Raw genomic sequence first — 248491 nt, forward strand, 5'->3', positions numbered from 1 at the left:
TTAAATGTTTGCAGTACAATAGATAACATCTATATTAATTTGAGATATACATTACAGGTTTGCAACAGAAAATATTAAGACACATTGACAACCTTCTTGTCAGTTAATCTTATAAGCAAACACTGAACCGTCTAAAACAAACCTGGAAAGATATGGAATAGGCTTTTGTTGCATCAGTTTTTCTCATGTTTCTGATTCATAATGAACGTGAGACTCTGCCCAGAGAAGTACTGGCTATATCTTTTAAGATTTATATAAAGCAGGTGCTGGCTTTGTAACTAACACTTCTACTTAGAATTTACATGGTGTGTCAGTTCTCACTTTTCATATTTATTCCACTCTAACACCCATTTACATACTCTGCACATAAGCAGCAGTCAGGTGAATAAGTATTGTGTGAAATGTAGAATGCCACCAGTACAGCTTATAGGTAAAATATTCAAAACTGTTAAGAAACTACATTTGAAACAGTTTATGTCACAATGTGGGAAATCTACCCTGATACAAAGTATGAATCCTGGCTGCGGTTATGAAATTGCTGTATCATTAAATACCTCAGAGGATGTGAAGTCAACCATATGTTGTCAGGGCTGAGTCATATGTGTCTCAGACATGGGACTGTGGAAAACATCCCACCCTAGCAGCTCCTAGTCAAGAGGGAAAATAAAATTACAATGGGGTGCCTGAGCCAGACAGCAATCAATTCACCCAAACTCTTCCTGCAAGCCAGGGTTTGAAGCTATGGAATTTCCCAAAATCCTGAAAGGAAGATCAAATGTTACAACTGGACCTCAAAAGCTAAAGCATTTGGGAAATGCCATGAATCACAGAGAGACAGAAAACTTGTCCATGGAGAAGGAACAGTGAGGCATGCTTTGCTAACTCGAGGCCAGCCAAGCAAGAAGGAAACTGACTTCAGAATTCTGACACAGACATGCATACAATAGAATTTAGAAAAGTTATGTACAGAAATGGATGACACAGAGCACACAGACTATGCCCAAAACAACATTCAAAACTGAGAAAGGGAAGTATACACAGTATATTTAGTGTTTTCTCATCTGTATGACATTTTGTGCCAGCTAATATAAAGAATCATTGATTTTATGGAATTTTTACATCTGTGCTTGTCTGCTTCATCTATTGCATGTTTCCCAGAGGTGAACGGTAAACCCTGAGCAAGTAAAATGGGGACTAAAGGAAAAGATGTGCTTGATCTTTCAGAGAACTTAGGGACCCAGCTGCCAGTACTCATCCTTGGAGAGGGGGGAGCATGTGCAAGTAGCCAGTAAAGTCTCACATTTACCAAGGAACAGAAGACAAATAATCCTGACTGGAAACTGAACCAGAGAAACCTGCTTCCAACTCTGACCAAACAAAGCTTAAACGTACATGGGCTTAGAGAGCTGGAATTGAAACAAGGCAATCCAGTACATTTCCAGATGATGGGACATTATCAAGCCTGTGACATGCCTGTGTTTCTTCTCACTGCAGCATTAGTTAAAAATCGCAGGTCAGTTGTCCAGTTTTCATTTTCAATAAAACTTAACATAGTTACGATGATTTTAGGAAACACTCCATGCAGACATATTTATAAAGGGCTCTTCACTACCTGAGTGTTCCTCATTAAATAACTAACAAAATTTGAGCTCATATTTGTTTATCTTGCTAGCCTTCCCATGTTCTTAGCCAAATAACAAAGGAACATTTCCTGCCTAAGATAGCAACTTGTTCCTAGTGAAAATGCATATTCTTCAATATATTGTAAAATTACGTCTAAGCTACTAAACTGGAATTTCAAACCATTTGTAGAGATACCAAAACAAGATAAGGACAACTTTCAGAGTTGTCTTAATATTATATGTAACTAATGCTGTCCTTGACTTCTTTGCTCACAAGAATCATTTGACTGCAACTTTTCAGGATAATAATTTGCATTTTTAATATTTTCAACTCCTCCTCATTATTATGTATTTCTAATGTGTTTTTAGCACAAAAGTATGAGCGTCCATTGTCATTGTCTTCTTATGTTCTGGGTGGAGAACCACAAGCAGAAACTTTGGAAATCACACATTAGCACAATGTTCAAGTTAAACCATGTCCAAATAGCTTTGACTGCCACGCACTTCAAAGCGCTGGCAAGCCACCACGCAGTGTTCTTCCAAGCTTTGCTTGATTTCCATAGTGGTGAATCATGACCATAAAAGAAGCCGTGTGAATGTGTCGGGTTTTTTTTTTTCCTCCACACAGGAAACAATAAAACATTAATAAAAAATAAGGTCAAGAGAGAACTATAGAACTGTTCTTCAGTGAGATCTAACTGGCCAATTATTTCCACCTGGGACACCCAGTCAAAACATTTGTTATTAGAGGCGCTCACTGTGACTCACATGCTAAAATTCCAGGTACAGGTTTAACTCGCTCCTAACTCTCCGACAAATTCTGACAAACAAGAGAAATCCTTTATGGCACCAAATCTGATGAAGATTGGTGTAGCTTGTTCCAGAGCATTCAATCTTCTCTAGGGCTTACTAGAAAAAATTCAAAGTATGGCAAAATCCTTGTCACTTAGCCCATACAAAATTCAACTTTTTGTAAAATTAGACATCAAAGCTAATGAAGGAAATACTAACATATATAATGAATTTGCATTACCACAAATTCTGATGCAGAGATTATGAAATCTTTGTCTTTTCTTTTGAAAGGCTTTTCAAGGACTGTCATCAGATTCATACTAACTGAGAAGATCCGCATGTCCTCAAACAAAATGTCTCATCACTCCAAACTTTTCAAAGCAAACCATTCTCTAAACTGTATGGAAAAAAAAGACAACTGCTTGCAAAATCTTGATTTGTAAAATACTTCTCCAGGAATACTTCCTCTACAGCACTTCACTCTTTTTTTACTTACAGATACAAAACTGATTTTTATTCCAACTATACAAAGCAATGCACTTATTTCAGTGTAGGACTGAAGATGCTCTATCAAATCCCAACATCATACCACTTTCTTAAAAGAAAAAAAAAAAATGATGTAAATCATGTATACATTTAATTATAGTAAAATAGCTTAGTCCTGCTACTAGTGCTCAGAATAGTACAGGATGCATTTTAATTTTTTTTATTTACGAATACCTATGTGAGAATACATTTGAATTGGAGGTTTGAATCTCAAGGTAGAAAAATGAGGAAAACCAAAGCTGACTGAAATACGTATTTCAGATATCTTTTGGAACTCCGTGCTCATTTAGAAAAAAGCCCTTCACTTCAGGATAGCAAAGTCAACATCTGAGATCTTTCACTGAATTAACACTTTTGTATACCAAAAGCATGCAGCAACAGTAGCTGCTGTGTACTAACTTTCAAAAAATCTGTCTTAAAGGACAGATACTCAATGTCAGGTATAAAAATATTAGGAAACTTAAGATTTTTTTGTGCAAGCTTAGATATCACCTTCTTTGTCTAGTCTATTCAGTAATCCAACAAAAGGATGATTCATCTTGCGGCTGAATTTAAGTTTGCAGCAAAACCCCCAAATCTTTCCTTCGGAATATTTCTCTCTGTTTCTTAATATTTTAATTAGTAAGAATTTTTGAAGGACATTAAAGCTTCCCAATTCCAGGCACAAACTCTATACTATCAAGTCTCACAAGGCAATGGTAAAAATAACACCAGGAATTTAATGTATATGCATGAAATCTTTTGGTATTTTGTCAGACAGTGTAACAAAATGCCTGTAATTCTGTACTGTGAAATGCCTGAAACCAACCAAAAAATGCTGTAAGGTGGGTTTTTTCAACTAGTTATGAAAACTATTAGAAGTAAATCATAACCAACAACTGCGAACAATTACCATGTAGGATCAAATAGCAATTAATTGCATAAAGTTTCATTTCACAAAGAGATGGCATACTGTGTAAAGTGTTCGCTTCACACAGATTTAAGTAGATGTAAACACCGATTTTAACTATTACAGAAGTAAATAATGTTAGCATATTGTGCTGACATTAAAAAAATTAATTGGTCCAGCAATGACATGTGGAATGCTGTGAACATCTAACGACAAATTGGTTAACACAGAAGGCATTAAAATAATAATACAGAAACCCCAACAAAATAAGCCCCAAATGAAAAAAAAATGTAGTTTTTAGTCCAGTTATACTAACGATGAAAATGAATGCTGGGAGCCTACCTACTACAGACTCATCTTTTACATGTTTATGTTAAAAACATCATAACATAAGGATATAATTTGCAGAATTTCTAGCAGCTATAATTTTCTTGTGAACATAACAAGCCATATTTGTGATAGATGAGAAACTTCGCTTTAAATTACTTCAAAAAACAGCTCTATGTTACAATACAAATTATGATTAAGCAAAATAAATTAAATAGATTGGATATAATAGATTTATTTCATAAGATTATATACTGTATACTGCCATACGTGTTGCATGTCACCTTTTAGCAGTAATAGTGTGTCCTTATTAAATTTTAGACATTGCATTACAAAAAGAGGGTAAGATTAAAGTGTTGATCCTTCTTAGGAATGGAATCCTATCAACATATAATTATGTTAAGTAGCCTAGTAACTAAACAAAATGCTGTATAACACACACTTGTTCCCACTAAATGTTTCTGAAAAAGAAACAAATTCATCTCTGTTCCAAAACAACTTACACAAATTACAGCAATAAATGACTTGCTTTAAAAAAGTTATGTAACCTAAGGTTTATTTGCAGGAATTAAATTTCTTAGATCAGTATCTTTCTAATCTGTGGACATAATTGTGAATTATCACTTATCTAAACTTAATAGTGAGATACAAGAATTACAATCCTTTCAAAATACTATTTAATAATCAGAAATAAGAATGCTAGTTAGATGAAAGATGAACTGGGTTTACACGTTAACAGTTTTCACATCTGGGAAATGTCTTTTATAGACTAGCCTGGCAAAAGTAACTGTAATGGGACTAATACAAATATGGGTACAGTTAGTGCTCTTTAGTCTCACTGCCCACACATTATAATTCCTTCTAACAAACCTGTGTGCTTTCAGGTCGCCAGTGCTGCGATCTGCAGTTGTGAACCCACTACTGGGCTGATCACCACCTTTTCTACTCTTTCTGCACACTGAGACAAGGCTTAACTCAGCCATCCTTCCTGGACTGCTGCAGGCAGGCTTGTGCCACACCTGCAGCTAACCCGGCGTTTCAGAACCTCACATTTATTCTGAAATAACCCAGCAGCAATCTAGACAATTACTTCTTCCAGCCACTCATGACCCACTGATTTTGCATCTTGACTCAGGAGAGATTACATTCTGACTTCTGTCAGAACTGAAGAGATTTGTTTATTTTTTTAAGGTTTAGTATCACTGTCAAGCTCTGGAAAAAATTAGGGAAATTTAGCTAATGGAGGCGTAAAAGAGTAGGACACAAGTTGTGAAAATCAAGTGAAAGAATAAACAAGAAGCTTTTCTTTTTGGAAAAAAGCCCATTATGAAAAGAATTAAACAGCAAAAAAATAATGAGAGAGCATGTGTGTTGATGTGTTTCATAAACATGCTACTGTCTCATTCCCCTGTATTGCAAATCAAGCGTTGCTGACACAATCATTTCAGAGTTTGGTTTTATTTTGTTTTGTTTTAAAGTGAAGGCAGCAATTATGCCATTGCTTTTGTTTCTGAAGCATGTCTACGCTGCTTTTTTGACAGACAAATGCTTTCCCATTCCAAGAGGCTCAGAATCAGTTATTTTATTTAGATTAGTCCATCCATTTCAATATATATTAGAACTCAGACATCCTGTGGATGACGGATCACCTACCCTCCTTATCTGAAATTATTTAGTATTTTTTCCCCTTCAGTTACACCTTATTTCTTCAGAAATAGTTCTGATTTTTGATATCTGCAAACCATCAGCCAGTTATCAAATGTATCCAAAAGACAATACAGCAACAATGTGGAGTTAGACAAAATTGAAAATCTTATTTTTTTTTTCAATTATATGAAGTACTTCAAAACTGTACATTACATATAGGACAAGTGTCTGCTTTCAGTGGCCAAAGCTTTATATGAATTTGTCTTCCACGCAAACCCACTAATCCCATTCTGATTTCTAGGATAGCATTAAGCAAGCCTTCAATTAGAATGCTCAGTCAATATTGATAATTGTATGAACACAGATACTGCTTTGCAGATTTTAGTACCTATATTACCCTACTTGTTATTCTTAACAGCTGAAAATATGCTAGCATCACTCATTAGTTGGTAAGAAGTTTAGGCGTGGAAAACTACTTATAAGCCCAAGTAAGGCCTGAGTTCTAGCAAAGATACATTATTATTTTCTCTCTTCTTGGGAAGGAATCTGAGTAGGTGACGCAGTTCACAATACACTAGATTGTCCCAAATATGTACTGTCTCTGAAAAGAAAGATCTTAAAAAGATTAAGATGTCCACAGTAGGTATTAATTCCTGTTCTACCCAACCACGAGTGATTGTCAAATAGTAATTTTTTTGGAGAAAGACAGATAGTAAGAAAAAAAAACAAACCAAAACCAGATAAATAAATTAACCATATATATATAATCTACGCATTCAACTGTCAGTCCTACTCAAAAACCCGTTTTTATTCAATAATATTAAAAGCAAGCATTAACCTAATCAACAGCTTTCAGTAGACTGAAGCTTTACAGCTTCAGCTCTTGTCTAGATTAAGAATATTGAAATTTAAAGATCATAAAAATATAAAAGTAAAGCTGTAACATTTCAAATAAAATATTTCTTACTTCCAGTGGACATACATCAGTACGAAATGGGTTCCCTGTTGACAGGAGCTGATGAAAGCCAAATGGATTCAGCATTAATTTACAATTGTTTCAAACATACAGAATACAGAATATTATGCCAAAATCAGATGAGGACAGAAAAGCTCCTTAGAAAATATAGCTATGCTCAACAATTTCCATTAAGTTGGTTTTTGGCACCAGAAAGATTCCTATGACCCAATTTCCACCTGCTTATTGGCTTTATATACCATCCAAAGTAAAGTACCAAATGGGAAACTGCTAAGGGAAAGGTAACAAAGCATGAGTTTGGTTTTTTTTAAGTTTGCTGTGTGTATGACATTATTTCTCCACTTAAGAAAAAAATAAAAAAAATATGGGTTAGGAAAGTGATGGAGACTAAAGACATTACAGATCTTTAAGGAACTGCAAGTTAGGAGACCGAGCAATTCTTGTTTTTACAATTCATAGCAGCAAACAAATAATCACAAAAAATTACTGTAGTTGGTATATAAATCCCAAGATTTATATCTCTCTGCTTGTGGGTTTCACATAGTTAGGAATACAACAGTCAACAATTCAATAACAGGTAATATAGACAAAAATATTACATTCAAAGTCCTAGATTTTTTTCAAACAGATGGCTTCGTGATAGTTTTGTTTATTGAAATAAAATTTTGCTTAAGCTTGTCAGGGGAAGATTGTTTAGCTGAAACCCTATTTAATCATTTCTAATTGTATATGTGCAAAATAGTTCAAGCTAACAAACAGTAAGCTAGTAAATTTCATGCTACAAATGTGACACAATATTGGCAAGTGTAAGAATGGCAAAGTTACAACATTTCAAAGAGAAAATTTCTCTAGGAGGTAAAACTGGTGTCTTAAAATTCTGGGGAGAAGCACATTGGCTACCCTCCCTTGTGTATAGCCTTTCAAAAAGCTTTATCTATCTCTTTCAGCCCCCTAAGAAACATCAATAATCACATAAAGGGCAACTCCCCTGCCTCATCTTCCCATTGCGTCCTTCCTAAAGATCCCGTATTCCTCCATCAAAACACTCCAGTTATGGGAGCCAACCTCACAACAACACAGGCCTGCAGCTACACGCAGACCCCTACCTCATCCTGTTTATTCACCACACTGTGTGCAGTAGTATAAAAGCATTCCAGGACCTCAACTCCAGCATGTTCCTGGAGAGGGTTTGGGGGATTTCTCCATAATGGTGTCTTGTAGGCACGTCCTTGCTTACATGCAAGCGTAAGCATGCAAGAGAAGCTTTTCTTCTTCTTTCCAATGTTTTGTTATTCATTCTTTAGAATCAAACAATGACATCAAGACAAGGCAAAGAGGTTTTCTGAAAACTGTAATATTAACAGTACATGGAAAAGGCAATGCCTAGTTGACTTTCCTATTTTTCTACCTTGTTTTCCTACAGTTTCACTTGCATTTATTACTTTCCAACTTAGCAGACAGATGATTAGGTGCCTCTTTGCTTTTATAATCTGTTACAAATTAACTTTGTTTGCATTAATAGTGATTCACAACTGGCTGCAAAATCTAAAAGAGAAAGAACGAGCACTATTTACTATACTTCCTTATGTTATAGTCTTACCCTGCTACTAGTATAGAAAAGCGTGTACCATCTGGCTTCTCCTGTACTCTACCAAGAATCAATAGTTATTCAGGTTTCTCACAGTATCTCAGAAGGTACCAAACCTTCCAGGCATCCCTATTTCTCATTGACATACTATAAACGCAGAAGCACTACTTCTGAGTCAAAAATTAATTAGTTAATTCAGAGACAGAATTAAAATCCTTGATTGTGAGATGCCACAGACTCCAGCTTTTTACCGCAGCTATTAATTTCTGATTAATTCCCATTTGGGCACTTTGGGTAAGATTCCTCTCAAATAAATTATCATTTAAAGGTAAGAGCAGTTTGCTCTGACCATTGCTTTTGCTTTGCAGTTGATGGGAAGAGAGCTCCAGAAGACCTGCATTAGCATGAGATGAACCATCCTCCAGAGGGTTTGCTCCTATTGAAACTGATGTGTAGCTTCAACTAGATGAAGATTTAATTAGATGTTCCAGCAAAATTAATCCTTCTCTTACATTTGGAATATGAGTACTTCAGTCTTTTATTTAGGAGCAGATGTCTAAGTGTTTCTCATCCTTAGAAACTGCAGACAAATTAACAGAGGAAGAAAAAGTTTGGTAACTCATTTTGCCAATTTAAAATTTTGAGAGAAAAACAAAACTTTGCCCATCACAAAGCTTATCCATGCCTAACACCGACTACAATGGCTCCTGGGGAGCTGAAGGAGGGATCACAAATTTTATAACCTCCCTAGTATTGACATAAATAATAGATGTTACTTCTGCCTTCAGGACAAGGGAAATAATATGGAAACGAAATTGTTCGCTTCTTAAATTGAGATCAGTGTGTACACAGACATTCTACAAGCTTTAAAACAGAAACATTAATTACATTATTTCTGCATATAGAGGTGATTTTGTGTTGCAGCAATCTAAGACTGCAATTTGGAAAAAAAAAAGTCAGTTGAAAGTCAGGAAACTATAAATGCTAAAGTCAGTCTGCACAAAAGTCCCTCTCTTACCGTACACATTCAACATTTATATCACAGCAAAATATTTTTAAAGTTTACACTGTAACTTAAAAAAAAAAGTATAAGTGACTTATGTACGTTCAATTTGGCTAAATTATTTTGGACCAAGTCCTGACTTGCTTGAGGTGCTTCTATTAGAGTTGAATACAGCACTTTGCAGGCAATGCTATAATACATGAGGAATTATATCCTGAGCAAATTAAAAATATTTTTTAGAGTTTGCTACCTTTTTTCCTGAGACTTTTTTTTCAGACTCAAAGAACTCTCTCTGCATAAATAATGTATTTTATGAGTTTCTATAATGTGTGGTCTCTAAACCCCAGACACTTTCAAGCCACCTTTATAAGCCTTCTCCTGGAGATAGCTGGCTCACCAACAATATTCTTAGTTGGCAGAATGTACACGATTCTTAAAAAAAAAAAAAAAAATCTTTACTTTTTACTTAGGAGGCCTAATAAGTCCAAACAAAGCACAAAAGAAAACATTGTTTTGGAATAAAATAGAAAAAAGACTTTGTTGATACTTTAAAAAAAAAAAATCTTGAAAGTGAAATTAATGTTGAAAATTTTTTTTTTTTTTCAAAAAAATAAAACTATAAGAATACAAAGAGAGCCTAAATAGAAGTTGAAATAAAAAAATAAATTGAAGCATTGTTTCTTCCTTGGTATGCTATCTTCCACACACAAATTCAAAAGCAAAAAAAGGAGGGCAAATTAGATTTTGCGAGGAGATACTTCTACTCAGGAGAGTTCAAGAAAAAAAACCACAACAAAACAAACAAAACACAAACCAACCACCCTCCACCCCCTCAAAAAAAATAGTCAATTTATTCAATTTACCTGTATTTTCAACATAATCAGAGCAATAAAGATCAGTGGATTGGACCTTAGAGTCTTGATCTATCTGTTATGGAAGACCAAATGCACTAAACATGAATGGAAAGAAACTCCTATGTCTAACACTGACCACATGAAACAGGATAAAGCTTTCTCTTTGTGCTTACATGATGCTTTAAACTATATGAGGAAAATATTTGAAGAGAACTGTAGCAGATTCTAAATGTTACTAGAAAGTATTTTTGCATATTTATTCAAGGAATAAAAAAAGTAATGCCTCTTCCTACAAATACCAAGATGAAAAGGGTATGTAGTCCCACAGACCTCCACTCCTACACAAACACACACTTAGAATTAACGAAGAAAATCTGGACTATGATTTCAAAAGAATAGCTATTCTAATTGTTCTTTTACTTCATTTCCCCTATCTTCTTTCAGATGGATTATTCCTGTGTAGTATTGAAGGTGCATAGAAAAATCGGCTTCTTTGTAACTACACAGGTTACGTTTACAGTGAATATTTAGCTGCTTGAACTTAGACATACTTTCATTGCTTGCCGTAGTGAAAATGTTTCGAAAAGTAAGAATTCGTCTTTTTTTGCCTAAGGCAACTTTCCAGAATGAACTTCTGTATGAAATCTCTTATACAGTAATTAACTTCCACATGCATAAGGACTTAGTACGCATTGTTCAAACTAACTTTCTCACTGAATGAACATACGTTTCTAACTTCACCCTCTCTGTTGGGAGTTCACAATAGCAGGAAAAGCCGCGTTACAGGTCTTTTCAGGACAATAAAGGGGTCAGGAATCATTCCATAAACTAAGACTCTATAACATAACACCATCCTTATGCATTTAATTAGAACACAGAATAATACAGTTCAGTTATAACACTGAAGAGACAGAGTGGAGAGAAAGGACCAAGACGGTAAAACATGGTATTTCACAGTGAAGACAGATCCTGGAATGACTTCAGAAATACAAATGAGGCAGAACACCCTTAAGTGTGTATGGTCATGTATGTTTAATGAAATTGAAGAAAGCTGTCATACCTAATTTTTTCAAACACTTATTAATAAATGGAAAAACAGTTAATTCCTTGTGTGTATTGCTGTTATGGACAAAGTTCACAACATCTGGGTAAATACTCATTAAATTGATGTAAGTAATTATTCTTTTCATATCTCATAATGACTCTGTTAAAAATTCAATATACTCCTGGATCTTAACTGAATTCAGTCTCAGAATACTAATATCAAATACATAACTATTACCTCCATATTACAGATGGAGAAACAAGAGACATAGATGGGTTAAAGCAAGTTGCCCATTGTCACACTAAAAACTGGTGGCTAAGCTGACAGTGAAAAAAATCAGATTATCCAGTGCTGTCCTACCAGGAAAAAAATAAATATCTGTCTCATAAATAACAGAACAGCTCAGAAGTGTTTCTCCACTTTGCCAACATTGTGGATAAATGTTGGCAGGGTAAATGTGTGGAATTTGGCGTAGAGCCTCTTTCCTTACAATGTGTCATTCATCCTCATTTTTAGCATTTCAGTGGCTGTTCCTTTTAGGTGGCTATTAAAAGGAAGAAAAACAGAACACAACAAAACAATAGAATACACTTATATTACACTAATGAAACATAAAAGTTAAGCAGAGCATCCTCTTTTAGCTTTGTAGCAGTAAACCGGCTCTACAATATCAAACAGATTAAATGCTGGAGTCGTTCCACCCCTGGGATCCATCAAAATCTTAAAATTTTTTGTTTTAATTTGTTGGGAAAATGTGAGGTTCTCTGTGATGTGATTTTATGGTAAATTGAAAGAAGAGAAGTGCCAGTAAAATACCAGAACAATTACTCTATATGGAGCTAGCAAAAATAGGAAATATTGTACTGTTTCCCCTCATAACGCCATAAACCTTCACAGGTTCACTAAAGAACTATCCTCAACTAGAAACTTCAGCTAAATATGATATTAAATTCACATTTAGAAAACACTTTAAACCTATGTAGGTTTGAGTAGCTGAGCTTCACTCTATGCACTGTCAAACCTCACATAAACCAATCTCCTGAGATATACCTCAGAAGTTGTATAAAGAGTAAATTAAAATCAGAATTTTATCTGTCAGGAAAAAAGAACGTCAGAACTCTGTCTGATATTCACAAATATTAAGTCTAAACTAATGAAAATATTATCTTAACTTAAATGAGCTTTGCTACAGCAACACAAGCATAAAAATGCAGACTTTTCAGGAGGGAGGTTTTATCCAGCTCATGGCTAAATATAGGTACCCCAGAAAAAAAAACAGTGTTGAATCTCTGGGAGTGGACTGATTTTCTTTAAATACAAAATAAATCCTCACAACATATTATCACCACTATGGAAAAAATTCTGGGTTTAAAGCCACCATTATCTGGTTATGCAATTTACATCTTAATAAATATTATCTACAAAGTATATGCATTTTCATACGATACTTACTTATTAAAGAGTCCCAGCCATAGCTATTTACATATAGTCCCAGTAATCAAAGAAGGTTTCTATCTTTTGAGAATAAGATAGTGTTGCAAGAATTAAAAGCACTGTAAAGGCAAGTACGGAATCCCTTAAATTGGATCTTATTCCACACTAAGTTTGAAAATACATTTGCGAACTGTTCAGGATAAATTTTATGCTGCTGTATAATCCTCCACAATGCAGTGGAAATATAAATGAACTAAAGGAGAAGAAAAAGGCATTATTCATATTTGTTACAAAATCTGATGTAAGTACATACAAAAACACAGATCAAAATGTTTGCAGATTCCCAACCAACCATGCATTTCAACATTAAAATTCAGATAAATATCCCTGGGTGGAATACCGACAAATCACTCTGTGAAGAATTACTGTAGTTTCAGACAAGTGATTTCTAGCAGCTTTTCAGCTTCCAAGTTTAGGATTCTGCAAAATATAATATTCAGCAGCACGTATTGCATGAAAATTGTGCGTTGTACACAGGAACTTATGCAGCTGCTTAAACTCTGAAGCTTGCATTTGCAGCTCCCAATCAACTCGGTGCTAAAAAAAAAAAAAAAGTCTTTCATAGCACGAAAGGTGCGAGACAGTTGCAGACACGTGAGGGTGAGCTGGATCCCAGAGAAGTGCATGAACTGGCATGTCTGAATATGATTAAGTGTCAAGCAGTTTTACAGTGATTTAAACAGGGCTCAAACTTCAGGAAATGAAGGGGGAGTGGGAGACTGCTTTTGAATGTGGCATAATATTATTTAATCACTAAGCCATTACCTACTTCTAATGAAATATAAGTAAAGCACTCAAGATCTTCAACTCAACTACGTAAATTCTCCAGTTATTCTTCTGTTTGGATATTTGGAATTTTATAAGGGTTGTTAAGTTCCCGCTTTGAGTTTATTATGAAGCGGATACTGTGTATCTATGATTATGGATGCTTTAACTTATTTATATTACCCATTTTTTCCATTCCAGTTTCCAGTACTAATTTCAGTTACCTAAAAAGCCAGCCAGAGCACGCTAAAATGGATCCACCCGCCCAGACGGATCAGTGGCATAGTTCAGATTTTCTCTTAGGATCATTCACTCTGATTTCTGTTCCACAGAAAGAAGTCTGGAACATGGCAGCACTCTGTCAGTTTGTTATCTACAATGATAATTCTGTGCTGCTTGCACTACAAGCTTTAAAAATTCAGTGTGATGATTTTTTTTTTTTATTTTGAATGTGGATAGATCTTAATAAGGCTCTTCTAATGTATGGAGTAAACATCTATGTCTGTTAGGTTCATAATATACAGAGCAAGAGCAGCAATAGAAAAAAAATGTAAAAGCTAATGCGACAGTGCTGCAAAATTTTCTCATCTACTAAAAGTCACAGTATTTCCATCTCACTTCAGTAAACATTTTTACTTTTTGTTTTTCTACGTTAGCCTATACTAAACTTGGAAACCAACTCACTTCTCCTTAGACAAAACTTGAAAATCATCTCACCATTTTGCCAGACACAACTCTAAATCTATCTGACATTCAAATACATTTTAGAATTAAAAAAAAAAGCCAAAAAACAAGTTTCCTGAACATGAGTTAGCTAGCACTTAAGTTATTCAGAATACTAGATGAGTGTCAGCTTCCCACTATTTTTTCCCAGAAGTTTCTACAGTTGGACTGCTAGCAAGTATAACTTCAGTCAGATTTATAGGCCCAAAAGATCATTTACTCTGCTCTGTTTCCCACAGTACTGAGATGCCAATGCTTTGCCTTATTCTTCCTGTTCATATCACGTACGCATTTGATTGCAGTCATGAAATACTTACATTTAGAGCTAGACAACACAGTTTAATATTTTACTTTTAGAATATGCCTTGCAATACAATCGGGCACCCCAAAAAACAGAATGGAATAGAAATTGAATGTTCTGTTCAAAGATGACGACTAAGACAAACATCTCTTGTTGTAGTGATGCTTCTCACTCCAAAATCTGGTAACACTCTCAGTAATTATCTTCAAACTGAAAAATTAAGCAGAAAACTGAAAAACCTAAGAACACATACAGAATCTTCCAGCTGTCTCAAAGAAACATACAGATAGTAAACCTAGCAGGAATGCTTGATAAGAAAATATTGCTCACTTTTACAAACTGAAATTAAATGTTTAAGGGAGGTGCCCAGTTCTTATTAAGAATGTACAAAGAAAGAAGGAAAGGAATTTGCATAATACGAACCATTTGGTTCTTTCATCTTCCAATGACTATTTGACTAAATGTTTGCATATTGTTTTTTAGCACTAAAAAATTTAGATACTTCGTAGAGATTCGTAATATAAATACCACACAATTGGCATTTAACAAAAGACCTATGGGAAATAAGTAGTAACCTCAGAGCTTCTTAAGACTTTCACATGCAGTTACAGAATGTGAATGACTATGTGCTAATTGTCCCTAACAAGGACAAGACACCCAAACAGACGGTACGATTCTGCTCTAGTATAGAACATCCACATCCTATGGTCCAGATGAGTACTCAACACAGACTTTACACTATTAATATAGATGCATGTTGTACGACAAAACATGAAAACGCTTTTATCCTCTATTTTCTCAACCTAGCATCGCATTTAAATCTTTACTAGTCACTTCCGTGTCAAAGGGCATCACCGAACACTGCCTACATGAGGTCTTATTTGCATAAGTCTTTTCAGTTCTATTTAAGAAATACTAAATGTGCAGACGTACTCAAAATTCTAACAACTAATCAACTTCTCATCTTTACTGATAACTGTCCATTTTCTTTTAGTATGTTTTAGGATTTTTTAGTTTTTTTGGTTATCTCTTCAGCCTCTAAGAAAAAAACTCTTCTAGTTTTCTCTAGCTTTTATAATGTTTGACAATGTACTGTTCTTCCGGCTGATATATGAGCGGTTTGGCAGTGCCTCCAGCCTTGGCTTGTGAGAATTCCTCTGCACTGGTGGTAGCATGGTTGAACAGCCACACATCGATTCTACTATCCTTTGCAGCATGTTAAATAGTCAACATGACAGATTACTAATTTTATGTTCCATTTCATGTAAATATTCTACATGTGGAAATGGGAGTGCTCTATCCATTAATAGACTGAGATTACACAGATTGCCTGACTCATAACACAGTGTGTGAGAGGTAAAGAGAGTGCAATTTCAAAACAGTGATAATTTCAGTTCTTGCAGAGGGAAACAAGCAGAAATCTATTTGCCAAAATAAGTAATGGAGATCTAAATACTGATTACAGTTCACAAATCCACCTTAGGTTGTGTACCTAAATTTGAAATTGTACTATATGTTCAGGAGTATTTTTATCCCAATAATTTATTCCTAAATATAAAGGAGAGATACACACAAGTAAAACTATATGTACTGTAAACATTAAACATTTTTCAAAGGGTTCTGAATGCAATGGTACAGCTGTGTTTGTGTGCGTGTGTTTTTCAGGAAAGTATTCAAGGAACAAGAAAGTGTTTGATACCTTTAACGTGAGTGAGCATTTTAGTAAATAGATAAGAATGTGGTACCCATAGTTAAGTTTGCTGTGCACTAACTTACAACTGTTGAAGTATGCATGGGAAGGAAAGCAGGGAACTACCTTTACTTAAGAAACTGGAATTCAGAACATTCACAACTCTGTCTCATCTGAACTCCCTTAGAAGCAAAACACCGAACTTTCCAAATTCCTTATTTAAACCAAAAAAACATCTACACTAGACTGAAAAGCATCTACTGATAGAAAATCTTCTGTTCCACTAAAATACGTTGGCCTGAGTGCATGTTTTGGCAAGACAGAGTAAGAAAGCCTGTTTTTTAAGATCCTGGAACACGTGTATAAAAGCTTGTAGCCCTTGCTCATAACATACATACCCTAAGATTATGTACCATAGACACAAGAAGAAACGAGACAAGTTCTCTTTTAAAAACACAGACCTGAGTTTGCGTATTCATCAGGTCTTTGAAAATTGTCAGACTGTAACTGGGAATCCTCTCATAACACTGCATCCCTTTTTTGCCATAAAAAAAATTGTGCACTTTCCTCAGAAAAGTGCTATTTTCTACTGTTACTTATTAAACTTATTTTATATGTTGGAGTGGTAATTTTAGAAGTATCCCTTTTACAGATTCCTTCCAAGGTGAAAAAATAGCTCCACCTCGCTAAACTTAGAGTACTACTAGTGTGGAAATCTATTAAATTGAGCATCATTCTATTCCTTAGTCTTTTTACATGCCCAAACAGTTTCTTAAAGTTTGTAGCTGCTATTTAAGATAAGCTATATTAAATTTAGATTTTAGTATGAGCTAGTACTCATCACAAGTGTTTAAAGAAGTCGTTCAGAGTAATTGTAAGGAAAATAAGTATTTGTTAAAACTGTAATTTTAAAAATACTGTTTCGTATTTACTTTATATTTAGTCTAATTCTTCTTGCTTTTTCCTTAAAAAAAAACCCAAACAAAAAAACCCCCAAAACACAAAGGCATTACAAGACGAAATGTTACTAAACAAGTAATTCTGCCACTGAACCTCCGTTTTACTTTAGTCACATCCTTTATCAGACTATTATTTAACAATCTGTTAATACAGTGTTCTTTTCTGTTAACGTGGCTTCATTTTTCAACAACAGGACTGTGTTTACGTTTACATATAGTTTATAGACCAATAAAGTTGTAAGCTGTAGGCCTTTGAATGGAAGCATAATAATAGTACTCGGTGTTTTGCATCTGATGTACTACACATATACCACATTAGGATAGGTTGGTTGGTTGTTGGGGGAGGTGGTCGCAGTGGTTTGCACTATTGCCTGCGGACAAAGGTTAAAAATCTCCTGAATGGGACTGTTTTGCTGACATGCAAGGAGATGATGCACAGGAAGAAAAGGTTATTTTGTTCAAAACTACTGAGCACTTAGCTCAACTTTTGTGGTAGACATGTATTAGATGATCAATTAGATGTTAAATTCCTGTTCTTGGACATTATTCAAATCAAAGGTGAGAGTCTCAAACATTCTTCCATGCGTAATTGCAAATATACATTAGAAAGTATTAAGATGTTATAAGCACTTTAGAACTCCTTACAGTTGCACCCTCTAAGAGATGGAAGAGTTAATTTCAATTAAGAAACTTGAGTATTGAAAATACAGTGATCTGTTTTAGGAGAATGGAATATTAAACATTTCAAGCAGTACATCATTTACCTACTAAAATTTACCAGTACAAACACTTCCCATTAACTTTTTCACAGACTAGTCATTTAGTACCACCATTCCTTAATCTATTTTAGTAACAATAATTAGAAAGCCCTAGAGAGGCTAGTATGGTACAATCTAGGAGAAAGGGTTATTAGACTACATGCAAGGGAGTCCGGTGACACTGAGGTGAAATCCTCTGGTAAAACATCTCTTTGTAAGACTACATTATTATTGAAAACAATATGCTTATGATAGGACCAGACAATTGAACTATTGTTTCCATTTTCAGCAGTTCTACACTATCGTAGTAAAAAAGCTTCTATTGATAACTCTCAGCTTCTCAACAGTACATTAAAAATATGATAACTGAAATTAAATCCAGCACATGAGGGAATTGAAAGGGAAGGCTGAAGTCTAGACCTTTACCAAATATTATGGGGGGCCAATTTTAAATTATTGTGGAATTGTTAGCAAATATGTCTCAGTTATTTATTGTCAATGTGGCAAGCAACTTCCCCTGATGCAAGAATTTGAACTGGCAGACTTACAGACATACCTACTACACATGCTTGGGGCAGACCTGTTTTTGAAGAGTAAGAAGCAGCCCACAACGAGATAAGCTAATTAAAAAACAAAACAAACAAACAGAAAAACCCACCCAAACCCCCAAAACAACACAAAAAACCTGAGTATATACATGAACTCAATATGTTCAGTGTTCTTTGAACATTCTAAGTTGAAAATCACATTTGAAAAAGACAAACATACTCAAGCTAAAAGTTAAAATGTATCTATATGTAGGTACATACAAACACTTAAGACTTATTATTGAGAGAAAATTCTTCACAAAGTCTTTAGAATCAAACAAAATAGCCATTCTTACCACAGTAACAGTGTCGGGTTTTTGAGGCTTATATATGGAATTGTCAACTTCAAAGGATGAAATTGAAGTCATCAGCTTTAAGACAATTCTATTTTCAGTCATTTGATGGCTTGTGAACTAGCTTGGCACAGCCACAACCTCCAGATTTTCACATTCAACTGCATACTAATACCAATCACAACATATAGGGTCACTCTGGTAATAAAGCAGAAAATTGTTTGCAAGAACTTGCAGACTATAGACTGATCATGTATAAATACAGCTATCAGTCATTTCTAAGAAATTAATATAAAGGTAGGGAAATCTAACTTGTTACAGTCTGGCTGAATGTTTTCTATACTGCATTTATGAATAGATGTGTTCCATATGAGTTTGTCTTGAGCTGGGACCGACCTGTGATCTGCTATAGTGCTCATGGAAGCACATGGACGCCAATAATTATTCTGCTGGAAAAAAATTATTTTTTAAAAGGAGCTTCATGCATATATATTAGAACAAAAAGAATATCTCAATTACGAGTACAAGGACCCTATAAATCCCAGCCTAACCTACCATCTATTGCTCCTCATCCAATGGAAGTGTGGCAGTATTTTTGTAAAGCACACTGGTAATGTTAGTTTAGTGTAAGTTTAAAGCTACAACACTATAACACAGCCAAGTGTTTATTCATTTACTAAATGTACTGTGGAGTAACTTGAGGAAACTTCTTCAATGTACACATCTGGTCAGCTGGCAATAGTCTAAAGACTTCAGAAGCCAAAAAATTTTGATTATCGGAGTCATCTTGTGTATGTTCTGAAGCTCAATTGCAGATGACATTTTTGTCTGCATTATGTTTAACATGATTTAAAGATATAGAACATTAAAAGTACCAGACATTTTTCCAGGCACCATGACAGAACTCAAAGAATTAAATAAAGAACGAGTTAGAACATTATTCCCCCCCCCAAAATCACTGGAAGTTTTAGTTTTCTACCTCTTGTTTCTCCACTGGATGGATAATTAAATTTAGTCCAAACCATAAGCTCAAAACTGAGACCAAGAATAGGTTACAGTACTCCCAGCAGTCACGGAATCACGGAATCTTCAGAGTTGGAAGGGACCTCTAGAGATCATCTAGTCCAACTCCCCTGCTAGAGCAGGATTGCCTAAAGCACATCCCTCAGGGCTGCATCCAGGCGGGTCTTGAAAATCTCCAGAGAAGGGGACTCCACAACCTCCCTGGGCAGCCTGTTCCAGTGCTCTGTCACCCTCACTGTAAAGAAGATTTTCCGTGTGTTTGAACGGAACTTCCTATGTTCTAGCTTGTGCCCATTGCCCCTTGTCCTGTCGCTGGCAACCATTGAAAAGAGCCTGGCTCCGTCCTCCTTAAACCCACCCTTTAGATACTTGTAAACATTAATCAGGTCCCCCCTCAACCTTCTCTTCTCCAGGCTAAAGAGTCCCAGCTCTTTCAGCCTTTAACTTTACATGAGATAGTTCATTCTCCCTTAGTCTTCATTGCCTCTTACCTGTCCCTGTTGAAACCCATACTACAGACACACTCACACTCTTCCCTCTTACTCTACACGATTACCTTTTTTCCATATTTCTTGTCTACTAGCAATTTCTATACCCCATGCTGTCAATCCTGTGCATTCTGACACAGGTTAATACTTCTCACCCATAAGTGCTTGAGATGGATTTGAAAATTATTACTTTAAATATAGTTTTAACTTGCTTTCTGATGCTAACAACGAACCACTCAATCACCATTGATACATGATCATTATAAAGTTTAAGTTTCAGTCAAATAAATACATTCTTATTCCTCTGAAGAGGCAGGATGTCGGCCCACCTACCTGATTTGCCTGCTGAGATCGGCTTCCCCCATGTTTCTCCACAGCATTTCTTCAGATCGTCTCATGCTCCGGTCTACACTCCTGAGTAGAGTGTAGACTCTTTTCTTCTCCACGTTACTCACAAAATTCCCTCATTTTCTCAAGGAAACTCCTCATTTTCTTCAACCCCTATGTCCAGCACTTCCCTGTATTGTTGTTTGTTGCTTTTAACATCCTCCTTCACCTCCCCACACAGCTCCCCACTGCCCCCCGGCACAGCCAGCCGTGAGGAACAGGCCGCTCGTCGCCTCACCGCAGCAAGGACAGCCTTCCACAGGACACATACGGTTACACCAAAGCCCCTGGCCCTTTACTGAAGAAAATCTTTCACTCCAGCACTACTAACAGCAAGGCAGTGCTGACTGTTTTACGCGGTTGGCAGGCAGAAAGAAGAACCCTGACGGTGGCGGCAGCCACTGGCCCCACCACAGGGCCGACCGGCCCCGGCTCCCCTCAGCCCGCCCCGACCCGCCCGCCCGGCCCTGAGGGGAGAGGGGCGGCCACCTCGCCCGAGGGACACGAGAGGGTCCTCCTGCCCACAGCTGCTTTGGCGCCGAACTCCTCCAAGTAGAAAGCAAAACAGCAGCTCTAAAATCGAACAGATGCATGCGTTCCCCCCCACACTGGGGAGAAAAAGGATAATGAAGTGCACAACCCCCCCAAAAAAGTAATTCAAGACAATGACTCAATCAAATATTACACAGCTGCACCTGACTATTTACTGGGCCAAAACACAGCCTCTCGGCAGTGTCCCAGCTCCATGCCAGGGCAGACGGAGCCATGCCCCGCGGTCCTGGAACAGCACCTAAACCCCCAGACCAAACCCAGGAACCTCCGCAGCCGTGAGGACTAGCAATGGCAGCTTCGTTTTCCAGAAAAAAAATGCTGTAAAGAGAGAAATTCTATATACATATTTCAAACATACATTAGGAAACAAATGTGGATCTAATTTAAGAAGCTACATTCTTTCCCATCTAGAATTAATGATTTAATTTAAAACAAAGGGAATTGTACCAAACCCCACACAATAATGAGTTTTTGTGTGGTATCAATGGGGCCAGTTCCTTCTTAGGACACCATCTGTCACTGACCCCTGACAGTTCTCCACTCAAACGTAGTATTATAAACATTGTAGTCCCGCATCCACTCACATTTTATTAGCTTATCTAGGTGTTAACTGGCAAAATCAAACACATATAAGGACTAGAAAATGGAAGAACACTCTTGTCTGAAGAAGTATTAATTACAGGTCAAGATAAGGATCCTGATCCTCAAAATGACAATTTGAGAGGAGAGGAGGGTAGAAATAGTATGAATATCTACTAAACTTTGTAGTTTAGAGAAGGATATACACGGCCTCCCCTCAGAAACAAGTTTTTAAGGGATTGGATAGTAATGCAATTAAGACTTATATTATCCCTGCAGATATTTAAGCGTTGCTGTTTGAGGGTGAAGTCAGTACCATAAAGATCCAAATGGCCTCAAGGTAAAGACTCTGGGTGGATTCTCTGGGACAGCAAGGGCCTCTATAGCTCTTGAGCAGACTTCATTGCCTCTTAATCTACACTTCTGACAATCCCTTTAAATGCTTTTCTATCCTTTTGACACCATTCTTTAGGATATACAATTTATAAACACCCCCCCCGCCCGTACATTTAGATAGAACACCATATAAATTACCTGAATCATCTCCATAAGAGATTAATATTTCATACAACTTTACTTTTTATACAACTTTATACAAGTGTTGCGTGTATTCTGAGAACTAAATTTGCAGTTTCTTTGTAGGTTTAGATACTCAAGATAAATGTGATTTAAGTATTTACTGCTAAGGTCATGAGACTCAGAGAGAAAAGTCTCTGGAACCTCAAGAGCAGAAGAGTTCAGTTACTAATTTCCCCTTGCATCACTAATAACACTGTCTTCTTTCCCACATTTCTGTGTGAGAATGTGATGATATGGCTATTAAAAAAACAATAACTTAATTATACCACTTCTGGTTGTAGTACAAGGTTAGAACGAAAACATTTCAACTTTCACATCTTTAAATTCTTTTCCCCTTTGCAATGCAAGTTCAAGATAGCTCTCACAATCATTTAAAAACTCACAAATTTCGGCGTACCTTCAAACCGATTATTGCCTTGTTTACATGACAGCGATTCCCACTCCAACGTAAATACAATCTGATGAAGCCTTCTTAATATTCCAGTCTTCCACAGCAATGGCTTTGTACTTGCTGATTTGCAGAACTCCATTCTTTTTTTTACCCCCTCCAAGGGAAATGCATAGCAATTTAAATCTTATGACAACAGACTTGCCTTTCTTTGTTACATTTCACGAATATCTTGAAAGTAGTCCATGGACCACAAGGGTCTGCTAATCACAGGCTGACAAAAACATTGTTACATTATGTTCATTGAAAACATTTCAGAAGCTAATAAATAAAAACAAACCAGTTCCTAAGAAAATGTCTTTAATTTTCATTTTATGGAAATACATTTTTTGGTTTTATTTCCATGATACAAAAATGTTAAATATCAAACATTTTCTGAAATCTAACAATGCAGATCCTTTTTTAAACAAGTAAAGGGCTGGTGCAGTTAGCAGGTTTGTCACAGGTACCAAAAACATTTTTACAAAAACCCCACAGGCTGGGGAAGGAGGAGGGAAGAAACAGATCAAGACTTAAGAGTGTAAACAGCAATAGATGTGAAAACAAAGAAAAACTACCTCCCACCAGGAAATTAATGTTTGAGACACTTGTAAGTTATAGGTTTTTGAAAGGTAGGTGTAAAGTTGGTATTTAGATGAATACTGGCTGCACAGAGGGTGGAGGGTAGAGAATGGAAAACCAAAAAAGATTTCCAGATAAAGTAACTGGTAGAAAGCAATATGAGAAATTGCAGTTCTACCTGTTTCAAGAATGCTGACGGCATACTGATATTGCCTGAAAAAGTAGCTAAAGATTAGGAGATTTGTGGTAACTCCCCTCAAGCACAGTAAACAGCCTAGCACGAAATCATAGAGTGCCAGTTCTTTTTGTACATTTCATAGCCAGCATGCCAAAGTAGGTGACAAAAATACATTTAGTCTTGCTTCTTAAATCTAACATCATTTACGACAGCAAGGGTTTCACATGGTCAACAACAAATCATATACTAGTTAATATACACACAAGTAAAATTGACAGTGATTGTTCAATAAACAGTTTAAAATAATTAAACTGATTTTCAGGACACATACTGCTTTGTTAACACCACTTTATTTAAATAAAGTATGGCTTCCAAGAGGTGTATTCTCGCAACCGCTTTCAATCAATTCCACTTGTTAAGGCAGTTGTTTCCTACCATGTTTCAGGGACTTCAAAAATTCCAGTGGAACTACTTGTGAGAGTTCCTAAAAGAGAGTGTCACAGAACAATAGATTAAAGATTTCAATATACAAATACTGAAAGGAATAAAAATTAAATCAAGAATATTTTGATTCTTTCAGACCATACAAAGACATTTTCTCCTCTAGAGTGAGGCTCTAGATACATTACTGGCAAGTCAATATTTACAAAGGGAAACGAAGAGACAGTTTATCTGCTAGAGCAGATATTGAAATGAAGTCTTAACTATTAATATTAATATTTGAGTATACTTCAAGACCGGCAGTGCTCCAGATGACCAATAATTAAGACATGACTTAATTTTTTAATATAGTCTAATCCATTTCTGCAAGAAATTACTAACAAAAGTTGAAATAGAATCAACAATAAATAGATCAATAAAAATAAAATCTTTTGAGGTTTAAGTTCATGTTACCTAGGGTTATTTAATTACTTTTTTCTTGTACAGGCTGCAATAACTCACACAACATAGCAAAAATAATAGGTGAAACTTAAGTTATCTGATTGTCACCTGCCTCTGTTTAGTCAGACATACAGTTCAAGGTACTTTGGCTAAAAAATATGTATTAAAGTCTGCAAAAATCCCCTTACGTCAATGGTAGGTGAAAAGTCTTCAACCCAATGAAGAACAATAAAGGCTATGGTTACAAACACCACACAGAACATTGCCGATACTAATGCCTACATCAAAACAGGTTTTAGAAGAAAGAGAGAGAGTATTTGGGTTTATAATTTGTATTAGAAACACTGTTGATCTTTCAAGCACTACATTGTGAGTTCTAAACTAGATTCAAAAAGAAAATTTACAAGATACATAAAAGAAAAACATTTTACCACCTGGTCAAATCCACAATTTGACACTTTCTTCTACATTTCAAAATCTGCATCTCCTGAAAGTGAGATCCCTCAAGCTTCAACAACTCGTAGTCTATGAAATGGGAATCATCTGCTCACAGTCCACTAAGCCTTTCAAATAAGCAAAGGCTTACTCAGAACATGTGGCAGACTGCAAGAACTGTTCAGGGTGACTATGATCCACCCATCTAAAACATTCGGAAGGGATTTTAGACACACTCACTTTTCATTACCATCTTGCCAAGTGTTATCAGAAAAAAACCACACAGCTAAGTGATTCATCAATGCAAAGCACCCAGAAAGCAAAAAGGCCTGCATTAGTTTAAAAGCCCAGTAGATCAGCACCTGTCCAGCAGCTTACTCCTCTTTCACTGAGGTGTCTCAGAAAGTCGACACATTCTCAGAAAGTGTTCTGGAGAGGAAAGGGTTTCACTGCAGTTGCAGACAAGTTACTTATACCAGGAGATATAAACCAGCAGTCTGACTGGGTCAAATTGCACTCAACCTGAAACAGCGCTGTGGCGAGAGGTGTGCCAGAGTGATAGTGAAGGGCAGGCAGGTAGACTGTCAAAGTTTTGGCTTAATTGTAGAGGTAAATAATATTCTGACCAGGCTGAGAAATCCCATTGTTTTCTCAACTTTCAGAAATATCTTATCTCACAAATAACTGTAAATAAGGGATGTTAGTACAGTATTCTTAGGATATATAGTCTTAAAGTGCTAATTAAAAGGGCACATATATTAGCTTTTAGGTCAGCAGGTAGGTTTATTAAAACTGGACTCATTTGCAAGCAACAGAGGTTGTCTAATGACACACATCTGGAAAGTCAAGCTATGTGCATGCAATTATGCCATGACTCCATCCATTCAAGCTTCAGGGAAAATGTTCATATTAAATTAAACTTACATTTCGTTGTAAAGTACGAATTAACAGGGAAATCTACTCTAGAATCCTACTTCAAGAATTCCTTCAATTTTGCTTACAATATGCAAAACATATCGGGTACCTTAACGAGGAGGTTGCATTAAAAAAAAAAAAAGAAGCTAAGAATAGCTACAAATATTCAAAGAGCTTTATTTTAAGGAAGAAAGTAAGCAAGTAAGATATGAACTACATTCAGCTTCCTTTGGTTGGTCTCAGGTGGGGTTCTGTTTGTTCATGGTGGGGTTTTTTTTTTTAGTTTTTGAATTTGGTATTTTGGGGGGTTTTATTTTTACAATTTTTGTATGATGCAATCTTCAGTTTAAATAACTTACTGCAAAATAACTTATAACAGTGACTTATTACATTACATTCACAGAAGTAGAGAAAAGTTAAGACATTCAAGGAAACAACTTCAGCTCTGTTCAGGCCTAGGGTAATTCCAAACAGAACAGAAAACCATGCACACTAACATTGCGCTTACCTGCTGGAACTTGTTCTGTCTTGATCTTTTTGAACTTTCTGGCTCTCTTCTTACCATCTGGAAGGGAGTCTGCGCAGGAGTCTGTCTGATCATATTCTGAATCTTGGCTGTCTCCCTCTTCCATATCATCAGAACCAGTTTCTTCCTGAATAGGACTCATGCTTCTCTTTCCCACTGTAGTGGTACCTGTAAAACTGAAATGTAGAAGAAACACGATTATGTACGAGTCAAGAATAACTATTACACAGGTACTAGCTGTTGTACCTCAATTAAACGCTTATGAAGGCAGTAGAATAAACTGTAGTAAGTGGTGTATTATGTTATCTGGAAGACCTGACTTAACTATAAAATTCCTTAAGTTGGCTATCCAACCCAATCTTACATAGATGAAGGTATTAATTCTTTGTACTATAGATGTCTCAGGCTTAGCTGCTATTCTGATGAGATCACTCAATTCAAATGTAATTAAAGCTGTTCTCTATCCCTTCCTAATTTTATTTTTTATTCTCCTAGTTATGAAAGCTCTTCTAAAGCATTCTCAATAGACACTAACTTGTATACAACTGTTAAGCCTCAAACACACACCTTGATATTGAAGGATTCTACATGCTAACTTCATGTCCTCTCCTGGAACTATATGCAGTTTTAAAAGCATTTCTGTTACATAAGGTAGAGAAAAACCATGAAGCTCCATATAAAAATACCCTTTAAATCAGGCCTTAAAGTGAAGAGTCCTGCCATCCAATGGGCTGGTAAAATAAAAAGCACAAAAAAATGTACCAGTATAGCATAGGTAGTATTTGAATGAAGCCTGACTAATACAGCATGAAGATGAACTTAGAGCTCCATTTCATTCAGCATACATTGAAATAAAGCTGCATAGATTTTCATTCAACTGGAATGCTATTGTTAAGTTTCCTTGAAAGCCAAGTGGCAATGTTAAAAATCAAATTAGCATGAGTAGAAGAAAATATGCACTAGCAAAGCAGCTATTTAAAAAAATAAGTTCCTCCTTCTTCTAGATATATTAATATCAGCTACTTAAATATCTATTTTAATGCTCTTTTAGAATAAACAATTGAAAAAAGGTAGTTGTAGATTTAAAAAACTTTAGTTTGTCATTAAGAACTACACAAAATAGCTATATGCATCTAAGCCATGTTCTGTTCTATTCTTTTCTTTAAATAAAAATTAATACAGAATGACAGAACAAAGCTTTACAAGCTATTTTATTTTTTCTTTCTAATCAGTAATAGCAGGGAATTTTGATGTTTCAATAAGGTTTCAGCTAAAGGACTGTTAAATTTGGCTGTATAGTTTTGGCTTTGAAATGGAATTTTTTCAGCTGAACATTTTGCAATTTAAAACAGACTCTTTCTGGGATGTCCAAAGGCAATAAACAAACATGAAACATATGATTACGCTTCATGCTCTTACTTCCACTTTAGGAGCACAAACACCGTTTACTTTGATGAATAGCTGGCTTTTCCTCTAAACCTTCATACACAGAAGGCCTTCTTGCATGATTTCTTACAAATCATCATTTCGAGTCACACTGCAACTACCATCAATAAAAAGATATAAGCCAAAAAGCTGGACAGAACTGTTTATCCTACACACACACTTCAATATTGTGAAACAGGCAAAAACTAGGTTTGCAAAGAAAAAAGGTCTTTTTAAAAAGCTCTTTAGAAAAGTTTATAAGAATGCTATTTTTGGGAAAGATATTCTGAAAAATACATAAGGAAGAAAAACTCATGAGCCATAAATTATGATCCCGGGATTTCCTGGACATATTATGAGCACTTGGCTCTTAGAAGGGAACTTTCACTTACTGTAGGAAGAAGTTCCCATTTTGAAAGGTCTTATGGCTGCATTTATTTTTTTTCAACTTAGACTCTTGAGAAGTTATTGCAAATAGAGAAAAAAGTTCTTGACCTTCAGTGCATATTTAGCTGTGTACTGAAGTACAAAATAAAAATTAATTTTAGGCCTTCTGTTCTTCTTGCAGATACCTGAAGGAAAAAAAAACCTCAAAAAACTAGCAGCACAAAATCCAAAATATAGATATTTTATAATCAAGAACTGTTGCCTTCTTCCTTTCTCCCAAAAATATTAATTTTATTCGACATTTATTACTTGATTGCATGGATTATAGATGGCTAAGGGTTTATTTTTATGTGCCTTACTCCTCTTTGACTTAAAATAAGATTCAAGGACTACAGCAACATTATTTATTCACTTAGGAATAGCTGCAAATCACTGTGGTTGTATATACAAGTTAGAGCATTACTCAGAGAAAAGTTCAGTTTTCTAATTATACCAGCTATTTTGGAATATGTCCATATTTCTGTGTCAATTTCCTTAGTCTGTTGAGAAACAACTGAACAAAGTTGAAGAACCGAACAAATTAATAGCTATCATTAATTGTCCAATTCAGATATACTTGTTTAGGATCCTTAACTGTTTGGATACGGAGCCATTTAGAGGCAGAGACTTACATCACCCATTAACAAATGTAGCACTTAGGTTTCAAAACACACATATACAACAGTTATCCAGGCAAGATTTTTTTGTTGTTTGATTGTTTTTGGGGGGTGTTATTTGTTTTGGTGAGGCTTTTAAAAAACATATATATTTAAGAAGTTTCTGAATTTTCTTTTTTATATTGAAATGGAGATTGCTCTAATTTTTTAAATAAAATTACTAGCCAAGTTGGGTTTGGTTTGGGTTTGTTGTTTTTTGTTTTTTTTTTTTTTTTTTTTTTTTTTTTTTTTTTTTTTTTTTTTTCCCCGGGGGGGGGAGGGGGGGGAGGCAGGGAACAGACAATGGATGACTACAAAAACAAAAACCGCAAGAAAAGCCTATCATACATTGCCAGCTGGCAATGTATGAACACAATATAGCTTTCACATCAGCCAGTGCTTCCTCAACCTCTCCCTTCTGTTGACCTGTTTTAATGCCAGCCCACAGGCAAACCTGACAAGGATGAATGCCACTGGAGGAAAGCGGTAGAAACAGAAAATCTAGATTTTATTCTCAACTTCTATTCCAATTAAGTACAATCCTGATCAACAAAGAATAAGTATTTTTGTTACATTCCAGTAGTATGACTAGCAACGTTAGTACTAGATGAATCAACAGGATATGGAGGAAGTATACATCACTACTGCTAGAAAGAACACAGACTCCACCTGATTAAACTGCCCATGAACTTTGGAATGTCATTTCAGCTACTAAATAGCAGCAACTCAACTAGTACTATGGTAATTATTTTGAAAGAATCAGCAAGTGGAAGGGGGCTAAAGGTGGGAAAACGATTACCAATATGTAGCATTAAACATTTTCTGTTTTGGAAAAGCATGTCCCACATCTAAAGGGGCCACTTACTTCATCACAACAGAGCATCTTGAATTGGCCTGGATACATACAGGCCTCCAACTTCAAGTAAATTTCATTTAAATGAAAAAATAAACCCTGAGTTTTCTTCCCACTTTGAACAACATTGAGGGCGGGGGAAGTAGTTACTGACCCATCATTAAAATCAGTCATTTCAAATTAGGAGCAGAGGAAATCTCCTGAAATAACACAAGAATACTGGAATGCTATAATAATTTGCTTGCAATATTTATTATGCATATCTTTAATGACTCAGCTTTCCCCAATTCTTATCATTTATTTCGTAATAAACCACTATAAACAACCATTTCTATAAAAATCACAAGAATCATCAGCAGAAATACATGAACGTTTCAAAAATGAGACAGACTATCTTCAGCAAAATAAACACATTCAAGGAAGCCGTGCTACAAACAGCACCCTGACTTGACAGAAGATGCAGAACTCCTACTTTTAGCTAGAGAACTTGTAAGGCAAAATGACGTATCGCTTTCCTGTACTTCATACTAGTTTAAGTAATTTGCCATTGGCCTTATTTTATTTTACTCATTCCTAGATGATTCAGGAAAATTAGAGTAAGTAACTACAAGTAGAGCAGGGTATCTACTTTTACACAGAACATACCTTATTTTTCATGCTATGGTTTAACACTGTTTTGCTAAGGAAACGATATTAAATACATGCATTTAACAGTCATGGCAGAACTGGCAGGCAGTCATTTGCTAAGCACAATGTCGCCGGTACTGTATAATATACAAGAGACCATGATCCATCCTTTTCAAAAGTGTATTCTGATTAGTGAACAGCTTTAGAAAAGGGGATCCTATTAACTACTTTGTCAAATGCATCAGTTTCTCTTCTACTTCTCCATCTAACATTAATAATTAGGCATATTGCCATTAAAATAAATTTTGATATCTAACAGTAGTAATAAGTTATATGCAAGGGGTATATGTTAACTATAAGTGATTTTACCTTGTGACTGCTATTAATACTATTACACTATATTTTCGGAAGAGTAGTTCCTCTAGAATATGGGACTGTAGTTCTTTTTTTTTAGTGAGACAGGAATTAAAGAATCTTTGTTACATACTTGTCAATCTGTCAATTTAAGACAAAAGTTCCTTACAAGAAATACCCAACAACTTCATTACTGAATGAAAAAGTAGCCAGGATATACTGTCATCATGGAGAGGAACAGCTATTCTGCAGCTGTGCTCCCTGGCAGAAACTGGTGCAGTAAGCTTTTTAAATAATAAATAAATAAAGGATGTGGTATCATGAAGCTATTATAAGAGATCAGCTGCTAGATACATCACAGTATTGAGTGCTCAACTATATATGATTCCAGTTAATCTGGACAAATATACACATATACTTGTCCTGATTGCTTCATATAAATATTTATGTTCTATTTTATATAAAAATTATTATATAATATATAAAAATCTAAATAAATATTTTTGAGATATCTTTGTCTAGAAACAAAAGGAAAATGTTCATCCTAAGTGAACTGAAAGACCACAAAATTTGCAGTTCCATGTTATACCTACCCAGATTACATTTATGAGGAAACACAAAATATTAGTTGATAGGAGAACACAATCTAACTGGTAACAAATAAAAATAAAATTAAGAAAAACGTGTCAGAAGACCTGCATCAAAGGGAATTTGGGACAGAAACAAATCAGTTTATTAATGGAATAATGACAGAACAAAAATTCACGAACATCAATTACAAAGGAAGTTCTATCAACAAAATAAAGGCTGCAATCTAAGGCTATCAAAATGCTGACCATCTAAAAACAATGCTGTTTCTTGTAGAATTTTACAACACTAGATAAAATAGATTAAAAATTCTCAAGAAGATTAAGTGCTTAGGCATACAACTCATTGCAGTGTATCATAATTCTAAGGAAAGAATTAACTGAAAATTTTATTCAGCAATTTTCCAAATTAATACATTTGCCGCAGTCAAACTTCTTTGCGAGCTTTGCGAGACAACAGATCAGCGTTCCGCATTTACTGTTTTCCAAAATATATCTTAAAAGAGTAAGTTGTCTATGGTTCAAACCATAAGCTGCCACTCTTACCATCTGTCTAGTATCTGTGAGATACCAAAACCCCAACGTTCATTGAGGAGAGATATGTCCCTTAGTAGAAACAAAACTAGGACTTCGTATTTCTTTGCAGTAGACTCACAATGTGATAAGTTTTTTCACACTATTTAATACAGACTTAGTTATAGACCTAAACCTTAGCCACATGTAAACTAGTGCCAGGACAATCTTTAATGCTCCTCATCTCTTCACAGCATGCACTCCCAACTTTTCCTAAGCACAATAGTTCAATTAAACTTACTTCATTTGATACGGATTTTATCACCAAGTTCATCCATATGGGTTTTAAGGACCAAACATGTCTAACACATTTAGCATTCCCACCATGACAAAAGCCATGAAAATTTGACAACTAGACAAAAAATTAATTTTGCAAAGCAGGCAAATCATAAGCTCATGTAAGTGAGAACAGAACAAGTTTAGTGTATTTGTTACATGACAAATAACATTTATAGGAAGATATGAGAGCTAGAACTTATCACAGCATTCCCAAGAAAGATAAAGCAGAAAGACCTCAGTGTTTGTTTTATTACCATTTCATTTGGTCTGTCTACCCAGGGGAAAAAAAAACCAAAACAGAACAAAACAAGAAAACTAACAAAAACACACCCCCAAAACACGACCTTACATTTAACTCATGCACTCCACTGGACTGGAACTTATTTTTATATAGAACTGATAGAATCAGGGGGTAGGGTGGTGGTTAAGAATAGCAATACCTTGATAGGTTAATTATATAATTTTATTAATATTAAAAGACCCTTCCCATTCACAGCTACACAGATAACAAAAAGAAGCCTCCTCTTAGCATCATATATCCAAAACCTGTCAGTAATGAGAGGGGGTAAAAATAGAACAAGTTGTACACACAGCAATATGCTGTACCAGAACCAAAACGTGCATCTCCTGCCTTAATTTTTTCCTTAAATAATGAACTAAAACTTTTTTTTTTTTTTTAAAGTTTTACTCCAAAACCTTAAAAAGCCATGCAAATGTTATCGTTTGCTTTCCTGTTTCTCAAGCACAAGGAAAACTTCGTCAGGACTGCTCAAGATGGTAATTTATAGCCTTCTCTGTGGCAGTATTATCGCCATGGAAAAGTCATCCAAAAACCAAGACAGCCTTTACAAGGTTATAAGATGACAGCTAAGTTTCCAGATGACACAACCCATTCAAAGGTGTCAAATGAATAAAGAAAATAATTCTTTTATTTTGGTTATAAGAAATGGTGCTGCTACATCAAGCTCAGAAGCTGCGATTTGACCTGCCCTCAAAATCCCAATATTTTAAAAATTTGTCTAAACATGTTTGTGAGCAAATTATCTCTGCTCCTTTACCTATGATCTTGTGACAGCTGATGTACCACTACTGATTTACATGTAAAGAAATGTGCACCAAAAAAAAAGTCGCCTATTGGTTAAGAACTACCTGAAAATTGCTAGTCTTTTAATAAAAATGCAATAAAAATAAGAGTTGGCAATGCAGGAAAAGTCTCACCTGTTAACACAGTAGTATCGACTCGGGGATACGTAAGGTGTGCATTGAGTTTTTAACCGCTTTCTCTCCATCTCCTTCCAACTATCTTCTGTACATTTTCTCTTTGCTTGTTTTTCTTCATGTTTTTTCTCAACATATTCTGCATATGTCTGGATCCTATAACTTTCAGCATACCTGCTGGTGTTTACAGCTAGGGGGAAGAAGAGTGATGTTACATACAAAACACTGTTAAATGCCAGCACGTCCTCTCCTGAAATAACGTATTTTGAATAGCAGAAGGCAGTGAGCTATTTGTTCTGTTCACATGAACAATTTCTAGTTCCATTGTTAGTCATCAGAAAAAATAAAAAAAAGAAAATGCTGTACTCTCCTAAATTCACATGGTAATGTTTGAATTGGATATTCAAAACTCTTCTCAGAGTCAGACTTCATACAAAAAGGGTTAAATCTACTTAAGACTTTTCTTTCAAATTAGAAACCATCAATTCTTCAGTTGTAACCCTCTTCCAGATTGCTTGTTGGCAAGAAAAGATTTCCTGGATTTTTTCCCTTTTAGTCTCATTACTTAACCCAGCAGGTTTATTTTGCAACTCTGCCAGGAAAAGACGACATTTGCAAAGCCTCTGCCAAAATTCTGTTTGATTGCTGTGAAACATAAGCTTATTTGAGCTGCATTTTTGGTTGCACAAGATACCCGTGGAAGCAGCACTTAGCTAATATCCAGCTGTTCCATCCTTGTATCTTTCTCATGTTTGGTCTTCTTTTAACTATAAAAGACCGAAGTTCAAGGTAGAAGGATTTCTGTCAATGCAAAATTAGAATAACTTCAAAAATAAAGAAAAAACTTTCACTGCCTTCACTCAGCAACAATTTACCAACATTCCTTCAAATCCCAGCATCTTCACAGCTCTCAGCCTTTAGTCTGCAAGCCAAGCTCTGGCCTGAAGCCATCACTGTAACAGATGAATCAGCAAATTAAACTGACTGTCAACTGGTGTCCTCTGCTGTTTTCAGCCTAACTCACTGAAAGGAAGTATTGTAAACCAACCAGTAAACCAGTTTAAATATAAAAAAAACCCCAACCCAGACTGTTTTTCATGTACTTGGACTGCGCATTTTAAAATACCATAATTGTAATGGAGACAAAATCCTGATTTTATTATGTACTTCCAGTCTTCTTGTAAAAAATTCAGCTGTGTATCCAACTTTCTGATTCTAGTTGAAGTGTTGTCATCTTGAATACAGGTATTCTGTATTAACTCTAGCCCAAACACTAGAAATAGCAAGCTCCAGCATCACAATTCATAAAAAATGAGGAAGATGGGTGGATTAGTTTTTTTTCCTCTTTCCAAATAAATCATCTGTTCTGCACATTGGCTATGCTACAGTGAAATGAATTATCCATAATACCAGTCACAGCACATAGATGCTGCTTCTGCAAAGTCTTCCAAACGTACATAAAACTGGGCAACAGCTTTGTATACTTAATTTTAATCCCAAGAATAGATACCAGCCATTATGATTAATAGCCTCGTGAGATTGTTGCGCTAACCAAAGAGATGTTATGCATACCTTGTTTTGAACTGTGAAGTTACAGGATCTGTTTGTAAGAATTAGGAGTGTATTTATTGCCCATGAAGTTATGGTGCAGGCATCATGAATGAATTAATAATGTTCACTGGAGTTACTGCATGCCAGCCGACATTCCTCAGGGTAAAATTTGTTTAGTTAAACTCAAGTATGTTTTTACTTGCTAAAATCAAGCACATAGTTACCATGGACCACCTGATAAATAGTGATTTGTTAAAACACAATAACCATTTCACATTATTTGTTTTGCTATAAACTAAGAGACAAAGTTATGGCTCTTCCATTTAATTCCCTGACAAACCCGGCCTGTATTTAAGGGGGGGGGAATCATCCTTATGCAGCCTAAAGATAATTTTAAAATAAACCTGTGTAAGAGTCAATATTTTTGAACAAAGACAACTCTACTTTCCTGAGATAAAGCCTATATTTTGCAGCAACCCATTCATATTACACATGCACACACAAGTACATACATATATGTAACGTTAAAAGTTATATGCTGAATATATTGCTTCATGCATTGAACAACTGAAATGAAGGCATATGGAGAATTCTATGAAGCCACACTGATAAATCAATCTTGCATGGTTTTGAACTGAAGAGCAGCTCCCTGTAAAAGTTTAAAATACATTTTCTCTGATGCTTTTTTGATAAATGATGTCCACATTGCCAAACAAAGCAAATACAGTTACATTGCTCTGCATTGCCAATAGAATGCAGTTACATCGCTCTGCATCGCCAATAGCATTGCTAGAATGCTTTGTGAATTCTAACAAACTAAAGAGAACTTAGGGGGGTTGATTTACTTATTTATTTGATAAGAGAGAAGACAAATCTTTCTGTGAGAAACCTGACCTAGTAACCAAGACCCCATGGCTGCATTTCATTACGCTAGTTGCAGCCATAAAGTTAAGTTTCTGTTTTATAGTAGTATAATAGTAATTGCATGTTATTTTAGGAAAAACATTTCTAGAGGACGGCATCTTCCCTAGTTACTAGGCAAGCTGTTCAACAGGCTGACTGATGTTGAGCGATCCAAGAGGAATGTGTACAAAGATACTCTTTCACCAAGTCCTTGCTCTTATGCAGACTAGAATCCTGACAGATGGCCACTGACAGCCTTTAGTCTCTTAATAAATAGACAATTTTTTAAGTGAACTGTGTAGGTAAAAACCCAACAATATATAAATAAAATAAATACACAGAACTACAGAGATTAAGGCTGCAATACTGAACGCTCAAGTTTATAAAATACTAAAGTAAAAATTCACCTGTGAAGTCTTAAAGGAACCTCTGTATAGATGCTGTGTTAGTCTTATCTGATCATGTACTAATTAAAACATGGGATGGATGCCTCAGTCGGATCGACAGTGTTCAATTTGTGAGTAGCTAATTCAGTATTTTGTTTTTTTCTCACTAGTCATTGTATGGTTCCACAGCCTGCCTTACTGACTTCTAGGGCTATTCACGTTCCATTTTAAAAAATCAGAAGTTTGCATGTGCATTTTTTTCATCATGGCATCGTCCAGTGTTTCAAAGCAAAGCTCATCAGCTGAAGCAGAGCCTATTTTATAAACAGAAACCGGAAGTAAAGATTCAACATCCCAAATTAGAGGGTATCTTTTAAATTAACCTAAATGGAATTAAATTGTCCACTACACAGAGCGTTCAATCAGGGTTGGGTTCCTACACAGCAAATGTATTAACATATTCCCAGAGAAGTCATAAATCAAAATTCTCCAAAAGAAACTGCATGTGATCACATGGCCAGGAACTTTATCAATGGATAGGCATAATTCACCTATAATATGTTAAATATTAGCAAAATTGGCATTGCAATATTAATTATTTTTTTTTTAGCCTATAGGCGGTTTTCAGACCTTTAAGCATACCTACACTATTTCTGCTGCAAGGCATCCCACTCTTACACACATTACGCAGCACATGCAGGAGAACAGGGTGATCAGGCCCAGTCAGCATGGGTTTGTGAAGGGCAGGTCATGCCTATCAAACCTAATATCCTTCTATGATAAGGTGACCCACTTAGTGGATGAGGGAAAAGCTGTGGATGTTATCTACTTATATTTTTGCAAAGCTTTTGACCCTGTTTCCCACAGCATTCTCCTGGAGAAACTGGCTGCTTGTGGCCTGGACAGGTGTACTCTTCGCTGGGTAAAAAAACTGGCTGGATGGCCGTGCCCAGAGAGTGGTGGTAAATGGAGTTAAATCCAGTTGGTGTCCAGTCACAAGTGGTGTCCCCCAGGGTTCGGTGCTGGGGCTGGTTCTCTTTAATATCTTTATCAATGATCTGGATGAAGGGATTGAATGCACCCTCTGTAAGTTCGCAGATGACACTAAGCTGGGCGGGCGTGTTGATCTGCTTGAGGGTAGGTTGGCTCTGCAGAGGGATCTGGACAGGCTGGACCAATGGGCTGAGGCCAATGGTATGAGGTTCAACAAGGCCAAGTGCCGGGTCCTGCACTTGGGACACAACAACCCCATGCAGCGCTACAGGATTGGGGCAGAATGGCTTGAAAGCAGCTCGACAGAAAAGGACCTGGGGGTGTTGGTTGACTGCCGGCTGAATATGAGCCAGCAGTGTGCCCAGGTGGCCAAGAAGGCCAACAGCATCCTAGCCTGTATCAGGAACAGTGTGGTGAGCCGGACTAGGGAAGTGATCATCCCCCTGTACTTGGCACTGGTGAGGCCCCACCTCGAGTACTGCGTTCAGTTTTGGGCCCCTCACTACAAGAGGGACATTGAGGTGTTGGAGCGTGTCCAGAGAAGGGCTACAAAGCTGGTGAGGGGCCTGGAGGACAAACCTTATGAAGAACAACTGAGGGAGCTGGGGTTGTTTAGCCTGGAGAAGAGGAGGCTGAGGGGAGACCTTATCACCCTCTCCAACTACCTGAAAGGAGGTTGTAGAGAGATGGGGGCTGACCTCTTCTCCCTGGTGACAAGTGATAGGACGAGGGGAAACGGGTTCAAGTTACATCAGGGGAGGTTTAGACTGGATATTAGGAAACATTTTTTCACTGAAAGGGTTATTAAACATTGGAATAGGCTGCCCAGGGAGGTGGTGGATTCACCATCCCTGGAGGTGTTTAAAAAAAGGGTAGATGGGGCACTTAGGGACATGGTTTAGAAGTGGCTTTTGTCAGGGTAGGTTAAAGGTTGGACTCGATGATCTTAAAGGTCCCTTCCAACTTCAGCAATTCTATGATTCTGTGACTAATTAGTTGGACCAGAAATTTTATATGCATTTCTCCAGCCTCTCTCACTAGAATTATGAAAGTTACTGATAGTTGCTAGTGTTGACTCAATATAAAAAGCATCGGGCACACTCTCTGTTGGCTTCTCTCAGAAAGAGCTAATTAGCCGTCATTTCTGCTGATTTCTGCTCTTATCCTACCCTCTCCAATTTGTCTTTTTCCCAGTTCAGTCTTTTCTAGGTGTGTCTTTATCTCATATTTGTCTTGCAATCTATCATAATCCTAAATATTCTTCAATATTAAACTCACTGTTTCCTATTTTCTCTGGCAAGACCATACTCCTACCTCCTTTTTTCAATTGTTTGTCTCTGTTACCATTAGGCACCAGTTTTCCCCAACTTAATGAAGCCACACCCCATTATCCATTTCTGGTTCTTTATCCCAGTTGTTTTTTTTCATGCAGGGTAGTCCTTGTCAAAAGCATTTTTCTTTAGAGTCAAACCAGTTTAATTTCTAAACCTGGTCCAATCACAGCCTCTTTGCTCTATCCGAACACGTAAACAAATTAGTTCTCAATCCCATCCCTATTCACTAGTTCCTTGGCCATCCCTTGCCTAAAACAAGGAAGCAGAGCTGACAACGGGGCTGGAACCATGCGCTGGTCTGTGTAGCACTACAAAAAACCTTGGTGAAATGAAACCTTGGTCCGCCTCCAAGAAGGACCAGCATACCCCAAACAGGCAAACAAAAACATATTACAAAAATTATTACATTACCATTATTTTTTTTTCTTAAAATAGTCCAGTTTGAAAGCCAAAACAAAGAACACTAAAGAACAAGGACAACACTGGCACAGCTCTTCCTCCCCCACCAGACTGAATGATCATTTTTTTTAAAACTATGAGCAATCTTTAGGATTAGGAAGGAGGCAGGCTATACTGACTCCTACCAATAAATTACTGTATTTAGTGTTCTTTCTTAATGTTTCTTCACTTGAAGTAAGTCCATGTAGTACCCCAGAGTTAATTAGGAATGGTACTCACGCAAATAGAGAAAAATAGCGCAGATTCAACCTCACAATCTCTGTGCTCTCTTCTCTCCCAGTACATACAAAGAATGAAGTTCTAAACTAGCTGGCTACTTTATTGCATTATTCATGGATTTTCAAAATATCACAGGCATGTAGAAGAATCTAGAAGACTATAAAACCAGTATGTTTCTTTAGCAGGGAAGAACTGATCCTCGGAATAACTGCCCTATGTAGTATGTTACTCTTAGCCCTTGCAAAAGTATAATTTAAAAAAAACAAGTAAGTGTAGTGGATTAGACCATTTTCTCAAGTCTGGTTATGAAAAAAAAAAAAAAAGCAAAACTGTTAGCAGATCAGAAGAATTCCAATTCATTTGTATTTCAACAGAAAGACCTGAATGTTTCTTAAATCCTGCTTTTAAAGTGCTGGATTTTGTTTGTGGTTGGGGGTTTTTTTTGTTTTTTTGTTTGTTTGTGTTTTGGTTTTTTGTTTTTTTTTAAATTTTTTTAATCTGGAATGCTCACATCAACTCATCACCAATCAGCTGAAGAGCACAGTGGATTTTTAGGAGTGTAAACCCATCTAACACTGTTACTCTCAAAACTCTTACTCTCTAAGGCCTCATTAATTTATCAGGGTAAGACACCTAGATATGACAGACAGGATTCTTTAAAGCCTTGGTCATCAACCCACACTATCAAGGCAGCAATTTTTCTTGAGTTGGATGTATTCAGCATACCCTTTCCTAAATCTTCTATTGAGATGAAACCTTATCCTGAAAATAGTTTTCCTGCACAGGTCTCCTTCTAATAGAGTCAAACAAATCTTTCGATTGTGACTGAAGAGAGTCAAAAGTAACTGCTAATTCAGCTACAGAAAGCCTGACCGCCTGCTTTCCATTTTCCATAATAGCTGTGCTACTGCATCAAAACCCTTTTGCACATGCCAAGGTAACTACAGCAGACTTGCCCAGTGTTGCTGAATGAAGTGACACTTCATCAGTGTGCTTCTCAAGATCCTTGTCCTCAAGAAAGGTTAAAGAGAAGAAAAAACCTCTCCCTGCAAACAGTTTATTGGGGGGTGGGAGGGGAAAGTAGAGAATTAAATAAAACAAGGTATCAAGATCTCATGGAAGATCCTCTACGATCATCCTGCACTGAAGCATCTTGAAGGGAAAGTCTTAGTTTGCCCTAAGGTCAGGAGGTAATTAAAATTCACTTACAATTTATTTTACTGATAAAAATCATCTAGCCATTTGGAAGTCAGAACCTAATTGTTTGAAACCTACAATGCAGTGTAATTTTAGATCCCAACATCACTTAGAAAAAGTCAAAAGCCCTGAAGAAGTTAAAAGCTATTTACTTAGTCAACATACTTCCAGAAATATAACAACAGTTGACCGTCTCAGAGATCAGCAGAATGATTTATTCGGTCTTTTATTCAGTGATAAGGGAAGCATCCTTAATGTAACTATTAGAAAGTCTCAAATCTCTTAGTATCAGCTGTAGCATTCAATCATAAAATATGTGTGTTCAACAAGTTTTCTATTATTTAACAAGCCTGTTTCCCCCCCCTTTCCCAAGGGAATTTATTAAACTTCTGTATATGCATTGCTCCTCCTCAGTTGCCCAAACATTACACAGACTGGAAGGTACTGTATTTTAACAGTGCCAAGTCTCAACATTTTGTTACAGAACTTGAGATTTTATCAACTTGACCAACATAGACCACCTGTTCAAACTACTCTAAAAAAAAAAAAATAAAAAAATATATAATTCTTTGAAATCACCTGAATTACATTTACTAAAATAAAACAAACAACAGGAAAAAAAAACCCTGAGGTAAAATACTACATTATTCTTTGGTGTCCATGAAGAAAATCTTAACTTTGTAAAAACCACCTTTGTTCTGAGACATAGATACAGAATTAAGTACAAAATGTTCAAGGACAAATCACTATGCTAGGACAACATTTTTTGAAGTTACAAAATATATTAACTTGGTTAGTTAATTCCATACCTATTTTCACAACCTGCATACTGACTGCATAGAAACACAAATTAAGGCTGGTGAAGATGTATTTTCTTGTTCCAAAGAATTTTTGTACTAGAGTATGATAGAGAAAAGTAATTTAACAATTTGAAGGATCCATAGTCTCTGAATTATATTTGATAATAGCAACTATCTGCAGGTTGTATCAAAACTGAAACTCTAATTTGTACATGGTGCTGACCATCCCTCTCTGTTTTCCTCTCCTGTATTAGCCCAAGATAGCAGAAGGTGCCTATACAGATTCTAAAATAGACTTTTAAAACAGACTGTCTTACAAAGATTGTCATCTCTTTTGGCTTCTGAATCCAAAGTAGGATCAATGTGGTGACAAAGCAGCTGTTCACCTTGCAAAGGAGGATGGCAAATTAGACAGAAAGCAAACCAAAATAAGTCTTTGATGCTCCATTTTAGAAAAAATGGGAAAATGAACAGGTGATCTGAAAGGAAATGGTTTTACAGAAGAAAGAAAAATGCCAGTACAAAGAGAAAGAGGAAGGATCCTTAGGCAATGTTTTAAACTCAAAAAATTTCTCTCAACAAAGAACACAGATGATAAGTATAGTCCACTGAGACACTTCACGCTATGCACATGTATGCGGATTGTTATGAAGGATTTTAAATTTCTTAAAGATGCAGGTTTTTAATTACTGAAAGAATTCAAGCTACTTAACCTTTGCACCCTGTTTAAATACCTCAGCAATTGAAAAAAAAGGCTGTGAAATATATAACCCATTTCAAAAAATCCAAATCAAATTAAAAGGTAGTCAAACATTATATTAAGAAGAAACCTACTATATTCAAACTTACAGGGCACAGGGGTTTTTTTGTTTTGTCTTTTTAAGTGATGAGAAAAAATATGGCTGCAGGTGCCTGAAGGCAAGTCTATACAGGCCTGTTTATTCTGCATAGCTAATGCTGAAAATTGTAAAATAGCTGTCTGTCATGTGATTTATACCACAGGTTCCACTGTAAAATCATTACTAGAATGTATCAACCAGCAATTAATTTTCTTGTTATAGTCAAGATGGCTGAACAACATAAGTAGAAATTCATCACATCTCATACCCTGCACTTACTCGTACAGAAATGCTTTTAAATCAACACTGGAGAATTTTAATTTCCAAGAGTACAGTAAAGCGTTCAGATCCATTAATCTACAAAGTAAATGAGTAAAACGTACAGAACACTTCCTTTCTAGTCAGACAGAAGGTCTCAATGTCTATTATTACTCAAAGCACAGAATGCTCAGATCTAAAAGACTTTTTGGAAAGAAACGGAACCCACAGTCTGGCTAGACAGCTGATTTCATCTAACAGCTTGTTACCAAATGGGAGAATCCCATTCCCTGCTCCTTAGCTCCTGCTCCAAGCCACCTGGTCCCATGCCCTCCTTCTTTACAGTGTTTCTGGTGTTTATTGACCTGCTGATGAGCCAGTTCACCTCACTAAACCAGCAGGAATTTTCCTTTATTATTTTTTCTGGACACAGAACCAGCAAAAGAAAAGCAGTGAAAGCTCACTGTTGGAGTGGGGAAAGATTCATCTCCTTTATGTAAACATGAAGGATTAAGACTGGCACAAACCGTTACCTATATTTTAATAGCAGCAAATTAAACATTTCAGGTAAGGCTGAGCAGTTGCAGGAAGCACAGTCCTGCAAAATCTGATGACATTTCTGATACTTGTTCAGAACTTCAGCACAAGAACTAGTGACCTGAGCTTGGAGACATCCTCATGGCAGTGCTGTCCAGAAGACTGTTCAAGATTAATACAGACATTTTCAACTGAAATGCCTATTGATGCTCCACATGTTGGGTGCTTCAAAAAGAACTATGCAGGTAATGAGTTCACCCATCAGATACAACTTGCTACAGGAATGATTGCACCCATTGCCAGAATTAATGTATTCAATACTGCATCAAAAAAATGTGTTGATACTGTCTCCACATAAAATGGCACCGCAAATAAAACTAAATCTTTAACTTTTCCATTTTGATAACCCTTATTAACCATGGGAAGTGCAAAACGTACGGACTAACTGTTCAGGTCTTCCTAGTGAAACCATTTCATTCAAGTCCTTACACAGCATACAGGCGCTATAACAAATGATTACGAACTTTTGAAAAACTATATGCAGTTTCAAGGTAATGTATGTTTTTAAAAAATTCAACTGCGTGAAAATAATTTAAAAGCACACATCTGCAAAATGATTGTATCTTACTATAATTATTACAACTATTAGTTAGTCTCATCTTAAATGCCATTTTGATGCAGCACAAGAATTCAAGCCACTCAAAAATTAACATGAGAAATACTAAGCCACTGATGCAAAATTTAAACAAAGCTTTCCTAAACATCAAAACCTTGTAGATCCTAACAACGGCAAATCTGATGGGGGGGGGGTGGGGTGGGGGGCAGCGGGGAGGGTAGAAAAAAAAAAATAAAAAAAACCCCACAAACCTAGAGAAACTGTTTGAGACTGCACATAATTCAAAGAAAAAGTAAAACAAGAGTAATGGCTGAGATGCGACATGATGCAGTATGACTCCTGCTTCCTTAGTCTACATTAAGGAAGTTTCCTGCCCAGAGTATGTATCTGACATGAATTTCACACTATCTTATTGCTGAGAACACTGCCATGTGAAATATAACTTTCCAAAGAATCTGGGTAACACACTATCTACTACATGCCATTTCCCCAAATGCAGTGAGAAGAGACTGACAGGAACACAATCTCAAAATACAAATGTATATTTTTAAATTGTGGTGGTAAGCATTCATGCTAGATAGAAGGCTCTATAGTAAACCTTAAAAAACACCAATAAACCATAAAGTCCATCCCTGTCTCAGAAACTCACAAGTTCAGAAAGATTAATGATTTAAACAAGAATCATTGAAAGGCCATCACAACTTCAGCTGCTGCACCTGCTTTAGTCCATTGCTCCCCTGCTGTCTACATACATTAGTCTACTCAATGCCTAGAGGAAGGAGATATCTTGCACACAGTAAATTCTATATAAGCTCATGTATCGGGGCACTAACACATGGAACAACTTAACATTATTTCAATGCTTGCCATTTATGACAAGCAGTTGCTTTTCACATGTATTTAAAATTTCAGGTTAAGTGTATTTATTGTATTTTAAAACAGCGAGAAAAAAATTCTCAGGAAGATTCTCAAGTTAAAATTACTTTTAAGTCCAGTGGTCTTCAAATACTGCAGAAGTTGCTCATAATCGGTATATAAATGTTATCAAACTGCACCTAAGCCTTAGGTAAGGAGAATTAAGAGCAAGAGTCAGCTGCTAAGGGAAAATAAATCAGGTATATTTTTGAAGTACCACCGATAAACTTACCCATTATTTTCATTAACATATAACTATGTCAAATGTCTCAGAACAGAAACCCAATTTCACTTTCAAGCATATTAAAAATCTGACATAAGACTTTTCCCTCGTTTTAGAAATTAACCCACCCTTAAGTAACAGTAATTTTTAAGAGTACAGTTTAGATGGCCCATAAAGACTCCACAAGCGCAAAGACATCTAAAGAAACCTCGCTTTCAGAGTGCATCTATGTTCTTCTTAGACCAGTGACCTAAATAGTCACAGAAAGTTGGCTGGCAACAAAATTCAATAAAACCATGAATAACAAGAGCTTATCATTGATACAAAGCATTAACTGAGGACTCACAAAGTAGTTAACTGCCCAGAATGGCAAGATACTGAAATGGTTGAAACACTGAAATACTTCAGGTTGCATCAATTAATTGAAGTAAAATAATGTGTCTACTTTAAAGTTAAGACAAGCTGAAGTCTCTCCCATCTTCCCCACATTTCCAGACTATTTGTATGAAGTCTAGACCCCAGTAAGTCAAGAAGCATTGAAATAGTACTTATTTCATACTAACCTTTCCAGATGAAAAGCCAACTTTATAAATACATGAAGCTGAACAGCATCCAAAAGCAAGCTTATCTAGCAAGCTGAAAGTCTTAGGAGCCAGAAGTTGTACACCAAAAATTCATTCTGAAGTTTCTTGCATTTATCAGTTGTAAGAGCGCACACTGCTTTATCTTTTGTCACACACTCAAAAAACACGTGCTCCACATTTGCTGAGACCACGTGAAGTACAGTTTGGCAACATTAAGTTCTGTCTCACAGATGTCCAACTAAAGGAAAATCAACCATTTAACAAATTCTTATTCATTACCTGCCTCGAACAGCAAACCTCAACAGAAAACAGACTGTGTTTATTGTCCATTATTGTTTTCAGGTGCGTGTAACTTGGAAATCAGTTTACAGGACAGCATATTGCAAGAAGTCACAAATTAGAGCCAGTTAAATCACCGCTTCCACAAACTCGTTATTGGCTTTAACATGACAACATAGCAGTTCAGCAGCGATAACTGACACAGAACCCCATAACCATCCTCCCCCACTAAACATGCAGGGACAACTTGCACAGACAGACAGGGCCGGCACCGAACTGCGTGGTGGTTATGAAATGGTTAACTAACATTTTGTCTTGATGCAGCTTCCACTTCAAGCTGAAGTTTGTGTTCTAATTGTAATGATTTTATACACGAACAAGCCTTTTCTACTCATACTAAATTAGAGAGTCTGCCAATATGCGAGTCGCATGAATAACCAAATAAAATGAAGATTCTTGGACATCATTACAAGCAGCAAAATGAGAAGGTTAAGGGATTTGCTTCTTATTTCCCGAGGTTTCTGTTTCATGTGTTTTAAGCATGCTGTATTCAGTTTGAAACATATGAGCAGCTCCAAAATTGCCTATAAAAATACTGCCCTTTCCCCTACTTATTATTTTCAGAGGGAAGTAAGTGGAAGAGGGAACAAGTCCTTTTATACTATGCAAAGATTCATAGGTCCTTCAGGGTAACACTTTAACAATTAAAAAATTGGAATGTGCATTCTTCCTGGCCACATGCACACTACTGATTACCATGTGAAATTTGAAGAGCTACTCATTAGTTTAATTCAGCTAATCAGATTTATACTGTTTAAACAGAAAAGCATATGGCCCAATGTTTTATCAATCAGTTTTTGACTAGGTCTTAATGGTTACCATCCATGGCATTCCATAACTCAGGAACACTGTTTTAAAGGGCACCAGGGAATGAACAGATATGTTTTATTACCTACATATTCAAAATGGATTTCTATTCATATTAACATGAGAAATCCAACATATTCCCAGGGTGCAGATGAACAAGTTTTTAGCCCATTTAAAATACCTGAAGCCAGGAGAGTTAGAAACAACAGAAACAGCATACAACAGCTTATACAAAGTGTGACATTTTAAGAGATCTGTCGTTTGTTTGATGTAAAGTATGAAAATTAATTATTTATCTGAAATGTGAAAGACAACTTGAAGAAAAACAAAATTCTCTCCTCCAACCTTCCCCTCCTTTTTTTTAATCAGGTAAAAATTAATCTCAAAAAGCAAAACTTTTCAAAGCAGCATGGAAAACCCTCCCCGTATTTAGGACACAAGACCATCACGATTTCAATACAACCCTTAGATACAGCTACACGAAACTAGTAATATGGACAAATCACATGTTTCAAATTCTGTTTTAACACCTACAAGGCTGAACAAAATAAAAAGGCATTGGAGAAAAGTTTTTAAGAAAAGAGACAGATTCATCAACTGGTTATCCTATGTACACTTCAAGGCATGACTGCAGATCAGTCTTTAAATGATCTGCTGTTCAATTCTGTAACTTTAGATTAGTTCAGCCAAACAGTCAGTATATGAATTGCTGCTGCATCTGAAAAATAAAGACACCTCCCAGATCTGAACTGACTTTAAAAAAAAAAAATTTGGAAGATCTAGAATCAGTTAACATTGAGATTACTCTGAAATTGATCCTATTTTCATAGCTTTTCCCCACACAATCCTTTACTAAAAGCATGCAAAACAAGTCTGGATATTTTTAAAGTGTTCAGACTATCGTATGATGCAAGTCCGACCACCTCATCAATACAGGGAAACTTCCACACACCCTTCATGTTCTCAATCAATTTCTTTTCCATAAATGTTTTTGTTGCACATGTGTGCTTTGTTAAGAACACATATTAATACCAGCTTAAAGCCAGAAACATCTTTAAGAGGTAAGCATAAACGTATGTCTGCAGCAACATCTTGCATTGGATCATATTGTTTGACAGTTCTCCAAGGCTTTTTATATAGTCCAGAAGATGCAGACATATTTATATAAACAGGTTAAAACCCAGGCCACATAATTAGTTTTTCCTAGGTTCTTCACTTAAACACAGCTCACTAAATCACAAGTACAAATAGTGACTTTTATTGCCAAAGCAGTTTATTAAAGAATTTAAGATCAGGAAATAGAACAACAGAATTGATTTTATGAAGTATTTATTACAGGAAAAAAAAACCAAGAGGGTTAAGCGATTTTACAGTAAAAATTGCACAGGTTTTTGGTAACTGAGGTTGATATAGTTTATCAGCTTGGTCAGTTGACTGCTTTCAGTATAGGAGATTTTACTAACCTGATTTCATAAAAATCTATGAAAGACTATAATCACCTCAGCTTTCAAACAAATAATTGTTTCCTAGCATGCAGGCCACAGAACAAGCCTCACAGTTTGTCAAAGCATAAAAAAAACCCACACACACAAAGCAGTGCCAGAAAGATTCAGTTTAAATAATCTGCAGACATTCAGTTCTTTCCACAATATGTAGTTGATGTAACAAAAAATAAAAATTTAAAAAGAAAAAAAGAATGGTGGTGAATGGGTATGCCAAGCATTCAGAGAACAGGCAAGTGACTGAGGTGATAGAAGCCGGTAAGTTACTGTAGCAGCATCCAGGAAGGCTTTCAGCTTATGAAATGGCATAAACCACATGTTTTTTATTGAAAAAGTCTTGCAAGTCTCACTCAGAGAAATAAGCAATCAGCTTGAAAAAAGTCGTAGATATATAAACTTACAATGACCTATAAATATTTTGTACATCAGGGCATCTGAACTAAAAAGCAGAACACACAACTTTGTTGCATTTCACCACAAAGATAAATCCTCTTGGAAAGACAAAAAGGTAGAACAATTCTAACCCTTTATTCAATTTTTTCTCAGCCTATACCTCATACATGGAGACCAAACTCTGAATAAGATTAATCAGGTCTGAAATAAAAAGCTTCAGATGCTTCAATTAAGTTGCTACTTCACAAACATATCATTTGTGATTGCACAGCTCAGAGTACATTTTTACTTATTCCATATTTTTCTTATGATACCTACATAACGTTTTGCTCTATGCTTTCAGTCAGCTTCTTTTACTGGAAAGGGTTCCTTCTAGAGTACCTTGAACAATTGTAAATAGTACAATATTGCTATCTGTCCCAATTACATGAATTAGGAATGTGGGTTCACTAGGAGTATTTATGTAATCACGCACAATTTTTTTTTCTTTAAACTAATCCCTCTTCTAAAATCCAAACCAAGAACCAGTATATTAAAAAGAAAAAAACAACCAACCAAACCCAATCAACTTTCAAGAAAAAAAAAAAAGTTAAACATGTATACTTCCATGAACTTTTTTCAAAGCTAAGCTCAAAAGTTCAAATGAAAATTAAAAAAAATATTAAGGTCTGGAGAGATTGCATATTATTAGTACACAAACTGTAGACACATTAGCAGTCCAGACTGTTAGGAGACTATTATTTTGCACATGTTCTACAGTACACCAAAAGGCTTTCCACTGCACTTGTTACTTCCAAATGTAAACCCAAACCAAACATGTACATCAGTCCAAAGGATATCTGAGGGCAAAGACCATAAAAGTCTTTGATAGCTCCGCTTTGTGCAATGTAATGGTAAATTACCTCAATAAATACTGCATCAAGTGAAGAAACTAGCATTACTCTACCTACAGGTTCAGGCACTTAGAGACTCACGGAACGAAATCCAAAACTCAATCAAGTCCAGTTTGGGCTTGTTGTCTTTGCTGCAACACATGCTGGTACTATAAAAGTTTAGTTCCTCCTATAGCATCTGAACCAAGTCCGTAGCTTTGCCATTAGAACCACAGACTGTTGGCTCAGAGCATTTTACAGGAGCTGGTTGAAGTAAAGTCTTGATACTGAAGTAAGTTCAGAAACACTTACCTATTTGTACTTGTTCTGGCTGGCTCAGTGATACAAATGCTGATGTATCATCAATCCACGAAACCTGAATGTTACCTAGAAAAAAGAAATTATTATTACTATTTTTATCTTAGGCTTAGTCACAGATTTTATCTGATGTGCCATGACATGAAAGAAGATAGTCAACTAAGAGTAACTTCAGCTGAGAAGGCTTTTGTCCCCTGTAAAGGGGCGTAATGCATACACAGATGTACACGAGCCTGGCACTGTTCAGAAGGCAGCGTCTGTTAGGGCTGCCTCTGCATCCTGTATACCCTTAGACCCACTAGAGTAAGGACCAAAAGGAAGAGACATCTAATACCTTTTTCACTCCAAGAGTATTCTTCTGCTTCTTCATAGTGCCTTTTTTTTTTTTTTAAATCTTATAACAATTCAAGTAATCTTTGATGGTTTTTTGAGTCCTCCTTTCATGTATTATATACAATTCTACAACAAAAATTAAAGCAATTTTTTCTGGGAAATTTCATCTCTGTACCAAAATAAAGAATAGCTCTTTGGGTTTTCAAACCTATCCATCCTTCAGAACTTCAGCCTTTCCTAAAGACACAGCATGGACGAGCTCCAGTTACCACTCACTGTTCCTTTACTAGTACAGACATCCAAGATAAGAAATTCCAGTATAGGCGGACAGGGAAGTGGAGAACTCCCGTTATTGCAACACTAAATCTTCAAACTCTGGTTTGTTTGGATCAAGCCATGCACCATTTCCTGAATGTGCAATGAAAACTTGAGTAAATATGAGGACAAACGCACAAAATCAGGGACCTCATTTGGAAGCTGTGACAGTGGAATAGTGACTGGAAATAAGTTCCTCCATTCATCACACAGTTAGTCTATTTTCTATGTGAACGGCTTAAAGCGTCACATTAGGCACTAAAAGAGCTCATAATCAAGCAAAAGTAGAGGAAAGGATTTCCATTCCAGACACAAGGCTTTATTATAGTCTGAAATCCATTTACATCTCCTGTCCTCATCTAAGTGCTCTACTGTTTGTACGATTCAGATATTGAAAATTGGTGCAATTTTTTTTTCAGACAGACTAGGAAATCAAGTTATATATAATGTTACACCATCATTTAACCTTCAGACATTACAAGGTTAAAAACAATGAAGCAAAATGGCTTAAAATGCATTTTATTTTCAGATGTTTAATCTATTTAAATCTAATTTAGCCTACAGGTTACAAGGTTATAGAAGTCTCTTCTGAAATCCAGCCAGATAATAAACAGATTTTTTAATTATAAAAAATAAAAGCCTAGTTAGATTTAGTTTGCATGCTATACCTTTGAGTAGCCAGCTATTTTGGACTTTAAGTTATAATCATTTTGATCATTGCCAAAAGCATAATTAATTCAGTATGGTTTCTGACATTTCCCCATACTAAAGGGCCAAGGCTGCTATTAAGAAGAGCCTACACTGAGAAGTTAAACATTCTAATTTCTTTAAACACTTTGTAGGGCAAATAAATTCAATTTCTAATAATTCAGTGTTTGAAGAACATAGATCTTTGCTGCCTATGGGTAAGAGTCTTTACTATAGGGAGAACACGCTCTTGGCAGGACACTTAACATTTCATGACACAGGAAAAGCCCAAGCTGATTTATGGTTGCAACTCAAAATTGTAGCGCATTTGGTAGGACCCTAACACCAAGCTTCCTTTTAATAATAGAAATTACTGAACAGTTTAACACTATTCCAAGTGCATTGACAAGTTATTGCTCTGAATTTCTTTGGGTATCAAGTCCTCCCTTTTTGCATTACTAATCAGAAATTTTTCTAAACAATCATTTGAGGCACCTGAGACCATTACTCTTCTGTAATTCTTCAACATGGAAGCGCTGTCCAGATTCTGTCCCTTTCCTATATATACAGTTAATGAATTCCATATCTACCCTGAACAGACCAAAAGAAAGGTTAGAAAGAAAAATTATCGTGAACATCTTCCAATTGCGCCCTTAGTGTAAAATATCAAAGAGGATCAGCGATGGACTACAGTCTCCTGAAGGGGTTCAGCTACTACTCAAATGGACTCCAGTGCCCATGTTTTCACTAAGTACCAATTAAAGCTAAATAAATAAAAATCCAAACTATTGATGGCACATCATTTCAGTATCAGATACTTATTCATTGCTGCAAAAAGGCTGCTGCCCTCTAAAAGACTTTGGTATTTTAGATAATTAAGGGTTTCAATACCTGCCAAAATATGCTGCCTTTATACTCAGATTTATGCATTTTAAACATGTAATTTCAAGCACAAGTCAGACATTAAATAGTGGACACTGAGCTGTAATCTGCAGAGAACTGCAACAAATGCTCTTACGCAATTCTTTGTGCTTAAACGATACTCTTCTCAGAGTATGTCGCATTTCATTATTATTAAGAAATGAGAATTTAGAAGAGGTAAGATTAATAAATTAGATCATTCAGCAATATTGCTAAGCACTCAGTAAATATTGTGCATTTCAAAAGTATGGTGAAAGGGCAATAAAGATCTGAAGAACAAATGCATCTGCATTTGAAGTTCAGTATTTAGCAATCAACATAGCTGCATGCCAATTTGCTGCAAGGCTAATCCAAATAAGCCATATACAGCAATGTAATAGAATACCAGGTCTAGAGAAATAAAACAGAAGATTTCTCTCTCTACACTTCAATACTTTGAAGAAGACCATTGTTAGCCTATATGATCCCTTGTCTATTTGCTACTACATGCACTGTCAAACAATGTCCCCTGCTAAAAGAAGGGTAAAGAATTATCAAGTGAAATAAAACACCTTCATCCAAATAGGAGATGGAAATCTGATCTGTTGCTTCTGAGATGAAGGTGCAAAGTAATGTGGTTTTTTTCCTATAAATAAATTTGAAAATTCTCTCTGTATAAACACAAACATGCAAACAACATTAAAATCCACAGAATAAAATGATACTGATGGATTATGTCAGTCAAACAGATTTTCCTTCAGTTTTTATACTGCAACGACCAAAGGTATGGAAAGGTTTCTGTATAAGAGCCTAAGTAAACTAGGACTGAGCCTTCAAAAGAAAAATCTAAGGAAGATGTCTATACCTGTCTATGGGGAAGATAGGAGAACATAAATTATACGAAAGACGTACAGAGGGGTTGTAATTTTTCATTATAAAACAACTAAGGTAAATCTAATAAAATATAAAAAAGTTTTAAAACCAAAATAAATTTTCACATAATGCTTAACTGCAGTTTGTGAACTGCCATCAAGCGCTGTGGATGACAAGAATACATATGGGATAAAGAATGATTTTAGAATCACTTACCAAAAGGCTGTGAAAGGCAAGTGTGCCTCTAGCTCATGAGTCCCTAAGTTATAGATTGCTGGAAGGTAGGAAAGTTCTTCTACTTTAGCTCTTTTCTTACACGTTTCCTAAACAACTGTTAGTGCCAATTAAACACTTAGGATAGCTATTAGGACAACGTGGACCTTCATTTAACCAAAAATGTTTATTAATATATTCTACTTTCTTACAATTAAAAAAAAAGTAAATTGACCACACTGACCCCACGATAAAATTGCTAATAGTTTCTGGACACTGACTGTATCAGAAAACAGAAACAGCTGAAGCTTTTAGTCCATGAGCAAGGATTGAAACACATATTAAAAACAAAAAACATTTTTCTGGTGAATAATTGAGAAGGGTTAACAGAGTTTCTACCTTTCTGGCAGGAAGACAAGGTACAAAGAAAGCAAGAACAGCTGAAGGACACATTGGCATGAGAAGATGGAGGAAAGGCCAGAAATGCACAGAGAAAAATAGGATTAAAATTTAAAAACCCTCCAAAAACAGCAAAAAAAGAAACAACAAAAACCAACCAAACAAAAAAAGACCCCACACCACGAAAAAAGAAAACTCCACACCCAAAAAACTCCCAAAAACCAAAAAAAATCAAGAATCAAAGCTCACGTGTCTACATGAACATGAGCTCAGGAGAATACTTAATATACATATCCTGTGCTAGAAGTTTTCCTTAAACCAGATTGTTCACCTTTGAAAGGGACATTTTTAAAGCTCCTTTTCTGTTATTTATGTTATTTTATTTTTTATGTTTTTTTAAAGTTAAACTGAGTTTGCAGTATAGTGGTTAACAGGAACAGATGTCACAGTGCATGGAACTTGTAAATGAGTCTCAAAAATGTATTTAAGAGTCACTTAAAGCTCACCTATGTAGTACCTTGGACTACTAAACAAGATTTAAACACACAAAAGACTGGTTACATTTTAGAAGTAATTTATGCATCTTCAAGATCACTATGACTCCATGAACTACATCAGTGTTCACCCCCCGTTAAAGACAACTCTCATGTTCTCACAAAATACAATGCATAGGTTTGACTCCACTCACTTGCAAAAACTTTACATAGTTTTTATAATATTTTATACTATGTGTTTTAATTAAAGCCCATCAAAAGACAGTCATTTAAGTAGAAGTGAAGGCTATGCACAAAAGCTGTATTCCAGCAAATACTATTTTAATACCTTCATATTTCATATCAGCATGACCAAATAAACTACACAAATTTAAGAATTTAAAGTGTTTTAAGAGACTGCATAGTACTGCAAGTACTTGTACAGTGAAACTCCATTCACCCATGGGACTGTAAAAACATCTTGCATGAACAGGTGTCCACTTGGTATGCATGCAGTACTGAAAGACTTCAGAATCGTGAACACTCCTTCTAGAGTAGCAAACGTAAAACAGTTCCAAGTCTGACACTGCAGCCCCTTCAGCTGTTTCACTGCTTTCATTCCAAGCTTCATGGAAGGTTACAACTCTGCTTCAATACACACTAGGCTAAAACAAATTCAAAATATTTTTTCTATAAAGTCAGATTAATGTTGCTATTCAATTTAACAATTGATTTTTATTCCAGGCAAACGTTTATTTTAAAAACAACACTTTTGTTTAACTGGTGTAATAAATTAGGATAATTCATGTCTGTTACTGCCATATTTTTGGGGCTTTTGGCAAATAACCTCACATTGCGCCACTCTCTATCTCTCTGTCCTGCTACAACTGAAAAAGCATGGGTACTCCTCAAATTTTGGAAAGAATAATCTGCAGTTTGTTTTGAGATAACAAGGCAATAAGACCTAAAAAAAAAAATGCAGATTAAGTACTACCCAAATACAAGGAGTTTGTAAATACAGGTATGAAAACATTCAGCTCCGAAGTCTGGAGAAGTAAGAAACAAGAATTTCAAAATTGAATAGTATTTTTGAGATGTGTTAGTGTGACCCCTGGTGGTACTGATCTGTGCTTGCGTTTCACACTAACGCTGAAGGGAAGGAGTTGATGAAATAAAAACAATTATATGGCCGAGTCTTTAAAAACCTATAGAAACAATGTCCAAACTGCATTGTTTCTTACCCTTGCAATAGGTAACTCTAGAAGAATCTCAGTAGCTTTCTGCATTCTCACATTCTACATTTCCCAATCAGGAATATTAAATCCTATTTGGAACGTTACTGGCACCAAGCTGCAGCGCAGATCAACAAGTCAGAAGGAAGTGAATTTTATATAGGTCCAGAGAACCCGCACAGACTACCAAGTCACAGCTCTAGGTGAAGAGAACAGTACCGTTCTGTTAACTAGCATGGTAACCCACAGCAAGCACAGGAGTGACAAGACTGAGCACACTGAAGGAAGGACTTCCATCCTTTTACTGGTGATTAAACATCCTTATGGATACCACAGCAATTATTTCAATGGAGGTTAGGTTCAGGTTTGCCCTGAATTTGTTTGCCATGCTACAAACTCTGACATAAATCATTAAATGTGGTGCATAACAAGTGATAGGACAAGAGTTTAGTGCTGGACTTGAGAAAGTGATCCCCCCCAGTAAACACTTCGGTAAATAGCTTGCTTTTTTTTTTTCTTGAAGCAATTTCCCATTAAAATCCTTATAACGGAATTTGAGGAAGACAAGATGCCTAAATGTCTATTATATGTAACATTTAATAAGCTATTTCAATAGTGTATTTTAAGTATTGCAAGCAAATATCTGTGGGAAATCGCGCAAAAAGATATTTTAGTAAGAGTGATAATTTTTGTTTTACATTAAATGTTTTAAGAAATGGAAAGAAGTTACCAGTGGAAAAAAAAAAAGAAAAAACACAAACAAAAAACCCCAGAAAAATAATTCAAAATTATTTGCAAGCCCAAAGGATCTCTTTTGAAGCATTACCTTACCTAGCAATAAAAATGAGAAACCAATCTGCAATAAAAATCTTGGAAACAACATCCAACACAGGACTCTAGGAAAGTTCATTCTTTTTCTGATTTAGGGACGAAAAGCATAACCACTGTTTTCTGCTGCAAGAGCGAGGTATTAGGAGATGACTGTCAATTAATGACCATCTCCATGTGCTTACATTATATACTAATACTTAGTAGAGGAACAACAGGACTACCAGTCCCCAGTTATTAGACAGCTTTTCTGTTGTTTCTTCTGACTTGGATCGCGTTCACAATCTTGGAATCAATTTGACTATTTTCAAGCTTGCTCGCTTGCCTAGACTCACATAAGTTAGCATCTGGCTTTAAGCAAACTGCAGGATGAACCTTATTCCCAAAATCTTGATCTGTCTTTCACACCAATGCCCATTCCCTTTACCCACCACCATTCCCTCTTATCACCTTCTCCCAGGAGAGGCTGTAAATAAAAGGCTCAAAGGGCCGCAATATTCAACAAGCACCACATAAGAAGATTTATAAAGAACAGCTCATCAGGGTGGACATTTTCAACACATCATTACAAAGTCCACAGGACACCACTCAAAAATTACAAAAGGCAATTTATCATTACCTATAGTAGGAGTAAGTCTGCATCCACAAATTAAAAATAACAAAGAAAACCAGAGATACTTGCTAAAGACAAAGAGAAAAAAAAAATATATAGGGAAGGACAAATTATATCACTCACCAAAGGCACTGAAAAGCTGGTAAAGGTCACTAGTCTTCCACTCTTTTGGAAAAGTAACATGAAGAACATGATCTCGTTTTGGCTGCACTGTGAAACAATAAAGCATTTGTTAAAATAAGAGTCATTACTGGTATCTTTAGAATATCCTAAAAAAGTTATCCAATATGGTCATGTAGCTCTTTTTTTTTTCCTTTTCCCTTTTTTTTTCTTTTAAAATAAGAAAACAGGCCAAGATCTATGAAACTACATCATGCACCAACAAAAATGTGCCTGCAATTATGCATGAAATAGACAAACTAAATCCTACTAGCTCATCTGCATAAGAAATTGAAACAGCATTACATGCCATGGAAAATACCCACAAATCTAGTCCTTCACATCCTTTGCACCAAGTTCAAGGGCAGAAGAAAAAACCTCTTGATGCTCCAGCTTTAAAAAATTCTTAGCAATAATTCAATATTGCCATTTTTCTGTCAATAAAAAACTTACTGTGAAACAATGTTCAATTCAGTTTTCATATAACATTAGGTACAAGGTAGAATATACACATTGACAGACTTTTCTTTTTTTTTTAATTAAAAACTTCACCAAGAAGAAATATCATATAAAGGCCAACATCTAAAGAAATAGAGCAAAAGACGTCTTTGGTGTACACTGGAAGTTATCTGGAGCTTTGTGAATCAGAGAGAGAATCCAAGTCAAACTTCTGTATGAGGTAAAAGTACAGCAGAATTATCACTATACATCTGCCTTACTTTTACACACTTCCTCCTACACACCTGGTTTTGGTCATCATCAGAGGCAGCCTACTGCACAAGATGGACCTTTGACCTCTCCCAGTAAAGATCATTTGTACATAAGAAACCACCACAATGTATGTGCTACTGAAGTTCCTTTCACTAGACACCTGAGCTTTTAGAACCTGTGAATTCCTGTAACATTTTAAGAACAAGCAAGTGGAATACTATATTTTAACGTGCAAAGACACTGGAATCTTTTCCATTTTCATATGAAACTATTTACAAGTCATTAATTGATCCTCTCCATAGGTATCTGCAGAGATTTATGTTTTTATGCTTGACACATTGCTAGATCTTCCCTTGTCATTTTACTTTTGATGTTAGATGGAGGCTGAACCATTAAAGTGGAGTGTTCCACTTTATAATTTACTGCTCCAGTTTATTAAAGGTTACTCAAGGGTTAACTACACACAGCTTTATATGATCAGATTTTAACCTGACCACATGGAACATCCTCAGGAAGAGCTTTCTCTCTTCTTTGGGTATAGAGATACAGGGACTGACTTTCATCTTAGAATCACCCTCATGAATTCTTTTGCGATGCAAACTTTTCTAGTTCGTGATCTCCTTAGCTTTCAGCATTAAAATAGGAGAGTTTTTAAGGTGGATCTCATTTATGGAGCACATGTGTCCAAAACAGGACCACCAACCACTTGTTATTGCTATATCCAACTTTCATGTGTACTTGACCCCATTATACAGGGGCAAACCTGTTAGGGTTTTTTGACACATTTGGTTAAGATGCAGCTTTGCACTGTTCGCTGGTGAAAGCCTTGTGGATTGTTAATTTCATAAATACAGTTAAGCACTAGCAATTACTAGTTATGACTAGTAATTACAGAAAGTGGTGGTGTCCTCAGCCTGGTATGTACTTCATAGTAGACAGCACGTACAATTCCAGGTGTAACTGTTCCACAAGGCACGCTTCATTTTTGCATGAACGTGAGAACTTCGCTTGCAACAGCTACAGTTTCCCAAATTGATAGAACAGATTTTTATGCCTTTTAAGCCTTCCCACCCCTGCCCAAAGGGTTAATAGAATTTTTATTCCCAAATAATTTTTTAACGTCTTGTTTGAACTCAATAGAGCACAATAGTTACTTAGAGGTCCCTAAAATTCAAGCGCCTAACCAAAACATGTCATGGAAATAGGACAGAGATTTCCAAATGCATCTGCCTTCCAAAGAAGAGGCTGCAGCATGAACTCAATTATAGTATTAAAATAGGGAAAAAGAATATCTTCACAAAAGCACCATTATGCAAGTACCAACAGTAAAAATAATACAATTGTAACTCGGCATCTCATAACTGAAATACTGAATGCTTAATGAAGTCAGGGGAAAATAAGCTTCATAAGTTTTGTTTTGAGTAAGTACTTGTTTTGCTCCACATAGGTAAAGAACCTAGTTTTTCAGTTGCAAGAAAAAAATGGAAGACCAGAGTATGACCCTGTGGTAAATTGTAACATGATGTCTAATTAGTTGGTCAGCAGAACCCATGCAGCTTAGAAAAGGGTGAATTTTTCATCTGTCTGATCATATCGGCTGAAATAAAATTGATACTGGAGACAGGTATGCAGGAATATAGCCTTTTCCAGATGAAACTGTATTAACTGAAGATGTTATAGCTGCCAGCCTCCACCTACTTGTGATTTGCTTGCAAATGCTTTAATCTGTTTCTCTCAAAACAATCTGGGTTAGCATGAGTTTATTAGAAACTCCCTGCTCACAAATTACAGGTTTGCATGAGCACCTGAGCGTCAGATTGGAAGGAGACACAAGCAGCTAAAGAAGCAATCCCGTCATGAGGACAGGGAGAGCCTTATTCCTTAAATGTGCTACTTCAGAAGCAAAAAAAGACAGAAAATTTTTAAGCACCAGAATTCAGTTTTTTTGGCACTATACATGCCAAACACCAAAACCCCACAAGTTGTCCTAACAAGCCAATGAAGATCAATTCTTTGCTGTATAGCCTACTGAACAGATGGTGATTCAAAGGTTAAGTATTTGCAATCCAATAGCAGACAATTGTAACTGTAACAACTCCAGTTTCAGATGTTTTAACAACCTTTTTCTATCGATTAGAGAGAAGAAACTACTCCTAACCCTCCAGTATCAGTTTATTCTTAAATTCACTTTGAATCCTCTATTAAACCTCTATACCTTCTACCTACTCAGGTGAGAAATATTTGATTCGTATTCTGCTTTGCAGTCATTTTGTGTAGCAACTTCATTCTTTTGAAAGGAATTTTTAATACATGGAACAAAATTAAAGTCATGTCCACATATTCAATGCTATTTGACCTAGCATATGTTACCAAACTCCATTATTTCTGGAAAAAATGCACAAACTAGCTAGAACACTACAGGACAAACAACCTGACAAACACAACATAACTTATGACAGTCACCTAGCTATCTGCGCCTCACCTTTTTTCCTTTTCTTTTTTTTTTTTTAAATAAAGTCTCCAAGTATAAGGCCACATTTCTGTGGTGAATATTCTTTGCATGGCTTTACTTCTCTGCAAAAATGTCCTTATAGACAACAACCAACCTGATGGCTTCATCAACCTACAACAGCGGTTAAATCTCAGAATAGAAATGAAAGTTTCTGAAGCAGCCAGCCAAACATGCCAGCCTAGATGTACTTTCCATTTTGAAGCTTAGAAAGTCTCCCTGATTCAGATTCTGCTGTAACATCTGCATCTGCATCAGTCTGTTCTACTGGAGTGGCTTTCAGATAAGAGAGGCAGACACTTTTTTGGCAACTCTTCTTGGCAAAGTATCAAAACAATCCTGTAAGTTGGCTAGCAAGTGGAAGTAGCATCTTTACAGCTTAGTAGCTTTGGCATTCTCTCAATGACCTGAAGTATTTATACATTCTTCCACTCAATATCAAATGGTTGGGGAAAGAAGTATGCAACATAATTAGATAAACCATTCCAACAGAGCTGCAGAGCCAGAGCTCAGTGACCTGATCACCTAAATGTATTTAAAAATTAAATGTATGCCCTTACAGCATATGTTTTCCTCTCCAGTAGGTACTTCCATCTTTCTAGAACTGCATTTGTTACTATTAAACTAGCATCTAATAAAGGGTCATCCTCCAGTCTGAGCTTTACAATGCATGGAGTGGAAAACGTCTTCACATCAATACAGCTTCCAGATGGGTATCAATTTTAAGACATTCATGTATATGACTTCACAGTATGAAATTAAGCTTTCATCTAGTCAAGGACTAGACTGAACTCCAGGGCTTCATATTTTTCTAAGTTAAGGCATCAGCAGTAACACTCATCTGAAGTTTTCTCCCTCATAGTGTAACATCCCATAACAGTAAGGACCTTTATGTTAGTAAAATTTGTTTTCATTTAAATGTATTAGCAACTTATGACAGCCCCAGGTCTGTAACCTGAAATAACTTGAAATGTAAAAATATTTCAAGTAATATTTTTCCATTTATGTAATCATAATCTCACATGGCAAAAGAATTCTGATGTTTTGATTGAAGTTAAGTGAAGGTACTGCCACACGCAAACTATGAAGGAAAGTGGACAGAAGATTTTCAGAACAATTTGCTATTCACTAGTTTGTATCCTGTATTTACTGCCAGGGTGAAGCGACAGGTGGAGAGCGTCAAGACCTCACTTTACACGTGTGTAAGAATGTTTACATGGTATGTAAGAATAGAGACCCAAAATAACCGCAGAGCCGTTAACTTCAAACTCTGTTACATTTCGTTACAACAGTTTCTTCCAGTCAATCCCCTTTACAAGGCAGATTCTGTGATCAAAGATCAAAAACTTACAGTTTTACTATTTCCATTCAAAAAAAAAAAAAAGGGGGGGGGGAACTTTTAGATCATTTGATTGTTAAGTGGCTAATAACCTAAACACAGCTGATGCCCCATGCTTTCGATATACAGTAATTGATCTTTACACTTCCTCCTCCAGAAAATTTGTCAGAATGGCAGTAAATTTACAATGAAATAAGCTACTTACAGTCTGGTCCTTCCAAATTGAGATACGGTATGTCCATTACTCTCATAAGAAATAGCCTGAAGCAAAATGGAAAAGCACCATTAGCAAATTTCTGCCGAAAGACCTTTTAATAAGCTTTCCTTTTTATAGTTTTTTAGATGTTGCTTCTGAAGAAGCAGAATTAACCATCCCAATCATATTTTAGGCTATATTAAAACAAACAGACCCTCTAATTAAGTCCAATCCATTGTCTGACAATCCAGATTCAAAAAGTTACTTGGCATCATGCTAGTAATTTTACTTATTCAACAAAAAAAGATCAAATTGTTTAGAGGCTACAGACAGATCACGTGGTCAGACGTCTATTCCTCAATATACAACAATGTCCTAGGAACTTTGAGGTGTTTTGAGACAGCCAGTTGGAAGACAACTGTTTCTGTGGCAAGTCAAGTAAAATAAGGAGAGCAAGGCTGTGATCACACCACTTCACAGCAATGCATAAGTAGTCTCAAGTAGTCAACATTCTTCCTCTGCACTGAGTTAGGATGAAAGTTTTCACAGCTGCGTGATGAACTGTGGAGAGAAACTGATGCAGCTGAAAAAAGAAAAGGCATCTTTTTAAACCCAGATCAGTTTACCAATCCAGCTCAGTAACCAGTACAGCCGCATGTGGCTGAAAGCACAAGGACAGCAATTGTTTACTCCTACATTGTGACTGAAGTTACCGGTCAAAGTGCAAAAGAGTACATTGATGTTCTTTTGCAATAATTCTGCAAAAAAAATTAAATTAATACAGAAAAGCCAAGGGAGAAATTAACTGATTTGCAATACATGCCAGAGAACCTAGCTCCCTGGCGGGACATTTTCCACAAACATAGCACAAAACCAAGCTCTGTGCACATACGTCACATTTTGGTTTCTGATATCCCTTTGTATGAACAAAAATAATTCTAAGATAATTTATATTTCTACAGCCCATCATGCTATTCAGCTCAATAAAACATAATGGTTTAATTTCTCTACACCTCTTTCACCCCCTGTATACAGCTACATCAAAAGAAAAAAAACAACATTCAAACGATCCAAGGAGATCCAAAATGAAATTGTCATTAAAAGTTTGGGAGGGGCTTGCAGGTGGGGGAAGAGAGGTATGGAAGAAGAGTTGTTGCTCTAAACAAAACAAGTCAAAAAATTTCAAATCAACTCCAAAGCATATAACACAATACAGCATTCAAATTATACACGTAAGAATTTAGACATTACGATATAAAAAGTCCTATCACCTCAACTCCTAAGTGTTCATCAGGGATTACTCACAGCACATTGTTCACATGATTTTTTCAAAGATGTTGTATATACAACGAAGCATAAAGATTACAGAAATGCACCTCTGGAATTCTTGGCTTATTGAGTTGTTTATCATATAACTTACTGCATTATGCCTAAAAGAGCCAAACAACCCTAAGGCAAAGTCTGTTTTTAATCAGTTCCACTCCTACGAGAAGTTGAAACTAAAGATTTTACCTATGTTCATCATTAACCTATATGAACATTAACTTATATGCTGGCCACCATTCTTGAATGGCAAGCCAGGAAGTTCCATAACTTTGCTGACATAATGAAAGAAGTCAAAATAACTACTGAAAAAAGTATTACTGTCCTTTGAAGGCTGGGTTTGTAAAAATCAAAGCTTGATTTTTCAGTTTTAAGATTATTCCCACTGTTCACATTAGTGACAAGTTGATTCAAACAAAAAACATTTCCAAAATCCTATCTTGAAATTAAGACTTTATAAGCAAACCAAAGAATCATAAAGTGGTCTGCTTTAAAGAACGTTTCTAAGACTATCTTGACAATAGTTCAAACTGAGAACGCTGCTTCTAAATAATGGCCTTACGATAAACTACTCTGTTCAGCTCCTTTCAGGAAAAACTTTTGTGACAGATAGTATAACTTTCATTTGTTTAGCTTACTGTTTGCATGTTGTAGTTTGTGTTTTGCTTGAAGAACATGACTACAGCACAAAGGAAAAGGTTTCCTTGTTCTGACTGCTGCCCACAGGATCAGGTAGAACTTCTGGAGGAAGGAGGAAGATAGTTTTTTTTCTCCCCAGGAGGAAGAGATGATGCTCAGCTAGGGAAAGCTTCTAGACCACAAACTAGAGAAAACTAGCTGTAGCAGGAAACTAGCTGGCAGCCCAGAGCATACCTGCAAAAAAGCCCCAGAAGCAACATACTTACTAGGGACCTTAAGATAACTAGGTAAATTGCACATGCCCTGGATGCTACTTAGGTGCTAAACAGACCAAGTGCTGGAAATAGCAATCTGGTCTGCAAGGACAGAGCAAAAGACTTGTTCGTTTAAATACCCAACAGCTCCAACTTCTGACATGTAATTAAATCTTTTTTTCTTTTTTTTTTTTTAAATAACTAAATAAATGGGATTGTCTTATTCTGATTTGTTATTTTTGTATTATAGTGAAAAAACAAAAAAGCTTTAAAAACACGAGCCTTGGCCTGCTCACTATAAGCAAAAAGTGAGACAATCATCTCCAAGCTCTGACTGAGGTAAGGTGGCAGATGTTAGAATATGGCAAAGCTTCTAAGATCACGTGAAAGTAAGACAAGACAAGTCTTCCAAGTTTCCATGATTTAAAAATAATATATAACTTTTCTGAAATGAGAAGCTACAAGTTCTGAATAATAACAGAATGGATAAACTTCCTTTTTTTTTTTCTTATAAAGAGTAATTTTCAGTTCTTGCTTAAAAAAAAAAAAATCACGCTGTTGTTCTCCTTACAATTTAACGGTAACTTTCCCTTTTGTTATAGTCAGGCAGTGTTAACTCTGAAGCCAGAGTAGACGTGGGAGGTTTCCTCTCAAAATGCCCATTAGAGGAATGTCACATTTGAAGTATACAACTTAATTAACTTGAAAAAGCTTACGTTTAACCTATTATTGTTACAGTTTTAGAAGTTTCAGTTTGTACGTGTTGCAGATACGCATCTCTAGAAAGAACTGAAAGCATTTTGGTTAATGATTGAAAAAATAACCCTCTCAATTGGCATCTACTAGTTGGCACGTGTGTGCACTGGTGTTACAGAAAACAACCCTGTGATAAATCCTATCTTAAAATGAAGTTATGATGATCAATTCTATCATCACCTTCATGTTCAAATCAAGCAGTCACTGCAGGTCTGTGTTCAATCTAAGGGACGTACACAAAATTTATAACGTCTGCTGGAATATATGGAGTTACTGCCTCACATGTCTCAGTGTCACGAGAATCTCCTAACTGCTGTCACTATAGTCATTTGGTTTCCAGACACCAATGAAAGCTGAAAACCATTGATCACAATTATTCCCTCATTTCTGTGGGCATATGAAGCTAAAATAATTACTTTTACTAACTCCTATACGATAGGATTTGAAAGGATGGAATTTGTCCTGAATTTAAACAAACAGACAGACTAAAGCACTGGGTGATTTTTAATTTCCCTTTACGTGTCAGGTTATACTAGCTTTAGAAGCTTCGTAAGGTAAAAATGTACAGATTGAATATGAAAAGAATCAAATCCATGCATAAGTACTTGATTTTTTAAGTCTTACTTCAATTTGTTCAAGTAATTTGCACGACGATCCAATTCAAAAGCAAAATACCGATCATAGCATCATCCCATAAACTACTAATCATATGTATTTATTATGCCTTCTTAAAAATGGGTTACCTAATAATGTTAATACAATAGCTTTGTGTTGATATTACAGTAGGGATAGCTTAGTTTTTCCAGACTGTTTAGCATACTCAGTTTTAACTATCACAAGTTCATGAATACCCTACAAGAAAAAACAGCTAACCAGTTTTTCTTCAGTTCCACTACTCCCAAAGCTTACTCCAGAAATAATTTTCTAAATTGTAAACATATTCTCAACACTGGCATGGACAAGACCATTAAAGCAGTCCAAATTCTCTTCTAAGTGTCTTCTACGGGTTAACAGAAAGTAAACCATTACCTTCAAAAGAAAAGGTATCTACTTTACAAATCCTGGCTTCTGCAGCATTACTGGTGTGAACTAGAAAGCCAATCAAAATTCAAGTGTAAAGAAAAACGCAGTTAGCCATTGATTCTGAGGTTCAAGATAAATACTCTAAGGGTAGTGTTGTATTTCCATACTTTAACAGGGCTTTTAATAGCTACTTACTTGTTAAAAAAAGGTTCAATGAGTTCTGATCTAGCAGACACATGGTTTTTCGGAGGACTGAGGAATGAACCTGACGAATGAAGAAGAAATTCAGTATGTAATAAGCAGCTACACATAGCCCTAAGGAGGTTTGAAAAACACTACATAGATACCCAGGAAATTAGCCATGGAGATGAAGCACAGTCCAGTAATGTAGGCATCATATCCTGCTTCATGAAGTTGTTCAGAAGCTGTATCATAACTTGGAAACCCTTCTGCACTTTCTGAGGAGAAAAAACAACTTATAAACATGTTATCACAGAAGTTAAAGGCAGCCCTGTATGTTTACCCACACACTCATTTTGTCAGAGTAAACATTATTTGGGTAAGTTTATATGACTTTCAGAAGTTCTGAAAAAAGCAGTTCTGTTTTGTATTTTTAAAGAAGAATAAGCTCCTACAATAGAAACTCTTTCCTATTAAAAAACTGTTAATTCACAGACCTACTTAGCCAAAATGGAGTATTAATTCTAACACAATGACAGCAGGATTCCCCACACAGCATTTTTTTTCTTGACTGTCTTTCATTTAAAAGAACAGACATTCAGACTAATTGAAAACTCTATTAACCTGTTTGCTAACCATCTGATCGACCTATGGTCAGATTTTTCAAGGTATTTAAATGATGAAGATGGAACTAAGTGATTAAAGGACGTCTTTATTGACAACTTTATTGACAATCATGCTTGGTGTTTACGTGAAGACCTTGAGAAGTATCCCTTGAATCACCTCTGAAAATGGGACCCTTAACAGGCACTGCTCTGAGAGAAGTGTCCAAAAGTGCCTAAATCTCTGTAACAGAGAAATAAGTGCACATCACACTTTTTTCTTTATCATTTAATTTTTTCTCACTCCCAGCATCAAAGTTGTTTAACCTCTGTAGCCAGCTTCTCAACCTCTAGAAAGCTGGCTCATTTTCCTCTAGAAGCTATACTGAGAATAGGACTGGAAGAACAAAGTTAACTGTTTAAAAAGCCAGAATCACGACCCTTACATTAAGGTCCAGATTGAAAAGTTAATTCTGTAATTCCATTTAATTTATTGCATTCTACCATAGCAAAAGAAGATAAAACAGTGATGAAACATAACCAGGATTTAAAACTGTGATAAAAAACCCACTAGGATAACTTGTACAATGGAAATTTGTAAGCATATATACTTGTTGTATTTTGTAAAAAGAAACCTGAATCGAAATTTTATATATAAAGGTAGAGTAGCAAAACATCAGGCCTTGTTTTCAGATGAGCCCTTATATCATTTATTTAAAAAATAAAGCTGTCTGAGATTCAGACAACATTAAGCTATACTGGCTGAGCTGGAAAGGACATTTCCTAGTGCTTATTTTTTTAATATACATCCAAAAGAAAACATAAGTGAACAGTTAACAAAAGTATTCTAGTATTTTTAAATATGCTTTGCTTTGAATGTTCTGAACCACATTAATAATCTCTGATTAAACATTAACACTTCTGAATCAGTTAACCATTTCGGTCATACTTTGCTCAAGAAAAAAAAATTGGTAAAATTATTGTTTTATATTGCATCAGCAAAAATAGTACCTGACAGCTGCCAAATTGTCTTACATCCTGAGAAGAAGCTACAGAGGATACACCTCTAAGAGGTCTGCATGCAATTAATGTTCACTCCCTATGCACGGTATTACTCAGGTCTAGGCACCAATGAGCTCCTGCTCATTGTCTAAGGAGATTATAGATTATCCATCTTATTATCTCTCCTGTTACTACATATTAAGTGCATCTGCTCTGCACATTCAGCAATATAAAAAAGTATCACTCATCTTGGTTTGACTAAGCATTGAGACTTACCCTTCCAACATACTCCACTGTTCAGTATTGCCCTCCCTTTTCTAAATCAGCAGCTTAAGAAAAATTCCAGAACCTTGAGATAAACTTGCCCTTTGATTAACTATCTTTTCGTTGACCTCAAAGCAGAGAAAGCTCTCAAGGAACTTTAATAATTTCTAGAACACACATGTCTAGTCACTACTGCACAAGTTTTCTTGGTTTGGTTTGTTCAAGTGCCTATTAGAGCACTCTGGCTTTGATCTGAACATTAATAACCAAGTGAAACAGTTTTAAAACAATTTCAAGTTACTCATCAAGAATCAACCTAAAAAATAAAATGCCATCATTAGAAGATGAGGAAACTGCTGTTCACTGAATACATCCATTCCTCTTATCTCAAATAAAGTGGGAGGATTCCTACTGACTTCCACTAATAGTTCTAAATAGAACTATTATTTATACATAGAAATATGTATGTTGCCCATGTTTAAAGTCCCTTTCATCAAAACACTAAGTATGAATAGAGGAATTTACATTTCAGACCAAGAACAAAAATAATCAAAACACCTTCTTTCCTCTGAAAGAGGAAAACATTTCAGAAATAAGACCATTTTAATATATCCTCACCAACTTTAGGAGGGCTGAATGGAACCTCTTTTAAACGCTTTTCCAGTTCTGCAAGGGATGTATTATTAATGATCTCCTGCAAGAAAAGATATCATTAACTGCCAATGCCAAGCACATTTTCCCTGGAAACTGAAATCAAATAGGATAAAATGTGTATTTACTGCTGCCACCCTGTGTTCTCAAGGATTTATATATAGCCTCATTTCAAACTAATACACCAGACAAGTTTTGAAAAGTTAACTTGCCTCACCTACAACACAATATCTATGAGTCACAAGTATTTATTAATACTTTTCAGAATTCTTGATGATGAATTATGCCAAAGTACTATTCCTATTTGAATCTGGTTCCACGCATGGTACACATGGCAGGGAAAAAGGCAGCACAAGCAGCAAGGCAAAATATCCTAAATATTGGTCCTAAAGGTGGAAGGCATTCAAGGTAAGTATTGAAGTGTGCTTGCTGACCGGACGTTCTTGAATAGTTTTGTAAGTGTAAATACTGCTGATTTAAAGAAATACAAAGACACTGAAAGAAGGCTGACAATCAGAAAGCTGCTCCTACATTTCAGCTTAGCTGAGTTGCTTTACTGAATCTATATATGCATATATAAGATGTCACAAAAAGATATACAGATTGCATTTGAGCAGAAGCTCAAATGATGCATTATACTGGCATCCCAAAGCACCATTTGATAACAATAGCCTAAAACCCAAGCATCTACTCTAAAAATTACAAATATCAACATAACCGTACCAAACATAGAACTCCTGTGGGATTATTAGTTTTCAGAACACAAAAGCCTCTATTCTTACTACAATCTTATGGAAGACAAACCTGAAAATATTTAAGTACATTTTAATGAGATTTTCTGTTATGCAATGCTCTCAGGTCAGAGAGGTATGCAGAAAGTACATGCTGCTTCACCAGCATATTTTTTAATTAATTCTGTCCAAAGGCATACAGGAAAGCAAGAGAGTATGATCACTTATCTCAACACTTGCTTGGAAGAATAAAACTCATGGTGCAAGAGGGTTTAAGAGAAACCTGAAATTTGTTTCTCCTGCTGACCACCCACTGAACGGCAAGTCACAAAAGAACATAGTGATGATGTTCAAGCACCTTTTTCTAGACAAATCTAAGTCCACATTCACAATATTCTAAAGCTTTGAGTATACAAGCAGCTTCCAAGTCTTATTTGTTCATGAAAAACACTTTTTTTTTCCCCTCCTGAGGGGATACGCAATTTTGTGCTAATTTACAAGACAAAAAAAATCTGCAAATCACAATTTAAGTAGCAAAAACTGTACACGTTTTGGAATTCAAAGCTGCAAACACTTAAAGCTTAGAACTGCAACAGACACAAAAGTCACTTGTACAAAAGTAAACATTTGTATTCTAAAAATGTGTATGTTTAAATAAGGGGTTAAGAAAAATCATTCTTTTACAAAAAAGGAGCATCACAGAAAACAGTTAGACATTTTTCTCTTAAAAAATTAATTTTTTTCAATACACACTTAAAGCAAACTTTTATCTTCAAATCATTCTATACTGTTATATTAATTTACCTTAAAAGGTTGTGTGCTTGCCATCAGTTTAGTATCCAATAGCCTAGAAACAGAGTAAGAGCTAAATAAGTTGAAATGGAAGAATGTCCGTTTTGCCTAACCCTCAAAAATGTTTAGGTGATTAGCTGGGAAACACCAGCTTCACCCTAGTGAAAGATTACTCTCAGATCTTAGAGCAGCCAAAACTCCTTGGCTTTGTTCAGCATGAAAAAGGACAGCAACTAAGCAATTACAAGAAACGCAAACAATAAGTAGCAAATAAATCTTATTCCAAACGTAGTGCAGATTCAAAATATCAAACATCAGGCCAAAAACAAAGGGGTAGCAAAGCTGCATCTTTTGCCAAGAAGTAGAACAATAGCATTGCTCTTCTGAGAGAGATGCTACAGAATACTTTAAAAACTGTATTTATCTAACTTGTTCCCAATTTTATTTCCAGTAACAACTAGGTTACAGGGCTAGGACAAACAATATCAGCTTGCTAAAACAATACTAAAACAGTTGAAAGTTTGAATTAAGAACTTACCGAGGAAAGACACATGATGTTACTTCCTTGAACTCACTTAGGTCCTAATTTAACATTAAACCAGAAGACAAAATCCAAATAAGTTAACTGTTTGTCAGTCTCAGGATGACAGATAGGGATGATAGATAGCAGTAGCTACAATTACCCAATCAGCTTCTAAAACTGAAATACACTGACTGACTTCTCACCACCTATGGTAATGGAGCATTACCATAAATATCACCTGCAATTACATAGAACTACAGACTAATTATTTCTGATTTGTCTGTGATTCTTAAGAGAAATATTCTATCACCTCCAATACCCTATCCTATTATATAACCTACACTACCTCTAATTCCAGCTGTGTTAACACTTCCACTTACACGTTCCCAGCATTTAATATGTCAATGGAATATAAGCAGTCACTCCAGGTGGACAGTTGACTGCCTACTGGTTTAGACCTTCCAGGTGCCAAAAGTACAGGAACAACTGAAACTGCTTATGCTCTAACACCATCCGAACAGGTCCCAAACTTCTTTCTCCGTTCTCATAATCAAGTCTTTCCCATAACACCCACAAGCCCTTGAGGATTGCAAGTAATATAACCATCATGTGGGCCACACTTCCAATGGGACCTTTGGCTTCTTCAGCTAATGTCCTCACTGCCAATACATTGCTTAATTTAAATTAATTGCTAGACTATTGCAGTCATGAACTCTTTTGTGTTAGGAAACATGAAAGTATGCTCCCTCCAATTATTCAGACATTCCACCTCTTCACCCCGATGAACATCAACCCTGCTACGAGATTTCCTATCATTCTATTAATTGGACTGTATTATATGAAAACATGTATTCGCGCTTTGTAAACTACAGGGGGAAAAATGCCACACAATAACGCTGAAGCTGCAAACCAGTATCTTAAAAAGTCTGTCAGTTAAATTTACCTGCCGTTATCCAAGCAGTTTCTAAAGGACTAATGGATATGAGCAGAAACCACAATTCAATTTGAATGTTTAATGTGAACATTTTAAAAACATAAAGGAGAAGAATTCAATCCAACTAAGCTTTCTACATGAAGATTTAAGAAAATAAGGCAGTAGCCTAGAAGTAACAAGTGTTCTTTTCAAAATACTTTTCTGCTGTTCTTAGTCGGCTGTCATATGCTTCCATTCCATGGAGATTAGACTAAAGACAAACACATTAGGGCATTTATTTCATCATCTGAACACTCAGAGGATTACTTACATCAGGTAGGGGACAACAGAACTGGTGTATGGTATGCATAACATCCAGTAGCATATTGTGCCCAATAACAAGCTTGCCCTGTGAAAAGAACATTAAATGTTAGTTACATTTCCAATCATGGACACAACAATGGCAATATGTGAAAAGCACCTATCCCAGATACTAGCCGAGGGCATCTGGGAACAAATACAAATCAAACCTCCACATTTGCTCTCTGCCTGCCCCACAAACTCCTCCATTCTCTCAGAGCAGCTACTTCTTTCTCCTCTACTCCCAAACACTTATCATAGCCTTCAGCATGCTTGAAACGTTGAGAAGATGCACTAGAACAGCTACTTACAACTTGGTTTCCAAGTATAATCTATTTAAGATTGAAGTCAAGTTATGTCTCAGTCCACTACCTTTTAATTTACAATTTGTACAACAACCGACAAGATATTCTTTCTGGCTGTAATATACAATCATTATCAGGGGCATGATCTGGTTCTCACAGTACAGAACCTTTCACACCAGATGTTGTACAAGCAAGTTCCTTCTTGAAAAAGTATAAAAAAATTTTTAAATGTTAGCTTTGATTAATTTGACATGACAACCTTTTCTGCTTCCCTGCATCCTCCATTTGCTAGAGAAAACAATACGCGTAGGTATCTTTTTTCTGCACAGCAGGCTGTAACAACTACATGAAAATAAATGGGCTGAAGAGGACAGATGTAAAACTATAGCCTATTTTAACTATGTAAGTAGAAGAGAACCAGATGACCTTCTCTGATTAAGCCTTTAACTGCTGGGGGGAAAAAGAAAAAAAGGGCCAAAACAACAATCTTTTCATGACAGAGAAGAAAAAGCCCTCAAAGCTTAGTTACTTACGAGAATCTTGTTAAAAGCCCTAAGAAATTGGTATTGTTGACTCAGATAATGAGGTTGTTCATGCCATTAGTTTAAGAGCTTACTTAACCTACCATACTCAACCACTGTAAAACATGAAAGAACACGAATTTCAACAAAAAAAAAAAAAAAAGGGAAAAGCCACTTTAACTTGTATTTCATCTCATCTTCCAAAATGTAACAGCAAAAGAACTTCTTTGAATTATATTTTTTTTTTCTTACAACAAAAGGTACATTAAAAATCATGTTAACTTACAGAATTAGTGATGGCATGAACGACTCTGGAAAATCCTACTGCATCATTCAATTCTTCCTATAAGCAAAGATTCTGACATTAGTGAAACATAAATACAAATACTGTCAAAACTGTACCTGCCAACTGGCAGACACACCAGTTTGGCTCCAACTGTTTCTCAGACATAACCAAGAACAGACCACAGAGGAAATGTCAGTATTTGGAATATACATGAGGTCAAAGCAGGATGCTGCTGACAGAATTCTAGTTTTATATGTAGCTCTAGTTCACTGTAAAGTAGGACAAGTCACAAGCTATTGTGGTGGGTTGACCGTGGCCAGAAGCCAAAGATCCACTCTGCCTTTTGCTCACTCCTCTTTCCCAGGGGACAGGGAGGACAACAAAAAAGAAACAAAAAAAAAAAAACAAAAAACAAAAAAAGAGAGAGAAAAAAGAAATTCAAAGGAATGCAAAATGTGAAAGAGAGAGAGAGAGAATAACCCTTGACACTGTGCAAGCGCTGTTCAGTGGTAGCGAAAACACTTGTATGGTATCAACACTGGTTTAGCCACAAATGCAAAACACAGCAACATACGGGCTGCTCTGAGAAAGTTAACTTCACCCCAACCAGATCAATACAGCTGTAGTCAGCTCACTGTCAATACAATATCTTCAATAGTGCTCAACAGCTATTAGACTGCAAACAGCTCAAGAAGATGTTGGAATTAAGCTACGTATCTTCAGCCATATTTTTTACATACATTGTTCTAAGATGCAACAGGTTGACCAGATTGTTATTTCTATTAAATCAGATTGTATTTTTATGCTAACATTGAAATTGGGGAAGAAACATTCTTCACTATTTATATAAACAAAAATAAGAAATATCATACAACTACAATAGTATACCACGTGAGCTGTACATTTTAACATGACTCAGATTGGTTTGGGGGGGTGGGATCTGACTACAGCATATACTTTAGTTTCCCTTAAGGAATTTTTTTGTAACAGATTTTTCTTTTTCAGGTCTAGGGAAGTTAAGTTCTGCCTTGCATTATTTGTCTTTGTTCAACCAGAAGTGAAATTCAATAAAAACATCCACTGTTATTTTAATTCAGCTCTGAATGCCACTAGTCAGAGTAATACACCTATAAAGACTGCTTCAGAAAAATCTACTGTAGTTGTAAATTCTCCCTAACTTGCCTTTTGGAAAAAGAGATGTCACATTAGTTGAAGTCTCCATTAGATATTTCTTTCCCTCTTAAGAGGCATTCTGCATGCAAGTATTATTTGCTCCACCCAAATGGACTTCATCTTGAAATATGTAAGCACAAATCACAAGAACATGATCAAGAATTCCCACAATTCAAGTCTTACGACTTCTTGAAACTTATGCAGACTCAGTAAGCAAAAATACCAAGTCTCATAACCTGAGATTGTCTGAATATACCAGACATGACCTTCCAGCCAAATTCTTACTACAGTACTCACGCGCAGCATGTTTCTATCAAGAAAAGTCAGATGACATATTAATTGTACAAGACATTTTAGCTCAGACAACTAAGAGCAAGTGAGTTTTGTAACACAGTACTAATCCAAGGACAGATTGTGAATCCAAATAATGTGAAAACTTGCTCGAGAACTTCTGCAAGACTTTTTACAATTAATATTGTTACATGGTACTAATAAACGCAATCAACTGATGTTTCCTATTACTAGACCACACTTCTCTGATACAGCAGATTCACATAAGGAGGAATTCACTTCTCCAGAATATTGGTTCAGTATTCTACAACTACTCATTCTTTAAAATTTTGCAGAGTGTCTTGCAACTCTTCCCGCTCTATTGCAAAGCCTAAGTTATCTGGTAGAATTTGGAGGATCGATTTCAGACAACAGCCACAGTCAAACAAAAGGAAAATAGTACCAAACCCTATCACACAATTTTGCATAAGTGACTGAAGTCATAGATTCTCCCCTTCCCTGTTTCACAGAAACTAATGAAATGGAACTTGTTTACCTGTTCTTTTGCTTGTTTCTGCTGTTCTCTTCTTTTTCGTTCTTCTTCATTTACCTTACTAATAACAATATATCTCTCCTTCTAAAGTAAAAAATGAGGAATGAGTCTGAGAAGTTCATATTTAAGACCACTGCAAGTTTCTGTAAATTTACATTGGAAAGAAAATTAAGTCATACCTCAGAAGCAGTTACTTGGCAACATGACTGTTTCTATTGTAAGCACCACTTTATCACCTAATCCCAAAAGCCTACCGTAGAAAGCTGTATTAGATTCATCCACCAAACCTAACTTTTACTAAATCCACTTTTTACGTCTGAGGAAAGGTTATCGGCAGTTCCTTGTAAATACTGGATTTCAAGTATCTTTCCATGCAGAGATTTGTGCTGGGAAATGAGGGTACAGCATGTGAGGCCACTATTTTTCCTCTAAGATCAAGATCTACTTTTCACCAATATTGAACATCAGATCCACTCTATTTTAAAATACCCTTTAGAATCCTTTTGAAAAAAAAAATAATATTAAGCCACGCAAAGACATGCTTAAATTTGATATGTTGGTCACATGTTTATGGCTTAATGTTTAGAAACTTGTTCATTGTATTCCATTTAAAATGTTCCACATTTTGCATAACAAAACTCAAGTCAGATCTAAAAGTTAGGAGAGTTGGTAAAATTGAGAAATACAATTTCCTTTAAATAGAACAAAAGTCACAGGCAATAGGTACCTTATCCGACTCCAGAGTTTCAACATGGATACCTTTTGGATACCTACATCAAAACAAAAGAAAGGTTAATAGAAGTAGTTATTAATTTGGCATTTAGCATATTGAAACCACAACAGTGATTCAGTAATTTTGTGTTTCATTATTACAGTAAGTCTTAAGTGCAAAAGAACTATTAAAAGTTCCTTCTTAATTTAAAATAATGGAAAATTTGAAGCAATAGGCTAGTTAAATTGTCCTCCTTATACTACCTAACAGTAACTAGCACTAAAATGTGCTTTCTTATGCAATTTTCCATCCTATTGCTGTGGAACCTATAGCTTCTTATTTAAGTACTATTAAGTAAACATCATCTAGATATTTCATCAGAATCTAGAATCTCTGCTTTCAAGAAATCCAAAACACTGGTGAGAAAGCGCTCTCTCACTTGCAGCCACAAGACAGCTTCTTTGGTGACTGCATGCCTTTAATATGTCACTTACAGAATTTCCTGCTAACAGTAAGCTCTGATAGGAAATATTAATACAAATGTCGTTACCTCTGCTACAGGGTTGCATCACTCCACCACAATCACATTTAATTACCAAAGTACTACCATACATAGAGCATCCAACCAATGGCAAGGTCAGAGAATATTGTCTTTCGCTGCTTAACAAGTAGACATTACTCTGACCTTCCCATTATAATAAACCAACCACAACTATGTAACCACTGCAAAACCAGCACATTTTCTTCGTCCTCTGGCTACTACTAAAACTAGTACTAGAGAACACATACTAGAGTATTATTGTGTCCTCACCACCCTGACTTCTCAGAGAATTTTGAGCCTAAACCTCACTTACAAACTGTTTCATGTCACAAACACTGGATGCACCAAAACACTGTTGCACAACAGAACACTTCAGAGAAAATGACCTGTGAAGAGTTCAGGACACAAGGGCAATCAATAACCTCACTGTTTTCTGATCCATGCTAACTTTACAACTTTGCCTTCTCTCATCAATATACACAGCTGTATACACCTAAAGCAACACAGCTGAACGTTAAAAAAACCAAAATACAATTCATGAACATACTCCTCCATCCACTGAGAAAAGACACAAGAGTAAGTGTCAGACAAGCATAACATTATGTGCTACTAGAAGCTATAGATATTCTATCAACAGATTAAAAAATTCACACAAGAAAATTCTGGAAAATACACTTCTCTTTTTCAGATTAGATCTCAAGCTCACTTATTGAGATTCCATTTTATAGAGAGAAGCTTTATTTTATCCACTTCCAGTCTGAGTAACAGAGTGCCAGATACTGTTGCAACACTGAATTAGCTAAACATACAAAAAACTATTTCCACTGTGTTTTCCACATTTTTCTAGTGCAGTCAGAACAATTAAAACTTCATCTCTACAGCTTTACAGTTTCTCCTAAGGCCTGAACAGATATATTTGGACAAAGGTGAGGGATAAAGTAAGCCAAGAATGGAAAAGAGAATTACTCCTAGAATTAGGATTTTTAAGTCATCAGAAATGCTTGTACTTGGCATCTAACACAAAACCATAAACATACCAGTACACACTACAGTAGTAGTTTTTCAAGTAAAACCCCAATCTGTATAAGCACATGCACTTCCTGTTCACTAAAAACCCGTCAAGTTGCATTTGTTACATATTTCTAGGCTGTGCTGTTCTATTCACAGATTTTAGATAGGAATGATAAAATTTATATGAAGCTTTAAAATATTCAAATGAAACATCACAAACCAGTTTAATGCAGTTTATCTTCAGAACATTATAAAAGTCTTCTCTTAAAGGAAAAAAACCCTCTAAATTAATCACCTCTGAGGTTAAGTAGATCAGATCTTACCCAGATTTCTTATCAGAAATACTAAAAATATACAGTAAGGCAGTATTACCAGTAACTTACTTCCAGCTCAAGGTCTGATAAATTAATTTCCTCTGAAATCTAAAATCAAAAGACATTGTGTTACTAATACTCCACTTACAGAAGTGTTACAAAGTTCAGTTAAATGTTCAGTTAAAGCTGGCTCAATGTTCATTTGTAGAAAGATTTTTAAAGCATAAGTCACTGCTAACAGAACCTATAGGCTTGGAAGGGTTTTACTGAATTCTGATGTTCAGTTGCCGAGCTGTAAGGCATTTACACCTGGTAAATATGTACTAGGTACACCTGGTAAATGCGGTAAATATGTGGTAGTTACCCACATACTTTCTCATAAGCAAATATTCTGTAGTCATGATTACTGAATAAAGATACAGTGATGCTACCTTACCCCCAGCATCACAATGTTCTAGTATTTCTGAATTCAATTTTTAAAATTATTTTTTAAATAACCGTACTCTCCAAACATCTGGGCTCCAAAGCTAAATAGACTTTGAGAAGAAGACCCACTAAAAACGGTTTCAATACACAGTGCCAACTATGAGTAACTGATAGCTCAAGAGATTTGAGGAATTTATTTATAAAATGCATATCCAAGGCTTACAGAACACTTCAGCTACAGCAAAAGGAGGTTCACATATGCAAGACACTTCTTGGCTATACTTAAGTATGTTGTCACTACAAGCACAAGTCATGGCTCATAAAGCAGAGTATGACATCCACGTAAGTTACCACGTTTCCTCAACCTTCAGAGATCAGTCAAATGTAGATAATGCTATGGTTCACATAAGTAAAGATATTCTTCTTCCTTGTCACTCCCCTAATTCCATACAGCCAAAATAAATAATTTTTTTTAGAAGACATGTAATTTCAGAAACTGACCCTGTACATGGCTCCAGTTCCAAGCTTTCATTTTCTTCATTCTTTAATAAGTCTTCTATCTGTTCCCTGGAAGAAATAGATCATTTGCTTCTATAGCTACTGTTTTCTTTTTACAATGTTTATAGCTCTCCCCAAAAGACAAAAAAAACACTTCATAACAAAAAGATAACTATTTCACAACTACTGAACTAATAAAAATAGCTCCAACAGATGAGCATGCCACTATTCTTTATGGTTTAGTTTCAACAACATAGAGGATATTAAACAATTTTACTTACACTACTTTCTCAATGAATTTTTTCTGATCTTCAGGAATTGTCACAGGACACTTTGTGGCATTAGGAGAAGTGTATGCTAGAGATCCTGCACCATTGGCCTGAGACCGTTTTTCGTCATACTGTTCCCTTAGCTGTCTTTCTTCTTCCTGATTTAAATACGGAATTCCTAAGATGAAAAAAAAAAAAAAGAAGAGACATTTAAAAGCTCATCATAATTAGAGACAAATTAGGAATGTATGATTTAACAAAGACTTATTACTAACCAAGCATTTTCCAGTGTTACACCCCTGATGGTTCAAAACATATCCTTCCATTTCAGTCATCTGTTCTAGACCCCATTCTTTATCTGTGCCTATACAAGCTTCCTTCTAGCACACACCAGATTAGCTGGCACCATTGGCCTTTTAAGAGCTGTATGCCTCGTCTTACATAAGGCATGAGCCCGAGGACTGCAGAGCTGTAGATCACAGTCACAAAAATATTTAGTACTCCTCTTCCTTGCTGTCTGCATCACCTCAATAACAGACTGCAGCAGCACCTATTACAACACACTGATACCTTTTCTAAAATGTTACTACTGATCCGTTACACAGCTACACAACTTGTTACTCTATCCATTTAAACTCTACCCACCAAACAAATATAAACCACCAAGCACTTACCTAAATAGGAATTCTATTCTTTTGAATCTATACAATGAATTTTTGGAAAGGGAGTAACTATCAGCACAGCTGTAGATCAGATAAGAATAATTCTAAGAACTTCATTATGTGTTAAGAGAGTATCACGAATGGCTGCCTTTTTCTTTTTGGAGAAAACAAAGAAAGATGTCATCATAAGTTTTGTAGACATTGAAAGAAAGAAAAAAAAAGAACTCACCATTGCGAAAAACTTTATTAAAATCAAATCCTTGGTTTGCTAAAAAATCTATACTTGAACTCTGCAACAAAAGAAAATAAGTTTACTATTGGCAAGAATATCTGTGGCATAAAAAGATTAATCCAGTTATTTTTACACTTCTACTAAGTCCAAAGTCAAGGGCAACCAAGTTTGTGACCCTAAAGAAGCCACAGTGAGTTTAGGCTATGCTATTTTCGTTATTTCATTTCAACTTCCATAAAGTACAAGAACAATAAATACACCAAAGGCATAAAGATGAAAGAATGAGCTATGTGGAAAGAGGAAACTAAAGAAAGCAAAATGCGGTTCAGGAGAACAAATCTGAGATCAGAAAAATTCTGGCAATAGCCTGGGAAGCAGCGAAAGTGAGATATGCAGATGGAAATAAAAGATCAAACAGAAAAACCAAGGCAGCAGGAAGCCAGACAAGAAAGGGGAAAAAAAAAAAAAAAAAGAAACAAAAAGAATCATCTTGCCAGGTTTGGAATATTATCTCTGATTCCAGAAACCACATAATGTAATGTGTAACAAGATTTAAAAGCTGAAGTCGAAGGTACTCCCTTAAAGTTCATTTTTAGGCCCTGTTCTTAACTGATGCTTATTTCTTCTACGAGAAAAAAAACAAAAACAAAAAACCAGAAACTTACATCTATCTGCCTTTTAAGCTGTCAAAAGAACCAACCACTTCTCCCTCTATAATGATGCAGAGTTTTCCTGGAAATATTTTTTAAATGTTTGCTGCAGGTATACTTTAACTAAACAAAATCAAACTTGTTTTTCTACTAACCTGACAGACAAACTTGATATCTGGTGAACTTCTGTTAAAGGGTTTTGGAAAAATATAGAAATTAAATGACTTCATTATATACCTGTGAAAAAGATGAGTTGCATGTCAATACAGCTTATCAATATTACTTCATAAATTCCTCAATTAAGAAAACAAGGAATAAGAGAATAACATACTTTTCTTCTGTTTGATCATATTTAAAAGTGCAAAGGCCAAACTGAAAGAGCAAAAAGTCCATGGAATGCTGGAAAGGAAAGGAAAACTTTGCATTAGAATAAAAATTGTACACATTTAAAGATAACCAGGGTGTACCGATGATAAATATGATTTCTCTGTGCTTCAAAATTAAGCAAATTTGAATCTTCTTAACCAACATTTGTTCTGTTGGTAATTTTGAAGTAAATACAACAGAGTTTTTCAACTAGCTCTCATCCTCGTTTAATCATGTTACTGTTACCCAAAGATGATTTGTAGTATGCACTTCCATCCCGTAAACAACCAAGAACTGAGGGAAGTGCCATCTCTGTCCACCTGTTGCTCACACACATGAGATGCTGCATCTAAAGCAGCTGTCAGTCTCCTTCTCAACGTTCACTTATATTCCCCATAGTGTAGGAGCAGGCCCTGAGGGACACTGGCTGGATATAGTTTTCAAATACATGTAATAATACATTTAATATTCTTCTAATCCATGTGGATAACATGACAAAAGTACCAGCATAGTTACTAGGCACTTTATCATCACGTCCTCTAGTATTTCACTATTGTTGGATCAATATTGGAAAGGTTTTTAACACCACTGCAAGTGAATGAGAAAATAAACAAGCATTGTGGTCTTATTGAAAGATTTGCTCCTCCTGAGGGCCAAACACCCATTTTAAACACAAAGAAGACATAGGATTATTCAATTCTATCATAGGGAAAAAATGAGTGCCAACAGGACATAGAAAATTAGTCCTCTTCTCTTATCTTATCTTCAAGTACAAAGATCAAAAATATCAATAGTCAATTTATTAGTGGGTAAAAGTCAAGTTTTAAGAAGGTGACAACAAAGAATTTGGTGCTGGCTTCTGATACACCAGGTCTCTTACAGCGAGCAAGATACTGACTGTGCCTACAGAGCCTGAATCATCAGCTACCCTGAAGCTCTCAAAGGCTCGTATTCAGCCAGATGAACAGAATATAGCACCATCTAGCTTCTCGGATGCTCTTCAGAGACTGGTCTCTACTTTTATTGTCTCCTTTAGCGTTTGGGGTTGCTGGGGGTTTTTTGCCTTTTGTGGTGTCTTTTTTTAGCTACAGCCTCCTCCACAGTTTTTGCCATTTGCTGTCCTGGTTTCTCAGTAGGAGCACTAACCAGTAATTCCCTCATCCTGCAACGTCTCTTAACAGAATATTAGTAAACAGTGTTTATCTACTCCTTAGACACTTCAGGAAACAGCAGTTGTCAAGATGCTTAGCATTTATTTTTTCCGATTCTTTTCTTTTATGGAAAAAAAGCGCCAAACAAACCCACGACAAAACCAAACACCAAAACTATAACACCCCAGTTTTGACCTTTGACCCTCACACACCATATGTTGTCTCCTGTGGTCATTTGGCTATTTTTCAAAACTTCTTCCACACCTTCCAGGCCCCTTTTTTTTCATGTGTGCTGAGGAGAAACAGAGGTGGTGGTGGCAGCTGGCATTTAAGTTTTGTTAGGGACAGCACATGCTGGCAGTGGAGGTAGTTTGGGAAGAATCCTAGTCCTAATGTAGTTTCTCTATCACTGAATCTCTTACCCAGTCCCTCTTTGAACAGATAGATTTTAACACTCTCAACATCCTTTAACAAGTTCTACACATCTACTAACTCTTGCGTGAGGAATCATGTCTGTCTGTCCTGACCATGACTTCTGCAAGTTTAATGCAATACTCCCCAATTTTTGCGTTTGTAGAGACAACGAAAGAAGCAATCCCCATCTGCTCTATGTAACTCAGTTTTACAGACCTCTGTCATATTTCCCTACATTGTCTCCATTCTGAACTAAGGAGTTGTAAGCTTCTTCCAGCATTTTGATTTTAGTTAAAGTAAACACTTTACCTTTTTAAGTTTCTGATACCTTTCTTCTGGAGTGTCAAAGCCATTGGTTAATGCACTAACAGAAGGCCCATCACTGATCCCTGAAAAAGTATTATTTTTGCTTTGGGTAAGCTTTTCAAAATTAAGCAAACAAATGCAACAACTGCTAATTTAAGAAAAACGTTTTCACTTAAAGTACACGTTAAGGTTATTTCTGTTGAGAAAGATTTTCTACTGCATAAAAGTATGCGCATTCACATAAAAGCCACACAGTTTAATGGCAGTGTTCTAGCAGTAAGGCTCTGCTGCTCTGATTCCTATTCAACATGACAGTAACATGAAAAGATCTACCAGTGACAAAATACTGATGGGTCTTTGCAACACAATGCAGGCTCAAAGTCAAATTAAAAATCGGAAGAGTGCTGACCATAGTTTTATTGACTTAGTCACCTTAAGCAATACATAACAACAACTGTATTTTCATACGCACCACATCTAACAAAACCTAATCTTGATCACATTTCTGTTTCACGGTTGACTGAATTCTGTATTTCAAAGATAAAGCACATATTAAGGCGCCTCTGATGCATGGACCCTCTGGATTTTACAAACGTAGAAGTTCTTGCTGCTGTCTTTCCCTGTCCAAACACTTGCAGGGCTTCCCTTATTTATCCCAATCTCTTGCTTTCATGACACACATAAAATCTTATTTTTTTTCCCCTGAGCTACGGCTGAAAATCAATTAACATGTTAAAAGATTACTGTGGGGAGGAAATAGAAGCAGCATGAGTATGACACGTACCTTTAGTTGACCAAAACCTTGCTATCGCACATATAATAAGTGGTTTAATCACTTTGTGGTAGCCCTAGCTTTAGCTTTTTCAAGCCAACACTGAGACACGTCACACGAGCACACCTGGCACCCCACACAGACATCGCCCACAGTTCACAACCACAGAACCGGCGCGACTGTACCTGAAAACTCCCCATCAATGGCCAGGAAGTCCGACTCTTCGATGGCTTCACAAACTTTGCTTAGGTTATCCTTAAAATCTGCGGGTATAGGGGCAAAACACACCTGAGACCACTAGCGACTTCCCACCGCAGCCCACCACCCCTCAGGCGACAGCGGGCCCGGGGCTGGTGTCGGGGCCGGTGGGCCCTGCCGCCCCAGGGCCTGCCCGCCGCTCCCTCAGCCTTGGGGCGCGGGCCCGCCCGCCGCGCCTCCCCCACTCAGCGCCGTCCCTCACAGGCGCGGGGACGCCGTTCTCCCCTGAGGAAGGAGAGGCTGAGGCCGGACCCTGCCGCCAGCCTGGGGAAGGGAAGCCGGGACACCGGGGCGTCCCCCGCGGGGCGCAGCGCGGAGAGGCGGCTGGTCACTCACTGCTCCTGATCACCTCCATCCCGCACCCGCACCAGCCCAGCCGCGCGCCACCCGCAGCCTCCGCCGAGCGCTTCCGGAAACCGCCCCTCCCGCCCCGCTGCACGTGAGCGCCCACGTGAGCGCCCGGAGGCGGCGGGCGGGGCGGCCGCCATGTTCTCCCGGGGCGGCGCCGGGTCCCTCAGCGGGGCGGGCGGTCGCGCCTTCGCACGGCCCCGGGCCCACCCCGCCTGGGCGCGGCGGCTGAGGAACCGCTCCCAGAGGGAAGGCCCGTCCGCCTACGTGCGAAAGGCAGGATGCCCGCTGCCGCCGCTGCAGCGGACCGCTAGGCCTGCAAAGGGCCCCTTAGCCGCCCGCCAGCGGGGTCCTGACACAGCTGCTTTTCTGTGAGGTGTTTTGAAACGTGGCGGCTGTTGGAAACACGGGCTCTGCCTTTCAGACCGGGCAGGCAGAATTAGCGCCAGCAAGAAAGGAGGGATGGGGATTTGCTGAGGAGACACCAGGAGGACAGTGGAGAGCTACTGGTGATTATGCCTTAATGATGTCTCATTAAGCCCGGAGGAACTGGTAGGCTTGAAGTGTTACGGAAGAACACTTTGTCTTCCTGTTAAGATGATAAAGCCACTTTCACACGTTACCGTAGAATAACCATAAACAAAGCTCAACGCCCAGGAAGTTGTCCCCGCACCTCTGCTGTGGGCGACAAGAGATAAGGTGTTGCACAAGAGCAGAAAGCAGAAGTTGTGGGCAAGAACGGAGTTTAGCATGTGTGCTGCAGCTTTACAGTTCACACAACAGCTGAAGAATCTTTTCCAGAATTCCAGCAGAACAAAAACAAGAAAATCCTCCCTAAATAGTGAAGTAACCTCTGCATTAAGCAGGAGATACAGAATTATGCAGGAGTGGGTGGAGAGAGCCTTTAAAGATTCTTCAAGATTTCAACTTCTTCAAAGTTTTGCCTTTTTGATACAAGCAATTTGTTCTACGTGCATCTCTATGATTAAATGGTGTGCAGTAAGAGGCTAGTTAAAATAGTAGTAGAGATTTTTCTATTCTGCAGTAAACTGGATGAAGCCTAAAATTTTCGGTTTACTCCTCTATTTTTTAAGAAATGCTCCTGCAGTTTCTAAAGTGCTCATGGCACTTTAAAGTGGTTGATGGCTGTTTTAGGAATTGAAGTATTATGTGTTGCAGATTAGATGTTTTCTACTACAACATGTATGTATTATTGCATGTTTAGAAGGAAAAATTGAAACAAAGGTGAATCTATTGGGTTTTTGTTTTAGTTATTAAAAAAGTTATTTTTAATTTGGAAGGAGAAAAAGTATAAGGAACTTGAATAGTGGGACTAAATCAGCACAATTATAGTTAGTATTGACTCTGATGATAGCTCCAAAAATACTTATGTGGGGCAATAATCTACACTATGAGTTAATACAGTTTTACCTTGTATATAGTACTGTATGCTCTGTTATTTTTTGTGGTGACATCATCTTGGAAATATGCCTTGCATATAGGATAAAAAGTAATTTCTGACAATAACAGCAAAGTACTCTGCTGAATTAGGACAATTACCCGTCTCAACCAATTTCTGTCTAGTTGATAGTAGTCAGAACTACTGTTCTGACTAGACATCTTTTCTCTTTAAAAGTCTAATGTCCAGGTAATCCACTCAGATTTACTTTTGTGTTGCTTTTTTGGGTTGATTTCTTTTTTCAAAAACTACTAGATAACTCCTGTTTGCATTTGCAGCTGTCATTGCTAGTGTCCCTATAGCTTGGATAGATGGGAGTACTTTGCTTTCCGAGAAGATCTGGTTTGGAGAAAAATCTGATTTTTGATGGTGCAGTTGACAGCCCAGGTGCCTCATTCTCTGGCTTTGTTCCTCTTTAGGAATAGTCTCCTCTTTACTGTTTTCTTGTATATAATATATTGCAATAAAAAGGAACTGCTATTATGTGTTAAGAAGAATTTAGAACTCTCATGATATTTACTCAAGTTTTGATCCCTGTTATTGTGTAGTTTTCCTTAATTAGTTTTGTTCTTGCAATTGTCATGGCTTGAGCGATACGGGGCCAATTTATCTTCTAATGCTTGGGAAAGGTGCACTTTTAGAAGACTCTAGTGTCTGAATTTGTGAAAATATTTACTTTATAGCCAGCTATGGGATGTGGGTTTCAAGGTCTCAGTGTTTTTGAGCTCGCCAGGTGCAGGCATGAGGAGGAGCAAGACCTGGGCACTTGACCCAAGCTGGCCAACAGGATTATTTCATACCATGAACATCACATTCAATATAAATTAGAAAGTCTGCTGCGAAGTTCTCTCTCTCTTCCTTGATGGCTGCCATCCTGAGAACTTCTTGCCCTGGTGCCGGAGCCCTGAGCCCTTCCCTTCCTCCCAAAGGCGTAGTGCTTGCAGTGTCTGGCATTTGCTGTCCGCTGCCGGGAGTGCACAGCTTCCTACTGATAGAATTGGCTGAGTATAATCCTTCTATATTTTATATTGGTATTGGGATCAATATTGGTTCTTTAGTGTTATTAATATTCATTATCTAGTCTTAGTCTATTAAATTTGTTTATATTTCAACTCTCGGTTTTCCTTGATTTTTTCCCCGATTCCCATTCCTGGGTGGGGAGGGTTCATCAGATGATTGAACAGTTGTCTAAATGGCAATAAATTGTTGTGTGTTTCTCAAACCATAACAAACTGCTAAGAGCAGCATGCTTCAGAGGGCATACATCTTCACTTTTGTTTAATTTCATAAGATAACATATTTGCCTAATTAATTAAGTACCTGTTTAGTTCTCTTACATGCATATATTAAAGCAACTGTGCTTATTAATATGTAATTTGTAATAAGAGTTCTTCAAATCTGTCATTTTTTCTATGACGCCAGAAAGGGTTGCCTGCTTCCCAAACTGCTGGATATTCTTAGAAGAGAGCAATACAAACAGCTAGTTACAAGACTGCGTTGCTTTTTTTTGTACATGAGTTTTATAAACTAGAACAAAAAGGCTACGTTTCCACAACATCACATAAATCTGCAGCGCAGTCTGTATCAAACACTTTTGTACCTTCTGTTACTTTACTGAACATCAAATATGAAGCTAAGTAAAAACACACCAAAAAAAGTAGTAGTAAAAATCTAGATTCTAGAACAAGGCCTAAATATTCTGGACCACGTTTTCACCTTGCATGTCCTAAGGCAGATCTAGATGAACTTCTTGTGATCTAGGAGAGGTTTAGTACTTTTATGCTAGGGTAGTTTAAGGATGTGCTGATTGGGACTTAACTTCAAATATTTAACTAAAACTACAGATAAAATTAAGTATGTGCTGGTTGGTAGATCTTTTCATAAAGTAAGCCTTGGAAGCTAACTTGTACTGATTTACCTGCTTGTCAACGCTTCTTGTGTGCTGCTAGTGGAGTTTTAGTTTGTATTTGGGTAAAGCTGAAAACATTCCTATGATCCCTGAACCGTTATAGCTAGAATCTTGTGTTTAAAAAAAAATCTTGAAATGGCATGTACACTTCAGCATAAATGCCTGTTTATTCCACGTCAGTAGGAAATTTGTCTAGTACCTTTAATGTATTACTTTAAAGAAGGCCAGAATTGGATCTTGATTGTTTTGTCACAGATGGATCTGAGCAATAATACTGCAGGCTTGCTAACAGAACTGCACATGCGAGTAAAGAAGCAATAACTGTTACATAAAACAACTAAGTATGGAAGTGTGATATACAAATACTGGATCATTGCTCAAACAGTTGATGAACTTTCCAGCTATATGTTTTTCTGTCCCATAAATCTGATTAGGATAGTTCTAAAGCAAAAAAAAAAAAAAACCAAAACCAAAACCCCAACCCAAACAAACAAAACCAAGAGCTATGTATGTGTCTGCACAGTAATAATTGTTCTCTGGAGAAATCTGAATAATATGGGAGAGGAAACAATGAGATACTATTATTTTCTTTATTGAAATAGGCTGGAATAATTGCAAAGTTAGTTACTTGGTTTTGGTAACTCATGTCATTTGAACTGGAATTGTAGCTTGTATCAAACTGGAACAAGAACAAAATCTTTAAGAAAATGTCACTATGTTGCACGGTGGAAAAAAATACATCTCAACAGTACTTTAAAAAATCATTCGATTTTCTTTGGACTCTAGTCAAAAGGAAATACAGTAAGGGAACAGAGGCTGATATAAATAATTGTGAATGTGTGTATATATAGGTATACTCTCATGTGGTAAAAATAGGCTCTGTGCGAGCCAGCCTGGTGCAGTGGCGTTAACGTTGCGGTCAAGCCAGCATCTACCATCGAGGTTACTTGTGAGGCTGGACCCGCAGCTCCTGGCCTGTAACGCAGCCTTGAGCGAGTCCTGCGAGGGAAGGTGACCCGGGGGTGCAGACGCGCATTCGGCAAACGCAGCTCAGTTCTCACCAATATGGAAGTGAGCGTGTTCAGAAGAACGTGAGTGTGTTAGTGCTCCTGTCCGGCGATTTTAAAAGCTTTGCAATACAACGCTGACGGACGGAGAGGGAGCGGGCTCTGCGCGCATAGGCCGCGCCTCCCCTTCTCATGTTCCGGCCCCGCAGCGCCTGGGACCCTAGTCTCCCCCGGGGAGGGGGGCGCCGCTGGAGCCGAGTGCCCCCCGGCCCTGAGGGAGCCCACCCGCCGTTACCGGGAGCCGCGGGAGTTGCGCGGCCTTCCCCGCCCCGCGGGGCTCGGGCGCGGCCGCGGGGCGGAAGCGGCGGGGAGGCGGCCGGGCGGCGGGCCCTGTAGCCGGCGGTGGCTCGGGAGGGGGCGGATGGGGGTGCCGGAAGGGAGGTGTGTGGCCGGGCGCCCCTCTGGAGCAGGGAGGGAGGTGCTGGTGGTGGCTCCGAGATGGGCCCTGCCTGGCTGGGTGGGGGGAACGACCGCCGTGCGCTGCAGGCCCAGACCCCCGGTGCCGCGGCGCTGGGAGCAGCGCCGCGGGGAGGGCGCGGGCTGAAGTTGGAAAGAGGAGGCAGGAGAGGAGCTTTCTGCTTCTGACCCTGCTCTTAGTTGGTGCCAAGACTGAGAGGTGAAATATTTTTCTGCCCGCAGAAATCCTGTTGCCTCTCTCACAGGAAAGCTAGAAGAATGTTCGTAGGTGCAAAACCTTGGTTTTATTTCTCCTTTTGTAAGTGATGTTTCAGGTTTGTCTCTTAGAAAGTCAACAATCATTGCTTTGCTGGAAAATGGCATGTTTGTAAGCAGTCTAAGGATCCTAGTTGGACTATTGGTTTGTATTTCTATACCGCTTCTATTTTTTTTTTTTTTTAAATTCATTACCAGCTTGCATGCTTACCTCTTTGTGCTTGATCTGGATGGAAAGATGGTAACTTAGTAGTAAGGAGGAGCCACATGGCAGAGAGTGTATTTTGGGTTGCTAGTGTCTGAGGAGAAAATTGTATAGTTTTTGATAGCTTCTAACATACCATGAGTGATAAGTGATCTGGATCACTGTCTTTCTTAAGAAACTAGATGTGGAATCTGAGAGAATATAGTAGGAACATCAAGCAAATAGGTTTATATTTTTTGGTAAACATAGAACAATCTTAAACTCTTCTCACTTGCCCATTTTCTGAAATACTAGCAAAGAGTAACTACCAGTAAAGTTAATACAATATGGAGTTCAGTCCTTCACTGAGATGGCAAGCAGATCAATCCCTTATAATTCTGAAGCATATCCTTTGTTAGTAATATTTCATGCCATATGCTTGAAAAGAATGGTGATGGAGTAAATTACGTCATTACATCATACTGGTGTTTTATTTTTGTATTCTCTGATGGTATTTTCTAATGATAGTTCTTTTGATTAGTCTCTTTTAGTAAAACCTTGATTAAAGATACTGTTAAAAGTCATCTGAAACAGTGAGTTTTTTCGTTTCACTTTCATGTGTTATGTAACACAGGAAAAGAAAATCCAGGGAGATTGAGCCCAGCTGTTTACATCTACAGTCTGGGTTTGATTGTAGTTTGCAATGAATATGTCATTGAAAAAGTAGGTGGTCGTGTTTCATTTTGGGGAGAGCTAAGTTAGTTAAAAAGTTTAAAACCATCAGAGTGACAAAAGAATTACAATAATAAATTATACTGCTTGCAATTCTAAACTTCTATAGTAACTTTTTTCTTAATGAGGTTTATCTTATTGCTTTGCAGAAGTAATACCTTGCATGGTTTGAAGATCTGAGAGAGCTTTCTGTGTGCATTAGGCATAAAAGAAAATGGAAGAAGATGAGACTTTACAAAGTGAAACGGAGAGGGCAAAAGTTGAAACACATGCTCCTCCTGAGATCGGTCGGCAGATATCAGTTAGTGAGTTCCTTTGCCACTGCTGTTACGACATTCTGGTCAATCCCACCACCCTGAACTGTGGGCATAGTTTCTGTAGACATTGCCTAGCCTTGTGGTGGGCATCGTCCAAGAAGAATGAATGCCCCGAATGCAGAGAAAAATGGGAAGGATTCCCCAAAGTCAACATCCTCCTCAGGTGAGTGTATTATGCCATTTTTGGATTTCCAAACCCACCAAAATTTGTTGTCTGGTTTCTTGAGTTTGATGCAGATTTTCATAGTTTATCAGTAATCTGAACGTCGCAAGGACGTTTAAATCCTGAAGTCTTTCATGTTCTGCCCTTGTACTGAAGCGCTCGAGCACGTTTTTATGCATGGAACTAAGGGGTGGGTTGGTTGGTTTTGTTTTGGGTTTTGTTTGGTTGGGTTTTTTTTTCCTCTTTGAATTTTTTGGGGGATGGAGAGGAGGGATCCTTTTTTAGTATTGAGACACTTGCATCTTTTAATACAACTGGTTGTTTCCTAATAATTCTAAGTTAGAAGGATCTTTGATAATTGTGTAATTATTTCTGTAATAGGAATTATTTATAGGAAGAAATGTGATCTTATTGCAGAACAAAACTAGAAATATCAATTTGCTGTCTTGAATTACCCACAAGTTCTTGTGTTAATAATACTTTATCTGAGGTTAATAATATATTAATAAATAGATGGTAGGATTGATGCTAGGGTTTTATGTTGTATTCTGCTTAGCGTTTTTGGATAGTCAAGGCTTGCCAGTAGTACACGCAATTCTAGTTTTACATAAGAAATAAGGATTTAGTTTTCTTTAATGTGATATTTTAACTTCCTCTATCTTTAGAAGCTAAGGAAAATGTTACGTGGAAGTACGTGATTTAACTTTACTAAGTATTAATAACTAATGTTTCCTCTCAAAGATGATAGTCTTTAGTAGAGGCTGGAAAACAAATATCCAAAAATTAGTCCCTTTTCTGAATGTTAAGCCTCAATGGTTATAGTACAATGACAAATATTTTTCCCATTAGGGATGTTATTGAAAAGCTATTTTCTGATGCCATTGAACAAAGAAAAGAAGATATTCAACAAAACAGTGATGTAGCACGCAGCTTAGCAACCTTCCAAAAATACGGGAATGACCAGATCCCTACAGTTCCGAACACAGGAAGAATTAATCCTCGAGGAGGAGGGTTTTTCTCAGGCGTTCTGACAGCTTTAACTTGTGTAGCAGTAAGTTTCATCTGGTTGATTTTTCATATTTACTTCATTAAGCATGCAATCAAATATACTTAAATTACATGCACATAAAAAAGATCATCAGCACAGAAAAGACTTCAGCTGAGCAGAGTAAATAAGATAGCATTCAGAGTTGTCTGGCAGGAACTACAATTGCAAAGGGAAGTTAGACAAGTTGGGTAAAACTTCAAGATACTTTCTTATAACCTGAATATTCTAGGGTCCATGAAATGGAAGATTCTACATGTCAAGCCCCTTAATGCGTGTTTATTTGTATCATTAATATATTTGCTCTGCAGGTAAAGGATCTCTTTTTTTTTTCCTTTTTTTCCTTTTTTTTTTTTTTTTTCTTTTTAAAAATCTACCTATAGGTCGTTCTACTTGGATATCACTGGAGTAGCAGAGAATTTGAAGAAGATCATCTTGTCCACAAGCCTGTGGCTAAATGGACTGCTGAGGAAGTGATACTTTGGCTAGAGCAGCTGGGCCCATGGGCTTCACATTATAAAGAAAGATTTTTGCTGGAGAAAGTGAATGGAAGGTGAGAGGCCTAATTGTCAAGAACAGCTGTCATTTGATTGGACTACTGGATAGCATTCATTGGGGACAGTATATGGTGAAATGACCATACTTCGTTCCACATTGTGGGAGCGTTCTGTTGATGTATCAGAATAAAATTCAGGGGAAGTTTTTAACACTTGTAGTTGAAAACTTTAGTAGTAGATACTAAACAAGCTAACTAAAAATTTTCTAAGAAATTTTTTAAATGTCAATACACACTGAAATGATACTGAAAGTAAAATTCTACTAATGTATTATCCACCCCTCCCACCTTTTCTTTCTTGTGAAAATATGCCTATGCTATATGCATTGTTGCGTTCCACCCAAGAGCTCTAGGAGACCAGACTAGGTCTGTGAAGTACTGAAGAACTGTGTTCAGTAACAGCCAACAAGCTGATAAATTTGCATGCTGAAATCAGGCAAGAGAAAACTTGAAAAGAAGGATATTTAAAACCCAGGCTCTGAGACGCAGTTGATTCAGAACACTTGATATGGAATGTAATCCAAAAGGTGATACCTTCTATCAGTAGCTTATTGTTTCAGTATGCAATTGCTAATTTGTTAGTCATACCTTTTTGGTGAAGAGGCACTATTTACCATCTGAATTCTTCTGCTTTTGTAGACTCCTCCTAACATTGACAGAGGAGGATTTCACGAAAGAGCCTTACACTATAGAGAACAGTAACCATAGAAAAGCAATTATGGCGGAACTGGAATGTGTGAAAACTTTAGGTGTTAAACCACCACAGAACCTTTGGGAATATAAGGTAAATATTATATAAAATCTGTCACGTATATTAAGTATTTTTAAAATACTACCTTTAAAAGAAAATTCTCTTAAAGCCAGGAAGAGTGTTAACGTAGTAGGAATACCGTTGTAAAAACTGCTTGGTTTAACGAACTGTTGTATTTGAAAAATGATCCTTTGAAAAATGATTGTCAGAAAAATCTAAGAACTGCCATGTCCCTTTCATTTTATTTTTTGTTGTTTGAAACTTGATAATTTGATACCTTTCAGGCAGTAAATCCAGGAAAATCACTCTTTCTCCTGTATGCACTGAAGAGCTCTCCAAGACTCAGTATGTTATACCTATATTTGTTTGATTATGCAGAAGCTTTCCTACCTTTCATCCACACAATTTGCCCTACGCAGGAAGACAAGTATGAAGATATCTTCACAAAACTACTAGTAAGTTTTCAAAACATGAAGTATGCTATTGCTTTAGTTATAAGCATTTTAAGACTAAATAAAACCATGATGTGATTATTCACCATTTCATCTCCTTACAAGACAAAAAAAAAAGGCCTACAAAGTAGGTGGTACCTTGATTTTGTTGTATGTGATCACCAGTGTTGTGACCATTACCTTTAATAAGATTGATTTTAAGGCTTTTAAGACTTTAAATCTGCAAAACTGGTTTTTTTTAAGTTCACATGACTATAGAAAGACTGTTCACTCAAAAATACCTGTATTTTAGCAAATGGCACTGTAAGGTCTGGCTGTCTGTGATGTTTTATCCTAATGTGATGGAAATTACTATGTACCTGAAAGTATAGTAAAGATAAATTACTGCTTTCAATGTATGAAAAAACAATAACAAATAAAATAGTGGAAATAAGCCAGTATTGTGCCTGTTTAATAGGAAATTGACTAATAGTCTTTTTATCCTAACTTACAGGACCTTAAAGATCCTTCTTGGAAACAGTGGAGAGAATTCATTGTGAAGTATTTATTTTTGCCATACCAGTTGATAGCTGAATTTGCTTGGGATTGGCTGGATGTGCACTACTGGACATCGAGATTTATAATTGTAAACGCGATGTTGCTCTCTGTTCTGGAATTATTCTCCTTTTGGAGGCTGTGGTCAAGGAGAGAATTGAAGTAAGTCTTACTGAGCTTGTTGAAGAGGGTAGGAAGTACATCACCTTATAAATAGAAAGTAACAGTCTTATAATTTCACAGTTGCTTACTGACATGACAGTGTCTAACTACAACTCTGAGGTTAATAAGAGCGTGTGATCTGAATCTGCACATATACTAATACTCACTCTTGAATATCTTTATTTCTGTGAATACCTGAAAGGGTTTCTTGTAGCTGGATTTACTGATCGGATGTAGCAAATGCAGGAACAGTAATAAGCATGTTCTTAACCATTGGGTAAATATTAACTCTTACCTTGAGAATTAACTTTTATGGTAACTAGTATTAGCTGTCAGCTGAGAACTAAATATGTAAGAATTTTGTCATGATATGCTTACAATATAGTTATTAAATGATGAGTCCTCAGGATCGTAAATAAGTTTAGTTAGATTGATATTATTTCTGATAGGTGACCAGAATTGCTGTTTTCAGTTACTGCTTTAGCCTTAATTCAAGCGTATTAATATTACTTCATAATTGCTGTGATCCTTTACAGTTTTTAGAACTTGCATAGGAAAAATTCTTGTTTAGTGTATACTGGGTTTTCACTTTCTCTGCCAGCAGCTAGGGGGCAGAACATGTTCAAAAGAGAACAGGGTACATGGAAATAATCTATGACAAATCTGGAATTTGACCACTTTAACTTGCTGTGCTTTGTGGTCTGAATAAATTGACTTAATGCTTCCTCATGTAATATCTAGTATTACCGTATTTTTAAGGAAGTTTTTCTGGAGTGCAAAATGGTGTTTTACAGGTACCTGAGTAAAGGCTTAAATAATTTGAAGCTGCAGCACATACTAGCTTTTCATAGTACGGGTAAAACAAAATGAGAAGTTCCTCTAAGCCTCTCCCTTTCCTTTTTCACAGGACTATTCCTCACAGAATGTGGAGACATTTCTGGAAAGTCTCAACCCAGGGTCTTTTTGTTGCCATTTTTTGGCCTTTTATTCCTCAGTTTGTCTGTAATTGTTTGTTTTACTGGGCCTTGTACTTTAACCCAATTATAAACATTGATCTTGTGGTTAAAGAAGTAAGGCGTCTGGAGACACAAGTGCAGTGACTGGCATTGGAACTTCTGAGCTGTTTAGCTTCCAAAAATGGAGATTGGAAATAAGTTTTGCTTTTCTTCTTTATGTATGTGGCAGTGAAAGTGGTGGATTATGTTAACTTGAACGTACAAAAAAGCCTTAAGGTAAGTTACTCTTAAACTAGCTGATTCCAAATCTGAGGATGGGCTCTATTATCCAAAAAGAATTTTCTATTTAAAAAAAAAAAAATTACATTCCTGATTTAGCCATGTAAAACTTACACAGTCACGTCACCCTATTTTTGATCAAATCAAATTTCGCTATTCTGTCTTGAGCATTCTGATTATTTTCAAGCCTGCCTTAAAATCAATGTCTTCTGAACAGCTACAGTGATTCTTACTTTTTTTTTTTAACTCTTTTTTTTTTAACTTAGCATGTCATACCAGCAATGTGTTCTTCAACTTAAGTTTGCCAAAGGAAAGCTCTTCCTGGGTAGGCTTGATATTGAAAGGACTTCAGTGTTTTCAGTCTGCTTTACGTGTAAAGTTGTGACTGTCAATACACAGTCTCGGAGTAGAGTTTGTTGTAAAATGCCTGCTGTTGAAGGCAAAGACTGCTTGAGTTTTCTTGTCTTTTGGAAAATGTGGCGATTGCCATTCAGATTTTTTATTCAGATCAGTTAGACTTCATCAATGGCTTCTCTAATGCTCTCCTCCTGATGTCTTTTGCGAATTCTTACATTCAGGGTTCTCTCTTAAAAAGGGTTGTTTTGGAAAAGTGGCCTGACACTGTAATTACATCTTACTGCAATATAATGTGTGTATCTAGATCTGTGAGCAAGGTTATCTTGTGTACACCGGGTTGCCATTTATTAATGTATGGTTTTTGACTGAAGCAGAAGTTGGATTTTTCAAGAGTTTTGTCGCCTTGCATTCAACATTGGTTTGTGTTGGTGTTTGTTTTTTTTCATTTGTATCATTAATATGAACTTTAAAGTTGCCTATGAATATTTTTAAAGATTAAAGATCTTTTTTGAAAATTTCATCCTTCCTAAAGAAGTGTTATTTATTTATTTTTTTTTATATTGAAGTACTTGTCATTAGCTTTGACTTGTGCAAACTTGTTCTGTAGCCCTGCATCTTTAAGTAAGCTGAGGTGCGTGAAAGTCGACATAAGAGACTCCTGGTTCTTAAACTGCTAAAATTAGCAGTTATGAAAAAGTATATTACTCAGCAATTCATGTTACTGATACCTCTTCCTAAAAGATTTCAAAAAACTATGAAGTGACCCTAGCTAAAACCATCTTTACATCCTTAGGATGTATATATACACTTCAGAACTCTGCAAACTTATGCTGTCCAAGACCAGAAACTTATGGGAAAGGCAGTCAGTCCCCAGTGACTGCTACTTTTTTCATGTTTCTGTCTTGGTGATGGTTTGCGTTTGCACTTTCAAATCTGGCTCTGAAGTTTTAAGGGTAGAATTTGTCCCTGTGCCCACAGGAAGTTCAAGGTGTACATAAAGTAAGGAGCTTGAGCCATATCAAATCAACAACTTCTCTAGAAAACTGTATTTAAAAAGTAAGAAAGGAAAAATAAAAAAGAATTAGCCATTTTTTAATACAGGTAGGACTACTTAAGGTGAATGAGATGCAAAAGTTAAATTAGGCTTCGTAATAAGTTTAATATAGATGAGAGAGCTCTTTGTGCTGACACTGTCACTTCATGCGTTTCTTCTGTTCAGTTCAAAGTTAACAAATGTTAAGGTAAATGTTAGTGGAAAAGTTGGATTTGTATCTTGCAGCCAGTGGAGGGGGGGTAAAAAGTTCACAGTGAATGATATAAATCTGAAAAATCTGTGAGTCTGAATATAAACAAAATTAATGTTGTCAGTTACTCTTTAATCTGATAAACTCAAATTCCTATTTAGTCAATAAAAGCTTACACAGAACTAAAGAATTTGCTTTTACTCTGTGCACTGTAGAAGGTAAATAAGAGAAAAAATATTTACTTTGGCCATTCTGGTGTGGAGAGGCTGAAGTGGAAAATCATTTGTTATCGCTACTATGACCAAAAAAAAAAAGAGTCATTTTAGATTTAAATACATACAAAGTTTCCATAAAGACTGATGTCATATATCTAATACCTACACAAAGGCTGAATCTCACCACACATAAAGTCTGGCCATAAAAGGTATTTTGTATGATAGGGAGCTTTAGAAAAACATTTGGCAGCTTCACGGTCACATTCACATGCCATTTTTTGACATTTGTCTTCTAGTGATTCTGAAAGAAAACACAGTAAGTTTGATGTTAGTCTGAAGTAATTAAAAACCCCAAATGGAATACCAAGAATTGCTACCTCACGTTCCACGTTTGCCATATAAATGGCTCTTCTATTTCAAGTGCAATAGGAACTGTACCGAGCTTTAGTAAGATTTACAGTTCTTTTGTGTTCTTCAGACAGAGCTCCATGCTAGGACATCTCAGCGACAGAGAATATACAAGCAGGGTTTGGTTTAGTGACAAATAATCAGTGGAACTATCTTGGCAGGTGAAAATATAATTGATAAAGACTTAAATTCCCTTCTTCACATTCTTTAATAAAGGAACTCTGATAACTGATTCCACTTTAGAAAGTGGTATGTGACCCTCCCTGCCTGCCCTGTTGCTCTAGTGAAACTTGAGTTTGGGATGATATTTTCCATTTAAAGGATGTAACATTAAAATTATACATGTGAAATAAGGAATGCAAAGATGTTCCATGTTCAACTTACATCACCCACCTTTTTTATTAAGGCATTCACTAAGAATTTAGGTAAGGTGTTTAAGGACAATAAAATCCTTGTCTGGCCATATTTGTTTTATAATTGTGGTGGTGTAATTTAACAGATTTCTTGGCATGAATGTTTCTTCTTGGCATGAACGTTTTCTTCTACAGCAAGATATTTTGGTTTTGTTGTGCCAACCCAGTAATGTGTGTTTTTTTTTCTCTCTGCAACTGTCTGTAAACTGAAAAATCCTTGATTATATTTTGTTTGAGTATTTAACATTTTGAAAGCTTAGCTGAATCTGCTTGAGATTTGTCTAGGAGCAGAACAAGTGTTCAGTTTGGTGAATGAACTCAAATTCTGCTATGAAATGGAAGCATTCAGCATAAGTAGTATAAACACGATAGGATAAAAAAAACCCATTAATCCAAGAGAGCTGTTCCTTCTTTTGTTATTGCTCCAAACTTAATCTCCTCCATGGTATGTCAGGGACTTTGTTTCAGCTTTGTTTCTTGATGACGTGCCTACTGTCTTGGTCAGTATTTTAAAATATTGTGAGCTTCTGGACTGGAACAGGAGCAGAACCTTTACAGCCCAATACAGGTGGACTGTAACTTGACAGTTAATGAGATAGTGTGAGAGACAAGACACTTAGTACTTCTGAAGCAGAGCAGGAAATCAGCAAGTAAAGATTCTGTATGACGTAGGTACTTGGGCAAAGTAAAGATTGAATGAAAAGGAGGAAAAGAAATATTGCCAAAAACTTTCATTTGATTTCAGGTCAGGCAAATTCTAAATTGAGTTACGAAATGAAAGGTTTTTGTGTTTTCTCTGAATGGCCTACTGTGGTGCCTTTAAACTGTGGTAGTCAAAAAATCACACTTATTTTTGTAAACAAGTTTATATAGGGGTCTGCATTTTTGTGGTGCAAATAATAACCAATTCTCAGTCTGATTTGCATTCTAGGTGGTAGCATAAAATTACAAGCAAAGTAACTTTGACCTAGCACCTGATTTAAAAAAAAACAAAACCAAAACCTACAACAAAAAAACCTGCAAACTTTAGGGGCTTTTGAGGAGTTATGGTTTCAAAAAGTCTTTAAAGTGTATTGGAAAATATTTGCTAAAACTTTGGGAGTTATGAACAAATAATGTAAAAGAAATGCTGCTTTTTGCTGTTCAGTGTTTTTTGTTTGTTTGATATCTCTTTGTCCTTCTCTTTTACACTATAGCATGGCAACTATATTACATTCATATTTCAGAGCAATCAAACAGAATTTATCAGGATGCGGTCAGCCATCTGTTGCAACTTACACATTAATTATGTAACTATTTCCAAATTAACATTTTATGGCTTGTGGACATGTTACTTCCATAAATAAAAACACACTCATCAAATATTTTATTACCTCGGTGTTTGAAATTGTAAGTTGTAATTGTGAATTCATTCATAAATTGCAGACACTAGCAGTAGGCAGTGCAACTGATCAGTGGTAAGTGTGCCAATAACTGATCCATCATAAACTTGTGAATGGTGTGAAGTATTTTCTGCTAAGTATAAAAAGGATCCTTTTTAAACAATTGTAATTTTCTTGCCTCCTGTTTGTAGTTGCTTTCCATTTGGAGACTTGCAGGGAGCAGTATGTCGTGGGTTCCTCAACTTATGTAAATGCCAAGTAAAAAGAGGTTTTTTTGGTAGTGTTTTCTGAAAGGGTTAATAAAAGCTTGTAGATCAGAACTTTGTGTGTATCAGTAGGTGGGATTAAGAAGAAGAAACTGCAATCAGTTGATTAGCATAGCTGGGCTTTCTGGAGGCACAGCTTACCCTGGCAAAAAAAAAAAATCACAAGGGGAAGGATGCTAAAATAAGAATTTTACAGTTAATTAAGAAAATGTCTTTCTATGAAGTCAGTGAGACAATCAATAGAAGTAAAAAGAAAGAAAAACCAACCCACCAAAAAACACAACAAAAACCCCCTCCACTAACAAAACACTAGAACAGCTCACTCACCGCAGACAGGCGTGTTGTCTTCACATTCCCAGTGGTAACTCTCGATCTTTGGGTGACAACCTGCTTGTTCTGCCTTACCATAGCAGCAGTCATGGTTAAAGCAGCACCTGAGAATAACAGAAATGGGCTTGCCTTAATTCATACTGTAGTGATTTATGATCGCATAATCTGGATGGATTTTATCAGCGTGTTTCTACAGGCTGTGAGATAATATAAGTAAGCATATGCGAATGTACAGAGTTATTTGCTCAGGAACCAAAACAGGGTAATCGTTTAATAGATCACCTGGAAAAAATTATTACTCTTTCACGTAATCGATGATAAAGAAAATGTCTGATACACATTGATCTGGTTGAACTTCCTCATAGATGAAAATAAAAGGAATCTTTATAAAGCATTCTCAGTTTTAAACACAATAAATTATTATGTGGGTATGCCTCTCTCCTAACCTCTTCCAAGAAAAAGACTAAATGCCAGAATAGTTTGTGAGACAGTGAATGATGTATTTTTCTGCCAGTTATTGATGCTATTGTAACAGTAATGGGAAAGGGACAAGAAGATTTGTTAGGCCGCGGCATGCTATCATAAATGTTGTCTTACAGCAAAGTCCTTAGATGGTGGTAGAAAAGCTGAGAGTGAGGGAAATGTTAAGTAATGAATAGCCATGAGTGCTGTTTATGCCAGAGTATAACTAAAACTGCTCGGTATCATGAGAAAATTTGGAAAATTGCCCAAAATGATATTTCAAAATTGTTCTTGTCATAATTGAGACAATGAATTCATAGACTTCCTATCACATTGTGGAACTGAACATACAGGTAAGCATTAATGGCATATTTTAGTGCTTAAAAAAAGAATTATTCTTCTGGTGTAGAGTCATTGCAAGCCCAGAAGAGCAAGCAGGGGGAGGTGGCAAGGATCTGAAATTAGATAGCTTGTAAATTTTTGCCGCAAACTAACTATACTCTTTTTTTTGTGGAAGAGTAGAAGAAGAGAGAAGGAAGAGTGGAAGAACAGGATGTGTCCACAAGCTCATTGCATTCAGTCATTCGGTTTCCTCCTGGTAGACTTAAACCATCGTATTATAGTAGACGCATGATGTTTAGATGGTGTTTAGATTGCCTGAGGAATTTTTGTCTGCAATAGAAAAAGTCAATGCTGTGAGCTCGCATTTGAATTACTGTTTTTTCTGATGCTTATTAAATAATTACGTGGTAATGCCACGCAAATCTCGATTTAAAGGTCCTGCGGTATGTAACAGTTGAACGGCACATGCCTGTGAAGTAGCTGAATACGTCCATGTCATGCATAGAAATTAAAAAACCCAAACTGACTTCTAATGAGTCTTTGTAGCAGCACTAAGGTAAATAAAGTAGGAAATTCGGCTTCTTTTGCCATAGTGCAGTCTATCTTAATGTGTTTACAAAAAAATTTAGAATTAATCTTCTTTTAAGCATTTTAAATAAAAGTAGATGCTTAAGGATTTTACATTCTATCTTATGAAAGCAATATATGATTGTCTCTATTTGAAAGTTCATAAGTGGCAGGCAAAAATCTAAATTGCAATAATTATTATTTGAATAATTCCATTACAGACATTCTTACTTCAGATTAAGTATTTCTGTTTAATTTGTTTTCAGGCATAATTCTGAATGTAAACAGACCAGCACGTAGTTCAAAACTTTAAGAAATCGAACTTGATTCGAAGAAAGTTTGTCTCTGCGTTCAATTGGTACAATTCTTGATTCTGTTCAAATGCAGTAGAGTAAGTACACTCACTCTGGCTTGTTCTTACCATTCCGTAGCTATTGAAATCCTAACCACAAATAGCTAACCATGTTTTGTGGAGAAGCAGCTTCTTGCTACTGTGGGACTTTTACAAAGTGAAAAAATGGCCTACAATGAAAGATTGGCAAACTGCAGATTCTCCATCATTATCTTTAGGTATTCGGAGGACCAGAACTAATAATAGTCCCTTCTTTTTTTATGTGTTCCCAGTCATTAAAGTAGCAACTACATGCTACAAAATCATCTTTAAAATAACAGATTAGACATCCAAAAACTTGAAATACATAGGCAAAGATTCTAAAAGTTTTAGGTGTAATCATGACTAGTATCTTTATGCCAAAAAAAAAAAATCAGATTTGAACTTTCCATATATTCTACCCTAAATGTATCAGACATTTGTTTTCCTTTTAATTTATAACATACCTGTCTGATAAGTCAGATCTTAAGATGTCACAGACAGTGGGGAAATGTATCATTATAACGATAAATTTGAAAATATAAAACCCTTATTTGACTACTGTAACCAGAAAATCATTTTCCTGTCAGCTAATGTTCAATTAGAAATTAAATTCCTGGTAGCCAATATGCTGAGATTTAGTACTAAATACAAAGGTCTGGTTTTAGAATTATTTTAGTAACAATTCATAATTCCTTTTATTCTGAAGTTATTTTTCAACAGGTTGACTTTTGCATAATTTTCCGAGTATTTTAAATACTAATAAAATGGGATGGATGGTAGTAGAATCAAAAGATTTTTCAGTAGCTTTTTTTTTTAATTTTTACTTTTATAGGTAGCTTGAATATTTGAGTATTAAAGCTTCTCCAAGAAGACTTGAGTTCTTCAGCTCTTGGCCAAACAGCAACAGCAAAGAAAATCAATTGTACTGTGAATCCAATATTAGCGCGATGAGAGTTTCAGTTAAAGGCAGGTAGGACTCGTGTACATTTACAGTAACACAATTTTAATGCTTCAGAGTTTCTTAGCAGTCTGAGGTATGTCTAACCTCAGTTCCCTCACTGATGTTAAATAGGCCTAATTCATGTTTTAATCCTTTTACTCTGTCATCTGCATACATTCAGCACTTAATTACTCAGATAGTTACTCTTACCAGTCTACTCTGTCCTTGGGCCATCCTCTTCCTCCCAGACCACAGTAGCATCCGTAACGTAGGTAGGCAAAAGGAGATCGTCCTGTAGTACATCTAATGGCTCCGGCTAATTCAAGAATGCCTCTTCGATTTCTAAAATGGGCTTCCCCAAAAGTGCCTTTATAAACTGTGGAAGAAAAACTCTTTATTTTTTATTGAATCAAACATGCAGATATAAAATAGGATTTATTTTTTTAAACTTTGATAATGAATGTCAGTACTTGAAAATAATACAGTTTTCTTTTGACACTTTGGGGCCACACTGCTTGACCCAGTCCCTTTTTACTCCAATCTATGGTGAACGGAATTCTAAACAACATCCTGAACAGCTGTAGTGGTTTCCTCCCATCAAGGCAGCGTACGGTGGCAGACTTGAGTCATTTCCAGTCTTCAGGCTGGCAAGGGCTAGCATGTGCTCTGTGGTCTAGGTCCACTAATCTGCTAAGATTAGATGCCCTAAGCGTTGCAGCATTTTCTCCTTATCATAATATGCAATTTTGCGCATGTTATTTTGTAGAATGTAAGGCTTTACATTGGAACAAATATGTTCTTTATGATGGGGTTCTGTTTTTCCTCATTTTTAGACAAGAAGCCACATAACTGGCAGGGGTGGGTGTAGAGCTGGGAAATGGGCGGGTGTTTGGGGTCCTTTCCAGGGAAATTAGAAGAAGGGTTGCTGCTTTTTTTCTGATTTATTTTGTTTGGGGTGTTTGCTGTTGTTGTTTAAGGGATACTCACTATTATTTCTCCAGAACAAGACTGTGTTTAAGAACTTCATTTTAACTGTCCCACGTCAGTACTAAAGCAGTAGGTCCAGGACAGCAGATAAATGTTGAGACACCAAATGAGTTTTTTTAGGGTTCCATATCATCCTTCAGGTTGAGCTAACGCATCAAGGACCTTTAGTCGTAATGGGCAGCATTTCCTTGCAATGCAGGCTCCAAGCTATTTGCAGCAATTTTTAAGAAGTTGGATGAGTACAAAACAAATTAGTGGAAGGATGCTGATTAGAGTTGTCTTACTAACTAAACTAATGATTTATTTTGGTATGAGGAGAACCGTTTATAAACCTTAACTCCCAGTATTGGATACGGATTGTGAAAGACATTAAGATTTAATAACTGATAATATCTGTGAGAGACAGCAGAAAAAATATTTAGACTTTGTTATTGAAGGCTTTGATATTTATTTTCCTACAGAATAACTATATGATTATACAGTTTGTATATAATCTGTATAATCATATAATCTATTATAATAGACTAACTAATAGACTAATCTATTATAATAGATCATATGATTAACTATAATCAGTTAATGGAAGACCTGCCAGAAAAAATATTGTTCCCAGCACAGTTGAGTAACTTGAAACGTGTGGGATGCTGGTGACCTCCAGCACTCGTAATTTCACAGAACAAAGGGATTTAAACACCTCATGAAATCGCCTCATTAAGAAATGCAGTTGGTTTGTATGTGAGAATGGTGAAAAAGCTTTAGAAAGAATGTTTGTAGCTAATCCTTACTTATGAAAATAGCTAGGCTTCCGAAAACAATATTTAGTACTTTTCTGACTGGCGACTACTCCCAGATCTCGTTCCCTCCTGCTTTGTGGGCATATGATCTAGGGAGAGGAGAGGATGTTGAAACAAGGGTGCTTAAACTTGCACATGCATCTTTGGCCATTGGTTGAAAGCAATCACATCTTGAGGAGTTACAAAAGATTCCTTGGCTGTGATTCCTTGCAAATACAAAAGATTCCTTGCAGTTTCATTTAAAAACTGTTCCATTAGCACTAAAACTAAATCGCTAAGATAGTGAATAGTGTCTATTGTGTTGTGGCTCCAATTCCAGGATATTATCTGCTGTTTAGTTATATAGGGGTTTTGGTAAAAAAAATCCTCTTGTGCTTTCCCAAGGGGTCCATAAGGTGTACTGGGTGGACTCTTTGGAACCTGTAGTTCTAGGTGTCAAAATAACAGTCATGTTGTGGAACTGACACATCATCATCTCCCATTCTGTTGAAGCTCTGGATATGTGTTTCAGTTGTGGAAGCATCCATTTGAGTATAACCAGATTCTTATCTTTACAATAGCACTGAGTTAGCCACGCTGCCAGTACAGGTTCAGTAAATTTCCAACTGAAAAAAAATCTGCAATAAGGCTGCAGTATTACAAATGACATTCTGTTTATACTCTTAAACGTTTGGTAAGCTTTGGCTAGACTCTTGTAGTTAGCCAGTAATGTCTGAAGGAACCATGTTAGTGGTTAATGGCAAAGCTGGGTTTGTTCTCCATAACATTAGTGATCCTGAAGAAAGTGAAGAATTTTTACATTGTGTCTCAGTTCTGGCAACTGGGGAAGGATGGTGTAGGAGAGCTACAAGACAGGAAGAGGAAACTAAGAATTTCCGAGTCATATTCGTGGTTTCATCAGAGAATTGTTTGCTAACTTCGGAGAAATCCAGTCCCTTGATTTAAATCCATGTGAAGTCTGCTCCCTGAGGAGCTGAAGTATAAATCTATAAAATGCGCTATGTAACTTAAAGGAAGGACATAAACTTTTTATCCTTGCAGTTTATTTGTGTTACAGCGTCTGGACATCCAGGTATAAACCAAGAGTGTATTGTACTGTAGATACTCTGCGTATGACTGAAGGAAAAGTCTCTATCCCAACAGCTTTGTAATTTGAGTTCAATAAAAGCGTCAAAAGACAATCCTAGAATGCATGGAACTATGGAAATAATCAGAGGATCAGTATGATGATGGTAGCATTAGTGTATTAGCAACATAATAAAACTTCTAACTAAAGTATTTTTTCAGAACTTCTGTGGAATACAGTCAGAGAGTGAAGTGACATTCTGTGTATTTCCAAATGTTTTGTGATTAAGGTATGTTTTTAAAATCTTCTGTGTGGATTCGTTTGTTTTATGAAGACATTGCATTTATCGCTATGGCCAAGAGTATTCCTGTAGGTTTGATTATGCATTCCTGAAGGAGTAGTGTCATCCCTCTATGTCTAGTGTTTTTTGTTTTCGTCATGCAGGTTTTGTGCAGCTCTATCGAACACAATATTGTGGGTGGGGAAAAAGGGAGGGAATCAGATTGCATTTATTTTAATTTAATTGCTTTATATTGTGTATGAAAAAATCAAAACCACATTGGTTTGATATCTAGAGGTCACAGGAAGTACAACTAAGTGTGCAAAAATAATTTACAGTTAGACAATTGGAGTCTAGTCTTGTTATGGCTTTTAATATTCTTGTAATATTTAATTCCAGTATTTATTGCATAATAGGAATTGGAGCTTTTTTCAAAGGTTCAGCTGTTCTTGTTCTTGAAAGAAAACTTCAAAAACAGGTATTTGGGAGAGGAAAAAAAACTTAACAAGAGATTAGTCCATCAGCAAACTCAGATTTAACTGCATGTGATATAGCTGCTTTAAAGGTAAAGGCTGAAGGGAAACCAAAACTATACCAGTCCTAAGGCTACTTTAGGCACCATGAAATAGCAGGTGGTCAAAGAAAAAACCCCAAACAAATCTGTGCAGTTGTCTTTGTGATTGTAATGACTAAGCCAGAGAGATCAAAAGCCGTGAGGTGACTTTCTGAAGACTGAAATTAAGTAAACACTAAAGACAGCCTGAGAGAAAGTAACAGTAACTAATCACATTATATTTGTGTTGTGCTTGATTTTAAAACTGTAAATCCTGTTGCCCAAATTGGAGCCCTGCCACATTAGGAGAATTTGAACTTCATCATACTGTGTTGGTTTGTTGCCTGTGTAAGTGCTTAAGAGTTCAGATTGTGCTAATTGCTGTACATTATGATGTCTCTGCAAGATGTTTTCCACTATACCTTCCTACTCTCCCTTTTTCCTAGTCTTCTGAATAGCTTAAAATAGTATTTAAAAATCCAGTCCCTTAAATTTCCATGTGCATAGAGGGGAAAAAAATTTGGAAACACATTAATTTTTTGTGAAAGGTCGTATTTTCTATAACATTATATTCTTTGCAGTGGGCACAATGCAAACATAGTAATTATTTTTGCAGATATATAATTATATTTTTATTGAGATGCACAACTTTGCATAATTGTGAAACGTAACTACATTAATCATTAGCATGTAGTAATGTCTATGATGTTTTGTGGGTTTTAAAAGAAATTTTAAGCCATTCTTTCAAAGACTGAGACTACAGAAACACTTTTTGATGTTAAGTATGTGTAAGATTTCCTATAGTGGTATTTCCTTTGTCCAGTTATAGTGCTCCAGTAGTTTAAGCAGACTTTCTGATGCATCTCCAAGATCTTGCCAGAAGTGGAAACCTTTGAACTTTACGCATTACAGAAACTTTTTTTTTTTTTGCTTAGTTTTTTTCCTCTTGGTTCATAACCCACCAGTAATGGCCTTTTTCTCTTCATCTTGTTGCCCAGGCTACTGATGTGCTATCTCCACAAACTGTGCTCCCAGGTAAATTTTTTGAAAGGATAAATTTGCCTGTTTTGGTATGTGGTTCAAGCATTGAGAAACAGGTAAATTGCATTTCCCTTCCTCCTCACTGCCTGAGTGAGTGGAAGTGACTCTCAGAGTCACTGACAGAGACAGAGTGGGTGACTGCGGTGCCTGACTCAGAGCTATCGGACAGAAGCCAGGCTCTCTGTAACGATCACTGCAGGCTGGCAGAAGCAGTGAAACAGTCTTTCATTGCTTGCCTTAAAGTTGTTGCTGAGGTTTGTGCCGCGCAAAGGATGAAGTCCGGAGGATGATCACAATGCAGAAGGAATAATAGGGTCATGCTGAGGTCAGGAAGCAGAATTGGGGCAGTGAGCTTGGTGGGACCTGAAGTTGGCCCCATTATGCAAGCACCTTGCCCTGTGGTCTTTAATCATGCGATTGCCTCCCCCCTTCCAGACCCTGCTTCATTCTGTGACAGAATCTGTGATAAGAATGAATTGAGGCCTTAGGATCCTTCTTTTTGCAAGATTTGGTTTGGTAAATTTGCGAGCTGTGTAGGAATGTATTAAAAAAGTGCGAGAAGACAAAAGAGAATCTCTTAAGGCAGCTGAATGCTATTTTGGAAAACTGGATTTTATCTTTACAGCTGTCAAAAAGGCTCAGCATAAGGTTAGTTTAATCACATTAAAACAATGCCTATTGATGTTTACTAACAGTACGCTCCCAGCCTGCTGAATATCCTGGGGTTGGGGTACCAAACTATTGCAACACGCAGTGAGAGCCAGGCTTTGACTAGTTGAAGTTCTGCGTAATTGTAAGTAGTCGTAGTTAAAATTGGGTTCTAACATGTCACCACGGGAACCTAAAATTAGGCGATGCTTTTTTGTGCCAGCCCACCAACCTTTCTGAAAAAAAAAGGGATGATAATATAGTTTCACAGAAGTGTGAAATAAGTACACTCAGATACTATACCAGTGAATACCTCAGAAAACTTATGAGGAAATGGACTGTAAAGTATTACAACTGGTCTTTAATACTGCTTCATAAACAGGACATAGAAGACAAAAAAAAATAATTAAATACTTGCAAAGTGAGTAGTTGGCTACGCTCAGGTGTGAGGCGGGGGTCCTTTAATTACGTTCTCACATCATAACTTATTCATAAAGACTGACTCATTCTTTCAGAATAACCCAGGTATGGGTTTGCTGGCAATCTCAGTTCTAGCAGTTCCTCGCTGAAGCACTCTGAGAAACCTCTCCCTAACGCCCACAAGAAAAGTGTGGGAAAATGTATTGGCTTTGTAGGAAGACTGGTATTACACATGCAATCTGCAGTCTGATTTTAAACACTGCACTTTTTAACGCACTTGCACGTTACTGATGAACTTTTAAAAAGCGCTGTAAGACCCTCCAGCGCGGCTCCCGTGTTCGCATCCACGTTGAGAAGCGGCCGGGCTGTCACCGCTGCTACAGCCGGCATCTCGCGTTTCCCGCTCGGGAGCGTCCCCCCCGCGCCCCAGACAAACTCTCAAAGTCCTTCATTCCAAAGCGTGAGGGTACTCCCTTGCCATGATCTTCCCTAACGCGCTCTCCTCTCCCGCCTCCCCCAGACGCACCCAAGCCCCGTTCCTCCGGGTGCGGGGCGCCCGGCGAGGGGCGAGCGCGGCCGGGAGGCGCCGCTGGACCGGGGCGCGCCCCCGCCGGGAGGGACCGGACCGGACCTGGCGGAGCCCCGGCCGCGGGCCCGCAGCGGCTCTACTCACCGGCCGCCAGCAGCAGCGGCAGCAGCAGCAGCAGCGGCGGGCGCAGGGGCAGCGGCGGGCGGCGGGGTCCCATGGGCAGCGGCGGGCGGGGGCGCGGGCTCCGGCGGCAGCGCCCGGCTCCGGGCGCGGGCTGTGTCGGTGTGAGCCGGGGCGGCTGCGTGCGGCTATAAGCGGCGGCTTTCTGCCCCGAGTCAGGTCCCCCCGGCGCCAGGGCTGAGGACCGCGCTCCGCTGTCCATCTGGGCAGAAGGGAGGAGCTGCCGCCCGAGAGCCGGGACCTGTCACTCGGGCAGGGGACACACGCAGGGGACCCGCCGGCGGGTCGTCTGCTGGTCCCTGGCGAGGGGGCCTCCGCTCCGCTCCTTCCCTGCTCCGGTAGCTATCATTTCTCTTTGAATTACAGCACTTCCTAGACAATTTAATCTAGATACAAAGAGTTAAGATAGCAGTGAACTGAGTTGTAAGTTATTCTAGGGGTTAATTATAACCGGTGCTGAACACATGCGCTGTGCCCGTAGTCTGAATTTGCCAAACTTCATCTCCGATTGCTACTTTTCCTGGAGGACTAAAGAACAACCAACTCCTAAACTGGTTACAGGCATTTGTAGCTTGATCAAAGTAACTTTTTAACCTTCCTTCAACCAAGATAGACTAATATTTTTGTACATTGTACAATCTTCACATTTTTTCCATTCCAACTCTTGTATTATTTTGTAAAACCTACAACTATTTGCCATATTACAATCACGGTTTCATTGCCCCTCTCAACACACAGACAGGACTGCTTCCTTTTCCGTCATTTTTCCTTTCTCGTATGTTCCATGTATTTAATCAGATCTTTCATTATTGCACTGAAACCACTGTATTTCCCGACAGTTGTTCAAGCAATCAGGACCCCTGAAATTTTGGGTATTGATTTTTTTTTTTGTGTGTGTGTGTGTGGTTTGTTTCTTCTTTTCTTTGGGGGGATCCCATTGAGGCCTACACTGCTAGGATAAGGAAGGAGAGAAAAAACCAAAGTTTTTTTAATGGAACTTTCCAAGAACTTGTTCTTGGTCGTGTCATCTTACTATTGGAGAGCAGCTGGTAGCTTTTTTTGTAGTGAATGGTATTTCATCAAAGAAATAAAATGTTTTTTCATGTGTATACTGACGGACAATTCTACTTTCACATTAAAATGCTCTGATTTCTGCGTTATATTGTTACTCTCTAATCAGAAGAGAAGTAGAGAATCATATGTGGTCTGATTTCAAAAGACGAAAAGCATGCAGAGACAGATCAGATTTGTTTTTGTTATGCTCTCATTAATCCGCGCTCTATGAAATGTTTGTGTTGGCACTGGAGTTAGGGTAGCGTGGGATAAACGTGGAAGCGCATCAGTTTAAGGTAAGATATTGATATGCCTTTGTACACCTGATCCGCCTTGGTGCAACAACGTGCAGCACACCAGAAATGGTAGGTCAGCCCACTCTGTGCTAACTCTGCTTCAAGAAGCTAAAGGATCATGGTAGGAACTTGACAAACCAGAAGAAAACAGGGTTTCCAGCTCGAGAGCTTGTACTCTGCAAAGGGACGGAAGTTGTTGGAGGCTTGCTGCGTGACCGTGACTTGCTGCTGGTCAACACCAAGCAGCTTCTGAGAGGATGTGCTCTGTGCGCTCCCAGCCAGGCTGGCTGTCCCTGCGCATGGGTCTCACCAGCACAGTGAACCACAGCTGCCACTCCGTTTCCCAACAGAGATGGGCTACAACACTGGTGAAATAGGATCTCTGGCAATCATCAATGTTGTCAATGACCCTGAGAAGTCTTGGTAATGTACAAGTCATAACAGAAAACCCATTTATTTGGGATAATTTGTTTATTTTATTTTTTTCTTTTTTAGATTTTGTTGCTACTGTCATCAACTGGGTCAAAGCAATTTTCCTATTACTCATGGAGTCACATCGCTAATTACTGTTACTCTATTTTCATACTGTCACTTATACTGCATTTGTTTACTGACTCTTCCGGTGAATAAGTCACACCTATTAGAACGTTTTAATAGTGTTCAATAGCAATTTAGTGAAACTTCCAGTTGAACAGTATCCCATCCAGCATACCATTGGATATGACAATGAAAACAGTAACCAGGGGAGCAATATGAATTACATTTCGTGTTTGTTCTTCAGGAGACTGACTGATGCAATGTGTTAGTGCACTTGATGTTGGATTAGTGCAGTTGATACATTTCCTCTGAAGGAAGGAAAGTAATCTTAAAACCACTGAAAAAAAAATGAGACCAACATGTTCAGACTACAGTTGCTTCTATCAGAAAGTAGACAAAGATGCAAAGTGACAAAAACTATATGAAGTCATGAAGTAAGGAATGCAAGTCAGGAGTCTGATCGAAGGAAATACTTACATTGAGGGGGAGTTAGGTTGTCCAGTTAATTGTCGTGGCATACAGCTAAGAAAATATACTAGTAACAGATTGGAAGTTAATAGGGATTATGATCATATAGTGATTTTTTTTTAAAAAAATGAGATTTAAAATTCCCTTTACATTTTTATATAAAAACTTATGTGGCAGTGCAGACCTGTGTATTTGCTTTTTGTGGTGTTCCTTTTATCTGAAGCATTTGGTGACTGGTGTAAGTCATATGTGACAAATGGCATTTTCCTTCTTACTGATGAGTTCTTTCATCAACTGGAGCTCTGCAGGGGCAGGGAGAAGCATTTACTTTACAAATATACTTTCTCAAACAAGGTTGCATGTGCTCAATGGTTGCTTTAATTAAGTTGTTTTTAAGTCTGAGGAATAGATTAATATAATTGAGACACACAGTTGTACTGACGAACATTCTCACAGCATAACAATATTAAAGGCAAACTCGTTAAGTTAGTTGCAAACGCCTCATTCCTCAATGTCTGTGATTCTGTACATGCAGAAAGATGACAGAATACGTTAAAATGCTAAAATGTTGATGGAAAGTGCTAGAATGGTCTAAAATATGGTTAATGTAAGTGCAAGTTATCCAATTCCCTGTGAGCAGGTGAAGGCAGTGTAACAGTATATTTACTGCTGACTAAACAGCTGCAAAGCTGTATTTTTATAGTAACAGAAGTTGGTTCCATTAACAGTTTTTATTTAGTAAGAATAGTTATTTTTACTGAGAAATGAAAAAGCATTAACCACCTATCTTGGTCAAATTTATATATACTCCACATTTAGCTGTTACGAAGAGGCGTAGTGATGATGATGAGTATGGAAGTACTCAGATCTGTAGGTATCTAAGCCAAGTCCTACAAAATTAGGATTCTACTACATTAAGCATGTGACAATTAAGCTATATGACATATTTGCTGCCCCACTGAATTAATGAACAAATAAAGAATGGTGAAAGAAATTATTTTCCCTTTGTTAGAGATGGGAACGGAGGCAGGGTCATTTGCTGAAGCTGTTATCTGATGACTGGAGCAGAGCTGTAAAACTGCACCTTGGTGTTCTGAATCCCAGCTTAAGTCCCAGATTGGGGTCTTCTGTGGCACTGACTCCTGGAGGAAAATAAGGAAAGAGAACACATGCCTCCATGTGAAGGTATCAGAATAATTAGAGCCGAAGAGCTGCTTCCCAGCAGTAAGTCAACTGACTGTATTTACTTGATTGCTATACTTGGCAAATGTCCCTAAGTTAACCCACGTTTTCTTAAACATTGGATTGGAACACAGATTTGTCCTGGAAAACATCCCTTACAAGTGTATGTTCCCTCAGATGCTGAATGTCCAAGTAGTACACAATCACCTTCTTATCATCGTTGTCTTCATAAAAAAACCCCAGCCCTACTTATTCAAGTATTTGTTTGGAAACATTCAGTGCCTTCATTCCCATTTTTAGAGGTTTGGCTGGCTTCCTTCTCTTTCATGTCTTTCCATCTTCCCTTAGTTCCTTTTCACAACCAATGCTTCCTGTTTACCAACGTTTTCATCAGCTCCTGTTGTTGGGGATGTTGTTCCAAAAACTATGAGAATTGTAAAGCATAGTTTGGAGAGCTAAGCTCCATGTAGAAGATTAGAAAACATTCTACTAAGCTATTTTATACTATTTTCCAATGTACTTGGTATTATCTCATATCTATTTCTAGCATACAGAACCAAATCCAACTTTGATTTAAGACCATGGCAGGCTATAGTATAACTGGTAATGTCTTTGGTAATAGTAAGCCTATGAGTAGCATAATATGTTCTGAGAGAATTCTGGGGACCATGTTTGTAATGTTGTCCTTTATATGCCCTTTGGCAGTGATGTTATTCTGTCCTTTCTGCAAAAATACTGTGCTAGTGCGTAGCTGCCCATAACAGACAGTTGTGTGCTGGAAAGGTTGTTATTACATAAATGTTCTTGAAACTGGTTTACAGTTATAATGTATGCAGAGGAGCTAAATTACTCCTACGGTTTTCTTTTTTCATCTGTCTTTTTTTGGTTTTGTTCTGTTACAGATTCCACCCTCTGCTCCTTAAGTATAATGGCTTCTAGCACAAAGTCCATCCTGTGCATATAATCACCCAAAAAAATAGCAAGACTGCAAGCACGTTCTTGAAGTACCATATGATATCCTGACACAACTCTGTCCATTTTTCTGATATCGAAATATATCATCTGCCTTTGAGCAAAGCAACAGACTGGAGAATTCCGGGGAAGGGCTCTATAAATAATTTCTGACTTGCTTAATCTCTTAAAACAAAATTTGAACTCGCTATCATATCTCTGGAAGGACATTTGACTTGCTCTCTTTTATTCAGGTTACACCAACTTGGATTCTTGAAATGGCTGATGTAATGACCAGGATGATGGGATACGGTGACCTCTCAGCAAGATTGTGGGTGATACCAAATTGGGGGGAGTGGTTGATACACCGGAGGGCAGGGCTGCTACTCAGATGGACCTAGTCAGACTGGAAAAATGAGCTGTTAGGGACCTCATGAAGTTCAGCAAAGGCAAATGCAAAGCCCTGCATCTGTGCCAGCATAGCCCCATACAGTAGGACAGGTGGGGAACTGACCGAATAGAGAGCAGATTTGTAGAAAAGGAGCTGGGGGTCATAATAGACAAATTGAATGTGAGTCAACAGTGTGTTCTTGCAGCAAACGTGCCCAGCTGCATACTGGGCTGAGCATAACTGGTAGGTTTGGAGGGAAGTGATTCCTCCCCTCTATTTGACACTTGAGAGAATACATCTGGAGCTTAGTGTCTTGTTTTAAGAAAGGCATTGACATACTAAAGCTAGGCTAGTGAAGGCCACCAAACTCTTCAGGGGTCTGCAGCTCATGACATACAAGCAGCAGCCGAGAGATAGATTTGCTCAGGTTTAAAGATGATGATGGTGAGGGAAGATCACACTGCTGTCTACTGCTTCCTAATGGAAGGGTGTAGAAAAGATGGAGCCAGATTCTTCCTAGAGGTGCATAAGAGGCAATGAGCACAAGTTACAAAATGCGAAATTCAATATAGGAAACAATTTTTTTTCTTTTCTTTATTTTTTTTTAACAAAGGATAGTTTAATACTGAAACATCTTGCCCAGAGAGGCTATGGAAACTCCATCCTCAGAGATACTAATAAATAATTGGAGAAGACCCAAAGCAACCTGTTTTAATGGGACCTGCCTTGAGCAGAAAGTTGGACTGCAGGCTTGCAGAAGTCCCTTACCACCTACGTGATTCCATGATTTTGTGATGTGATAGCAGATAGCTTCAAACTATCAGTTCCACCCTGCCAGGGGAAGAGACTCCAATAACACTTTTCCTTTTGCCTAAAGGTTTTCATGAAACCATGCCCTGCAGGCAGGGAAGGCAGTAGGCCTGTTCTACTGCAATAACAAATTCATTGATAATTATTTTTCCCATGTACCACCAACTAAGCTATGCAAGTGCACAGGGAAAATCATCCATACTGAATTCAAAGAGAGTCGAGACTTTGCCTACTTTTATTATCTAAACAGCTTTGTCATAAACAGAAGCAGTGCCCTTTTCATAAAGAACTACTTTCCTACTGTTTTAACTCACTATTCTGAAATTCCATTTCTATGCCTTTGTCCTTGTTGACCATTTCTGAATCTTCTTCCAGTTCTATTTTTACTGAGATGGGGGATAAGCGGCAGAAGTGTATGCAGTATTCAAGGTGAAGACAGAACATGGATTTACAGAGACTGTGCAGACTACATTACACTAAGAGACACTACATTACACTGGAAGAGACAGAAATGCACATATGATTTTATGTAACTTTTCCTTTTAGTATGTCTACTGGCTCCTTGTTGTCTCTAAATGTTTTAAATTGCCTAAAAATAAAATGGTGGATTTTGTTACCTGTTTATTTTTTCACCTCTTATTGTTTTGTTCTTGATTCTGTTAATGGTGCAATGCCCTATTGGTCTGGTCTGCTTGTATTACAGCTTTCTTTCACAACCTTTCTTTTCGTGATGGCTGCTTCCTCAGCTGTGAAGAGTTTTATGGCATTTGGACACTTGGGAGAGGATAAAACCCTTAAGCTATGTGTCAATCAAAGGAAAGGTAAGTAGAATGTAGCCCTTGTCTGTTCCAGACTAACCAGCACAAGAGCTATCTATCTTTAAACAGCTTCAATGCCATCCAGACTGCTTTGGGAACTGGGAAGTTACTAAATGTATCGTTGAAAGACAAAAAGACCCTGGAAGTACTCAGCAATGGGGAATGTTGGGATTAGCTAGAGAATTTATGAGTAGGAAAGAAGTGAATACCAGAAATCTGGTATCTTAAGACACGTGGGATCAAAGAGGGGCTCAATAGTGTGGAAGAACTGAGTATGTGTTGCTTGTCACGCAGGTTCTGGATATCTGTCTTTGCTGTTGGATTGTCTCCCATCTTTACTCTTTGCTTTTCCAGTGTGGTTGGGATGAGGAGTGACTGAACCAGAGAACTGTCAGCACTAACATCATGATTTGCTACACCTGAAATAAACCAGATACTTCCAAATCAGCCAAAAGATGTAATAGTCACTTGCTGAGGAGTATGCGTAGAGCATAAGGGCACCACATGCAGGTCAATGTTCAGTAAAATGTTTGCTTAGCTGCTATTGTTTAGCCACTAGCTGCTGGTTTGATTGCCTGTGAGAAGTGAGGACTCTCATCTCAATAGAGGGTAAGATTTTAAACGCATTCTCAAATCTGGGCCGTCACGACAAACACATTATTAAGTTTTCTATGTGGCCTATTTTCCACTGCATTTGGAAGGCAACAAATGCCATGGGTACTATATAATATAAACAATTTAGAACAATTTATATATCCTGTAATTATAAAGTCTTAAGCTTATGCTTCTTTACAGTACCAATTACTGGTTTAAGAATACTTTTTGCTAAAACTAACAAAGAGTTTATGATTCTATAGGCTTTATATTCCCTTAAAAGTGACCAGTTATGGACAAGAGAAGAGGTGTTCAGGACACTTACAAGCAGAAGACTTGCAGATTCATTATCAGAAACAGCTAAGAAAACAGTTGAGTCTGAAGGTAGCTGCTGAGGTGAAGTTACAGTATCTTGAAAACATGATAGTGCTCAGGGAAGATGATGATACTTAACTCTGACAGAATTCACTGAATCTTCATGACATACAGAAATGCTGCATAATTTCCATTGTACAGACTGAAAACTAGGACACTGATGAGTTTGGCAGTGTTAAGCCTTGGTCGTTCTTTTGGGTTTTGACGCAGATGACCTGATCCAAATACATAAACTGCTTCCTTGGTTTAAAAGAAACCAAATTCCTAATGGTGATACTGTATTTACTGAATTTCATAGAGACCCATTTAGAAAAACTCTTGTCTACAGGTCCTGTAACTAATAAAGTTCACACCATCCTAAACACATAGAGGGGCTGCATGCTTTAAAATAACATGTATGAAGAATCTTGTTCCTATGTCTAAAGGAGAAAAAGTTTTAACTGGGTATGAGATGCCATCATAAAATTAATACATCAAATGCCATGAACTCCCCCATTTTTACTAGCAGTGATGGAACTGTCATTCTCTTTGCATTTACTGTACAGAATAAGGGAGGTGGCTATACTGTGTGTAATAGGCTTCCCTAACTGGCATCAGGATGTGTGAGAGAGCAAGAAAAAATGGGAGCAAGGAATCAGTCATAGCAAAGCATTAAAAACAATAGTCTCCTCTTCAAGTGTTAGATGTGTGAATCTTGCTAAATAGATTTAAATTCTTTAAAGGACTCACTCTAAAATATACATAACATCAAGTCATAGGTGATCTCAAGAACCAGAGGTCAAAAGGTGACAAGTAACAAAGTAGTTCATTCCTCTACGGCCTTCTTTGGTAACTTCCTAGTTTCAAATTGATGTTGTAGCTTTCACTGATCAGCCTTTTAAAGTTTGCAGAAACAGAGAGACATAGTCCCAAATAGCCATTTTACAGTGATCATGGAAGTCTTTCAGATGGCAGGTACTAAATATATATTTACCTTCTTATGGTGTAAAACTTAGCACATTCTAATTGTGTCTCAGTTACTTTACCATAAGTATTTTCATTTGAATTATGCTGAATGGTAGAAATTTTGCCTAGCTTTGTTTTGTGACTATGGCACCCTAAAAAATAAAAATAATATGGTGCTGCATACAAAACTTTATGTTGACCATATTCATATTATCTTTTAAAATAAACAGCTTATACATACTTGACATTTTTACTTCACAAAGCAAAACAGTACTGCATACAGGGAGCATTCTCAGTTTTGTATGTGCAGTCTGCACGTAAGATCTGCATAGTTAAACTTAATGGTGATTTGATACTGCTGTGAGAATCCTAACCTTTTAATTTCCTAATTCTGTTTGGAATTCTTTAATGCCACATTAATGTTTTAATGTTGCTCTAGTTATTTCCGCTCTCAGAAAGAAAAAAAGATAAACCCTTAGTAGTTTATGCATCATGTAATCCCTAGGAAGGATTTGCCAGGAACAGATAATCTTTCCTTGTGTCCAAGTCTTATTTAGAATGGAGGGTCAAGGGGAGGCATACCCAAACTTAATTACATAAGCAATTCTAATGAATATTCTGGAAAATTCTGTGAATTCTTGTTGAGATTTGTTCTTTTTGATAGCCACCAAAGAAAATACCTGTATAGTATATAAAGAATGAAAGTCAGTACTGTGCATCACTCTTTCAAATGCATGGATGTTCACGGATAACGCTGAGATGCTGCTAAAGGTTCATTTCCTTCACTTCCAATCAAGTTGTATTTTTCATTTATTATTTTTTGTTGAAGCAACAAATAGTTTGTCTATGGATGTGTGCAAACTTGTTTTGCAGATGCATGCGATGAAGTTGAATTAAAATGTAAACCAAAGTAGTTAATTCTCTGTAACGTCTTCATCTCTGATCCTAAGGAAGAGAATGTATCTTCCTTTGGACAGGAAGCGAGCACTAAATAATACAAGCATTAAATGATCACTTTCTTTCACATAAAGAAAAAAATATTCTGTACCATAGCACATATATTGCATCCCCCCTTCAGTTTTCTATAATCTGCATAATTACCTGATTACCCCACAACTGGAAGGACTGGAATTAGGTGGGTCCGTTCATGATCATTATGACTGCAAGCTAAAGGAAGAGGAGGAGCTGCAGCAGTCCTAATTTTACTTGAAATACTGGACTTAGGAACCTATGTGATAACACTGAGCAGCACAATTCCTTAGATAAGGGTCACCATCAAAACAAGTGTAACTGCTTACTGGTAGGCTGCTTCTTTTGTTTTTGTTTTTTATTTTTTTGTCTTTGAATTCTGTTTTTCATCACTTTGTTTTGGGCTCTGGCCATCATATTTTCTTCTTTGCCTTCTTAAGTCACTTGTCATTTATTCAAAGATTTGAAGGTCAGATCATCTCATCTGACTTGTATGCCACAGGCCCTGAAATTTCTTGTACCAGCCCAACTAATTTATCTTTGAGCAAGGCAAATTTTCTATCCACTTAAAGCATATAATTAAATTTGGAGTCACACAATTTTAGAAGATAAGGGACTTCCTGTTCTGTTAACAGAAGAACATTTTGTAAGGGGCCTGTGGCTGGAAAAAAGTTGAATCAGGAGTATGCACCAGAAGTAGTAATGGGACAGCTTAGTTAGGGGAGAGTTTATTTAAAAATGATTGACTTATAGCAAGATGGGACTACGCACATTTGAAGTGGGTCATAGTTTTATAGTAAAAATAAAATTTAATAAAGACAATTTCTTTTCCTTAGTAAGAAAAATATTTGCTAGAGGTAATAATTTGGGAGAGCCTTTGAGAAAAGGAAGGAATGGCATTAAGTTCAATACTAAAATGTTTCAACTGACAGAGACACTTTAGCCTTGAGAAAATATAAGCAAATTGCAAACAATATTTACTACAGGTTAGGTTCTGTCCTCAGTTAAGCCAGTACATTCCTACTATCTCTGAAAGATAACAAAGAAAAATGCATAAAGCTATCTAATACCTGAGATTCAGCAGTTTACAGAAGAAAGCGTGTTTTTATATAAACAATAATCACTGCAACAGCTGCATAGGTTTAAAAATTGAAAGCTCAATTTTACAAATTTAAATAATGAGACCCAGGATAACTGAAGCTCTATGCAAAGTCAGTGGCAATGTAGAGATACAAACTTGGAAGAGCCCAGTTGCTTATTTTCTGTGCCTTACAGTGTCCTAGTGCTGCTTATTCTATCACGAACAATAAAGCTGTAGATTTAAAGAAAGGCTGACATGCCCAAATTATATGTATACAGAAAAACCTCAAAAGGCAGGCAACATTTCCTTTAAAATAGCTTCTAACAATGACTTATCATAATTATACATGCTCCAGACCGAGGTTTAGAAGAATGTTAACCTTCCTGTCAATTTAAAACCTCCTTTTGTATACAGCCAATGGGTGGGGTGCCACACTTTAGCGTACAAGATTCGAGTTAAAAACCCAGCCATCTAAGGTTTGTTTTGAGTCTTACAGCATACTAACTCAAAACTCAAATTTTGTGGAAGCACAAGTGGTTAGAAACACAAAAATGTATTTATAAAACAGATTAAAAGAGCATGAAATAAATGAAAAGTTGATTAGTGCAAAGGTATGAGAAAGAGCAGGACTCTGCCTGTTGTAGCAACTTCTATGTTAATAGCAGTGCAGTTCTGTTGCAATTGCAATTGTTTCCTAAAAACGTTCCTCCATTACTTCATGTATCCTATATCCTGCCTTGTAATACCCATGTGAACCAAGATTGTTGTGAATGGTCTTGCTGAATGGCTCCATCAGTGCCATTATTTGTAATGACCACTGTAAACTGCCTACTCATCTGGATTCTCTTCCATACTTCAGAATTAGAACTCTGTGAAACTAAGTATATTGTGTTAGTCCGCCGTCACAGAACCCTTATCACTTCTGGAATTGTGTATATAGTAGTAATTCCTATATACCTAGATGCTTATAATACAGATCACAGCTGCAGTTATGTCAGCACTACTAAATTAGGCAGCGGTAGCACAGTAGCTTACACTTGCTTCCCAAAATTCTTGAGCAGTATGCACACTGGAGAACACTGACTCTTTCAGATCAGAAGAAAATGTGCTAACGTTATTTTTCCAAGTATTCATTTCTTCAGAACAATTCCCTGTGGAATCAATAGCTTCTAATGATTGTGTTTGATTGTGTAACGATTGCTACATAGCAACTTTAGTGGTAAATCAATTAAATCCTGAGATTTTATAATTTTAGAGTCATATCAGGTTGAATACTAAGATACTGGACAGACGGATGCAATGTATGATTCTTTAAAGAAAATACTTTCTTAGGGTGTCAATGGCAGCATTCATAGGATCATAGAATGGTTTGGGTTGGAAGGGACCTTAAAGATCATCTAGTTCCAACCCCCCTGCCCTGGGCAAGGATACCTTTCAGTAGACCGGGTTGCTCAAAGCTCCATCCAAAGCATTCTCATGTTTTCTGCTTTACTTCTATGATTTCTGTAAAATGCTAATCCTAGTTTGACAAACAATAATTAAAATACTGCGGGGAGGGGCGAAGACTCTTCTCTCCGCTGCCCTCTGAAAAAGTTGTATTTTGAATCATAAAGAAAACAGAAAAACCTCTCATCAGTTTGATGCTCAGCAATATAAAAACAGAAATAAGCTAGATCAAATGCATCAGCTAGCTTCATTCTCCTTTGTTTTTCTGTCAAAAGTATGTTCTTTGAAAGAACGTAGACAAGTCTGGCCACTCCTTATTTAAAGTTTTATTTAAATTCAGTCAGAGTATTTAATTGTATATGTAAATTTGTTAGTTTTGTAATGTGGCTTTTGTTTCACTAAGTTTTAAGAGGCAGATTATTAAAATGATTTTGGTTTTCAGTATGTTCTCCAACATGAAGCAGAATGATATGAAGCAAAAAGTAAACACTAATGTTAGAACTTGAAACTCCAATTCTTTAGAATGTGTCAGAGGTAAACCTGAAGAATTCCTTAAGTATACTCAGTCAGCTTGAAAATACTTTGCCATTTTTACTAGTGTTTATAAACCTGAGTTTTGGATGACTGCTTGACCTGTTGGAATAAGGATGACAGTTAAGATCAGCTGATGAATAACTGTTTATACTACTCACAGGAATTAAGGTATTAGTCTATAACTGAGCATTGTGGTGGCTGCTTCTTTATCTGAAGGGCCTGAGCTTCCTCTATAGTAGAGAGAGAGTTAAGAATTCATAAGAGCCAATATGATGATTGGGGACTTGCTGTTTCAGCCATGTGGATACGATTAAACAAGGCAGAGAGGCATAACATTTAGCCATTTTGACCTAAGACTGCAGGGAAGCAGACAGAGTGCCGATGTGTTAATAGCTTTCAGGATATGAGAGATAAAGTTTAGAGGCTTTGAAGATATTTAACCTACTTAGCTCACCTACAAAAAGGATAATCTGATTGACAGCTTAAAGAGGTTTGTAAGCAACTACTGCCTCTGTTCTTTTTGTTGAAATTGTGAAAAGAATTAGAGTGTCTCTTATTTAGTGACAGCGACAGAGAAAGAAACGTACACCAGTGACACTAGCTTGTGATTAGGATACCTGACTGCAAAAAGAGAAAATCTGGCTTGATCCCTGTTTGTTTATGTGAAGGTCTCCTGCAAAACTTTCTTCAGAGAGATAATTCCTGCTAGGAGCAATCTAACTGGCAAAGTGTGTGTCTATGTGAGCATTTAAGTTTGGCTCAGAAGTGAGCCAAATTGATTGTCCCCATGTACTGTGCTTTGCTTAATTTTATAGAGTTGTCTCAGAGCATGTGACTTGGATTCCTTCGGGATAAAATGAGACAGGAAGGTGTGCTCCAACCACTACATTCAATCCATGTGTTCAGGCTAAAGCTATTGCAAAGTAAAACCCTTAAAATGCTTATTGATGCTGAGCATTTGACAATTTCAAGAGATTGAGGCCTTCTAGATCTTGCAAAACTAAAAAAAAAAAAAGTTTTTTTTTGCTATTCTGGCAGGGAACTCTCCCTGTCTAGAGAGGTATCCTTCAGTTCTGCTTGCTAAAGCAGAATTTGCTAAAGCACCATTCTTTAACTGCGTTAGATTATAAACCACTGTTTTCCCCACCCCCATCTTCTTTATGGGAAGATTTAAACTTCATATATAACCTGTGATAGAAAACTGATCCATTCACTTTACACTAGCATTAAACATCTGTTGTAGTTAACCTCTAAATATAAAGCCAAGCAAATAACAACAGGACTACTGAGGTGAAAAATCAAGATACTGAAGCTAACAAAAATGTATAGCTCTAAAATACAGCTACAACAAGCATCATACGTTGAATAGAACACTTCCTGAGATTCATGCTAACAGTGGATGCAGTGGCATTCTCTGTCTTCCAAAGGAAGTAATCAGACACACCTCACATTGTTAAATTAATCAGCACAGCCATATTTACAGGAAAGAAAATGATAAAATTAAGATCTGATGTAAACAGCTGAAGCTCATGATAATGGGTTAGCTAGTTACAACAGTGATGTAAATATTATATTAGCAAATAGGTCAGAAAATAGGTGTAATTTTCCTCAGCTTAATCTCCAATGCCTGTTTATAACATACAAATGAGTAAGAGCATAGAGAAAATGGAATAGAATAAAAGAATACAATAGATTAAGTGGGTATAGATTGCTACATTTAAACCTTCTTAACCACAACAAATAATAAGAAAGATTATTTCTAAAGGGTAGGAAAAGTTCTGATATTCTTTTCTTTAGGGAAACTGTAAAGACTAACACAATGTTAACAAAATGAAAATTAAAAGCTTCTCAGAAAGAAGAGAGTTGACAAATTATTACCTTCATGATGTGCTTTCCTTGAATCCCTAAAGGATCTTGATATATATAAATCAGTATCTCATTTAAGATATATTCTGCACTCTCAGAAAGTGTCCTTAGCTCACTGGACATGAAGTGAGGTGCTGTAAGAGCTGCCCACAGAACTGTCTGAACTTTTGACCACTCATTACCCTGGCCAAAATTGCCTATAATCAGCTGGAATAGGTCAGATATCATCAAATAAGGAATTGAAGCAATGTATATATGATCCCCTCCTCCTTTTCTTTTTCTAGTTAATAGAAGATCCCTAACAGGTCACCCATTTTGAAAAAATCGTTATCTTTTCTGTTCACATCCTCATCAGACCTTTGTCATACTGCAACATATTTTACTCATGACTGTCCTCTGAGGCTATTCAGAGGCCTGAAGCTAATGCTTATGATGGTGGCTGGCGTTAACAAATTTCAACTAGCCCCGCTTAATACGTTTGTTTTCTGTGTGCTAAAATACTGCACTGAAAGTGCTTGACTTTTTTTTAAATTCAAGAAGTCCTTTCCAATCTTGAACCTTTCAGTCTAAAAGAATTGTTATCTTCCTACTTTTTGTTGGATTCGGGTCAGACGTAAATTTGTAGCTACCCCCTAGGATTCAGCTCCTACAAACTGTTGGCCTGGCCCCCCCCGGCCCAGGCAGAGCAGGAGTAGGACTTACGCCCTCTCCTGGGCTATTGGATTACAACTCCAATACTGTGGAAGGCAAAATTCTTCTTCGATTTAGTAAAATAATCTAGAAGTTATGGCAAGGCATTATGGAATGACTGTTTACTAGCTTTTAATTTTTGCTGCAGATTACGATTGAGACCTTGAAACAAACCCAAGATACTCTCTATTGTATACTAATACCTAATTTTTTTGTAAAGGATATGACTGAGATTTCTACACTAACTCCTGGGCAAAACCCCATAGTTTTTTCACAGGCTTAAACAATTTCCAACAACGTTTTAACAAGCAAAAAATCTTAAATTAATTTCTTAAGTTTCTTAAGGAAATAAACAAACTTATAGTTCACATCAGGCTCACATAATAAAAGTTACAGTTTAACTTGCCTTGTAGCGGTTCTCCAAATACTCTGTTGCCCCTCCACCACCACCAATTTCTTAGTGATAGCAGAAATTACTTCTCTGCTAGCGCATTACCACTGTATGCAAAAAGTAAATGAACTATATCTGAAACACGGCTGTTAGAGTACCAAGTCACAAACACAACTTTGCAAAATGCCATTTGTGTAGGAAGACATTGTTATGCTGTTTAGCTGAAGTCTAAGGGTAATTAAATAATAATACAGAGATGTTTAGGAAACGATAAACAAAAAAAGTCAAAAAAAACCTACCAAAAAACCTTTTTATTTCTACAGAGATAAGTGTTGTCTGGTAGAGGATATTCTGTTCTTGCATGGCTTTCAAAAAAGAGTATAGACTGATGTAGTTGCTGTTTTAAAAAAAAAAAAGTTCATGTTTTTTCCAAGGGTCAAGCCCATAATTTGACCAGTAACTGCTGGAAATGACAATGTACAATTTCATCAGCATTTGTGAAGTAAAAGCTTTTGCTGTTTCAGTAACGCAGTGAGTTAGGGTTTTCAAATGCATGGTATGCACATCACAGAACAGACAAAATACCACAGAGAGTATAACTCGCATGCAATATTCAATGTTTTATCATGGAGAAATTAAGAATCCATTACTACCAACAAAAAAAGCAGAAACAAAACCTAAGATTGGCAATACCTTTAGTGGGAGTCCTCCTTCATATGCTCACCAGCTACAAAAACGTGCAATAGGTCTTCCTATTTTGGTCAGAGCAACGCTCACTCCTCTCTGGGTATCCTAAGCAAAAAGAGGGGTGTCAAGCAGTGGCAGGAAATAGAACAATAATAGTGTGGGCACCCCAGAAAAAACAAGCAAAAGCCCCACCAACTACAGATTGGCTTTTAGAATGGATTACATTAAACTATATTTAATCTACACGAATATTTAAAATAAAGGGCATTATTTTGGTTAAGTCACCTGCCTTTGGAAGGGAATTCTTCATAATCTAATTTAGTTCAGTTTAATTCTGCAGGTTTCTCTTCTCATAAAGATATAATACGGCTTAACTGTTTCAAACTGCTTAATTCAGGCCAAGAGTCCTAAGCATGGCTCCACTGAATGAGTTCTGTATTTCATACGCTTGTTTTGTATAAAGCTCTATCTTGGTGAAGTATTTGTAGACCTTATGTATCCATTCTTTGTTGTTGAATATCTCCTTTGGTAGTAGCTAGAAGATATATTCATGTCTGACCAAGACTGACTGTTTTTACGGATGTTAAAAAAAATATCTTTTTTGAAATGTCCTAATTATTCAGGGAGATATATTTTTTGCTTTCCCAAAATACACAAGGAACTGGAATAACCATATATTCCACATGTAGTTATATTCCATAACCACTGGTTAAGGAAACAGAGCAATGTCATATATATGATAGAATTCTGGGTCTGGGAAAGAATCGAGGACTCTTTCAGAACAGCAAAACCAAAACAGTTTTGAAGGGAATACATTCCTGGAATTATCTCTACACATAAATAACTTATTTACGTCACAATTTCCAGTGAACTGAATCCTAATGTCAGAAAGTGTTGCATGATAAGGACTTCAGATGCTGCAGATAAAAGAATACACTGAAAAAACTTACTTGTCTTCCACTCATCTAAAACTATTGTTCACAGCTATGTAATTCTCCTGATCAGTGAGCATATAACAAATATGGGTTCCAAAGCAGTTTACTTTGTAACATTTGAATTATAAAAATCAGACTTGTTTTTGTTTTGTTTCCTCTCCAAAAATTTTTGTTCAAGAGAAGTGCCTTTGCTTGTTTTGTTTTATAAGCTTATTGTGGAAAAAAAATGTTTAAAAAGCTGGCCATGTTTTTGAAAAAGGCAGCTGCATAAATGCCTTAATTTCCAAGTGCCAGCTCTTCCTTAGCTCAAAATATCACTTTACTTAACCACTTAAACGAGGGAATTCATGAGGGATTTTTTTTAAATTAACTACTCAATTATAAATCTTCAGACAGCATCATAATTTAAGATTAACAACAAGGAACACATCTACTTGTAAAGCAGTGAAAGGATAGAGTATGTATTTTCTTCTGTGTTAATACCACTATTTAAAAAAATCTACAATGTTTTTCAGGCTGTAGCTTTGACAAATCCTACAACAGACACAAACGTAGCAAGCTTGGAAGATAGGATGAACCAATGTAGAGCAACAAGGGTATATTTCAGTGACTGAATCTTGGAGTGCACTTTGGGTGTTTTTGGAACGAGACTCCAGTTTAACTTCAGTTTAAATGCTTCCTTGAATAACTAACTAATGGGTTAAAAACTCTAATACCCTAAGGAATTTCAGTCAGGAAGAGAAAAGCATTATAAAATCACAACTACTGTCATTCACCTGAAGCTAATAAACATACAGACGAACATGACAGAATGGTAAAAAGCATCAGGATGAAAAACACAGCTATTACTTAGCAACAGTGACAATCTTACAGGATTTTTACCTTTTTTAAAGAGAATCGCCACATCTAATTTGCTAATAGGGAAAAAGGCTGCTCATGCCAGCCTCTCCTTTTCCCTTAGGTTAGCCTTAATCAACAAACCTACTGCTGTAACCAATGTGCTGAAATAGCAGCCATGAAGCACTCCTGCGCATGCCAGCATTCCACCCTGCAAATGGATTGTCATCAATATGAATGAAGTCTAGCGCTATCCACAGGATAACATAAGTAATTACAATTGCAGTGCTGACAAATACTAAGTTTTAGTCCTTTGTAAGGTGCCTAGTTAAATAAGACGATATTCGTATCTGCTGTTTTTACCTTCACACTTAATACTGCAACTTCTGCCACCTGAGGTGCTGCATAACTCAGATTGTTTCTCTCGCATATTCTCTTCTGAGTGATGACAATTTCAGGACGCTGTTCAAAGTACATTTTTCTGTTGCCAATGCAACTGTTTGTGTGGCTGCAAGGTGAACCAGATCAGGGAGTCTTTCAATCTTTGAAACACAGCTACTACTTTTCTTCTATGTCAATTCCCTACTCCACCACACAGCCCGCCAAATTCTAGCACTTGCAAAAAAACCACAGCAACAGAGGTGTAGGAACATGAGAAGTATTTTTGATGGAGTCACCACTTTACTGCCAAATATCCCATCATGACCTGAGAATTCCCATTTCTGATTAAAAAAAAAAAAAAAAGAGTTGCAACAGCTAGTTTGGATTTAAGGTAAAAGTCGTGAAAAAAGGAATTGCTTGTGCTTGTTTTTCAAAGCATCCAGCAAATAATGAGACCAGTAACAACTGTTGTTCAGACCGTATCTTTCAAGATTTTATAGGAATATAACTTTTAAAGGAGATTCTTATAAATACATGGCATTCTAAATTTAAAATTTAGACGATGATAGCAAAAACACAAATAAAAGATGACAAAATTTCCGCTGGATTTTAAAATAAACATATCAGAAACTAAAATACTTTAAATGTAGTGATATGTGTTATGATTTCACCATAGCCTGTCCTGCAATACATTATTTGGTCTATTATTCAGCTTGAAACTTGGGATATAGAATTCCTTGAATTCAACTTCAACTAGGTTCTTGGTCAGTCTCATAAAAGCAACTAAAACATATGCTTCTTGCAAACAATTCGGCGACAGTGGCTAAGTTTATCACAGAACACCTGTTGTTCTCCAAAGCATGGAAAAGCTCTATAACTTCTAGTTATACCTAGTTTTTCCTTTTACTGTTAAATAATTAACGTAGTTTGTTCAAAATCATCAGTACAAATACCGATGAAACGTCTGTCATCTTAAAACTACTATTAACATGACAGAAGGGTAATTCTCAAAGACTGCAACTGCAAGATCTTCTAGCTGACTTTAGCCATGTTCTAGCAGTGGTAATTTCTTCTTGATACAGAAATATATTTCCAAATTCCCTTTAAGGAATACTTTAAGCTCTCACACACAACAGTAACAAAGTTCCCTTTTTCACCTCAGTATAACTAGGTCAGCAGTTTAAATAGTCAAAATATAAGCAGGTAAGTTTATGTAGGCTTCCACGAGTAATATTTTAAAATGAAAGGTAATGAGTGTATATAACAGGATTAATTCTCATCAGTTAACTCATAACAAGTTAGTCAAGATGGGAAAAGGCTAACTACTTTTGTTTTCCTCCGAGTAGTTAATTGTTATATCGTGTAACTAAACATGGAATGAAGATAATTACTTGTTACCCTCTTCCAATGTAATATATATAAAAGCTAAATATATTACTTCCACAAAAACATACTTTGTCAGACATTTATAGTATTTATCTAGCCACATCCTCAAGGTATTCTGCACACCTTGTACTTATCATGGAAAGCATGGCTCTACAGCTCCCACTCTAACACAATGCCAAGCTATACATGGCTGTGCTTCTCACTCTGCTTAATAGGGTACAATGTGTTATAACACCTGAACAATTTATTCAATACCCTCTTAATTCTAACACAAAATTTACTTTGTTTTCTAAGTGTTTAATAGGTAGGGTATTTGTATAGATGTTTTTAGTAATTTAACTTTACCTGATGCAATTTTCAGGCTCACTTTTGCAGTCTGTATTACATCTGAAACATTCCCAAAGCAGTCAGCCCATCGGTGGAGTTCTCAACAAGCCATTCTCTAAAGGTGAATGGTATGTAGCCAATCCTAACAGCAGGCTTAGAAAAGTCAGCAACATGATTTATGTAATACCTATAAATCAAAAGGATTAACAGCCAGGATTAATATTTTCGTTGTGCTACTACCAGCCAAAAGATTTTACCTCAGCAGTGGTTTGTTGTTCTGGATGAGAATGATCGCACTGCTTGCTCTCTTAAGCTGCTCAATGTTCAAACAATTGTAATTCAGAATTAGATAAGCCTTCTTACCATTTTTATGGTCTATTTCATAGTTTATGACCCATAGGTATAATTGTTGCTCTATGTATGATTTTTTTTTGGCTCTTTTTGTTTCTCTCCCCTCCCTTTAGTTCCTGCAGTAAGCAAAATCCCAATTTTGCATTGAGTCCTATGGGAATTCTAAATTTCATTCTACGCACTTAAGCATTAACTATTTAGTATCTGACTGCTCCATTAAACTGTCACACTTAGTCTCAAGAATTGACATAACTGAGATCAAATGGAGGTAATTTGCCCTTTGGAGTTGGGAAAAGCCTCCAGGCAGAGCTTCAACAATTTATTCTCGCAGTCCCTCCATAGTAATTAGGCTGGAACGATGTTTAACACGGTTATGCTACACCAGGTCAGGGAACCCTCCCTCACCATAACTTCACATGATAAACTACTAATTGGCTGTATTCCTTTCAGTCTCAATTAATGGTAATTTGTATTCTGTATTTGTTAAAACCTGGAAAGCTTTTCTTTATACAGCTCTACCATACATGCCACAGCAGTGTATGAAATGTTTTTTATCACGCTATTTGTTGGGACACCTGTACAAGGCTAAACTACTGAAGTTGCCATCACTAACACTACTAGAAAAAAGGAAACAGTACTATTAGAATATCAATTATGTCCACTGTAAGACAGGAAAAGCCCCGACCCCTCACATGCGAGAGGGCAGAGAAATACCCGTAATCCAGCGGTTCCCCGGCAGGGCCTGTGTGCCGGCGGGCGCGGAACCTGACGCCTGTCACGGAGGGACGCTCCCGCCCTCGCCATCAGCCGCCACCCCTCCGACAGCAATGGCCAAGCAACGTCCCTCACACCGCCTGCGGCCTCGGGCTTTATTATGTGGCAAACGAGTTTTCACAAACGTTTTTTGTGAGTTCCAACATAGAGAGTCAGAAGATATAAGTTCCCGGGTTCATAAATACGCATCCCAGGCGAGAGACGGAGCAAACCGGAGGGTCGTGCCTGCGCCGCAGGGCAGCGCCCGAGCTCCCGCGATCCCTTCAGCGCAGCTGAGGGCGCGGCGCCCAACGCCGACCCTCGGGGTATCGCCCACAGACTGCCGCCTCTCCGGCGCCCAAACGAAGGCCGTTTCCGGATCCCGCAGAGCGCGGCTCACCCCCCAACCGCCGCCGCCTCGCGCCCCCTCAGCGCCCGCGGCCCCTCAGGGCGCACGCGCGCGGCGAAAGGAGGAGGGTGACGTCAGTGGGCGCGAGGACTCCCATAGGGCGCCGCCGGCAGGCCGGCCACGTCCGCCTGCTTCTGGCAGAACCAATGGGAAGCGCAAGGGTCCGCAGCGCCGGGACGACGGGCGCATGCGTGGGGCGGACGTTACCTGTTCAACCGGTCGTGCGCCATGGCGGGCCTCGGGGCGGGCTCTGCGGCCAGCTGGAAGGGAACTGGAGCACGGGGGGGGCGGGCCCTAGACATCTAGCCAATCAGCAGCGAATAATTTCACCGCCGTCACCAATCAGAAGCGTCGGTTTCCAAAACAAGTGCGGCAAGCCAATGGGAGAGCTCCCAGCGCTCGCGCCCCGGCCAATCGAGTCGGGCCCTGCACCCGGCGGCCTCCCACCAGCAGGGGGCGCTCTGGGGAGGGGGGGCCGAGGGCGGGGCGGGGGTGGTTCTGCCGCCGTTGTCGCCGCTGCTGCCGCTGCCGCCGCCGCGCGCCCGGCTCGCTGGCTCCGCTTTCTGCGGTGCTGCGCTCCCGCGGGCCCCAGTAGCAGGTAGGGGCTGAGCGTGGCGGGGGGAGCCGCGCTCCGCTGTCCCCGGCGCGGCCGGGCCTCTGCGCCTGAGGAAGGGGCGTCCAGGCGCGGGCGGCGATGCTGGCCTGGCCTGGCCCGGCCCGCTTTCCGTGCGGCGGGGCCAGCCGCTCCCGCTCCTCCCCGCGCCGCGGGGGCCAGCCGCCTCCCGGCCGAGGGTGGGGCCGCCCCGCCGCCGCCGCGGGGCCCGCTGTCTCGCCTTTCCCGGGGGAGCGGGGGCCGGCGGGCGCGGCCGCTGGAGCAGTTGTCCGGGCTGGGCGGCGGGCGCCGCCGCAGAGGGCTGTCCGTCGGTGATCGGGAGCCGGTTGGCGCGAACAAAGGCGGCGGCGGGCGGGCCCGGCTGAGCGCGGAGCGGACGGCGGCGGAGGGTGGCGGCGGGGCCGGGGCCCGCTCGGCCTGAGGCGAGCCCGGCGTGTTTCCCGCTGCCGCTCTCTGGGAAAAGCGGGGTTTGGGAGCGCTGGTGCTCCGTGACTGAAGCAAAACCCCCGCGCTTGACAGGGGGCGCGGAGAAGGAAGCGCTGACAGCGGCTGGGAGCGGGACCGTGTCCCGCCGGTGCCCCGACCCGTCCCGTCCCGGACACGTTTCGCGTGTGACGAGTTTTTCGGTCTTTCTGCTGGAAGAAGTGCGCGGTGCAACTTGTGCCCCCCTTCGTCCAGACGAAGGGAAAAACAACGCCCGTTTTCCGTTCCTCCGCTTTGCTGAGGCTGTGTCCCCGGTTAGGCAGCACTGTCACTGCTTCGTTACAGAAAGTCATAATGTATTACGGGAAGTAAAAGCTTAAAAAAAACCCCAAAGACTGTCAGTTGCAGTCATCAAAATCGATTACCAAAGCTTATCTTGGTAATCAACTCAAATTCCGTCCGTAAACCTGGATTTATTGCTAAGATGCTCCTTCTTCAGCTCAAATTTTGGATTTGCTCTTTACTAAAATGTCTAAGGGAACCATAAACCAAAGTCTTCCAGCCCCACTCCTTAATTTCCTAGGGAAATGAAGCAACTTTACGAAGCGCCTTTGTTCTCTCCTGTTTCTTTCACGGATTTAAAAAAAAAAATGTAGGAAAGCTATGAGAATAGAAAAGAAACCTTGAACAATATTTTGGTATTTTGTGGGTAGGGAACGAGTGGGAGGAGATGCAACTACATACTTTAGGTAAATAAAGAATGTGGAGTGAGTAGATGTTAAACTGTTGCTGTATACTTTGCTTCATTTAGATGTTTCATTTTGACAACAGTTAAGTTTGTGCGTTGTTTTTTTTTTACAAAAATAAAAACTGAAACTGAGTAATGTCTGTGTTAAGTGGCTTTTTCAGCTGACATAACAGAACTGCGTGATTGTAACCAGAAGTATTAGATTAAGCAGAGGAATTAACTCAACGTGTTGAGTTATTGAAACGTGTACTGTGTACGCTTTTCCCTGTTGCCCCCCAGCATGTTACATGTTTGAAGTGTCCCGTGTAATGGCCCAGTGATGCATGAGCATGAATATTAAACCTTTTGTGCTGAGGAAGATACTTCTAAAAAGGCTTTGTATTAGGATTTCTATTTTCTCTTCCTCACCTTGATGCCAGTCCAAGTCTGTTGAGCAGTTTACAGTCTCTGTGAGGCATGCTTTAATTTGCACTGTAGTTTATTATCTGTAATCATTCATTTAAACTGTCAGATGGTCAGAATGAGCAAGGAGTCTGCTTTGGGTCAGGCTATGTTGGGCAGGTGCTTGGTGTCCAGTCTGATTCTTGTCTGGGTTGGAGCTGGGGGTACCGGAGATGGTTTTGTTGCTGACATCTCCCTAGGAAGCAGTTAAGGTACAGCTGCATGTGTGTACCTTCTTTTCTTACTTGCCTCTGTTAAGGTAGTTCCCCGCTTTCTTGTGCCCCTGGGGTGGGAATTAAACACAGACAGCTTTTTGGATCCAGATGCCTGAACACATGATGCTTGCTGCTGCTGGTAGCGGTGCAGGAGGCAGCAGCAGCGATGGGCTTTCGCTCCTTATAGGAGAAAGGGATTTATACTGCCTGTCTCTTAGTCATATAGTCACTACTGCCATTCTGGTTCAATCTTCCCCATTCTCTTTGCAGTATTGTCTTTACTCTAGGTGTAACTGCTCTCTTCTGCAGTACAGTTTTCCTATGTGGAAACACTGGTGAACTGTTCACACTTTGATTTTGTACACTTTCATAAATTCTGATTGCTGATCCAAGTTTTGGCATGTGATGGTGTAAATCATAGGTTAATTTGTGACTGAGTTGATTTAATATTTGAGTTTGTTACCTTCTCCTGCCTGTGTCATAAAAAGGGGGAGAAGGCTGATGCTAGAATACAAAAGGGGATCGCTTCACTCAGTGTGATTTTCACTAGACTTGCTCCCCAGTCAGAGCTCATAATTCAGCTGAACCACCAAGGCTGGCAGAGATCTATCAGCAGCAATCATGATAAAATTTTCAATGTGCTTTGTACGATACAAAGCTCTAACTTGAGATCCCTGTAACCCAGTAATTGCACTAATATTGAACTCAGTGGTGCGTGACAAGAGGATATGCTTCTATATCTTAAAAGAACACATCTATACACTGCACTTAGTTTTTAAGTTTTAGCTCTGCGGAGAAGGAAGTGCAGTGAGGACCAGTGGACTTCCAATTGTTTTCACCATTTAGGTCTGAAGTTGCAGAGAATGCTTATTTTAAGTATTTAAAATAGCAGAAACCATTAATGTCAATAAAAAACAATAACAGAATTATTTGGTCAGCTGAAGGTCGTTAATTCCCAGTGGTAGCAGTTCTGGTCCCCAAATAACGTTATGTGTTTTTCCTGTCTTCTCCATCTCTAAACAAGCTGTTTGCACAACCGTAGGCAGCAGGAGAGAGGATTAGTCCTGCTCAGTTCCCTGCCCTTCGGGACTGAATTTTCAAACTGTAGATACTTGCTCCCTGGATTTGCAATTGAGAAATGGAAAGGCTTGACTCTCCAAAGTTTTAAGCAGTGTGACCTTGCTTTTCAGAATAACTGAGGCCTGTATTCATTCTACAGAACATCTCGGTTGCCTGCATTCTGCATGATTTTATTGGCTTGCATTCCAAAGATCAGTTTTGCTTTGCAAGATAGTCTAAGCAGTTGTTGTGTTCAACGCTCTTGTGCCTGAAGGATTATCCCTAAATATTATGAGTGTCCTTTAAAATTTATCTTGAATGTCTCAGAAGTGCCAAAATACAGAAAATGAGAAATTTGTCTTGCCCTATGCTGGAAGGAAGGCACATAACCAGTAAGAGGCATAAGTGGCTTTGTGTAAGAGAAGCGTGTAGGTATTCCTGTCTGCCAGAGCTGGCACAAAGGTGTTTTCCTCCGTATCTCCTGTTTGTATAACTGGACCAGCATCTATCAGAAAAGGTGACAAAGGTGACATTGGCTACTGGCAGTGTACTTTCTGTCACTTGGCTTCGGCTTTTGCAAAACATGATGAGTTGAAGCCTGTGATAAAGGTAAAAGAGTATAAATTGTTCTTTAACTTGTTTGGGGTTAGGCAGCTTTCATTTTACTCTACTAGATTTAGCAAGTTGAGCTTGTATTGGTCATGTACCAGCAGCTGTAGAAATACAACATTTAATGCAACGATCAGTTCTGCCTGTGACCTTAATTACTGATCTATTAGTCTGCCTTTTTTTTTTTTTCTGATCCCATATTATTTTTTTTCTTTCTTTTCTTTTAGCTTGACTCATTCAGTGAATTGTACGGAGTAAAGTTTTTCTAGTAATAGTTAAAAGCAGCAAAGCAACATTTTAACTTTTAAAATATATGCATATATTGATAATTTGTTTTAAACTCTGTCCCTGCAGATGGAAGAGAAAAGCTGTTGCTAAATAGGCGGGGTTTTTAAGCTTTGAAAATGGATGCATGACATTAAAAGTCAAGACACGATTGTTGTTTGCCTTGTACGAGTCTAACGTGTTTCTGGTTGCTCAAGAGGATCTACGAATAGTTTTGATGGGAGAGATGCTGTTAGATGTGCTATCTGAAACAATTTTAAAGACTCTGCAAAATCATCTGATATTGGGGCAATGTTACTGTGAAAGTATGTTAAGGAAAGATAATTTTTGCCTGAACATCTTATGGTGCAGATGAGTAAGTAGCAAAAAAAATAGAAAACTGCTTTGAATAGTAAATTGCACCACTCACATATGTTCATTACTTGCAGTTTTCTATTATCTGTGATGCCAGTTTGTAACATTTCCATTAACTTTATTGTTATTGAGAAATTGGATCTCCACATCCTCAAGTTTCAATATATCATTTATTCTTTAATATTTATCCTAGAGGTGATAAATAAATGGAGTTGTTGCTATGTTGAACTCTTTTCATCTCTGCAAGTTGTTGGTGTGGAGTATTGGGGCTGATGAAAATTATTAGAGTAAAGCTGATCTTAACATTTGCCCAGATCTTGACATATGCAAGACTCTCGTGTTGGCAGGATATTACTTTGTCAGCTGTTAATTCAGGGGAATAAAATATGTTCTACATAGCTTACCTATTTTTGTGGGAAAGCATATGCTGATATTGCTGCTGTCTTTGGTTACTGTGAGAATTTCTTACTCTTACTAGCCTTTGTTTGAATTATAAAATCTAAACCATGAATGACTTAATAAAATATATTCAGATCCCAAATAGATTTCCTTTTGGCATTTATATTTAGATTTCTTTATAGATAAACTATTATTACTCATGAAAACATTTATCTTATAATAAAAGTCTTTCATGTACTTGCCAAAAGCCCTGTATGTATTGCTAACTTGTGAAAGAAAAGATGGTGCATAAAATAACATGAAAAACAGTTACAAAAGGCATTCATGGTTATTTCCTCTCTGGAGAGTAGATGACTGAGTGCTATTTATATACTTAACCAAGCAATAGCTGAACAATTCATGTCAGTAAATTATTGTAGCTGTCGATGATATTTGTCTACAGACTTGGTTTTTTTTTTTGTTTTTTTTAAAGCTTGGTGATATTACAGTATTACAGATATTACAGGTCACAGTAAGAAGTGAGGTGAAATGGGGACTTGAAGTACTTCCATTAATTTGCTTAGTGACCTTAAGAAAATTACTCAGTTTCTTTTGCTTCTCTTAAGAATGTGTTACAATAGGGCTAACTCTTAATGACTTGAAATAGTGTAGACTTTATGTGTTCATTTAAGATGCTTTGGAAAGGTTTGTAAACATTATTAGTGCTGAAAGCTCTTCAGATTGTTTCATTATTCCACATTAATTGAGAAAGTAGGGAATCTTCTCCATCTGATTTCTGTTCTCACTTGAGGTTTTGTTGAGTTTGCTGGAGGTTATTTTAGTTTTTTCTATTTTATTTTACTTTGTTTTCATTCTTCCGTTGTTGATGTGAAACGGTAACCTGGCACAAAATACTGCCCTTTTTTAGCCTACTTTCAAGACCAATAGAAATGTACTGCGTGCAATTCCTTTTTTCTTTTTAACTATAAATTCCTACAAAAAGTGATTTTCTTAACAAAAAAAAATATTCCTCAAGCTAAAAGCCTTTTTCTGAATTTCAGTATTTTCAGAATAAAACTTTTTCCTACTGATCTGTTTTGTAAAAATAAGTTGTATTCTTATATTGCAATTAGTCACAAATGTATGCAGCAGTGAAACCATACTTTAATTAGCCTTATCTTGAAGGTTATACAGATCAGTTTAGCCTGTTTAACTTGCATATTTGTAAATCCAGTAAATGAAAGACGTGAAGAAAAAAAATAAATCACTGATCCAGACTACTTAAATTGGATTTAAATGTCATGTTGATGATGTGGAATTACATTACAGTAATCCAGTCTTTCAAATGAAGTAGGTAGTCTTTGCTACCGGTAAGGTTTCCAAGATTTTCACCTTAGTCAACTGATAGATATTATTAAGCAGTAGGAATTTGCTTCTAATTACACCTTAGGAGTTGGGTGAGGATGAGAGACTCTAGAATTAGAGTTAATGGTAGTTTTGTAGTCAGTTTGGGGTTTATTAATAACTATACCACATTCTTGAGTTTATTTCTACTTCAACAAACAAATAAAAGTATAAAGCTATTAAAGGGGGACGCTGTGGAACCTGAGCCTGGTTTAGCAGTAGTTTGTGCAAGCTGTGCTTGTTGGTTGGTTCAGTTTCACTAACATGACTCTGGGTGATCTGGAGTAAATAAGTGGAAAACCAAAGATGAAGTAGAGATTATAAGAAAGGTTTTCTGTCAAAGTGTAGTGTGACTGGGCACTGAGAGAGGGGCTGTTGTTTCTCATCTGGGGCTTCGGCCTGCATGGCTGTGAGCACTGCGGTGTTTGCGTGAAGTTTCTTCAGAGCGTGTTCTCTGAAGCTGCGTTGCAGTATCATGTTTGTATGATGGACTTAGTGTTGATGGGAGATCGGATCCTTCTGGTCCAAATGCAAACTGCTATATATTAACAGCCATTTATCTTTCTTCCTTTTTGAGGAGTGGCATATCCGAAAAGTGGATGTTCAGGATAACATGTCCAATGTGTCGGAAGAGAGGAGCACTAGACAACAGGACATTAAGAAAGGACTCCAGTTTATAGAGTATGATTTTGTGGTTTTATTCTTGTATGCTTATACACATATGTAGATTAGATGGATAGCTCTGGGAAAGTCCTTTTAATACAGCACCAGCAGAGGAAGGAGGAGGACCTGTCTTTATCGTCAGAATAGTTCCTACCATGAACATGGAAATGGAGAGCACTCTTAAAGAAAAGACAGAACCCTTCTTTGTTCCCAAACAGAGCAGATTGAAGGTGGGAGGGTATTCCTTTTCTGCCTTTGAGAAAAATCAGCACTGAATTTTTTTGGTGGGTGGAAAATGTTGATAGTCTGAAAATCCACCTTATACTTGTGGGCAGCTACCCCTAAGACTGGGTTGCTAGGGAAAGGGGTGGGTTTGCTCACCACTACCTAAGTGTTTCAACTCTCTGGAGCTAAAATTTAACCTAATGAAAAATCATCTTAGTAGTTAATTTTTGTTTGGATCAATGCCAAATTCTCCTCTAGAAGATCCTGGCTAGCTTAAAATCATTGTGAAGTCTCACTCTAGTTCACTGCTCGCGTAAGGCATTCTTTGGTGGTGGGGGGGAGTGGGGGAGAGCAGGGGGAGAAAACTGCCCTTTTAAAAATTATTGAGAAACAGATTCTCAGGTAACCTATACAGGAAGGGAAAGGCTTCCCATTTTTCTTCCTGAAAAGTTAGAAGTAAATATCTCTGTTCTGTGTTAAAGAAATCCCTGTTGCGTGTCATACAAATGAACTCTTAAAATTCCTGTAGTGTCATTGGTATGACTTAATTAAAACTGATGTTTTCTTTTGACAGATAATTTGTCATTTTATAATACTTACAATAAGATTGCCGTTCTCCTCATGTATAGTCTGTTTATGCACAGTGGAGGAGAGGAAGGAAGTTGTTTTTAAACAAACAACATTGAGGCTTTAAACTCAAAGCATTCACAACCTTAGCATGTTTTGAGCAGCAGAGTTAAGACTGGCTTTGTAACTTTAAATGAAAATGAGTCATTACTAATAAGAAAACACAGTTGTTTAATCAAAACTGATCTATGACATTCCCGCCTTGTTCAGTGCAGGCAATAGACAAGATTTAGCAATTTGCCTGTTGCAGCAAGTGAGTCTGCTTTTAGTAACAACCAGTATTCTCCCATCTGATTGTCTTTTAAAGCAATACGTATAGTGAGTAAATTTTGTAATTTGTTTTTCTAGATCTACTTTGCCCTATCCAGGGACACAAGAACAGTATGAGGTAATGAAATTACTTTTGCATTTTCTGAAGGGCTTTTAATATGGGCCTAACTTATTATATTTATCCTTATTTTTAATTATCATTTAAGAAATGGTATAATATGAATGGTAATTTACAATGTCTCAATATTGGACTACTTACATTGTGAAACAGGTGTTCAGACATTTGGATGCCTGGGGTCATACATATGTGCTACATATACATATATACATGCTCATATAGGAGTTCAGATTAACTCTTTCTGTACTGGTGTTACGGATGAATTTGGGGTGTTCAATGGATAAAACAATGTACTATTCTGAGTAAAGTTTACAGAAGCACAGCAAAAGTGAGATAAAAGGACCTCTGTCACATAAATCTTCATAACGCATTTTGTTTCTGTACGTGTTATTATTTTGCATAATTTTTTACTTATATTTTCAGACTCATCTTGTTAGCATTTTTAACCAGTGGAAGGTGGTTTCATTGGATTTAAGAACATATTAGATAAAAACACAGTTGTTCACATTTTAGATTAAAAAAAAATCTTGCTATGGCAGCATACACACACACATCTGTCTTAACTTATTTATACAAAGTAATTCTTTTATCAGTAGTTCAGCCTCTTTTATTTACATGTATTGTGTATTTTATATTAGGGATTGTCTTGGAAAAATGTCAGGAGAAAAATACTAACAGACAAAAGTTTTGCATTTGATTCTGTGAAATTACAAGTATAAATTTTCTATTCTAAAATGTATTTGGCAACATGGAAGATAAACAACAAATACTGCTCTTGATGACTGTTTCTTTTCATTGTTCCAGTTATTTATACGAGAGCTTGTTAGAAATCTTTTTAATGAAGGAAATGATGTGTACCGAGAAGGTGATTGGAGAGGATCACTGAGTCACTACACAGAAGCTATAAATATAGCTGATTATGCTAATTCTGAAGAAATCCATGTTTCTGATGATATTTTAGAGAAGCTGCACGTGAACAGGACAGCATGTTTTTCAAATATGGTAAGCTTCTGTTTAAACTGTATGATTTCTCAAGAACAATGCGCTAACAGAGTGTGAAGACATGGAAAGTTTCCTAGTGAGTGGAAAACTCTTGGTATTGGTTTGAGAATTGGCATGTTTCAAATCATCATTTGGCATATTCTTTACTCCCTTATTTTTACACAAGTATAATCATCGAGATATTTTCAGTTACTAATACTAGTATATTAACATAAAATAGTCATACTAGACTTGGAGGTTGATGGAACGGTATTTTTATCCATTTATACTGCTGATTGCACCCAAGTCTGCTACTTTCTCTGTGGAATAAGATAGCTTTTGTGAAAGAGCTAAATTGCCTTCGTTACTATTATTGGATTTTCTATGAATGATGGCCCTGCTTTTTTTTACTTGCATACGTTGGTGACTTAGCAAAACTCGGGTGTGCAGTGTGCAGTGGCCTTGGTGAATGTTTTATAGTGTTTCAATACCTTCATCTAATACAGTTTAAATTCAGTATTTCAATGATAATAGTTCTGATAGTGCCTTTTTTCTTTTTTCTCCTTGTAGGGATTGCATGAAAAAGTTCTAGAAGACTGTGAGATAGCATTAAGATTGAATGAAAACAATTTCAGAGCTCTCTATCGGAAAGCAAAAGCTTTGAATGAACTGGGAAGGTATAAGAAGGCTTACGATGCTGTAGCAAAATGTTCTCTTGCTGTGCCGCAGGTAGGTAAATTATATATTGATGATTATTTTTAAAGATTTAATACAGAAAACATGTATTTACATCAAGACCATTGAAGGTTTTTTGGTTGGTTTGTTTCTTTTAATGCAGTAAAATATTTTTTTATTCCTCTAAGAATTATTTTTTTTGTGGAAGTGAAGACGGTGAAGACTGATAGCAGAGATTACAGTCCCCAAGCTCAGTTTGTTGTGTTAACTTCCAGCACAAGAAATAGTCAATTTGCAGGGAAGGTCAAGTGCCATAAACGTTTGCAATAAACACTGGAGCCACTGAATTAATTGTTTAAAATTCTTTACAGTCAGAAGTATACTCATGACATAAAGAGAAAAAACACCCTTAAATATAACGTAAATATTGATTCTTTTGATAACTGTATTTTAGCTTTCTGAGCATTTAGTAACAACCTTATCTGTGCATTGTCCTCCATCTGAATCACTTATTATGCAGCAGTGTGGGGTGTAATAGGAGAGGATCTGTAGACTGAAATGCTGGTTCTGAGGATCTGATTTCCATGGTTTGTTGGGTTTTTTTATTTTTGTTGTTGCTTTTTAAAAAAAACAAGAGAGTTGGAGTGCATCAAGTGCATTCCCACAGCACTTTTGATTTAGTTTCATCCAAAATTAATCTAATTTGGTTCTCTGAGACACTTCATAACGCAAACTAAAACGCAGTAAAAGGATGATTAAGAGCTTCACTTCAGAAACGCATTCCTGATTTGAACTAAAATGCTGATGGAAGCTGCATGCTTTGCTCAAAATAGACTGATCACAGGACAGAACACTGAGATGCATTTTATTCGCCTTTCTACATCAAAGTTACAGTGAAATTGCTAGACCAACTGTTGAGCATAGGTTTACCTCCTGATATAGAGAAGGTTTCGGTTGTGTTTCCAAATACACAGCAGCTTATCTGACTGTGTAACTTTGGACTTTGGATCCTCACTTTGCACCTCCAGATCTGAATGTTTTCGCTTCAGGTTTATATGCCTTTATATAAGTTTTATAGATAGCTTTTTCTAGCTGTAGGACTCATTCTGAAAACTAACTCTTAAAATAATTTAAATGGATAGTTATAACTATAGGACAAAATGAAATATGACCGGTTTTTAACTCAACTTTTTCTAGTTGTATGATGCAATTACTGCCAAAATACAGAGTTCTCATTAAATATTCAGCAGTGTTTTGTAGTAGCAGACATTATGGTAATGGAAAATGTGGCCCTCAATTTGTGTAAAAACAAAACAACAAAAACCCCCATCCCCTCAAAAACCAAACACCTTCCCCAAACAAACAAACAAAAACCACCCCCCCACAACCCCTCCCCACTTCACTGAACTTTTCTGGTTTCGGAAAAATCTTTCTGTTATTTTAAATTCAAACAAGTGGAAGAGAAGGATACTGTCTGTTTTCTGGCTTTTTAAAAAATTCCAAATATTGGAGTAATTTTGCTTGAAGGTAGCTGTATTTTTCCGCGTTGGCTTGTAGTCCCATATTTTTGTGGAAGAGTAAAGATGCATTGTGAAACATTCTGCATATAGGGATCTTACTGAATATAGACTGAGACGTAAACACCGACTTGACTGGATGACAATGTAAATTATGAAATTTTATTTGTGTCTTTTAGGATGAAAGTGTGATTAAGCTTACCCAAGAACTAGCTCAGAAACTAGGGTTAAAAATAAGGAAAGCGTATGTAAGAGCAAAGGTAAGATTTTATTTTAACATTTTACATTGAAGTTTCCCTCTCTCGATACCAGTTCTGTATTTAATGAAGGTGTCTTTTCATTGCAGCCACCCTCCTCAAATTCAGTTTCTAGCGATGTATCAACTCAGGTAAGGTTTTGCATGTTCCAAGTGCAAGCTGACTTTAAACTACAGGGAATCATTGTTTCATAATTTCACGATGATGAAGTGAAAATTGTGCAGTTGACATTTTATAGAAGATGCCGTTATTTTGGACTTCAGGGTTCTTCATTTTTGCTATATATTTATGGCAGACTAGGACTTAAGATCACCATTCAAGTTATCTTTGTAGAATAAATGTTAGTTAAAACATTAAATCCAGCGCAATGAATATATTTAGTTTTAATGTCTTGAGGCAAGGGCATAGTTAATGTGCTTTCTTATGTATTTATTCATTTATGTATGTATTTATTTATCTATTTTGTTAACAGTTATGGAAGTGAAGGGTGCTGGGATAAAATTCCTTTTAATTTATGCATTTGTCCAAATTCGACCTTCACTAGCAGCTGAACTTGCATTTATTTTGCAATTTGTAATGTGCCTGAATAGCAGTAATGAAGAGGAGTTCATCTTAATCTTACAGAATTTTTTCACAGGAATGTAGACAATTTAGCTGTAACTGAATGGGGAAATGTAGGAACAGCTCATTTAAGATACTGTTTAGGCTCTTTTATTCCCTGAAGTACCACTCTCATTTTTGTTGGTTGGTTGCAGGTTTTTAGTGATAATGTGAGTGGATTTCAGTCTGCAAATGGATGCATTATCTAAAAAAGTATTTGACCTTTAAATTCCATTAGACTTCATAAATTTCAAATTCTATAAAACCTAAATTTGAGGACTAACATTCTTAGTCTATAAATATGTTTTTGAAAATTTTAATGGCTCTTGTGCAAAGTGCTGAGAGGTATGTTTTTTCTTACTTACAGAATTCTTCTTCTTCTGTAGAAGATATTGAGTTAGGTGAGTCTTGGTTGTGTGACACTATTAATGCTAGGAAGCATATTTAAGTGGCTGAGCAAATTTCCTTTCAGTCTCCTCAACTTGATATGGTTGTAACTGTTCTTATAGTGAGTGTCTCATACTGTTCTCTTTAACTTGGAAAAACAGGGAGGGAGAATACGCCAAAGATTTAGTAAAGTATCAGGTCTGTAACTTTTCCTGTCTCTTTTACTTTGAGTAATATACAGACATTGAGATATAAGTACACATGAATTGAAAGTTAGTGGAAGCTGAAGAAATTTAATGTGGTTTTGCATAAACATTCATCATGTTTATCGTGTTTCTCCACTCCTTCACCCCTCACATTGTCAGGGTAAAAGTTACGTGAGATCTTTTTTTTTTATTATTTTTTTTTTTTACATATTTGAACAAAAGTTCCAGTCATTCCCATCTTACCTGTTTCAGATCTATCTGACCAGAAGCAAGACATGGTTTCTGCTGCTTCTTCATCAAACTTTGGTTCTGAAGTGTCTAAAGTGTCATCAGTACCCGTACCATCTTTATCTTCTGTGATGCCTCTTCAAGTGGAAAAGGTTTCTTTGCCTTCTGCAGTGTTGACAAATGGAGGGAATGTTTCTTTCTCTATGCCAGAAGCATGTTTAGATTGTGGAGACGGAGACATAATTATTGGTGAAGAACTTGATGAATTACTTGATTCTGTGCCTGATCCAGATGAAGGTGTAATGGTAAGACTTATTTGTTTGTTTTCTTTCTCAAAACTACCCTTATGAGTGGATCTTGTATTTTTATCAAGTGGGCTAGTAGTGAAATGTGAGTTGAATTTCCTAGTTACATTGAGCTGTATTTGTGCATTACTGGGTTGATTTTTCTCTGGTGCAGATTCTTGCTAATGTGGCTGCAAAGATGCCAGGACCCAGCAGAGCTCCAAGGACAATTATATTGGTTTTGTGTGTTGGAAAACCTGAGCAAGGTTGCTGGGGGAGAGGTACTACCTCAGAAATACTGCTATGCTACTACAGTGCTACCACAGAGGGAGGGATGTAGCTCCCAGGAAGTACTATGCATAGTGAAGTAGACGTTTGGAGTCATCAGCTGGTGCGTTTTGGTGGCTTTGGGGGTGTTTTGGTGCAAATAAACCCTCTCAGAAACTGAGAGTGTGTTGGAGTGCCCACCCCGTAGTTGTAGAAACTATAGGTAAACTTATGCTAGTAGCTTTGCAGGACGCTAGTCCTTGCGCTGTGGTCTTCTACTGCATTCACCAGTATCTCTGCAATCAGAGCTTTGTGCAGATCCACCTCCTGGATAACCAGAAATAGTTAGACCATCATGAATTTAATTCTTTTTTTATAAGAGATTATTAGAGAAATTTAGGCATATGAAGAGTTGTTCTTAATTACACCATCATTCCAGAGCTAGAACAGACTGAAGCATACAGAGTTTCTTAACTGTTAGTCAAAATGAGAGTTCTGATTGATGAGCAGAGATGTCTGAGCTTATTAGCAAGTTTCTGACTCTCTGCTGTGGCCCTGCCAGTCATTTGGAGCCCTTAGTATTGCAATGTTAAATGAGACTGTGGCATATGTAATTCTTCAGTTAGTTGTGATTTTAATTCCTCATTCAGCTGTGGATGCAGTTGTAAATCTTTAAATCAAAAAATGCTTGGGCTTCTAATTTTCTGTTTTTTCACTTTGTTTTGTAGAATGTATTTTGGAGATGCAGAAAGTAATTATTTTTCAGAGATCCTAGGAAGTTCTGTGAGTTGGTCAGGCAGTTGCACTAAAGGTCCAACTGTAGGTCCTTTCCAACTGAAATATTCTATATTCTAGCCTATGCTCTACTCGTTGTCATAGTGAAAGCCTGGAAGAAGTGTAATCTTCCAAGATAGACTGCAGTCTCGTGTAGTAGAAATCGTGAGTGAGTTGTAGGCTAACAACTTGGGCAACAGAGGGAGTTTAATGTTGGCCAAACTCTGTGCAGACCAATTTGGTCAGCCTCCAGACAAGGGGGAGCTGTCTGGGAGGAGGGAGGGAAACTTCCTCTACTTGTTAATGTCATTAACAAAGGTGTACAAAAGGATATGTTATTTTCCATGGGGGGAAAAAAGGGTGATCTGGCCTTTGCAGAACATGGTATCATTTGATTACACCTGAGGATTTATTTCAAAGCTAACTCTTAACTCTTTACTGTACTGCAGCTTGAATGATGTTCTCTTTATTTAGAAAAAATCATGTAAATTTCTGATTATTCCCTATTGTCTTACGTTTTTAACATAATTTGGAAATTAAATCTGATCTGATTCATAAAAAAATCCAAATCTATTAGTAGGTTAATAAACTTTAGCTAACTGAACCATTAAAGTGGTGGATTCATGGATAATTCCTTGCATTAGGGCATTCTTTAGGGTTTGATTACTGTAGTTCTCTAAGTGTAATGCAGCTCTGTACAGTACTGTCGTGCTGTAGCGTACCTTTTATAGTTGCTTTTCAGTAGGTATATAAAAACTTCGCAAAAACTTTACTAAAAGAAATAACTGTTGCACACTGTGTTCTTGAGAATTTTTTTTTTTGCTTTGAGTGAACATTCTTTTTAAATTTCTTTTTTTCCAGCAAACTACAGGAGCCAGAGGACCCATTCCTGCAGGAAGTGTAGCTCCTAGTGTACCTTTCTCTGCCTCTTTGCTGGGGACGCTGCCAGTTAGTGCAGGATTTGTTCCTTCACCTTCTCTTTCAGAAATCTTTTCACAGCCTTTGGCTTCTTCACTGGAAAATTTTTGTTCACCATTAAGCACGTTTTCAATCAGTGAACCCAAAAGAGGTAAGAAATGAGTCTTAATATTTGACCTTATATAATGAGAGGGTTGTGCATGAGCCAGCTGGGTTCCCTTTTTAACAAATGAGTTTTTACAACTATTCAGTAATATTTAGCACTTACATAACATTTGATCTGTGCTCACAATTTTTGAGAGTATTGATAATTGGTGTTGACTGTAAACAAAAATTTAGATTAAAAAAGCTTTTGTTTACTTAGGGTCTACATAAGCATGCTCCAGGCTCCCTCTGTTCAGTTTTTCTGCATTTATTGTGTAAGTTAATTGTTTCAGGTAAATAAATATAAAGAAGGAGCTGTGTTCCTTCAAACTATTTTTTTTCTTTTTTTACAAAAAACAAACACAAAACAACAAATGTGTTCTTACAGCTTAAACCATCTATGATGATTTGGCAATAAACAAAAATTCTAAAAGGGTAATATAACCGTGTATACCAGTGTTACATGTTTGGATTCAGACTCTAGGGACTATAATTATGTATGTGAAATAATAAGACATAAATAGCCAATAAAATAGAAAAGATAAAGTTTTGCCTCTAATTACCACTGTTACAGAAGCATGGTCTGTATAGAATGGAGCCAAATTTACAAAATAAAATTAAAAATAGAAGAATCCTCTTAACCTTTTTTCATCTCCTCAGTTTTCATAGTCAGATATTGCTTATCTAGCTACCCGTTTTTTACTGCACAAGTATCTTCCTGTTGCTTCAGCATGTGCCTGTGAAGCTACAGCTGATGTTAATCAGTTGGTTATATTGAAGATGATTACCTGGTAATTTTTCAGCCCAGATGTTTACAAGGGGCTTTTACATAATTGAAAAAAAATAATCATAGCAACCAAAAAAACCCTTTGGTATTTGTCAAAAAAACAAACATTTGATACTTCTCAGGAGTGATAAATAATTTTTTGCATAGGGTGTTTTGGGGATATGAAATAACTAAAACTTCTTTTTATTCCTTTAGATCTCTCAAGTTCAGCTTCTAGGGATGGAACACCAACACTTAGCAGCAATAATTCCCCATTGTTTGTGAGTATTTTTCATGTTTCTTTCACATCAGTTCAAATGTTAATGTTTTGAAGGCTTAACATCAATCTTAATTTTTACAGTAGAAGTTTCTATTTTCAAAAAAATGGCACTTTTATCATTAAAATATGATTCTGGCTTGGAAAACAGTTGTACAGTAGCTCACAACAACAATAATTGAACACAAGAAAAAATTTACAAATGTTTTATATAGGCAAACTTTGACTACTGTCATAGCCACTTCTGCTGCCTGAGGAACTTGCTGTAATATACTGTGGAAGTGTAAAGTAACCAACCTAAGAGCGAGAAAATCTCTTACGATCTGAGTGCGAAATGTTAGAAATCCTGGAGACCTGTCCGAGTACAGGAACAGAGCAGAGATTGCCTCGTGTCTGAGAATCCATCTGGTCTCTGTGTTCTAGTCATGCGCTATGTTTTCAGTCATGCTGCTGGCCATTGATTTTTTGGGGAAGGGTGGCATGAAGGATTGGATCCTCATGAGCCAGGATGGAGTGATAATTAGCCTGGGAAGTGCTGTTGTACTCCCTGTACCTGGTTGGGTCTTGTTATATGCTTCGTCTGGGCTGGGTATATGGCTTCTGTAAAATCTCTGTGTCCCCTTCTTAGACATTTAGTTAAGCTTGTATTATGAATTTGTTGTGTATAGTCTTTCTTACGCTTCGAAGAATAAATTCATAGGTTAAATTTTAATTGTAGATAAATTATATGGATCAAGTAAAATATGCTTTCTTCCAACAGATAAATGGCCCTAGTAGTTTGTTTGGGTCCGAAAATTACATGGGAATTGCAGGCCAAACTAGAAATGATTTTTCAAATGTTTTTAGCAGTGCAACTGCTAATACACCTGTATCTTCAGCACTTGCGGGAAGAAACCCATTAGAAGGCACACATGAGCTACGACAGGCCTGCCAGTTATGTTTTGTCAAAAAAGGTAAGAGGCCTCTGGACTCAACTGGGTTGATTTTATTAAAAAAATAAAAAGCATACATTTAAAATTTTAGTTTTCATAAAGTAAAATACTGTTGGCTTCTAAACAGTGTTAATCCTGACTTGTTCTTTGCAGATGTAGTACGATCTTATGATTAAGGAACTGGTAAAATGTTTCAACAACTTATCTTCTTTCTTCTTGTCTTTATTTCTTGTCCTAATGGATTCTTGTTTCCTAAAACCACCACAAACCACCACACGCTTTCCCCACCCAGTAGGTGTACTATGTAAGGTCGTTCACATTCTGTATTCACTTTCCTCCCAACCCCCAGGGTACTGTGAAGAATGACACCTTTGCTCAAGACTTAAAAAAAACTTGCAGTACTCTCTCTGATTGGCCATGGGGAATTGAACCGCAGTTCAAAGTACCTGGTAACCTTCACGTCCCATCTGTTTTATTGTTCTTTCAAACTAATTCTAAATCATAATCCTGAGGCTTCCAAACCTTAGTAATAATTAACTCCACTGTATTGACTCAAAGGACCTTAACCAGCATTGGGCTTTAATATAACTAATCTTTTAGGCCTGAGCTATTGCTGTTAAACAGAGCTGTATTCTAGAGGCAAAAGGTTTTATTAAGACTAATCTTAAAAATAAGCATTGTCTTTAAAGTCATAGGTGTCACTGATATTGATATGTACTAATAAAGTGCAGCGTAGTAGTGGATCTTATAAAGAATTGTATTGAGGCATTTAGAGGGTGACTCTTGTAGTTTTAAGAACTTTTATATTAGTTTAAAATGATTTTTACAAGAAAAATCCATGAAGTGATGTTTGAAAAACCATTAAACACATTCTGTTAAAAGCAGGAGCTATAAAATGATGGTGGAAATACTAAGTGCATTCCTATCTTGACTTTTTGTATCAAAGCATCTATTTCTTCTGTTTCCTTGCATCTCTATCAAAGCCTTTAAGTGTCTCCTGCTTTTACTACCTACTTTTGAAATTGTACTGTTCCATCAGCTTCTTGTCCAGAGAAACTGGGTCACACTCACGTTTTTGTAGTCCCTTAAATAGCAAAATTCACTGAGCATTGCTTGTCTTCAGACTCTCCATCTGATTTCTTCATTTTAGTGGTAATGTAGTCTTCACTTTAGTGTCATCCTAAAGACAGAGTTTAAAGCTAAGTATATTTTTGTTTCCAAATCCACACAGTTCTGGGATTGGCATTTATATTTTTGGTATGTGTGTACTTCTTACCTAGCGTGTTTTGTCTCTGAACATAGTAGCTGTTCTAATACAATATAAGTTGAAGGTTAAGAGAGCTGTTTACTGACCCTTGTAATTCATCCGCATTGACGTATTATAAAGAAGCAATTTAAGTTTTAAATCAGTGTTACGGAAACGTATACTTTGGGATTTGAAAAAAGGCAGCAATTTGTTGCTGTCCCAAAGTAATCTTAAGGTGGTAACACATCATCCCTCCCCAAATAACTTGTGGGGATTTTTTTCTTGCTGAGACTGGTCCTTTTGTAAGTATTCTGTTTTTTTTCTATTCTGCTCGACATGGCTGTTAATGACTTTTGGTTCTTCAGAGTTGCTGTTGCAAGTAGGAATTCTGTACGGTGTGGTCATGTACTTTGCTTTTGGACTTACATGCCAGTCTGTGTATGGAAATGTTGAAAGTATGCTGCAAGTTATGCAAATATAAGCAATTTGCTGTAATTGTTACAGGTCCTAAATTATTGGATTACGCTTACCATCCCAATTTAGAACATAAATGTAAGAAGGATATTCTAATTGGTAGAATAAAAAACTCTGAAGATAAATCATGGAAAAAAATACGTCCAAGACCAACAAAAACACAGTATGTGGGACCATATTATATTTGTAAAGGTAGGTGTTATAGATAGTAAAATGTTAATGCCTACACTCAAAGTAATATAGTTTAGTTTTTCCACAGTGAAGTATAGATTGAGGTTTTTATTCTTGCTCAGGGGAGGTTGAGAAGGAAGTTCACTGGCTTGCTTGTATTTTCAAAGGCTGGAAGGAGAGACGTATTTTGACCATTAATGTGATTATTTGGAGAACATGCACTGTACTTCTGTACTGGTCTTCATCATGAATAACTTTGCTTCCACTTGGAAGTGGAATAGCTGGGCTATTGCTGTCCAAAACAACAACAGAAAAGCATTCTTGTTAGAGTTTTGCTGTATGAACCTCCTCTTATGATATAAGCAAGATGACTCGTGGATTAATTATCAGCTATATCTGATGATATTTAAGCAAAGGGTATTCTGGGTTCTCAGCATTGTAGCCTTAGACTGGAAAAGGAGAGTTGATGGAGGTTGGCATCAGCCTTTCTGAGGAGTTTTACATTTTCAGCAAGTCATTCAGCATAAGGTTTTGCTTCTCTCTGCTAGACTTAAGTGACCCGTTTACAACAGATTTATCTTCTGTATGAAGAACATTTGAAATGGAGATAGTGGAAGTTTTAAGATGATTTTCCAATAAAAGTTGCGTAAAAGCAATGTCATATTCAATGTTACCATTTTAGATGTTGCTGCTGAAGAGGAATGCAGATACCCAGGTCATTGCACCTTTGCGTATTGCCAAGAGGAGATAGATGTGTGGACACTGGAGCGCAAAGGAGCCTTTAGTCGAGAAGCTCTTTTTGGAGGAAACGGAAAGATCAACTTGACTGTGTCCCGACTTCTTCAAGAACATCATGGATTATTTATGTTTCTTTGTGAGGTGCTGCTTTATTTCTAATGACACGATAATAATGATAATAAATAATAAAATTCCCTGGAAAGAAATACTTCGGTTCATGTGTGACTATTTTGTAAACTTTGAAATGCATGTTCAATAATAATCTGTCTGGCTTTAGATTAGAGACTAGTTGAAGTCTCTGTGAAAATCTTTAAGGTAAGGTATATTTTAAAATGTATAAAATACATACTCTATAATTACCTGTTTTTGTATTCCAGAAATGTTTTGATCATAAACCCAGAATAATAAGCAAAAGGAACAAGGATAACTCATCATCTTGTTCTCACCCTGCTATGCATGACTTTGAAGACAACAAGTACGTCTGAAATACCATCTCTTTCTTTAAGTTTCAAATTAAAAGCAAAGGTTTCAGGGCATTTTGACTTTCATTTCTTACGTGTTGATTAAATTCTCTTCCTTGCTAAGTGACTGTTATGCTTTGGCAGTATTGATAAGATAAACTTACTGAACAAGGATTGTCTCATATTACTAAATTGAAAGTGAATTATTTCTTTATCAGTGCATTCAAAATTAGTGGTATCCACCCTCATGTTTGAATCTTACTGGTTTTGGTGTCAGTTTGTTAATGGCTTATCTACCTGGTGAGCTGCATTGCTGTAAATAGATGTGTGATGTTAAATTAATATAGGAATTCATAAGTTTGCTCTCTTTGGTCTGTTTTGCTTATTTTGCTGTAGTTTTAACTCAGAACAGTTTAAAGAACGAGTTTATCTTAATTACTCTGAAATAGACCATAGTCCTTATTAATTAATTTGATAAAAAAGTGCTAGGAAAGTGTTTTCAATTACTCTTTGAAAGTTAACAAAGACTTTGTAGTGGTAATAGTGTTAAATAAGCTTTGGAGAATTAATAGACTTACATTTTTATATGATGGAAACGTTAAGTGGGAGCATTTTAATTGCTTTGTTTGTACTCCACTTCCCTATATTGAGGAAACGCTGCAGCTATAAGAGCTAGGCATCAACTCTTTCTTTAATGGTGCTCTTCAAAAGAGTAAGTACTTGTGTTTGTATTTAGGTCAGAATATATACTTGAAAGTGAGCATGATATGCTTTCTCTCTTGGAAAGTAGTGATCCAGCTGGATAAAATTCAGTAGTGCTTAGTGGAAGGGAGACCTCTGGATTTCAGAAGAGTACTGTTCCATGATGGTTTACTCAGCCTAGAAATGATAATTAGATGCTACTTCCTTCTGGAAACTGTTTTGGCTTTCTGATTTCGAATAAAAAGTGTTAAAAAGAGTAAGCTGTAAATAATGTTAAAAAGAGTAAGCTATGATGAGGGATGGTTATTTTATGTGTTTTTCCAGACATGAACAAAACCATTTTAAAGAATGTCTAAAACTGACTGTTTTCAAAACAGGTGCCTTGTCCACATTTTGCGAGAAACTATGGTGAAGTATTCCAAAATCCGCCCCTTTCAAATTCGATGTCAGCTTGACCTGTGCAGACATGAGGTGCATTATGGCTGTTTACGAGAGGATAAATGCTTTTATGCTCACAGTCTGGTAGAGCTTAAAGTCTGGATAATGCAAAAGGAAACAGGTAAGTTTGGTAAAATGCGCGCTTTACTCTTCGTTGTGATGCCACTTCTTCCTTGTCTCTACTCCCTTCTGAAATTAGCAATTTGGGATCAGTGCATTAACTTAGAATTTGCTGTAATTTTTCGTACAGCATAGTCAATAAACAGTAATGTAAATACGATAAGGAGTGTTGAGTAGGCTACTAGCTATTCCAAAATTAGGAAGTTTTTGATAATAAAAACTGTTCAAAACTGCTAATTATGATCAGATTTTTTTTCTTGAATAAAACTAGAAGTCTTGAGCCGATATTAAATCCAAGTCAAACTTTTTATTTTTAAACCTTCAAAGTTTGAAAGATCCTGATCAGATTTCTTTTTCACAGGGCACTGAAAGAAAAGCTTGAAATATTTATGCCGTTGTTTCCCTCTGTCCCCCAGTACAAGAGTCAAGGTTTTTCCCAGTCGAACCTTTCTTTTAGCTTACTGGCACTCTGATATTTTTATATATTGAGCCAGAAGACAAATCTTTGCAGTTCACTACTCTGTCTCTCATTAGTGTATGTGTTGCTAAAACTTAACTATTATTCTGTTCTTGCTCACGCAGGACATTTTGACTGATTTTGTTGATCTGGCTTGTTTTTGTTGGCTTCTTTGAGGATAACAAATCTTATTACTTCATTTCTAGATTATAGCTTTTGAATTGCATGTGTCTGTACTTACAGCCCATTCCTTGGTCATGAGTTCCAAACTCTCTGTGACTTAGTGTTTTTTTTTTTTTTTGTTTTTTTTTGTTTTGTTTTTTTTTTTTTTTAAAAAAAGCATTTAAACTGTTAGCAGGAAATAATTTGTACCACATAACAGTTGCTCATTCTTCCTATCTTGCTCTGCATGACAGCAGTACTTTACATATTTAAGTAACTGTGTTGGATCATGGCAATGCACGGAGGAAAAAGGGAAATGTGGCAATCCCAATGTGTTGCAGTGTTTCTGGCATTATTGCCCCTTTATGTCTGTGATTTATCCTCACCCGTCCCGTTTTTTTTGAAGAAGCTCCTTGTTGCTTCAGCTTTCTAGCTAGATTCTCATACAGGCATTCTGACACAAGATGTCACATTGACCTGAAAATTTTGGAGGAAGAAAGTCAAATAGAGACTTTGCTGATTTCCTGTTCTCTCTCCTGGGATGAGCCTTTAGAAGCTTCTGTGTGAAAGTAACACAGTTATTTTCTTACCAGCTGCCCCTACAAAGCCAAGGATAGCAAATACTTACCATATAATTTCTATTTTGAAGTAAGGGTTGGGTTGTCTGAGAAACTTGATTTTTCCACAGAAGGCATATTTTTTATTTTATGATGTGTTCCTGCTGCCCTCATGCTTCACTAAAGTCAGTCAAAGCTCAGCCTCTGCTCTTTGAATGAGGTTCCTCTTCTGAATGTAAGGTGTGGGAAGTAAAGGAACGCTGCCTTGGGAAAGAAACATTTTACCAACCCTCCAGTCCAGACACAAATGATAGTCTGTGCTTGTGTGAAATTAGAGCAGTAAATAGAATCATAGAATCATAGAATTGTTGAGGTTGGAAGGGACCTTTAAGATCATCGAGTCCAACCTTTAGCCTACCCTGACAAGAGCCACTTCTAAACCATGTCCCTCAGTGCCCCATCTACCCTTTTTTTAAACACCTCCAGGGATGGTGAATCCACCACCTCCCTGGGCAGCCTATTCCAATGTTTAATAACCCTTTCAGTGAAAAAATGTCTCCTAATATCTAATCTAAACCTCCCCTGACGTAACTTGAACCCGTTTCCCCTCGTCCTATCACTTGTCACCAGGGAGAAGAGGTCAGCCCCCATCTCTCTACAACCTCCTTTCAGGTAGTTGTAGAGGGTGATAAGGTCTCCCCTCAGCCTCCTCTTTTCCAGGCTAAACAACCCCAGCTCCCTCAGTTGTTCTTCATAAGGTTTGTCCTCCAGGCCCCTCACCAGCTTTGTAGCCCTTCTCTGGACACGCTCCAACACCTCAATGTCCCTCTTGTAGCGAGGGGCCCAAAACTGAACGCAGTACTCGAGGTGGGGCCTCACCAGTGCCGAGTACAGGGGGATGATCACTTCCCTAGTCCGGCTCACCACACTATTCCTGATACAGGCTAGGATGCTGTTGGCCTTCTTGGCCACCTGGGCACACTGCTGGCTCATATTCAGCCGGCTGTCAACCAACACTCCCAAGTCCTTTTCTGTCGAGCTGCTTTCAAGCCACTCTGCCCCAATCCTGTAGCGCTGCATGGGGTTGTTGTGACCCAAGTGCAGGACCCGGCACTTGGCCTTGTTGAACCTCATACCATTGGCCTCAGCCCATCGGTCCAGCCTGTCCAGATCCCTCTGCAGAGCCAACCTACCCTCAAGCAGATCAACACGCCCGCCCAGCTTAGTGTCATCTGCGAACTTACAGAGGGTGCATTCGATCCCTTCATCCAGATCATTGATAAAGATATTAAAGAGAACCAGCCCCAGCACCGAACCCTGGGGGACACCACTTGTGACTGGACACCAACTGGATTTAACTCCATTTACCACCACTCTCTGGGCACGGCCATCCAGCCAGTTTTTTACCCAGCGAAGAGTACACCTGTCCAGGCCATGAGCAGCCAGTTTCTCCAGGAGAATGCTGTGGGAAACAGTGTCAAAAGCTTTGCAAAAATATAAGTAGATAACATCCACAGCTTTTCCCTCATCCACTAAGTGGGTCACCTTATCATAGAAGGATATTAGGTTTGATAGGCATGACCTGCCCTTCACAAACCCATGCTGACTGGGCCTGATCACCCTGTTCTCCTGCATGTGCCGTGTAATGGCACTGAGGAGGATCTGTTCCATGACCTTCCCAGGCATCGAGGTCAGACTGACTGGCCTGTAGTTCCCCGGATCCTCCTTCCGGCCCTTCTTGTGGATGGGTGTCACATTTGCTAACCTCCAGTCAGCTGGGACCTCCCCGGTTGTCCAGGACTGCTCATAAATGATACCAAGTGGCCTGGCGAGCACCTCCGCCAGCTCTTTCAATACCCTTGGGTGGATCCCATCCGGCCCCATAGATTTGTGCACCTCCAGGTGCTGAAGCAGGTCCCTCACCATTTCCCTTTGGATTAGAGGGGCTTCATTCTGCTCCCCATCCCTGTCTTCTAGTTCAGGGGTCTGGGTGCTCAGGGAACAACTGGTCCTACTGCTGAAGACTGAGGCAAAGACTTCATTAAGTACCTCAGCCTTTTCCTCATCCTTGGTCACTATGTTGCCGGCCCCATCTACTAGAGGACAGAGATAATCCTTAGTCCTCTTCCTATTGCTAATATATTTATAGAAGCTTTTTTTGTTGTCCTTGACAACAGAAGCCAGGTTTAGCTCCAGCTGGGCTTTGGCCCTCCTGATTTTTTCCCTACATAGCTTAACTACCTCTTTGTAGTCGTCTTGAGTGGCCTGCCCTTCCTTCCAGAGGCCATAGATCCTCTTTTTTTCCCGAAGTATTACAATATTACAGTGTGTGTGAACAATGTATATCTCTGATGGTAACCTTAGCCAAAGTATTTATAAGATATTTTTTTTTTCTGAAACAAAACATAATTAACAGACCTTGTCTAAAAACTTTGTAAAGAAGGCAGGGGCAATCTAGTGTCTGTCAGCTTGCATTTTGGATAGAGGTTTAGTACATTATGTTTAAATAAATACTCGAAGATGCATCTTAACTTATTTGAGCAATCTGTAATTTAAGAAACTTTTCTGTTTGCTTTCCAGTGTGATGATGTATACAGTATTTCTGTTTTGGAGGCCCTCACAAAATTCTTAAGTGTGTATATATGTGGATGTAAGTGTATATCCACACCCATGAGTGCATGTATATGTATGCAATATATAAAAAGAAAAATAGACAAAAGCTTTGGGGCTTCAGTAGCATTCCAGTTTGAGCATGTCCGGAATTCTACAAAGTCATAAGTGCTCAAGAAGTTTTTCCCTTCCTTTACAGGTATTTCACATGATACTATTGTTCAAGAATCAAAGAAATACTGGCAGAACATGGAAGCTAGTGCACATGGATCACAGGTATTTTCATTTTTCCATTAAACTAATTCTGCGGTGACTTTGATAATTCTTTTTCTATGTCAGTGTATAATGTAACTTATTTTAGAAATTACTTTTTTAATGTCTTCTTCAAATTATCTCTTTCACTGTAGGCTTTCTTCGGCTTGCTCCATTTACCATACAGTGCCTGCTTTGCAATTCGTTTTTTGCTTTGCTTATTCTGTCATAGACGGAACATAAAGCCTAAGTATAATTTCAAAGTCAGCTGCCATAGGGCAATTAATTTTCTTTCCAATAGGTAGGACTGTTATGTGTTTAGTTTGTATATCTTATCATAGCTTCTGGGTACATGTACCTAAATAAGAAATAAGTTAAATAAAAATGCATTTGTTAAGAAAAGTCTAGTTTGAAATTACAAGCTAAACTATTACAAGGCATGCAGTGTAACATCTGCTTCCGGATGTGTGTCGCAAACTTTTAGCGTAGGGGGGTAATTCATAATTATGTATGGATTTTTTTGCAGATACAAAATACCTTTTATTGTTGTTGTTATTTTTTTTGCCTTAAGATCCTTGGAAACCAAATGAAATATGGATCACTTAATTTGAAGATGAAGTTTGTTTGTGGTCAGTGCTGGAGAAACGGTCAAGTTAATGAGCCAGACAGAAACAAAAAATACTGTAGTGCAAAGGCAAGACACCCGTAAGTAATACCAAACAGTGGAAGATTTTACCACTTTGTCAGCCATTTAAAACCTCTGTTGGGAAACTTTGTTACTGCTTCATAAAGGTCATACGAGGAGTTTAAAAAAACATCTTGAAGCAGAACACAGTCATCTCTTTGTAATATGTTAGTAATTGGTAATGAGAAATACTTTGGTGTTTTTTGGTTTTGGGTTTTTTTTGATTGTTATGGTAAAGTTTCAGTAGAATTTAGTTAAGTCTCAAATATATGGTGAAAGCCTTATAAGGAACGCTTCTGAGCTTTCCTGGTTCTTCTGTGTACACGGTGTCTCTTTTATGAAGAGTATTTTCTTTCATTGAATGCATCTGTTTTTCAGATGGACCAAAGATCGCCGTGTGGTGCTAGTCATGTCTAATGAACGTAAGAAGTGGATGACCATTCGTCCTCTTCCCGCAAAGAAACAAGTGCCTCTGCAATTTGATGTATGTTAACCCAAAACTAATGTTTTAGTTAAGAAAATGGTGTAACTATACTGGCAATTGGGCTGGTTTCATCAGCTCTGCAGAAATTCCCATGGGAGTTGGGAATACGTTAATAGTGTTTCTACAGAGCTCAGCCTTAGAAAAGCACTGATCTCGCATGTTATTACTGAAACCCTTTCTTATCAGTGGAAGTTAATAACTTTTTAAGTGATTTAACTGAGTTCTTACTATTTCAAATAAATATTTCAGAAATATATCTGTGCTCTGGTAATCTGGTAGGAGGCAAAAAGCAGTCATAATACTTGCTTCCAGCAGTTTGGTTTTTCTAACTACAATATATAAGCTTTTTATAAAATAAACATGATTTTATTTTTCATGTGATATAAATGTCTGATTGGGAGGGGAAACACTAGCCAAGACTGAAAAAACCCCTATTTTCTACTATCGTCCATTTTACTTTATATTCATAAGGATATTTTTTTAATTCACGTTCTAGTTGTGCAATCATATTGCTTCAGGCAAGAAATGTCAGTATGATGGAAACTGCTCTTTTGCTCACAGTCCCGAGGAAAGAGAAATGTGGACCTATATGAAGGAGAACAGCAGTAAGTAGAAGAGTAAACCTAACGTTGTAAATTGAACTGTTCTGCTTTTCATTCTTGTTCCTCAATTACTTTTTAACAATAAAGTAGTTTGTGTCAATTTTTTAGATCTTAGAAATAGTATATTGATCCATGCAGCAATATTATTTGGTACTTATACTCTGTATTGCCATGTGCACACACTAGGATTCTGTTACCAACATACTGGGGGCAGGCTATTTGCAGAAGAATTTCCCCCCCTCCCTCAGCGTATTTACTGGGAATTACTATGCACTGTCTGTGAATGATAATATCATGGTCTGCAAGAAAGCTGACTAAATTTACCCCAAATTGTAGCACACTTTATAATTAGTACTTCCAAATTCAGATATTGATACGCAGTGGCATAGTTGTTATCTGTACTTTGGGTGCCTGCTCAGAAATGTGTAACACCTTACTTTCCCCTAGATAGGGAGAAATGGCTCTTGGTAAGTAGCCAGAGATTGATAACTGCACTTGGCTCTTATCTCTAAACTGTGTAACTGTCTACATTGCGTCCTTCCTTTTTTCTTCTTACAATAGGTGGGACTAAATTATGCTTGCAAACTCAGTCATTTATCTAGTATTCTCAAACTCTTGCCTTAATTGCTAATTACTTATTTTAGCTTCTGCTCTCATTAGTTCAAGACTTGGAGCAGTTGTATGACATATGGCTAAAAAGTCAAAAGCCAGAAAAAGGAGATGATACAGCTGCTCAGGCAAACAAAGAAAATGGGAAGCAAATTCACATGCCAACTGACTACGCTGAAGTTACAGTAAGTAATCAGTGGTATAATTCTAAGTTCACACGTGTGGGGTTTTTGTAGTGTCATCCCCCCCAGTCAGTAACATACATTGTCGTCCTTACTTTCTTGGTGCTTTCTTAGATCATAGCTAGCTACACTAAATGCAAACTTTAACTGACACTTGTAAAGCAGTTATTCTGAATCCTCTAAAGACAGTGGAGATCATAAACTTAAGGTGATTATTTAAATAGCTATATCTGATTAGATAAACAACAATTTACAGGATAACATAAAGAAAACATTCAAAATGTATTTGGAGCAGTTCTTTGCTTACAGTACTGAATTCTTAATGTTTTGTTTTCAAATTCCCTGTAAAACAGGTGGATTTTCACTGTTGGATGTGTGGGAAGAACTGTAATAGTGAGAAGCAATGGCAGGGTCACATTTCTTCTGAAAAGCATAAAGAGAAGGTTTTCCACACTGAGGACGATCAAAACTGCTGGCAGTATCGCTTTCCAACCGGATATTTTAGCATTTGTGATAGGTATGTGTTTAAGATGTCAAAAATGCTGAAAAAATGACAGTTCATAGTGTAAATAATTAAGGTGATTATTAGTTTTGACATACGTTGTTTCTAGTATTTCTTGCTTTGCATACATCTTTCAACAAGAAATTAAGTAATTAACAGTATTTTAACACGTAGTTTTAGAAGTCAGGGAGTGACAAGGTGCCTGATTGTGGAATCAAATGAATTGCTCATTTGATGTTAATAAGAGGTTGCAAGTTTATGGCAGGTGCAAAAAATATTGTTGGTATTACAAGTTTAATTAGGCGCCTGCATATTAATTACCTGTGGAACACAAGAACCGTACCTAGCTGGACAGTGACATTGGAGCTTTTAAGGCAAGTAAAAATGCTGTTAGCATCAAAACAAATCTGTATTTGTTACTGGAAATTGTTTATGAAAGCATGTAAGAGAACTTCTGAGACCTGTTGGTTTTCCCCAGCATTGGTTGTATGTTTTGCTGCTCCTATTAATTCTTAAATGCAGCCTGTTTACCGGACTGCAGTAGACTTTTTTGTAAATCTGTTGAAAGTTCTTTCCACTGTTGGAATCTTCTTGGAAGGCTAAAAATTTTGGAATCTGCATTCTGGAGTTAAAGATTCAATTTGCTGGTACGGATATCTTTATCACTCCATTTCAAATAAAAGATTTTGAATGTGTTAGAGATCTTGAGAAATTGCACAGCATAAAAACCAACTTATTTTTTGTTTGAGTCTTTGGATGGAAGCTTACGTGCCCCCTTCACTAAATTTTTAAGTAACATTCTAAATGTATTTGATGTTTTGAACACTAACAGACCTCGTATATGCAATATAAAGTGAATGCAAACTGGCATGCTTATAACTTAGTACAAAAATCCTATGATAAAATAGATTAAGTTATACTGAGTACTTAAAAACCAAATGCAGTTAACAAAGGGTAATTAAATAATCAGATATTTTTAACAATTGTAGTTCTTTAGCTTAGTAAGTTAAATGATATGGTATTAATTTACCTGATGAAATTAAAGGTTTCAAGCATGAAATGACTCAGTAAAGTAGGAGCATGAAGAACAGAGTGTGCCATCTCTTGTCCTCTGTAAATACTTGGCAGCTGGGAAAGGAAAATATAATCAAATGCTAAACAGAGTTAATGTATTTAAAAAACATGACCAGAAGAAAGTACCTAGATACAACAGTGATCATGATAATTCTATGAAAACACTATTTGAAATGTGTCTTAACAGATATATGGCTGGTACTTGCACTGAAGGAAACAACTGTAAATTTGCCCATGGAAACGCTGAACTCCATGAGTGGGAAGAACGAAGACAAGTTTTAAGAATGAAGCTCAGCAAAGCAAGAAAAGACCACTTGATTGCTCCCAGTGATAATGACTTTGGAAAATATAGTTTTTTGTTTAAAGATTTAAACTAATACTGAGATGACACATACATCTTATCAGCTGGAAGCATAAACCAGAAAATTTGACAATAATCAAAAGCATGTGACAGAAAAGCTGCAGGTTTTCTGCTTTTATTGGCATATATTGTTCCTCCTGAACAGCAAAATATAGTAGATTTAGGGGGATTGAGCAGACCTGTCTGTGCTCTCATGAAACAGAGTGGTGGTTAAAAAAATCTGAAGTATTACGTGCTTATTCACCTTCTGTTGGACAGAACGTTAGGAAATAGAAGGGGGGGAAGAGAGATTATAATGTCTAGGAAGCCCCCTAGTATCAGTCCTTCAGTTGAAAAACTTCAAGGTATCGAGGTATTACAAAACAGAGTGTTATGGGCTAAGGAGAAAATGATGGATGAAAATTCTTCAGATCTTTTAATGGAGAGGATTTGTTTAAAACAAAGTTTGCTACTTATCTATATGTAGGTTGCTAAAAAGGATTTTCTTATTAAAGATTTTAAACAAAATAACCATTTAACTACAATATATGTTGAATGGGTATTTTTTCTCTATTTGTATGTTTCAATATAATTTACTGAAAAAGGATCTTGGGAGGAAAAAATGTATTAATTTTTGAAAATGAAGTAGTTAAAATTATGTTTCTTGGTCTTTGCTGTTTAAATGATGATTTTGAAAGATTACACTTGTATGTCAGTATTGTGTACTATTGTATGGACTAATGTTGCCTGTAATAAAGAGAACTTTACACAAAGCTGTTTTCTGCATGTAGCCTCTCAGGATTGAGATTTTGTAAAAAATAAACAATGATTTGCCTATTAGCAAAAGCTTGAGCACCTGTAGGTAAAAATTTAAGAAGTTGGTATTTGTGTCTCCAGATGCTTGTTTGCAGTTTTCTGTATTGTCATTAGCTCATTGCATCACTAAAATAACAAAAATGGCCAACTAACTTGCAAAGTAGACAAGCATTTTGGAGCTATGTGGTGCTGGGACGTGTTTTTAGCCTTTTGATTTGGGCATGAACCACCACCTCAGCTGTGAGGCGGGTGGTACTTCAAATTCCATTTCCTCCAGGAAATAGAACAGCATTCATGGGCAGAGGTGACTTCTGACTGGTGAGCTTTTGGGCTTTACAGTCGCTGGAGCTTCTGTTGCATTTTGGCTTCTCTACAGATGGTTCTTTCAGTTTTCTTTGTGTATTCACTTTTTTTTTATTATTTATTTTTAAACTAAGCTTCTTTCAGTCATCTATTCAAAATTGCTAAAGCTAGGTTTCTTTTTTTCCCCCCCCGACCATGACTTCTTCCTCTTGAGATTATTTTTCTCTGTTATTGGCTGACCGTATATAATTAGAAGAGCTTTAAAGAATGACTTCTGTAGTTTGAATGTAGTCATTGGCCATGTAGTGTGTATGGAAAGAGTGTTGAACCAAAGTTCAGTGGTACCCGCACACATGACAAGCTTGGATGCTGTGTCCCTTTCACTTCACGGAAAGAAAAGCACAATGAATATTAAACTGACAGCTTCAGCCATGGGGGCACTTGCGCAGTGGCTGTTCCTGAGGGGCTGGGCTGAAGTGTGTTTGAATACTATGTACAGTAAACATACAAAATTAGCTTGGGGCTTGAAATACCACCTGCTGCAATGCTAATTTTTTACCTTGTTTGTAATAAACAGCTTGAAATAGAGTACTATGGACACTGTTATTTCTGTGACAAAACCTGATTGTATTGTGTGCCTTCCTGAATTGTTTTCTGGATTTTATGCTTTCATTGTTCAATGTAAGTGCTCTGTAAATTCTTGGAAGTAATTCTAGACAGAACTAAACATGAAATCCTTGTTCTGTAAGGACGGTGTGAAGTCTTTAATGAGTGCAGAGGGGGCCTGTCGGGGAGCGGCTGCCGGCGGGGCTCGGCCCTCCCAGAAGCGGAGGATTTATTTACTATTATTTACTCACTGATCCTGGTGAAGGGGATTTTAACCACGTCCTGCACAGGCAGCAGGAGGCGAACGAATTAATTCTCAACACGTTTTCCCTGAGGCCGCGGGACGCAGCCAGGCCTGCCGCAGGCCCTCGGGCCCGCTCTCCCCTCGGCCTCCCTCGGGGGGGGGCAGCCCGCCCCGCTCTGCGCCTGCTCGGGGCGGCGCGACGTGGCGGCGGCGGGTTCGGCGGCGGCGGGTGCCGCCCCGGCGCGGCTGACAGGCGGGCGGCGGGCAGACGTGTGCGAGCGGGAGCGGCCCGGTGGCCCGCGCCCCTCCCCGCCCCGGCCGGGGGCCATGTCGTTATGCGGCGGCTCCAGCCCCGCCGCTGCCCCTCGGCCGCGGCCTCGCGCCGCCCAGATGGCGCGGCGGCCCGAGCTGCTGTGCGGCGCTGCCATCGTGCTGGGCTGCGCCTTCCTCGTCGCCCTCAAAGTCACCTGCAGGTAATGGCGGAGGCCAGGCGGGATCGGGGTACGCGGGGCCCGGCCGAGGGGAAGCGGCCGCCGGGGCCCTCCTGGAGCGCGACGCCCTGTGCCCGCTCTGGCCGCGCGTCTCCCCGTGCTCTATGGTCGGGCTCCCTGAGGCGCCGCGCGGGGCCGGGCGGCGTCAGGAGCGGCCGTTCCCGGGGCCGGGAGGAAGGTGTCCGTGTCCGGCCCCGACGGCGTGCGATCCTCATGGCAACCGCGGCCCTTCGCCTGTCGGGGGGAGCCTCGCCGCCAGCGCAGCGGTGGGGTGACACGGGGCCCAGCCAGCGGCGCCGGGCGGGGGCTGGCGGGGCAGGGCGGGAGGCCCCGGCGGTGCCGCGGGGGTGGGGAAGAAGCGGCAGTATTTTTAAGACAGGTATGTGTCCTCCTCGGAGGGTGTGGGGGCGCGGCGGTGGGCACGCGAACGCACACTCACCTGAGGGACAGGTGCTTTGTGGAGAAAGCTGTTTTTCATGTCCAGCTCGTACCCAGCTTTGCCCCAGAAGGACTGAGGGGGCCGAGACCCTTCCCTCAGCGCGCTCAGCCGGCTGCGGGCAGTGGGGCTACAAAGTAGGGAGAAACGGGTCTCTTCTGGCTCATGTTGGTGTCATGGCACCCCCGTTACCTGCACCTGCTTCCCACCGAAGGATGCTGCACTTTCTTTTTGTTTTCCCCTAATCTGGTGGGGCTCCTCTTGGGAGCTGGAACTGCCTTCGTTGCAAAAGTCTCCGTGGTTCCTGTTTGCAGAGATCCTGGAGATACTGGTGTACGTGGGACCGGGCGGGAGAGTGGGGTGGTGCGTGGGAGGCAGGTAAACGCGCTGCAGCTGGGCAGCTCCATTCTGGAGCCTGAACGGGGAGCTGAGTGGTCTTGGATGGGTTTTAGGTCAAGGTGACTATTAGGTGCTTCAAGTCATACTATATTAACTTAAGAACATCTGCCACGTTTGGGAGTGGGAGAAGGCTATGAGGATCTGATTACTTCCCTGTTCTGCAGAATCTCACGAATTTTCATTCCAAGAAATACTTGATTTGCAGGTAATACTTCTGAAAAATACTAGGGCCTTCATTTCTTCCCTGTCCACAGAGGGTGTATTATTTAAATCAGGTGAATTTTAAGTCTAGGAATGAGTTGCTCTGTGAGCAGCAGTGCCTCTGTTCCAGTAGTCTGTATCTTACAGTGACCAGATAATTTAGATGAAAGTGTAAAGCTCTTGCCCTGGTACAAAATGTATGGTGAAGGATTTCTGAACTTAACCACCTCCCTGTTTTACCGTCCATTACTAAATGAGTAATTTTTTTTTTTTACACTTACAGTGATACTTCTGTTTTATTCCCGCTCCTCTCTGATTTAAAACCTGCATGTTCTTTCATTTTACTGCTAGCTGTGTTTGAAAGCTCACAAACGGAATGTGCTTGGAATGTGCTTCTCACCACCCTGTACTCTGTACAGGAAGTTTGATTAAAGGGTTTTGGCTGTTCAGATTCTAGAAAGGTTTTGACTTTTCAGAGGGTAGTTAAATACACAAACTAATATCAGAATTGTATCCCCTGTTCTGTTGCTTTCAGAAACATAGAAAATTCAAGCGTAAAAATTCTGTGTGCAATTTGCAGGATAGTTAATTGCATGTGTTAATTGTGACTACAGTATATAGTTTCTCACCACACATCAGTACGGTTTGCAAGCAAATCTCAGTACCAGAGTACAGTTACTACCACTGCACTTACAACATGTAACTTTCGAGACCAATGGATAAAAAGTAAGGAAAGGGAAAATTCCTTTACTACAAGGCAGTCTGTTAGTGGGGTGTGAGGTTTTGCGGGTTCATAGTGGCTCCAGGAATAGCCAAATGAAGCCTGACCTAATACGTATTATTATGGAAAGCCTGTGGTTTCGAACCTGAATTATTTCTGGCACTATGCAAATGTCTTTAGAGACAACCCCACTCTAAGGACCTTGCAGTCAAAGGCGGTTGCTGATCCTACAGGCACTTGCATGTGCTTTCCTTTATTACCAGGTGGTTCTGTTGAAATGAGTTTAAGTTTTTATAGGCTCTGTGCAGGTAAATAACACAATAAGTGTTTTAATAAACGATATGTGATTATTAAGTTTGTATAATAGTGTATTATGTAATCCTCAGTTTATACTTGTGTAGTTTTTAGGGGATCAGAGCCCTGTTCTCTTTGTAAACCTGGGAATTATGTAAAAGTACTCTGTTATGCCTTTGGTATTGCAGAGGGAGTCACTACTGAGCAAATCAACATAAGCTGGTTGCTATTGATTTATTGTTTCGGGTTTTAATAATTACTAGAGTTTTTTTCATATTTGAGAGTAGCCATGTAGTTCCTGACCCATTCACGTCATGGGGCTTCTGTTGATCTGTTCTACACTTCCTTGCAATTTGGAGCCAATTCCATATCTCATTTTTAAGGCTTATGCTGTTATGTTCTGTATCCATCTGTCTGCCTTCTCATCACAACTCTTGAACCAGTTGTCCACTTTCAGTTTAATTCAGTAGGGGAAGCAGAGGCTTTAAACACGTTTAGGTTGTCCATTTTCGCTAAAACTGTTTAAAGAGGAGAAATTCTAGTTAATGTCCCTGAAGGAGTATGTGTTAGTGTGAGATCAGCGCTTAGCTGCTGTGTTTTGCTTTTGGCAGCTAATCAGGGGGTGTGTGCTGACCTGTGAGTTAGAGCTGTAGCACGTCAGTGTTGTGTCCTGTCTGGCTAGCAGTTACAAATCACGGGAAGCAACAAGCAGTTTGGATAAGTGTGCGGTGCAGGAATAGGAGGGAACCAGAGGTGGTGGTTGTGAGGTGACATAAGAGCTGAAGGACTGGGGAAGGAGGTTACTGACTGGGGGAGAAGGGAAGGAGCAAAGGTCCGTAGAAGGAACTAGATTTTTGGCCATCTGTGTGAAAACATAATTATTCAAGTAGTAAAATTAATGATTTGGAAACATGAGGGACCAGTTAATATTTTTAAAATTCTGGATTATGAAGCAAATACTGTCTCTTACATGTTAATTAAGAACTTCCATAACTTTTAGAAAATATGCTTGGAGTGATTCTTAAATCTTGAGCTTCAAGTATATGCTTAGTAACCTGGAAATGAGAGAAGAGCTGTGGCTTTTGTGGGTCTGTATTGTAAAAACAACTTACAAACCAGAATAATTGTAAAGTTTGAAAATCTGGCAGTATTGTTAGGAGGTTGCTTAACATATGAGTTCGACGGTGTTCAGGGCTCAATAATTTTATCACAATTACTAAAATTGTAACCTGAGAAAGATCAAATATCAGGTAAAAAGATTTTTGTGCTAGCTTTTTATTGTGATACAAGTTAAAGGAATGCATAGTCTTTCCTAAAACTTCCTGTCACATAAGGAACCGTGGCAAAATTGAGCATTACAGTGGTGTGGTCCAGTTTTTAACCTGACTTGCTCTTGTGTAAATATAGCTAGCAGAAAATTTTAGAATTAAGAGAGTATAAAAAAGATAATATGATCATTCACTTGCATTTAAGGCAGTTTATACCATAACAACTTCTGAACACCTTGGAAATGACAAGTTCTGGATTGTTTAGTTGCTAGAAAATGGTTTCCTGAGTATTTGATTTATGTTCTTGGTATTACTGGTCAAACTAATTTCTCTTAAGAAAATCTGTCATAATCGCTTTAAATTGGGGCTCTCTATTTGTTGATATTGTCCTTACATTGAAGAGAAAATACGCCCTGAACAGTTTGCAGTCCCTACTCTAATCAGTAAAATAAACTAACACACATTTATGTATTGTTTTCCTAATACAATATAAAAGAATAGACATGTAGAATACTTTAAAGCAAAGTGTAAGGCAGGGTACTAGTCTCTGTTTATATGAACATCACATCACAAAACTTTATGACCAGTGTCTCTTCTCTTATCAGGGTCCTGTTACCTAAAGTACAAGTGTTAAAAGAGGATGAGGCCAGGGAAGGAATCCAAAGAAATCACTCTTCCTGGTAATTTTATGCTCTATAGCAACCAGCAATAAGAGTGTGAGCTAACATACCCATAAACATAGTGCATGGTATCACAGCGTGACTTCCTAAAGCTTGTTAAGGGTGGTCTTTAGATTTTTGTGGTATTTCATGAAACTAACTCAGACAATCTAAGTTGTAGTCATTTGCATCAATTTCTAAAGTTTTGTCATTGCATGATCTTTACTAAGACTAAAAATTAGGGCTTTGGGCACTCTTTTAACTACTGCTGTGCAGTCTCAATAACCACTCTTAATTTCCTTCCTGCAGCCGAGCAAAAGATGTAACAATGCCAGCGAAGCTTCCAGTGAATTTTTTCTCCACAAGATCTCCAGTCATTGATCTTTTTCGTGGACAATTAGACTATGCAGAGCACCTTCGTCAGGATTCAGAAATCGTGCTGTATTTCTTCTATGCGCCGTGGTGCGGCCAGTCCATTGCAGCAAGAGAAGAAATAGAACATGTGGCCAGCAGATTATCAGACCAGGTAACTCCAGAGAAGATACAAATCTTAAACACGACCTGACAGCTTTTTAATCTCCAAGCTGATGCTAATTTCTCTCATCCCATGGGAACCAGTAAGACTTGAATGCTCGCATTTTAGGCTCAGCCAGTTTTCTTAATTTTAATTTAACATACAGAGCATTAGAATAAATGGAGAAAATCTGTGATTCCTGCTCAGTTGTCTGTTATTTCTGCTCCTGAATGGGGAACGCTACAAATTTCTTTTGGTAAAATGTTCTCAGATTTATTCACCTGCCTTCAGACAGAAATTACAGGGAGTTTTCTTCCGGTTCCAGGATCCTTGGAGACACTGATAATCACATAAGATAGCAGCTATCACACTGCTTTGTAGCAGTTGGTTACATATGAACACTTCACAGGTACAGCTGTCCTAAACCTCTGGTCATTGAGCTACACTCTGCAGAAAAAGTAATTAATATGGATTATGACTAAGTCAGTAAATTTGAAGACTTTAGATTAAGAAGCTTAAAAAACTAGAAAGAGAAGTAACCGAAAGGATTGCTGTTGCAAAGTAATAAACAAACAAACAAAAGTCTTGTGAGAATTAAGAGGAGCATAAACGGAACACTGAGTTGAAAAGACACTGAAAATAGCAGATGGAATGGCTTGGAAAAAATGCACGTTGCATAAAGAAGGTCACAGTAGTGTACTTTGTTAGCTGTGAATTTTTACCTACTTTGCAGGTGCTGTTTGTGGCTGTAAATTGCTGGTGGAACCAAGGGAAATGCAGGAAGCAGAAGCATTTCTTTTATTTTCCTGTGATACATTTATACCATCGGAGGTAAGATTTCATACTTACAGTCTGGGCTTTTTATTGTTGTTTCGGGAAACAGATTGTATAAAATGTTGCATTTTGAAAATGTTACATTTATGGCTATAGTAAATAGTCATAGAGGAGGAGATTCTGGGTGAAGCTCATCCTGTACGCTACTTAGGTGTCAAGAAGGACTGTAAATGTCAGTTAAATGACATGCTGCACAATTCTTATCCTTATGGAAATTTTCTTTTGCCCGTGCATCTCCTGGAAGTTCTGCCTCCAATGAAAAGTATTCAGATTTATATATTAATGTCAATTGTCTGCTTGCTCTGTAGATGGATTACATCACCTGGTCCCAGTTTGTGACAGCAATAAAGTATGTACTTAAGGGCTATTGAAGTTAGTGGAATTGAAGTGCATATTTAAATGGCACTATGTACTGAAGACTTTCTTCTAAATTTGAACTTTACGCTCACTTTTTTTATGGTCCAAATGTTGAGATATCATTTTATATAACCTCACTGTTATTTTTCAGTATTTGCATGTATTGTCCTTTTTTTTCCTTTCCTTTTTGTGTGGAGCAAGAGGTAAGAAAACACACTTTCTAATGCTAGGTACAATAGAGCTGATTGCTGTGTAGTTTATCCCTTGCATTTTACTTGTGTACCCTAATCTTGAACTACAGCTCTCTTCCATTACAGAAGCTGATTTTGGGTTTTTGCGGGGATTTATGCGTTGAGGAGGAACAATCCTGATCTTTGTCAGCTGAACTTGGAACAGACACAGATGGCACTGGCATAATTCAAACTATAATAAAAAAAACCCAACAGCCCCACTTGGATGTAGATTGACTTAAACTTAGTTGATCTTGAAATTACAACATGTTAGATGGATACACTTGGGTGTTATCAGTAACCTTAAATGGAGTTGCAACAAGATGAAATGTAAATTCATATTGATGGTTCATAAAAACCGCTCATGCTGGAGATATTAAATCTTGAATGTTGCATACTGGGCATGCAACATGTTGAAGCAGTGCGTGTTGCTGTTAAGACAAAAGTTTGTAATAAACCACTGTAGGATGTAGAATAGTGCACTTTAGAATACCATTTGAAAGCATCTGAATATAGGTATCTCAGTGCAAGTTGGATATTTTTCAGAGTGTCTTTATGTATAAATTATGTTAAAAAATGCATCACATTAAATTCTTTGGTGGGAATGGACTAATTCCTTATGCTTTTTGTGTTTGATTTCATTTTGGACTGTGATGCTTTGTTGAACCTAATGATAATAAATCAGATGCAGGATTTCGAGGGGATGAAGGAGAAGCTTTGGAAATCATAGCCACAAGGCCTGGCCTGCCTTCTGTTTTTGCACTACCTAATGTGGTGTCACCTGTTTTATCAGATGGCTGGGGGAGAAACTGTAGACTCACTGAGTCTGTTCATCAGCAGTGTGACTGGATTCGTCCCTGCTTTATTGAGTGCTACTTGTAAAAGTCTATGTAAAAATATTGCACCTTTTCAGATTGATGCTGTTTAGAGTTTTAAAATAATCATGTCAAAATAGTGGCATTTTTCACATCTGTATTTTTAAGTCACTTGTATTTACTTTGGACAAAGCAGAAAGATATGTATATGATCATATAATTCATATGTGTATTTTATCAACATCTTTAACGGGACTCATCCATCCCTTCGTCCCCACTGACACACTTGCACCTACCCATAGACACTGTGTTAGACTCACTGCAATTTCTGTGCTGTACTTTGAGTCTGGTAACACAACTCCTCTATCAGTTACGGAAGCCACTGTTAATTAACACAGAGAGCAATTCCCTAGAGGCTGAGCATGCTGTCAATGTAACTCCTATCTCTGCCACCCCCAGGAGGGACTCTCTCTATTGTTAATTTAAGTCTTAATGTTTTATTATTTTTTTTGGTACTAGTTTTGGACCAATTGAATACAAAGGCCCTATGAGTGCTGTTTATATTGAAAAGTTTGTTCGACGGGTGATGACACCACTACTCTACATCTCGTCTCGATCAAAATTACTAGATTTCCTCTCAAATTATGAGGTACTTGTCTCTCTTCTCTAGCTTTACTGCTGTGGTTCAGAAAGAGTTTGACTTGTTTCACAATTAAATTTGATCTGCTCCGAACTACTAGTTTATTTCCGGGATCCTGAAATCAGTGCCCTGTAAATTTGTTAAAATCATAAAACATGAAATGACAAATTCATCATGTTGGTTCCCTGTATAGTAACTCCTGTGATTTAGTGATGCTCTTAATTTGAAGTACTTCAGTATGTAGAGATAACAACCAAAGTTGTTACCTCACCAAAAAGTTACATATGAATGAGAAAGAAGGGAGAAATCTTTTCACAAAAATCTTGCAGTCTAAGTTGGGAAAGCATTTGAGAAATACATAATCATTGCTTTAATTTTTAAAAGAATATTAAACCTTACTAGTAAGATAAGTCATGATAAGTAAAGACAAATGCGAAATCAGTTGAGATAATGGCTCCTAACCACTTTGTATGCTGTAACTTCATTATTTTAATCCACTGGTACATTGTGTTTTATTAATTTTCAGTCTGTTGTGTTCAGAGGTACCAAGATTGGTGGCAATGCTAGTGGATTAATAGCTTCCAATTAGACAAAATGCATTTACAACAGAACTATTTATAATCCCTTTATAACTGTTCGTTTCTGTACTGCACAGTGGAGAAATACCATAATCTTACTAAACCCCAAGCTGTTAGAGCAGAACGGAAAACCTGATCAACAAATGGATGCTGTAGCAGTGGCCAAAACATGTGAAGGGCTCTCCATGGTTTCAGAATGAAGCAGAGCTCCTCTTTGAAGTAGCGCGTGTTCTAATGACAGTTCTGCTGCAGGATGGAGCATGACCTGTGCTGTTAAAGGAAAGCTGCCACAGCGTAAGGGGATGCCCACTGGTAGTTATCATGGGTAGATTCTCGCTCCAGTTTATCCCTCAGGAGCTATTCATGGGTTTAGTTTTCCAGTGTTTTACGTGGAGACTGTGAGGCAGGAGTGAGTTGTGTGTCTGTCTCTGGTGCTGATGCTTTGTGTGATCACAAGCAATTCTGTTGTCTCTTCACTGCTTCAGTTTTGCCATTCTAAAACTTTTTTTGCCTCCTGTAGAGATTTGTTCAAACTTCCTCCCTTCCTGTGTTTCAAATTCTCGGTCTCCAAATGCCCGGTCTCTATGTTCAGCATTTGTTGTTTCTTTTTTCTGAAATGAGCTAAGAATAGTCTGATCTTTTATGCTGTTCCTCAGTCATTTAAGGCTGAGGTTATTTCCCAGACTGGGGCACTAGGTGCTCAGTGTCTTGCCTCTGTAAAGTTAAGCAAGAGGGGGCAAAGGGTCTACAACAGTAACAGCCAACCCACGCAGTAAGATCTATTCAGGGAAAAGGGCATTGGCTAGTGCAAGTCCAGAAAAGCAAATTCTGAGTGAACAGGAGCTGGGATATAGAGAAGACCCAAGAAATAAAGAATTGTGTACAAAGATGGATGGAGAGGGAAACGTGGTCAGGCACAAAGAAAAAGTTAGTTTTAAACCAGAAGTAAATGCTTTGTTTTATCATTTTAAACAGTTAGAAATGTGAATGCTTTCTTATGTTTTGTGTGGAAGTTGAGGTACTTTATATCTTTTGTAAGAGAAGATACAATCCAGGAGGTGACTCCTGTGTTTAAGAAGTGAGAAAGTTTGAGGAGTTGAGTAGGTTACAGGAAGTGCATGCATGGCTAATTGCTATTTTGAGAGCCTTGACTAGTGTCTTCCTTTGATTTTTGATCTTCTATATATTGAAAATGTTAATTTTTAGGAGAAAGGAAAGGAGAGAACACCGTAAAGGATAGATCATTGGTCATTTTGTCAACTGTTTGCTGCTTGATCAGGTTTTTGTGATTTCTTCATTGAAAAGCTAATTAATTTGAAGCTCAGAATATTTTCCAAAAGATTTGTCATCATCAGTATCTAACTTTCAGTCCTCTGTTCTGCTAGGGAATGGGTTCTGCCAACTTAGGGGATATTTATTTTTCACCTGAAAATTTCAGTTAAAAAGAACCTCTTTTTAGCTGATCCCCAGACTGCACGTAGGCAGTGCCCTTTCTCTTCCTTGGCTATTTCATTCTACTTTGGTATTAAGATCTCCCATACTAAAGAAGCAGTAGGTCGCAGAGCAGTTGTCTGTTGCTCACTTCCGGTCCTCATTTTGTTTCTCTGTGCAAGGGTAGCACTATGTATAATCTGGAGTATGTAATAGGTTGGTAAATTATTAGTAGATGATTGGTTTATTTGCAGGGCATCATGTCAAGCTGAAGTTCTGCTCAGCCTGTGTTTTCACACTTAAAAGAGCTACTGCACCCTTCTTTTCGCGTTTCAAGGGCATTTTGTTGTTGCCTGTCAAGTTACTAATAGCCAGGACTTCAAGTCTATAGTTGTCTTTTTCCATCTAATCTGTGAAGCTTTTGATGCTTTAATCTTGTGTTCCAATTCCAGTAGCCAGCTTTTGGCAGAAAAAGCATCTGGGGAAAAAAAAAAAAAATGGGAGCTCTATTCATACTCAACTGAATATGGAAATCTATTAAACATGTTAGCATGCATGAACTAACGTTTACTTGTAAAGGTACCAAGATGAAAATTCAAAGCATTTTTTTAAAGTTGAATCACACCAAAAGATACTGAAATCTAGTAGTATTTTATCCTGTATTCCAGTGTTAATTAGCATGATTTTTTATTTCTAAGAAATACTGATGAACAGAATCCAGCTAAATGTAAGAGCAGGTGGTGTTAGTTAATGGTGTTATATGCATTGCTCAACCAAATCATGAATATCATGAGATGCTTTATTGCTCTCACAAGAGGGCGCTCAAATCCCATGAAAAAATTTTGGTTGAAGACTCGAAAGTTTAGATTCTGCATTTTCCGATATTTTTTTAAGGGTGTTTTGTGGTTTTGGAATGGTATTAGTGCAAAACTAGAACTGGATAAAAATTAGAACTCAATTTTTGAGAGCAAGGGAAAAAAATCTCATTTGGAAAGCAGTTAAAATGTTGGAGTGTATAGGAAAGATCTAAGTTACATCAGGAGAAAGTTACGCAGTTCCTACCATAACTCCAGGTACCTGTAAGTACCTATAATCAGGCTTATTTCGTTTTCTTAACTGCAGAGATTTAACAGTTTCATTTTAATCCAGACTGGCATGTCTCATTCCTCACCTGACTAACCCAGCTACTAGAAACGGCCTCATCCTTCTCAGGCACAGAGGAAGAAAACATGCAGCTTCTGTAGTTAGACAGGAAGCGTCATTTGCTTACGAAAACTAAATGTGCCCAGGGAACTCATCATTTCCTGTTTTCGGGAGAGGTGGGGGAGAGGATTTGTTCTGTCTGGGAGCTAGCTGGCATGTATCTTAGTACGCTGGCAGCTTTCTTCCTTGCTCTATTTGTGTAGAAATGCTTCCTGAGCATTAACCAGCTGTGTAGGATCTGTCCCAGAAATGGATTTGACTTAATAATTTGCTCTTGTGTGTGGTACTGCTGTGCCTGTGTTAAATGATGATGTGACGATTTGCTTTCAGTTCTGGATACACAATGTTTTAACATCATTAGAAAATGAACAGACTTTTACTTGTGAATTTAATTAATCCTAATATCGATCAGCAGTTTCTTCTTTGCATGTCTACGGTATAGAATTAATGGTATGTAATATTGGTTCTTCAGATCCCAGAGATAACACATTCCTTTCCTCTTGCTGTTTTCTTTCCTGTGTTCACAGATAAAATGAAGCAGGAATTGCCTGCCTGCACAAGTCTGAGATTCTGAAAACAAAAATCATCTCCCATACCTCAATGCAATATAGCCAAAACATAAAAATAAATAAATAAAAAACGGGGTAGAAATAACTTGAGTAGTAAAAGTGGTTATCTAATTGTAAAAGCTATTCAGTAGCAGTGGGGTTTTTTTTGTTCTCTGTTCACATTACTTCACATTTATTGGCCTTTAAATTTCTGAGCTCTTTCATCGCATAGTCATTTAATACTGTCTTTCTGTAGCTCTTCTGAGTCAGCTATACTTTCGATGGTTCCCAATAACCTTTGCAAATTTTGTTCCTCCCCCGTCTTTCCCTTTTCTAAAGTGTTTATAGAAATGTTGAACTATGTGAGCATCAGTACTCACCCTAGCTGGCTGTCTTTGACTGTGGAAAACCAATAACTTCTACCTGCAGTTTTCTATCTTTTCTGCTAATATAGAAAAGGACCTTCTGTGTTATTCCTTGTCACCTTAGTTTCTTCCAGTGTGTTTGGTAACTTCTTGTAGGCCTTTGGGGAATTACAGGGTGCTGCATTGAGTAGATCAGTCATCTACATGCTTGCTCATTCCTTCAAAGAACTGTGATAGACTTGAGGCATGGTTCAGTAATAAAACCATGCTGGCTGTTCTTCAATAAAAATTACTGACCTGAATATAGCTATTAATTCTTAAAGTTTCTATGAACTTGCTGTTCTGTAATTGTTGAGATTCTTGTCAAGTCTGTTATTTGTTTAATTGGCATCACACATCACTTTCCATTCCTCTGGTGTAGAGACTAAGCAAGAAATAGGCTACAGTACAGTTAATGATTTTGTATTCCATATATGAGTTTCACTAGGAGATGGTATTAATGACTCTTCATTATTGATGCCCTCAGGTTTGTTCCAAAGCCAAAGCCTTTCCTACAGACACTCAGTTTGAGACAGGTGCTGAAAATTGTTTCATGGAAAGAAAAGCCAGTAAGCTCCATTCTAGCAACACCAACACTCCTAATCTGGTGTCTTCAAGCTATCCCTGTGTCACATTTCAATATTTTATACTCCAACTTTATACAGAGCAAGTCATATCCTGTTGCAACTGGTTACTCCTAACTGCCTGCTAAAGATAATTAACCATAACTCCACACAGATGGTTGCCTGGAAGAAACTCATCATCAGTAACAGCTTGTATGTAGGTGCCCACATAAACTGCATGCAGGTAGCTGTTGCAGCATCAGTTATTATTTTGGAGGTTCTTGCATGAAAGGGAATTCCTGCCGTCAAGCTCTTCTTAGCATACTTGTATTCAAAACTAGGAACCTCTTACTTACATCGAGATATCTCTTCTGTAAGACATGAATCTCGCTTTAAATAGAGCAAGATTCCTTCTTAGTTGTCTAGCATCCGGAAGTGTTCAATTTTGTTAAAATGAACAGAGTAGTTGGTATTAGCAAGTGAATCTCTTTTGTGTGGTACTTGAGAAGAAATACAGCATTTTAGAAGCTTTCCTCATATGTTTAATTGCAGTCTGTAACAGGGAAGAAATTTTAACTGTTCTGGGATGATCATTAAAAGGATATTAATTAACCAGATTACTGATTAGGCATATAGCATTAGTATATATTCTCTCACTACAATTTTTTCTTATTGAAAAAATACTTTCCAAAAATGTCACATGGAAGCATCTTATTTTTCAATGTTCAACAGAACTGGCGGGCAGAATCAGAACATCACCTCTTTTAATAACTTTATAAATATTTCTAGATCTGACTTTTGTCGTCACATTTTACTGCCGCTTTTGACTCTTCTTTCATTCAGTATTTGGTGCATAAGTTTGCTGTGTTCAGTAATGGCATTCAAAAATGGTCCTACAAAAAGGGAAACTAAAACTTTGATTATATCTGTCTCCTTATTTTTGTTCACTTGAATGCTTTAAATGTTTTTTGTAAGGGTTTATTTCTTTTTACTGTCTTAATTTAGTACTAGGAGAAAAAGATGAACAATAATTACTCACCTATGTACTGTTAAAAAAAGAGTGCGGCTATTTTACTGTATTTTTTCATTTCTATTTTAATTTTATTTTTATTTTCTTCTTGACAATTGTTATTGCAGAAACTTCACTAATTGCTTGTATCTTATATTTATTATTGATAATCTTCTGATGGTACCTCATAATGAGTCTTTATGAACACGAGTCTTGTGTTTAGCTTTCATTTATGATGGATAATTCCTGCCTAAAAAGAGCAAGTCATTAGTTGGAATGCGCAATGCTGTTGTTAGTGAGCATCCCGAGACCACTGATCGATACTGAATTAGCCCAGTTCTTATGGCTGGTATGACTATCTGAATTCATATCACTAATGACAGTAACAGGTAAAATATATGTGTTTTAAAAAGAAATTTATAAATTTATATGTAAAATTCTACAAAAAAATAAAGCAACCTCCAAAATACCAAAAGAAAATACTTATGTGGGAATATTTGCCACACAAATGGGTGATCAGTGGGTCTGGAATCTTTTGTTCTACAGCAATCCCTTGAGCGCTCTTGCTTTATGCGTCAAATGTTCTTTCTGTATGCACGGGTGGAACTGGGAAACAAATAACACAAAATAACCAAATTCCATCACTTACTCTTTCCTGAAAGTTTATTAAGCCAATTTGAGTAATGAGTTTAAAAAAACATAATTAATAATAATTTTTAATGGATTATATTTTGCAGAATTTATAATCAAAACTTAATTGAAATTTTGGAACAAGAGAAGTGTAAAGACTACTCACTTTTCTGTTCCAAGTCAGCTTCTCCCAGATTCTCTTCCTGAATTTAATATGAAGCCATTCAGACTTCATACCTGGCAAACTCAACAGGCCTATTTAGGGATAAGTCTTTTAAATTTTGAATCATCTGTTTGGCAATTTGTAGAACTTTATGGATATGCAGGTGGAATATGGGGCGCTCTCATTAGTTTTGTGCAGCTGGTCTCTCACTGACTCCTGCAGGTTATACTGAAGGACTTTACAACGACTGATAGCTTAATGATGGGATGATAAATTGGCTTAGCAGTTCAAGTATTCACGCACAAATTCATATGTAGTTGCTAATTATGCGCAACACAGAGAACAGTTAAAGTGTTAGTGTTGAGTAAGTTGTTCATACTCTGAAAAATCACATTTTATATTCCAGTCCTAAAAGAAGTCTTTATGATGCTTGTGGTTCTTATGTTGGTGCTGGAACTGACTCACAATTTTTGCAAAGCAAATATTAATTGTTTTTAGTGACCTTTAATAGCTAACATGGGAAATAAGCAGTTTGAAACTTACGCATCTACAGCCTTAAAAACCCTCTCTCATACATAGCTTTTGAATGACAACTTTAGAACTGATTTCCATTCAATCTGTTAATATTAAAATTTTTCTTGCAGCATAAAGTGACTGTTCTTCAGTGAACATTGTTGTCTTTTTAAAATTGTGTTTTACTGTAGGCAGATAAGTTCAGTGCCCCGTATATTTATATTTGAAAATAGCTTAACTAACTCTAATCCTTCTTATTTCAGCCTGGAGTTCTAGGATATTTTGAGTTCAACGCTTCACCTCAGCCGCCTGGTTATTTAACGTTCTTCACGTCAGCATTACATTCATTAAAGAAAGGTAAAACCTTCATTTTCATGAGGCATCTGTGAATGAGTTATGTATATGGGCTTCAGTAGTTTTTTTGCAATATTCTGTAACTTGGGAATTAATCCCTTTTGAGTGTTTCTTGATGTTGATCTAATTATGAGACTTCTATTACAGTGCGAGGACTGCTTATATAAAAGGCTTATTATGTATTTTGTGATCGGCCATCATGGAATAAAGTATATGACAGTCTGCTATTCAAGGATACATTAAGATACAGTTTCCTCAAAAACCTAAATGTGTAGCTGCAACCCATATAGAGCCATAATCAGACTAGCACATAAATTGAATCTAAGAGTGTTTGTCTTGTGCAACATTTGAATTGTCAGGTTCAGGGGCATTAGGATGAACTTGACTTTGTCATTACTTAGTAACTGAATTCAACAAAGTGCCTTCCTGGATGGAGTTACAGAGCTGGTACAAGGTAACACGATGAGAAGGGCTTTTTTCCCCTGTTGTTTTGCATTAATAATCTAAAGTACAAAAAATCTTGTGTTTAAATATGCAAACTTTGTATATGATTAATACCTTTTGGGGGAGGTCATATATTCTGGATAGAACTTTCTTAAAGTTCATATTAGCGCATTTTATGGGTATTTCTTCCTGTCAGCAAATGAAGGAAATTGATACCGTTATTCTGATTTTTATTGTACCACTGACTTGATATATGATATAGAGCCTGCTCTCCTGTATTTTATTCTGTAATTTCCCCATTTATATGTTGGGATAGTTCTTTGCAATGTGAAGATGAGAAGCATTCTATCCTTGTGTGTACATACTTATAAATATAGAAATACTAGAATATGTATTTAAATTATATATATATTTACAGTAAACATACATCATCTAAACAATCAATGTTCATACCTTTTCCTTACATGTGTATTTTATCGTGGTTTTTGAGATACATCTTGCTACATGTTATGGTTATCTGCAATACCAGATTATATATTTAATAAGCAAATCAAGAAATCGGTCAATTCAGGTTAACATTGTCTGTAGCTTGAGTGCAGAAGAGGAACGTTTGTCATCTTCCGCTCTTGTCATCTTTCTTCTGCCTCACTTAATCACCAATATTGGCAGTTGCTAGTCAGTAAGATTTCTGTGCCGCCTTAGGCTTTCAGGAGAGAAGTTCAGTGTGTATAATCGTGTTTAAAAACTGAAAATTTGCCCTTTCAGATTACCTTGGAACAATACGCTTTGGAGTGATCACAGATAAACGTGTTGCAGAGGAAATCTCTTTAGTGCATTCGGGCAGCGTGTATTTGCACAGACATGTCAACACATCTCTTGTGAGTATTGTATTTACATCGTTGTGACATGGAGATTGAAGCTCTGTCGTAGTAGACCATTAATAAGTGTTTCACAGAGCTTTAGGATATAGGATGTTTAAGAACAATATTTTTGTGCAGTAATACACATTGTCATTCTACCAGTCAGCAGCTGTTTTAAACAGTAGCTAAAACCCAAGCTGATCGTCTCTATTAAACCAGAACCCAAAAAACCCAAGCATCTCAGAAATTACTACACAAAGACTTTTTCCCAAGGCGTCTACCTCTTTCAGAGGGTCAGAATTAGAAGGCTACCTGAATGAGGATGTGTAAATAGTGAAAACTTGCATTTCAGTTTAAAGGTGTGATATTACACTGATTAGAAAAATCATGCAAATTAATTTAATTTAAAATTTGTAGTAACTCTTAATCCACGTGCCTTGTTTTTGGAAGACTAAGAATGAAAATACTAACTTTCAGATTTGCTATTTGGCATAAAGAGTTTATTTATCCAAACTGCTGCCATGAGTGGAAACTCTGAAAATAAGTATTGTAACGTGTGTTTTATTCAATTGAGACTAGGGAAAACATGGATTTTTCCAGGTCAAATTTCTGGTAAATACATAAAACTACTTTTGTCTATGCAAATGAATTAAGATAAATTTGCCTTAATTTATTAAAATGACTCTACAAGCTGTGAGGGCTTTTTATTATGCATTTCTTTCCTTGCATTCAGTAATCAGAAATATCAGTTTTTAATATTTTAATAAAATATCAGTCTTGATGTTGGGGTCTTAAAAGACGAATTTAAAATGAGTTGATACTGTGAATGAGTACTGGAAAAAGGTTTTCTAATATGCCATAAATCAAGATATGTGATGATACCAGCTTAGAGACGGAGCTCTTTCACTTATAAAGAAAATTTATACTAGTGAGAAAAGTAAAGATTATAAAGATGTAGTAAAAGAAAGAGGAGCTTCCCTGTTAGAATACTTTTTGCCTGAAAGATGTGAGTGCTCATATGAACTGATGAGTATTTGGAAAGATTTCCCAAAGGGAAAAGGGTGTATGAAACACTGAAGGTCGCTGAGTAGTTGAATTTAGAAAGAGTTTTAGGCATTACAGTAACAAAGTATGCAGCATTTGAGAACTGCATTCATTACTAAACCATATGTTTAAGTGAGGACAAATAATTATTTTTTTCCCCCTTCAAGATCTATCCAAACGACATCATGAACTTTACTGCTGAGAACATTTGCAAGTGGGCTCTAGAAAATCGAGAGATGCTCATACGCTGGCTGAGACCACATGGTGGAAAAAGCCTTCTTCTAAACAATGAGCTGAAGAAAGGACCAGCACTTCTCATATTTATACCATACAATCCCTTAGCAGAAATTCATCCTCTTTTAGATGAAGTAAGTGAAATAATTATTTTTTACTTCAAACATACTAGAATTTGAGAACTCTAGTCAGGGTTCTGAGCTTAATTGTGACAGATATCTCTTTCTATTTCACTGTTCCAAGTATTCAATTTTGTTTAAAAACATTTTCTTAAGCCATATTATCACGAATCCCTTATGCTGGTTTGCACCCCACACAATATGATTTTTTCTCATGTCAGCAGTTATTTAGAACAAGCACCTAATTCTTTTCCTTGGTTCTGTTCTTCCTGTGGTGACTGCTGTGACACGCACAGATCTTTGGTTTTCTGTTCCAGTCGACATAGCTCAAATGAAAGAGCAAGAATGCATTTGAGTATTGCAGGACTTGTGTTTTGTCCACCCCACTCTATTTCTCTTCTCCTTCCTTCTTTCCAGAAGTGGTTATGTAAGGAAGAATGGACCTTTTTATTAAACCAGACTGGTTTTTGAAATATAGCCCAATTGAAAAACTACTCAGAACTAACATGATTTTTATATCCTATACGTTCTTAGTCGCCTTCCAGTTTTCTCTTCCTCTGCCATTATTTCCATTTCTGAACTGCCTAGGACAGGAGTTTGTGTAGCTGTGCGGTGAGAGAGACAGGGAAACTAGTTTGGCTGAAAAATACTCCTCCTTGCCCTGCCCACCCGCCACCCCCCCCCCCCCCCCCCCCCCCCCGGCCCCGGCTATTTTTCAGCTGGAACCCATTGTCCCATTTAGTATATTACACAGCTGCGCATCATAGTGATGATCGCATAGCACCAAGGACAAACTAGAAATAGACAAAATAAAAGCTAGTCTGCTACAGGATAGGGTTGGGGAGATCTTTGTGGAAAGACTGGAAAAGAACTGCAATTATTCTTGTACTAACCTGGCTTAAGTCTGTCAGACTTAATTCAGTGATGCTTGTCACAGATTAAATATTTTAGTAACAGGTACCGCTTACTTAGATCAAATCAGTGCAACATAAGATGTTCAGTTTCAGATTTCATTCTACTAAGTAAGAGTATTTATATCAAAATGTGAAATGAGGTACAAAATATTCCAGTTGATCTCGTATAGCTTCACTTTGATAGAGAAATATTATGCAACTTGTTTACCATAGGAAGAGATGTTTACTGCAGCCATCCTCTGGGTTTCATCAAGCAACAAAACCCCTTGACTGTAAGGCAGTTGCAAAGAACAAGGCTGTCAAGTTGTGTGTTGAAAGCTCTCAGAGCAAATTTTTTTTTCTGATAGTAGCTCACTGAAATGAGATTTCTTATAGCAAATCTGGTTTTCTGTTCATAATAACTTCTCATGTTTCTCTATGTAGGTAACCAAAATCTTCAGGTTAGATTATAGTACGAGGAGTCAAGTTTCTTTTAAGTATTTAATTGAGCATTTTCAGGATGAAAACATCTTACAAGGAATTTTTAAAGACTGTAACAAAGTGTTGCTATAGACCACATCTTAATACTGACGGTCTTGTGACACAGCAGCACACCTAGATGTGATGCTTCAACACACTTTTGATAATTACAGTGATACGTATCAAAGTGTTCTTGTGTAAGCAATGTGTGTATGTTCTGTATTTTGATTATGTTTAACGTGATAGATGAGGATGAAGGGAAACTTCCTCTTTCATTTCTTCTATGTTCTGTTATTTATTGCCTAGAAAGGGCATTCCTTCTGTGGTCCATACAAATGCCTTTTTCGCTGCTCGTTTCTGATTGGTTATGAAAAACAAAATGGTGATGCAGCACAGGTATGTTTGCACTGAGAGGCAGGCTTTTTTTATTTGTTTTCTCCTTGTATTGGAAAACAAGGAAAATTCAAGAACGTGTTCTGATTAATGCTTCACGTGGTGGGATTTAAGCTTAAAATCTACTATTATTTGCACTGTGATAAATACAATGCAAAGAGTACCTTGAGATCACTGTAGTGGACTGAAAAAAAATTTGAAGTAGCTTTTTGTTGATCTGTACATTTAATTCTTAACATGCTGAAATATCTGAAAACTTAACTTAAGTCAGAGCCTTGTAATTTTTTGTAAGAGTGAAGGAGAAGAGTGGTCAACTTCATGTTTCTGAAATTCCATCTCTAATTGCATATATGTTGTTAAGCGTGCAACAGATAATTGCAATCTTGCTTTTTTTTTTCTTTTTTTTTCTCCCTGTAGGTTACCAAAGTGGCCTTGGAATACCACAACTGTAATAAAAGCCAAGCAGCTGAGCCAGATCTTCAACACTTACGAGACAGTGATTCACCAGCTTTTGATTCCTCTGTACCAGATGCACATATGAAATTATCAGAAACATTTTCAATAACCAAGTACCCATGCTGTAACACCGTGGTGCTTCCGCAGTGGCATTCAATATCTAGAACTCACAATGTCTGTGAGCTTTGCATTAATCAGACACTTGGTGTCAAACCAAATAAAGTCCATGTGCCACACTGTAACTTTTTAGAGATAGAAGCAGCTTTGGACTCTTTCTACCTCCAGGAACGTACCTTTTTTCAAGTTATATCAAATACCATAGAATGCAGCAATTTCTTAAGTTTCTACAGTCCCTTTAGCTATTACACTGCATGTTGCAGGACAGTAAACAGGCATTTTTTAAGTTTCATTAGTTCTGAGAAGACCATCTTTCAGACCCCCAAAGTAGCATTTTCTTCCCATGGGAAGAAAGATAACACCCAACATTCTATTCCTCACATTGAGGATAGGAATTGGTTTATTCCTGACCTTCATATTAGTGGCACTAACATTACTGGCCTGAGCTGCAGGACCAACAAAACCTTGAATCTCTATCTACTGGATTCAAATCTTTTTTGGATATATGCAGAGAGACTAGGAGCATCGAGATCTAATCATCTTAAGGAGTTTGCTGCTATTGTTGACCTGAAGGAAGAAGTGCACTATGTCCTGGATCAGAATCAGTCACTTGTTGGATCTACCTTGGGTATGGTATCCACTATACGAATGCTTGAAATAAGAGAATTAAGTGTGCAAGTAAGCTTATAAATGGAAAACTTAATGCCATTTTGAAAATTACTGCTTTTAAAGTGAGAATATAGTCAACATTGTGAATTCTAATTTATTCTGTTCTAATTTATTTAGTAGTTAACCAAGCAGTAGAATAGTGGTCTAGATGACGTGAGAACTAAGTTTCATATACCAAAAGTAATTTGCTTTAAAAGAAGTGAACTTCAGAATGTGTGGTTCTCGACTGCCTGATGCATTGAAGGAATTGGTAAAATCTAAGCTAATTTGCTTGTGGAAAAAAAATTACTATGCATTTAACACATTTGATATTACAGAAGACATTTGTATATTAATGGTGGTGTTAGTGTTTGCTCAGCTGTTCTGTGTACTAAAATACCTCAGAATTTCATGAGATACTGCCCACTTACCAGCAGAGATTAGCCCTTCCTCTTGTCCTCTGAAACCAACTTATAGATAGTTCTAAATTTATTTTGAAAAGTGTGTGTGTTTTCAAGGTAGAACTCTGAAGTGGGTTTGGCCAAATCTGTCAACGCTCTTATTTCCTGGATGAATTGGAGGGGAAAAAAACACAAACAACAAACAAACCAACCAAACAAAAACCCAATCAACCTAATGATTGCAGTACTGAGTTATTTGCAAGTTACTGAGTAAGACACAACGTGCCTAACCACATGCATTTACCTATCGAGATGATGTGCAAAACAGTTCACCTTCAGAAAATGCAGCTTTTTTAATGTTAGCAGTGTAAGTAACATAGTATTAAAATAAATTGTTTAAGAAGATATATCAATATAATTCTTACAGCATTAATTACACTTCCATTTTGCCATAAATCTGTAAGCACAAAAATATGCACAGCTTAGAACAAATAGCCATGTTCTTATTAAGGATCCCATCCAGCCCTGAATCCTGTCTGCATCACAACCTCCCAGCAAAACTCTGGAAAAACAAACAAAAACCCCAGTGACTATAAAAGGACGCATAGGAAATATTAAGTTCCAAGTGAAGAGATATAAATTTCCTTCCCTTTTCTGCTCCCAGTACTTTCTGTCTCAGACTTTTTTCACGTCACAGGATTTCCTGAGCATGACGAGGGTTTCTCTGCTGAGTGACACTTGGTATATTTCTATTCCAAGTCATTTGAACTTCCGGAAAATTTTTGCTTCTACATATTTTGTCAAGGAGTAACTGTGATTTATATTTTAGTTTTGTGGGGGTTTTACATTTTTCTTTTACTTACATAAGCCTCTTAACTTTTGATACTTTAAAACAGATTTGTGTTTAATACCTTTAAAAGATTTCAGTTTTTACAGATGGTTTCTAAAAATTCAGGAGTATGTCTTTTAGTTAGACCCCTCCTTTCAGTTACTACTTAATCATGCATAGATATTCCAAATCTGGAGATCTAGAAAGAAAAGACTGTTTTGATCTGGTGTGAGAATTTAACGAAATGCTGAACAGTAAATGTAAAATTAAATGTACTGCTGTTTGCATTTTAGAGATTAACTTGATTATCTGTTTATATTTACTATTCAGCATTTTGTTAAATTCTCACACCAGATCAAATTAAATATACTGCTGGTTGCATTTCATCTCTATGTATGTACAAAAGTGCCAGTTTTACTTGGGCCTAGTTTTTGGACTGGAAGTGCCAGCACAAGATGTGCTATTTGATCAAATAATTATTTTTAGTGTGTTTGATATTATATCTTTTGTCTTGATTATTGCATACTCTTACTCTATAATGCATAGAATAATATTTCTCTATCTAAATGCTATGTAGAAAGTGAAAAATAGTGAGAGGATACTATTTATGAGTTACCAGGTATGTGGTTAGATTAGGAGGGAAGAGAATTACTATTATAGTACATTGAATAGGATTAGAAGCAAGATTAGAAAGTAGTGTGGGAAGTGAAAAGATTACTGTAATGAGCAAAACAAAAAAAAAAAGTGAAATTTTATCTTGTTTTCACATCAGTGGTGGTTACTTAAGAGTTGAAAACAAACTCATAAATTAATGACATGAAACTGGGTTTGAATTTGTATTTTCTCTGTAAATTCTTCTGAATTCCAAAGAAAAACTGCCCAAATCACGTATTTGGTGAAACTGAAATAACTTTGTTATGTATCAATTTCATTTCAGAGAACTTCATAAAAAATTTCAGTATTCTCTACAGTCCCTTGAAAAGGCATCTTGTTGATGGCCCTCCTCTCCATTTTCATCAACAGCGTGTAATCACTGAAGTGTCTACTCACACCTTCCATGATACCGTGTTTTCAAGTGAAAAGGTACACCTCATTACTGAATGTTTCTTGCAAAATCATTGCTCAGACTTTTGAGGAGAGGGTCTCAGTCTTTTTTTACATTGATGTGCTTTGCTTCTTTGTAACATAAACTATGTTATATTGTAACAATCCAAAAGTTGGTTTGTTTTTTGTTTAAAAAAGGCTATTAGAAATAGTGTGGTGTTACGTAAATCTGCAAAAGATCTTCCGGTGTTAAAATAATCAAAACGTCAGTGCAGCTGATTCCCTGACGGGTTTCTGCTACAGTTCAAAGTTTGTTGGGTTTTTGGGGTTTTTTTGGTTGGTTTTTGGGGTTTTTTTTGGGGGGTGTGTGTGTGTGCTGCTTTTCCTGTGTGTTTGAAATACAGGTTTTAATTTAAAAAAAAAAAAACCCAACCAAATATCTGTGATGTGATTTTTTTCCTTTTCTTTTCTTCCGCTGTAGCAGAAGCACATGCTAAATACATAGTGTTAAAGAATATTCTGATTTCTGTGCTTCATACCTCAAAGGAAATAAATACAGTACAGCTTTTTTCTCTATATTACATTTTTTAAAAAGCTTAAATAAATCTAAAAATTATTGAAAAGTAACATAATAGGAAAAAAAAAAGTTTTAAACCTGAGGCATTTGAAAGCACATAGCAAAAAACCCCACAAGTCACAGGTAAAAACATCCCAATTGCATGCCATGAAATTGCTTTACGTAATGTATCATCCTGCACAGTGGTTAAGTTACTTTGATTTCTTAAAGATGTGATATTAAGGATTAATACGTATTGTCTTTGAGGTCTGCATTGAATGTATACATCTCCAGTAACTGGTTTTCAGCAGACCTAACTCCTGCTTTGCCTAGTTAAAGGCAAAAAGCAGAAGTCTAGACATCATCTCCCCTCACCCCCTTGTGAAGTATGTAGTCACTATTAGATACATCGGAATTTAGGATTGCAAAAGAATCTTGGGAAGTGTAGTAAAGTTTGCATTTTCACTTAAAGGGAATGATCCTAAACTAAATAATCCTCTTCATTTTGGCTTTTTCTTTATGGAAAGAGAATTTCCGAAGAGTTTTTGAGTGTTAATTCAGTGGACAGAGGGCATCAGTCAATAGGTTATAATAAAGTTTATTAACATTAGGATATAGTTTCCTTTCACATTTTAAGGGTTCCAAGTTTTAGATGTTGTGAAAAACAGTCCTCCTTTACTGCAGATTAACTACAGTGGGTAATCAAACTCTCTTCCATTTAATTTTCCAGAATGTCTTGCTGCTCTATTATGCACAGTGGTGTGGATTCTGTGCTTCTCTTAATCACATCTTTATTCAACTTGCTCGGCTTTTGCCTCCAGATAATTTCACTGTGGCAAGGTAAAAAAGATTCTAATTTCACCTTTCTAGAAAAACTTAAGTTCATTGAGGTCATCAGCCTAAAAAATAATTATTTTTTTTCTCCCTACAGTCTTGCAATAGTAGATGTGGATGTCATCTGCTTCATTTCTCTTTGAATGCATTACTTTGTTTTCCTCTGTATAAATTTGATGGGTTTCAGTCTTACTGCAGTAGTTAATGCAGTTTAATTAAAATGCATTTTTAAACAGTGCAGTTAACCTTGAAGCTTCCTAATTTCAGGAAACAAATCAATAAAACAGCAGCAGAAAATAATTTTTGCCCCCCTCTCTGATAGTTTGTAGCAAATAATTATATCCTGTAGTACTGTACTTGAGAAATTGTTTGAGATGACCCAGAAAAATTATGTATTTTGCCTAACCCTGGTGGGCAGCTAAGTGCCACACAGCCACTTCCTCACTTTCCAGTTCCATCCGCACTGGGATGTGGGAAGAGGAAAGGAAGAATAAAATGAAGAAAACTTGGAGGTCAAGATAAAGCAAAACAAATTAATTGTTTAATTAAAGTGAAGGATAAGCGGAAAGAGAGAGAAGAAAATGAAACAAGTGATGCAAAGGCAATCACTCACCGCCTCCTAGGGCTAGACTGATGCCCAGATGGTTTCAAAGTAAAAGATGCATGACCCTCGTAAAGAGCCCTCTTTTCTCTTTTATTGCTAAGCAAGATGTAATATGGTACGGAATAGCTCTTTGGTTAGTTTGGGTGATCTGCCTGGTTGTGTCCCCACCCCTCACTGTATACACTGCGGGGGCAGAGTGAGAAACACAGGCAGCCTTGATGCTGCGGAAGCACTGTTCAGCACTAACCAAAGTGCTCCTACGTTACCAACACTATTTTCATCACAAATCTAAAACATAGCACCATACAAGCTACTATGAAGAAAAATAAATCTATCCCAGCCAAAACTAGTTTATAGACATATATTTTTATACATATGTATATATGCATGTGTGTAATACATATATTTTTTATATATGCATAAAAAACCACACGTTTTTGTTTGGTGTTTCCAGGATTTTTAATGTTTCAGTGCAACCTAAACATTATTGTTCATGTATTTGATAATACATCAATACTTACAGCATCTGCTCTGATTGCATCCTTGTTTCATTCTGACGCCAGGAGACAGCATGAGATGTATAGGAAGAAAATTCAGTTAAAAATCTGGAGTTATCACCTGTTCATAATTGCGGCTTTATTCACACAGATGTAGTGCTGTCAAATCTACACCAGGTCTCTTTCCTGATTTGAAGTTCTCTCATTTGTTCCATTATTTTTATTGCAGTATTAGTGATGCAATTGTCTATGGGTTTTTTTTTCTATAGTAAAGTTGTAATTAATAAGAATTTTCTTTGTAATCAAAGAAAAGCTAAAAATGCAGAGAAAAACATAACAAGCAATTGACTCAGTGTTTCATGCACAAAATCTTGTGTTCCTTTCTATGTAGAGCTTTAGAAAAAAATTGTTCCTTAAGAATGTGCTTGTCCTTGGAAGAAGCAAATTCATTTACTCCCAAAACTGCTTGAGGGGAAAATATTCATGGAGTTGTACTTGAGGAAAAAATTCATGAATAGAAAAAAACTTCAGTCTAGTGTTGAAACTGTTAGGCAGGCCTGTTTGTTTCAGAGAAGGAAGGTGTGTACGTAAGGAAGATGTGTACATAAGTGACTGAAGATGTGATGAGTGACCGTGGAATTTAATTGCTGTGTGAGAGTAGTTGCAACACTTTTTGATATAGCACATTTAGACTTACTTTCACAGATACTTGCATTTCCTTCTTCTCATTCCCTAAAATGGCATTTTACAGGAAAATATAGATTGTTCATGTGCCTGTTCTCTTCATCAGTGTGTCTTTTCTTAACAGAATTGATATCACTCGAAATGACCTTCCATGGGAATTTATGACAGACCGTCTCCCAACCATTTTATTTTTTCCTCATCAGAGGTAATATAATTATTTTCCTCGTGGTTTCTAACTTTCATTTTACTAAGTTATAATAATTATCTGGTGACATGTCTTACTAGTTTTAGTAAGATTGGCTTTGTAATGTTCCAGTTGGTTTCGAAAGGTACCTTACCTTTAGTCATTGTTTTCTCTCCTGCTTTTCCTCTCCAGTGTGTTTTATATTTTGTTGCATCTAGGTAAATCAAGAAAATTAGGTTTTGATAGTATTTGTAGTATCAGTAGCACTACTAGAGTAGTCATATATTAATTTTGGCTATAAAGGTGCCTCATTAAGGCTTTCTGTGCAGCTCCTTATGCATTTGCCTTATGAGACAGTTTTTGCAAATTAACTCTGATCCCGATTTCTTTCTAACACATGCTGTTATATTTTATTTTGCTTTTTTTAATAGCCTTTTACCTTTTCTGATACATACTGTGTTTTTGATCAATAACAATGGATGATGACATAGTAAAATATTACCACTGTATAATAAGTTAATTTTGTCTTAGTCTAGACTATTTTTTGCCTAAATCATGTCATGAGTCATTAAACTTGGATGTGAGCTGATTGTCATCTGAGAAACTGCTGAGGGTAATTATGAGAATAACTTTGTTGATCACCAGAAGTCTGCAAGGGAAAAAAAAATCATGTTGCTTACGCTTACAGAAATAGCTTAATTTTGATGAACAGGAGCTTCATCTGAAGTTCTTGAATTATTGATAAAATATGGTATCTGTTTTCTACCTGAAATACAATAAATAGTTCTTAGTAAATATCCCATATGCTAATGAGTTGGATTTCACAGAAAGCATTTTTGAGGCAACTGTAATTGGTAACTGAGTAACTCTTGTTCCAGATGCAGTGTAAGCAATTCAGAAACATAATGCCGTATATGTGGGGATATACAAGTTGTCCATAGTGTGTGTACAGGAGCAGCAGTGGTAAATTATTAGGCATTATATTTGAATCTGGCTTTCTTGCTTTGGAATAATTTTTGTTTGGGTTTAACCTGTGTCCTTTTCTGATATGTATAATTAACCCATGTCTGAATGTATGCTACATACCATTAATTTAGTTATGAATTTAGCAACCAAACGGAAGTAAATAAGCTTTTCTTCTCTTGTTTTGATGGCTCCCTAATGAAAGAGAGAAGGCTAGAGACAATACAAAGTGATAAACTATGAGCTACTTCCCAGTTAAACATACTGAAGTGGAAGTAGCTCTACTGCAAGTCAGGAGGCAGCAAACTCATGTTATACTGGAACATGCTCAGTGAAAGGCTGAAGACAGAACTGGTTCAGAAAGAGAAGGTTTAGGAGTTAGTTCCTGGCTAGTCCTTGGAGGACAGTTTAGCCTCCTATGTTTTGTGATAAAAGTACACACATGGTCCAAAAAGGGCAATAATTTTAACATGTGACACAGCTGGAGGTTGTGGGTGTGTTTTGGTGGTTAGTAGTCTTGAGGAAGAAATTTGGTACTTGGTTCATCTTCAAGCAGCTTCGACTCTTGTCAGGTGAAGGGTAACAGTTTATGCAGTTGCAGAAAGCAGTGGGCCTACCTCTTCATATGCTGTGCTTAATGTTCACAGGCATATAACAGGCTTCAGGAAAAAGAAAAAACAGAAAACAAACAAAAAAAAGTGTTTGCTTTGATTCCTTGATCATCCCAGTGGTATAAAGTCAAAGTAGTAAGAGGAACAAGTAAAAGGATTTGGTTTTTTGATAGCAGAAGGCCCTTGCTTCTGACTAAAGTGACTGCTTACCATATAAAAGCAAACTGTATTTTTCTGCTTCTTGCAATACCCTTCTGATGTTGGAACACATTAAGCTACTTCTTTCAGGATAACATAGATATGCTCAAAATAGTAATTTCCCATCAGATAGCTTTATACATCTGGACTTAATTTCTCAGTATGTATATAGACTTAGGAACAATTAAACACTCTCCTTAAACTTATTAACAAATGTTAACTCTGTGATCACACCTGCCCAACAGTGATACTAACATACATACTTCAAGCTCATAAGCTATAATTGGGATACTTTTAAAAAAGAAAAAAAAAAGTAAAATTTGTTTCCTGAAATTTGACAGAAAACTTTGCTCTTGGACAAATACAAATCCAGTGCAGAGATAGCTTACAGTACCCAGACTAGAATACAGGTAAAAGGGTTCATCAGAAGAAAATACTGAACTTATGTACATGAGTTCAGGTTTCTCTTAGCTGCTATATTAACTGTTCTCAATAAAAAACAAAATACCAAGTTGGAGCTGAACAGCAGATGCTTAGAAAAATTATCATTGCTTATCCATCTGAATTTTTTAATATTAACTTGTTATTTCTTTCTAGGAAGGAACAAAGTGTGAAGTTCCCTGAAGACTTTTCAGTTAACCTTCCTAATCTCCTTAAATTTATTTTACATCACTCAAGTCTTTCTTCATCAGAGCCCTGTACCAAAGAATGCCTACATAAAGAGGCAGTTCTACAGCAAGGACACATCTCCCACTTAGAGAGAGAAATTCAGAAGTTAAGATCAGAAATCAGTGCCCTTCATCAGGCCCACAACCAGCTTGAAGTACAGCTTTCTGAAGCTAGGAGAGAAGAACATAGACTGCAGCAGCAAAAACACACACTGGAAAAGCAGCACAAGACTCTGCAGCTCCACAGTGAGCAGTTACAGGCCACATATGACCAAAAGAATCAAGAATTATTAGAAATGGCTGAAAAGCTTCAAGAATTAGCTGATGCATCAGAAAACCTCCTTAAAGAGAATACTTTACTGAGAATCTTGGTGGCATCAAGGGAAGGAAAGCTACAAAGCAAAGATGAAACAAAAGAATCCCTTCAGTCAGAGCAAATACTTTCTGAAGATAATGATATATCAGTTTCAACAGCTATTGCCACATTAGATGAAAAAAGGATTGGTAATATTGATACCATAGAGACAGAGCACAGTAGCGGAAACAGGACAGAATAATTGCTTACACAAAGTCAAATGATGCAGTATTGGGTAGATATTTATGCAAATTTTTATTGAAATCCATTGTAAATAAAGACTTCTTCCCCCACGTGATCTAGAAAAAAAATCAAATGGAATATTTTTTGTATACTTGAACAACTTATGAGATACCCACATCAAAAGAGAAGAGGAAAATGGAAAACACTTTCTGCACTTTACTGTTGCACTTACTTGGAAACACCTATCCACTTAAATTAAAGATGCTGATTTTTAGGGGCAGCAGTGTGAAGCACCTCTAAGGACCATTTCTTTTTCACTGGCTTTTTCTTACAGCTCCTAGAAGAGAAATTAGACCTTTGATTTATACTTTTCCATAATTTCTGAAGTTTGCCCTTTACACTGCATTCTCTTTACTGAATTAAAATAGAAATATTTCATTTGTGTAATCAGTAAACTTGAATGGACAAAGTCATCATGCTACAACTATTCTGTTCTAGAACTTCAGCGCTTTGTATTACTTTTGTATACCAGTTATCTGTCTTGAAACCTGCAAGAGCCATGTGTGAACTTTCTCTGCTGAAAACTAAAAGTCTTACTGAACTAATCCTTTTCTCCTTGATTTGTAAGAGGTCTAGAATACAGGAGTTTAAGTGTACGGGTCTGGCTATACATGCAAGTCTTATGAGACTACTATCTTAAAAAAGCATGTGCCAGGGTAAGAACAGCCTTCTGTCAGCTGTACCCCAATATTGTATTCAAGAGACAACAGCATTAATTTTGCTTCAAATTATGGGCTTCAAGTGGGGGGGGGAAGGAAACTGTAGCACTAAAAATGCAAGTCAAGATATTACTGTAGAAGAAAGGGACACTGTTGTCCTGCATATAGTTACAATTCTCAAGCAAGCATCCTAGACCTGTGTTACTTAGTTGCTCCATACATACAGGTACAAGAAGCAAGTCTAATGCTTCCTATAGAGCTCAAGAACTTGGACTTCAAAGGACAGATTTACAGTAGCTTTTTTCTCCTAGGCAATTAAGTGTTTAAAAATTTCAGTAGGTAAAGGAAGCCATGTATGAAGTCATAGAAAACAATTGGGTGGCCTCAAAGCTCATATGCCTACCCTAAGAGTTTTAGTATATGTAAGCTGCCCTCAGTGGCTCAGTGTTGTTCCTTTTCCTCCCCTTTCTGCCCCCCCCTCTTCCCTCCAAACCTTAGACGTCCAGAACTCCCCATTTAACCCATCTTTTTACAGTTCCTATAGCTGAACTATAGCACAGAGCAGGAAGGGAAGGGATGTCACCATTGCTGACTAAAAACTGACCAGCAATCTCCCTTCCCCATATCAACATTTGTTTTTGTACAAAAGACTGAAACTTATCTTGTAGTAGTACAGTTCAATCACAAGACTTATCTACAAGATACTTTGACTGAATTCTATACTTGACTGTTTGTCTGTAGACTAAAATGCCTTTTTACAACAGGCTGTTAGCATATACCCTAACTGCTAAGTACACAAACAGGGGTTCTAGGAATAGTTCATACTAGTTGCACTTACACCAGTTTTAGTAAGTAACCACTTCCGCAGTTTCAGCATGCGGACCCACAGAAGAGAAAAGCCTGCTCTACTGCCATTTCAAACTCCTGGAAACCTTCTGGACCATCCCTGAGGGTTCAGTATCCATCATTAGTTCCCAGGTTGGAATCCATCACAGTGGCAGTTTCCTTGCAGTAGCTACATAGTTAGAGAACTCTGTTCTAGCAGTCAAAAGCTTAACCTACCTAGCTGCAACTAAAGGAAATTGCTTCCTTTCTTAGAGCTCCCGTGTTTCCTCCCTCAACATGTTACTGAAGGCTTATACCTTCTTTTCAAAGAAAGTATTCTGCATCAGTCCAATAAACTGTTACAAGTAGGAGTTCTGACTTTCTGGCTGTGCACTCAAGTTAGTAGCAGAAGCAAGCTTTAACTGCAGATTTGGTTTTGAAGGTCTGGAATCGCATCAACAGTTGTGGTTCAGGAGTCCCCTTGAGTTACGTACAGTTGCATCACATTATTCCCATATGCTGTGGAACACAAAGCAAAAAGCTTCTGGCAGCCTATTTACAGTTCACAGTTTAAAGTAGTTCACATTACAGTAGTAGCTCCATTAAAATAGGCTCAGCTAAACATTCAAGTAACAGAAAACACTAGTAGTCTCTTCACACCAATATATCCCTGTGTCCATTGCCGGCAATGGACGTTACGCCAGGCGAGTTAGCTCCTATCATAGAGGAATTAGGATACACAGTTGATGCGAAGTACAACTTCTCAGTGCATGCAGTTGCGAACAAAGCTTATTTAATCCTCATCAAGGTGTTTTCTGATGAGTAGTGTGCATGTGACCAGCTTCTTCACAGTATAGAGATTCTTCTGCTGGTTATACACATCATAAGCACAGTCCATATACATGTGTTGCTCCAAGTTAGCTATGTACTTCTGTGCCATTTGGAGTTAGCTTAGCTTTCCTTTCTACACAGGGTCCTTTAGCAGAGTACTGCACCAGAAGAAAGGGCTCTTTAGTTTCTCCTTCACCCACGATGCTTTCCTCATCTTCAGACTGGCTGATCCTCTGCAGACGCAGGTAACACCAGCAGCCCAGTATCAAGGCACCAAGAGCTGCAATAGCAATCAAAATAACAATAACAGTCACCACTCCAGTGGTGGGGCTATGATCCATAATAGACATAGTTGGTATTTCAGACTGTCAGACTGCTTTAACGAGATTCTTCTGTCCTCACTATCAATCAGGCTTGCTGCATCTTCAAACTCCTGCAGTGGAAAAAACAGACACTTCATGAAGTTGGGCAGTTTTACCATATTCAGCAACGTTACATTCATGGCTGGGATCCTTCACAACAGCACATGACCCTCTTGCATTCAGTGCTTTGGGCTTCTCACACTCCTACAGTTCTTAGTCACTTTAAGCTATTCCTTCAACAAACTGCCTTTGAAGGTGCAAGTTTCTACATCGAACTACAGCAAATGAAAGCTAAACTTATTTTAACTCTGGACATGCTTGCCAAGACAGCACCATGGTCGGCCTGCTGTGAGGTAACAATTTTTCCTAGGAGACACAAGATGAGGCAAGACAGACATGTAATAGACTGTATGGAAGTTATACAGGTTTAGAGGTTTAAAACTGTTTAACACAAATGCTTAATCATGAGTGAGCTCCCAAATCCATGACAAGGTGGCAATTCAGCTACCTTTAGTTTTCCTAAACAGTACATTTGAGTCAGAAGTATGGCCCTTTTTAAAATTTAATTTACAAACATCCTTCTTACTTATTAACACTTCCAGGATTGATAAGCTAATTGCAAAGGTAAGTGCAATGCTAATGCATTACTATAGGCCTGTCCATACACTGGTTTGTTTATAAGGATTGACTAATTGGTTGTTCATTGAGCTGATCAAAACCAGCAGATGTTGCTTTATATGCATTTTTCATAAGAGGCGGGTAGAGCTGGACTTATTGAAGGCTAACAAAACAGAAGGGGAAGATCATTATTTTAATTTTTTGCTCCTCTTAGTGGCTTGAAAGCCACAAGAGCAAGGTAATGTGTTAGGACTGCAGCTGAAATTGGAACAGAGACAGCAGGCATTAAAATGGGAGGGAGGAAGGAAAAGCTCCAAGACTTCCTCAGTCTGCTGCAGAGTTAGAGCAGGACAAAAGTGTATAGGGAACGTCTGCTATTTCCACTTACGAATTCACAACACTGTTTAAGGGATCATGTGAGCCTTGCCTTAAATTTCAAAGTTATTGTTTACAAAGTTGGTAGCATTACATTTCTCCACTTCAGCTGGGATATAAGACAATTCTTTCTTACTACTCTAACAAGACAAACTCAAGGAGGACTTTAGTAGAGACCAGAGCCAGTCCTTCCCAGGAACATATCTTACCTCTCTACTGCTGTAGGTATGAGTCAGGACTCGATACTACAGTTTCAGGTACAACAGATACAGTCTCTCATGGTTCTAAGATCAGCTGCAAGTGCAGAACAACAATGTCTGCATTTCATCTGACATGTAGGCACTGGCTGGCAATAGGACAACAACAGGAGTATCTTCTGGCTGCCATAAGTGCCAGTCTATAGAGGGCCTTATACCTTTCCAGGAAAGGTACCATCTTTGTTGCTGTCTCTCAGCTGCAAGAGCAGCCATCTTCATACAGACCCCTCAGAAGTCAGTCTTCACCAACTTAGAGCCAGAACCGTTAGGTTATTTTGAGTGTTATGCACTGCACTTAATTCTCACCAACACTCCAACATGAATGAGTCAAAGCAATTACAGTGCAGCATCTTTACTAACAGAACTCAAGCTAGAGACTAAGTTTATTCCCTAACAGATCACGGAATGGCAGAACCATGCCCACTGCCACATAGCCATTTCAGCAAGGACACATCCACTAATGAGAAGTTCAGCATGAGCATCATTAGGATCCCGTGTCACATAACTCACACACACTCTGGCTACATTTCCAGCCCTGTAAATGACAACCAATAGCTTGTAGTGTACCTGATACAAACAGCCAGGTCACGCAGACCCAATTTTGCCCAAGCAAGAAAATAATAAAATGAAGTACACTCCATGTCCTCAACAGAGCTATGTGCCCACTGCAGCCAGAGATGTGTATGATTTTTGTCGTAATCATCTTGGTTCTGCAATGCTTACTCAACACAGGGCGATCAGCTGACGGTGATTAAGAGTGACTTTCATGTAGTTCATTTTCCACAGGGCATGTCTGAACTGCAGCACTGTTTGATCTAGCCACAACAGTACAGCATCAGCGTAAAGGCTGGTTTACCTTGCTGCTCATGCAGACAGTGTATTGCCCACATTAAGCCCTCTTTTGCAGCTTGCACAATTACTAGCAGCAATGACAACCTACTAGCACTGTTTCTCTACAGCAGTTTGACACAGCGCATAACCTTACACGAGAACTGAACAGCTACTGTCACCTAGAAAATAGCTTTTAATACTTGAAACTAGCATTGCAAGTGCTACCCCTCTGCCAGACTTCAAGCGAGTAGAGGCAACAGCTATACAGTGTATGAGACTTCACACATCACCATCCTCTGTATCACCAGGATGTTTTGGCAAGCTGTTTTTAGAACTCAGCATAATAGGTAGCAAGACACAGATGTTTGCAAGCAGTCTTGAGAAACAAGTCTGAAAGCAAGAGCTAGATGTTAGGTCTGTGTAACAAAGGACCTACATCCATCTGGACTGAATGAAAATACATTTCCCCCTCCCCATTTTTAACAGCCACAAATTGCAATGGTCTCAGTTTGACCTGGAAAACACAGGCAGGTCTGCAAGTTCCTATCTGAGGGAGAAATGGGGCTCTTTAAGGCTGCAGACCTCTGTCTTGAGACAAAGCTTTCTCTTATCAGATTACACACTGGGCTATTGCCATTCCCATTTCTTCGGGGATCCTGAGGAGTACAGCTAGACCAGGAAGTCCACTGTTTGCGAAATTGCTTTTTCTGAATAAAGGAATAAAGCATGCACAGGAGCAGTTCAGAAGAGTTATGAGAGGTAGGCATTTATTGCAGTCCTTGTGTGAAAAGCTGCATAGTACTTTCTTAATTCTTATTTACTGTTCTTGGACACTCCTGTTTAACACCACAATTACTGCTTAATAACACTGCTGTTGCTTGCTTGAAGTTGAGGCAATTTAACCCCTACTTCCACCTTTTAGAAAAATCCTGATATTAAACTATACAAAGACACAAGTCTCCATCAGTCTTATTTCTCAGCAGGCACTGGGAAAAACCTTGCAGGCCCACATGCACTCCATGAGCGGGTGACCTCAGTCGCTGGCAACACCCACTCAGCTGGCGCTTCTAGAATATATGACATTTTACAGCAGATGACAGTCAGGAAGCTAAGTAGAGAGTTTCAAGGTACAGAGCTGACCAGGAAGAACACGCCGATTACTTTGGGTATGGCCACTTTCTTTCTTTATCCTCTGCTCTAGCGAGTTAACTCAGCTTGGTCATGACAGCTCCTTCTATAATAAATTCACATGAATCCTTTATAAAAGGACAGATTTAACAACTGGGAGGTCATTTTTTTTGTGGAAGTCTTGCTCGTAACTTTACACACAGTGAATATTATTAAACTTACCCGTCCAGTCTAGGAGGTCATTTGTATTTATTATCACCAACTAACTCAGAGCTCTTGAAGACAACGGAGATGTTAACAGGAGTAGATGTAAACAGAAAGTTGCAGGACCTGTCCCTGAGGCAGGATGTTAGACATGAATGCTCACTCCGCTTACACTAGAAAGTTACTTCTAGCTGGGTTAGGCTCTTCTGTGTCTCAGCTTTGTTACGGGCAGGTAGAAAGTGTTAAAAGATTCAGAACTACGGACCTCCAGGATGCAGATGGCTGATTTACCCTTATTAAACAATTCTCAGTCCAAATTTGAGTGCAACACAACCACTTACAGATTCCTCTTAAAGACCTTTCTTGACCAAATCAATAGGATTTAAAATTCTGAATGCTTTTTGATTTGATTAAAAATTCAAAGGACCTGCATCAGTTTGAACTCTGGGACAGAAAAGAGCACAACTTCCTCTGGATGTACTGCCCAGCAAATTCGCTTTCTCTAGGGACAGAAATGAGTGTGATCTCACAATAACACTGCCAAGATAATCAGGTTGCATCACGAAGCCCTTTCTAGCTTCTATTTGGAGAGCTCATCACATCTTTGCACCTTAGCATAGTTAATGCTAAGAGTTGTAGAAGAAAACAAGCCTATGTATCTTTGGAAAGATTATTCCATGGACATTCACATTCTAGGAGAATGACAACTAGATAAAATTCAAGGTCACTTTCTCAAAGCACTTCAACTCCACTTCTCAGGGAGATAAAGGTAAAGTGTAGAAGCCATTCTTTCTGCAGGCGTATCCTCTTCTCCTTCCCACTCAAGGCATCTGGAGCCAGCGCCCTATATAAAGTCAGGTATTAAGCACCTGTACACATTTAGAATGGTACAAACAGCTAGTTAATAGTGCATGATAGTAACTGGGTTGGTGGCACTGTTATTTTATTAGCTTTAGATAGTTTTGTTCCAAACACCTGCAGTATTCTGGCAGTGAAAGCTACAGTGTTGTTGCTAGCTCATGCTGCTATTTTCCTGGCTTTAGGTCACCATATAGCTAGAGCTAAAGCTCTCCTGCAGCCTTAATTCTATCTTTAGCACTGTACATTTGCATGTTGTAACTATACTAGCAAGAACTACCAGAGAGGCCTTTGGTTTCTGTGTTGTTTTCTAGATGCAGAACTCCAACCTCACTACGCTTTCCACCAGCAACTGATTGAAATCAAGATTAAGCTGCCTTCAAAATCCACTTCTTGATGAGAGCATTCTGTAGATACCCTTAGAGTGATACAAAGCAGATTACAACTAGCTTTCAGACTCGCTTTTCCCTTAAAGCATACCTGATCTAAAGAAGTCCACAAGTACACCAGGAGCAGCACTGAGTTCATTTATCACTTTTACTGTAAGATACTAAAAGCTGTAAATTCCTGATCTTCAAAGGGATTGATAACATCATCCATATATACTTGGTGGTACTTCTCATGCTATATCTCCTCCCACCACATTTACTATCAAAGCAAGCATCTAAGCATATTTACTCATTAGCAAGATTAGTCAGATTCACTGGTGGGAACTGCAAATAGCCTGTCTCTGTTCTTACAGCAATCAAGCAGTGAAAACATCAGCTATAAGCCATTTTTCCATAAATAACCGCTTCTTTTCTTTTTTGCCTAATACCAGCTTCTACTCAGAACTTCATTTGTGAAGTTCTATTATCCAATTCAGAAGCTGTAAGTAAAGGGCAAACAGAAAGGCAGTTTAAATTGCAGAAGGCTGCTAGGGGACTAATTCAGTGCAAGGCTGGCATTAGTTTCTAAACCAAGTTTTTCATGATTATAGGCATTCTGCTGCTAAGTTCACTATTGTTAATGCCTGCAGGCATGTTTCAGAAAAGAAATACTGCTACCACAGAAGCCAAAGCTACAGCAAGAGGCTTCAAAAACAAATCTAGTATATCTCACACAAATATACCAGAGTCCTTAAGCAGTTATGTTTAAGATGCAAGTATTAAATCTTTAGGTTTCGTATTTTTGAAGGGGGGTGTGTGCATACTTTCCATTACAGTATTTCACCTAAAGTTGCATGGGGTAGAGCAAAGGAAATGAGAATAAGACTACCAGAGTGACCTTCACCTTAAAAAGAAAAAATTAATTTAAAAAAAGATTTAGTAATGATTGGTTGGTTTAAAAGCCTCCATGTTAAGACCTTTAAGAGACAAAGTAACAGCAGCTTGCACTACATGCTACTAATTGTGAAAAACGCTTTTTCCTGTATGTGCCAGCAAGATTACTTTTGAGGAGTGCTGCATACTCATCACAAGAGCATCCTTATTACCAGTGGAAAGTGAGGGGAAAACCCTCCGGGGAAATGAGATCTGTAGCTCTACCACTGGCACACAAGTGCATACAGCACCACACTATCCAGCCATAAAAAGTTAGGCCTTTACAATACAGGAGTGCTCAGGCTTTACCACTTCCAAAAAACAGTGGGATCACTGTTATTCCTAATTAACTACAGTTAATGCCACCTCTTTCTGATAAAGCCAAGCTGCTTTGCACAAAGTGGGGCTTGGCCAGCGGCTATTTTAGAAGCAGAGAGCTGTTTAGAAGCCTTCAATGCGAATCTCCTCCTCCCAACCCTTATTATACTTGTAATGAGGAATAAAAGAGCAGGGAAGGCAGCTAAAAAAGGCCCTTCTGTGGCTAATGAGTTATGGACAGTCTTCCAACAACTTAACATTCAAGCTACTGTTACAAACACTAGAACGAAAACTGATACCTAAAAGCCTTGACTGGAACAGCAGTTACTTTCAGCATGAGGTGTAGTAATACCTTACACTTAATCAAAAATTGCTTTTAAAGCTTTACACCATGCTAAACCACACAGAGTTCAATATTTTACAGGAGACAGTAAGATGAAGAGAGGAGAGCACCTGTCTAGGTAGTTTCTCAGACACAGTGACACAATTCCAAGAGCAGGGAGACCTTCTCAGTAGCACAGCAAGTGGAATATGTCTACACTGTAACTGCCCATCAGGCAAGTCAGACAGTTTATGCAGAACTAGAAGCAGGTTTCTAGTATTAAGACTATGTTTTCTTCAGAGGCAACTGCATGACAGCCAAAGCATCTGTCACACTCTAGATTTATATTTGTCAGTGTCACATCCACATGGAGCTCTAATGAGAGGTCTGTCCTGATAAGATAACAGGGTCACTTCTGACATTCCATTATCAGAAGTAACATGCTGTGTATTTCCTGTGGCAGAGCTTAATTCTTGATATATTAGAAATATTGCTGAGACAGCAACATTAAGTTTGCTAATAAAAAAACCTCTTTTTCAAAAGAAAAAAAACCCTTTTTCAAAAAAAAAAAAAGCAACACAGTCAAGGTAGCTCTCCAAATGTGTGGTTTGGTTGTGGGTTTGTTTGTTGTTTTTTTTTTTTTTTTAATGGCTTGGTCTAACAGCAGCTAGACTGCACCCATGCATTCCTGATATTCAAGCGGTTTTTATACTCAGCTCAAATCTTCAGACCACAAGTACTGCAAGTCTATCATGTACCTGCACCAAGCAGCTCGGGCTGGGAGTCCTCTACTTGGCGTTCCAGAATCAGCTTAGTGGAATGGAAAACTGAAGGTCACACTAGTTTTGGATCTTGTCTGGCAAGTCTTCCTCCTCGCTCCTCTCCTGTGGAGAGGGATCACACTGGTCCCTAGGTGCTCCACGTCCCAAGTGCCTTTTGCTCTCGGCTCTCCAGAGTTACACAACGACGGCTAACCCGCAGCTCCCGCTAGAGGCGGGCAGGGAAGAGGATCCGATACTGCTTCGCCCACCTGCCAACCAAGGCAAGAGTCTTACAAGTTGTTCCGAGTTCTCTGGGTCTATTCAAAAAGCAACACCTACTGACAGATGCCCGCACCTGCGTGCGTGACAGGAAGAGGAAGGGCACGGGGCAGCAGGGTACTGGCGCGCTGCTCGGAAGAAGGATGGGGATTCCTTTTGAGCAACTGGCCCCACCGTGAGCTCCGCGGGCTGCCAGCGCAGCGGCCGGTCCGGGCTCCTCTGCACCGCGCACCCAGCGCCCCGCACAGAGGGAGGGGGACGAGCCTCCCCGGCCGAGAGGGGCCCGGCTGGGGCGGCAGGGCCCGCCCCACCGCCAAGCCGTGAGGCATCGCCTTGTGACTGGCTGCCTGCAGCGCGGCGTGTACCGCCGCCACGGCACCGGGAGGAGGGGGCCGAGCCCCGGGGCAGAGCCGCCGCCCGCGCCGGGCCCCGCCGAGGCCTGCGGGGCTCCCCCAGCTCCGCCCGGCAGCGAGGCAGGGCCGGAGCGGAGCCCGCCACCGCCCTGGCGCGGACCCCTCCCGCCGAGCCACGGCAGACACAAAGAGCGTCTCCCGGGAGGGGGCGGCCCCGGCCTGCGGGGTGTGTGTGTGTGTGTGTATAGTGGGGCGGGGGGAGCGCAAGCGGCCCCTCCGCCGCGGGACCCTCCCCCGCCTCGCCGCCCCAGCTCACAGCATGCGGGGCCCGCCCCCCACCCGGCGCCCAGACCAGCCTCTCCCCGCCCTGCTGCCGGGGCCGACCCCGCCGCGCCCGCTCACCCTCGGTCGGTCCCGGCCCCACCGCACACCGTCCCGCCTCGCGCGAGCACGCTCCCACCGACGCCACCGCGGGCGCGACGGCCCCTTCCCCGCCCGCGCCGCCTTATATCGGGGGCCGGGCGGCACCGCGCGGCGGCCAATCAGCGCCCGGCGCGCAGGGCCCGGCCAGCAACAGCTGACGGGCGGAGCGCCGGCGGCGGGCGGGCCGTGCCCTGACAGAGGCCGTGGGCGGCCCGCGGGGGGTTGGCGGGTCTCGGGGAGCAGGCTGGGGGCTCGAAGAAGGCGAAGCTGAGGTAAAGGGCTGCCCTGGGGGGCGCGCCCCCTCCCGCCGCCGCCCTCCTCGGCCGCCTCAGCCCTGGCCGGCGGCGAGGGGAGAGCGTGAGGGAGCAGATCGCGCCGGGCAGCCCCGCAGCCAGCCCCGCGAAGGGACGGAGGGGGACGGAGGTTTCTGGTCTGGCCCCAGCGCTCCCCTCGCCAACCTCTGCGGGGATAAAACGGCTCAGCTACCGCCTTGGTGCTGCAAGAGGCCCTCGCTCGGCTCTGCGGCTCACCGGTACCGCCAAGGCCACCCCAGAGCCGCCGTGGTGCTTGGTGAGCACTGAGGGCCACCGGACGGGCCTTCCTGCTGGGGCTGGGGCAGGCAGTGGACAGGCCTCCCTGGCTCTCAAAGGTCATCTGTCTGAAAGGGGTCTGGTATGATCTCGTTGCCTGTTTGTCCATTCTCTTTAGTAATTCACCCCGTGGTGGTGCAGTAGCTATGTAAATGCATTAGGAAATTGCTCAATGCAGGGTTTCTTCACCTTTCTGCTTAAGTTGGTCCTTACTGATGCCAGAGAGCAAAAAGATGACGGAGTATTGCGACTCCTCTGATGTGGTATAGTTGCTGGCTAAACAGATCCCAACTCGTTTGAGGTTCATCCAAAGTCTTAAGAGGTTTCTGGCAAAAGGAGTTTTGAGGGAATAGACGGTGACAGAAGATCAAGTTCAGAAGTTACCATGACTTTATACAAATACCTGTTTTACGATACAGATGCTGGTTTATATCATGCACAGTTTTCTAGGGAGTAAAAGTAATTTTTCCTTGCATTAACGCAGTGTCCACCATGAGCCTGTTGACAATACTAAGAGCATTGTCCCTTTCCATTCTTATTCAGTGAAAAGCTAAATATGGCCCAGTACCCAAATGGATGCCTCACCTCCCCTGCTCGCTCTCAAAGCCGTCCAGACAGGAGCCATCTTTCACCTGGAAGCTGCACAGCCCCACTCACACATTTTGGTGTCTCCGGAGGCCTTCCTAAGATGACAGGTACTTGTAGACTGCTCCCAAATCCTACATAGCTGGTTTGCAGTATTATCAGAGAAGCTGTCTCATAGTACAGGTACTTGTAGACTGCTCCCAAATCCTACATAGCTGGTTTGCAGTATTATCAGAGAAGCTGTCTCATAGTACAGACTGCCCTAAACACACCATCTTGTTTAATCAAAAATGCATGGTGGCATGGAACACCTGAGATACCACAGCCAATTAAGAACATTTTAGAAAAGTCATTGTTTAATGTAAAATTAATGTTTTATTTAAATTTTGGATCTAATGAGTGTAGTATAGCATCGGTTTCTATTGTCTTTATGCATCAGCCACCATACAAGAGATGATAAAAGTACTACTAAACACATCTTTAAAAGTTCGGAATCTTTTCCGAAAGGAAGTGGAAGACCAAGCGCTGACACAGGGTTACTTTCACTGTTAGTAACTAATGGTCTGGATTGTCTGGCAAAGCAATATTGGCCATGGCAGTAAATTATCTTTCTGTCAAGTGAGCAGATGCAGAGGTAGCCTTTGGGCCAGTACTTTAATAAGATGTATAAATTCCATTTAGATATTTGAAACTCTGTGGAGATGCCTGTTTTACTTACATAACCATGGCTGTAGACTCCACTGTATATGAGTGTCCTAATCCACTTCAGTGAGAAGGGTCATGCCCTTTTGTACAAAAAGCATGAATGCAATTACAACAGAGCTAACTGGTAAAAGTCATCCAGTAATAGCACAGCCTTAAGAGAAGACCACCAATCTCTTTTAGCATAATTTGAAAACTTTTTGCCTTTGAGACGCTTTTTATAGTGATTTTGTAATTCATATTTAGTAAAATGCACAGAGAAGAAAGCTGCTTCATTCACATCAGTTTCTTATCTTTGCAAATGGGCTGCTTAATCTGTGCAGGCTTATAGCATGGGAAATTTCCAGTCTTCTGTGCAGAAAGTACAGGGCTGTTAATCCTTCAAAATTGCTTAAAAACTTCTCTTACTTTGCAACCTCCACCAGTCCCTAGTTAATGCCTGAGGCTTATAGGAGAGGCAAGGCCCAAGTCACCTCTGGTCCTCACAGCTGGGAAGCGGGAAGAACCCACTTTATACTTTACCAGGAGCTTGTGAAGCATACTGGCAGATTCAGTTAAGGCAATCAAGTAACATGCTGTTCTGCTGTGCCAGGGATGAAAAATTGAGAGTTTCCTCTCACTTATTTGCTATTGCTTCTTAGCTGTGCACAAGTAATGTGCAACCGTGGACATGCAACATGCTAGTATAGGACATAGTTTTCTCTTCCTAGGAAAAAAGGTAAGTTCATCAATAAGATATTTCCCACAGTATTCATAACATATATAAACAGATTTAACAGTTTTCTAAATTTTATAACATTGTTTAAAGCTTACCCTCTTGCTTTGATGCTTTCATATCACAGCACTCAACGTTTTAAACCATTACATATGCTTATTGACTTCACTGGGAATTATCTGCAGAATTCTGGGATCAGTTGTAGTCATTGTCACAGTCATCCTCATCTCTGCTGGAGCTGCTCTGACCCCTAGCATAGTTTCCAGCAATGTTGATTTTAAGAGTTACTAATTATGGAGTTTCTTTGTTTTCTCTTCAGGACTATACCACTGCCAGAGAAATTAATGATCAGATTAAGATTTGCTTGTATTTCACTTTGTTTTGTTAGAGAGAAATTGTTTCCATTGTTGCAAATTCACATCACACTCTCCTTGACTTTCAATGGCTTTCAGATAATATGGCCATTTTAAATGTACCTCTTTCTGGAGTTTCCTTCTGTCAGTTACAGCCTGTGTCCTCTAAGTATATTCTTTGTAGATCTATTAACTTTGAATTTTGAATAGTTACTGACAATATTTGTTCCTTTAATAAGGGGCATCTGTTGTGTTATTCCTGAAATGGTAACTAGTATCCACTTGCTTCCTCTATTTCCACTTGGAAAGACAACAAATATGCAACAAATATATATTACACCTATAATATCTGTTCAATTTTCTGTTGTTTTGTAGCACTCTTTGCTGCAAAATGTGTTCAATAATCATCTTTGCACCATAGAAAGTGTATTTGGGAAATAGACTTGTCCATGCAGAACACTTTCTTATGTGTGTTTTAACTGTTCCTTAGAAATAGCTGTTTTGCAAATCTATAGAGGGATTGTTAAAGAGGAAAAAATGCCACTATCTTTATTGAAGGACATATAAGTGACAACTCGCACCTTTACTTACAGGCCCACTGGAGAGCACATATCACAGAGAAAAGGAGACCAAGCTTTGGAGATACGGACAGGTAAATACCCCATCCTGGACACTGGAACTGAAGCTTTTCTCTCTCAGGTTTACCAGTATAAGTGCATCTGATCAAATTAAAAAAAAAAAAAAAGTGGTTTTGAACATTTATAAGGTTTTTAGCCATGTCATTGTTTACTGCTTCCCCTACTTGGGCCATATTTCTTGTCAGGTCTTCCAGATACATATTGAATGTGTTAGCTGAGGAAACCCAAAGAAAAATCTGTTTAGATTGCTAATTTTCATGTTTAAAACACATTTTTTACATTTTCAGCATACAGAGTAGAAAAAGCTATTTGGTCCATATGCTTCACAATGCACTTGAGCTACATTCACATAGAGATAGAAATTCAGATTGGAGCGATATTGTTTTGAGGCTGAGTAGTCCAATGTTTAGTAACTTCTTGACAGTCTTACTAGATTTTATCACCATAGTTCTGCTTTTTACAGCAAGTGCTTCCTGAAACAGTGTAAGTGCACTAATGCAAATCATAGTTTACACCAGTGTATTGCATTTGTTGTGACAGATTGCCTTGCAGTGGAACATCTCTCCAGATGAAGCCCAGTTTGAACTTTCCCTACTCTAGCCAAGAGACAAAGAAATCCCTTGTTATCTCAACATTTGTGCCAACTTGCCTTAATTTGCTTTGGATTTAAGGAGCACTCCTGAAACCGAATCACAGTGAACAGTTTAAACTCAAAGTGTCAGTCGTTACAGAAAACCAGAAAACACTGTACGGCTGATACCTACAAAAGAACAGAAATTTAATGAAAACATTTGCTACTGCACTTAATGATTACAACTGCCTGATGTTAGTAGAGAAGCTAGAAGTGATTTAGAGACAAAATGGGTTTTGAGTGATGTAAACAGCGAAGGTGGAAATGATCTAGAAAGCTAAATCCAAATTGACAAATCAATTCAGACAGCTCCATCTAGTCCCTTGATAGCTCTGGTCACCAATTTTTTCTGCAAGTTTCCTGGTAAATTTTGTGTGAACGTTGTTGTTTATTCCTCTGGGATCCTGGAAGGCAACCCACGTACCTATGAAACCCAGCACAGGAATATTGCATCAGAACAATCAGAACATTTAACATAGGCAATATTTAATATGCAAAGTAGCTATTTTATCTATTATTAGGAAAGACTATTAAATATAGTCATCTGATTACGAGTAATTGTTTTAGTTGCAATTAAGACCTTCAGATTAATTTCCTGAATACCAGCAATTACTGACTATACTAGAAGCTGAGCCATAAGCTGTTCTGATGCCGTTTGTGCAAATGCCTTCGTTCTCCTTTGCATTCCTGAAGCTTAATCTGTCTGTAACTCTCCCCTCTTCCTTTTACTTCCATTGTTTCAAATCTCAAGTAAAGATATTTTTATCTCCTTTTTAGGATTAGGTGTACTCTCCCTCTGAAAATCTGTAGCTGGACGTAATTTGAACTGATTGTGCTCCACAGTAGCTGCGTTATGCTATGTTAAATCCTAAATGTCAGAGTGTGTGACTTTTGCTACATTATAATTATTGGTAGTATTCTGTGACCAGTTTACTCAGGGGCAGCAGAGCCTTCGAGGGTGTTAAATGGAAGTTAGCTGTGGTGGATGGTGCATCGGTCACTGTATGGAGGACCGCATCTCCTGAAGAAGGCCAGAAAGCTGCAAGGCTACCGCAGTTCAACGTGTGAATCTGGGGAGAGAGAGGTGCTGTACTGTAGTTACCAACATATGCAAATCCTTAGGGGAGACGGGGTTTGAAGACAAAGAAGTTCAAGGTGTTAACCCTGCATGGTGAGCAGTGCATAAGAAGTGTACGTTTGTGCTTGACTGTTCTGAAAGTAAAATTTTCCGTCCTTGTTTCATCACCTAAGATGCTTATTTGAGCAGTGCCAGCTCCCTCCGAAGTTCAGGGAGGGCAGAGTTGTGAGTGCCTGTGATCCAGGCCTATAACCCGTGGGCAAGGAGCAGAACAGCCTTTTCTCTACTGACCTAGCTGTCTTGTTGACTCAGCTTTTAGAGAATTCTGTTTTTATAACTCTTTCTTTTGAGAAATGTGGGTTAATGTATATATGTCAAAAGTTAGGTGTAAATTTGATTTTTATGATGTTTTTGTTTTGAATTGCTCTAGTTTAGAAAATCCTTTATTGCAGCAGAATTAATGCACTGGTAAAGCTGTTCCCTACAAAACAGTTTACAGTAGCTGTCAGCATCAAATGTTTTCTAGACACTACATTCGCCACCTAGCAACCGTGCTAGGGTAATCTTGCTGCAAGTCATCCATGTGTGCAGTCCTGTCAGATAAAGGGACTGTGCTGCAGGATTACCCACCAGTCATTAGTCATTAATGACAAGATATCTTTCTTACAATACAAAGTGCCCTGCAGATTCCCCAGGGTGAATGCATAAGACTTCAAAACAGCATTGCATTTTTCTGTAAAAGAAAACCTATACAGTATTCCTTATGGTGAGGTCTCCAGTCAGCAGTTATTCCCTGGAAGACAACTTTTGTAGGAAATATTTGAACTTTTTTCTTCACCGTATTTCAGAATTCTTTGAAGCTGATATTAATTGCTCTAAGAAATCAGATCACTTTACTACATTGAAAAGTCTGTTATCCTTTAAATACAATGAAGACATTTCTCTTATTCCTGTCTATTCCCTAGGTGCTCTTACGCCCTGCCTGAATACCTGCTGTCCATTTTAGAGACTTCTGTGTCTCTTTAAGAGTTTCATCTCTACTAGACTTTCCTGTGAAGTTTCTCTGCTATTATTCATTATTGCAGCTATAGTAATAATGGGTAGTCTGGATAGCCTAGACTGTCTCCAGAGGTAGACACTGTATTTGTTCCCATGCTAGCAGCTGGCCTATGGCACTGGCCAAGCGCTAACAAAGACAACGCGCTGTACTAGAGCTTGTAGGATATTGCAAATTGAGTAACAGAACATACGGTGAATGGAGCTGCTGGAGAGAGCAGTTATTTATTAGTATAGGGCAATTCTCTTAATTCCTTTAGGCTTGTGAAGAGTCAAGAATTCTATGGTGAGGATATTAGCAGGAAAAACAGAGAACAGGCAATCTGAAGGACAAGAAAAATGCTTAAAAAGCTAAAAGAGAATACAGAGCACCAGGAGACAGTGACTACCACCCCAGCAACTTGTGCAGATTATCCCAAACATGGTAGTCCCTTTCCATTTTACTTGTTGGGGCATCATACCTATGGAAAGACTCTGAATGTAGCTTCTGATGGGATATAGCATATCAGATATGAAGTCATTCTGGAAACAGTCTTCTGGCATTAGGTATGCTTTTTTTTAACAGAAAAAAGCAATAAAATTTGTAGGTACTCAGACATGAAAGGTGTTACTAAGGTGTAATTTACATCCGTGAACAGTTATAACTGTGAACAGTTTTGCTTTAGCTAGCATATGGTTTTCCTTGGAGCTTATTTCCTATTAGATGTCTGGGTAGGGCTGTAACCAGTGAGATTATTTGTATCTCATATTTCCATTTAAGTAGTAACAGGTTGCTTCTCTTTGCGGGAGTGTCAATGTGTAGCCAGATAAGCTGCATGTGTACATATATTGCTTAGGTTGTATTAATAGCCTAAATTGCTTTTCAGTGTTTTATTCAGATTATTAGCGGTTACTCAAGCCTGCATAGTAGTGCAGAGCGCCTTCAGCCCATTGTGTTCATGTATATGTTTCAAAGATGCATTTAACCTATGAATCTTGAACAGTATAAAGGAAAAAATTAAATTAACAGCTTTGATGGACTTGGTATTCCAGCCTCTTATGATGCAGACAGGCCTGAAATGCTCTTTCTGTGGTTCCTCTGGTATGTGACAAAGCTGTGTATTTTCTGATTGTTTAATGGGGCATTATTTACTAAACACAGATTAACAGCTGTAGCTGAGAGATCTACAATGTGCTCAGATGGCTGATAGGAATGAAATGCAGATAGTGGGTCAAAACACTAGAGAATATGAGTGGGATCTCCAGACTAGCAGGCAGTACAGCTCAGAGAGCTGAAACGCTCAAAAGAAACTGTTGAGGAAATCTGTTTTATACAGCTCTTCATCCTTTCAAATGTTATTTAGGTTTATTTAAAACAAAAAAAACCAATAACTTTTTGGAATAGAAATCAGCGTACTGCCTAGAGACACAAAGGAATCCAGTGGTTTTACCTTTAGCTTGTGGCAGAGCAGACTCCAACAGCCAGCTCTAAAAAGAATCAAATTGGAAGTGACACGAAAGATTATCACAGACCCAACAGAGCACTTAGACCAGGTTTCCAGCTAATTTCAAGACACTTGGAAGGCCTCCTAGACACAACTGATATCTTCCTTTTCACAATGTTGGGCAGAAATGTAAACAGATCATTCTAGAGACCTGTTTCTTACTGCTGAGTTAATATAAAAAAAGCCTTGTAAATGGAAATCTGACATCCATAATGTCACCTGTAGATATCCATGGTGTAGATGTGCCAAGAATAGGAAGGTGTTTATTCTGTGATAGGAAGATGCCAGACAAGGCAGTTCATGAGATGTCCCAGACACCTGGGTCTACCCAATATCTATTTTCTTTTACTCTCCTTTATGCTCAGGTTCCTTGTGGTTCCTTGTCTTCTGTAATTAACTACATCATCTCATCTGTTGTGCTTAGCGGGGTTTGGGGCAGCGGTACCAGCCCTAGTCCTGTTATGTATCGTCAGGCTGTATCCAGTGCTTCCAAGCACTGCCACATGAGGTTAGAATCAGCTTGTCTAGGAGAGGGTGCTCAGGAAAATTAGATGTGCAAATTTAACGGGCATTGATTTGTAACAGCTCAGTCTTCCATCAAAGGTATATCCTTAGGTAGAACCCACACCGTGTCAAAATCAGAGCATGTGCAACAGAGTCATGCATTTTAACTACCTCAAAGGTTTAAGCAGAAAATGTCTGTTCCTCTCTGTCCTGTGAAGCCGGGTACCAACTAGAGGAAAAGAGGGAACAGAGTGACAAGGGAGAGAGAACAACGGCCAACCCTCCAGATCGCCTGGCTTGCAGAGGAAGAATCATTCAGTTGCACCAACAGGAAATTTCTCTAACCTTGTCATATTTTCTCAGAGCTACAATGTTCACTCAAACAGCCTTTTCCTGCTTTAAGTTCCTAACCCTGATGACTCCTCCTTAACCTTGCAGAAAAATGACACTCATTGCCCTTGAGCAGGGAGTACTGCTTACTATATATTGATACATTACACATTGCAACCTCTTCTGCATCTCATGTCACATTCAGCCATATTCCATTTTATTGCTTAAAATCCAAGAAGATGACATTGCATGTCGCACAAGCACATGGTCTAAAGTACCTTATAGTAAGAATTGCTAAGTCACCAGCTTTTCTCTGCGTCTTTCAACACATTTTCCATGATAAATTGTTGAAATTAAAGTCTTCCAATATGTTACTGTAGACCTTAGTAATATTAGTGTGCAAGTCAGTCTTCTGGACATCTTGTTTCTTTTGCATGCTGAATGGAAATATCTGAATAAGATGTTCATTTGTTACAGTGTTCTCCACTCAGCTGCATATTTATTTACCTTAGCTAGTTTGCTAGCTTTTCTAACCTCAGAAACCCATGAGTCAATATGTTCTTGACAAATGCCCCTAGAGAGGGGATTAAAATGCCAGAAAAGAAATTTTTTTTTGAGTTATTTCCTTCCATTTGAAGAGTTAGCTTGAATACATTTTCAAAATTTCCTTTGTAACCAAGGAGGTTGGAAGAGTACATTAAAAATAATGAAAACAGATTCTTGTCTCTCCAAGGGCTTGGGCTTAAAGAAAGGACTATATATCAGAAAGCCTGAGACAGCAGCAAGAGACCAAAATTCTAAATTGAGCTGCTAAACTAAATTTTCCCAAAGATCCTAGTCTTCAATCAAATGTGACCAAGTTATTCTCAATTTCAGTGTCAGGCATTGGTATCTAACTACTACAAGGAATTTCAAGGCTCAGTGAATTTCTGTTCAGGATAATATTTTATTAGGTATACTCTTGCATAGGGCATTCAGAAAACCTTTTCAAGCAGTGTCTAAAAACCCTTGAGTTAAGTCTCAGTCAAGGTTAAGATTTTCCTTCTTAGAAAAAAAGGCTATATTAAGAATTACTGGACAAACTGTCAAAAACAGAGATAAGGAAACAGTAGAACAGCAAATCAGAGACATAAATAAGCCTTCCTCTTAACTGGATATGGCAGCACTATTTACAGGCTGCTCATTCTGTAAAATAAGGTTAATAGTTAACTTCAGGCAGATTTGGGCCTAGGCTGTAGTTGGAGGATAACCTTTCTGAATTAAAAAAAGAATTGCAACAGATCTATAGATAGTGCTTTGTCCTTTTTGTTGATAGATAGCGACTAGGCTTTTCTGGCAACATAGGCCTCTGTCTTTGAAGGCATTTGACCCAAGTGTAGCGTGAATGACTGCGGATGAGGTAGCGGCTCTGTGTCACCGCTAGGCTACTAGGTGATGACATTGGTTCCATTGCTGGACTGTTTCAGTCGCATTTCCTTGGATTGTGATCAAAAGTCTCGCCTAAATCTATGTAGGGATCTGTTGGCATGGTATGGTAACTTCTAGAAAGGCATTTCATTTGTTCCTTAGGCTGTTCCTTTTCTTTGCATTAGTTCCCATCTCTGCAGACCTGTATGTTCCTGGCAGAAACGCTTTTGTTCCAGTGCAGGCTGGTTGTGTTCCCTGGAATACGTTGACTTTTTTCTTTGCAAACAATTTTGCATATGTGAGAAAGGTGAGAAAAGTGGAATCCTTGCCTGCTCTGATTTTAAATAAAAAAGCTATTGTCACGCTTCTGGAAGATTAACAGCAAGACTGCAAAAGCTCTTCACATGTTCTGGTAGCTGTTGAGATTAAATTTGCTAGCCTGTTTTTAAAAATGTGTGAATACAGATGGATTTATTGTGGAAGAAGCGCCTCCTTCTTGACATTAGCTGTGTACGGCAGGCCTTGGTGCAGTTCCTGCATTTGTGCCCAGCAGTCACACAGTGTTAGATTGCTGCCACAGAACATTAACAGTTCACACTCATGCTCAGGCTGTGTTAAAACCAAACACTTATACTCACTTCTTCTAAGCTACCAGTGCAGTGGACTGTGTTGAGCCAGGCACATCCTGTGTTCACACTAAAAATTGGCAGAGCAGTGAGTTTTGGCACCAGCTGGACAATACTTGGACTCTGTGTTCAAGCTCCCTTTTTCGTGTGCATCAGCATGCGGTTCTACTGTAATTAGTTAACCCTAGAATTATTTTTGCAGCCAAATTGATGGATGCAAACCCATGGATGAGATTTTTTTTTTAGAATCCCCTTTGCTATTGTATTACATGACTATGCATCATTTATGTAGTTTTAGGGATTTTAATTTTTTCTTATCCTTTTCTCCAAACCTATCCTTTCGCTTAAGCAAAACCAAACCTACATTTGTATTCTGATTACATAATACATAGCCTAGTAAAACCAAACACCACAGCCTGTGTCTGTCTACATTGCAGCCACCAGTGACAGAAACCAGGGCCCACACTCTTATGTTAATTAATTTACTGTACTGAAAAGGCAAATTGCTAAGTGGGAGTCATGTGAGGATCTTCCAGTGAAGAACACATTTAAAGTTAGCTAGTATAAACCTGTTTTTTTCTTTTGTTTGTTTGTTTTTTCTTTTTCCCTTTCCTTAGCTAGAACCTGTGCTATGACTTCATGAGCGGCTAAAGTGATGGTGTCTATGCAAACAGTAGAAAGGATTCAAAGCTTGTTTAACTGAGGAGCAGTGGGATTTTACTCACTAAGTTTTTCATCTTCCAGGTCACTGCTTGCTCCCATTCAGCACAGTTTTGTTCAGGTAAAGATACTTTGACATGATGCTTCTTCAGATGGCACGTGAAGTGCTCTACAAATCCAAACTGCAAATTGAAAGCTTGGAGCGGTGTTTAAGTAAAGGTACAGCAAAGGGATTCCTTAGCAGCATGGAAGAGTCAGCTTTAAACACTTACCTCCCCCTGCTATGCGACAAGCCATCCTAACCTGGTGTAGATAGAAACTTTTGAGCAATTCACCTCTTTAAGCCTTTCAGGACTTGAGAAGTAAAGATGGCAGAAGACATGTTTATGGTGACAAGCAGAGACAGTCACGTATTAGATTTATCTAGGTTCTGAGCTTGTGAATCGTGGTGGACTTCTGGTCGGGAAGCCATTTATGCAAACTAACACAGGCCAACACAGTCAGAACTGGCTGGGAGCCCTGAAGCGTGAGAAGAGCTAGTGTACCATTGCCTGCACCTGCCTGCGGAGCAATGCCCGGGGCAGATGGGGACCTGGAGGGGTGCTTGGTAGGGGCACAAGTGTTTTGTGAGACTGTTGTATCTGAGTTAATATGTAGTTTCACCGCATGTTGTATGCTCCCCTAAGTGCTGTCACTTCTGTTTCATAGTGGAAGGCAGGTGGGAAACAAAGTGAGGAACATAGATTGTATGATTATATACTATTATAGCTTGCAAAGTCATAAAGTAGAGGCTACACAGTTCCAGTGATAATTATCACGTATTTATACTTCTTTATAGCACATTTATCAAATGCTGCAATTTGGCTCTTTTTGGTACAGTTGAGCTCTCTCGTAGAAGTCTTGATCCTGCTCTGTTGCACTCTTTTCAGGGCAGACTAAATGTATTGCTGTGCTAAATGTGGGGGGTTTTGTCCTCTTTAATTTCCTAGTAAGTTCTGAAGTGACTTAATCATGCCAATGAACCTAAACAGTTTTCATTCTTCGTAGATACTACATTTCCTCCTCCTCCCAGTGTTTGTCTTGCCTTTCCCTTTTAATAGGCAGAGAAGAACCTGTAAAAAAAGAGAAAGAGCTGTAATTAGGACACCAAATTACTAGGTGCATTTAACAGCAGAATCAGAGATCAAGAACTTGGCACTTTAAGTCCATCTTGGCTCAGCTTTTTTGGTTGTTGCTGAATCAGCTTATGGCACAGTTTTAAAATTGGATCATCCGCCCTATTATTATAAATAGAAGCCTTCGTTAGGCTCTTCAATTGAGGGTCCCCCAAAAGACCCCATCTCTTCTGGAAAACACCTTATATGATACCTCCATTTTCTGCTGTTGATGTGTTCCTTATGAACAGTTTAGTATGTGAGATAAAGTAATTACATGAACTATACCAATGCAGAGATTAGGACACATACGCGATGAGTGAATCAAGGGTAAAGAATCAGTGCAAAGAGAGACTACAAAGAGGTAACAACACAATGTCAAATAGTGAAGGTGTAGAAACACTGCTGCAGCATGATGTTTTTTGAAGTAGCTTCATAGTTTGCCAACAAATCTGGTATCTGCTGTCTCTGGGGAAGGATCTTTGTGTTCCCTGGCATATGGATTGGCTGCCAGAGCGAGATTTCATTGGGAGAGCTCGAAGGTCTAAGCCTGCAGACATCTTTCCCTGTTATTCAGGATGTGACAGAGACGAAAATATCTAGCCCTCAGCCACATTATGTATACACCTGCAGCTGCAGATAAGTAGCTGTCAATCTAACGAACTAATTGGCCTAGAAGACCGAAATATTTAAGTACTATTGAAAATGCTATTATGTAGAATGAATAAAAATAGCTTATCCTTCTTTGAATGAATGCTTACTAGGCTAGATTGGGAACTTCCCAGTCTTTGCACAAGACAATTCCATTCTTTTGAGTGAAATATTAGAACTGATGCATTGACAGAAATTGTATTAGCAGTCCACTAGCTATTTTTGGAAAATATTTATATTCAAAACTATACTTAGTATTTGAAGGATTTTGACAGCATTTGCTTTGGAAAGTTGTGGTTGCAGCCATAGAAGCTGTTTCAGTGCAATTCATATTGAATGTGATCTTCAGAGGAAGAGAAATTTGCCAGATGAAACTGCATTCTTTTCTTGTGTTCCACCTGCAGTTTCTGACATCAGGACAAACTGCACAGAGAATTTTTTTAGCAGTCCAAATTACTCAGTAAAACACACACAAAAGTGTAAGCTTTCCAAAGCATATCCTTTTAGTGGTATTTTCAAGGCAGACTAGAGAACATGGGTCTCGAAATGGGGCATATTTAGGAGGCTTTCTGAAAGTTAAATTACTAGTGATATTACCAAGGTTTCTAAATGGGATCTACTCCCTGCAGTAAGAAATAGCTGTTAGGAAGGTTATTATGACCAGAGACATATTTTTGGACTGAACAGAGCCTGCAACAAACAGCAAGAAAACCTTTTTGATAAAATAGTGGAATTTTTTACACAGTGCTATTTTTTGAACTTGTCACTTTTATGCAAGCTAGTGAGGCAATATTACCTATATAGCTATAAAATTTTCCTGTTTCCTATAGTTAGTGTTCAGTGTTTGCAAACTGTCTGGTCTGTACTGAAAAGACACAGGTGGTGGTGGTGTTTTCTGTCCTGTTCCATCACTCCTCTCCATAGCACAACACTTTACAGGACAAATCAATTTCCAATTATGGTAAACATCTCTTCTTGTTGGATATTGTGTAAATGAAGATAAATGAAACTTTTTTTCAAGCTGCGAAATTGTAGATATAAAAGTTACCTGTTCCTTTTTTTTCATTATCTTCAGATTTTGTTCAGGGACAGGTTTTGTGTCTTGGTTAAGAAAATTCACATTTGTATTTGTTCACCTTGTTTATAGAAGAAGTTAATAACTTTTATCAGATTAGATAAAGCACTGTCTCTCTAATACACTGAAAAAACCCTTCTTGAAGACAGCTGTAGCCAATACTTGACCAGATGTGTCTGGTAACTATGGGTATTTTTCCAGCCTTTAAGTTAGAATGAGATGTTTTTCTCTGCTGCTGCATTTCTTTTTGTGTATAAAGTCTCAATAAAATATATAGTTCTTCTGAGAGAGCTTATGTTTTAATGGCAGATGAATTATTTATGCATCAGCACTTACAGAAATGGAATTGCCATATGTTAATATACTGAAGAGGAGTGAATGCTGGCTTTTAAACTTACACACAGAGGGATGAAGAAAAACAACAAATAGTGGATTAGAAGCCTGTAAATGTTACTCTGAGATTAGGCATTTAATATATTTTTGTAGCTTCTGTTAAAACAGTTCAGCTGCTGAGTGATTCACTTTAGTTCTTGAAGCAGAAACACAGAATTTAATATAAAATATATATGTATTAAATGTTTTAATTTGCCCAGCTGAAAAATTAATACAATTAATCAACTGTATGTCTGTTAAGATGCTTTTCCTTTAAGTGTGACTAGAGGGAAAACTGTGAGAAGGATTTTTAGAAGAAATTGTTTCATTATGTATGTAGAAATAAAATTAAATACGCACACAAGCCTGTGAAGTAGGCAGAGAACTAGTCAAGGTGTAATACAATTATATAATGTCACGGAAGTTGGAGTAAGAGTCCTGAAAAATATGGGCATGACGTAGGCAAGCGTTAAGACAGATTGTGTTTAGCTACAGATATGGACAGAATCTTCAGTTTCCTTATTGCAGTAAGATCACAGTCCTTATTTGGATTTACTGAGTTACAGGGTTTTATATCTGAAAGTCTCATTTTATAAGTGGTTCCATTTCTAATTCAGAAAGGTTGAGGGGGGAATAAATTATGGATATAAACAGAAGATCTGTGTATGTTACATGACAAAAGATGTGTCCTGAAGTACCATTTCAAATGGTTGTAATAATCTTTACTATCAATCAGTCTTTTATAAAGAGTAATTCACCGGAACATGAACTTGTAGAAACACAGAGTGTACCATTAACTTCAGAAATGAGTCAGGACACTTATTTCCCTGTTCTGCCCTAGTGTGACCTTGCACACAGTCACTGAAGTATTTCATTACCCCAGAGAGATTTTAGGTGCCTAACTGCCACTAAGTCCCATGGGGCTTTCGTTTCTGTGCCTTAGTCTGAAAAATGGAACTAATAATTTCTCCTCATTGTATGAAAGATGGTGTATGACATGACCCATGCAAATATAGATGATGACCGTTTTTTTTACATAACACAGCTTAACACAAGATTCCCAACTACCATGTCCCATAACAGCGAGCTTGCCTCTACTTTGTGCTGAATGTTAGATGTGTCCAAGCTTCTCTGCAGGAAGCTCTGTGCTGTTACAGGAACTTGAAATAATTCAGCGATTTCCAGCTATCTCTGCATTTCACCAGTTTTTGAAGTGGTGACGTATCCAGGAATGAAGGGGTTCAAGAAGAGAAGCTATCATAGGACGAAGTGTAGCCAAGTTCCCTTTAGGATCCACCAGTAACACGGTCTGGGAACTGTAAGAGAAGCTCCCACATCACTTATCAGATGTGTGGTACATCTCCTGGTTTTGTGAATCTGTTTTCAAAACAAACTAAATCATGCCTGCAATAGGTATAGGGTCCTCTTATAAGGTGGAATTAATCTACAGGATACATGAGCACTCTTTATGACCCTTCTAGTATACTGGGCAAATAGCACAGTTGTTTCTGTCCTTATTTATGGCTTAATTTTTTTTTTGGCTTCCTTTACAGCCCGTCACTCCGACAGTTGCCCATATTGCTTGGAGGTGGCCATTTGCTTGGATCCCTTTTCATAAAAGAAAGATGGGAAAAAGATGAGAAAGTGAATTGCTTATAAGTAGCAGGAGATTCAAACTCCAGTGAACAGAACAAGTAACTAAAGCCAGGTAAAGGATTCACTCTGCAGGCAATTTTGTTATTCATTTGGCATGATTCGGACCTAGAGGCAAATCTTGCCTCCATTTTTGCTATTTGAGTGCATTTAGCAGTTTGTTTTTGCGTGTCACCAGAAAAATAGCTGGATTTGTATGTGCTGCACCCTGGTTTAGGAATGTCTTTGGATTTATACCAAAATTAGTTAGACTCCATAAATAAATGCAAAGCAAGTTGTGGGATGTTGTATTTTTCAAAGAAAGATTGAAAGGAAGACAGGAATTCTCTTGGCACACATAGATGAATAAAAACATTATATGGATTATAACTTTTTTAATTCCATCATTTTTCATTTAAAAACTCATGATTTTAGAGCTGTTGTGGTCAGTCAGCAATCCTGAGTCTCCTTTTATAATCTGGCTGTAGTGACTGTAACAACATGCACTTTGTTTTAACTTTAATGGGAGAAGCCTGCAGTTTCCATGTTAAAGATTCTGGGTTGATTCCTGCTGACCTCTCTATAGGCAGACAAGGTTCATTATATAGGGAAATGATTCACAGTCTTTCTGCTTTTTTGAGTGTTCTAAGTCTTAAATTTCTACCTAAAAATAGCTTGCAGCAGCACATCTGTGGGGGTACTTTTAATGATTTGTAAATACAGATTACCATAACAGTTTCTCTTTTTCTTTTCTCTTTTTTTTTTTTTGTTTAATTTGGGGTTTTTTTGCTTGTTTGTTTTTAATGTGCTAAACTTAAAGTAGTTTTAGCTAAATGGCAACTTGGCTTTTTAATAAGATTTTACAAAAATTTTAGTCAAACTATCTTATTCTAATGAATTGTTAATCTCTAGCATACACAGAAGAGGTAACTGCTACAGGATCTCAACTGATTTTTCTGGGAAATGGAGCTGTAACTTCATGATATTCTGTGATATAGAAAGTGTTTAAAATGCATAATGAATATCTCTTTATATTCATATACCACAGGCTAGTTTGTCCAGACTTTTATTTTGATGAATTAAGTGAATAAACTAATGATGGCTAGATGTGACTAAACAGGGAAAGTAGTAGCTTAAATAATGAGAAATATGTACATTTTTTGTGTTTGGAATAAGAATGAGACTGATGCCACGGTTGTCTGATGTATGAAGAGTGAATTACAACTATGAGTGAATCAAGTCAGACTTTTCCACAATTTTTCACTACTAGAACACATATAATTAATTATTAATTTAGAAGATATTTTTCATAGCTTTACAAAATAGTATATTTATAATACCATCTGCATGTGAGCATGAAATGTATTAGTAATTAATATTTCTGTTTCAAGAGATTAGATTCAAGTGTGTTATATTCATCAAGAGCCTTTGTTCATTATTTAATCCCCTGTTCTCTCGGGAGGAGACAGCAAACTGATGGCAGGAAATGCCAAATGAGCAAAGCTGGCTGGCACTGTTTCTCATTACAATTTTATTAAATACAGCAGAACTATGTGGCCATAGGTATAATTCAAGAGACAGCTACAGCACTAGCACTAGCTAGCTTTTTCCCTTTGTGAAGTCATTATTACAGTGTGAGTGTAGCTCTATTTCTTTTACTTCCTTCAGGAAAGCAGCAGAGAGAAACTTCCTAGATTTTGCAACAGGAGTTTGGAGATAAATATGGTTATAAATCCAAAATGAGGGATTTTATAAAGGGAAACTGAAGTGTAAATGAATGTCATGGTCTGAAACATCCCTTTTTATAACCTCTCTCTTCAAGAGTGTCATACTGAAAGTGGATCCCCATTTGTCTGTGATATTGTCTGGCAGATATCTGTGAGGTATCGGTATGTGACTCTGTAAATAATGTTTTCAGTGTGCATCATCAGCGAGGAAAAGCAAATTCACTGCATATGCAAAACATACCCTGTTTTTTAAGACTTTCCCAGGGTAACCGCATGTAAATTTTGAAGCTGGTAACTTATGTTAAATTTTAAACATTTATTTCATAGCAGTCACTCAAAGAAGAAATCACACTGTACCTTTCTTATAGGAACTGTAAATTCTGAGAACTTTATACTGTATCTGTGAAATTTCCAGACAAGTTGTAAATGGAAAAAAATATAAGCAGCAACTTTTCAAAAAAACCCCAAAACAAACAGCTAATTATTTTCTACATACAACTTACATAATGTTTAAAGAATATAAATGTCCTTGATTGTGCATATTAACTGTGAAATTCAGCACAACTACTCAGGGGAGTTATTGCTAGTGAAATTAATTGGGTATGTATCTGGTATTAGTCCAAAGTTAGATGGTCCCAGATTTCCCCTACGAATGATACAACTTAAAAGTGGTAAAGGCAATCATAAATGAATGGTTTGTAAGCTACCTTACACAAATGCAAGACAGAGAGAAGTATATTGGTTTTTATAGAAATGATACTCAGTTTTAAAGTGAAATGTTTTAGAAATTCCAATTTGAACAAATAATTTTAGCTATTTAAGTGGAAAAAAATTACTTTGGGATTCAAAGGGAGTTAAATTTGATATCTCAAGTATTAGGTATGGTTTATGTAAAAAAAATAAAAATTAATGTGAAGTACTCTAGTATGCTAAGCATTGTACAAATTATGCTGTAAATATAGTCCCTGCTCCAAAGAATTTATATACTACAAAGTGTCTAAACCTAAGAAAATAAGGTGGTTAAAAATATATATATTTAATTTAGACTGGCTGTGCAGGCAACTACAGACTAATGAGTAGCGGTGAGAAAAAGCAATTATTCACATGAAGACAAGGATAGAAAGAAAAGTTTGAATTTAAGGTTCCTGAATTGGCTTTTCTTCTTGGACTTGTCAGGATGAAAAGGTTGCAGAACTGTCTGAAGTGGTCTTTTGGCATTTCCGTAGCTGATACAGACCCTTTAGAACAGTTCCACTTCTCTTTTGTCCCCCCACCTCCCAGCAGAGGCATGTTTCAGAGAAAAGTCAAAGCAGTTCTGCACTCAGTGTTCAGTGCAGAGAGGATAGCCTAAATAAAAGCAGCACTCTGGAAAGCATTTTGAAAACTGACAGTTCAAAAAGAGTCAGGAAGTTCAAAGCTGCAGAGTTGTAAATTAATCATTTTTCATCCAGCACATAAGTGCTATGTTTTTTCTGTGTTTCTTTTGATGTCAGCAGTCTACCATATCTGTTAGGCACAGCAGCACACAAGTTAATGCCCCATGATAGTAATCTGACACTATTCATTTTGAATCCTACTGCACATTTTAGAAATATACAAATTTCACAGCTTTTGTTTAAACAATTGTGGTGAAAATAAAATAATAAGTTGTATTTCCCTCCACAAAATACTGATGTTTGAACTTCTTTCCTGTTTATGTTAGCATTTTCTTACCTAATTCTGCAAGCATGCAGCCCTGTCATGTTGCAGAAATCAAGCCATACGTTTACTAGAGAGCCAATTATTTTCCATAAATTTAATCATTCTCTTTCAGTCTTTTTAGTAGCATGTGAGAGAGCTCAGTGTTATTTTTATGCTCTGTTAGAACAGAGAAGAAAAATAACTTGCTTTCAAGAGGCAGAAAGTGGCAATGGCTGGGATGTTTTTATGCATATTCTTCTAATTGAGGTCAAGTAACTGGAATGTGCGTCTGATGTCATGCAGAACCGGCATGTGTTGTGGTTTGGAGTTATATTGCAGTGGGGTGGGTTTCTAGAAGATCTGAGCACCTGGAGATCTCAGTGGCTGCCTGGGGAGCTGAGAGAGCTCAGCAATTCCAGAAATGGAGAGGGTTTGGTTCAGTAGGTTTGTATCAGCAAGCTGTTTCATTCGTATGAATGTGTGCAATAATACTGTACTGAGGGTTGTACACTGTCACCTGAATCTGAGTCTTGAGTTAGTAAATCTGTGTCTGAAGTCTCTGTTAGAATGCTATTTTTTTTTACAGAGTCAGTAAACAGAAACCTAGCTGGCATGTCACAGATCTAATAGAAGCACTAGAAAATATTGTTTGTTTATTAATGAATAATATGCATACGAATAATTATGTATGTGTTTGGCAATTCTAATTTATAACAAAAGAAAATGGAGATTTTATTTTTAATAACTAGGTATCAGTTTTGGACAATAAGCTAATGTGTGGCTTGCCTGATCACCATGGCCCACGTATAAACATTTTGGAAAAAAAAGTGACAAGAGCTAAGCTTATAAAAACTATATCTTTTCTAGCACAGCCTTAGACAACACAATACCTCAAAACACCTCCAATAAGCTTAGGATATTTTCATATATAGATGTAAGGAATTTTACTTAAAATTGTTTTCCATGACAATTCAAGTGTGGGGTATTTATCATCTTTACCTATAATATGTCATTACCCTTATCATGCCTTTTACATAATGAAGACTTTTCCAGTGTGATCTATTGACTGATTTGTCAAATTCCCATTGACAGTTTAAAAGGAGAGAAGGAAATTCTTTGAAGGCTTGTAGAGATTTCATTTTCGTTCATTACACAAGAAAGGAACTGGGATCAGGGACTAAAGTTTGCCCTTAACATCAGTAGCTGGTGGTATTTGAGTGGGTGGAAGGCTGAAATAAAAGGCATTCCTTGGTTAACATCCTTGTCAGCACGCACACTCACCTTTTCAAGCTTCTAGGAGAAACAAAAAGCAAGCTGGTGGCACTTTTTATCATTGACTCTCCTTCATTTTTTGTTTTTGAAAGACCCATACAATTCTTGCCTAAATAGGAAGGCTGTGTTACTAATGAGAATATACATGGTTCTAAAATGTGGCTAAATGTATGGTATTAGATATATAGGACTCAGTATCCTGCTTCTGTCTGAGGCTTCTCTCATTGTTTTGCAATCTGAGGCCTCCTTTTAAGGACATTTTTAAATAATCTAGTCCAGATAGTGGAACAATGCAGGCAGACTATCTTCCATGTGACAATAAGCAAAGGGAATTTTTTTCTTAATGCTTGATGTCTACCACATAACAAAATGACAGATTTTAGAAAATTTGTAATGTTTGGACTTGGTTTAGATTGAATGTATTTTCAGATGAAAGCAGTCAAACAGTGGGGCAGCTTTTTATGTCAGTTAAAATACTCACTATTTATTTCCAGTTTCCCAGGCGGTGAAGCAGCCGGGACAGCGCTGCTTAGTCTGTGTTAACCAGGGGACTACAGCTGGCAGATTGCTTAGTCAGCTGGCTTGCAAGATGGCAGGGGAGCCAGCAGGCAGGCTGCATTGCGGGGATATCCCAGAGCCCCAGACCTCAAGAAGAATACATGTTGCTGCCATCATAGCAGGCTAGCTGAAAGTCCAAAGAACGGTTTATATTAATTTTGGGGACAGGTCAGAGAGAGATATTGTCATTATCATATTACTGTAAACTTCATTCATTTACAGATTTGGTGCGTCAAGTACAGAAATTTCTGCCTATTTACTTCCAGGATAAAAAAAAATCACTGTAATAAATATTTCGAATTTATCCTATAAATGCAGAGTAAGGAACAATGGGTGAAAAGTTTGAAATGGGAAGTATGAAGTGAGGCTTTCATGTTAGCAGCATCTCTCTTAATGAGCTCATAATATCTCACTTTAACAATGTTTTCCTTTAGCTAGGAAAAAAAAAAGATTTATAGGTTTTCTAAATTAAACCTGCTCTTTGACATGTTTTAAGATGCAGTTAAACAAGATAATAGTTGTCTTTTTACATAGGAGAAAAGAATTTTCTTGAGATTGACTGCTTTTCTGGAGATGAAATGTACGTAAAGAGCAGAGCAAAGACTGAAAACATAGTTTGTTTCTGCTGTGCTTATGAGGGTTAGGTTTTTTATATTTTAAACTTGCGCTCAGACTGCTGGAGGAAAACAAGAACAGCACGCAGTTTTGCCTGGCTACACCATGAAAAGCAAAAATAGAGCAAGAGGAAAATGGCATGTTAGAGTTGGACAGAATGGGGATACAAATTCTTTATTCCAGATGATGTTTGGAGGATAGCCAAAGCTGATAGAGGGGAAAATTTTATATGGACTCTCCTACAGGGATTAGTCCCTGAAGAAAAAAAAAAAAAAAAAGCCCTTTAGATCAAATTGGCAAGGATCTGTGTCATGGATGACACCAATGGCCAGAAGCAATGGGAAAGAATCTGTGTTGATACGTTTTGCCCCATTTAATACATCTGTTCCCAGAAGGTCTACAGTTCCCCGTAGCTTTTTTTTTTTCTTCTGAATAGGTCTGCCAAAAAAAGCCAGTGGATGGAATAGTACTTTCTTTTTTTATTTTATTCTCACTTCATGTGTGGCTTCCCGATTTCTCGATGCCTTGGTGCTGGGCCTGGATTTCTCTTTCTTCTCAGCACCAGGCAAGTGCAGTCGGAAGCCCCAAGCACCCTCAGTTAGTCAAGTTTCTGTAATTTGTGGATTTTTCAAGGTGCTTACTTCTTTTCTAGACCACTAATAAACAATGTTGATGCACAGACTTTTTTCTAAATCACTTTGGGTTCCATAAAATAATTTGCTATTATTAGAGCATCCTCAACCGCTTGTAACAATCACTGGGTTTAAACCTTTGCCAGATAGGAGGCTAACACTAATTGCCCTTCAGGCAGCAATGTAGGGCTTTTCTGGAAAGTCTCCTTCACTTGCAGTTTGCCCTGAACTCTGTGTACACTTCCTTTAACGCATGGCCAGGACTTAGGAACCAACCACTTTGCCAATACAATACTGAATGTTTCACACTGCTCCTGCACACAGAAAGTCCTCTCTCTCTTTCACCTTGGGTAATAATGATCTGTTCCATGAGGACACTGGGGAGACTAGTTAATGATAAAAAAAAACCCCAAACCACTTTTGAAGATGTAGAGATTCATCTGCTAGCTCTTTTCTTTCCACTTATTTATTATGTCTGTGCCATCCTAATTTGATATTACTTCTTTTTTCATTCCTCTTTTCCATCCCTTGTTTTTCCCCTCCCTATGCAACTGATACTGTTTCAATGCCATCTTAAAGACTTTTGCTTTTGTAACTCACCTGTGAACTAATGTGGAATTGGGTTAAAATAAAATTTGTGCTATATTCATAAGTAATACCAAGAAAAGGAGTCTGTACTTCCTGAGTCTGAAGTGTATTTTTATAGTTAGGTGAGTTATAAAACCTCTAAAATAGGAGGCTATTAGAATAGAAATGTTGACATAAATGTTACTGGAATGACCTGACTGGAAGGAACTGAACTTAAAGTTCTCTGAAAATAATGAGGAGTTTAAGTATTGCTACAATAACACAATACTGGTATTTTCATTTTAAATGTTAGAAGTTAAGCAGCTGGATTTACTTGATTTTCTCTAGACTGTTCTGTACTCAGCTCTTCTAAGTCTCTTACCCCTTGACTGCCTGCAGTGACTCATGGCTGCCCTGGATAACTGCATACCTAAACAGGCGCTGGGAAGAGTCTACATAGCATTTAATTCGGCACACAACCAGCTGCTTCTTAAATTGAATTAAGCAATTCTATTATCTATCAAGTGAAGAAATTAACTTGCAGGAACAGAAAAATTGCTATCTGCCAGCTTCACTCAAAAAAGAAGACACACACTAACCTATCCCTGCATATTTCTGCAGTTGGTACCCTTTGAGGATGGCATGGCAGCCCTAACCATCCATCTCTGTGGTTTGGCTCTCATCAGACCAACTGGTTTCACTTTTATCCCAAGGTTGTGCCGAAGTTGGTTGTATATCTTCATAAATCCAAATTATAATTACATTTAAAGAGACTATTTATGTTAAGGAAATACCAAGGCCCTCATCTTATACTCTCATTACCTGCATTGGTAACTACATAAAGTAGCACATGTAACTGGGTTAAAAATAGTAGTTGTCTGGTGATGTTTCCAGGAACCTTTAAGGTGACTATTCAGAGTTGGATCAGCAGTGTGCAGCGAGCCAGAAGATCTCGTGCCCCTGTGATTGTAGTCCAATGTCTGATTCCACACTTGTAAGAAACTGCTCAAATAGACATTCAGTTAATGTCAAAGAAATAGATAATAGCGTGAGGATTTTCATACTCAGAGCACCCTTTTGAAGAAAGGTCTAGAATATTCCCGCTGGCAAAAAGGGAGATACAGCGACAATTCCTAAGGAAGGATTAGCATTGCCTTTCCTGCCTGTGAGTCAGCTTTAGCTGACTCGCCCTTTTATTCTTCAGTATTTGTTTTTGCATTTCATTGATGTTGAGCCCTCAGTGGGCAGAGACTGATTAAATTCTTCCCAAGGGTCTGAAGTGGGACATGGCAGTCGAAGGATGATAATTCAGTGAATGGCTGTGCAATTCAACCAGAGAAGAGGCTATGCGGATGTACTGTGGCAGCATTGTGTGATCCCCTAGAATGTCATAGCCTTCCACAATGAACAGCTGGTTTTTTCAGTCCTTTATTGGTGATGCAGATATCCTGGTGGTTTCGATGGCTGTCAGATCTTATTTCCTGTTCACATTAAAACTAACTATGCCAAAACGATTAAGCTCACTATGGTAATGTAAGCTGCAAGGGTTTCAAATGACTAGGCTGACAATCAATGGAAGGGACTGTTCAAGGAGAGGCATTTTCATCCTTTATACGTTGTAATAAGTTGTCAGGGCTGAAACCTTTTTTCTTTTTTTTTTTTTTTAAAAACCCTAGATGTTAAGAAAAAGGAATGCTTGCTAGCACAGGATGTGAAAGCTAACCATTTTAAAAGTGAAAAACAAACCTCTTCATTGTTAAATTCCACAGACAGACAGTGACTCTGCTTATTAGCTTGGATGATGACATACATTTTTCACTGTAGGCAATCCTGATGACTCCCCCAGTTAGGTTATACTTTCTTTGCGGGAGGCTAGCAGCAATCACTGCTCATTGCACTGCTGCCTTCCCTTTTGGCCACTGTGAGCTTTGGAGTCTTATCACTATTTCTAGCAATGGTTAAACGTCCTGTCTCACATGGAGCTGCTTTCTAGTGCCCTCCACCCTGTGGCAGCTTTCCAGGGGGAGCAGTGTGCCAGTGTGCCAGCCGAAGGAGAGCTTTGCAAGGGGAAATCTTGGCAGTTTTGTGTTTTGTGATGGAATTCCGAATAATGTGGCAGCACTTTGTGGGCAAGAACAGGGCATTTCATCTCCTGCTTCTTCAGTGCAAAGGTAACAGTTGACAAATGGAATGTGTGCCTGAAGGGAGATAATTAGGATAAAGCTGTGTAGTGTTCACTATTTTCAAGTGGTAAATGGGGACTAACAATGTCATCTCTGTAGGTCTAGGAAGCGCTTTTCTCATTCTTTCTTCTCACTCCTGCTCTCCTTTGCCCAAACCTTTCTGATAGGCCAGCCCTCCAGGTCTTCCTACTTTAATCTCCAATATGCATCCAGTAACCTATTCATGAGAATTCTTTGTGTTGTTTCTCTGCCATATAAACACCTGCAGTTGCCACCTTCTAATCCTTTTGTGGTACTAGGGCATTCTGTGTATGAAAGGCAAGAAAGAATTGCTTGAAAATCCCTGGCCAATCTATATGATTGAGACATTCCTATGGTTACTATGCCATGACCCTACTTTAGCTACCATCTTTCACTGACCAGATGTAAGTGGTCACCCAGACCCTTGCGACGTCAAGTGTTTAGTCTTGCAGAAGAACAAAATAAAAAATAATGTCATAAAAAACTCGAAAATGGAGAGGAATTCATTAGCAATAACTGCCTCCTCTGTAAGCCAAGGAAGGGGAAAGTGGCGTCATTCACTTGTGGCACTGTGCACATAGTGATGTTTTCAGAGTGGTTATTGAGAGCACAAAGTGTGAGGAGTTTTCATGCAGCTACATTTGGAGTCATACAGACCGTTTATTTTGAACTGGTATAAAGGAAAATGTTGCAGGATTGGCTTCAAGGTGAAATCAAATGAACAATGCAAATTAGTGCCTTCTAGCCAGAGATCTCAGCAGCTACAGCTGCCCGTACAGCATCCTGTTACTGTGAAGGATGCTATTCCTTCACTTAGGAGGATACTGAAGGTAACTAAATTATAACCAGAAAAGAAGCACTGTGTTACAGTGGGCATTACTTCCCATACTTCTCAATAATGTCAGCAAAGACTGTGTAGACTAGAGAGACAAAGGGCCTAAATTATACTCCTGAGTCTGGTCTCATTGGAGACAGTTGAGACAGTCTTGTACAAATGCAGGGTTTATAATACTTGTGTGCTTGTTCAGTGTGTGAATAGCCCTAAGGCTGTGAATATATATTCACCTTTTTTGTGATAACCTTATCTCTGTTATTCCAGTAAAATGAATTCAGCTTCTGTTCACTCATATAAATGGTAGAAATCAAGACATCTGTCACAGTAGTTGAAAAACTTTGCTTATAAACATGTGCAAATGGAAAGCATCTAAGACGCAGCAGAACTGCAGAACAGGAAGACAGGTCTATAGTCTATAGTTTTTCAGTGGCTGAGTGAATAGACAATAAGAAGTGATTATAAAGACAATTTTCATTGTAAAGCATATAAAAGAGTATCATAGATCAAAGATATATGAGGAGGTGTTTCCTTTACTCAATAACAGACATACAGGAGAATCAGGTTGGAAGGCAGGTTGGAAGGTCTCTAGTCCAACCCACCTCTGAAAGCAGGGTTTATTTCAAGATTAGAGCAGATTGCTCAAGGACTTGTCCGGTTGAGTTTTGAATATCTTCCAGGCTGGAGATTGCACAGCCTCAGTTAGCAAAATGTTCCAGTGTTTCACCCTCACTCTGAAGAATTCTTTTTAATGATTTAACAGAAATTTTCCTTGACGCAACTTGCGAGTGTTGCTTCTTGTGCATCCGTTGTAGGGTTCAGCCACTCTCACAGTTCCATGAAGTGTTTTACCTCGGTAGTATGCCAGAGCTCCATACCTAGCTCCGTGCAAGCAAGCAGCCTATCTCCAGCTAGTATATCCACTGCAGACCCTTACATTTTGATTAATCTTTCTTACTGTGATCCTTTAGAAGAATTCAGAACAGCAAAGAATAATGGACTCAATAGGTTTCCAGAAGTCTGCTAATTCATTTCAAAGAGTGGATATTGCACCTATTATTTTGACAGATGTTTCCTTGTTTTGTTCTAGACTAACCATACGATTGCTGATTTTAAAAGATTCTCAGGTTAATAGTGTCCTGACAACCTCAAAGGAGGAAGTGAGAATCGTGCTTTCTTTTCCTTTGTACAGGAAATAAGTCAAGGGTGAAATACTGGCATTTCAATATGGCGCACGTTCTGTCTGTAAATGTTGCTGCTTATTACTCTGCCTCCTTTGCATGCATGTGTAAAAGGCCCCATCGAGCCACGTGTATACAAGCACTAATGTTGTCAATAACTCTGCATTTATTACTAAGCATTTAACTGATTTGGCTCCCTCTTTGGAACACAAATATACATTTATGTGCAAAATTTGCAGGTTTGAAGAAGAGTTCGAACACCATCAACTGTTTCTAGACTTAGTTGTAAAGGCAGAAGGAGAAACTGGTTTGAGATTCTGTTCAAAATCAGGTCTTGTTTGATCTAATATTAATTTCTTCTGTAACACAGTTATTCTGTCCTGAAAAATAGTGTATCAAAAGTTGCACATTATACTCTTTCCCAGTAGTCTCAGTTTGACGTGGTTTGGGCTGGGTTGGCCACTAAAAAGGAATGACAGATGCTCTCTTTTACTTCTCTCCCCTTCAGAGAAGGGAGAGCAGCTCCCTTCAGGGAGAGAAGGATGAGAGAGAAAAGAGACTTATGAGTTTAAAAAGAAACTAAACTACTTTAAAGAAAATATTAATAAAATAATAAAAAGAAAACAATGAAATATATACAATATATATAAAACCATATCAAGCTGCCAGGATGACGATCACATCACCAACAAGCACTGTGAAAGTCCCAGACTGAACTGAGCAATGGACAGGAACTGGATTCAGGAACGCACAGAATCAGCATCAAGGCAGACGAACAGACAGAGTCCTCCTCGGATGCCAGCTGCTGAAGGAAGAGACTGATCCTTTGATCCCTCAGCTTTATGCTGAGCATGATGCTGACAGGATGGAATACCCCGTTGGTCAGCTTTGGGTCCCCTGTTCTGTCCTCTCCTCCCTACAGGTGCGACCCCTCTACGCTTTTCCACTTCTGACCCTCCAATGTGGCACATAACAAAGTGAGCTGCCCTTGGTTGTTATAGCAGTAAGTGTAAGCAAGAGCCTCTCTGCATACCATTCCTTGGCATAAACTACAAACATCAGGTCTTATCACTCCATAAACAGACTACGGTCTTAAAAATCTGCTGTTAATTTCAGGGAGTTCAGTTAGTTAGAAGAGGCTTAGCTGAAAAGTAAAATGACCGAAAGGAAAATTGTTTACCTCAAACCAGGACGGAGTTTTACTCCTTTTCTTAGCTTAGAGAAAGATCTTATGAATGGGAAAAATAATACGGAAATAGCCATAGTGTTATGAAGGCTGCAAAAGCTTTAAGTGGCATTAAATGTATTCTGTGCTTTTGTTTACACGACAAGTACTTCAGCTGGTCTTATTACAGCACAATCTTTTGTTTCCTAATTAGCTTTATATTTTGCACTTAGGGCTTTAATTACATACAGAATTATTGGAACTGGTTGAATTGTTTCTGCAAAAATGTTGAGGAAAAATAATGGGTTTTGAATAAAAAAGGCAGATTTTGTTTAGATGGAAAAAAAAAAGATTATTTTTAAAAGCAGATAATATGTATCAGAAAACTGTTTCTGAAAATGAACAAGTCTTTGTTTTGGTAAGAAAGAGAATATGACTGTCCCCAGCTGGTACACACTCACCAACGAACAGTACCAGTGCTTGGGATTTACTGGTTTTCTGGTGGCTTCAAAAGGTTCAGATGTGAATCCTGGGTGCTGTACAGAAAAACTCATGGCTGTCCCCAACCTCTTCTTGAAGGCAGGAGACAGCAGAAGATGACCAGGAAAGAAAGATCAACATAATAGGCAGTGATCTGAATGCAACAGAAACAATGATATAGATGGATTAGCTGTTTTTTAAAGACACATGGTAGAATTTTAAGTAAATGTTTGATGCTATTCCATTGCAGAATTTTGTATGAATCCTTCCTGTTCATGATGGACAAAAGAAAGGAAAACACCATGCTGCAGAGGTGAACAGTGATGCTTGCTGTACAACTGAATGTGAACAACTGGAAGATCAGAGGTAGGAGCATATAATTTGAGAATATGTGTTCAAAATAACGTAGGGGCAGATCAGGAAAGGTTTTAGAGAATGAAGATCCATTGCAGGTAGGAGAACCAGAAAAGGATGTTTGAAGCAGTTTTTGACCAAATAGATTAAAAACTACCAGAGTAAAAAGTGTTGTTGAAGAAAGTCAATAGTATGAAGAGGCTGAAGTACCATTGTTTCCCCTAATGTAACAAGGGAAAAACGGAAGTAAAGAAAAACTCAGTAAATAAGTCAGGTAAAGTCCAGAATATAATAAGACCGCTAGGTATGGAAGGTTTTTATAGTGCTTGCGTGCAAGGGGACAGGCAAAGAAAGTAAGAAAAATGAAAACATTTGGACTGAGGTGATTTCAATGTCATGGGCATAAGAGGAGAAGCTGAATAAATAGTCAGATGAACTACACATCAGTATAGCTCAGAGAAACTGTGGAAGCTCCTATAGCAACAAAATAACTGCTAGAAGCAATTTAAAATGAAATTGATTGCACAGAAAAAAATCGAAGTGCACAAGTCAGACCAGAAAAGGGGTGAGTGGTTAGAGGGAAAAATCTACTCATTCCTCTAGACCTTATTAATCACTTTCATTCTTTTATCGACACACATAAAATATTATGCAGTTTCCTCTGGGGCTGTAACAGTGCTTGCTGAAGGCAATAAAGGCAGCGTCTGGGCTTGAATGTCCAAGCAGTAGTGGTCATGTATAGGGAGTACTGAGGAAAACTTGTTTACCAGCATTTAATCTCTCTTTCTTTACCTTTTTTTTTTTCCCCAGGAGGTAAATCAATTTAAGCTTGACCTTTCTCCTCAGTGGCTAGTGCCAGCCACTCCACCACAGGGGTGAGAGTGCCTTGATAATTTTCTGATGAATAATAGTGAGCGATCTAATTCATTTAACATGTATCCAAATCAGCTACTTCTAACAAAAAAGAAAGGATGACCAATACAAAACCATTCACTGCCAACAAATATAATATTGTCTGTAAAGCCAGAAGATTTTCCTCTGGATTTGGTATTTCGTAATGCCTTGTTTCTTTTTGATGAGCCAACTGGATTTACTCTGGTGTAAAATAGAATGAAAAATTAATATAGGAAAGTAAACAAACACTTTTTCTTTCCACAAAACTGCTCTATGTATCTCTTTTGTTTAATGTATCCTTCAAAAATGCTTATATGCTTTTTTCTTTCCCCTCTGTAGACTTTTTACAGTGAAGGATTTTTCTATCCTTATTAAAATAAGAGCAAAAGTTATTTTAAAAAAAAGGGATGGGATGGAAAGTCTTCAGGTGGAGCTGATTCACCCTAGGAAAAGCATCTGCTTTGCAATCTATACACCATCATCAGAAAGGCAGAAATTTACAGAAGTATGAAATTATGAGCAGGAAAGTCTTGGCTAGAAAAATACACTAGGTCTTAGAGTATCTGGATGTTATTTCTGGTCTGAGTCTTCTAAGAACTTAGGATTTCACTGGACACTTTTTCTACACCAAAGTATTTTAATGAGTGCTGCATTATCTTAATTAATTCTGTTCACAAAATTCTACAAAACCAAAATATTATCAAGAAGGTGTGAGGCTGGATTAACTAGATTAGATACTATTTAAATCCACTTGAAAAAGCATTTGTTAAGCAGAAATACTCTGAAAGTTCAGAAGTTTTAGTTTACACTAGCTAACTTTACTCCTCTATTTTTACAGTGGCATCTATGTAACAGTTAAGCAAAAATAAAAGATAATTTCCATGTTTATTAGATGAAGAAAATACTATGACTCTTGTAAAGTGTCTGTTTTTACCAAAGCAAACGGGAGATAGAGCATTTCCTCATAATGCAAACCATTGCACCGTATGTATATGCGAGCTAGTATTAATTACAGAGAGTTTTCTCCAACACTTGTTAGTAACGTGCTTTTCAATTCAGCTAAACTGTAACCCACGTTGTGGCTTTAGCAAAGCTAGTGGAATAATGCTGAGGATGACTCTGGGTTCACTTAAGAAGCCCTCAAAGAATAATGTGGCTGGATCTGCTAAGGTGATTTGTCTTGAATGAATCCTAATCAATTGATGGCTGAGTCTTTATGAACATATTTTAACTGACGTAATCTATGGTAGGTATGAGTAGATAGGAGGAGATAGGACTGAAGATAAAAGAAGTAATGTTCTTTATTTATGTACAAGGAGATGATGATTAGGCATTGCTCTATTCTGAACCGCACAGGGATTCTGAGTCCCAACAGTACAGTAATGGCCAGTCAGTCCTCTAACATGCAGTTAGGACAAATAGTTAAGGACGCTGCTGAAAAAGAAGGAGGATGATTTGGAGAGTAGTAGATTTCCTTGTGAATTAAAAAGTAAGTGGCAATAAAGTTTGCTTCTGGGATCTAAGCCATGACCTTTGAAAGCATTAAATTCAACTAAAAAAAGCAGGGCTGTACTAACAGAGGGGAAAGATAGTTGTTCGTGGCATATTGTTGCTAGAACATTATAATCCTTCCTTGGGGCCTAAAATAAAAGTGAAAGTAGGTCACTTCTCTTCATTTAGATGGGTACTAGTTTGCACATTATCCAATGAAATTATTCTCTTATTAAATATTTCCAGAAAGTATAACCTAAATGGGGCTTTTTCACAAATAACTGGAAAAAAAAAGACTTTTGATGCATCAATGAAATGTTTTAACTTGACTCTCTTATAGGTGTGGCAAATGACAAGGAACCCCAGTTCAGTTCTGGGGGAGGCATAGCTCTTGGCTAACACTTAAGCAGAACATGTTTTCTGATTCTGTCCCTACCACAATCTGTATGTGACCATCCATGGGTTTAGTTTAAATCAGGTTGTCCACCAGTGTTCCCATGTCCTGGAGTTATCGTGCGGTGTTAATAAATTAGTGTGTTTATTTATACAACAATTAGAAATGTGCAAAGTGCTCTATTAAAAATGAACTAGCATGTTTATTTTCAAATTTTCAGATGAAAAGTACTAAGTAGAGGTTTACTGGTTTTATCTTGTCAATCCACTGATGTAACAGAAGCATGAAATATGAAAGGTGTATTCCTACTACTTTATCAGTAATTTCAAGAAACATGTGGCTGATGTGCCTTCTGTACATTAACAATGTCTTGAAACTGAAGTGTTGGCTTCATAGGCATTCTAAGGAGACATGCTTTTATGACCACGTAATGTAAGATGTGAATAATCGAAATTATTCTGAACTCCAAAACACTCTTATTCCTTAATGACCAGAAGATCTAAATAAATGCATTGTATTGATCAACTTTTTGTTATTATAATCCTGCCTGCAGGATTTAAAAACAAGGATGATTAGAGGAAAAATACCATCCAAATAGTTGTGAAGATTGTTCAGTTCTCAGTGGAGCAGATTTATATTTGTAAAATATTCCCCTTTATAATGCATAATTTTATTTGTTTTTTTTAAGCAAATTAAATTTCAGTTTTGTTAGACTACTTGGTGGAAGAAGGGAAGTGGATTGGACTTGGAATCCAATATCTATTGAGCTGTGTTGTTCTAATGTGCTTTTTGGTTGTATTCCATCTACCCTATACAGAGATGTTAGGTCAAACTATATTGGCTCTACCAATATAGATATTGTGTTACATAGAGCTTCATGCACTCAGTCAACGGAGAGGTTTTTAATTAAGCCACTCTATAATGATTTTCTGGACGCTGGAATTCGTATGTAATTAAAGATAAACCAGTAAATTAAGTGCAAATTTCAAGCATAGTTCTATAATTCTGCTAATTTTTTTTCAAGAAAGTGTTTTTTTAATTCCATCTTTTAGATGATATAAGGACTTTGCCTCTTTGAACACCGTATCCCAAAGATTAGCTATTTTTTTTCCCTTTCCTCTCTTTTCAATATAATGTTTAATTCCAAATGTAGATATTGTATTGAGAAGGCCAAACCAACAAGAACTTGTATTAGATCTAAAATTCTTTAATTTCCAGAAAAAGAACTACTGGGTTCTTAATGCTTAGATTTACGTCTGCTGTCGTATCATCCTTCAGTTGTAAAGGTTTATTTTGCCTGGACCAGTTCCAAACTAAACCTTAATTTTGCAGTCTCAACAGATGCTGATATTTTCACATAAAAATGATTCATTTGCATTTTTAGGGAACATCTTCGCCTAGGTTTAATATCTAATTTTACACATTTGTAAGAAAGACTCTCTCTTGATGATAAGTATCTAAAATACTGTACTAGAGCTGACAAATTATTTGCAAAGTATAGCTCTCTAATCAGTCAAGTCAGATCAGAACTGTAAATCAATCTGCAATAATATGGGGAAAGTGCAGATATGAAATGTTATTAACCAATCCGTGACTGAAGACAGTCACCACTACCTATAAACTTGATGGCGGGGAGAGGAGGGTGTGAGAAAGGAAGGGGAAGGAACAACACAGAGTCTACTGCAGACATGTTGTCCATGTGACACATGAAAAAGTCTGCCTTTTCCATGGGATTCCTGGAAAAGCCCCCATATGGATATGAATTTGGACTCTACGAGCATAAAGGAATTAGCTTTGCTGTGAAATGCATTGCTTGCCAGACTAACCTTAAAATATTCAGCGAAAGCAAAAAAACACCTAAAATATAGGTGTGGAGGAGTAAAAGATTTATTTTTCTTAATTTATCTACAGAACATTTTTAAGCCTGCTGTATGTCACTTCAGCCTTTCAAGGGCTATGATAATAAAGCTATTTTTATTCTCTTCCCTCTCCTCATCCACTGCTTAAAATATCCCAGCCAGCAGAATGGATTTGTGTTTTCTGCTCCACAGAACTTGATAAGAAAGTGTTCAGTCTGCGGAAGGTGCCTAGAACTTGCCTGGCCCTGCTTTGTACAGGAATCAGAAATTTAGCACCAGAGGGGATTAGGCAGTAGAATCAATATATTTGTTCTATTTTTGCCATGCGACAAAGAAGTCTAGAGTCTTTTAAACCACGGGGAAAGCTTGAAATATATTTTTGGTACTGTCACTGTGTAGTTTCCTTTCTGTGGAAAGTAGCACCAGCCCTGCACTCTGCTTTCCAGTCAGTGCCTAAAGGGACAGTGTCTTCATCTGCTCCTTTCTATTTGTGGCATGACCGAGGATAATTAACGCTTTTAAACAACTTGCAATTTGTTTCTAAAGGTCAGAAAAGATCTGCTCAGCTTGTTGAAGCTTCATTTATGAGGGATAATTTTTCCAGATGTGGAAGGAAAATTAAAAACTAAGCCCACTGTATTATCTACAGCAAAAGCACTTTTGTGTAGACTTTCAGCATTTTTTCATTAACAAAAATTTTAAAAGTACATTTTCATTTAAATGAGGCCTCCATTTTTTAAATGGTGCACATAGATCCATCATCATGTTTATTGCTTTTAAAAAGTTAACTTGACAGAATATGACACCTGTGATGGTGCTTCTAGTGCAAATCCTCCCCAAATAGACTCTGGGTCTTGCCAAGGGAGATACAGAACAGGCCTCTGCTTCGAATGCCTGTGGAAAACTGTAGGAAATATTTGGAGGGTGTTTTGGGACATGGTGTAATCAGTATGCCTGGAGTACAGATAAATGCTCACTCTGTATTTGAAGAGCCTTCATCTCCAGTCTGACTGTCTAGGATCAGTGTGAAGCCATGGTGAACTTCAGATTTTGAACAAAACTTACATAAATGATGAGTAGATATCAAAAGTGCTTGCTGGTATCAACTTTTTGTTTGACACTAGCAATACTTTTGCATCCAAACCATCATAGCCAGGTTATTGTTCATAAGGTATAAATATGAACCATCTTGAAATTGGTGCATTGTGTCAACTTACTCCTCAGCTAATATGAAGAACCACAGCTTATTTAATACAAAAAAGTAATTGATAGCTCTTTATGGCTCCCAAATGGCAGCTAATTTCAGATAATGTAAAGCAGATAGTAATACCTCACAAAGGATGGGCAAAGGATATGAAAGTATGCTTCGCCTTTTCAACAGGGTAACATTCACACTCACAGTTTAAAATAACCAACTTTTTGGCATTGCTTTACTTCAGTGAATAAACCTTTGTAGGAATGCATCAGATCAAATCACATCTGTTTAGACTGGATATTAGGAAAAATTTTTACACTGAAAGGGTTATTAAGCATTGGAACAGGCTGCCCAGGGAAGTGGTTGAGGCACCATCCCTGGAGGTATAAAAGGCTGATAGACATAGTGCTTAGAAATGATTAGTGATTAGAGATGCTTAGAAATGGTTTAGTGATAGTTTTTGTCAAAGTTAGGTTGATGGTTGGACTAGATGATCTGAAAGGTCCCTTCCAACCTAGGCAATTCTATGATTCTAAGACTCTGTAGTAGACATTTTCCCCTAATACATTGAATATGTAATTACTAGTAGTAGCTGTGCTGCTGAGCGTTTGAATCTTCTTCATATAAAGTGTATGTGCACGCATTCTCGTGAGATAATTACAGGTAACATTGTAAATGCCCAGTTGCTTGAAGGACATTTTTCAATTTTCTTGGTCGGTTGTCCATCTCCACCAAAAACTAAGCTAAACTCTGGTACGACCATGTTATGCAGCATCCATATGCAGCTAATGCCACTTTGGCCATCTCGTACAGTGCAGGAGAACATACTTCACTTCTTTCCTTTAATCCACTATTCTGTGGAGAAAAATGTAAAGCCAGCAAAAAAAATTATTTAGCTTTTGCCTTTGAATAAAATTCTTATGCTTCCTTTGTGTTTTGAAACATGCATTTCAGACTGGGTAAAACAATAGTTTTAGTCTCTTCCTAAAAATGTTGAAGCGATTGCAATAATTTTTAATTTAAACTGTAATTGGTTTTCCCTATCCTTTTTTAATGTCCTTGTTCCACTTGTGGAGAGAGATTTTCTGTACTCAATGAGTCTTAAAACAGCTATTGCCAAAATCTGATTCTTGAAGATAAATAGTAAATGGTCAGGGACTGGCTCAAGCCTGCAGTACCCTGTCAGCCCAGGGTGACGTGCATGCACTGCAGACACAGTAGCCTAAGGCAGAACTAGGATTGTCTCTTTGTCTGGAAAACTGATTATTTTAACTTTTTTTCTCTGTGCTGTATATTTTTGCTGTCTGGCACTTGCACCAATGCCATGAGCAGCATATCATGACAATGTCTGAAATGACAACAGCGAAGTTCTGATGTTAGTTCTTAGCAATCTCAGCCCCCTGAGTTTGTTGCTGCTTCTTATATTTGCATCAACATTCTGGAGTTACTGCTTACTGTATTATTAAGATTACAGGGCCCGCAGATATCTGCTTCCTTTATGCAGGACAAAAAAGAAAAGAAAATAGTCAAAATTACCTTCTACCAGAAAGCCAGTGGCAGAAAGGGTTCTTTTTCAGCCTTTGTATTGGTGCCTTAAGAAGAAGTGTTTTGGAGAATGTGTGAAATACAGAAGGATGTACTGTGAATGTCAAATATACTGAAAAGTCTTAACTAGATAACTGTCAGAGTGTACCAAAGGACGAAATCGAGCCATGCCACATCCTCCAGAAGTAAAAATCCTGATTTTGAAAAAAGTTAAAAGTTCCTTTGCAGAAGGTTACACTTTCAGACATACTATCTGAAACCAGTAAGATACACTATTCTAACCAGAGCTCAAGCTATACTTTTCTCCAGTGTTGACAACACCTCTATCAGTCTCAATTACTCAATCATCCTCAGGAATGCAATGTGAATCATAACAGATGGCAGTTTGTGGTTTCATTGAATCAATAATGTAGACAGTAGATCGCACAACACCAAGGATTTTTTTAAGGAAGAAAACCATGGTGCAAGTAGCCTAAGAATGGCCTTGGTTTACATCCAGCAATTTCACAAGTAGGATGGTATAGTATATCTAGCATTTTCTAAAATTTTTATTCCATTTCCAATCTTGTCCTTCATTAATATAATGTATGTAAGCATTGCAAAGAAAGATTTTACAGATTAAAATATACTTAACTTCCAGCTACGTAAGCAATGATTAGATGGCAAAGATAAAAAGGAGTGTTAGGAGGGCTTGTGGTTTGTAGACACTAAAATGGGGAATGAGTGGTTGCTGGGTTTAGTTTACTGTCACCTTTCAAACCTATGGGCTCCGGTGCCTCACGTGCACACAAGGGTGGGACTCAGTGGTTTTGCTCTGTGCTACGGCAGGTAAACCTCCACAGTGAGAACAGAGATGGTCAAAGTTTTTACTGCTGCAACTACATTTTTTTCACTGTAAGGATTTGTTATTCAGCGGAAAAATCTGGTTCAGAAAATGCAAAATGGATTAAATAATTGCAAGAGTGTAACCAGTCTAATAGGCCTCCATGCACACTATAGGTGATTGTATATTGGCATTGCACAATGCATAAATTACTCAGAATAATATCAGAGGTCTTTAATATAGAATCATGAAGTGAGTGCCTTGTGACCAGTCTTGCATTTCTCTTTTAAATGCCCACGGTAAATAGATCATCTGAAAGTAATTTACTGCTTTCTCATCTGGCGTTCAAAAGCTGTTAGGAAAGGGCAGCTGCTAGTGCTTTTCTGTAGAAGGATCAAGAATAGTTTTAGAAGAAAAAATACTTTCTTGTAATCAAGATAAGCTCGGTGGCTGTAGCGCTTTCTTAATACAATGGGGGGATAGAAATCAAAGTTACAGTGTATAATTTGAATTGCTGAGTTATTTACTTTCTCTGTCATGAAGCACCTCCACAACAGCAGTAAAAACCATGCAACTCTGAGAGTCTCTGCCTGCTGCAGCTGCTGTGGTAAAGCTGAAGTCTGACCCAGGGCTGGCAGCAGGCATGAGGGAGAAAAAAAAACCCAACAGTGTTATAGTATGGAAATTAGACTCCCTATTCTGACTATGCAACTGAAGGAGACCACCTTCTAGATTTTTTTGGTCTGACTGAAGCAAGACTGAGTTATGGCAGGTGGAGGGAAATCCTGGGAGGAACTCACTGAATGTTAAAGGCTTCTAAGAGGTTCAGCTAAACACTCTTAGTCTGTAAGGTCTTTTGCCTAAAAATCTGTTAATATCACTGCTCGGTTTTTCTTCTCTGGCTTGAAAATTAAATTGGGGTATTGTACATGGAGGTTGTGGCATTCACCTGAAGAAGACTGCAATATTGTAATAAGAAAATCTAGTAGTCTCATTCCTGTTACACCGACCAATAATAGCTGATTTTTTTTTCCTATTAGTCTTAAGCCAAACTGTATGGGTTAACATAGTGCAGCACTCACTGGTTGAATGTTCAGCGAAAGATGAATAATATGAAATTAGAATAATTTAGCTAGATTTAAATTTTTACCCCATAAGAGGGAATTTTGATTGCAGAACCCTTTCTCCCTGCAGATAAACTTACATGACTAATCTCAGAGGGAAAACTTTTTGTGTAATAATGAAAACATAGAATAAAATTCTTGTGCACTTCTTATTATTAGTTTTGTGTTAACTTTGCTTATATCAAACCAAGTTGGAAATTGTATAATTAAGATTTTGGAATAAACAACATTTTCCTATGTATCGTAAGGGGGCACAGGAGTAATTGAGAAGACAGATCAAGCCCTTGCAATATGAACTACTGGCAGCTCTGTGAGAAATGGTAAATCTTGCTTAGCTCTGATATCTGTCCTGAATTATGATTACTTAATGGAGACCAGGCACAGACTTCCTGATGGAACTGAGTTATAAAATAAAGTAATATTCTGCAGCTGTCATGTCTAGAAGGAATAAAAAGTCATCTGATTTAAGTTAATGTATGTAAGAACACATAAAATTGTCCCGATGTTTACTTCCAGTTAGTTTTTCTGAAAAGAGAGAATTTGTACCACTTGCACACTTAGTTTAGGCTTTAGAATTCTGAGTTATACTCAGAGTTTCTTCAGGTTGGCTTGCTACTTATTTTTGTGAGTATCTCACAGCTGTGTTGGTTTAATCCATGTACGTTTTGGCAGAAGGAGCTGACCAGCCTTAGCCCTGAGTGATGGTGACATTGCTCCTGGCTTCTGAACTGCTGCCTCCCAGAGACCCTGCCGTCCCTGCCTGTGCACGGCAGCAGCCGGCTCAGTCGGTACTTGTGCATTTAGGTCCTCTGCCACCCCTCCATGCTCTGGCCCTTCATGTCAGTATAGTCAATTTGAACAAACCTGGCCTAACGCAAGTTCTAACAGAAGCAGATGCCAATAGCATCCTGGCTTGTATCAGAAACAGTGTGGCCAGCAGGACTAGGGAAGTGCTCATCCCCCTGTACTCAGCAGTGGTGAGGCTGTACCTTGAAAACTGTGTTCAGTTTTGGGCCCCTCACTACAAGAAAGACATTGAGGTGCTGGAGCGTGTCCAGAGAAGGGCAATGAAGGGTCTAGAGCACAAGTCAGAAAGCACCTTAGGGTTACAATTAGTCTTTGGCATCTCATTGGGATGCTTAGCAACAAGGCAGCACAGGTAGGGGATAGCAAATATTCTCTATCTTAACAAATATTGGTAGGAAATCATATTGCAAGCTAAAACGGCTTCCAAAGGTGTCAGTCCTCAGACAAAAACAAATCTGATGTTGTGCCAGATTACAGAGAGATTACCATTACCAAGTGAACGCCACCAGGATACTAATCAAATTTTCTCTCTAGTTTGAATTCACCCCGGCCCTCACTTACACCTGAATAAACAGTGTCTAAATACGATTGCTGATGATCTGCAATTCCTCTGCACTTTGTAAGAAATTGATATCATATGCTCCAGCAGTAGAAAAAGAGTGGTTTAGTTCACTTGCCAGTCTTGCCAATTAATACTAAATCCACGTACAGACCTGGGTTTCCTGAGCGGAGATTACCAGCCACTCTCACATTCACATTGTGTTCGTTGTAATGAGTAATAGGTGCTGGACAGGTTGGTTGCACTTCCACAGTGAGTGTGCTGGGGAAGTCATTCTTTCTCCCCAGCAACAAGGATTTGGGAAACTTTTGTATTAGAAAATACTCATGTTGAAAATTTTCTAGTTGCTAGGGTACAAATTTCCAGAGTCCCACATTAAAAGAAAGCCTCTTCTTTGAAACTTTGCTGGTAGCTTTCAAATAATCTCTAAAAATATTACTCTCACTTCCACAGCATGGCTTTGCCATTTGCAGTTACTGACCCCAATGGACCCTCGCCTTGCCAAAGAATTATTGTTAGTGTGTTGCCTAATGGCAAGATGTTAGCAGTGAATAGAGTATGCAAACACGTCTTCGTTCCTGCTGTTGCTTAATCTTTTGTGGTCTAAAGGCAGTAAGGGGTCCTACAAATATTGTTCATCCTGTCACATGAAAGCAAACATCTCAGGCTGCCACCTGGGCAAAGTTAGTGCTAGCTGTGTTAGAATCATATGTGAGGTAAATCTTACTGCAACTTTAACAACACATGTGTCTTACTCTAAGATATTAACGTGCCTTGAAATAAGTCCTTAACCATTACCCCCCAAATGTTAAGAAGCATCAAAAGGAAAAACAGTTTATGACCCAATAGCAGAGAATAAAATATTCATAGACCTATTTCCTTTGTGTTCTTTCAGGCAGCGATCATTTGCTATTATAACAGCCACCCACCCCCACTTTATCAGAAAAGAACAGTTGTGTAGCCTGGTCATCTCACATGCAGAGATCAAATATGTGATTTCCCTGAATAAAGCTATGACTAATACTTCAAGTCACGAGGATTCCTGTGATCAGCTTTGGCTTGGATATCTTGACAGAATAAAAATGAAGTAACAATAGTAATATTTTGTGCTGGAGCTCCGTATTATTTAAGAGACTTCTTGATTTAACAGCATACCTGTTGACTGATAGATTCTGTATTTATCTTCAAAATGTGATACAAATGTGTTATATCTTTTGTTACATATTTTAGCATTTGGGGGGGGGTTGTGTAAGAATTCATGTGTTGCCAATGTATTTGGAGATAGTGGGGCCAGGGAATCCAAACTAGTATTTGCAGTATGAGCACTCCAAGCCTCAATCAAATGTCATTTCTCTATTAAGTAGATAGTGGAAGCTAAGCAGCTGTAGTGGAAACTTCGAGTCCTTAATACTTATGCATTAACAGAGCCTATTTTGTTGCTTTAACTACAGACCTAAGACCATCTGTGGGCACATAATATTAAAACTCCTGTGAGGTTTTTGTTGGTTATTTTAACAAAGCAACTTCTTACACTTTTAGCTATAGAGTTGTCAGAGATTTTGCATTGGAGAGTGAACTACAGAGTGTTTGGCCTGAGTTGTAGTGTGTACTGTGGTATTGTGCTTTGAGACCCATGTCCTGGGTGAGCCCTGACAGTCAGCCACTTGGTGTCCTCATGTCTTTAGTGTCGCAGAATCATAGAATCGTTTTGGTCCACACATCAGAGCCAAGTAAAGAGAGAAATATCTTTTATTTCACATCTGGGTTTCTTGCAGAGGGACCTAGGACTGGAAACAGGAGTGAACTAACATGTGACTGGGATATCTGGGCTCTGACAGTGTAGCTGCCCCGTGGTTTTGCTATGTTAGCATACCTACATGCTATGTTAGCATAGCAAAACCAAGGGGCAGCTACACTGTTTATATATATATTTACATATAAACATATATATATATATATAAACATGATAGATTAGTGACTGGTACTTCCCACAATACTAGTGTCAATTATGTTTTGTTCATTTCTCCCCAGAAGAGGGCCTAATGAAGAATTTCTGGGGGTGTCATATATAGAGAGAAAATCGTTTTTTACTTTCCTTCCACCTGAGTTTCAATGGTTTTATGATTTGACTGGAGGAGAGAGTTTAGACTGAGAGATGTTTAGAGATTCCACAGTGCCTCTAAGTGTCTTCATCTGGACTTGATGATCTTAAGCGTCTTTTTCAACCTAAATGATCCTGTGATTCATGAATGTCTCTGGCATGTATCCAGTAGCGTCTGTATGCATCTATGACGGCAAAGGGAGTGGTTAATAGTTGTCACGTGGAATACTACTGTAGAGAAGTGTTTTGATATGGTGATTTTGGGTCCATTTCAAAAGATTTTGTGACAATATGGCAGTATTGTATAAGCCATGGGGCCATATACAGAAAACACCCACAAGATGCTATTCACCTCCCAGGAAAGTAAATCTTGGCTACAAACAGAGCAAATATATGCCATTCATGTAGTGTTATGGCTCATTTCTAAAGCACAGAACCCAAGTGGGAGACAGTGAGACAAACCTCCTTGGTCATGTTCTGGATTTTGAGTTCAGCCTCTTGGCTACAGCCTTTAGGGATGCACAAGGAAATGCACACAGCTCTTCTTCAGACTACGGAGTGCATTAAACTTGCACTAGAAATGAGGCTTTTGTCATCCCAGAGGAAAGAAGCTTTTCTGAATACTCAATGAATTTAATGCCATCTGTGTTGTGATCAGACAGCTGTAGGCAAAATAAAGGCACAAGAGTAAATGAAAAATAAACAGCACACAGTACAAATGCACTGTGCTGCTGAAATCTCTACAGATGCTTAAGGGAAATGGTTTAGTGATAGCTGGATGAATAGACAAAAATTTTATTTTCATTACAAGGTAGCATAAGAATGCCTCTGCTTACTCTGGTTACTGTGAAAGCAGATACTGTGTGAGCGGGTGGGGGAAGGGAGAGAAGGCAGAAAATTGGCCAAATGTTCATTAATCTATCAAAAATTGTCTTGACAGGCAGGGGAGGGTGAATAGCAGAGCTGCACAGTCAGCATTTTCAAACCAAGAGTGCTGTGTGGTACATGGATGGTGGTACTAAACTAGGAGTCTTCTCATTTTGGTACCTTCAGCCAGTCGTAAGGCAGGGAGAGATGGAAATCCAAACCAGGGAGTTTCCAGAGGTTTCGTGCTGTGTGGTTTGGGCAGGGTTTGAGTTGACTGAGCTCTTAACTATGATTTCCCCTATCTGCTTTCCTAATGAAGCTGAACTATTGTTAAGCTAAAGGTCTGTGCACACAAGAAGCCAAGAAGAGATATTCCTCTTGAACTAATGCTACCCTGCCAAAGGCTTTGCAGGAGTTTGGCTCTGCAAGCTCTTTAGCAGGTGCACATCTCCCACTTTCACATGAGAATGGTTAATGCAGCATGGCCAAATGAGCATGACAGTGCCCAAAGTTAAGGAGATACACCTCCATAATTTCCAGCAGAATGTCAGCTATACCTCTTTTCTGCCTTCTCTTATCAGTGTACCACATTACTGCTTTGTAAGAAAATGACAGAAGTCCAAAGAGGAGTTAATTTGTCTTTTTTTCTTTTTCCTTTTAATCTTTTTTTCTACTTTTTATTTTTTTCCCTTAAGCTTTTACTGTTCTTAGTGTGGTATATTCTCTGCAAATGATGAAGCTGCTTGCTAGGCTCTTGTATTTTCTTTGAAAAGCATCCTTAAGTGATCACCTTCTTTAACTCTTTCATAATCGAGAAGGGGAAGTGGAGATAAGGGAATGGATTCACCTTATACTGTACAGGCAGATGAAAATAGTGGTCTTGCACTGGATCAGTCCCTGTCAACTGATGTCTGTCTACATACTTCAGGACTTCACAGAAAATTCTTCTGTAATAATTCTTGTTCAGAATTTTTAGATTTTATGGCAGAAACTTACTGAAGTGAAAGATAGTGTCAGCTCTACATAATTAGTGGCATGGCAGAGGACCTTGTGCAATGAACTCAAAAATTTTTTTTAAATGTTCTCACTTTTATGTTTTTATGTGGTCCTGGGATCTTAAAGATTCTTATCTCTCAACCTCCAGTCATAACTTTATCCAATATTTTCCTGTCTGATACCAGTTTCTCTACACCACACATTAAAATGGAGTTCTTATGCCAGTGACTTGAGAATCTGTGGCAATGAAGTAACTTCTAAAGCATAAAAACTCACAATCAGTGAAGTGTAATAGCATCTGTGCTCACAAGATTTTGTTTATCTCTTTAAGATTGCATTAGCATTCTGTTCTACATACTTTGGTGGGTTTCAGTGTATGAGGACTTTTCTCCTGACAGGCACTGGAAGTACTTTGTCAGAATAAAACAGCATTAAAGAAGAGAGAGAGGAAGCTCTGTCAACTTCACCTATACCTTGTAACAGGCTTCTAAAGCTTCTTGCACGGCAAGAAATTAAAACCAAACCACTCCACAAACGTAAGGATATGATGATGTCTAAGTATGTCAAACAGCAAAGTGCAGGGAATACAAGTTCTTCAGTAATTTTTTCAAAGCATTTTGAAGAAATCCTGAGGCAGGCTGTCTCTAATGTAATCTCTTTGCTAATACTCTTGCCATTATAGCATCACGCTGAAGACCTGAGCTTGTCACACAGGAGCTCATACAGGGATAGTTAGCTAGGAGTTGCAAGACCCCATTTCCTAGCCTCTCTTTTCAATAGGTAGCAAAGACTGAGGGCCTGTTTTCCTGCACATTGTGATCAAACTGAACTGCTGTTTTAGCATTGAGTTCAGTGGAGCAAAACAAGGCCCTTGCAATTCTAACTGCAGCTGTAATGTGGGGAAACTGAATAGTTACAGCTGAGGGCAAAATTAATTCCAGTATTTGGAGAGAGGGAGGGAGTGGTACATTTGCAATTATGAGGAAGAAAAAATGTTTTTAATCAGTCACAGGACATTCAGTGTCATAATAGGAAAATTTAAGGCTCTTGCATAAATAAACTCTAATTTTTGCAGAAATTTGTATGCAAGACAGAAATAAATAGGCTGAGCTAACAATCCTCACTGACAAAGGATTGGTCATGTACAATTATTTGTTCGTGATAAACCACTACTGAAGGCTAAACAGGAAAAATAACGTAGAAGATTATTTCATTGCTGACACTGGACTAATTTTATATCCAAAGCCTGAACATAGATTTTCTGTAAGTGCATCAAGTATCACCAGGTTTAGTAAGGAAGGCATAGATAAATTTTGTATTTTAAGCAAACGCTTAGCAGCATTCCATGGCTAATTTCTGCTTTTGTCATACATTTTCAAGCACAAAGTGCAAGAAATATCTCTGAACTCAACTGCACCCATATCAGAAGAGAGATGTGTTTGTTCTATTCATCACATAATTCTTGTGTAAGGGGAAAACTCAAGCCACAGTTTTGTGGAGTTACAAACGCAAAGATTTGAGAAAATTATTCCCAATTTAGTGACTTTTTGCATAGAATTAATGTTTATTTACTTTTATGAATTTGCATATATTCAAAGTTTCTGTGATCTTGAAATAGCTCCAAGTTATTGCTCCAATTTTCCAATGACAATCTCTACATTTAGGCACTGCTGCTTAATTGAGAACCTTGTGGTGGCACCTCAGTGATCTAAATGATCACACACAGATTGTTAGCATGCTGCA

At 37.8% G+C, this 248491-nt stretch overlaps 6 protein-coding genes and 1 long non-coding RNA gene across 44 annotated transcripts; 3 read left to right on the forward strand and 4 right to left on the reverse strand.

Annotated features, from left to right (window-relative positions):
- Positions 1-23198: 23198 nt before the first annotated feature.
- On the reverse strand, positions 23199-83436 carry PARN (poly(A)-specific ribonuclease). Of its 6 annotated transcripts, none has more exons than XM_074598198.1 (24): positions 83275-83436; positions 82866-82943; positions 81912-81991; positions 80003-80070; positions 79827-79908; positions 79019-79079; positions 78140-78305; positions 77862-77927; positions 77004-77042; positions 75084-75126; positions 74360-74440; positions 72361-72417; positions 71220-71297; positions 69991-70034; positions 69465-69507; positions 67897-67972; positions 65578-65688; positions 65426-65495; positions 61245-61300; positions 56445-56531; positions 49450-49524; positions 33411-33600; positions 26395-26588; positions 23199-24138 (listed from the first exon to the last, which is right to left on the reverse strand). In XM_074598198.1, the coding sequence occupies exons 1-24, from the start codon at positions 83291-83293 to the stop codon at positions 24086-24088; spliced, it is 1917 nt and encodes a 638-aa protein (XP_074454299.1). In that variant the 5' UTR covers positions 83294-83436; the 3' UTR covers positions 23199-24085. The 6 variants fall into 6 exon arrangements, with proteins under 6 accessions (XP_074454299.1, XP_074454297.1, XP_074454302.1 ...); XM_074598196.1 differs by having other exon boundaries at positions 83288-83370; XM_074598201.1 differs by having other exon boundaries at positions 81931-81991; positions 83275-83368.
- On the forward strand, positions 83403-114625 carry BFAR (bifunctional apoptosis regulator). Of its 21 annotated transcripts, XR_012588779.1 has the most exons (13): positions 87555-87745; positions 89459-89789; positions 90639-90840; positions 91218-91387; positions 92030-92174; positions 92426-92596; positions 93087-93289; positions 94197-94521; positions 100777-100901; positions 101716-101853; positions 104892-104959; positions 106502-106538; positions 112760-114625. XR_012588779.1 is itself a non-coding variant. In XM_074598211.1 (9 exons), the coding sequence occupies exons 3-9, from the start codon at positions 89524-89526 to the stop codon at positions 94387-94389; spliced, it is 1350 nt and encodes a 449-aa protein (XP_074454312.1). In that variant the 5' UTR covers positions 87534-87745; positions 88361-88406; positions 89459-89523; the 3' UTR covers positions 94390-95401. The 21 variants fall into 21 exon arrangements, 20 of the variants coding, with proteins under 20 accessions (XP_074454306.1, XP_074454308.1, XP_074454324.1 ...); XM_074598211.1 differs by lacking the exons at positions 100777-100901; positions 101716-101853; positions 104892-104959; positions 106502-106538; positions 112760-114625 and adding an exon at positions 88361-88406 and having other exon boundaries at positions 87534-87745; positions 94197-95401; XM_074598220.1 differs by lacking the exons at positions 100777-100901; positions 101716-101853; positions 104892-104959; positions 106502-106538; positions 112760-114625 and adding an exon at positions 88361-88436 and having other exon boundaries at positions 87554-87745; positions 89512-89789; positions 94197-95401.
- LOC141747627 (phospholipase A2-like) lies at positions 96237-109098 on the reverse strand. 2 transcript variants are annotated; one of them, XM_074598225.1, is made up of 4 exons: positions 108286-109098; positions 102034-102199; positions 99137-99243; positions 96237-96641 (listed from the first exon to the last, which is right to left on the reverse strand). In XM_074598225.1, the coding sequence occupies exons 1-4, from the start codon at positions 108521-108523 to the stop codon at positions 96496-96498; spliced, it is 657 nt and encodes a 218-aa protein (XP_074454326.1). In that variant the 5' UTR covers positions 108524-109098; the 3' UTR covers positions 96237-96495. The 2 variants fall into 2 exon arrangements, with proteins under 2 accessions (XP_074454326.1, XP_074454328.1); XM_074598227.1 differs by having other exon boundaries at positions 96237-98951.
- On the reverse strand, positions 110137-129886 carry LOC141747628 (uncharacterized). Its single transcript, XR_012588780.1, has 5 exons — positions 129337-129886; positions 128290-128458; positions 126541-126685; positions 124412-124510; positions 110137-111817 (listed from the first exon to the last, which is right to left on the reverse strand). It is a non-coding gene; the product is annotated as an uncharacterized LOC141747628 (long non-coding RNA).
- Positions 129887-130247: 361 nt separating this feature from the next.
- Positions 130248-161068, forward strand: ZC3H7A (zinc finger CCCH-type containing 7A). 3 transcript variants are annotated; one of them, XR_012588649.1, is made up of 23 exons: positions 130248-130382; positions 136891-136994; positions 138177-138216; positions 139021-139218; positions 139768-139926; positions 141569-141649; positions 141736-141777; positions 142614-142647; positions 143092-143372; positions 145254-145461; positions 146437-146501; positions 147258-147450; positions 149180-149341; positions 150003-150199; positions 150436-150533; positions 151599-151780; positions 155765-155841; positions 156389-156522; positions 156881-156986; positions 157483-157591; positions 158233-158382; positions 158733-158896; positions 160143-161068. XR_012588649.1 is itself a non-coding variant. In XM_074597328.1 (23 exons), the coding sequence occupies exons 2-23, from the start codon at positions 136927-136929 to the stop codon at positions 160330-160332; spliced, it is 2922 nt and encodes a 973-aa protein (XP_074453429.1). In that variant the 5' UTR covers positions 130248-130382; positions 136891-136926; the 3' UTR covers positions 160333-161068. The 3 variants fall into 3 exon arrangements, 2 of the variants coding, with proteins under 2 accessions (XP_074453429.1, XP_074453430.1); XM_074597328.1 differs by having other exon boundaries at positions 158249-158382; XM_074597329.1 differs by lacking the exon at positions 130248-130382 and adding an exon at positions 131477-131569 and having other exon boundaries at positions 158249-158382.
- Positions 161069-162468: 1400 nt separating this feature from the next.
- TXNDC11 (thioredoxin domain containing 11) lies at positions 162469-192291 on the forward strand. 8 transcript variants are annotated; one of them, XM_074596470.1, is made up of 13 exons: positions 162469-162737; positions 166680-166754; positions 167043-167259; positions 167981-168078; positions 170003-170132; positions 177429-177522; positions 178729-178841; positions 180035-180235; positions 182404-183187; positions 185375-185520; positions 186768-186877; positions 188781-188861; positions 191210-192291. In XM_074596470.1, the coding sequence occupies exons 1-13, from the start codon at positions 162592-162594 to the stop codon at positions 191835-191837; spliced, it is 2823 nt and encodes a 940-aa protein (XP_074452571.1). In that variant the 5' UTR covers positions 162469-162591; the 3' UTR covers positions 191838-192291. The 8 variants fall into 8 exon arrangements, with proteins under 8 accessions (XP_074452571.1, XP_074452572.1, XP_074452575.1 ...); XM_074596472.1 differs by lacking the exon at positions 162469-162737 and adding an exon at positions 163740-163795; XM_074596471.1 differs by lacking the exon at positions 166680-166754.
- SNN (stannin) lies at positions 191867-202683 on the reverse strand. 3 transcript variants are annotated; one of them, XR_012588571.1, is made up of 3 exons: positions 202563-202683; positions 201526-201797; positions 191867-194626 (listed from the first exon to the last, which is right to left on the reverse strand). XR_012588571.1 is itself a non-coding variant. In XM_074596480.1 (2 exons), exon 2 carries the CDS (start codon positions 194541-194543, stop codon positions 194280-194282), a length of 264 nt encoding a protein of 87 aa, XP_074452581.1. In that variant the 5' UTR covers positions 194544-194626; positions 202563-202653; the 3' UTR covers positions 194134-194279. The 3 variants fall into 3 exon arrangements, 2 of the variants coding, with proteins under 2 accessions (XP_074452581.1, XP_074452580.1); XM_074596480.1 differs by lacking the exon at positions 201526-201797 and having other exon boundaries at positions 194134-194626; positions 202563-202653; XM_074596479.1 differs by lacking the exon at positions 202563-202683 and having other exon boundaries at positions 194134-194626; positions 201526-201666.
- Between the last annotated feature and the right edge of the window lie 45808 nt (positions 202684-248491).

Source organism: Larus michahellis, chromosome 8, assembly GCF_964199755.1.
Source record: "Larus michahellis chromosome 8, bLarMic1.1, whole genome shotgun sequence".
In the NCBI taxonomy this organism is placed as follows: Eukaryota; Metazoa; Chordata; class Aves; order Charadriiformes; family Laridae; genus Larus; species Larus michahellis.

What these genes read in the sequence shown, in the direction of transcription:
- PARN (XM_074598198.1), bottom strand. An exon ending in ATTCAGCCCTCCTAAAGTTG is followed by an intron (nt 65,689 to 67,896) that starts GTGAGGATATAT and finishes TTTTCTCCTCAG; the next exon opens with AAAGTGCAGAAGGGTTTCCA. An exon ending in CAATTTGGAAGGACCAGACT is followed by an intron (nt 56,532 to 61,244) that starts GTAAGTAGCTTA and finishes ATTGTTTCACAG; the next exon opens with TGCAGCCAAAACGAGATCAT.
- BFAR (XM_074598205.1), top strand. Translation starts at nt 89,524, where the DNA reads ATGGAAGAAGATGAGACTTTACAAAGTGAAACGGAGAGGGCAAAAGTT. An exon ending in AAAGTCAACATCCTCCTCAG is followed by an intron (nt 89,790 to 90,638) that starts GTGAGTGTATTA and finishes TTTTCCCATTAG; the next exon opens with GGATGTTATTGAAAAGCTAT. An exon ending in CTGGAGAAAGTGAATGGAAG is followed by an intron (nt 91,388 to 92,029) that starts GTGAGAGGCCTA and finishes CTGCTTTTGTAG; the next exon opens with ACTCCTCCTAACATTGACAG.
- LOC141747627 (XM_074598225.1), bottom strand. Translation starts at nt 108,523, where the DNA reads ATGGACAGCGGAGCGCGGTCCTCAGCCCTGGCGCCGGGGGGACCTGAC. An exon ending in GCCGCTGCTGCTGGCGGCCG is followed by an intron (nt 102,200 to 108,285) that starts GTGAGTAGAGCC and finishes TTTCTTCCACAG; the next exon opens with TTTATAAAGGCACTTTTGGG. An exon ending in CCCAAGGACAGAGTAGACTG is followed by an intron (nt 99,244 to 102,033) that starts GTAAGAGTAACT and finishes TGTTATTCTCAG; the next exon opens with GTGCTGCTTTAACCATGACT.
- ZC3H7A (XM_074597328.1), top strand. Translation starts at nt 136,927, where the DNA reads ATGTCCAATGTGTCGGAAGAGAGGAGCACTAGACAACAGGACATTAAG. An exon ending in GCAATAATTCCCCATTGTTT is followed by an intron (nt 146,502 to 147,257) that starts GTGAGTATTTTT and finishes TTCTTCCAACAG; the next exon opens with ATAAATGGCCCTAGTAGTTT. An exon ending in ACCATATTATATTTGTAAAG is followed by an intron (nt 149,342 to 150,002) that starts GTAGGTGTTATA and finishes TTACCATTTTAG; the next exon opens with ATGTTGCTGCTGAAGAGGAA.
- TXNDC11 (XM_074596470.1), top strand. Translation starts at nt 162,592, where the DNA reads ATGTCGTTATGCGGCGGCTCCAGCCCCGCCGCTGCCCCTCGGCCGCGG. An exon ending in CAAAGAAATCACTCTTCCTG is followed by an intron (nt 166,755 to 167,042) that starts GTAATTTTATGC and finishes TCCTTCCTGCAG; the next exon opens with CCGAGCAAAAGATGTAACAA. An exon ending in ATTTCCTCTCAAATTATGAG is followed by an intron (nt 170,133 to 177,428) that starts GTACTTGTCTCT and finishes TTCTTATTTCAG; the next exon opens with CCTGGAGTTCTAGGATATTT.
- SNN (XM_074596480.1), bottom strand. Translation starts at nt 194,543, where the DNA reads ATGTCTATTATGGATCATAGCCCCACCACTGGAGTGGTGACTGTTATT.